Source organism: Choloepus didactylus, assembly GCF_015220235.1.
Source record: "Choloepus didactylus isolate mChoDid1 chromosome 23 unlocalized genomic scaffold, mChoDid1.pri SUPER_23_unloc6, whole genome shotgun sequence".
NCBI lineage: Eukaryota > Metazoa > Chordata > Mammalia > Pilosa > Megalonychidae > Choloepus > Choloepus didactylus.
The window spans coordinates 272,857-539,168 of NW_023637600.1; the positions used below are offsets into that span (position 1 = coordinate 272,857).

A 266,312-nucleotide genomic window follows, 5' to 3' on the forward strand; every position below is an offset into this window, starting at 1 on the left:
GCCTGCACATATCCATCCCACAAATACATTGGCTCCATTCTGTGCCCTAGCATCCACATATCTACACCACATGTATATGGGCTCCGAGACAGGCCCCAGCCTCCACCTGTCTACCACACAAGTATATTATGGCTCTGAGCTTGGCCCCAGCCTATATCTATCTACACTTCAGAGTATGGGCTCCAAGCCAGCGCCCAGCCACAACCCACCTTCCCCACAGTTATATGGGCTTCAACCTGGGCTCAGCCCATACTCGTCTAAAGTGTGGGGATACAGGCTCTGAGCTGAGCCCCAGCCTCCACCCATAAACACTGTGGGCATATGGGCTCCAAGCTGGGCCCCATGTCTCCAACAGTCTATACTACGGGGTGTGGACTCTGATCCATGCCCCAGCCTCCACCTGCTTACCCCAGAGATATATAGGCTCCAAGCTGTGCCCAGCCTCTACTTGTCTACACCACAGGTATATGGGCTAGAAGCTTGTCACCATGTCTCCACCCATCTAAACTGTGGAGATATGGACTCTGAGCCAGGCCCAAGCCTCCAGTTATCTGCCCCACACTTACACAATCTCCAAATTTGTCCCCAGGCCTCCTCCTGTCTATACAACCATTATTTTGGCTCTGAATTGAGTCCCAGACTCCACCCTTCAAGACTGCATATATATGAAGTCTGAACCAGGCCCCAGGCAGCACCTGACCACCCCACGTGTATATGGTCTCCGAGCTGGGCCTCAGACTCCACCTGTCTACACCACAGGTATATGTGCTTGAAGCTGAGTCCCAGCTGTGGGAATAGGGGATCCAAGCCAGGCCCAATTTGTACCTGTCCACACCACAGGTATATGGACTGCAAGCTGGGCCCCAGGACTACAACTTTCTACATTATGGGGACATGGGCTACAAGCTGGGCCCCACACCTCCACCTGTCTATACTGTTGGTATATGGGCTCAAAGATGGGCCCCAGACCCACCTGCAGTGAGTTGGTCACGGCTTTGGGCAGGGGCAGGACTCTGGGCTGAACCGCACCATGGTACTGGGAGTCCCCCTCCCTGCCCCATCCCAGAGCCCTCCGGGTCCCTGAGGAAACGTGGTGTTGGCAGCTCCCCAGGCTGCCCACAGTCACCTCAGGTAAGGCCCGAGTGCTGGTCACCACCCCCGACCCAGTGGCCACATCCAGGACAGACTGAGGGAGGCGGGGGCTGCACGGAGGGAGGATGGTGGTGGGGAAGGTCCCCTGGGCAGGGGATCAGCAGGGCACAAGCAGCGGGCTGGGGGATGGAGGGCGCTGACGTCAGGGGGGAGGGGAAGGTGACCTCACGGGGAGAGAAGGCGGTGATGTCACAAGAAGCAAGCTGAGTTCTGCCAGCTGATTGGTGGGTGGGTTTGGGGGCGGGGCCTGAATGTAAGGCAGTTGCCAGGGCCTGAGGCTGAGCAGAAAGGCTGAGTGAGCTGAGATGGCACCACTGCTACTGCTCCTGCTCCTTCTGGCCGAGCTGCTCAGGTCAGTGGAGGGGTCCTCCCTCACACACACACACACACACCCCATACCAGGAACCCCACCCAAACAATGGGGTCCCCCTGGGTGGCATCCCCCTTCACTCCCTGTTGTGGGCCAGGGAATCCATGGACCTGCACTTGATGCCCCATGTACCCCCTCCTGCCTGGGGAAACCCTGTTCCAACCATCCACCTTTGAGTCCCCGCTCATCCACCAACAGTTGTGGACCCACAGTCAATGTCCCTTTGTAGACCAACCAACTGCACAACTCCTGTCCCAGCTGTCCACCTTCAAGCCCACAATGATCCATCAGCAGAAAGGGACCCACACTCAGCCATCTTTGGACCATAACCCACCTGCAGAATGCCTGTCCCAACCGTCCAACTTCAAGCCCTCACTGATCAACCTGAAGCCGTGGAACAACACTCAATGCCCCTTGGGTGACTCTCACTGTGCACAAGTCCTGTCAGAACTGTCCGCCTTCAAGCCTCTGCCAATCCACCAGCAGCCACAGACCTGCACTTGGCAACCATTTTACCACCTGATGTCTGCCAAACCCCTGACCCAACAGTCCAACTTCAAGCCCCTGCTGATTCACCAGCAGTCATGGAACAACACATTTGGCCCCTTGGATGACCTCTGGTTTGCAAAACTCCTGTCAGAATTGTCTGAGTCTGGCCTTTCAATTGGATGTTCCATTCCAGCCTGAGCTAGTGGTCTGGATTTATCCTTCCTGGGTAGAATGGAGAGAAGACCCATGGGGGAGGATTAAGTTGTATTGGAGCCATCTCTGTGTTGTGACCACCATGAGAAGAAGAGTGAAGCCTGTGGACTCTGACCAAGGCAGCCAGGATCCAAATCCCAGATCTGCCCCTTCTCAACTGTGTGCCCTTGGCCAACTGACTTACTCTCTCTCTTTCTACACTTGTGCAATGGGATAATAATAATAAAACAATGAAATTTCTTCTGATGTGGTGCTGATTGAATGAATGTTTACGAAGTTTTTTGTACCTGGCTAGACACAGGGAAAGTGTGATCTAAGCGTTAAGTCTGTTTCCAGAGTCAAGTATCTCCTCCAAGAGGAAGCTTTGGCTCCTGGGTGAAGAGCCCTGTTGGAGTTTGTTGTTTTTCTAGCAAATGAATTTTTCAGGCTTCATTTGAAGGGGCAAAGGAGGAGTAAGGGGACAGGGTGGCCCACACACCCTGCATGGTGTCTCATGGCCTCCAGCTGGATGGATGTGGCCCAGGACACAGGTGTGGCAGTGAGCCAGAACCAAGGGAGCCCCTGGAGGCCTTTGAGGCAGAAATGGAAAATGCAGCTGGACTGAGCTCATGAGAGCTGCACTGAGGAGAGATCTGTCTGGACTGGCTCATGGCCCTGCCTGCCATGCTGGCTGCCTCAGCCTTGGTGGCAAGGACCTATGGTAGTCCTCCTCCTGCTGGACAGTGCTGTCTGCTGGTCCTCAGTGCCCCCTCCTTCCTTGACCCCTCCTTCACTACTCTGGTTCTTTGCTGGCTCCATGGTTTCCCCCTGCCCCCCAATGCTGCCTACCCAGGCTTCCATTTCAGCCCTCCCTCTCTGGGGTCTCCTTAGCAATTATTCAGATTTAAGGCTACATAAGGTTTACTCTGAGCATAGGGAAAATTGGAAACAAGTCACATGATCTAATTTTTACATCAAAGAGAAAATTGTGGTCCTCAAGCCACAGAACTGCAGGCTCTGGTCATGGAAAAGACCTTATGAGTCTCACCCCCCTGTCCCCGATGGTGTCTCCACCCACACAAACCCAGGCTGCTCACCACCTCCTTGCAAGATGGCATATTGGGCAACCATCTAAGAGCAGACATCTGCCTCCTACAACTTCTACCCAGTCATCTTTGTTCTGCCCACTTCATTCTGGGTCCACTCAAAATGAAGCTATATGTATACATTTTTATTAGAGAACTTAAAGGATATCAGAGAAATCATGCAGAAAATGTAGCGTTACCATACACTACTCCAGCAAGGTTTTCCCTATTATTCACACTTTGCGTTAGTGTGGTATATTTTCTACAATTGATGAAACAGTATCATTATAATTATACTGTCAACTATAGGCCATTGTTTACATTAGGGCTTACTGTTTGTTTTGTTCAGCCCTATGGCTTTTAAAACAATTTTATTCAATAACATGTCATTCCATCTTTATTTAAAGTATGCTTCATAACTTTGGTTGTTGAGTATTATGAATGAAAAATTGTGAAAGCTTGGGATAATCTTCTCCTCCTACAAAAGGAGCAACCAGGGCAAAATGGGTACCACCCACCCCAATTCCAACTTGGGAAGCTCTGACATCCTCCCCCTACTGGAGTCAAATTGTGGAGAGAGGGTGATTCCAGTGGTCATGTCACCTGGAAGCCCCAAAGGCCAGTCTCCCCTCCCCTGCATCAGCCAGGAGCAGGCCTGTGGCTCTCTCATCCTCTTGGCACTCAGGGACTGGGGCCCGAGCTGGTGCCTCCAGTAGAGCAAAGTTGTCTCATGGATTCTTCCTCCAGGCAGCAATTCCAGACCATTCCCAGGGCTGGCTCATTTCTTCCTCAGTGTTGCAAGACTCAGCAATCTTCAGATGAGATCCCCTTTGCATAGGTCAGACAAGGCCATATTTTCTGATCCACCTGAGGACCCCGAGTGAAACAGAACTCCTGAAAGGAGGACTTGCTCATGTCATTGCAGGACTATGTCCCACCATTCTCCCCCAGCATAGCTGGATCAGACATTTCAGTCTGAGTCTGTCTACACACAAGATGCTTCCCCATATGGCCTACATAACTGGTCCATGGGCAGGTGATTCCCAGCATCCCAGTCTCCCAGGACCCCTGCTTGGATGGGCCTCCCCAGCCTCTGTGAACCCCATGGCTCACCCAGCCCTCTCCATGCCAGTGAGTTTCTTTTCTCCTTCCCACACTGCTCACCCACAGTTTTCACATCCTCACTGCATGCTTCACTTTCATACCACCGACCCCCTGGGCCCAGCCTCTGCCATATCCTCTGCATCACAGGCCCTAGGATGGCCAGGCCCAGGTCAGTGCCCAAAAACATTTCCCACTCATAAATGCATCACCTTTTTTTGGGCCATATTTAAAACAACACTCAACCTTGACAGATTTCCTGTTCACTGGAGACTACAGTATTTGAATAGGGACACTTCTTCCCTGGGTTCTCCAAATATTTATTCCTAAATCTTTATCAGGTGCTGATGCATTAAGTGAGGGCTTGTTCCTGTGAATGGGGTCAGGCCTGGCACCTCTTTCCTGCACAGGCCTGCTCTGGGGGTGACAAACCACGTGTGGATTCCAAGCAGGGCAGGTCCATCTGCAGAGGCCACCCAGCTCCCAGCACAGGCTCAGAGCACAGCCTCCTCACCCCCCACTCAGCAAGTCACTGCCCAGGTGGAGGTGCACCCCCCCATACCCCAGACCACAGCTCTGCCTCCAGGCCCCACAAAGTCCTCATCCCTCATTCCCACATTCCCAGGCTGTTCTAGTTTGCTAATGCCGCCGAAATGCAAAACACCAGAAATGGATTGGCTTTTATAAAAGGGGGTTTATTTGGTTACACAGTTACAGTCTTAAGAACATAAAGTGTCCAAGGTAACACATCAGCAATCAGGTACCTTCACTGGTGGATAGCCAGTGGTGTCCGGAAAACCTCTGTTAGCTGGGAAGACACATGGCTGGCATCTGCTCCAAAGTTCTGGTTTCAAAATGGCTTTCTCCCAGGATGTCCATCTCTAGGCTGCAGTTCCTCAAAAATGTCACTCAGTTGCACTTGGGGTATTTGTCCTCTCTTAGATTCTCCTGAGCAAGAGTCTGCTTTCAATGGCTGTCTTCAAAATGTCTCTCATCTGCAGCTCCTGTGCTTTCTTCAAAGTGTCCCTCTTGGCTGTAGCTCCTCTCCGAAACATCACTCACAGCTGCACTGGGTTGCCTCTGTTCGTCAGCTCATTTATATGTCTCCACTGATCAAGGCCCACCCTAAATGGGTGGGGTCACGCCTCCCTGGAAATATCTCATCAGAGTCATCACCCACAGCTGGGTGGGGCGCATCTCCAAAGAAACACTCAAGGAAATCCAATCAAAACTGATAACATCTGCCCACACAAGACTACATCAAAGATAATGGCATTTGGGGGACACAATGCACTCAAACTGGCACACAGACCCTACTGCCCTTGCCCCCAAGCCCACTCACAGCATCTCCCACCTCACCTGGGCCACCTGTTCATGGAAATCAAAGGATCTGTGGGAACCACCCAAGGGAGCCAGTTCCCTGTTCCTGACAGAGGAAGAGAGAAACTGTAGATATGATGACCTGGACAAGGGAACCCGCCCCACAGAGCAGATGCTGTCTGGTGTGCACAGCTGCAAAGGCTGCTGGACGGGCCGCTCACACCTCACGGTGTGAATGCACAACTAGATGATGGTGCTGTGCACAGCTGACTGTACACTGTGGATGATTGTATGGTATGTGACTATGTCTCAAAAAAACTTAATTTTTTAAAAAAAAGCTGAAAAAAGATTAGACTTCATTTAGAGATATGAACAAAATGGATTTGGTTGGGACTAAGGCTAATCAGACTAAAGGGTAAAGGATGGTATTGTCTTTTAAAACTTTAACTTCTATGTGAGAACAAAGGAACAGATATATATTTGGTGCAAAATCCCTATTTTCTTTAGCACATTTTATTATTTAACTTGTATGGTCAGTTTACTCAAACACCATAAGTGTATGGAACCTTGAATAGGGGATGAGATTTGTTTGGTTTTTACATGTTTGTCTGAAGCCCTGATGCATCCCAGAGTGATTTGGGCAGAGAATAAAAAGCATTTGCAAAGCCCCCTGGAGGGTCTGGGGTAGAATGTGGTCTGCTGGGAGAATATTATGTCCCCCAGAAAAAGCCATATTATTTGATGCAATCTTGTGGGGGCAGACATATTACTGTAAGTTGGGGCTTTTGGATTAGGCTGTTTCCATGAAGATGTGACCCACCCAACTGTAGGTGATAACTCTGATTAGATAATTTCCATGCAGTCGAGGCCCTGCACATTCAGCGAGGGCCCTGATTAGTTTACTAGAGCCCCATATAAGTGCTCAGGCAGAAGGAGCTCAGAGCTTCAGCCAAGAGAGTACAAATGAGAGTGACATTTGAAAAGGAGCTGCAGCAAAGAGAGGACAAAATGCCCCAAGGGCAACATTTTGAAGAATGTACAGGAGCTGAGAGAAGAGCTGTAACACAACCCAGAATCAGCAAATGACAGCCATGTGCCTTCCCAGCTAACAGATGTTTTCTGCATACCAATGGTCTTTCTCCAGTGAAGGTATCCTATTGTTGTTGCCTTACCTTGGACACTTCATGGCCTTAAAACTATAACAGAGTAACCAAATGAACCCCCTTTGTAAAAGCCAATCCATTGTTGGTATTTTTTATAATGGCAGCATTAGCAAACTGAACACGTGGTAATATAAAACTTCCCTACTAATAATTTTTTAATAATTCATGATATTCTTGGAAGCATTGGGGGCTACCAGTTTAGTAGGCTGAGCCCTGGATTTTTGGACTTGCCCTGATGAATCTTATTACTTCAAAGAAGAGGCTAATCTGACTTACAATTATGCCTAAATGTCACCCCCAGAGGACCTCTTATTTCTCAGATCTGGGCTCTCTCTCTAAGCCAACTCTACAGGTAAACTGACAGCCCCCCCACACACACATGGGACATGAGTCCCAGGTGTCTAAATCTCCCTGGTATCATGGGACATGACTCCTGGGGATGAGCCTGGCCCTGGCATCATGGGATTCAGAAAGCCTTATGAACAAAAGGGGGAAGAGAAATGAAACAAAATAAAGTTCCAATGGCTGAAAGATTTTAAAAGGAATTGAGAGGTCATTCTGGAGGTTATTCTTATGAATTATATAGATATCCCTTCTTAGTTTTTAATGTAATAGAATAGTTAGAAGGAAATACTTAAAACTGTTGAACAGCAATCCAGTATCCTTGATTCTTGAACATGGTTGAATAACTGTGTAGCTTACATGAAGTGCCCAATGTGATCATGAAAACCTTGTGGCTCACGCTCCCTTTACTCAGTGTATGGACAGAGGAGTAGAAGAATAGGGACAAAAAGTAAATGAATAATGGGGGGAGGAAGGGTATGAAATGTTTGGGTGTTCTTTTTCACTTTTATTCTTATTTTTATTTTTGTTGTAATTAAAATGTTCAAAAACTGACTGTGGTGATGAATGCACAAGTATGTGATGACGCTGTGAACAATCGATTGTACAGTTCAGATGATTGTATGATTCATGAATATATCTCAATAAAATTGCATTTAAAAAAGAAAAACAGAAGTAGCCCAAAGTTTTCCTCATATTCCCTTCCAATCACCTTCCCCTTAAGTAACCACCTATTCTAATCTCTACTCCTGTTCTAGTTTGCTAATGCTGCTGGGATGCAAAACACCAGAAATGGATTGGCTTTTACAAAAGGGGATTTATTTGGTTATACAGTAACAGTCTTGAGGCCATACAGTGTCCAAGATAACACATCAGCAATCGGGTACCTTCACTGGAGGATGGCCAATGGTGTCCAGAAAACCTCTGTTAGCTGGGAAGGCACGTGGCTGGCATCTGCTCTAAAGTTCTGTGTTCAAAATGACTCTCTCAGAATGTTCCTCTCTAGGCTGCAGTTCCGCAAAAATGTCACTCTCAGTTGCTCTTGGGGTGTTTGTTCTCTCTTAGCTTCTCCGGAGCAAAACTCTGCTTTCAATGGCCATCTTCAAACTATCCCTCATATGCAGCTACCCTTTCAGCTTCTGTGCATTCTGCAAAGTGTCCCTCTTGGCTGTAGCAAGCTCACTCCTTCTGTCTGAGCTTATATAGTGCTCTAGTAAACTAATCAAGGCCTATGCTGAACGGGTGGGGCTACACTTCCAGGGAAACTATCCAATCAGAGTTATCACCCACAGCTGGATGGGGCACATTTCCATGGAAACAAACTAATCCAAACATTCCACCTTAATCCCCACTGATATGTGAGCCCCCACAAGTTTGCATCAAAGAACATGGTTTTTGGGGGGACATAATACATCCAAACCAGCACAATTCCCATGGGTTAGTTTTGTGTGCTTTTTAGCTTTAAATAAATGGAATCACACAGCATCTTTTTGCTTTGCCTTCTTTTAAATAATGTCTGCAGATGCATCCTGGATGTGTGTCACAGTGATGCATTCCTTTTCATGGTCTGGTGGATTTCTAGTAATTGAATATGGCAGTTTTATGTGCCCATTTTACTGTTGATGGACTTTTAGGCTGACTCTGGCTGTTTTTAATGAAGCTGCTATGAACAATCTTGTGCACCTCTCAGTCGGCTCATGGACTCACTTTTTCTTGGGTATATACAGCTATGAGAAGAAGTTCTGGAGCTGCAGATAAAGTGCAGAAGATATAAAATATTTTTTTCAAAAGTAATAGAAACAATGTATATTCCCACCAGGCATACTGAGAGTTCTACTGATACAAATCCTTTCCAAAACTTGGTACTAATATCCACTTGAGGTTGTAGTGGTATTTCATTTAGTGCCTGTTTAAATCATGATATATATATATTTTTAATTCTGTTGTCAGTTGGGAGGGGGCTGAGGGCAATGCTGGGGCACTGAAGTGTCCCGTGTCTTGATCTGGTGGTGGTTTAATGCATATGTTTATGTACGTTATGGTTGATGCTTTGTGTATCTTTTTAAGAAATTTAAGATATTCCAGCTATGTTTTCTTCTATAAGTTTTACTACCTAACTTTTTACATTTAGGTTTATGATCTATCTCAAATTGATTTTTGCTTAAGGTGTGAGAAATTAAGACATCAAGTTTAATATGTACCCATATGCACATCCAAATTCACCAGCACCATTTCCTTAGAAGGCCACTTTTCCCCCCAATGTATTGCAGAAAACCTTTGTGTGAATCAGGTACCTGACTATATATGTATTTCTGGGTTTTATTCCATTCTGTGTGTCCAATTCTCTCTCTTTTTGCTAATTGTACCTATCTTAATTATTGAAGCTTTATATAAGTCTGTGTATCTGGGAGTTTAAGTGCTGCAGCTTTGATCTTAAATTTTCTTGGCTATTGCAGATGCTTTGTTGACCTGAAGTGGTTATAGCAGACATTTGCATCATGTTCTTAAAATTATGTTTGATAGTTCACCATTAATTATGATACTAGCTGTGGAGCTTTTTGCAGCTACCCATGACAGTAGTGGAATTGAACTAGAAATCAATAATATATAATTAAAAGAAAAGCAAACAATAGTTTTGAAATATTTAGCAATACATTTTTAAACAGAGCTGGGAATGGGTGAGGCAAGCAATGGGCCTAAGGTGCAAAGTGCCATTTGTCCCTGCACTTTCACAGACCTGAGAAGGAGTGGCTCCTTCTTTTTGTGCTTGAGGCTCCTTGTTATCCCCATTCTAGCCCTGCACCTGGTGCTGAATAATCTGAAGGTACATATTTTGGAAATGAAAATATTTATGGGAATGAATGAAAGCATTTTTTGGAAATTTATATCTTTAAATGCATATATTTGAAAAGAAGAAAGTTCAAAAAATCAAATCACTGCTCTCCAGAAAAATTTTTAAGATGATGGAAATGTTCTGTATTTGCAGTATCCAATATAATAGCCACTAAACACACATGACTTGATCTCTTGTTCTGTGGCTAGTGTGATTGATGTATTGAATTTGTGATTTAACTTTGATCTTCCTTACCAAAGAACCCCAAATAACTTATGTAGATACACTTCCCCAATAAGGTGGAATTTAACTCCCTTCCTCCCCCACTTCCAACCCCCCTCCATTATCGGAGAGTAGTTTAGACTTAGTAACTTGCTTCCATGAACAATGTATGAAAAGAGGAAAATACCTTTACAGTGGAGGTAAAGTTATTGTCACATAATCCTTGGCCAGTTGTTCAAGGCTAACTCCCCAGTGAAAAGTCAGGTTGAGAGCAGGTATCCCTGCTGTGAAGTGATGAGAAGAGCTGTCACTTTTGTGGTATTCCTAAAAACCCATAACCCCTGCGTGATGGTGAGAAAAACAGCAGACAAACCCAAATTGAGGGACAGTCTACAAAACACTTGGCCATTAGTTACTCTTTAAAATTGCCAAGGTTGTGAAAAACAAGTAGAGTCTGAGAAACTGTCACACACTAGAGTAAGCTAAGGGATGTGATGACTAAATGTGCTGTGGTATCCTGGATGGAATTCCAGAACAGACAAAGGACACTAATGGAAAATCCAGTGAAATCCAAATAAAGACTAGAGTTTATTTAATGGTAAGATACAAACAGTGCAGTTATTGTTAGGCCTAAGGATGACAGTTCACATATATAAATTTTACACATTGCACATATCTTTAAATCTATGATGTCTTAATTTTAACTATGAACAGAAATCTTTAAGTGCAAATTATCAATCATATTTAGATTGTATGATCTTGATACTGTTAGAGAAGGTGAGTTTACTGAAGATGCATCAACATGCAACTGGAGGAAAAATAAATCTTTCCAAGACCGGTTCAGAGTGAGAAGAGTTGTCTGGGCTTTTATAACCCAAAACAGACAAAGAAATGGTCAGAATCCAGAAAAAAAGCAGAAGGAGCATGTCCATGTGATGGGGTTGACACCTTTATAGTTCTAGGGACCACAGAAACGGGTCTCACCAATATCTCCGATGGGGAGAGAGCATGCAGGTGCAGTACCAGGAGCCTGGTTTAAATATGCAAGCACTTCAATTAAAACAGAGGTCTAATTTATTTTTCTTTATATTTTTACTAGGGTTATATTAAATAATGGGTAGAACATAATTTATATGCTTGCCTTGCCTCTTTTTAAAAGTCTTTCTTTGTTATTGTTGAAGATGAAGCCCTGACTTGTAGCTAACTGCAAGCACTTTCAGAGAAGCATCAGAGTAAAACAATGCAACTGACAAGGGAAGTTGGCTGTTTCTGTGACATATAACATTTTAAAAAATAACTTGCTTCCATACTGTTGTGTAATATTATGCAGATCAGTAACCAAAAGAAGGTTAGAAAAATATTAATTTTTGTAATATTGTCTAAGCATTTCTTATGCTATTTAAAACATTAACCATTTTTAGCACTTCATTTTTTTTTCAAGGTGAAACAACAAATTCTTTGCAACTGTTGGGAATAAAAACATATGTTTTAGGGCTTGACCTTGAGAAAGCAAAATGTTAAAAAAGTTGTTAGGATTGAATCTGACCATAATACCACAAATTTAGAAGTTGATAAAGGAATTGCTTTTTAAAAAATCCCACATTTTTTGAAAATAATAAAATATTACCACATAACCCTTGCAATAAAAGAGAATCACTAGGCAAATTAGGGAATACATGAAATTGAATGATAATGAACATATTACAGTCAAAGGTTGTGAGACAAAACTAAATGAGTAGTTAAAGCCAAATTTGTAGCATTAAACATATGGGAGAAGGTTGTAAACAATGAGCTAGACTTGTTTCCAAAAAGTTGCGAAGAGTAGCAACAGAGCAAACCCACAGGGTGAAGAATGAAGAAATTATAAAGAATGGGAAAAATATAAATGAAATAAAGAAGAGAATAGCTTTACAGAAGATTACCAAAATAAAAAGCTGGTTCTTCAGAAGATTATTAATTTAAACAAACTTCTGGCTGAACTGGTCAATAAATTAAAGAAGAAAAAGTACAAGTAAACAAACGACCTGCAAACCTTTTCTATAAATAGCCAGGTAGTAAGTATTTTAGGCTTTGAGAGCAGTGAGCCCAGTTTCTGTTGCAATTAATCCACTCTGCTGATGCAGCAGGAAAGCAGCCAGAGACAATACAGCAGGGAACCGACAGGTCTGTGTTCCAACAAAAAAAGTTACTTATGGATACAAATGTGAATTTCACGTAAAGCTCACATCACCAAAATAACATTCTCCGTTTAACCTCCTTTCCCAACCACTTAAAATTGTAACCACCATTCTTAGCTAGCTGCAAGCTGTGCAAAACCAGGTGGCGAGCTGGATTGGATTCAGCCCCAGATGCAATCTCAGGGGAGGGGGTGTCAAGGCCCAGTTGCATTGTCAAGCTCCATAACCATGGAGCATGCACTAGTGCTTTTATGGAAAAGGTGACACACCTGAGGTTATGAGTCCTGGATTCTAGAAGGAGAAACATATTCCTGGAGGGACCGAACCTCTGCTACCCAAGCCCTTCCAGAGACCTCGGGTCTTTGCTGCTCTCTCTGCTCCCCGCAGCCAGACTGTGCAGCACCAGTTCACCGCTAGGGGAACCAGAGAGCGCACATGGGCCTGACCAGCAGCCGGCCTCAGGAAGGGAACTGGAAGCCAAGCAGAGGTCCCAGTGGGTGCGCAGAGGGGACTACAGCGGCCAAGGCCTGAGGAGGCTTCCTTGTGGTGGGCTCCGCCTGGGGCGCGCCTTGGGCCTGGTGCCTTGGCCGAAAGGAAAGGAGCACACAACCTGAGTCACTTTCCAATTGGACGTTATTTTTCACTTGCTGAAATGTCCTCCACCTTGGGAATCACTCACGCCAAGCAAGGGGAGCTGGCTCTTGGCTGTCCTGGGGGCTGCTGGTCAGCAGACAGCCCTTCCCTCTGAGAGTCTCTTCTCCCTCTCCGCCCTAAGCGAGTGCATGGACGCACAGACAGACAGTACCACCCCCAAACCTTAGGGGCACATCAGGAGCAGGACCAGCCTTGGCCTAATCCTACTTTTTATTAATTACCTCTGCCTTCGGGAGAGTGATCTGCACTTGGGCTTGAAGCTCTGAGGCAGGCCTGGGGCGGGGAATGTGGTAAGAAGACACACTTCCTAAACTAAAGAAAGGGCAGAATGGAAGTGTGGGCTCCCACCGCTGGCCAGGCCAGGAAGTCCGACTAAGCCAGCAGAGGCTCCCCATCCAACGGGGTGCTTGGGTTTGGGGACAGGGCCCTCACTTCTCTCGGGTACGCCAGTACCCCGCTTGGCCCCGGGAGGCAGAGTGTCCTAGGCATCTCTGGCCCCAGGGGGACTCGCCTCGCAGGGAGCTGATCCCGGAGGGGCGGAGAAAGGAAGGGGGCGGTGAAGGGAAGAGGGCGGTGCGGGGACCCGGGAGCTGCGCCTTTAAGGCCTGCCTCTAGAGCAGGGAACGCAGGGGCCGGGCGCGGGGCGGGGTCTCGGCGGGGCGGCCGCGGGGCTTCACCTGCCGCTGGGATCCCGCGGAACCGAGGCGCGGGCCGCTGCGAGGTTGACAGACGCACCGGCCAGAGGGTGCGCGCCGCCGTACCCACTTCGCCTGGTTCCGGGGAGCCCGGGCGGCGAGGGCGGCGGACGCAGCCAGGCTGGAGGTTCCGGGCAGGCGCGGGGGAGCGGTGGCGGCGGCGAGCGGACTCCGGACACCGGGCAGGCGTCTGGGCACGGCGCGGCGGGGAAGATGACCGCGGGCTCCTGCTCGCTCCTCCTGCTGCTCTCGCTCTCCGGCTCGCTCCAGGTAAGTTGCCGACCCCCACGCCGGCCTCTTGGGAGTCCGGGGCAACTAGGGGCCGGCCCCGGAGGTAGAGGGGCGCGCACACGCCGAGCGGGGCTCTTCTGAGCTTCCCTGGACGTGCCAGTGACCCCGCCGCGCGCTCCGTGGCACCCAGCCCGGCACCCGCGTTCCTCGAAGCCGCCTGCGGTCGGCAGGAGTGGGAAGGCGCCGGGGCGGCGTGGAGCGGCGAAGCGGGGCGAGAGTGTGGGCGGGTGGCCGGGATACCGTCACTGCCCGCAGCGGGACCCGCCGAGCATCCCTCGCCGCCTGGTGCCCGCTACCCGGAGTTTGCTTCGTCCGCGCCGGGACAGGCTGCCCGCTGGCGGAGCCGGCGCACCCTCTACTTCCCCGGAGCTGCGCGCCTCCGGAGTTAGCGCGCCAGCCGGGCTCAGGGCTCAGGGCTAGGGCATCCTGGCGGGGGCGGCCGGGGTACAGGGGCCGTCAGGTCCGGCCGCCTCTGCGCTGGGGCTGGGGATCCTCTGCCCAGAGTCGCCCCGCTCTTCCGGGTGGCGGCCAAGACCGTTTCTGCGACTGGCTGCAGCAGGAGTCCTGGCAGGCCCCGCAGGGCTGGGAGCAGGGCGGGGTGGTCGTGTTCCGGCCCCGTGCGGGAGAGAAATGCGCCCTGGGATCGCAGGGCTCCCGCTTTCTTCTTGGAGAGCCGCGCCGGCCCTCTGCCCAGCTTGTTCTCTGCATTTCGCGGGGTGCAGGGCCTGAGGGGGGGGTGGGCGTGCCGAGAAGCTGAGGGTGGGGGGTGGGGAAACTTTAAAGTGCAAAGTATCAATCATATTTAGCTTGTGTGATCTGACCATATTACCACAAAATTAGAAATTGATAAAGTAATAGTTTTAAAAAATCCCACATATTTTGGAAAATAAAATATTACCACATAACCCTTCCAATAAAAGAGAATCACTAGAGGAATTATGGAATAAATGTAATTGAATGATAATGGACATATTACACTCAAAATTGTGAGCCAAAGCTTAATCAGTACTTAAAGGGAAATCTATAGCATTAAACACATCGGGGAGGTGGCGGTTATAAACAGTGATCCAGGCTTCTTTCTTAAAAGTTGCAAAGAGTAGCAACTGAGCAAGCCCACAGGGGTCAAGAAGGAAGAAATTATAAAGAATGGGGAAAATATAAATGAAATAGAGAAGACAATAGCTTTACAGATTAACAAAATAAAAAGCAGGTTTTTTCACAAGATTATTAACATAAACTTTTGGGAGGATTGGTCAATCAATTAAAGAAGAAAAAGTTCAAGTAAACCAACGACCTGCAAACGTTCCCTATAAAGAGCCAGGTAGTAAATGTTTTAGGCTTTGAGGGCAGTAAAGGGCAGTCTCTGTTGCAATTAATCAACTCTGATGTTGTTGGAGGAAAGCAGCCAGAGACAATACCCAAGGGAATGGACTTGTTTGTGTTCCAATAAAATTGTTATCTATGGACACAAATGTGAATTTCATGTAAATTTCTCGTCAACAAAATAACGTTCTTTTAACCTCCTCCCGCAATCACTTAAAATTGTATGCATCATTATTAAATAGCTGCAAGTGCAAAACCAGGCAGGGGGCTAGATTGGATCGCCCCTAGTTGCAACTTCCAGGAAGGGGGCATCAAGGCCCAGCTGCACTTTCAAGGTCCATAACCATGGAGGACACGCTACTGCTTTTATGGAAAAGGTGACACACCTGAGGATTATGAGAGCTGGATGCTAGGAAGGGAAATGTATTCCCCGAGGGACTGAACCTTGGTAACCCAGGCCCTTGTAGGGACACCAGGTCTTTGCCGCTAACTGCACTCCCTGAAGCCAGACTGCAGCAGCACCAGGTCGCCGCTAGGGGCGCCGGAGCGCGCACATGCGCCCGACCCGCGCCTGACCTCGCGCCAGGACCTGGCAGCCAATCAGAGGTCGCAGCGGGCTCTTGTGCGGAGGCGACGTCGGTGCCTGAGGCTGAGGCGGCTTCCTTGTCGCGGGCTTCGCCTGGGGCGCGCCTTGGGCCTGGTGCGTTTCCCGCAGCTCTAGGACTGACATGGACGCCACCGGTAAGGACTCCGGCTTGGGGTGTGCGGCACCTAGAATGGGCCCAAGCGTTCCCTTCGGGGAGGCAGGAAGGATTCGGTGACTGAGGCCCCGCGGGTCTTGATGGTGTTCCTGGTCCTTTGTGGCCTGAGGGGTCTGTCCCCGCCATGGTATTCCGAAGGGACTGTCTGGTGATCCCCGGTGGGTCCCTTTCGCCTTTCCTCCTGTCCCCTCATTCCCCTCCCTCTGCCGCCCTGAGGGCCTGGCCTCCCGCCCCCTCCCCTCCCCCTCCCGCGGCTTCCCCTCCCCCCGCGGTCCCCACCTGCGCTCCTGGGGAAGGGGCCCCACCAGGCCCTCAGCGCCCTCCCTCCCGTCGGACCCCCTTGTGGTGCCTCTCTCTCCCTCCCTCTCTCTCCCTCTCCCTCTCTCTCTCTCTCTCTCTCTCTCCCCCTCTCCCCCTCCCTCCCCCGCTCTCTCCCTGTTAGAACAACTCAGCAAAATAAAATTCGGGTTTATTGTTGGACAACATTGATTCATACATCAAACAGGCCACAAATAAGTAAATAAACATCAACTTTACAAATAAAAATTTAAAAGGGAAAAAAGAAATCTTTATCTTTGGCCTTTTTAACCATCTCATGCAAACCAACTGCTTATACATACACAAAAATGTTAGTGGAATACTCGGAATAAGATTGATTTTTGTTGTTTTTGCTGGTTTTTAGAAGGTTTTTTTTTTTCCTTTTAGAGGATAGTAGACATGGTCAAACTATGAATAAGGTCAGAAGTAGAACAGAATGCTCATCAGAGATCATTAAAAATGGCTGACTCCTAACAATATGTACAAAAATATAAAACAGAAATAAAAAATACAAACACATTTTCCTTTTTAAAGTACTTTTAAGAAAAAAAGCTGGGCCTTGGAAGTTTCGGTTATTTTTCCCTCCCATGTTGCAAATCCGCGCTGTGGTCCTGGCTGGGGGGTGGAGAGCGCGTGTCTCCTGCGGGGGGCGCTGCCCGCGGTGGGTGGGGGCGGCCTCTCCCCTTGGAGGGGAGCACGTGTAGATCCCGAGACCGGAAGTGGGGGGTGAATAGGTCACGGCGGACTAATTATATTTTTTAAGTTTAATGTTAACTTGTTTGCTGTCTAGTCAACCTCATCGGTCTGTTGCTTCTCGGTGTCCACATCCTCCTCCTCCTCATCTTCAGCTGCCCACTTGCCCGTAGCAGCCTCAGCCTCCTCATCTTCATCTCCACCCTATTCCTCACCATCTCTTTCTACCTCCTCTTCCTCTTCCTCCCCACCTTCTTCCTCTTCTTCATCCACCTCATTGTCAGCCTCCTGTTCCCCATTTTCTTTGTTAGCGTTCCCATTAGCAGGTGCATCTCTTCCGTTCTCTGTCTCCTCCACAACTTCCTCCTTCTCCTTTAAGTCCTTGGTGGTGATATGGGAGCTGGTATCCACGGCTGTGTCTGACATGCTGGGGCACACTGGTGATCTGATCTAACGGATTAGAAAGAAAGCAAGTGTTCGGGGCTCTGGCGATAAAACTGCTCGGTCCGCGGTGGCGGCAGCGCACAGTGGAGGTGGTTGCGGGAGCGGGGAGCCGCCTGGGGAACAATGCAGAGATGGCTTTTCTGAGCAGCCCGTGGGCCCTTCGTTGTCTCTTGAGGGGCTTAATGCATTTAAAAATCGTAAGTCGCTTTTATAACCCCGCCCCCGTCTCCACTTCGCACAACCTTCCGGCCCAGACTGTTTAATGTTTTTTTTTGTTTGTTTTTTTTGTTTTTTACCATTTATTTTATCTTTGTTTTTATTGTGGGTAACATTGTGGTAACATATATACAATGTAGTATTTCCCATCTTAACCACTATCATGTATAAAATTCAGTGATATTAATTACATTCACAGTATTGGGCTACCAACACCACTATCCATTACCACTATGCATTACCAAACTTTTTCATTACCCCAAACAGAACCTCCATGACCATCAAGCATTAAGTCCCAATTCCCAACCCAGCCCACAGTCGCTGATAACGTATAATCCAGTCTCTGTTTCTGTGTATTTGCTTATTCTAGGTATTTCAAGTAAGTGAAATAATACAATATTGGTCCTTTTGTGTCTGGCTTATTTTACTCAACATGCTATCTTGATGGTTAATCCATGTTGTAGTAGGTCTCAATACTTCATTCCTTTTTATGGCTGAATAATATTCTATTGTATGTATATACCACATTTAGTTTACTCATCAGTTGATCAACACACAGATTGCTCCTACCTTTTCCTACCTTTTTTTTCTCTTTTAATTCAATTTTATTGAGACATAGCCACACACCATGCAATCCAAATACAACCAATGGCTCACAGTGTTATCCCATAGTTGTGCATTCATCACCACAATCAAAATTTGGAAATTTTCACTACTCCAGGAAAATAAGAAAAGAAAAGAAAAAATAGGAAATCCAGAACATCTCCTACCCCTGTCCCCCCCATTGTTGATCCCTAGCATTAAGGTGGTAGATTTGTTAGTGTTGAGGAAATTCTATTACAATATTACTGTTAACTGTAGTCCATAGTTTGCAATAGGTGCATTTTCCCCCATATACCACTCTTACTAACTCCTTGTAATAGTTCTGTACATTTTGTCTACTTCATGAAGGAAAATTTCTAATATTTGTACTATTAATTGCAGTCATTGTTCACATTGTCCAAAAACTTAAGATTTACTGAGTTATGCAGTCATGTTTTAACCTCGGAATTTCCTTCTGTTGATATAAATGACTCTAAACTTCCCGTATCAACCACATTCATACCCAATTCAGCACTGCTGATTATACTCAAAATAATGTGCTCACATCGGCTCTGTGCATTTCCAAACAATTAAATTTAACCTAGTTAAAAACTGTACATTTTAGCAACTGCTCTTCATTTTCTAGCCTTATTCTATCTCTTGCCAATGTATATTCTAGATTCTGTGTCCATGAGTTTGCATAGTATAATTAGTTCATATTAGTGAGATTGTACAATATTTGTCCTTTCGTGTCTGACTTATTTCACTTAAAATAATGCCTTCAAGCTTAATCCATGTTGTCACAGGCTTCAAGATTTCATTCCTTCTCAGTGCTGAATAATATTCCACCATATGTATATATCACATTTTGTTTATCCATCAGCTGATGGACACTTGGATTGTTTCCATCTTTGTGGATTGCAAATAGTGCTGCTATCATCATCAGTGTGCAGATGTCTGTTCACGTCCCGGCTTTCAGTTCTTCTGGGTGTATACTGAGTAGCGAGATTGCCAGATCATAGGGCAACTCTATACTTAGCTTTCTGAGGAACCACCAACCATCTTCCACAGCAGCTGTACCATTGTACGTTCCCACCAACAGTGGATTAAGTGTTCCTACTTCTCCATATCCTCTCCAACATTTGTAGTTTCCTGTTTGTTTAATTGTGGCCATTTTACTAGGTCTGAAATGATATCTCATTGTGTTTTTTTTTAATTAAATCCAGTTTTATTGAAATATATTCACATACCATATAGTCATCCATGGTGTGCAGTTAACTGTTCAGAGTACCACCCTATAGTTATGCATTCATCACCACAATCTATTTCTGAACATTTTCCTTACATCAGAAAGAATCAGAATGAGAATAAAAAATAAAAATAAAAAAGGACACCCAAATCATTCCCCTCATCCCACCCTATTTTTCATTTAGGTTTTGTCCCCATTTTTCTACTCATCCATCCAAACACTAGATAAAGGGAGTGTGATCCACAAGTTTCCACAATCGCACTGTCACTCCTTGTAATCTACATTGTTATACAGTTGTCTACAAGAGTCCAGACTATTGGGTTAGAGTTTGATAGTTTCAGGTATTTACTTCTAGCTATTCCAATACATTAAATCCTAAAAAGGGTTATCTATATAGTGTGTAATGATGTCTACCAGAGTAACAATGTCCACCAGAGCATAGTGCATAATGATGTCCACTTGGCACACTTCCGGCCCAGTTTAATGCTTTTTAAAACATTTAAAAATTCATTTCTTGATTTCTTTCTCCAATTGCCTATTTCCCTTTTTTTTCTTGTTTGTTTTCTGTGTGTGTTGGCCCCAACTCTAGTGCAGCCCCCCTTGACTCTCGTGAAACCCCTGAGACCTGGGACCAGGGTTTTGATGTGGGCAGTTCAAAGGTGGAGTGTTTTATTTACTGACTTAGAGTAGATTGGAGAAACAGGTTTTTGGGAAACTGAGATCAATTGTTTTTTCAGCTAAGTGTAAGATGCTTGCTACAACAACCAAATGGTAGTGTGTTGTAAAATATCCCTAGATAATGTTATGTATTACTATACTTTCTCTCTGATTGGCTCTAGGATGTGACCTTCTGCTTGAATTATCTCAAGAGCTTTAGAAATATGAGTGCACACCTGAGGTAAGGTGAAAGAGGTTTTTATAAAAAGGTTATATGATGTATTCTTCAGTTTTTTCCTAATACCTCTGTGCTAGAATATTACTATCTATGCAATGTTTCCTGTAGGAAACTGAATGTACATGATAAATTCAGGCCACTCATTAATCCAGATATTTCCAGAGCCCTCTAAATTGCTGCCTTAAAAAAGAGGAGGGGAGAACCTAAGATGGCGGCTAGGTGAGACAGAGCATAAAAACACCTCTGTGAAAAATGCTAAATAAAAACCAGAAACTGACCCAGAACACCACTTCCAGAGAAGCACCATCCAGACAAGGTCTGCTAAATCCACAGGGAACGTGCATTGGGTGAAACAGAAGTCTGCATTCTGAAACGAGTGAGTGAGTCAGCTGAGAGTCCCTCGGCCACGCTGCAGTGTGGGGAAATTGTGGGTTGGTGTTTGGAGATGGACTAGTACTTTAAAAGAAAAATAAGCCTGGGAGCAGCTACAGATATGACAGGAGTGGGCTGGGCTAATGCCTCGGTGTCTGCCATGGAGGATACCCCTTCCTACACCCACTGCTGATTGTCTCGGGCCCAGGGGAGCAAACGGAAGCCAAAGGAGAAAAAAAAAAAACCACGACTTGCAGACATCTCCCTGGTAGGCGGGGCACTCCTGCCTGGGACCGAACCCACAGCACAGAGGCGCGCCGAGAAACCCAGAATGACAGGGAGTCTTTCATGCAGCACCGCTCACATGCCACAATATCGGTCATGGACAGTGGCCTTTAATACAACCATGGCTGATTGTCCCATAGCTGGGAGGGGGGAGCTGTGTGGAAAGGGGGAAGTTAATGCATCCCATTCAACCATCTTTGAAGTGGGCTGGGAATGCTCCGGCACAGCCCGGCATCCCAGGGCTTCCGTGGAGGCCAGTGTGCACTTGTGATATGGCATGGCCCACCCTCCCTCAGCAGAGGTCCTGGAAGTGCACAGCAGAAAAGGGGGAACCACTCAGAAATCCCAGGGAACTTACACCAATACCAAGGACTTTTGGGTCAGCAGCAGAGGACAGCCTTAAATCTCTGGGGACACCTGGGGGTTTGATTATTAAAGCTGCCCTTCCTCCCTACCTGCTCAGACACACACCCCTCATTAAGGGCGGACAGCACCAACATCACACCCGAAGTAAGTGCACCAATTGGACACCACAAGAATCAGATCCCCACACACCACAAAGTTGAGGAGAACTGACTTGAGGGGAATAGGTGAGTCATGGATTCCGTCTGCTGGTTAGTTAGAGAAAGTGTACACCATGAAGCTGCAGTTCTGACAAATGAAAAATCAAGTAAAGCAAATGCCAAGAGGCCAAAAACAGAAAATCTTAAAGCATATGATAAAACCAGACGATATGGAGAACCCGAACCCAAACACCGAAATCAAAAGATCAGAAGGCACATAGTACTTGGCACAATTAATCAAAGAACTTCAGATAGGCAATGAGAGCATGGCATGGGATATAAAGGGCATGAAGAAGAAAATGGCACAGGATATAAAAGACATAAAGAAGACCCAAGAAGAGCATAAAGAAGATACTGCTAGAGTAAATATAAAGAAACTGTAGACCAAATTGAAAAGACTCTGGATACTCGTAATACAAGACTAGAGGAAGCTGAACAACAACTCAGCCTCCTTGAGGACCACAGAATGGAAAATGAAAGAACAAAAGAAAGAATGGGGAAAAAATCAAAAAAACAGAAATGGATCTCAGGGATATGATAGATAAAATAAAACATCTGAATTTAAGACTCTGGTATCCCAGAAGGGGAAGAGAAGGGTAAAGGTCTAGAAAGAGTATTCAAAGAAGTTGTTGGGGAAAACTTCCCAAACCTTCTACACAATATATACACACAAAGCATAAATGCCCAGTGAACTCCAAATAGAATAAATCCAAATAAACCCACTCCAAGACATATTCTGATCAGACTGCCAAGTACTGAAGAGATGGAGCAAGTTCTGAAAGCAGCAAGAGAAAAGCAATTCACATACAAAGGAAACAAGACTAAGTAGTGACTACTCAGCGGCCACCATGGAGGTGAGAAGGCAGTGGCATGACATATTTAAAATTCTGAGAGAGTAAAATTTCCAACCAAGAATACTTTATCCCGCAAAACTCTCCTTCAGATTTGACGGAGAACTTAAAATTTTTCACAAACAAATGCTGAGAGAGTTTGCTAATAAAAGTCCTGCCCTACTTCAGATACTAAAGGGAGCTCTACTGACAAAGAAACAAAGAAAGGAGAGAGAGATACAGAGAATTTTAACAGACATATATAGAATATTACATCCCAGGTCACCGGGACACACATTCTTCTCTAGTGATCATGGGTACTTTCTCCAGAATGGACTGTATACTGGTACAAAAAAACAAGCCTCAATAAAATTTAAAAAAATATGAATGAATTTGTTCAAAGCACATTCTCTGACCACAATGGAATAGAAATAGAAGTCAATAACCATCAGAGACTTGGAGAATTCACAAACATCTGGAGGATAAAAATGAGAGGGAGCGAAAACATTCCCAGAGAATCAAAGTTGAGGGACTTCATCATCAGTAATCCGGCCTATAAGAAATGCTAAAGGGAGTTGAGCAGGCTGAAAGGAAGGGACACTAAACAATTGACTGAAACTACATGAAGAAATAAGGATTTCCAGTAAAGATCACATGATAAATATAAATACCAATATTACTGTAATGTTGATTTATAACTCCACTATTTAGTTCCTACAGGATCTAAAATACATGAACTGTAATGATAAATCACTGGTTTTGGACTCAATGTAAAATATGCAATTTTTGACAAGAACTACATAAAGGTGGGGGAATGATGGAGTATAGGAACATAGTTTATGTGTCATATGAAAGTTAAGTTGGTATCAAAGAAAAACAAGATTGTTATAGACTTAAGATGTTAAATTTAAGCCCTATGGTAAACAAAAAGAAAGTATCAGAGAATATGAACATAGAGATGAAAAGTAGAGTAGGGGTTCTGAGAATGGGGGAAGGAGCAATGGGAGTTAAGAAATGAGACAGGGTTTGTGCTTGGGGTGAAGGGAAACTTCTAGAAATTGATGGTGGGAAGGTGATAGCATTGCAACATTCTAAATGTGATTAATCCCACTAATGGAATGCTAGGGAGGGGGTGGAATGGGAAGATTTAGGCTATATATATGTTTCCACAATAGAAAAAAAAAGTCTAAACAGATGACAATTAAATGCCAAGGATGATCCTGGATGGGATCTGAAGATGGAGGAGAAGAGGCTCAAAGGGATACAAATGGGACACAAGAGAATAAAAAATGAAATATAAAATGTAAGCTTTATATCAATGTTGAATTTCTTGAACTTCTTAGCTGCATTTAATGGGATTGCATAAAAGAATGTTATTGTCCACAGAAAAGGTATATGTGAATTATATTGTTTGTTCAGAGAGATATGTGCAGCTTGCTCTCATATGTTCAGAGGACAGAGCAATAGATGATTAATGATAGATAGGAAGGGAAAGAAAGAGATGGTGGTGTGACAGGATCTTAAAGGTGATGGATCGGGTTATCAGGGGAGGGGGGTCAGGGTATGATGGAGTTCTATGTATGGGGTTTGTCCTGTTTTTGCAACTATTCCTGTAAGATTGAATTTATTTCAAAATGAAATTTATTAATTTTTAAAAAAAGGAGGATGGCATTCTATCACCCAGTCTTTTGAAAGGTAAGATTGAGTAACTAAGAGTACCAGAGAGATGAAAGCGAAGTAAAGCTGTGATTTTTTTTTTTTTTTACCATGCTCTGGGGCAAAAATGGGTTGATATATAGTTTTTACCCTAAGATTTCCATTAATGAATTAAAGTAGTTCATTCAATGGAAATGTGTATTTTTTGAGGAGTTTACATGGGGTTGTGACGGAGGTGCCAAGGAGCCCCAAGGATTGCTGACCAGGCAGAACATACCAACCCTGAGAGGAAGCAAGACATCAAGCCTCTGAAACCGTGAGCCAATAAATTGCTGCTGTTAAGCCAAAAAAAAAAAAACACCACCACTTACATGGGGTTAGTTTGTTTCCTTCTCTGCCCTTTCATTTAGGGCTTTATTTTGTGAAGTAATTGCATGCAACTGGATGGGGGGTGGTATCTGAATTCATTACATGCCAGTAGGTGAGATTATAGGTGAATTTTGCCCAACACATTGAAGGATACAGCTCAGTGAGATCCCATTCTATCAGTTATCTATCACCATGTAACAAATTATCCTAAAATTGGGAAGCCTGAAATAATGTTTATTATCTCACGCAGTTTTGAAGGTCAGGAATCTGGAGTGGCTTAGCTTGGGTAGTTCTGGCTCAGGGTCTCTCTTGAGACTATGGACAAGAATTTGGCTGAGTCTGTATTCTCTGAGACTTGCCTAGGTTGGATGACTTGGCTTTTGGCCGGAGACCTCATTTCCTTACCCTTTGAATCTCTCCCTGGAGCAGTTCCTGTCATGTTCCCCCCAAGAGAATGTGTTCAAGAGAGCAATCTTGCAACCAAGATGACCAAAACCAGAGTCTTTTCATAACCTAATTTTTGAATTGACATAACATCATTTCTGCCATATGTGATTGGTCCCACAGCCCAACCCTGGTACAGTGGGGGAGAGGACTACACACGGTATGAACACCAGGAAATGGGATTCATTGGTGGTGGTGGGCATATTGGGGAATGTCTACCACAGCCATTTATTCACCATTCTAAACTTTCTCCATAAAATCTCAGGCATTGTCCCATTACTTCTGGTGAATTATTTGGTTTCCAGCTGAGGTGAAATCCTCTGCCTCCACACTAAATCCAACTACTCTTGTTCATTCAAGGATATCATTCTAGGAAGTCTCCTCTTTGTCCTGGATTATTAAGTGTTCTGTCTCTCTGGATCATCTCATGAGCAAACATATTAATTCTCATATCGTCTCTCAATAAATGTCCCTCTTTGCATGAGACATCCCTGTCCTGCATATTTCATTTTATTTTTTCTGGTTCTTACAGAAAAATTTCTCAGTTGTCTGTGTTTGTGGTCTCCAATTCTTTTCTCATTCTCCTTGAAAATCACTCTTGTCAAGGTCAACAACAAATTCCCTATTGGTTTATTTCATGGTCCATTTTTAATTTTCAGAGTATTTCATCTATTAGCAGCATTTGCCAGAGTTCAGTTCACCCTACTTCTAGATAATTTTTCATTTAGATTCCAGGATGCTTCCTGTCTCAGCAGCTCTGAGTTCCTTCTTGATACTCCTGTTTCCTTCTCATCTCCCTGACATTTAATGGCTGGCATGTCCAGGGCTCTTTTTTCTCAATCTAACTCTTTCCCTAGGTGATGTCATCCAGTTTTGTGCTCTAACTAATGCTATATTTATTTAAAGTAATGTATTTCAAATAATATAAATATATATTATTTATATAAGACTCCCAAATATATGTACCTAGCCAATACCTCTGCCTAGTCTCTGTTCTCATAGATGTACCTGCTAAGCATCATCTTTTGTGTGTCATCCTTTCTTTCACACCCAAAGTCCAATCCATCAATAAATTTTGTGGGTTATGGCTACAAGATTTTGACTCAGAATTTTACTTCTTCTTAGTACAACCATTTCTTTACACTATTTCATAGCTCCAATATCTATTTTTGTATTATTCTAGTATCTTTATTACTTGTCTTCCTGCTTTCACCATTACTCTCTACATTATGTTCTTCACACAGCAGCCAGTGTAAAGCTTTTCACATGAAAGTCAGATGATATCCTCCATCAGAATCATCCTCCCACTAGGCTCTAGAGAAGAATTTGTTCCTTACCTCTTCCAGCCTCTGGAAATCTTCCTCTCTTTTATAAGTACATTTGGGGCCCACCTGTAAAATCCAGGATAGTACCCCATCTCAAGATCCTTTACTTAATCACACTCACCAAGACCATTTTTCCAAATAGGTAAAGTTTACAGGTTTAAGGAACTTGGGGGGCCATTATTCATCCTACTGTATTCCCCATTCCTTCTTTCCCCCAGCCCATGACAACCACTAGTTCACTTTCAATCTCTGTGCTGTACATATGCCTATTCTGGACATTTCATATAAATGGAATCACATGATACATAGTGTTTTATGACTAGCTTCTTTCACTTAGCATAACATTTTTAAGGTTCATCCATGTATTAGCACACATCTCATTCGTTACTATGTCTGGATAATGTTCCATTGTATGGATAATATTTCATTTTTTTGTCCATTCATCAATCAGTGGACATTTTGGTTGTTTCTACTTTTTGGCTATTATGAAGCATACTTCTGCAAATATTTGCAGAAAGAGTGGCTGGGGGATGACTTCTGGAGTTGTGCCTTATTTAGCCAGACCACTATTTCTTGTTGTTTAATGTAGTTTTACTGAGGTATATTCACATACCATAGAATCACCCAAAGTTTACAATCAATTGTTCAAAGTATCATCACATAGTTGTGCATTCATCACAATTTTTGAACATTTCAGAACTCCAAAAATAAGAATAAAAATAAAAGTAAACAAGAATACTCAAAACATTTCATACTCCCCCCCAATTATTCATTTACTTTTTGTCCCCCTTTATTCTGCTCATTTATGCATACACTGGATAAAGGGAGTGTGAGCCACAGTTTTTCACAATCACACAGTCACTACAACTATATATACCTATATAGGTACGCGATTGTCTTCAGAAATCAAGAATACTGGAATGCAGTTCAACAGTTCCAGGTATTTCCTTCTAGCTATTCTAGTAAACTAGAAACTAAAAAAGGGATAGCTATATAATGTATAAGAATAAACTCCAGAATGGGGTGGGAGAAAAAAATAGAAAAGAAAGCCCCTTTTCAGAGCCTGTCACCAGCCCCCCACTTGCACTGGTCGACTGGTGTTGGTACCTGGTTCTCTCTGCCTCTTTTCTTGGGACGTGTCCATTTTCCAGTATTCTGAGTTCAGCCAACTCTAAAAGCCTCTGTTTTTATTTATTTTTCTGTCAGCCCCTCCGTCTTTGCTGTGAGCAACTTCAGGGTACTTTCCTGCTTGCTCAGGGTTTATGTGTGCTTGTGGCTTGTATTCAGTAGTCCAGATTTGTTAACAAAAACCATGATTGGAGCTTGGTTGAGTTCCTTTTTCTCACTCCAGGTAGCCTGCTTCTTTCTCCCACAGTGAAGTTTCCACTCAGCCTGCCATGCTGGTTGGGGACGGGTGCCAGCTCTGCAGTTTGGGGAGTTTTACTTACAGTTCTATGCTGTGATCTCAGCCGTTCCCCCTATTCCAGGCAGGTGTATGATAGTGTCCAGTCAGGGATGTCCCCACTTGTTGGAGACTATTTATTAGTTGTTCCTGGCTATTTATTAGTGGCTCTAGAGGACTAACTAAATTCCACACCTTTCTATGCCACCACCTTGCCCTCCCTTGTGATCTGTTTCTTAGTTGGTTTTTGTATATGGTGTGAGGTTAGGGTCACTTTCATACTTTTGCATTTGGGTATCTGGTTTCCCAGCACCATCTGTTGAAGACTGATCTTTCCCCATTGAGTGCACTTGGCACCATTTTGAAAAGGGGTGCCATAGAGGAGAGTGCCTGTTTCTGAAATTTCAATTTGATTCTATTGGTCTATGTATCTTTCCTTGTGCCAAGACTGCACTGTTTTAACTACTGTGGTTTTGCAGTAAGTTTTAAAATCAGGAAGTGTGGGTCTTCCTACTTTCTTTTACTTTTTCAAGACAGTTTTGGCTGTTTGGATCCTCTTTCCCTTCCATATAAATTTGACAAGTAGCTTTTTTATTTTTTGAAAGAAGACTGTTAGAAATTGGTATTATATTGAATCTGTAAATTGCTTTGGGTGGAATTGACATTGTAACAATATTTAATTTTCAAATCCTGGAACAGGGAATGTCATTCCACTTATTTTAGGTCTTCTTTGATTTCTTTCAGCAATGTTTTGTAGTTTTCCATGTACAAGTCCTTTACATCCTTGTCTAAATTTTTCCTAGATATTTAATTCTTTTCATTGCTATTAACAAATACCTTTTTATTTTTATTTTATTTTGTTTTATTTTATTTTATTTTATTTTGAAATAAATTCACAGTTATAGGAACAGTTGCAAAAACAATACTAGCCCCATACAAAGAATTCCATCATACCCTGACCCCCCTCCCCCGATAGCTCAGTCCACCAACCTTAACATGCTGTCACATCGCTGTTTCTTTCCCTCCCTCCCTATCATCCATCATCTATTGCTCTGTCTTCTGAACATATGAGAGCTAGCTGCACACATCCTTGAACATACACTGTAATTCACATGTACACTTCCCATGAACAAGAACATTCTTTTATGCAATCCCATTAAGTGCAGCTAAGAAGTACAAAAGATTCAACAATGATACAAAGCTTACATTCTATATTTCCTTTACCTATGTCTCAACTGTGTCCCTTTGTGCCACCTGTCCTCTATCCTCCATTCCATCCAAGTTCATCTTTGGCATTCAATCATCTTCTATTTAGACTGTCTTTTTTTTTTTCCAGTTGTGGAAACATATATACAGCCTAAATCTTCCCATTCCACCCCCTCCCTCCCTTCCATTAGTGGGATTAACCACCTTTAGAATGTTGTAATGCTCTTTCCCACCATCCATTACTAGAAATTTCCCTTCACCTCAAACAGCAACTCCACCCTCATTTCTTAACTCCCCATTGCCCCGTCCCCCATTTCTCTTAACCCAAACTCTACCTTTCATCTCTATGGTTATATTCTCTGATAATTTCTTTGTGTTTGCTGTGGAGGTTAAAATTAACCTCTTAAATCCATATCAATCTTGTTTTTCTTTGATACCACCTTCACTTCAATAGGACACATAAACTATGATCCTATACTCCTCCATTCCCCTACCTTTATATAGTTGTCTAAAATTACATATTTTACATTGAGTTCAAAACCATTGATTTATCATTAGAGTTTGTGTAATTTATATCATGTAGGAAGTAAATAGTGGAGTTACAGTTCAAAAATTATTGACTTCTATTTGTATTCCATTGTGGTTGGAGAATATGCTTTGAGTATGTTCAAAAATTTTTTTAATTTCTTGAGGCTTGTTTTATGTCCCAGCTTATGGTCCCTTCTGGAGAAAGATTTGTGATCACTAGAGGAAAATGAGTGTCCTGGTGCTTTGGTATGTAAGGTACTATATATTTCTGTTAAAATTCTCTTTATCTCTTTCTCCTTTCTGTTGTTTCTCTGTTGGTAGGGCTTCCTTTAGAATCTGAAGTAGGGCAGGTCTTTTATTGGCAAAGTCTCTCAGGATTTGTTTGTCTGTGAATAATTTAAGCTGTCCCTCGAATTTGAAGGAGAGTTTTGCTGGATAAAGTATTCTTGGCTGGAAATTTTTCTCTCAGAATTTTAAATATGTCATGCCACTGCCTTCTTGCCTCCATGGTGGCCGCTGAGTAGTCACAACTTAGTCTTATGTAGTTTCCTTTGTATGTGGTGAATTGCTTTTCTTTTGCTGCTTTCAGAGCTTGCTCCTTCTCTTCAGTATTTGAGAATCTGATCAGAATATGTCTCAGAGTGGGTTTATTTGGATTTATTCTATTTGGAGTTCACTGAGCATTTATGCTTTTTGTATTTATATTGTGTAGAAGGTTGGGGAAGTTTTCCCCAACAATTTCTTTGAATACTCTCTCTAGACCTTTACCCTTCTCTTCCCCTTCTGGGACACCAATGAGTCTTAGGTTTGGACGTTTTATTTTATCTATCATTTCCCTGAGATCCATTTCAATTTTTTCAATTTTTTCCCCATTCTTTGTTTTGTTCTTTCATTTTCTGTTCTGTGCTGCTTGAGGTGGCTGAGTTGTTGTTCAGCTTCCTCTAATCTTGTATTATGAGTATCCAGATTCTTTTTAATTTGGCCTACAGTTTCTTTAATTTCCATAAGATCTTCTATTTTTTTATTTACTCTTGAAATATCTTCTTTATGCTCTTCTAGGGTCTTCTTTATGTCTTTTATATTCTGTGCCATGCTCTTCTTCAAGTCTTTTACATCCCGTGCTATGTTCTCATTGCCTGTCTGTAGTTCTTTGATTAATTCTGCCAGGAACTGTGTCTTCAGATCTTTTGATTTGAGTGCTTGGGTTCAGGTTCTCCATGTCGTCTGGTTTTATCATATGTTTTAAGATTTTCGGTTGTTTTTTGGCCTCTTGGCATTTGCTTTACTTGATCTTTAATTTGTTAGAATTGCAGCTTGGTGACATACACTTTCTCTAACTAACCAGCAGATGGCGTCCGTGAGTCACTTATTCCCCTCAAGTCAGTTCTTCCCAACTTTGCGGTGTGGGGGATCTGATTCTTTTGGGGTCCGATTGGTGCACTTAATTTGGGTGTGTTGTCAGTGCTGTCTGCCCTCAATGAGGGGCGTGTGCCTGAGTGGTTAGGGAGGAAGAACAGGTTAATCAACCCCCCAGGTATTCCCAGAGATTTAAGGCTGTTCTCTGCCACTGACACAAAAGTCCTTGGTATTGGCGTAGGTTCCCTGGGATTTCTGAGCGGTTCCCCCTCCCTGCTGTGCTCTTCAGGACCTCTGCTGAGGGGGGGAGGGCTGTGCCATGTCACAAGTGAGCGCCAGCCTCCAGGGAAGCCCTGGACCGCCAGGCTGTGTAGGGGTGTTCCTAGCTGGCTTCAAAGATGGTTGAATGGAATGCATTAACTCCCCCCTTTCTGCACAGCTCCGCTCTCCCAGCTCCCAGACAATCAGCTGTGGGTGTATTCAAGGCCACTGTCCATGGCCGATACTGTGTCGTGTGAGCGGTGCTGCGGGAAAGACTCCCTGTCAGGCTGGGTTTCTTGGCTCGGCTCTGTGCTGTGTGTTCAGCCCCGGGCAGGAGTAGCCCCGCCCGCTGGGGAGAGGGCTGCAAGTTGTGCGTCTCCTGTTTGCTCCCCTGGACCCGAGACAATCAGCAGTGGGTGTGGGAGGGGTTATCCTCCACCCCAGACACCGAGGCGTTAGTCCAGACCTCCCGTCTTATCTGTAGCTGTTCCCAGGCTTCTTTTTTTTAGAAAACGCCAACCCACTGTTTCCCCTCACCACAGCGTGGCTGAGGGACTCAGCTGACACACTCACTCGTTTCAGAATGCAGACTCCTGGTTTCACCAAATGCACATTCCCTGTGGCTTTAGCAGAACCTGCCTGGCTGTTGCTACTCTGGAAGTGGTGTTTTGGGTCCTTTCTTGTTTTTTATCTAGTGTTTTCCGTGGAGGTGTTTTTTTTCTCTGTCTCACCTAGTCACCATCTTAGGTTCCTCCTCCCAGAGTCTTTTTAATTTGGCCAACAGTTTCATTTATTTCCATAAAATCTTCTGTTTTTTTAATTTACTCTTGCTATGTCTTCTTTATGCTCTTCTAGGGTCTTCTTTATGTAGCTTATATCCTGGGACATGGTCTTCTTGATGTCCTTTAGATCCTTTGCCATGTTTTTGTTCCTCAATTGCATTTCTTTGATTAATTCTGTGAGGAACTTTGTTTCTTCTGACAACTTGATTTGTGTTTTTGGAGTTGAATTCTCCATATTGTCTGTTTTTCTTATATGCATTGAGATTTTCTGTTGTATTTGGCCTCTTGGCATTTGCTTTGCTCGACAGGGTTCTTTCAATTTGTAAAAAAAAAAGAAAAACGCTATCTAAGTTTTCAGAAACACTGGTGACGTAAACTTTTGCTGACTAACCAGCAGATGGCATCTGTGAGTCACCTATACCTCTCAAGTCAGTTCTTCACCTTGTCCCTGCGGTATGTGGGAAAATGATTCTTGTGGGGTCCAGCCGGAGAACTCAGCCTAGATGTGTTGCTGGAGCCGTCTTCCCTGAATGCGGGGTGCTTGTACGGGTGGCCAGGGAGGAAGGACAGCCTCAATATTCAAATCCCCCCGGTTCCCAGAGATTCAAGGCCGCCGCAGGAGTCCAAACCTTCATTTCATTTCAACCCCAGCCCCTCTCTCTCACTGTCCCACAAACCACCGGACTTGGCGTAGTGTCCCTGGGATCTCCGAGTGGGTCGCCCTGCCCAGCCGCGATTTTCCAGGACCTCTGGAGGGAATGCCGTGCTACGTCATCAGTGCATGCTGTCCCTCAAGGGAAGCCCCGGGCCGCCGGGCCGAGCCGGCTTGTTTTCAGCCTGATGCAAAAATGGCCGAATGGTGCATCTCCACACCCCGCTCCTCACACAGTTCCTCCTTCCCAGCTCTGAGACAACTGGCAGGGCTCTGGGCTGTGGGCACAGCCCCAGGCAGGAGTTTATCCAGCCCTCCCGGGAGCAAGCTGTTAGCCGCGGGGTTTCATTCGGCTTCTGGCACTTCCCTCTGTTCCCCCAGCCCCAGGGATGTCTGCAGCGGGCTATCTTCCAGGCCAGACACCAAGAGGCCGGCCCAGCCCCCTCTTGCTGTGTTTTACTGCGTGGTTCCCACGATTGCACCTGCAGCCGCTCCTGGCTTTTTCCCTTTTATTTATTTATCTTTTTATTAAAAGAGCCCGTTGGTCTCCAGATGCCAAAGCCTGGCTTCCCCAGATCGCCACATGGCTGTGGGACTTCCAGCCAGCTTACTCACTCATTTCAGAATGCAGACTCCCAGTTTCACCAAGTATACAGCCCCTGGGAACTAGCAGATCTTATCCAGCTGGCTCATCGCTGTCACCGGTATTCTGGGTCACTCTCTGGTCCTTATCTAGTGTTTTCCATGGAGGAGTTCTTAGACTCCATCTTGGTTTCTCCATGAATACCTTTTTAATGCAAGAAGAGCCTTTTATTACAATTAGCCCAAATTCTCAAGTTGTTAAAAAATCTTTAATACAATGAGGACTATCATCTGTTTCTCTGGTCATTTAGATTAGTGTTTTGTGGCTTCTCACTATTTGATTGGAGAAAACAAATCAACATGGATCACCATGCTTTTTGCTCTGACTTTTAGGGCACAGAGTGTATTATGTATGGCCCACACTTAAATCATGAAGGGAGTGTTTTGACTTTTTAATTATGCTTATTTTTTCATGATTTCTTCACATTTCTCTTTTTAGTAAAAGGGTTTTGAAACAGTGACTTTTTCCTGCTTTATTGTCCATATTGTTTCATCTATACAGATGAATTGTTCATATTTTAAATCTTTTAATACTTTTTCCAAGTTGTTGATGACATTACCTAGAGTGTGGAAAACCTACAATAGATAAACTTGCAGAAAATAAAGAGGCTTTGTAGAAAAATGCCCCTCCTCACATAGAAAAGAAATACAAGCAAAAATGTGATGATGTCCAAAGAAAATGGAATAAACTGAAGCTTGAGGTTTTCAAAGATATGCATCTGCTTGAAGAAATTATCCCCAAGCTCAGACCTTTTCAGGGACATCCAGATGCCATTGGGGGTTCAAGTCTATTACCATATAATGTTGTAATAATGTATAAAAATCCCAGTAACAGTAGTTGAGTTTTTTGCATACTTTTTTAAATCATATTTTTTATTGTGGAATATAACATATATACTTAGATGTGATAACTTTCCAAATGCAATTTATCAAGTAGTTAGTAAATTTCAAAAGAATGTTATGGGTTATAGTTCCATTGTTTCAGATATTTCCTTATTGTGAAATATAACATATGCAAAATGTAGTAACTTTAAGAGTATGATTTAACAAGTAGATATATAGGAAATTTCCAAAAATGTTTTGAGTTACACTACCATATACATATATACATATATATATATATACACACATATATATATGTGTGTATATATATATATATATATATAGAGAGAGAGAGAGAGAGAGAAGTGATAATATACAAATTACAATTTAACAAGTAGCTATAGAGCACATTTCAAAGAATGCTGTGGGTTACATTTCTACCATTTCAGTTCTTTCCTTCTAGCTATTCTAAAACCCTAGCTACTAGGAAAAAGAAAATTATATAGAGATTCAGTATTCATAATCCTTTGTTAAATTCCATCTTCTCTGTTGCTACCTCTTCCTCTGGTACTTTCCTGATCTTCAGGGATGTCTAGGCAATGACCACGATAACATTTTCATGTTGAAAAGTGGTGTTGAGAGAGATTGCAAGAGGAGCCAAGAGGTCACTCTGGTGGGCACTCTTACGCACAATATAGACAACCCTTTTTAGGTTCTAAAGAATTGGGGTAGCTGGTGGTGGATACCTGAAACTATCGAACTGCAACCCAGAACCCATGAATCTCGAAGACAATTGTATAAAAATGTAGCTTATGAGGGGTGACAATGGGATTGGGAAAGCCATAAGGACCACACTCCACTTTGTCTAGTTTATGGATGGATGAGTAGAAAAATAGGGGAAGGAAACAAACAGACAAAGGTACCCAGTGTTCTTTTTTACTTCAATTGCTCTTTTTCACTCTAATTATTATTCTTGTTATTTTTGTGTGTGTGTGCTAATGAAGGTGTCAGGGATTGATTTAGGTGATGAATGTACAACTATGTAATGATACTGTGAACAATCGAAAGTACGATTTGTTTTGTATGACTGCGTGGTATGTGAATATATCGCAATAAAATGAAGATTAAAAAAAAAAGAAAAAAAAGAAAATCTACCATGTTGTAATCTTGGGAAACTGATTTGTACATAGCCATTTTATGAATAAAGAAATTCTGTGTTTTCTTATAAAGAAATCAAAAAAAAAAAATGAAAAGTGTTGACATTATGGGAAAAGGGGACACGTGATTGATATTCTTGAAGAGTATTGGCTCTGGGTTTTGGGACTTAGCTGGCATAGGAATTCTCTGGAGGATTTATTTCTGAAGAATAACCTTAGTGAGTGAATCTTTTATAGAGTCTCTGATAGGGATCCAGGTATTCTTTAGGGTTCTTGGAAATAATGTTGACTTGGGCTTACCTTTCTATGGCCATTTGGAATATCTGGCTGCAGCTTGCATAGGAGTAACCTCCATGACAGCCTCTTGACTCTATTTGGAATCTCTTAGCCACAGAAATCTTAGTTTTTTGCCTTTTTTTTTATGCTTTTCGTAAAAAAGGCATTCTCAACTCCCCGATGGCCAGTCAGGCTCATTCCTGGAATCCATGTCCAACATTGCTAGGAAGACTCATTCACCTGGGGGGGCCATGTTCCACATCAAGTGGAGGGTGATGAATTTATTTGCAGAGTTGGGCTTAGTGAGAGAAAGTTCACATTTGAGCAACAAAAGAGATCTCTGGAGGTGACACCTAAGCATAATTATAGGTGGTCTTATCCTCCCCTTTACCACCATAAATTTCCCAAGAACAAGCCTCAATATCAAGGGTTTGACTTATAAAGTAGGGGGTTCCTAAGTTTACATAATATGTGTATGTCTACAATAATTCATCCATAGCTCACCTTATCATCTGCGTTGTATACTTCTAATCACTCTCCATTTTAAACAATTCTCATGACCCATAACACCCAATAACTCATTTCAGCCCTTAATTTTTTGTCCCTAGTATTTGTGTGGTACTAGTAAGGTATTCCTATTAATTATAGTCCCTAGTATGTGTTAGGTAGATTTTTCCCATATACCATTCTGTTTTGAACTCTCTGTACTAGTGTCATACATTAGAAATATATCATGTGAGCTCCTATCTATATTTGTAGTGCTTATCTGTGGGATACACGCCTTTAAACAACCCGTTTCAATCCTATTCACTTTCAAGAAAGCTCTGATACTTGTAATCCCATTAGCAAACCGTCATCACCCCTCTCCATTCCCATACCTTTGAATTCACTCTGATTAACATAGCTGAACATGTTAGATTATCATTTCCCTCCACAAGCTTCTATTTCTAAGTCTCTAATGTTCTACATTATAAGACGTTGATTTTACATTGTTCAGGGAGTTCATAGTAGTGGTAACATATAATATATCTCCCTTTATATCTGATTTATTTCTCTCAGCATCATAGCTTCAGTGTTCGTCCATTTTGCCATAAGTTTCAGGACTTTGTTCATTCTTACTGCTGTATAGTGTTCCATTGCGTGTGTTGTGTTTGTGTGTGTATATATATATGTTCATGTATATATATACACACACTCTGCATTTTATTTATCTACTCATTTGTTGAAGGACACTTGGATTGTTTCCATCTTCTGGCACTTGTGAACAGTGCCATTGTTAATGTTGGTGTACAAATTTCCGTTTGTGTCACAGCTTTTATAAACTCTGGGCATATACCAAGAATTGGAATTGCTGGATTGTAGGGTAATTTAATATCCAGGTTTCTGAGAAACTGCCAAAATATGTTCCACAGAGGCTGTCCCATTATACATTCCCATCACCAATGTATAAGCATTCCAATTTCTGCACATCCTGTCCTGCATTTATTGTTTCCTGTTTGTTTAAATGGCAGCCATCCTTACTGGTGTGAGATGGTTCCTCATTGTGGTTTTGATTTGCATTTCCTAATAGCTAGAGAAGATGAACTTTTTTTCATGTAATTTTTAGCAATTTGTATTTCTTCTTTGGGAAAATGCCTTTTCCTACCTTGTGCCCATTTTATAATGGTGCTCTTTGTACTATTGTTGTTGAGTTGTAGGATTTCTTTATATATGCAGGATATCAGTGTCTTATCAGTTATATGGTTTCCAAATATTTTCTTTGATTGAATTGGCTGCTCTTTCACTTTTTTGAGGCTCAGGAGCTTTTGATTTTGAAGAGTTCCCTTCTTTTTTTTTTCTTTTCTGGCTTGTGCTTTGGGTGTAAAGTCAAAGAAGCTACCTCCTATTACTAGGTCTTTAGGATGTTTCTGTATATTCTAAGAGTTTTATTGTGCTGTCTCTTATACTGAGGTCTTTGATCCACTTTGAGTTGATTTTTGTATAGGGTGTGAGGTAGGGGTCCTCTTATTCATTTTGAAATGGGTGTCCAGTTCTCCCAGGCCCATTTGTGGAAAATAACTGTTCTTTCCAAGGTCAGTGGATTTGGGGGCCTTATCAAAAATCAGCCAACTATAGATCTCTCAGTTCGATTCTATTGTTCAATGTCTCTATCTTTGTGCCAATACCATGCTGTTTGGTCCACTATGGCTTTATAGTAGTCTTGATAGTCTGGAAGTATAAGTTCTCCCAATTTGTTTTTCTATTTTTAGGATTTTTTGGGCAATTCAAGCCCCTTTCCCTTGCAAATAAGTTTGATGACTAGCTTTTCCATGTCTGCAAAGTAGGTTGTTAGAATTTTGATTGGATTTGCATTGAATCTGTAGATTAATTTGGGTAGAATTGATGACTGAATTGACATTTAGCCTTCCTATCTATGATCATGAAATATCTTTCTACTTATTTAGGTCCTGTTTTTTGCCTTTACTGAAGTTTTCTAATTTTCTGTGTAGATGTCTTTTATATCCTTGGATAAGTTTAATCCTAGGTACTTGATTTTTTTTAGTTACTATTGTGAAAAGAATTTTTTTTTTTTACCTCTTCAGTTAGGTTATTACTAATGTATAGGAACATAGCTGATTTATGTGCATTAATCTTATATCCCACCACTCTGCTGTATTTATTAGCTCAAATAGCTTTGTCATCGATTTCTCAGGATTTTCGTAATACAGGATCCTATTATCTGCAAATAATGACAGTTTTATTTCTGTTTCCAGTTTGGATACATTTTATTTCTTTGTCTTGGTGAATTGTTCTGAATGGAACTTCTAGCACAATGTTGAGTAATAGCAGTGAGACTCAGCATGATTAGTTATTCTCACAATGTGCTACCATCATCTCTGCCCATTTCCAAATGTTTAAGTTCACCCTAGTTGAACATTCTGCTCATAATAAGCAACCACTCCTCATTCTTTGGTTTCATTCTATATCCTGTATCTCAGTTGAAGTGTAAGTTTGTTCCTTTCACTGGGCCATAACATCATTTTTCTTAGTGTAGGTTGTAGTTTTCTGTTGTCTAGGAATGTGGTTTCCTTGGTTACCCAGTCAGGTTTTCCCAGACCAGAAAAGACTCAGGTCTAGTAGGAGGCAATAGTATCACATCTCCCTGAGTGTGTCTTAGATTGATACATCCTGCAAGGCCTCAAATCACTGTGCTTTTCTTCCCAGCATGTGGTGCCTGTTAGCCTGTCACTCCTGACTGGTTTAAGGAGGTATGGTGGGTGGCTGTTTTCCCCTAGGCTCTGGGGTCTTGTTCTGAATGGAAGGTTGGTAGTAGAGCTTGACACTGCCTCTTTCCTCTTAGAGAAGATACACCCCCTAGGGAGAGGTCATTAGCATTTTTTTTTATTAAATTCAGTTTTATTGAAATACACTCACACACCACACAATCATCCATGATACACAATCCACTGTCCACAGTATGATAACATAGTTATGCGTTCATCACCACAATCCATCCCCGAACACCTTCCTTACATCAGAAAGAACCAGAACAAGAATAAAAAACAAAAGTGAAAAAAAAAAACACCCAAATCATCCCCCCATCCCACCCCACCTGTCCTTCAGTTTTTTTTTTTAATCTTCATTTTATTGAGATATATTCACATACCACGCAGTCATACAAAACAAATCGTACTTTCAATTGTTTACAGTACCATAACATAGTGGTACATTCATCACCCAAATCAATCCCTGACACCTTCATTAGCACACACACAAAAATAACAAGAATAATAATTAGAGTGAAAAAGAGCAATTGAAGTGAAAAAGAACACTGGGTACCTTTGTCTGTTTGTTTCCTTCCCCTATTTTTCTACTCATCCATCCATAAACTAGACAAAGTGGAGTGTGGTCTTTATGGCTTTCCCAATCCCTTTGTCACCCCTCATAAGCTACATTTTTATACAACTGTCTTCGAGATTCATGGGTTCTGGGTTGTAGTTTGATAGTTTCAGGTATCCACCACCAGCTACCCCAATTCTTTAGAACCTAAAAAGGGTTGTCTAAAGTGTGCATAAGAGTGCCCACCAGAGTGACCTCTCGGCTCCTTTTGGAATCTCTCTGCCACTGAAGCTTATTTCATTTCCTTTCACATCCCCCTTTTGGTCAAGAAGATGTTCTCCGTCCCACGATGCCAGGTCTACATTCCTCCCCGGAAGTCGTATTCCACGTTGCCAGGGAGATTCACTCCCCTGGGTGTCTGATCCCACGTAGGGGGGAGGGCAGTGATTTCACCTTTCAAGTTGGCTTAGCTAGAGAGACAGGGCCACATCTAAGCAACAAAGAGGCATTCGGGAGGAGGCTCTTAGGCACAACCATAGGGAGGCGTAGCCTCTCCTTTGCAGCAACCATCTTCCCAAGGGTAAAACCTGTGGTAGAGGGCTCAACCCATCAAACCACCAGTCCCCTATGTCTGTGATCATGTTAGCAACCATGGAGGTGTGGTAGGCTAATACCCCTGCATTCTCCACAGGCTCCTCAAGGGGGCGCTACATCTTTTTTTTTCCCTTGTTTTTCTTGTTTTTCTTTTTTTTTTTTTATCTTTCCCTTCTTTTTTAAATCAACTGTATAAAAAAAAAGTTAAAAAGAAAACAAACATACAATAAAAGAACATTTCAAAGACACCATAACAAAGGAGTAAGAAAAAGACAACTAACCTAAGATAACTGCATAACTTCCAACATGTTCCTACTTTACCCCAAGAAAGTTACCTAATATAGCAACATTTCTGTGAACTTCTCCTACTATATCCATCAGAAATTAACAGACCATAGTCATTCCTGGGCATCCCCAGAACGTTAAATAGCTTATCTGTTCTTCTCGGATTATTGTTCCCCCTTCCTTAATTGCTCTCTATTGCTAGTTCCCCTACATTCTACATTATAAACCATTTGGTTTACATTTTTCAAAGTTCACATTAGTGGTAGCATATAATATTTCTCTTTTTGTGCCTGGCTTATTTCGCTCAGCATTATGTCTTCAAGGTTCATCCATGTTGTCATATGTTTCACGAGATCGTTCCTTCTTAGTGCCGCGTAGTATTCCATCGTGCGTATATACCACATTTTATTTATCCACTCATCTGTTGAAGGACATTTGGGTTGTTTCCATCTCTTGGCAATTGTGAATAATGCTGCTATGAACATTGGCGTGCAGATATCTGTTCATGTCACTGCTTTCCGACCTTCCGGGTATATACCGAGAAGTGCAATCGCTGGATCGAATGGTAACTCTATATCTAGTTTTCTAAGGAACTGCCAGACTGAATTCCAGAGTGGCTGAACCATTATACAGTCCCACCAACAATGAATAAGAGTTCCAATTTCTCCACATCCCCTCCAGTATTTGTAGTTTCCTGTTTGTTTAATGGCGGCCATTCTAACCGGTGTTAGATGGTATCTCATTGTGGTCTTAATTTGCATCTCTCTAATAGCTAGTGAAGCTGAACATTTTTTCATGTGTTTCTTGGCCATTTTTATTTCCTCTTCAGAGAACTGTCTTTTCATATCTTTTGCCCATTTTATAATTGGGCCGACTGTACTATTGTCATTGAGTTGTAGGATTTCTTTATATATGCAAGATATCAGTCTTTTGTCAGATACATGGTTTCCAAAAATTTTTTCCCATTGAGTTGGCTGCCTCTTTACCTTTTTGAGAAATTCCTTTCAGGTGCAGAAACTTCTAAGCTTGAGGAGTTCCCATTTATCTATTTTTTCTTTTGTTGCTTGTGCTTTGGGTGTAAAGTCTAGGAAGTGGCCGCCTAATACAAGGTCTTGAAGATGTTTTCCTACATTATCTTCTAGGAGTTTTGTGGTACTTTCTTTTATATTGAGATGTTTGGTCCATTTTGAGTTAATTTTTGTGTAGGGGGTGAGGTAGGGGTCCTCTTTCATTCTTTCGGATACGGATATCGAACTCTCCCAGCCCCATTTCTTGAAAAGACCATTATGACTCAGTTCAGTGACTTTGGGGGCCTTATCAAAGATCAGTCGGCCATAGATCTGAGGGTCTATCTCCGAATTCTCAATTCGAATCCATTGATCTATATGTCTATCTTTGTGCCAGTACCATGCTGTTTTGGCAACTGTGGCTTTATAATAAGCTTCAAAGTCAGGGAGTGTAAGTCCTCCCACTTCGTTTTTCTTTTTTAGAGTGTCTTTAGCAATTCGAGGCATCTTCCCTTTCCAAATAAATTTGATAACTAGCTTTTCCAAGTCTGCAAAGTAGGTTGTTGGAATTTTGATTGGGATTGCATTGAATCTGTAGATGAGTTTGGGTAGAATTGACATCTTAATGACACTTAGCCTTCCTATCCATGAACATGGAATGTTTTTCCATCTTTTAAGGTCCCCTTCTATTTCTTTTAGTAGAGTTATGTAGTTTTCTTTGTATAGGTCTTTTACATCTTTGGTTAAGTTTATTCCTAGGTACTTGATTTTTTTAGTTGCTATTGAAAATGGTATCTTTTTCTTGAATGTCTCTTCAGTTCGTTCATTTCTAGCATATAGAAACATTACTGACTTATGTGCATTCATCTTGTATCCCGCTACTTTGCTAAATTTGTTCATTAGCTCTAGTAGCTGTATCGTCGATTTCTCAGGGTTTTCTAGATATAAGATCATATCTTCTGCAAACAATGACAGTTTTACTTTTTCTTTTCCAATTTGGATGCCTTTTATTTCTTTGTCTTGCCAGATTGCCCTGGCTACCACTTCCAGCACAATGTTGAATAACAGTGGTGACAGCGGGCATCCTTGTCTTGTTCCTGACTGTAGAGGGAAGGCTTTCAATCTCTCACCATTGAGTACTATGCTGGCTGTGGGTTTTTCATATATGCTCTTTGTCATGTTGAGGAAGTTTCCTTCAATTCCTACCTTTTGAAGTGTTTTTATCAAAAACGGATGTTGGATTTTGTCAAATGCTTTTTCAGCATCTATTGAGATGATCAATTGATTTTTCCCTTTTGACTTGTTAATGTGTTGTAATACATTGATTGATTTTCTTATGTTGAACAATCCTTGCATGCCTGGAATGAACCCCACTTGGTCATGGTGTATGATTTTTTTAATGTGTCTTTGGATTCGATTTGCAAGTATTTTGTTGAGGATTTTGCATCTATATTCATTAGGGAGATTGGCTGGTAGTTTTCCTTTTTTGTAGCATCTTTGCCTGGTTTTGGTATTAGATTGATGTTAGCTTCATAAAATGAGTTAGGTAGTGTTCCATTTTCTTCAATGTTTTGAAAGAGTTTGAGTAAGATTGGTGTCAGTTCTTTCTGGAAAGTTTGGTAGAATTCCCCTGTGAAGCCATCTGGCCCTGGGCATTTATTTGTGGGAAGATTTTTGATGACTGATTGGATCTCTTTGCTTGTGATGGGTTGGTTGAGGTCTTCTATTTCTTCTCTGGTCAGTGTAGGTTGTTCATATGTTTCCAGGAAATTGTCCATTTCCTCTACATTATCCAGTTTGTTGCCATACAGTTGTTCATATTATCCTCTTACAATTTTTTTAATTTCTTCAGGATCTGCAGTTACGTCACCTTTTTCATTCATTATTTTGTTTATATGGGTCTTCTCTCTTTTTGATTTTGTCAGTCTAGCTAGGGGCTTGTCAATCTTGTTGATCTTCTCAAAGAACCAACTTCTGGTGATATTTATCCTCTCTATTGTTTTTTTGTTCTCTGTCATTTATTTCTGCTTTAATCCTTGTTATTTCTTTTCTTGTACTTGGTTTACGATTGGTTTGCTGTTCATTTTCTAGCTTCTTCAGTTGATCCATTAGTTCTTTGATTTTGGCTCTTACTTCCTTTTTAATATATGTGTTTAGTGCTATAAATTTCCCCCTTAGCACTGCTTTTGATGCATCCCATAGGTTTTGGTATGTTGTGTTCTCATTTTCATTCGTCTCTATATATTTAGCAATTTCTCTTGCTATTTCTTCTTTAACCCACTGATTGTTTAGGAGTGTGTTGTTTAACCTCCAGGTATTTGTGAATTTTCTAAGTCTCTGATGGTTATTGACTTCTAATTGTATTCCATTGTGGACAGAGAATGTGCTTTGAATAATTTCAATCTTTTTAAATTTATTGAGGCTTGTTTTATGTCCCAGCATATGATCTATTCTGGAGAAAGTTCCATGAGCACTAGAAAAGTATGTGTATCCTGGTGATTTGGGATGTAATGTCCTGTATATGTCTGTTAAATCTAATTCATTTATCAGATTGTTTAGGTTTTCAATTTCCTTATTGGTCTTCTGTCTGGTTGATCTATCTATAGGAGAGAGTGATGTGTTGAAGTCTCCCACAATTATTGTGGATACATCAATTGCTTCCTTTAGTTTTGCCAGTGTTTCTCTCATGTATTTTGTGGCACCTTGATTGGGTGCATAGACATTTACGATTGTTATTTCTTCTTGCTGAATTGCCCCTTTTATTAGTATGTAGTGGCCTTCTTTGTCTCTCAAAACATCCCTGCATTTGAAGTCTATTTTATCTGAGATTAATATTGCTACACCTGCTTTCTTTTGGCTGTAGCTTGCATGAAATATTTTTTTCCATCCTTTCACTTTCAATTTCTTTGTGTCCCTGTGTCTAAGATGAGTCTCTTGTATGCAACATATTGATGGTTCATTTTTTTTGATCCATTCTGCGAATCTGTATCTTTTAATTGGGGAGTTTAATCCATTTACGTTCAACGTTATAACCGTGAAGGCATTTCTTGAATCAGCCATCTTATCCTTTAGTTTATGTTTGTCATATTTTTCCCCTCTGTCTATTAATTTCCTTTATTGTACCCATACCGAATCTCTTTAGTACTGAACCTTTCTCCAAGTCTCTCTGTCCTTTCTTTGTTTCTCTGTCTGTAGGGCTCCCTTTAGTATCTCCAGTAGGGCAGGGCTCTTGTTAGCAAATTCTGTCAGCATTTGTTTGTCTGTGAAAAATTTAAGCTCTCCCTCAAATTTGAAGGAGAGCTTTGCTGGATAAAGTATTCTTGGCTGGAAATTTTTCTCACTCAGAATTTTAAATATATCATGCCACTGCCTTCTCACCTACATGGTGGCTGCTGAGTAGTCACTACTTAGTCTTATGCTGTTTCCTTTGTATGTGGTGAATTGCTTTTCTCTTGCTGCTTTCAGAACTTGCTCCTTCTGTTCTGTGTTTGACAGTGTGATCAGTATATGTCTCGGAGTGGGTTTATTTGGATTTATTCTATTTGGGGTTCGCTGAGCATTTATGATTTGTGTATTTATGCTGTTTAGAAGATTTGGGAAGTTTTCCCCAACAATTTCTTTGAATACTCTTCCTAGACCTTTCCCCTTTTCTTCCCCTTCTGGGACACCAATGAGTCTTATATTTGGACGTTTCATATTATCTATCATATCCCTGAGGTCCATTTCGATTTTTTCAATTTTTTTCCCCATTCTTTCTTTTATGCTTTCATTTTCCATTCTGTCATCTTCGAGGTCACTGATTCGTTGTTCAACTTCCTCTAGTCTTGTCCTATGAGTGTCCAGAATCTTTTTAATTTGGTCAACAGTTTCTTTAATTTCCATAAGATCATCCATTTTTTTATTTAGTCTTGCAATGTCTTCTTTATGCTCTTCTAGGGTCTTCTTGATTTCCTTTGTCTCCTGTACTATGGTCTCATTGTTCATCTTTAGTTCTTTGAGTAGCTGCTCTAGGTGCTGTGTCTCTTCTGATCTTTTGGTTTGGGTGCTTGGGCTTGGGTTATCCATATCGTCTGGTTTTTTCATATGCTTTATAATTTTCAGGCATTTGCTGAACTTGATAGGGTTCTTTTACGATTTTTAGACCAATTGAAGTCCTTATCTCTAATTTATCAGATTTACAGCTTCGTGGAGTACACTTTCTCTAACTAACCAGCAGGTGGCGTCCACGAGCCACCTGTTCTCCACAAGCCAGTTGTCCCCTGCTTAGCCTTTTTGGTGAGTGGGGGAGTGAGTCTTGTGGGGTACAATTGGTGTACCAAGCTTGCGTGTGTAGTTGGTGTTGCCTGCCCTGTATATGGGGCGTGATTCTGGGCAGTCCGGGAGGGGGGGGTGGCTCCAACAATCAAATCTCCCTGGTGATCCTAGAGTTTTAAGGCTGCTGCAATAGTCTAATCCTTCAGTTCAGTCCTGCCACAGTTTGTCTCTGCCACTGACCCACAAGTCCTTGGTATTGGCGTATGGCTCCTGAGACTTGCAAGTGGGCCCCTCTTCCAGGCTTTGCACCCCAGGTCCTCTGTTGAGGGATGACTGTGCTATGTCACAGGTCAGTGCCATCCCCCCAGGGCAGTTCTGTGCTGCTGGTCTGTGTAGGGAGGCTCCCAGTCTGCTGAAATGATGGCTGAATGGGGCTTTGTTAATTCACACTGCTCTACCTTCCCAGCTCTGGGACAATCAGCTGAGGTTGCAGGGAAGGCTAATGTCCACGCCCAGTTTTGTGGTATGTGCCTGTTATTTGAAGCATTTCCATCACACTGGGTTGTCTGGGGCAGTTCTGGGCTATGGGGCTGGCGATGGGCAGGAGTGTTTCCTGTCCACCAGGATGATGGCTGTGAGCGGACACCCCGCTTTTCTTGGGAAGTTGTGGTGTTTAGTGAATTTTCTCAGCCACTGGATTATTGCGTTTTGTCTCAGAACTCTCCTAGTTCTGCTCTTGACTTGACCTGCCCAAATTGCAGGTCTTTGAAGCTTTCTGTATTGGGCTTCTTAGAGTAATTGTTTTAGAAAAAGAAAAAAGGATTAAAAAAAAAAAAAAAAAAAAGGGCCCTCCTCAGAGATCTAATGGGCTATTGAAATGCTAAGAGACAAAGCAACCAGGGCCATTAAGGAAAGGTCCACAGGGCAGAGAGATCAGCTTTTCTTTGGGATTTGCATATGTGCCTCAGGGCTCTTCCCCTTTCCATGTTCACCAGAACTCCAAAAATCCTCCGCTTTTATTTTGGAGTTTTTCGTGTTTTTTTTTTTCTATGCCTGTCTCCTCTCTGCTGGGCTGGCTGCTCTCAGATTCTCTGGTGTCTGGTCTCAGTCTATCTATGGTTGGAGTTTGGATCAGTAGAATGAGTTTCCGATAAGGGCTGCCACTGCAGTTCTCCCTTCTCCTTCCCGGAGCTGACAGCCCCTCCTCCCATGGGACTGAGCCTGGCAGGGAGGGGCACGGGTCCCCTGGCCGCAAAAACTTACAGATTTCGCTGATCTCAGCAGTTCCACGTTTTCATGAGTGTTGTATGAAGTATGCCCAAAGTCAGATTGCTCTGTGGTGTCCAGTCCACGCAGTTCCTGGCTTTCTACCTACTTTCCTGGAGGAGTAACTAAAACATACAGCTCACCAGTCTGCCATCTTGCCCCACCTCCCCGGTCATTAGCATTTGAATGATCTCTGACTCTGCTGTCTCCACCCTTATCTGGGCCTGAGCACTGGGAATTGAAAAATGGCTGAGACTTTCTCCACTGAGCTGAAAAAGGGGCAGAAGGCCCCCTTCAGGGTTAGTCTGTGGACCCCATCACTTTCACCCATTGGCCAGAGACAGCACCCAGTCTCCTGGGCTTCCCCTCCCTCCCAGAGAGGTCCTCCAGCTCTCCAAGGTCAGTCATCCCCAAAAGCCTCTGTCTGCTTGTTAATTAAAACCCCAGTTGGAGCTCAGCTGAGCTATATTCATTTGCTTAGTGTGATGGTTGGGTTCATGTGTCAACTTGGCTAGGTGGCCTGCAGAATTTGGACTCGTGCGCTCCCGCAGTTGCGTGAGTCACTTTTAGAATTTGATAATAAGAGACATCTCTCATTGATTCTGTTTCCAAGGAGAACCCTAACTATTACACTTAGAGAGTGCTGCTCTCTGGCACAGCAAGGCTTTGCAGTTTGCTGTCTGGGAGGGGACTTGCAGGCTTTGCAGTTAGCAGTGGAGGGAGGAGGCTCCCAGCTTGGATCCACAGTTTTTACTTGCATATATTGCAGGCATTCCTCCCAATTCCTGTTGGTGTATGGTGAGTACATTGTCACATTTGTCCCCCTGCAGTTATTCTAGATTATTTACTAGTTGTTCCTGTTTGTTTATTAGTTATTCCAGGGAGACTGAATAGCTTCCATTCTCTGTATGCTGCCATCTTCTTCTCTAGTATATTTTTAATTTGATGCACATTTTCTTTTAATTCCATAAGATGTGCTAATTTTATTTACTCTTTCGAGTTTTTTGTCATGCTCTTCTAGATTGTTTTTGGTGTCCTTTATGTCTTTAGCCATCTCATTGAAGTTGTTTGGTGATTTGTATGTATTTCTTTGATTAATTGCTTGAAATTTTGTGTCTCTTCTGGCTTTTTAATTTGTTCACTTCACTTGTCCATATGTTCTAGATTCTTCAAGTGCTTTATGATTATCTGTTGGCTTTGGGCCATTTGCTCATCTTGATAAGGTTATTTTGGGAAATGCAGTATTATTTGACCATTTATATATAATTTGGCATGGCTACAGCTTGCTGCACTGCAGTTTCCCTAGCCTACTAGAACTTTGCACTCTTGAGCTGCATTTTACTTTCAAGCCAGCCATCCTAGAACTTCTCCTTTGCACTGGGCTGGGTGGGGATCCAATCAGTGCCCCAGTTGTCTGGGTGCACTGGGAACTGCCTACCCTTGTACCATGATGTGTCCCCTGTGCAGTTTGACAGGGTGTCCACTCTTGGGCACCCTCGAGCTCAAACATGCCCTGCTCCCTTCCTGCCGTGCACCTGTGAGCCTGTGGTGTGTGTTAGGGGTTCCTGATGCTTCCATGTGGTGCCCTTACTTATCCCTGCTTCTTGGCTCTGCACACCCTGGCATTCTGTGGGGGGAGAGTAAATGCTGCCTCTCAGGATGCCTCATGGAAGCTCCCAGCCATATAGCTATTGAGAATCCCCTCCACAGCTAACTACCAAGATGGGTACAGGGGAGTGGAGAGCCGCTGCTCACTCCCTTGCCCAGTGGCTCTCTTGATGCTGCCCGCCCCAGAAGGTGGTCCGAGGCAAACAAATGCACCCTGTCCCTCAAGGTGCCATCTCTCCATGTTTTTGTTCATGTCCCCATCACGTACTGTAGGGGGTCCCTTTGTAGTCAATCACACCCTGAAACTGCAGTCCCTAGCATCCTCGGTACCCTCTGTAATTTCTTTCATGGAGGAGAAACCTACACCACCTTACCCACTCCACCATCTTCCCAGAAGTCTTTTGACATTCTTTTTAGACTCATAATTATTTTGTACTTAAGGAGGGATTTATAACTTGCCTACCAAAGATACACTTTTAATGTGCTGGGGAGCACATTTATTCCATTATGTCTTTCAGAGAAGTCTTCTTTTTAGAGGTAAACGGACTTCAAGAATACAAGAAAATTGCTTAAAGATGGTCAGAATAGTGTTTCTGGAATGGGAATCCTGTCATAACCTTGTGGCAGGAACTTCATCCACATTGACGAAGTAGCCCAAGCAGGAGCATGGAGCCAAGTCTTTGAACTAATTTCTGTTAAGGTTGTAGACATTTAGGGTTGAAAATGTGAATGAGGCCAGGGACAAATAGGGCCAGACTAGGAAAGCAAGTAGTTCAAGGGACATGGAAAGTCCGAAGGAGGATGCTTTGCTCTATCTGAAAATGTCAACAAGTGAAGAATGATAAAGTCCAACAGGAAAGGATAACTGAAGGGCTGATAAGGAGAACGTGGCAAAAGTGGATGTCAGGTCACAGGATTGTAACCATTTTCTGGGAGGAAGATGAGGAGCAGAGGTTCCCAGTCAGCCTCTGAAAGGAGAGGTCTGGATGAAGAAGCAAGCACTGCTCTCCCCACTCCTCCTGACCTGGGTGTGTCTTCTTTAGTCCATCAGTCAGGGATCCTGGACTTTTTTTTCTTTTCACTGATATGTCCCAGGATACATGTCTAGAAGAGTGCCTGGCACTGAAAAGGCATTCAATCCATATTTTTCAATATGTGAAGTGATATTTGTAATCGAGGTTTAGATTTTGAAACCAGGTTATATACATGTAAGCTTATGAATGTGTGTATGTGTATATGTATACGTATGTACGTGTGTGTGCACATGCGTGTGAATACTCGTGTATGCATGTGTGTATATGTACATGTATATGTTTATGTGTGCATATGTGCATGTGTGTAGGTGTATGTGTATTCATACGCATATGTATGTGTACACGTATTTGTATATGTTTGTAGGTGCCTGTGTATTTGTTTTGTATGTGCATATGTACATGCACATAAATGTGTGTGTGCACCTAATATTTTGTTACTGCTGACATTGTGCCATTTTCCTCATTGGCTCCATTTCCTTTGTCTACTCTGTGGGTCCTTTTGTGCAGGTAGAGATTGGGCCATGTGGTCTTACCACCATGTCAGGTGCAAATAAGATTTTATGATCTTCAATTGTTCTTTTTTGTCTATTCCATATCAAAGTAGTGACCTCAATTCCTGTACTTAAGAATTAAAATATTAATTGGTGCTTTTGGAAACTATCACACAGGAAGTTCTCCCACTCCTTCTTGCCAGCAAAACATTTTTAAAAATATATGATATAATTTTTTTCATTATTCGTTTAATATTGATTTTACTGACATTTTCTTGTGAATCATTGGGCTCAAATATTGCAAAATCCTCAGAGGCTGCCTATATATCTCTTAGTTTAATTCCTAGCAACATTGTCTTTGGATTCAGGATTGCAAGATGTTTTGTAGACTTTTCTTGGTCCTATTGAAAATCTCCTGCCATGTGGTCCATCTGGGAAACCAGGCACCTGTCCCCATGGCACACGCAAAATCCTTGAACTTCCCACTATCCTCTGGCAGCTCCGCTGTGGGAGCAGACCCTTCTCTCACCACTTGTGGGAATCCCATCACCCTCCAGTCCACCTCTCCACATCTCTTCCCTCTCTAGTTCACCCCCACTGTGAAGCCAGGTATCCTGGAAAGGACTCGGTGACCTCACCCTAGTATTTGAGAGTGCTCTTAGAGTCACCTCAGCAGCCCTTGCCCCATCCCCCAAGCTGAGTGGTGGAAGAGAGTGGGAGGGTCACAAATGATCATGGTGGACAAACTGCCATTCTCTAGAAATGATACATCCTCTTCTTGTTTGCTAATCCTTAAGAATGAGTGTCCTGGGCAGGCTGGCTTCAGTCTTGCTCACCACCATGCCCACAACTCAAATGGATTATCCCTCTGTGATACTCCCATGTTCTATTCAGGCCAGTTTTTGTGATCAGTGGATCTGGGTGTGAGCTCTTGAAGATGGGAATCTGTCTAGCAGTCACAAGGGAATGTGGATGTCATTGCATTTTGCTTGCCATCCCAGAAGCAAGGTGGCTTTAGGGGAGGTGAGATCAAAGGATTTTTTTTGAGTGTCAGAGTCTGAGAATATTTAAGAACTGATGGGAATGATCCAATTGAGACAAAAAGGTTGAGTATCCAAGAGGGAGGAGAATAAATGGTGGCCAAGTATAAGATAAAAACTTTATACTGCCCAATTCAGTATGCAGTACATCATAAAATGTAGTCATTAGACTGAGAAAGATATAAATTTTTGTAAGTTGTACTGTGAATTATCTTCTTCCTGGTGGAGCCAAATCTACCAGCATGAATCTTTATGATGATTGTGTGAGTATCTGGGCATGTCAGTCAGATCAGAATCATTTGGACACATAATATCTTTTAATGTAAGGTAATTATCTGTCACCTAAAGTCAGCATTGAGGTGTTATTAATTTAGAGTTATGAATTTTGATTGAATTCTGCAAAAAAATAATTTGTTTCAAGGACTTTAAAAACCATTCCTGAGGTATGAAATAGTAAAATTGAACCTAGAACAGAAAAAAGAATGCAATCAATATAGGGGAACAGAAAAAAGGTATGTAATTGATATCACTTATTAACAAAATTCAGTCTTTGTAACACTGTATACATCTGAGAGAATCTCATCCCGTATATGACTTATGGCTCTCACATGTAGGTAACATTGTACATGGGTGCACAGAGGAGAACTGTTTCTTCCTGTATTGTGCTGTGAGGCCCTTTAATGCATGCTCTTGGCTTCCCCTGCTGCACATGAATGTTCCCAGGTGTGAGGCACACCTGGAAATGTCTGGTGAGGCTGTGTTATACCCAGGCCATAACCATCCCAGCTTCTCTGTCCTGGTCCATAAATTAGAATGGAGAGTGAGTGTCCAGCCCAGAGGCTCCCATGGGCTTTACAGCAGAATGTGAGATTCTGTAGCACAATGTGGGAACTGCAGTAAGAGCTGAGAAAGTGTTAGTTCATTTTATTCTCTGTCAACCACAGTAAGAAACAAGTAGCAGTTAAAATTTATGTTTCCTAGTCATTTACTGTATCCTATGGTTAGTGACTAATTGTAAAGAATATCATTGTGAAAATACTGCCATTTCCACCTTGGATTGCTAGAATGAGGAGCATACGTGTGCTTTAAGCAGACTCCTTGATCAAAAGGATTCTGAGGATCTTCTACTCAAAATAATGGCAGGCCTTGTTCATGGACCCCATAGCTTTGTCCTGAGGACCAGCCAGCTGTTTGCACACACCTGCCTGGGGTTCTCATCTCATGCTCTCAACAAACTTTGAGGGTGATGCCTCTTCAGGGCTCACTTAGGGAGAAAGTGGTAGAGCCCAGACTAAAGCCCAGGGTCCCCTGACTTAACCGCTGCAGTGGGGTGACCCTGTGGTGCTGGCAGTGAAGGTCAGGTCTGTCTCGGGTTGACTAATCAGCATGGAACTTTAGTTAATATTCTCATCCATTCCCATATGTGTTCCCACTCTCGTTCTCTCTCCTTGTCTCCCTCTCTTTACATCTCCTCCTTTCTCTCTCTCCCTTTCTCCTTCACTCCCTTTCCTCTCTCTCCTTCTCTTTCTCCACCTTCCTCTATCTCAAACTCTCCCCTCCCTAACTGCCCCCACCCCCTCCCTCTCTCCTTCTCAGGTGACAGAGGGAAAGCAGGATCTGGAGAGAGCCTCACATTGGCCCAGAATGAAGAAAGAGGCCACTTCTCTCGAAGTGGCTTTCTGTTGCCAAAACTGAACTGGTACAGCATCCACTTCAGAAGGTTTGCTTTGTGACTGGGACACAGGAATTGCCTGGGCTAAAGTAAGCCGCCATTCAGATGAGCCTCTGAGCTTATGCCAGTGTGGCCTGGGGCATTCATTTGAGGAAATCTAGGGTTGACATTTCCCTCCATTTCATCTTGTGAAGCCTTTTCTTTTTCCACTATTTTCCCGCTTCTCTGTGTAGTCCTAGGAAAGAAAATATTTTAAAAGCAACTCTTTTTACAAGCTATTTTCATGTGGATCCCAGCACCTCTCCTGGGTGACCCTACATAGGTGCTGTGCCTTTGTGGGGCCTTAAGCCACTTTTCAGCTTAGTGTATTCAGCTGTAAAGAGTGTGCATATTTCACAACATTTTAAAGTATTAGCACCTAAAAGTTATATAAAATTATTTTCAATGCAAAACTTAAATAGCATTTTTATTCCTCAAGTTAAATAACACTTTTGTTCTAAAGATTAAATATAATTATTTTCAAAACAGTCATTTTCTTTACAATAAAATGTATTAGCATACATAGTGTGTGTAGTGTTTAATTACTTGTAGTTAAAAATTTCTTATTGTGGTTTAGGACTACACTTGTCAATCAATAAATAGCCACTGAGGGAAGGCAGGAAGTTCAATTGCCAAGACCTTGGTTATGGGGATTCTCTGTATTTATGTTACACTCCTCTACAGAGTAACACATGGAAGACACACCCGGGCCCCTTTCCTTTTTATAGCTGCACCACTAATAATATGGCCAAGTGAGGGTGTAAATCTTGACTTACTTGTGGATTTGCCATTTTTATGCCATCCAGTATGTGAGTTAATGTTGTGAGATTTAAATGTACACTTGAGATCTTTGGAGTTATTGATGTAAATGTTGTTTAAAAGGTTCAGCAGTAGGGTGGGTGTGCACCTGTTGCTTTGGGATTGAAAGTGCTCAGTCACTTTGGCTGTGGAGCCCACTATCCCCTCTCTGACCCTGGGGCCCTCCTCTCTGCCTGCTCAGACTTGGGAAGGTCTCAGCTGAGTGGTCCCCACACCATCCAGCCTTGTCTCTTTGCATATGATGGTGATTGTAAGACCAAAGCTTAGACTTGCTAGTTCTCCTCTGATTTACATAAGATGAAATATTTCATGAGTTTATAGAACAGATTAAAAGTTAAGTCTCCTCACAGGATGTAATCCTTGTAAATAAACATTGTGCATACCAATAGTTTCCTCTTGTCATCCAAGAGAGCAATTCATTTTGAGATTTTTAGAATCATGAGTTTCTTGATATTCTGTTTGGCCAACACATATTTACTAGAAATGAAATTGATTTTTTGTGTCCAGAGCACTGATGAAGAAAATAGGTGGGTGTTTAATAAGTGGAATTAATACTTAAAATAAATGAAAAAATTACATTTTCCACATTTGAATGTTACCCTCATTAGCATTTTCACTGAAATTTTAATGTTCTTTTGGAGCTAAGAACTCTCACCATGTTGGTAAGTTGTGGAAAACTCTCTGGGGAGTCGTGTGTGTTGCAGAATGCATTGAGTCACAGAATGCATCTAAGTCAGGCATCACACCTGCTGAGGGAGAGTTTACAAAGTTCAGGTTGCATAAACTCACAATTCTCCAAAAGATTGCCTGGGCCACTGTGTGTTTATTTTCTAGAATTCCCTGAAGGGCCTGGAGAAGAGGAGGGCAGATTTGCAGGCCATGGCGGAGAGCAGTGCTGCACCGCAGGTCCTGGTGGAGGGCAGTGCTGTGGCCCTGCGGGTGAGGCTGGGCATGCTGGGTGCCGGCTGTGGCCACGTGTGCACCTGGAACAAGGAGTGGTGTGACGCCCTCATGGTGCATGTCTGGTGCTGCCAAGGCCAGTCACTCCTCTCCTTTCCCCCATTTAAGCTAACATAGCTTTGGTCAGAATTCCAAATCCTGTTCTCTGCCTGTTGGAAGGACTTGGACTTCTTGTTCATGAATAACATCATTAGATATTTTATTCTTCTTTTAAAAAGATATTCACAGTGTCTCCAGTAAGGTATGAAATATTTCCAGTGTATGTAGAAATGTGTATTTCAGTGTTAGTAGGTACACCTTATTGTTTCATTTTCAGGATGGAACAGCACGTCTAGTGTTCTACTCCCACAAGCTGTCTGAACCTGCCATGTTTCCATTGTCTCAGTAGCAGCAGACTGGCTGAGAGTGCCAGCAGCTGATGGCCCAGAGAAAACTTTGACTCCTACTTTCTTTACCTGGGTGACATCAGTCTGGTTACTTAAACTCTCTCCAAGCCTCATTTTTTCTCATCTGTAAAAAGGGCATTGTTAGAATTTCTACCACATAGGTTTTTTGATAATTACATGACATAAAACATGGAGTGCTCTTCCATATACATTCTTGAAACCTCCAGTTTTAGAAATTACCGGTATGATTTTGATAATAGTTCCTTGTAATATGTTTGTTAGACATTTGCTTTACCACTACACTGTTAATTGTTTCTTGGTAAGGGTGGCCAGTTAATTCTTTTTTTATTTTATATCACTGTCATTTTTTCTTAAACTAGTGTATCTTCAAGGTGTAAAAAAGAAAATTACATTTCACATAATGTAGTAAGCATAAAAATAAGGTTTTAAGGAAAACAGGATTCAGTGGTGAAATGTCTTTGACAAGACTGTTTTATTTTAACAAGGAAAACACCAGAACAACAGCAGGAAAGGTTATAGGACTTACCTGTCATCAAAAAGTTTGCACGCCAACATTTATATTTGCACAGTGAGCACATTCTCTGGGATCCCTGCCTTTTTTTTTTTTTATTGAGATTGTTCACATACCATACAGTTATCCAAAGATCCGAAGTGTGCAGTCAGTTGCCCCCAGTACCATCATACACTGTGCATCCATCACCATAATTATTTTTTTTCAATTTTTAGAACATTTTCATTATTGCAGAAAAGAAATGAAGACAACAAAAGGAAACTCAGATCTCCTCATACCCCTAACCACCCCCCCATTATTGACTCCTAGTAATGGTATAGTACATTTGTTACTGTTGATCAAAGAACATTAAAATACTAACTGTAGTATGTAGTTTGCAATAGGTATATTTTTTCCCCATATGCTGCTCTATTATTAACTTCTAGTTATAGTGGCATACATTTGTTCCAATTCATGAAAGAGATTTCTAATATTTGTACAGTTAATCATGGACATTGCCCACCACAAGATTCACTGTTTTGTGAATTCCCATCATTTGACCTCCAGCTTTCCTTCTGGTGACATACATGATTCTGAGCTTCCCCTTTCCATCACATTCACGCACCATTCAGCACTATTAGTTATTCTCACAATGTGCTACCATCACCTCTGTCCATTTCCAAACATTTAAGTTCAACAGAATTGAACATTCTGTTCATAATAAGCAACCACTCCACATTCTTTAGCCTCGTTCTATATCCTGGTAACTTATATTTCACATCTATGAGTTTTCATATTATAATTAGTTCATATCAGTGAGACCCTGCAATATTGGTCCTTATGTGTCTGACTTATTTCATTCAATATAGTGCCCCCAAGTTTTCTTCATCCCATTTTTAAAGACAGTTTTGTTCACACACCATACATTCCATCCTAAGTCAACAAGCAGTGGTTCCCTTTACAGTCACGTATTTATGTATTAACCATCATCACCACTAACTATGTAAAGATATCTCCATTTCCTCCGCATTTCATTTTAATAGTGGTTTTCTGTTCGTCTGTTTCTAACAATGAATAAACAGCAACCCTGCCCTTTCTCACTGTGGAGTTTTCATTGGTAACTGTCATTTCTTTTGTCTGACATATCTAAGATGCTTTTTTACCAAATTCATAGAATTACCAGGTGATGGTTAATGACAGGGAAAGGTGAGATCTTGTTTGTTTGAGCATTTATTCCAAACAGTCAGGATGTGTAGGGCAGTGAGGATCCTGGGCTTCATTTTTGCCAGATTTACCACCAAACTCTGTGACTTACTATCAGCATAACCTGGGGAAATTACTGAATTCCCATTATACAAAAATAGGAATAAAAGTACATATCTAACAGGATTGCTGAACATTGAATATAAATATGTATGTGAGATTCTTGGCTCATAGAACATGTTCCTTATGAATTTTATATAATTTTTTGTTATTTGTAGCTTAATTCCACATTCTATATTATAGATTTGCAATTATTTTCCATTGACTAACACTTATCTTCTGTTTTTTTTCTAGTTTTCTTTAGTCTATAAATAGAATTCCTAAAAGTTGTTAATTTCTTCATCCCTCTCCCTCCTTTTTTTGTGTCAAGTTCCTACTTCTTGCCTTAGTCTCAACAACTTTGCTCAGTTTTTAACCTGCTTAACTGCTTGCTTCTGTTTTCAGACTGGTTCACATTTTATCCCTGCTTCAGGAAGTATTGCTGAGTCTTTGCTGAATGCATGGCTAAGCCCTGCCAGTGCTGAGGTAGGAAGACAAAGGCCCTGCCCCCATGCAGGTATAGGCTATGAAGCTGGCAGAGTCTCAATCCATATTTAGTCACTATTTCATATTGTGTTTGAATCTGTTATGTACCCCATAAAAAGCCTTGTTATTTAATGCAATCTTGTGGAGGCAGACCTATTGTGGGTCGGATCTTTTGATTAGGTTGTTTCCATGGCGATGTGACCTATTCAACTGTGGGTGATAACCTTTTGATTAAATTATTCCCATGGAAGTGGAATCCTGCCTATTCAAGGTGAGTCTTGATTAGTTTACTGGAGTCCTTAAGAGAGCTCAGGGGCCAACACAGACACAGACACTTGGAGATGCAGAGAGAAAGACATTTGGAAATGCTAAGCTAAAAGTTGAAGCCCAGAGTTTGCCGCAGAGAAGCTAAGAGAGGACACTTAGATAAAAATGCCTTGGAAAATGCTTAGAGAGAAATGCCTTGGGAGAACAAGCAAGGATGCACAGGATCTGAGATAGAGGAGCTAAGAGAGACTGAGGCCCAGAGACATTTTGGAGAAAGCAGTTTTAAAACCAGAACCCAGGAGTGAGTAAATGATCAGCAGATGGCAGCTCTCAGAAGTATTGCAGATGCCATCAGCCTTTCTTCAATGAAGGTATCCCCATGTTGATGCCTTAGTTTGGACAATTTTTTGGCCTTATACCTGTTAATTCATAACATGTAAATCCCCTTTATAAAAGCCAATTCATTTCTGGTATTTTGTATAACAGCAGCTTTAGCAAACCAGAACACTTCCTTAAGTGGGATTTTTAAAATATGATCAAAGTGTGGTGTGGAGAGGCAAAATGAAATCATTTGAAATATAAAACTGAGCAATAAGGGAGACAAATTTTTCTTTTATTATTCTTAAGAGTTTTATTGTATCATGCTCTAAATAGAATAAATTTGAAAAGTGTTTAACCCCAGCTGTGCATTTTTAAGAATGTGTTTCATCCACAGGGGTAGAGTTTTGCAGAGAAACCCTTCTTTAAATTCAGCATCCAGTGCTGCTATTTCTGCACATTTTGAGTCACTTAGATTATTGTCTTAAATATTTTATAGGACTGAGTCAGCATTTTACCAATTCCTTTGTGAAACCTCCGGAACCATGTGGAAACATTTGACAGAAATGTGGCTCCCATAAGCATCTGACTTCACCAAGTGGAAGATGTGTTGGACAAGATTGAAAAGAAACCAGCGAGTTAATGTGAGGGGATCATGCAGGTAGCCAGCAGGGTGGATGGTGGTGCCTCTGGGAGGGGGTGCTGGCAGGGGGTGCCCACTTATGGATGTGTCCTTGCCACACAGCAGGCACTTGGCCTTTCTGTAGGTGGGAAGGACAGAGGTGATGATGAGTCTCATACTTGGGTTGTAGGTGCTATAACCAGACATTTATTTAAACTGCCTTTAATTCTGAGTGGGTGTCAGTCCAAGTTGCGCTTTGATTTTTCCCCACATGATGGCTTTGTGTTTTCTTACATCTAGCAGTTACTGTTGGAGCTGGATGATGCTGGCCTCCAGGTGGAGAACATCCATGGCCAAGCCCTCATTTTGATGAACAGCAGAGTGGTCTCCAGCAGGGAATTGGTCAAACCCAAGCTAGCTGAACCTAACAGAAATTTTGAGACGGTGTCTCAGCATATCAGAATTGCCAACGTAAGTAATCTTTACATGTACAATTCTTTCCCTGTGTATGTGTATCTAAACGATATATGATGATAGACCATGTGCATCAAATTTTTAAAAATTAAAATGATACTCATGCTTTTCTTGAATGGTGCACCTGTCCTCATTTATTTGCGATTGTACAGATAATGGAGAGAAAAGGAATCAGTATTGAAGAAAATAACCCACATGAGAAATGGTTTCAAAGGCTCAATTGAATGTTAAAATTGATTATGAAATAATGAGAATAATTCCAGGGTAGGCTTGATTTCTTTTTGCCTTTCCAATGGGAGATTATAGTGTTTTAGCTTTCATTTTTAAATAGTTTCATTGAGATGAATTCCTATATCAGGTAATCATCCAAAGTGTACAATGATTCACAGTATCATAGTGTGTTGATATGAACAGTTGTGAAGTCATCACCACAATCAATTTTTGAACATTTTAATTACTTCCAAAAAAAGTAAGAATAAAAATAAATTTAAAAACAACACCCAAAACATCCCATACATCTTATCCTCCCCATTATTGATATATTTTGTCTTTGTTTTCTTACTCATCTTTCAATACACTGGATGAGGGGATTGTCATTCAGAAGGTTTTTTTTTTTCAATTAAAAAATTCATACCATAAGTGCTACATAGTTTTACAGTCTTCTTAAAGAATCAAAGATACTGGATTACATTCAGTTGAACAGTCTCAGGTATTTCCTATTACCATCCTAATATACTAAAAACTACCAAGGGATATCTATAAAATGCATAAGTGTAACCTCCAGAATGACCACTCAACTATATTGTAAATCTCTCAGCCACTGAAACTCTGTTTGTCTCATTTCTTTTCCCTCTTTTGGTCCAAGAATCCTTTTTCAATCCCGTGATGCCAGAAACAGGCTTATCTGAGGAGTCATGTCCCACATTTCCAGGGATGCTTACACCCCTGGGAGTCATATCCCACATAGTGGGGAGGGCAGTGAGTTTACCTGCAGAGTTGGCTTACAAAAAAAGGCAACACAAGAGCAGCAAAAAGAGGTTCTCTTTTGACTTTTATGATTCTTAGCATAATTATACATAGGTTTAGCTTCTCCTTTGCAGGAATAGATTTCATCAGGGGAAGCCCCAAGATTGAGGGTTTGGCCTGTTATGTTGGTAGTCCCCAGTGCTTGCGAGAATAACAGGAATTCCCCAGGTGGGGAAGTTTAATATTTCCACATTTTCCCCCAGTCACTCAAGAGGGCTTTACAAATACTTTTTTATTCTCTGTCTAAATTGCTCTGGAATGTTTCAGGGCATCACAGTAACCTGTACAAACTAGCAAGATCTCACAACATATTCAGGTTTCCATGTAATCATGGTGTTCAAATAAACTGACCACAGGTTACATTTGATAGTGTGCTACAGAAAATATAAATTTTGGACCAAATAAACATCTCTCCTTTTGGTCTCATACAGAAGTTGAAGTTTTAAAACACTGCCAGTATCATCATTTATACTTCATTCATATCTCTGATTGAAGTCTGATCCTGATCTCTTTTTCAGCTTTTCTGACAGTTGCTGTATGGGATAATACCGACTTCCATAGCTGCAGAACTCTAGTTCTGAGTCTCAGGTATCACACAGATACCCAAAGTTCCAGGGAACCACCAAGTTATTTAGAAGCAACCCATCATTTTAGAATGTAGAAATAACTAAAAAATCAGGAATAAATATGTCTGCTGTAAGAGCTTACAATCTAGGAACCTTTACAATTAGCCTTCCCCTGATAACCTGTAATATCAAATTCAGTTCTCAGAGTTTGCACATTATATTTAGTCCATATCAGTAAGGCATTATAATATTAGCCTTTTTGTTTCTGGCTTATTTGCTCAACATACTGTCCTCAAGTTTCACTCATCTAGTTGCATGCCTCACAACTTTCTAACCTATTGCAGCTGCTTTGTATTCCATTGTATGCATACACAACATTTCACCCTTCTGTTCATCTGTAGGTGAACCTTTAGGCCTCCAAAATCCATTGCAGATCATGAATAGTGCTGCCATAAATACCAGTATGCTTGTGTTCATTCATGTCCCTGTTTTCAGGTCTTCCCAGTATATACCTAAAATCAGGGTTACAGGATCATATGGCAACACTTACTTGGCCTTCTATGGACCCACCACACTGCCCTCCAGATGGGCTGTGATATTGTAGTTCCCTACCAACAGTGAATAGGTACATCCCTCTCTCCACATATTGTCCAGCACTTGTATGTTTCTGTTTATTTTTAAACAGTATTATTCATATACTATAGAATCCATCCTGAGTGAACAGTCACTGATTCCTGGTATAATCATATATTTATGCTTTCATCACCACAATGTATATAAGGACTTTTCCGTTTCTTCTGCAAAGAAAGAAGAGGGAAAAAGGGAAGAATAAAAAATAAGCTATAGAAGAATGAAAAGGAAAAACAACATGAAGAATCCCATACATCTGCCTTATATCCCCCTCTTATTGACAGCTTTTGTATAATGTCTTTGTTACATTTCATGGAAGCATATTGCAATGTTACTGTTAACTATATACACCACTTTGCATTGATTGTATTTTTCCATTTACCCTCCCATTTTTAACACCTTGCAATCTTGGCTATCTTTTTTTCTCCTTCGTGTAAAATCATTCTTATATTTGTACATTTGATCACCATTATGATCTACTGTAGTTTTTGTGACGTTATACAGTCCCAATCCTTACCTTCTATCTTTCCTTCTGGTGTCATACATGCCACTAGCTGCCTTCTAACCCTACTCACAGAGCTTTGTTCAGTGAACTTACAACATTGTGCTACACTCTTAACATTTTGTCTTTTGGATATTATATGTCCTATCTTTCTTATTTTTTTTCTGTCTTTTTACACTTACTAATAGCCTTCATTTCTACACTCTTCTTCAAACCTCTCTCTCTCTCTTATCTTTTCCTATCTGCTTGTAGTGCTCCCTTTAGTATTTCTTGTAGAGCAGGTCTCTTGTTCACAAACTCTCTCAGTGTCTGTCTGTCTGAAAATATTTTAAACTCTCCCTCATTTTTGAAGAACAGTTTTGCTTGATATAGAATTCTTGCTTTTCAGTTTTTCTCCATCAGTATCTTAAATATATTGCACCACTGACTTCTAACCTCCATGGTTTCTGCTGAGAAATCTGGATATAGACTTACTGAGCTTTCATTGAATGTGATGGATCAGTTCCCTTGCTGCTTTCAGAAGTCTCTCTTTGACTCTAACATTTGACAATCTGATTAGCAATTGTCTTCGAGTAGGTCTATTTGGATCTATTCTGTTTTGGGTATGCTGTGCTTCTTGAATCCGTCATGTTAAGAGTTTGGAAATTTTCGTTGATTAATTCCTCTATTATCCTTTTGGCCCCTCTTCTCTTCTCCTTCTGGGCCACCAATAACACTTACATTCATGGGCTTCATGTTGTCATTCAATTCCCTGAGACCCTGCTCATGTTTTTCCACTAATTGTCCTGTTGGTTCTTTTGTGTGTAGGATTTCGGATGCTGTGTCCCATAGTTCACTAATCCTTCTGCCCCTTCAGACCTGCTGTTGCAAATCTCCATTGTGTTTTTCATCTCTTCTATTGTGCCTTTCATTCCCGTGATTTCTTCCAATTGTTTTTACAATTTTTTTAATTGCTTCCTCACATTCTCCCAATGTCTTCTTTATATCCTTCATCCCTTTTGCCATGTCTTCCCTCAATTCACTGATTTGATATTGAATTAATGTCACATGTTTGTTTAAACATCTTTAGTTTTTTAAACTCCTCTATCTCCTTCATAGTGTAAGTTTGTTCCTTCAACTGGGTCATGTCTTTGATTATCCTAATGTGACTCATAACTTTTTTGTTAGTGTCTAGGTATCAGGTTTCCTCCATTCATTGATTCTACAGGTCATGTTCGCCCTTTGCCTAGGGTTTTCTAGTTGGTTGGCTGTGTTCTCTGTCTGTTCTTTGGCATTCAGTTCAACTTTTTCTAGACCTCTAGCATAGCTTCTGTTTAACTGATCAGAATTTTTCAGCTCTCATTTTGATTCTTGTCTTGCCTAGATGGGACCATTTTTATAGGAGTGTCTACCCTGATATAATCAACCACAAGCAGATTTTCCCAGACCAGACAGGTCCAGGTTTCAGGAGGAGAATGTAATCAGTATCAAATTTCCCTGTGGATGAGACTCAGCACCTTGTCAGACTTTCCTGTGAGGCCTCTATAATCTGTGCATTTCCTGTGCTGCCCAGCAGGTGGTGCTTGTCAGACCACAGCTCCCAACTGGCATAAAAGGTGTGGTGCCTCTAATTTTCAGCAGACCACATCCTTGCCAGAGACTGAGGGTGAGTCAGAAGGCAAGCTGAAGCTATTTTTTTTTTCCATGCCCCTGTGGTCTGAATTCTCCGAAGGACGCCACACCTCAGCTATGCCCCACTCCCCCGTTTCTTGGAAAAGATATGCCCTTCAGAGAATTCTTTCCTTCACTTGACTCCTTACTTTGTCTGATAGACCTACTTAACTCTACCCATTCTTGCATCAGTGCTGAAAATTGAAAATGCCAGAGGCTTTTTCTAATGAGCTACTTAGAATAGTTTACAAAATGAGAGAGAGAGAAAGAAAAGAAATCCCCTTTTCAGAAACAATCCATAGACCCCCAGTTTCATGAGTCAACAGCAGGACTTGGTACCCAGCTCTGTGTACCCCTTTTCTTAGAGCACAGCCCTTTTAACAGTATTGTGAACTTGGACAATTCCAAAAGCCTCTGTTTTTATTTATTTATTTTTCCATCAGCCCCACTTCCTTTTTGTTGAAAGAGACCTTAGAATTCCTCTCTTGCTTGCTCTGGGTTTATCTGTGCTTGAAGATTGTATTCAGTAGTCCAGTATGTTAATTAAAACATTATTGGCACTTGGTTGAGCTACCTTCCCTTGCTCTTAGTAGAGACTGTTTCTTTTTCCCACAGGGAAGTCTTCCAACTCAGCTTCAATGCCGGTGGGGAGGGTTGCCAGCCTCTGCCTTTTGGGGGTACTTTACTTATGATTCTGTGTTATGGTTTCACCAATTTCACCACTTCTAGACTGGTGTGTGATGTGTGTCCAGTCATGGAAGTCCCTCAAACAGTTGTTCCAGGCTATTTATTAGTTCTTCCTGGCTGTTTACTAGATGCTCTAGATGACTCAATTCCCCACCTCACTAAGCTGCCATCTTGCCCCACCCATTTCCCTCACTGTTGAGGGGAAGCTTTGCTGGATAGAGAATTGTTGGCTGGTAATTTTTCTCTCTCAGTATATTAAATGCATTATATGAATGTATTCTTGCATACATGTTGTTGGATGAGAAATCAGCACATAGACTTATTTGCCTTCCCTAGAAGATGGTGAATCACTATTTTCTTGCTGCTTTCAGAATTTTCTCTTTCTTTGGCATTTGAATCTGATTTCTATTTGTCTTGGAGAGGGTGTGTTCAGATTTATTCTGTTTCGAGTATGTTGGGCTTCTTGGATTTGCATATTTATGTTTCTTATAAGGGTTGGGAAATTTTCATCCATTATTTCTTTGACTATCCTTCCCAGTTCTTTTCCCTTCTCTTCTGCTTCTGGAACACCCATGATGTATATGTTTGTGCACCTCAAGTTGTCAGTCATTTTCCTGATACCCTGGTCAGATTTTTCCAATTTTCTCCATGTTTTCTTTTGACTGTTCAAATTTGATTACCCTGTCTTCTAGCTCACTGATCCTTTCTTCTGCCTATTCAGATATGCTGTTGTGTGTCTCTAGTATATATGTTTTTAACTTAAATTTTTTCTTGAGATTGTTCACATACCATGCAATTATCCAAAGATCCAAAGTATACAATCAGTTGCCCACGGTACCATCATACAGCTGTGCATCCATCACCACAATTTTTTATTCAATTTTTAGAACATTTTCATTACTCCAGAAAAGAAACAGATACAAAAGAACGAAACTCAAATCTTCCCATACCCCTAACCATCCCTCTCCATTTTTGATTCATAGTATGGTGTGGTATATTTGTTACTGTTGAAAGAGAGTTTAAATGCTACTAACTATAGTATATAGTTTGCAATAGGTATATTTTTTCCTATATGCCCCTCTCTCCTTAACTTCTAGTTATAGTGTCATACATTTGTTCTGGTTTATGAGAGAAATTTCTAGTATTTGTACAGTTAATCATGGACATTGACAACCACAAGATTCACTGTTTTATGCATTCCCATCTTCTAATCTTCAACTTTCTTTCTGGTTACCTACGTGACTGTGAGCTTATGCTTTCACCACATTCACACACCATTCAGCACTGTTAGTTATTCTCACAATGTGCTACCATCACCTCTGTCCATTTTCAAACATTGAAGTTCATCCTAGTTGAACATTCTGCCCATAATAAGCAACCACTCCCCATTCTTTAGTCTTGTGGTATATCCTGCTAACTTGTATTTTATGTCTATGTGTTTATATATTATAATTAGTTCATATCAGTGAGATCCTGCAGTATTTGTTCTAATGTGTCTGTCTTATTTCACTCAGTATAGTGTCCTCAAGGTTTCTTCATCAACTCATTTTTTATAGATGGTTTTTTTTCACACACCATACATTCCATCCTAAGTAAACAACCTATAGTTCCCTATATAGTCACATATTTTTGTGCTCATCACCATTGCCACTATCTATATAAGGACATATCCATTTCTTCCCCAAAGATGAGGAAGAGTCAAAAGAGGGAGAGAGAAAAGGAAAAGAAAAAGAGAAAGAAAAATATAATAGTTAGGAAGCACCAAAAGGAAATAGAGCATTAAACTAAAGTAGAATAAAGTGTCAGACAACATGCCCAATGCCAAGAGTTCCATACCCTTCCCCCTTGCCCCCATATGCATTTAGCATTGGTATATTGCCTTTGTTATATTGAAGGAAGCATAATACAGTGTTTCTGTTAGTTATAGTCTCCAGTTTGCATTGATTGTATTTTCCCCCAATCCCACCGTATTTTTAACACCTTGCATTGTTGACATTTATTTGTTCTACCTCATGTAAAAACATATTTGTACCTTTTATCACCATGGTTGAGCTCCTCAGGTTTCACTGAGTTATACAGTACCAGTCTCCATCCTTGTTCTTTCCTTCTCTTGTCCCACATGCTCCTAACCTTCCTCTTTCAACCATACTCACAGTCATCTTTGTTCAGTGTACTTACATTGCTGTGCTACAATCTCCCAAAAATGTTTTCCAAACCCATCTCTCCTGTCTTTTCCATTTGGTCTGTAGTGCTCCCTTTAGTGTTTCCTCTAGAGCAGGTATCTTGTTCACAACCTCTGTCATTGTCTTTTTCTCAGAGAGTATTTTGAGCTCTTCCTCATGTTTGAAGGACAGTGTTGCTAGATATAGGATTCTTGGTTGATGATTTTTCTCTTTCACTATTTTAAATATATCACTCCACTTCCTTCTTACTTCCATGGTTTCTACTGAGAAATCCACACATAGTCTTATCAAGCTTCCTTTGTATGTGATGGATTGCTTTTCTCTTGCTGCTTTCAGGATTCTATCTTTATCTTTGATGTTTGATAATCTCATTATTAAGTGTCTTGGTGTAGGCCTATTCAGATCTATTCTGTTTGGGGTATGCTGCACTTCTTGGATCTGTAATTTTATGTCTTTCATAAGAGATGGAAATTTTCATTGATTATTTCCTCTATTATTGCTTCTGCTGTTTTCCCTTCTTTTCTCCTTCTGGGATACCTATGACACTTACATTCTTGCATTTCATGTAGTCATTCAGTTCCTGGAGACGTTGCTCATATTTTTCCATTCTTTACTCTGTCTTTTGTTTTTTGTGTAGGCTTTCAGGTTTGTTGTTCTCCAGTTGCTGAGTGTTTTCTTCTGCCTCTTAAGATCTGCTGTTGTATGTTTCCATTGTGTCTTTTATCTGTTTTGTTGTGCCTTTCATTTCCACAGATTCTGCCGGTTGTTTTTTTGAACTTTTGATTTCTACCTTATGTTTGCCCAGTATTTTTATTATATGCTTCATCTCTTTTGCCATATCTTCCCTAAACTTTTTGAATTGATTTAATATTTGTTGTTTAAATTCCTGTATCTCAGTTGAAGTGTAAAGTCTGCTCCTTTGACTGGGCCATAACTTTGTTTCTCTTAGTGTAGTTTGTAGCTTTCTGTTGTCTAGGCATCTGGTTTCTTTGGTTACCCCAATCAGGTTCTCCCAGACCAGAACAGGCTCAGGTCTAGAAGGAGGCAATAGTGTCCTTTTCCTTGAGTGTGTCTTCGGTTGATACACCCTGTGATACCTCAAGTCACTGTGTTTTTCTGCCCAGCATGTGGCACCTGTCAGCCTGTTGCTCCAGACTGGTGTAAGGATGTGTGGCACATGGCTGTTTTCCCTCAGACTCTGGCATCTGGTTCTGAATGGAATGCAGGTAGTAGAGCTGGGCCCCACGTTTTCCTCTTAGGGAAGGTACACACCCTGGGGAGAGGTCATTTACATTCAAATAGTCTGTCTGCCTGTGCTGTCTCCTCCCTTGTCTGAGTCTGAGTGCTGTGAACTGACAGTGGCTGAGGCTTCCTCCACTGAGCCAAAAAAGGGACAGAAATCCCCCCTTCAGGGCCAAGCCCATGGTAACCCTCAGTTTCACCCATCAGCCTGAGATATCACCCAGTCCTTTGGGCTACACCTCCATCCTAGAGAGGTCCTCTGGTTCTCCAAGGTCAGACAGCACCAATAGCCTCTGTCTCCTTGTTGGGGATTCATAGCTTGAATCGAGCAGTCCATGCTTGTTAATTAAAACCCTAGTTGGAGCTCAGCTGAGCTATATTCACTTGCTGGGAGTGTGCTGCTCTCTAGCACAGTGAGGCTTTGCAATTTGCCATGGGGGATGGGGTTCTTAGGCTTTGCAGTTTGCCATGGGGGATGGGGCTCTCAGCTCAGGTCTGCCGTTTTCACTTACAGATTTTATGCTGCGATCTCAGGCATTCCTCCCAATACAGGTTGGTGTCTGATAAGTGTAGTCATATTTGTCCCCTTGCAATTATTCCAGATTATTTACTAGTTGTTCCTGGTTGTTTATTAGTTGTTCCAGGGGGACTAACTAGCTTCCACTCCTCTCTATGCTTCCATCTTAGCTCCTCCCCTTCTAGTATATTTTTAATTTCATCTACAGGGTATTTTCATTTCCATAATGTAGGTTGCCATTTAATGTATTTTTTCAAATTGTTCTTTATGCTTTCCCAGTGTCTTCCTCATATCCTGTATCTCTTTATGCATATTTTCCTTAATCTCTCAATTGATTAAATACATTTGTTTGAACATCTTTGCTTGCTTTTTCCAAATTCTGCATCTCCTCTAGTTTTTTCAGTTTTCCCTTGACTGGGTGATATCTTCCCATGTTTTAATATGCCTTATGATTTTTGTTGATATTTGTTCATGTGATTATCTTCATTTGTCTGTTCTAAAGGTTGGTTTCTCTCTCTTGTCTAGGATTTAGTTGTTCCTGTGTTTGTATGGGGCAGTCCTTTATGGGAGCCTCAGTATTTCCCAGCCAAAACAATGATGAGTATCCATGCAGGGGGAGTATACCAGCTCCAGTGTGTCTGAGAAAGGGTCTGGAGAGGATTCAAAAAGCCCTGTTTTTTCCCCTGCGTGTTCCAGCCTGCCCAGCAAATGGTGCTCTTTAGTTACTTATTCATCCTGAAAAGGTGTTTGCCTCATGTAACCCAGCAGTGTCTGACCCAGGGGGAAGGGCTGAATTGTGGGGATCCTGTACTCTCACTTCACTGGCCAATATTTGCCCCAGTATTTGGCTGTGTACCCCTCTGTATTTGGGGCAAAGGACTCCTGAAGGCTGCCCAGTCTGCAGCCATCCCCCAGGCAAGAATTGGGCATCTAGCTGCTTCCCTCATGGGTGGGGAATGGGCACCAGGATCCATGGCCAGTTACATTCTCTGCTCACATTCTCCCAGGCCCTTCCCACAATGACCTGAGCCTTGAAATGTCTTCCCCAGTCTCCAGGTCACCAAAGAGTTGATTTGGTCTGTTTCTGCCTGGCTCCTTGCTGCTTCGGGGAAAATAGTAGGTTTTGCTTTTCCCTCCGTAATCTTTAATTTTTGAAGCTCCTCCTGCTACCGCCTTTATTAAAATGCATTTTGTTGTGAGCATTAGCGTATATACTTAACCATGATAGCTTTCAAAGTGAGATTTAACATGTAGTTAGAAAGCAGATTTCAAAGAATGTTATGGGTTACATTTACACATTTTCAGTTAATTCCATTATTGTAAAATATAACAAATAAACAGAAAGGTGTTAACATTCAAAGTACACCTCAATCAGTAGTTATATAGGTAATTTCAAAAAATGTGGGTTATAGTTTCACAGTTTCAGTTCTTTCCTTACTGTGAAATACAGGTGCTAACATTGAAAGTACAATTAAATGAACTGCTATAGAGCAAATTTCAAAGAATGTTATAGGTTACAGTTCTACCATTTCAGTTATTTCCTTCTGGCTGTTCTAATACCCTAGCATCTATATGTGTGTGTGTGTGTGTGTGTGTGTGTGTGTGTGTGTGTGTGCGCGCACATGCACATTTTATTATTCACAATCCTTTGTTAAATTCTAGCTTGTCTATTGCTACCCCTTCCTCTTGTTTAAAAATTTTCTCAGTTTTCAGGGGTGTCTAGGTGGTGACTACACTAACTTTTTTATATTCAAAAAGAGTGTTGACACTGGGTAAGGGGGCTGTATCTGATTGTTGTTCTTAAAGAAGCTGTTGCCTCTGGTTTTTATGACTTTTCTGGCACAGGAACACTCTGTTGGATTTATGTTTCTGAGATAAAACTTAGTGAATGACAGACATAGGGGACTGGTGGTTTGATGGGTTGAGCCCTCTACCATAAGTTTTACCCTTGGGAAGATGGTTGCTGCAAAGGAGAGGCTAGGCCTCCCTATGGTTGTGCCTAAGAGCCTCCTCCCGAATGCCTCTTTGTTGCTCAGATGTGGCCCTCTCTCTCTGGCTAAGCCAACTTGAAAGGTGAAATCACTGCCCTCCCCCCTACGTGGGATCAGACACCCAGGGGAGTGAATCTCCCTGGCAACGTGGAATATGACTCCCGGGGAGGAATGTAGACCCGGCATCGTGGGACAGAGAACATCTTCTTGACCAAAAGGGGGATGTGAAAGGAAATGAAATAAGCTTCAGTGGCAGAGAGATTCCAAAAGGAGCCGAGAGGTCACTCTGGTGGGCACTCTTACGCACACTTTAGACAACCCTTTTTAGGTTCTAAAGAATTGGGGTAGCTGGTGGTGGATACCTGAAACTATCAAACTACAACCCAGAACCCATGAATCTCGAAGACAGTTGTATAAAAATGTAGCTTATGAGGGGTGACAATGGGATTGGGAAAGCCATAAGGACCACACTCCACTTTGTCTAGTTTATGGATGGAGGAGTAGAAAAATAGGGGAAGGAAACAAACAGACAAAGGTACCCAGTGTTCTTTTTTACTTCAATTGCTCTTTTTCACTCTAATTATTATTCTTGTTATTTTTGTGTGTGTGCTAATGAAGGTGTCAGGGATTGATTTAGGTGATGAATGTACAACTATGTAATGGTACTGTAAACAATCGAAAGTACGATTTGTTTTGTATGACTGCGTGGTATGTGAATATATCTCAATAAAATGAAGATTAAAAAATAAAAAAACTTAGTGAATGAATCTTTATAAAATCTCCAATAGGGACCTAAGAATTTTGGAACTACTGTTGGTAAGGGCATGGAATACTGTGGCCATTTGGGATATCTAGTGGAAGCTTGCCTAAGAGAAACCTCCAGGATAGCCTCATGACTCTAATTGAAATCTCTTAGCTACTGTAACCTTATTCTGTTCCCTTTATTTTCCCCCTTTAAATAAAGTAGACACCTTAAATCCTTTGCTACCAGGGCCAGATTATTCCTGGGAGTCATGTCTCAGGTTGCAAGGGAGATTCATTTCCCATTTTAGGGGAGTAAATGAATTTATTTGCTGAGTTGGGCTTAGCGAAAGGCCACATCTGAACACCAAAAGAGGTTCTCTGGAGGTGGTTCTTAGGCATAATTATATGAAGACTTAGCCTCCAGTGTACAGCCCTAAGTTTAAAAGAACTAGCCTCAAGATTGAGGGCCTGATTTATTAAGGTGTGGGTTCCTAATTCACATAACCTATATTCTGTTCCAAGATAAACAGTTTCTCACATTATCTTCACTTAGTTTTTACAATCATCATCACTCTCTATTTTAAACAATTATCATAACATAAGACAGCCCAGAGTTTTGTCAGCTGCAAATTATTTATTCCCTAGTATTAGTGTAATGCTTGTAAGCTATTCCATTTAATGCAGTCTCTGAAATGTAGTGGGTAGTTTTCCCATATACCACTGTGTTGTTAACTCTTTGTACCAGTGTCATACCTTATAAGTATGTCATGCTAACACTTATGTATATCTATAGTGCTACTCTGTGGGTTACATGCCTTTAAACAACCACTTTTGACCATGTTCACCTTCAGTGCAGCACTGATACTTACAATCCCGTTAATGAACCACAATCACCCCTGTCCATTCCCATACCATTAAGTTCAACCTCATTATGATGTCTGCACATATTAGATTATCATTCCCCCTTTACTTGCTTCTCTCTCTCTCTGGGTCCTCTTACATTCTACAGTATAAGACACTTATTTTACATTGTTCACAGAGTTCACATTGCTGGTAACATACAGTATCTCTCCTTTTGTGTCTGTGGTAGGTATGCTTTTTTGAAATGCAATTTTATTGAGATACATGCAATTTTATTGAGATATTCCTTCTGGCTATCCTAATACCTTAGCATCTATATGTGTGTGTGTATATTTCATTATTCATAATCCTTTGTTAAATCCTAGCTTGTCTAATGCTACCCCTTCCTCTTGTTTAAAAATTTTCTCAATTTCCTGGGGTATCTAGGTGGCAACTACACTAACTTTTTCATATTCAAAGAGAGTGTTGACACTATGAGTAAGGGGGCTGTATCTGATTATTGTTCTTAAAGAATTTGTTGCCTCTGGGTTTTAGGACTTTTCTGGCATAGGAATGCTCTGTTGGTTTTAAGTTTCTGAGAGATAAAACTTAGTGAAGTTTGCAGTCACTGGCTCACAATAATATCACAAAGTTAAAAATATATTCCTGTGCTGGTTTAGATGTATTATGTCCCCCAAAATGCAAACTTGTGGGGGCAGATGTATTAGTGTTGATTAGGTTGGAATCTTTGGATTAGTTTGTTTCCATGGAGATGTGACCCACATCTTTGAACCACATTTATAGTTTGTTGTGTTTTTTAACAAAGCATATGTAAGTTTTTGTGAAGCTAGGTGTCTTTGAAGTCTGTTTAGGAAAATACTGTATTACTGGTTGTCTCTCACATCCATTCACCCAAATCCCTCAGATGGGTAAATCATGTGAGAAAATTACAGCATCTGTAATAATGCACTTTTTATAGCTAGTCAATTAATCATTTGATTTATTGGTTCTAAGAATTTGAGATGAATCATCAATGATGGTCATTTTTAGAGCAGCATTTTATACCATAAAGGGTATCTACTTGGTTTTACAAATGGGAGCCCTGTCCTCTTCATTCTAAAATTTTCACTTTTTTATTTATATTTCACTTATATTTCAGGGCAGATCACATCCCTTCAAATAGCTAGTTTTCATAGACAGATATTTAAAAATTTATGTGATGGGGTGACAATATCTGTGATGCAATCACAGTCCTACATTTATGTTAATTATATAGATTCACCCAAGATGTTCATTCACAACAGGAATGCCCTGGTGAAAATGTACTGATTTTTTGTTAATTACTTGGTGAAAAGCCAGTCATTCACCTGCCCAACAGTAGACACATTGCTTAGTAAATTCACAGAGTGAGAGAAAGCCAAGTATGTAGAATTAGTTGCCAAAAGGGTAAAACTAGATAATATGCCGAGATGGTTAGAGAAGGATGTATATATAATTGGGTAATTCTTAGAGAAATGACACCTTTTCAACTGTATATTAATGCTGTTTTTATTTAATACTGAAAAAAATTTAATTGTGTTTTCTAGAAGTATTTGGTAACTGAAGAATTGTAGAAATGGGTAAAGGGTGGTATTACAAATGAAAATGAAACCTCTGCTTCTTCTGAGCATGTCAGCTTTGTTCCTTTTCACCCTGCAATCTCATGATTAACTATATATATGGGAGGGAGAGCATGTCACTTTCTCTCAAATAATTTATTTTCAAATACAAAAAATAATAATATGTGGGTACAGGATTCAGTTTTTAAAACAAAATGTTTACACCAATTGACCATCTATCCATGTAAAAGGAAGCAAACATGTCTAGATAGTAGCTGTTGGAACTTGCATTGTGGAGAACACATGCACTCTGAAAATTCTGTCATGAGCCATCGCCATGGTTATTGGACGATGCACATATGGCTCACGCTTCTAACTGTCACTCTGTGTGGAGAGAGATTGAAAGTTGGTGGCAGGTAGAGAAGCTCTCAGCTTCAGTCCAGAGATGGGAAATCTCAATTGCTGCTCAAAAGGTATGCTCATATTGACCTGCTTAATTAATTGAGTCCCCACAAATGCACAAAGATAATTTTCTAAAACTGTTTCTCATCTTTTTTTCTTTCTCCTTTCCAATTTGTAACAGTTTTAAATGTGTTTTGTAGTTTCATTTTATTCATTTATATTTTGTTTTTACTACAAAGCTGATGGCTATTAAAATTAATCTCCATTTAGAAAAATTTAGTTTTTCTTATGTTGTCCTACATCACACACTGCCTCCACCTTTGTTATTCATTTGGGAGAATATGGTGATGTCTCTTTTACTGTTCTGTACTCATTAAGGTCATAGTAAATTATTTTCAGAAATATGGAGTGAATCTGTATAGGTTGAGATGAGTAGGAAGGCATTTCACACAATGAAGTGTTCCTATCTTGGTTTTATCATGCCTTCCATCTACTTTTCAAGTTGAAATGAGTATTTAGTTCAGTACATTTGGGTGCCTGTTGCTTACATTATTATAGCTACTTTTCCAAAACATCTTAAGAATGTGTATGTGTAATTTATGAGCCAAAATACACATTTCCTTTTGTACTTGTTGGTTACCCTAAATCCCCATTTTACAGATATAGCTATATATACTACCACCCAATGATTCTTCTCCCTAAAGATAAGTGTATGAAGAAGAGAGTAACTTTTTGTCAGTTACCCAATGAGAGTCCATCTTTCAACAAATAGCTCTAGAGAGAGAAATATGTCAATGAACTTATAGGGACTGATAAATAACCAATACATTGACAGTTATTTAAACACACAGGAAAATATGTAATATACATAGAAGAGAAGGGTAATAAAATTTGTGAAGTGAATGGGCCAGGAATACCTCAATTCATGACTGTTAAACAACATTCATGAACACTAGCCTTTTATCCTAGTCATATTCCCTAGAAATTCATGAGCAGCACCAACAGTGTACTGATGGTTATTCTGTATCCTCTCAGCTCCCACAGGGGACCCATTAGAGGACATTTCTCATGCCAAGGCAGATGAAGAGGACCCATCAAACATCAAGGTAAGGTTGTCCTTTTTGTTTGACATAAATGTATCAATTTCTTTGTATCTTTCTTTTATAATCAGGTTCAGATTTGAAAACTTGATCATGTAGGTTATGGAATTTAGGGACTTTCTACTTGCCTGGGGCGGGGGGCAGAATCTCTGACCAACTGTCAACTGGTTCCAGAAGGGCCTTTGAACTTGGTAACATCAGATTTGAAACTGTATTGTCGAAGGGCTTTTCATCAGTGGGATTCTTTTATTCTTTGGATAAATAATTTTGCGATTTCCTGCCAAAGTGGACTTGAGAGAAAAATCCTCTCAGAAAGTATGTGCCTTTTTCTGCAGGTGCCTTCTCCTCTTGCTTTTGTGTTCTTTGACTCAACCATGGTTTCCCATTTGGTATTCTAGAGCAACTAAGAGAGCAAAAAACCTCTGGAACAGGTGTACAGAATGATCTGATCCTCACAGTGTTTCTTTTCCTTCATTACAGTGTTTCATTTCCTCAAGAAGAAGAGGAAAAGGTGTGTATTCTGGATTCATTCACTGGCTAAGGAAAGAAATCCAGATGAGCATGGTGACGTTTCCTTGCTAGCTTTAGTGTGGAGAGCCACAGTGATTCCCAATTCCATGTCACAGTGAGAATGTGCTGTGTAGTGAGAGAAACTGATTTCTAGATTAAGAACTCTAACCCTATTTCTACATTCCCTGGAAGGAGCTAGGTTCTTCTTGTGTGGTGTAAAGTAGCATGAATTGGATTTTGGAGTTGTCAATGGATAAGCCATTGTGGTCTCATTGTGAATGTGTGTGTGTGTGTATTTACAAGTGCTTGTGTGTATTTATCCTTGATGTAGGTCCCATTTACCACAGAACAATTGCCAGTGTCAACTATGCCAAGAAAATAATCCCATCTGAGCCCAGCACAGTTTACATATACTAGCTCATATAATCCTTAGAGCCATATGAGGTGGGACTGTTTACTATACTCATGACTCAGAATAATGGAGGAGTAGAGATATATATATCCCCAATTTCATGTGCTTCTTTGGGAAAGAGACAAAGTATGTACCCAACCATGTGAGCCTGGTGTTGATACTCTGAACACCTGACCTGCACTTAACACTGAGCCATAGGAATATTAGACATTGTACAATGGATGTGTAGCATCTGTGCATGTGCCTGAAAGCTCCCAAACCAACAGTGTTCCCAAACACTGCCCATCCTTAGAAGTTAACTCAGTAATCGTATCACCCAGGACACCTATCAGTCCATCTTAGTACCACTTTCACATACTTGTTGTGAGCCACAGACCTCAGAGTTCAAAGTCACCAATTTGTACATTGAGGTCAAAATCTGATAGAGAAACTGATAGATTACCTGGCCAAAATCTGATGAGAATTGGGGAGAAACTTTAAAGTATTTGATTCCATTGTTACCATGCACCCTAGAAATCCTCCTGTCTTACAAGCTTCACACGTTATGGAGAGTGACGAATAAGAATTCAAAATCCACCTTGGCTTTTTTCCTGCATTGCCTCTTTGGAACAGTCTTGTGCACCTGATTAGAGAGCATTTGTGGTTAACCCACTGTGGCTTTCATTAAGGAATTCTCCCAGTGTGGGCTGGTTAGTGTTAGCAAAGAGAGTCAGCTCTTTTCATGAAAACATATACATGGACTAGAAAAGGAAGACTGGAAGGAAAATATGCAAACTGTGGTTATGTTTAAACAGTAGGGTTTCAATATTTTCAAATTTTCAGTACTTGATTACATTTGTAACGTTAGTGTTTAAATTCAATGGAATATTTTGCCTAGAATTCACTCAGATCACTTGATATAGTGCAAAATCTCATAAAAGAGAAGACAAATGCAGAAGAAGTGCTTGTGGATCCATGAAGGGTGGAATGGTTTTGGAACCTGTTAAGAAACTAGAGGCACTTAGGCTGGGTTTCAAAAATGGAGAGGTGGAATGAAGACCCTCAGTCTTTGTATCATAGTTTATATTTTAGTATGCACCAATTTGTGGATGGACTATTTCAAGTCACTTTAGGTTGCCTTGGTGGGAAAACCAAGGAATCTGTTTCTCATTTCTTTCTTAATCCCCTCTTTTGCCTCTCTCTTCCTGCTTATCAGATTTGTGAATAAGGGTCCACTTTTTCTTTGTGTATTTCATTGCAAATTTGTTCAAATCTTTCTACATGTTATTCATAATAACACACAGTAGACTTCAGAGAGCATGGTGCTGCCAACACCTTGATTTTGGATTTCTCCTCTCTAGAAATGTGAGAGAATTAAGTTTCTGTTTTTTAAGGTTCCAAATTTGTGGAAATTTTTTATGTAAACTGTTGGAAACTAATACAGATTTTGGTACTGGGAGATGGGGTGCTGCTATTATAAATAAATGGAGATGTTTCATATAGGGACAGACATGGATGAAGCTAAACCAGATGTTTCCAACTCCTGCCTGTCAAGCCAACTCTGGCCAGTGAATCTTTCCATTGAGACCCCAGACATCAAAAAGTACAAATGGCCATCCCCACTTGTCCTCTTTTGATTACTAACCCTGTGAACCAAGCAGGAAGTTACAAGGTTGTTTATACAACTAATTTGGAGATTGGATTTTTTTTTGTATAATAGCGGCAAAAAGAATAACACACTTGTAGAAAATTGAAAAAGGTACACAAGAATGCACACTGAAATCTGACTGACCTTTCCCTGTTTGCAGCCTCTACTTTCTGCCTTTCGAGTAACAACTCCTAAGTTTTTGTATATCCCTAAAGATTTAGTAATTGAAATTTCACATTTGACACTGCACAATCATTTTTAATTGCTCTACCTTTATTTACTCAGGTAGTCTCCATTTATGTAACTACACAGAAAAGGCAGCTGGGAGGGTCATACTCTGCTTCATTCCAAATGTTCTCCAAAAATGTGAAGTGTGTATGGTGATCATGACACAGCCTTTTGAATGCCATTCCTCCAATTGGATGGTTATATTTTTCTTAACATGTTTCTAATCCTTTTTTAGTTCTCTTCCAAATGGCATTCAGAAGTATCAACCAATTTTGTTTTGTTGTTCTCAATCTATATTTTTCTCATTTTTCTATCAAGTTGGGAGCCATTTAGGATATTAGTGTATTACCTGTTCACTCCCAAACTTGCTCAAACATTCCCCTCACTTAGGTAATCACTGAAGATAATATGGCACCATTTATATTAATCAGTTTGTAACTCACCAACAACCTAACTGATTAGTTGAAAAAATCTTTGGTGAAAAACAGTGATGGGCATTTGTACTGCAGCATCCCATGCCATGAAGGGCACTGTGTTAGTTTTCTAGGGCTGCCATAAAAAGTGCTAATAACTTGATGGCTAAAAAAAATAAACAAAAACCTATTTATTCTGTAATCAAAAGAGAATATCTGTTCTGTATTAAAAGTCTGCAACCAGGTTGTCACAGGGCCATGCTCTCTGTGAAGACTCTAGGGGAAGGTTCTCCCCTCCCTTTCCCTGGCTTCTGGTGGAGGAGGGCAACCTTGGGAGTCCCCTGGCTTATGGCTACATGAGTTTGCCTCCACCTTCACTTGGCCTTCTCCCCTTTATGTCTGTGTCTTGGCCTGTGTCCCTTCTGTTTTTATAAGGGCAGCAGTCATATGGGGTTAGGGAATTAGGGTATGGGGATAAATACCTATCTGTCCATCAATGCCCTGTTCTAGCTAGGGAAACATTTTTTCTGGAGTCGTCTAATTTAATTTCCTCTCTCCAAAAAATTTCCTGCAAACTTTATTTTGAATTTTTCTCTTTCTTTTCTGGTTTCCTTCTTCAAGATCTAGTCAGCAGGGTTAAAACTTTAAGATAAACACTCCTTTGTTGCATTTTTTAAAAAGTCTTTTCAGTTAATTCTAGTGTCATTTGATAATTACCCATTTAATAAATATTTAAACCTCTCTTTGAACCATCTTGTAACCTAATTTACATGAGCCAACCCTGTTAAAATATTGGTTAGTTTCCTTCTTATATGTCTCCAAAACAGTCCCCTCCCAACTACCTCTCCATTTCTGCAAGTCTTGCTGTTAGGAATTTAAAGTGGAGCAGTCACTGTGGAAAACAGTTTGGCAGTCTCTCAAAAGCTAAACATATAGTTACCCTATCACCAGTAATCAAACTGGTAGGTATATGCATGAAAGAATTGAAAAGAGGGAGCTATACTGATGCTTGAAAAACAAGGGCCGCAGCAACAGCATTCAAAATAGCCAAAATGTCAAAACCACCTAAATGTCCATCAACAGATAAATGGGATAAATTTGTCTATCAAAGGAAGGCCAAGAGCACCAGCATCCATGCTTGCTAAACAACCAGCCCCATATGCTGGAGCCCCTTGTCTATGTCAAGCAAAGTCTCCTGAGTAAGGTGTGAGCTGCATCCTGAGTGCACTGATGGTTCCTCTGTGTCTCCAGTTGCTCCCCTGGAGGATCTGACAGAGGAGGCTCCTGGTGACAGGGTGGATGAGGAGTCCCTGCCTAATGCCAAGGTAAGGACATCTGTGTTTTAGATAGAAATGTTCCTTCTCATATTCATTTTTGTCAATTGAGTATTTAGATCTTAAATTGCAATGATGTACATTATACATTTTAGCTGTTTTAGGGGAAGAAAAAGTTTGATGGGGACCTCCTATAAGAGATCCCTGGTATGAGAGAGCATTACAATATGCAGCATCAGATTACAAACCATATGTGAGCAGACTTTTACCTCAGCAGACATTTTTCTTCCTGTTTAAGACTTTTGTAATTACCATCAAAATTGACTTGAGAAGACAAATCCTCCAGGAACATCTTGAGCCTTTTCTATAGGAGGCTGCTACACATATTCATGGGATCTTGACTTTACCACTGTTTCACTTCTGTTTTTATAAAATATGAAGATCTTTCGAGAATTGACACAGCATGGCCTGATCCTCACTGTGTTTTCTTCTCTGCAATTGTAGGTGACCTTGAAAGCAAGCAGAAATGGTAGGTATTCTGGGCTCATCCAACTGCTGTGGGAAGAAGTCAAGATAAAATAGGGGTCTTCATAGGAGCTTTTGTCTGGAGAGCCAGCCTCATTCCAGCTTCATAGGGTAATGGAAGATTGGGATTACAAGAAAAAATTCAGTTAGTGAACCTGTCCTTCTTTCTATGGTCCCTGGTAACACCTGTGTTCCTTTCAGGTGGTGCAGTTTTGAGTGTGTGGGGGCTTAGGGAAGTCTATGCGTGAGTCTCTGTGGTTTAATTGGAGTTTGTATGTGAGTATGGGGGAGTGACTGTGCATTTCCACAGGTGATAGGTCCCACTTACACTGGACAGTTGCCAGTAACAACTTTCTCAAATATACCCCATTACCATGACACTTTTCATATACATTAGTTTGTTCTAACTTCACCAAAGTTGCATCTGTGGTTTGCTTACTATCACTGTGACACAGGTGGAGAAATTGTGGTGCAGAGATGAATGACCCAAGCTCTTGTATTGCTAACAGGAAAGGTCCTAAATGTGAACTCAGGCTTGCAGCCCCAATGTCAGTGCCCTTATCACTCAGTCATATGATCACTAGACACCATACAAGGGATTTCCAGCATTTCTATATATGCTTGTCATTACCTGAGCCTACAGAATCCCAGACTATCCATCATCATAAGGTAACCTGAGTGGACCCATGGACAAGGGCAGCTAGCTGTTTGATTATTGCAGACTTTGGCATAGTTTTCAATGTCAAGGCATGTAGAAGGTCCATATACTTCCATCAGATCAAAATTCTGAGCTGTTGGTGTCATGTATGAGAACCTGTTCAACAGTCTGGACTGAGGGCACAGTTCAGCAGCTCACCCAAAGCAGATTGGCATCGGGAAGATAATTTGTTGCATTTGATGACATCATCACCATGAACCCTAGAGGTAGTTAAATCCTGTGAGTGACACACACTAGGGTCAATGACAAAAACTCAAATAGGACTTGGTTCTTCCCCTGGTGTGCAACACTTTTGTTGAAATCCTCCTATTCACGTGGGTTAGATGGTGTCAGCACTCAAACCATGCATTCCTCCATAATGACCATCCCACTATTGAGGGCCAGTGATGGACAATGAACAGTTCAATGAATACACAGCATAGTATAGGAAAGGAAGGCTGAAGGAAAACTATGATTAACAAGTAATGATTTTTAAATGGTAAGATTTTCCATATTTTAAAATTTTATATAACTGTCTGTAAAACAAATTGTTAGTGAATCGATACAAAAAATGTATTGCCTCAAATTGAATCCAGTCCACCAACAAAGATGCTTCTAATCAAGTGGAAATTCCTACTGAACACATTTAAATGTACTGCCAGTCTGTGCGGATCCGTGGTGGTTGAATTGGTGTAGAAATGTCAGGAAGATATTGGCAATTTAGGTGAGATACTGAACAAGCAAGAAGTATGATGAGACACTGTCAATGAGTCATAGTGTGTATTTTAGTGGCATTTGTAGACTGACTATTGCTGGTAGCTTTAGTTTGCCATTAGCTACCAAACTAAGGCTTTCATTCTTGTTTCTTTCCTACTCTGTTTGCTATTATCCTTTCACCATGGAAGATGGCCACTCAGCAGCTCACACCATGCTTGGTAAACTACCATCTCCACACCAGCATTTTGTCCCAGGCCAGAATTATCCCTGGGAAATTCATGAATAACACAACAATGTGCTGAGAGTTCCCTTGTATCCTAGCTCCCCAGAAGCAGCTGATGGTGGCAGTTACAAGTGATCAAGAGGATGAGGAGACCCCACCTAATGATGAGGTGAAGTAGCTATTCTTTGTCTAAGGTAGAGAAGTTGCTTTTTGGTTTCTTTATCAGTTGATTCCAGGTCATGATGTCTGCTCATGTACATTATATATAACATATAAAGTTTCCTTGGGTCAGAGAGTGTGGAGTTGTAACCTCTTCCAAATGATCCGTGATTCAAGCAGGAGGGCATCCACAAATGGTAGCAGCTGGTTATAAACTATGTGGCTCTCTCAGCTGCATTTTTTTACTTAGATTAGAATTTTATAATCACCAGCTGAACAGGACTTCAGAGGTGCATGTCTGGGAAAAGCCTGTGAATTCCAGATTTATGTCCATACATGCTTATGGGGTCTTTGGTTTTCCTAATGGTTCCAGGGAAGGAAAATTCCTGTGGAAATGGGATATAGCATGATCTGATCCTCATAGGGTTTTCTCTAATTGCAGGTGCCACGTGGACCAAGTGAAAATGGTACGTATCTAGAATTACTGTGAAAAATTCTTGATGAAAGTTGACCAAGGCATTGTTAGTAGGTTTGCCTCATGAGCCATTATTGTTCCAGCTCTTTGTGGGAATGAGGGTTGGGGATGTGATTAATAAAAAGTATTTTCCTTGGGAAGGACTATGGGCTTGTTCTACTGTCCTGAAAGCAGCTGCGCTGCCCTTAGATGGCATGGATTTTTGAGTATGGTGGTTATCGGACATGTATGTGTGACTCTATGTGGTGTGATTGTGAATGTGGTGAGGGAGAGGGAGTTTGTGTGTGTGTGTGTGTGTGTTTCCCCAAGAGATTTGTTCAGCTTGTATAACTGCCATTGTGAACTTTTTCACTAACAATCCCATGACCCCTGACACATTGTATATAATGTCATTCATAAAATGCTCAGAACAGTCATTCCTCTCCCTCATTATGTTTACTTTCCCCATCCTTTACATAGAGGTTCTGAGGTTTGGAGATTAGTGACCCCAGATCTCAAGTCCCTAAGTGGAAGAGCCAAAATGTAAACCCAGGCATTTGGCCCCTGTGATGATGCTCTGAACTGCTGAATTGCACTTATATCACAGCTATGGGTTATCAGACAAATGAAAGGGACTTCTACAATCTATGTGTATTCCAGGAAGTGCTCAAGTTTAAAGGGATCCTAAACAGTATTCTATATTTGCTGGACTCGAGTCATAAAATGCTTGTTAGCATTATGTGCAGTATGCCAGATACTTAGACACACGAGTCTGAAAAGCACATTGAAATCTCCATGTTTCTGGCAAATTCACAAGTTCTGAGAGTTGAGAGGCATCAGTAGGACAAGCTTGTCAGCTTCTGCCCATGCTGGGTCACTTCTCAGTACATGGCCCAAGCAGACAAGAATCAGAAAGATATTTTCATCTGTTTGAAAACTTCATAACCTCAGGCCCTACAGATGATCAAACCTGTGAGCTTCACATTCAAGGGACAATAAAAAATAAGATCTTAAATGCCCACTTAGTCATTAGCCTAATGTTCATCACCCTCATGCATCTCTCCTGTAGACCTGACTCACAGCCTCAGTGCTCAACCCATTCCTCTGCCCTAAGAAGAGTCACACTGTGGGCTGTTTATTGTGAGCAGTCACACCACTCAATGAGTACACACACATGGTAATGAAAAGGAATTAAAAGGAAAAATATTATGTTGTGGACATGGTTATTTTTAAGAAATAATGCCTCAGTAGTATAGAAACCTGTGTAATTATTATCTTTATGAAAATCTTAGTGACTCTATGGAAAAGAATTTTCCTAGAATTAAATCCAGTCCACCAAAAAAGGTTGCTTATAATAAAGGGGAACATACTACACTAGGCGTTCTTTGGATCCATGGAGATTGCAGTGATCTGAGGAATTTCATTAGGACACTGACACTTAGCCTAACTTCAAGAGAAGTGGGATGAGTGATGGGACCATGTCAGGAATCAGAGCATCTATTCAATAACCATTTGTAGATGGATTATTTCCGGTTGTATATGAATGCCTTTAGCTGCACAGCCAGAGAATCTTATTTCATGTTTATTTCCTGCCCCTCTCCTTTGCCATCCTTTTCTCCATGGAGGATGGCCCAGCAAAAGATCATTCCAGGCTTTTTATCCATTAGCCTCCCTATTCTATTGCCCCTTCCCAAGATATGTGAAGCTCCCCAAATAACCCATGAGCTACCCCTTGATGTACTGACACTTACTCTGTGTCCTAGAAACCCCTGAGTGCCTGTTAGAGGAGCCTCATGGTGACACGGCAGATGAGGACATTCCATCTAATTCCATGGTAAGGTTGCCTTTGAGATAAGATCTATTGTTTTTCTTTTTCAGATGAGTTTAGATAGAAAAATCTGGCTATGTAATTACAGAAATACATATGATTTCCAAGGTCATGAGTATGTTTACTGTGAGCTTATTACAGATTCCTGAAACAAGAGGGCAGCAGCAGGGATCAGCTGTATGATATGGGACCTTTTCCTCAGCAGCAGGTTTTCCTTGGGTTAAGAATTTTTTTATATCCTAAGCAAAATAGATACATCATTCAGGTAATCTTGTGAACTCCCATAAATGTCTACTACAATAGCTTATGTGGTGTTTGACTCAACCATGTTCCCCATCTGCTTTTCTGAAGGCACCAAGAGAGCAAAAGACTTCTGCAAACACAAGACACAATGCTCTGATCCTCAGTGTTTTCTTTTCTCTAATTGCAGGTGGACTCAGAGTTGAGTGAAAATGGTATGTATTTCGGAATCACTTGCTGTAAAAAACTTCGAGATTATTATAAAAAACATGGCTTTTGTGCTTACCTTAGGCTGGAGAGGCACCCAGATTCCATCTTCCAGGTGGGAATGAGGACAGGGAATGTGATTATGCTGTAGGTAAAGAAAAATGGTCAAGTTCCGCAGTTCTCGTAAGCAGCTCTGTTCATTTAGGTGGTGAATGTTGGCATGTACAAGAATTGGGAATGTCTTTGTGTAAGTCTATGTGGTGTCATTATGAAGGTAGTGATGACGGTGAGTGTGTGTTTCCCCAGAAACTTTTCCCACCATCATAGAACAATAGTTAAGGAGGCTGAGATGATCTTAGAACATGTCAAGGAGATAGTGGCATTTTGATAGTGCTTCATATTGGGCAGGAGGAGTGATAAGAGTCTAACATTGAAAAATAGCATGTATTTTCATACTATTTGTAGATTATTTCCCATTGCTTTGTGATATCTTTAGCTACAAAGCCAAGGACTCCCCCCATTTTCTCCTACTTCTCCTCTTTGCCAGCCTCCTTCCATCCCACAGAAGCTCATTCTATGCTTCTTCACTACCCACCTCCATATTGCTCTGACCTTGTCCATATCAAGCAAAGTGCCCTGAGTTATCCAGGAGCAATAACCCCAATGTACTGACTTAATCTGTGTCCTCCTAGCTCCCACCAAGGGCTTGCTCAAGCAACTTCTGCAGGCCACAGCAGTAGAGGAGGCCCCATATTATTCTGAGGTAAGTTTGCTTTTCTTTGTCTCAGAACTGTTGCTTTCTTGGTTTCCTTCTTTTTCAATCCAATTCAGATATGGAAATATGACCATGTACATATAATAGCTGATATCTACAATTTCCTTGGTGGGGGCAGTGTTCAATGGAAGCCTATTACTAACTGATCTATGATTCAAGAGGGAAAATTTAAATAGGAGCATCACTTATATTTTAGAGTAGGGTGTATTTTCCTTAGCAGCAATATTTTCTCCTAGATTAGAGATCTATCATCCAGGAAAAGCTTATGTCTTTTCCACAGATGTTGCTTTTCAAGTGCTTTTGGATTTCCTTGACTTGACCACTCTTTCTTAAATTATCCTCACATTGTTCTTTTCCTCACAGTGTTTTCTTTTCTGTAACTACAGGTGGCCCGGATAATAAACCCCAATGGTAGGTATTCAAGACCATAACTTCCTGAGCAAAAACCTAAATGATAAGAAAGGTGGGTCTTCCTTGCTGGCTTTAGTCTAGAGAGGCTCTTCCCCAGTTCCACCCCCAATTTCAGCTGCCCAGGGGAAATAAGAATTGGGATGTGGTGAAGGAAACCAGTATTCAGGTGAGAACTAGGGTCCTATTCCTTGAGTATTTGGGTTCTTTTTAGGCAGCTTGTGTTTGTGTGCATGTGAGAAGTGTGTATCCATATGTCATTGTATGTGATGTGATTCTCAATGTACATGTGTTTAATGCATAGAAAAATGTGATTTAAATTCTTGTTACTGAGCACCACACAGTCAGGGCATCTGCAGCACATTTTAGTTGTAGGCATTTTTCAGAAGCCCAGTAGGCTTTTCTACTAGTTAGCTGTGGTATTGACAATAGAGAGAGAATATTTCCATTTTCATAAAATGCTCTCCTGGGCAGCTGCCTAGAGTCTGGCACTGGGTGTGTTCATTGAACTCACCTAACACAGTGTGTCCACAACAGTCAGAAATTCAGAATAAAATAGGATGTGAGTGGTTATGGTCCAGCTAAATGGGGAAGTGAGAAGTTGAGAGGGGATTTCTTCAATTCCCGTCAATTCAAACTGCTTGCAGTGTCTTGTTGAAGGCCTCTGACTCCATGGAGCCCAGGGAAGGTCTGGGATCAAAGGGGAAAGGCACAGTGATATTTGCTGGCCAGTAAGGTCTCAAGTGTACAATGGAGGGATGGGTGTGCCACTCTAATAATTTTTTGTGGATCTTTGCATTCCTAAAGATTGGCTGGCTTATCGGCGATATTCCAGCAGTGACGAAGATGACACTCCAGGTAGGTAACAATACAGAAGGAAGGATCCCATGGGAAAGGGGTGCCAGGAGCACCTACTGTTGGTGTTACACCTGATACTTTGTAGACTGATGAAAGAGATGAGAAATTTGAAATATATCTGGAGGTCTGCTTTGTTATTTTCATATTTTAAGTACATAATAGAGGTACTAGGACCATGGGCTTTAAGTGTTTTGTGTCTGCTGTCATCTTTTCTTGCTTTGCTTTCCCACTAGCTCTGTTCTTTTCATACCTTGACCACTACCAAGGTCAAAGCCTTTGGTTTTCTAGGCTGACTCCCCATGTTCCCATGTCCTGAAGAGGTGTTCTGGGAAGCATATACTTGAACAAACTTGTAGTCTCCACTTATGACCCAAATATAAATCCTGGGATTAGGAATAAAATCAGAATTTTCTTTCATTTGACATAAGTATGTGTCTAGTTGGCTTCTCCATACCTTCCAAGGCCTGGCAGGGTTTCTGGAGGACTAGTGTAAAGGGGCTGCTGGCTTGTTTCACTCACTGGCTCCCACAGTCCCACAGTCCTGGCCTCCTGGAACTGACCAGGCCCAGGACAGAGCCTCTGGGTAGCTGGGCCAGGGTGACACTTCTCCTCTCAGAACCCACAGCACCAGCCAGACAGCTCTGCCCTGTCCTTACACACCAGCCATTCTCCTTCCTTTTCCTTCCTCAGTCTTCTCTAGGTTCCCTTCCCTCCCAGTCATTCCAAGGCTTGATAAAACACTGGAAGTTTCCACTGACTTAAGTGGTCATACCTCCTGTACTTTTATTGTCTGAATTGAAGTCTGTGGGAATATGGGCAGGTTACTTTATCTCTAGTTTCATGTTCATCCTCTCTAACAGGCTAGAAAACCTGTAGAGATGTTGTGAGGACAAAGTGTCTCCCATGAACCTAAGGGTATACCAGGTACAGGACAATCACTTGATTTGTGGGGTTGGTGGTCACTCTTCCACAGGACCTGATTCAACTCCAGGCCTCTGACAGTTGGTCCATGTGGAAGGGTGGATTGGATAATTGATCCCTTGATTAATTGGAGAGGTTCACAGTACACTCTTGATTTTTCCTCTAATCTCATGCTGGAGAACAATTTGATTAGTGGAAATGGGAAAAGAGAAAGGATGTGGACAGTGCTTAGGGGGGAAAGAAGCAGCAAGGGAGAGAAAGAGGAAGAGAGGATCCATCATGCACAGAAAACTATGGAGACAGTGTCTGCCAGCTTAGAGGAAAGGGAGAACATGGGCATTTCTCACTATCCACATTTATGGTACTTGAAGGCCAGAAGAGAGACCTTGGAGATCCTAGACCCACTCCCACATGGCAGAGGTGAAGTGATCAAGGCCCTGGGAGAGGAGTATAGTGGTGAGGACAAAATTGTGTCCTGGGATCAGGTCACACCCTGACACCAACAAAAGGACTCGAGTTCTCCCCTCGACTCTAACTCAACTCTTTCATTTTCCAAGGGGAACGCATCACAGTTACTGCCCTCATCCATTCAGAGGCATTCTTTACGGATTCAGAAGATTCTGATGGAGAAGACAATTTCCATGTAATTTATTTCCTTTTTTGGTCTCTTTTTAAATCACTGTTTCTTATCTCTCAGCTTCTTTGTACCTCTTCCCTATTCTGTCTTCCTATCTTTATTTGATGGTGATCTTGAAGTTCATGGTCTCACTAAGGAAATTTAGGTCCTGGAGTAGGTTTTTCTAAAAACTTTCTCCACCCTCCTCCCCTACTTTTCTGGCATTGCCCTGATTTCCAAGTCTACTTTACACCTTGAATATTCTCATGTAACTCTGAATGGATCAGGCAGGAGGCCATGCTGCAAGTCTGATAGCTTGGGCCACACCCTGAAGAGGGGACACTTGTGTAGTTCATTCTGGGCTGGGCACCCCCCACAGAAGATTGTTCCTACACATGGTGTCTCCAGACATGCAAGTTTGTTCTTTTCCCTGCAGCTCTCTACTGTCTGTCAGGAGGAGGAGAACATAAATGAGAAACAAGAGGAAAATGAAGAGGAGAAGTGAGTGTGGAGTGGGTAGGATGAAGAGAGGAAGGGACAGAAGCCCACATGCACTCCATTGCTTCCCACCTTTCTTTTTGGCATTTCAGGAACATAAGCATTACTGAGCCTACTGGGGTGGCTGCCATTGAGCAGGAACGTGGAACTGGGGACAAGCCCTGGATGGTCAAAATAAGTGCAGGCAAGTGAATGATGTTCTGAGAACCCCTCTACTGGGACTAGCAAACCATTCCATGTAAGCCCCTAAGCTTGCTCAGCCATGCCTTCCACTGCCTCCTTAATTTGGAGGAGAGGATTCTAGTGCTTGTAAGGCTTTTATTATACTTTTAGAAAGGGTGTCTTTTGTAACCTTTATAATTCAGCATTTAGTAACATAAGATTATTTTCATTTTTGTTATCAAGCTTAATGATTTTTTTAATTTAAAGGCACAGGCAAAGTTTGGTACTGGCTTTAGCAAGAAAAATGATTATTAGAGAGGAAAAGAGAAGAGCTCCAGGAATCTGTGCATTTTTAATGTGGAGATGTCATGAGTGGACTGTGTTGAAGGGAGGGGTGGAAAAGGCAGTGTCACTACTTCCACCCCTGTTCCTTCACAGCTCCTGCTCATCACACAGCCCAAGTATGTGGCATCTGACTTTCATCCCAGACTCTACAGCCCTCCCCTTTCCTCTGCATCAGTTTCACTCTTCAGGGGAAAGTTACCTTAAGGCAGCCCAGCCAAGCGACATTTATAACCAGTCTATGCAGAAAGACAACTCTCTCAGCACAGAGGAGCAAAGGGGCCTCCATGCCCTTGTGGATCTTACTGTCTGACTCCTGGGGATGTCAGCAGCCGAAGGTTGCCTTTCCAGATTCCAAGGTGCTTACTGGGTCCTGCAACCCACCCTAGTGAGCTTCCCCCTCCATCGACATCTGTGCCACCCCAGTGATCCCAGAACCTGCGTGTGTGTTGTAGATACTACCTCAGAAAATGACAACAATGGCGAGATGGAGACCTCAGTCTGAGCCTTAAAGCCTCTGGACATAATATGGTGGTTTGCAGTTGACATCAGAGAAGATCCAAAGGAAACAGCCACCTCATGCTTATCCCCTTACAATCTCTTTTGCTAGTCAAACAATTAAATAAGAGTTTAGTTTTTTAATTGTACAAATTTAGCATTAATTTTAGAAATATGTTTTCTATTTAGTGTTTGATTTTATTATAATAAATGATATTTTTGGTACTAGTAGTTGTTTTTCTTAATATCTTCCCATGATATAAACACATAAATGAAAAAGCACCATGAGCAAAGCTAGATCTTAATGAATGATTGTAAGGCTGTCCCCTTGTGGCTACAACCAAGCTCACTGCCTCTCTCATAAGAACCCTCATTTCCTCTTTGTTCAACAAATGACTGCAATTTAGTACTTAGAATCTTTCCTTAAGCCAATGTCTTTGTAGACATTTTGTTTACTGGCATCTCTTCACTCATTTGGAAGGGATATTGGTCTAACAGGATAACTTGGATGTCAATGCCTGTTCTATTTACAGTAAAAGTCAGTTTTGTTGGGTATAAAGTCATTGATCATCATTTCTTTACACAAATTTATTTACCCATTTTCTTCTGGCACAAAGTCTTCTCAAAAACATTGATGAGATTCTTGTATTATTTCCATTATACCATTTGAACTTCTCTAGATGCACAAAGGATTTTTCTCATTCTTTAAAACCCAGTAATTTTATTATAATATCTCTTGCCATTATTCATTCTTAGTCACTGCTCAATGTCTATTTCATATTTGCAGCTGAAAGCATTTTCATTTCTAGATAAAAAAACTAATTTTTAATGTTTTTCTCTTATCTCTGTTTTGGGTTTCTCTTTTAGGCACTCAGTGATTCATATATTGGATGTTTTAGTCCTATCTTCAACTGTTGCCATTTCTCCTCAATCTTTTACAATCTGTTTGATATTTTCATATTGTCCCCTGGTTCACCTTATGTTTCATAAAGGCATTATCTTGTCATTGTGTTTCTTCTTGTTTACATTTCATTTATCAAGGATTTTTCTTTTGTTTCTCTCTCATATCCTGAGATAAGACCCTCATTTTTGAAGGTTTTCCTATTGGGTTTATGAAAGACTTTCATATCTGGTTTCATTACAGTATATAAAATATAGCAAGATAAAGGCGTTTCATTTATTTATACTGGTGTTACACTGCACTTAATCCTTTTTCCTCAATATTTTGCATTGGAGTTGGCATGAATATTCTTCTTTTTGATCATTTTATATTGATTTTTCTCTCAATATCATACACATTAGTATGATTTAGGGTAGCTTTCCCAACCTCCCAAGCTGTCTGTCTCTCCTGTTATTTCTGGGCAATTCTAAACTTTTTGGCAGCTTGCTTCTTGGTATTTCTTGCTTCTGTATTTCATCCTCTCTTATATTTGGGTCTGCACTCTCACTATCTCTGCTGCACCTGTCCTCTATTTTGTTTCTCCATCTGATCACTGATTACTGTCCCTTATTTAGAATCTTATCTTGGAAGGAAACAACTAACACCATCTTGTTGAAATCTGGTCATTACCTTTAAATGTACATGTATATTCAGAATCAGTTTGCCATTAAGTATATTTTCAATTATATGTCCTAAAATGCATATGGTTTCTGAATTATGATTGTTTTATTTTTAAATTATTAAATTTTGTTCCTAATTATATTTTTGTGAAGCATTTTCATTGATTTTCATCATTTATATTTGAGGAGTTTGATTTCAGATTTATTAATTTTCTGTTTATTTAGGTTTTAGGGATTTGGTTTTAGTGATGCCAATTTATTTTTAATTGTTTTCTAAAATTTATTTCTATTGCTAATCACATAGGTTCAGAATAATTAGAACTGGACCTACAATTTTACCATCAAATGGTTTTCCTGTTATTGGGCATATACACCAGGATCCCCCAAAGTAACTTGTGTATATCACATGGTCCAAAAGATCATAATTAACTTTTGTCCATACTGCATTTCAAAAAATGATTTTAGAAATAACGTCTAGAAAGAATGAACAGATTGAATTCTGTTTACTGATTTTAAAATATTTATGTACACATAAAATCCTCCCAGCTTTATTATACCATGATTCTAGTACTAAGCATCTTGAAAACAAGTATATTAGTAAGAATTCTGTGGATTGAAACCATTAAAAAGTTGGACTCCTACATTGGGCTAAATTCTGGGATTCAGAAATGCGCTGCAGGCTTCCTCTACCCTGGGGACCTTCTGCTCACTGAGTGGATGGTCCTTTATGGAAGTCAGTGTAGCCTGTTCACAATTGCATGGATAGCAACTTCCTTTGGCATCTCTCTTTACAAAATACAAGAGTTACATCATACAAGACCCCTTCATGCCTTTGACATGCCCAGCTCCCCAGGACCTGTCCGGATGATCACAGAATGCACCCAGACCTGGTAGTGTTCACTCTGCATTTAGGCCCCTGAGATCACTGGAGGCCTCTCCTTCCTTCCTTCCCAGGTCTGCGCCTCTCCAGAGAAACCTCCATTCCCAGAGCCCAGAAAGCAGATCCATCCAGAACCCGTAGTCCTCTCCCATGAGCCCATGCAGCAAAAAATGCTATCAGGAGCTAATGTACCTCCACCGGAGACTTCCTGTTATCAGGCATATACACAGAGGGGGGGGATCCCTGCTCAGGATATAGACTAGAAAATGAAGCAGTGCTTTTGAGCATCAACAATGCACTGGGGAGTGAAGAAGATCGAGACCATCTCACTCCAGTGTCAGACAGTCTTCCACTCTTTCACCCTCCTTACATTTAGTCCTATATCTATCGATTCATTAAACACCTGACTTCATACCAATTCAAAAAAATCCAGCCCATTTCAACAGAGTTCATTGTAATTCCTGCCTGCACATACTTTTAACTTTATTTTCTGAATACACAGGAAGTGGATGGGAAAATTGCATCACAAATGCTGTGGTATTAGTGGATGGAATTAGTCTTTTTGTCACATTTCACATAGTGTCTTTTTGTGTTCCCTTCTATTTAACATTGCACTCCTTGACTATGTTGTCCCTACTGCTACCATCTCTGCTAAAAGTTAGAACACCTTGTGAAAACTCATGATAGTGAAACTTTTCACTCTTGTGATGTTGTGAATGATTAATTTATATAACAGCATTTTGGTTGAGTTCTGGCTGACCTAGTTATGTAAGAATTTGTGGGCTTATCTAAGGGATATTTTTTTTACCATAGGGATATAATTCTTAATGGAGGGCTGCAAGTCTGGTACGTCACATGGGGACTGGGAAGCAGGGCTGTGGAATATCTCTGAGAACAGGACTGGATGTCTTCCTTGGGGGATTTGGGATCACTCTGAGAGCAGGCTGGGGTTCTCATAGGATGTGGAGCTCTCTGAAAGAGAAAAATAATCTACTGTGTCCACTCTTGTGAAAGCCACACATCAGAGATCTACAGTGAGTTCAGCAGGAGCAAGGGTATGAAAATTGCTCAATGTCATCAGTAATCAGAGAAATGCATGTTTAAACTGGAAGTTCTCATTCCCATATCTAACAGAATGGACACAGTTTGGTTAAGGAAGACCTTCAGGAGGGAAGGCACACATCCAGTACTCCTTCAGCCATTTCTCTCTCTCAGTCCAGGCTGCTCAGACAGGTGTGCAGACCTTAGGGAGACAACTGGGGGCTATGGGCCTCAGTGATTAAACTAGCAAGCCCCAGCCCAGCAGGTGACTTTGCCACATAATGAGCATCAACTGCTCATCCAGGGTTTGTCAGTTGAAGGTGAAGCTAATTCTTTGTGGAGCTGTTACATGGCAGTTGGTCTGGAATGTTCTGGGTTCTGAGCCAGCATGGGAGCCAAGCAGACCCCTGGTCACTTTGTGTGTCTCCTGATCTCCCAGGAAGGCTCACATGAGGCAATTGAAAGTGTGAAGATGCTTGAGAAGGATGGCCACAAGTTTGGGATGTCCCCTCATCCTTTACAGGTGCTTTGATTGGGGGAAATTGCTTTGTATTTCAGGTCAGGGATTGAAATGTAGAGGCATGAGGTTGGGTCAGGATTGGAGTCCTTCACTTGGTTCAGGCCAGGAAAGGGATTTTGCCAGGGCTGCTTTGATAAATCCCACATACTGGCTGACTTAACCATAGTAATTTATTTTTTAATGAATTGGTAACTAGTAGTCCAAAATCAAGGTGTCAGCAGAGCCATGCTTTCTCCAAAGACTTTAGAAATCCTCCATAATGTGACAATCTCACTCGCTCTCTCTCTGTGTGTCTTTAACTTCTCTCTTCTACTTCCACATCCAACGTCCTTTGCTTATAGGGACTTCAGACATTGGATTAAGGCCCACCTCATTCAGTTGGGCCACACTTTTACTAATAATAGCATCTGCAAAGGTCCTATTTCCAAGTGGATTTACACCCAGGGAACAGGAAATTATGATATGGAAATAACTTGTGTGGGAGGATGAGATTCAATCCTCAGTAGGATTGAGGGGAGGTCTTGCTCCAGGGGTCCAGGGCCATAGTTGTTGTTTTTGAGGACCTCTGTTCCCAGGGAACCAGCCACATTTCTGCCCCAGATCCAACACATCAACATTCTGATTTTGGGAAGTCACCTAACTTCTCAAAACGTGAGTGTCCTTAACTATTTTGATAGCACTTACTCTCAATGAGCTGTAAAGCATAACTCCCATGGAAAAGCTGAAAGTCAGTTTCCATGCTCTCCTCTCCTGAAGCCACCCAAGTACCCTCTCTGCCGGCAACCATTGCCATGTTTTCTGCTTTTTCTTCCAGGCATTTAATAATTGAACTTGCAGAGCTTTATGAAGTGCCAGTTTTCTTAAAGGTTTACCTGTATTTACTCATTTTAGCCTTGACATAATACTAGTAAGTAGGCTCTGTTAACATTTCCACACCACAGAACAGGAAACTGAGGCCCAGAGGGGCTAAGCTACCTTCCCAGGTACATGTGGTTTCTAAGTGGGATGCTCTCAGTCACTGCGGTGTGCAGCCTTCCTGTATTATCTCATCTATTTCATCTGTTGCCCATGCAATTAGACTGTTCAGTATTTTAAATGTAAACTAAAGTACAAGATCCACCTTCTTAATCCAAATTTTGATTCTGGAAGTTTCTGAGTTCAAGATTTTGACATTCACATATATTATTAATATTTTCCCTATGGTCTTCTCCTAGCAAGATGTCAATAGTTCTCCATATTGTGAATGCAGTTTCCAGGACCTTGCCTCAAGGATACAAGAAAAAAAGAAACAGACATTAATGTATTCAAACATAGGACACACATAAGGATTGACTGACCATCTGGAAAATGGATGGCTCATCACCAGTGGTGGTTCAACAGCATCAAAATGGGAATCTGCCCAAATCCAAGGATAGACCATCAAATGTCACAACCTACAACCTGCCACATGCAAGGCACTGTGGAAATTTAATCATGCAGTTGATTCAAGAGTAATGATTTAGGGAATAACTATAAAAATGTTCATCTTTTATTATTGATATATAATATGCATACCATAAAACCCACCCTGTTAAAAGTAGGGTTATTATCTACCTACCTCATTACTCTCTTGTCCCTTCCTAAGGTATGTGCAGCTCCCCAAATATCCCATGCGCTACACCTTGATGTACTGAATCTTAATCTGTGTCCTTCTAGAAACCCCTGAGGGCCTGTTAGATGAGACTACTAGTGATAGGGCAGATGAGGAGGTTCCATCTAATTCCAAGGTAAGTTTGCCTTTCTATGAGATAACATCTGTTTTTATTTTTTTCCAAATGGGTTTAGATACAAAAGTCTGACTATGTAATTACAGAAATATATATGATTCCCAGGGACAGAGATATGTTTATTGGGAGCCTATTAATCACAGTTCCCTGATTCAAGAAGGCAGCAGCAGGGAGTCAACTGTATGACATGGGGCCTTTTCCTCAGCAGCAGGTTTTTCTCCTAGGGTTAAGAACTTTTTAATTACCAAATTAAACATCATTCAGGCAAAGCTTGTGCCTTTCCACATGTGTCTGCTAAAATTGCTTATGGGGTGTTTGACTCAACCTTTATTTCCCATCTGCTTTTCTAAAGGCACAAAGAGAGCAAAAGACTTGTGGAAACATGACACAGTATGATCTGATCCTCAGTGTTTTCTTTTCTCTAATTGCATATGGACTCACAGATGAGCAAAAGTGATATGTATTTTGGAATCACTTGTTGAGAAAAAAACTAGATGATCAAAGATCCAGGGCTTTTGTGCTTGTCTTCAGCTGGAGAGGCACCCAGATTCTGGCTTCCAAGTGGAAATGAGGATGGGGATGTGATTATGGTATAGATAAAGAAAAATTGTCATGTTCTACAGACCATGTTAGCAGCTGTTTTTCTTTAGGTGGTGAGTGTTGGTGTGTACAGGAGTTGGGAAGTGTCTGTATGTGAGTCTATGTTGTATGATTGTGAAGTTGGAGATGGGGGTGAGTGTGTGTGTTTCCCCAGGAGTTATTTCCCACCTTCATAACACAATAGCCAGTGTCAAATTTGCAAAATGTATTCTATCACCATTGCATACTTTACATATATTTCCTCATTCACCTCATAATACTACCATACCTACAGCTGTATTTGTGATTTCCACACCTCCAATGGACAAACTGAGGTGCAGAGATGGTTAGCCTAACATCTCAAATTACTAAGTGTAGGAGCCTATATGAGAAACCAGGCATGTGACCATGGCTGATGCCCAGAGCCACTATCTACACCCATCACTCAGCCATGGGATCATTGTACACTGTACAAGGGAGACTGACCATCCATTTGTATTCCAGTATCCAGACTACATGGACTCCAACCTCTGCTCTTCATTATAAGTGACCTCAGTGGTCTGATGATGCAAGGACATTACAGGTTTCTTTTACCACAGACAGTGGCCTTGCCATAGTATGAAATGCACAGAGAAACTCACATTCTTGTGATCAACTCACAGATTCTGAGATATGTTTGCTACCACCTAGCAGGTTAACTTATGTAAGTCCTCCACACCTGACTCCAGGTAGATAAGCATCCAGGAGTTTAGTGTATTTGATAACATCTCCATGAGCCCTAGAAGAATTCAAATTCTATTAGCACCACAGCCAGGGCACAGGGACCATAAGAACTCAAGTTACCAGATGGTTATTGGCCTGGTGCACCTCACCCCTGGTTCAAGTTTTTCTCATGCCTCCCCTCAGTAATGAGCTCCCCCTTGGTGACTGGAGAGTACAAACATGGGCAGCCAACCCAATCAATGAATGCACACACAAGGTATAGGAAAGGAAGATTGGAAGGGAAAATATTACATGATTTATAATGGTTTATATTTAAAAGCTAGAATTTCAGTAACTTCAAATATTGTGTAATTGATTAATTCATGAAAAAGCAGTAGTGAATTAATACACTAGAATGTTTGCCCTGCAATTTTATCCAGTTCCACAATAAAAGATTATACATAAAAATATCTTTTAAACAATTACTCTATTATTAAACTTTGGAAAGAAAATAAAATGCTAGGTAAAAGCAAATGCAAAATCCTAAACAACATCATAAATGCAGTGTCAGCCTATGTGGGGATGTGGAGGCTGAGGTGGGCTTAGAACATGTCAAGGAGATAATGGCATTTTAGTTGGGCTTAAAAATAGGCAGGAGGAGTGATGAGTATCCAACATTGAAAAATGGCACGTATTTTCATAGCATTTGTACATTGACTATTTCCCATTGCTTTGAAATGTCTTCAGGTACAAAGGCCAAGGAGTACCTCCATTTTCTCCTGCTCTTCCACTTTGCCATCCTCCTTCCATCTCACAGAAGATCATTCTATGCTTCTTTACTACCCACCTCCATATTGCTCTGACCTTGTCCAAATCAAGCAAATCACCCTGAGTTATCCAGGAGCAACACCCCCAAAGTACTGTGAATCTGGGTCCTCCTAGCTCCCCCCAAGGACCTGCTCAAGGACTTCTGCAGGACATGGCAGAGAAGGCTCCATATAATTCTAAGGTAATGTTGTCTTTCTTTGAGATAGACCTGTTGCTTTCTTGATTTCCTTTTTTTAATCCAGTTTATAGAAATCTGACTATGTCATTATAACTGATATATATAATTTCCTTGGAAGTTACCATGTTCAATGGGAGTGTATTACTAACTGATCTGTGATTCAAGAGGGACATTTAAAATGGCAGCATCACATATTTTATGGTAGGGGTTATTTTGCTTAGCATCAATCTTTTCTCCTTGACTTGAGAGATACATCATCCATGAAAAGCTCATGTCTTTTCCACAGATGTCGCCTCACTTACTTTTGGGTTTTCTAGACTTGACCACTCATTCTCAAATGGTTTCCAAAAATCAATGAGAGGACAAAAGCCTTTGCAAGTGCCACACATCAAGTTCTGGTCCTCAGAGTGTTTTCTGTAACTACTGGTGGCCCCAAGAATAAAGAACAATGGTAGGTATTCAAGGTCACAACTTGCTGAGAAAAAAAAATCTAAATTATAAAAAAGGTTGGTCTCCCTTGCTGGCTTTAGTCTAGAGAGGCTCTTTCCAACCCCCAACCAAAATCACCTCTCAGGTTGAGGTAAGAATTGGGATGTGGTGAAGGAAATCAATATGCCACGGAAGCACTAGGGTCTTATTTCTTGAGTATTTGTGTTCTGTTTAGGTTGCATGGGTTTGTGTACATGTGAGAGATATGTATCCATATGTGATTGTACATGATGAGAGTCTCAATGTGCATGTGTTTAAATGTTTGGAAAAATTGTGATTTACATTCTTTTTTGCTGAGCACCACACAGCAAGGGAATCTGAAGCACATTTTAACTGTAGCAACCTTTCAAAAGCACAGTAGGCTTTTCTACTGGTTAGCTGTGGTATGGACAATGTATAGAGAACATTTTCATCCTCATAAAATGCTCTCATGAGCAGTTTCCTAGAGTCTGGCTCTGGTTCTGTTCAATGACCTCACCTAACAGAAAGCATGTCTACAACAGTCAGAATTTCAAACTAAGAATTGAGGCAAGTTTTGTGATGGTCCAGTAAATGGGGAAGTGAGAAGCTGAGAGGGGATTCCTCCACCTCCTCTCATTTGCAAACTGCTTGCAATGTCTTATTGAAGGCATCTGACTCCACAGAGCCCTGGGAAGGTCTGAGATCAAAGGGGGAAAGCATGGTTGTCTTGGCTGCCCAGCAAGGCCTCAACCAGTGAAGGGAGGGATGTGTGTGCCACTCTGTCTAATAATTTTGCTGTGGATCTTTGCATTCCTATAGATTGGCTTCCAGATTGGCAACATGACTGCAGCAGTGAGGAAGACAACAATCCACATAGGTAACAATACTCAAGGAAGAATCCAATGAGAAAGGGTTGCCAGGAATGGTTGTATTGCACCTGCTACTTTGTAGACTGAGCAAAGGGGTGAGAAACTTGAAAGTAAAGGAAATGCATATGGAGGTCTGCTCTGTTCTTTTCATATTTTTAGTACATAATTGAGGTATTAGAACAATAGGCTTTAAGTGTTTTGTGTTTGCCATCATTTTTTCTTGCTTTGCTATTTAAGATACTCTTTTCCACAAGCTCTGTTCTTTTCATGCCTTGACCACCACCAAAGATCAAAGCCTTTGGTTTTCTAGGCTGACTGCATGTGTTCCATATCCTCAAGAGGTGTGCTGGGAAGCACATACTTGAACAAACTTCTATTCTCCACTTTCCACCAAAATATAAATCCTGTTATCAGGAATAAAACCAGAATTTTGGTCACACCTCCTGTACAATTCTTGTCTGACTTGCAGACAAAGGGAATCTGGGCAAGTTACTTATCTGTAATCTCTTGTTCATCCTTTCTAATGGGTAGGAAACTTACAGGAATGTTGTGAGGATGAATTGTCTCCCACAAACCTAAGGTCATACCAGGCGCAAGACTATCATTTATTTGTGGGGTTGGAGGTCACTCCCTTCCACAGGAACTGATTCAACCCCAGGCCTCTGTAAGGATGGATTTGATAATTGATCATTGATTAATTGGAGAGGGTGCCAGTACACTCTTGATTGTTCTTCTAATGATCTCATGTTGGAGAACAATGTGATAAGTGGAAGAGGAAAATGAGAAAGGAAATGGGAAGTACTTAAGAGGGAAAGAAGAAGGAAGGTGGTATTGATGGAGGGAAAGAAGGAAGAGAGGCTCTGTCATGCTCAGGAAGATATGGAGACAGTGTTTCCACCTTAGAGTAAAGGGAGGACATGGGAATTTCTCACTGGCTATAGTTATGGTACTTGAGGGCCAGAAAAGTACCTTGGAGATTATAGACCCACCCACTCCCTCATGGAACAGGTGAAGCTATTAGAAGCCCAGGGAGAGGAACATGGTGATGAAGACAGAATTGAGTCCTGAGATCAGATCACACCCTGACACCAACAAAAAGGCCCTCAAGTTCTCACCTCAATGCTAACTCAACTCTTTTCTTTTGCACATCCACCCCATCAGGGTCACTGCCCTCATCCATTCAGAGGCTGATTCAGAGGATTCTGACAGAGAGGACAACAATTTCCATGTAATTTATTTCCTTTTTCTGTCTCTTTTCTGTCTCTGTTTCTTATCTGTAAGCTTCTCTTTGTGCCTCTTCCCTACTCCATCTTTCCATCTTCATTTGATGGTCACCTTAAAGGTCATGTTCTCATCAAGGAAGTTGAGTTCATGGAAATGACAGTGTTTATAAAACTTTCTCCACCCTCCTCAGCTACTTTTCTAGAATTGCCCTGATTTCCAAATCTACTTTAAATTTAGCATTGGAACTAGAGTGGAATCCATTCATCCTGTGGGCTTGGAGAAGGGAGGGTGGATGTGATGTATCAAACTCCCCAACTGTTGTCCCAGGTCCTCACCCAGCTGGGATTTTCTGCAGCTCTGACTTTACCACATTAAAGATCTAGACTTTGCCACTGATTCTTGATGTTAGGGAAAGAGGTAGGCAAAGCTTTTCACAAGGCAGGGGTAAGGTGAGCCCATCCCAGAACTGAAAACACTTCTCTTCAACCTCCCCTCTCACAGGTGTGGAAGGCATCCTCTGCCCCAGGCTGCAGTGACTCACCTCCTGCCACACACACACACACACACACACACACACACACATGCACACACCTGCTTAATCTCCCTGAATCCCAAGAGCCCTGGGGTAGGAACCCAGCCCTGTATGTATTCCAGGAGCCATTTCTGTCATAAAACCTGGTGAGCTGGGGCAGGACTTCAGGGAAGAATCTCCAGGAGTCAAAGTGTGTGTGAGCTCCCTGCCCAGGCACCTGGCTCCTCCCTGGCCATCAAGGGATCTTTGGAGCTGGCACTGCTGAGAAGGAGTGTGAAGGATCTAGTCTGAGTTTGCAAGGAGGGGTAACCCTGGGGCTTCAGCAGTCTACACTGGCAACTGGAGGGAGCAGAGGGAAGAGAGGACATTCTGCATCACTTAACATCCAACCCTGGTTCTCTCATGCAGTTCCTGCCCAGAATATCAGGCCCATATGAGCCCCAGACAATGGAGTTAATCCCTTTATTTGCACACGGGGAAACTGAGGCTCAGAGAAGGGATGTATCAATGTTCACAAAGTGAGTCGAATTGTACATGGTTCTTTTCTCAAGCCTGTTGAGATATTAGCTCAGGCTAAAATTGAAATATGAAATCTAGTCCACCTTCTCCATCCCACAGCAGTTAGAGCTCTAATCTTTACATTATATAAGGAATATGGGTAACCAATGTATAAAGGGTAATAAAGTCTAAAAATCCTGTCTCTCTTGAGGCCCTGGCCAGGAGTAGACCACAGCAGAGCACAAATCCCTGATGTCAGATACATCCTGAGTCTGCTGGGACTTGTTATGTGACCATGGGCAAGGTTCCTCCTCTGGTCCTTAGACTCCCAATAAATCATGGTATTTATCTCCAAATGCTGTAAGAATCCTTATAAAATGTTATCTACAAATATGTTCATAGCATATTTATTCATAAGAACCCCAAACTGGAAATTCTTCCTGGTTTCCATCAATAGGAGAAAATATAAGCAATCTTTGATAATTCATACAATGGAAAATTATTAAGTATTAAATAGAACTAACTACTGATATATACAACATTCTTATACTGTGTGAAAGAAGCCTTACACAACACAGTTCAAACAGTATGTTTTCATGAATATAAACTCCTAGAGTGGGAAACTTTATCCATGGTGGAAAACAAAGCTCACAACACTGGTTTTCTTTGTAGAAATAGAGGTCAGGTTGACTAGGTGGGAATTTACATGAGGGTAATTTATGGGGTGAAAATTACTGGTCTATAAGTTGGTAGGGTTTCATTACAATGTGTATATGTAAAAGTTTGTTAAAACTCATCACTGAAGATTTTTGTATTTAATTGTAGTTAAATATTAAGTAAAAATTAATAAACTAAAAATATTGAAACTCAAAGATATTCATTCTGAATTATTTAGGGAAAAGTTTACAGATATCTCCAACTATCCTTGAAATGGGTAAAAAAATGAGTTGATTCAATCAACTAACGGGGTATGAGATAAAGCAAGTACATTCAAATGTTAATGGTAGAATCCCTGTTGTGGGCCAAAGGTGTTAACTGTAATTTTTTTTTTTCAAATTTCTTTTATTTTTTGAAGTTTTTCATGATTACACATTAGAAAACAAAACATTTGAGTCCCTTCCTACATTCATAATTTGTGGAAGTCCCTAAGCAAATAGATATACATTTTCATGGAAATGAATCTGTTGGTATCAGAAGGCAAATGGGGAGAGAATCTTGTTAAAAGCCTGACCAATATAATTTTGGAACATTCCCCATTATTCCAGGTCCCTTTAGGGACTGAAAGGAAACCCTCTGCTCGCAATGTTCACTCCCTGTCCCTTCCCCAGCTGCCAGGACAGGTGGAGCCTTCCTGACAGATCAGAGGGGGCCACAGAGCACAGGGAGCACGGGGATGACCTTGGGAAGGACACCCTCTGAGTGCACCTGGTTAGGCTAATTGTTAGCATCACAGTTACAGACTGTGAAGGAAGGAAAGAGAGGACAGGCTTTCCCATGAAGAGAAGCAGTCACTTCCCTATGAGGAAACCGTCAGTGTGGACTCACCTGTTCCTTTGACTTCTTTGGTTGAGAAGAAAATGCAATAATTAAGGCCTTTCTCCCTGTCCTCCTTTGCAGATCCAGAAACTATGATGATGGCTTTTCTTAGGACTGTGAGTTTTGTTTCAAAACAAAGCACACTTCCTCTCTGGCTCGTGCCAACCGCAGTGAACATGTTTCACATCTCAGCTTCCTCGAGTGTTCACCAGCTTCTTCCCATCTGACGCTTCCATTCTCTCTCGGGATTCAAGATGTCGGCATCATTTTTAATATCTGCACCTCTTGAGGTTTACTCTTTCTACTCTCATATTCTGCATACAGAATACTCTGCACAGTGCACTCTCTCACAACCTCAATTCTATTCTGCTCATCTTGAGGTCCTGGAACTCTCTGGCATGCCCCTACTGCTTGTTAGGGTCACTGAGCTCCTGGTGATTTTTATTCTGATGATGTTCTCACTGTTGTCACTTCTGTGAGCATGTGAATTTGGCCACTTCATTCCTGATGCCCATAGGGTTCATCTTGGCATTTCTCTATATCTTCCTCAAGAGTAGAGGAGGTGGTTGTGGATTAGAAGCAGGAGACATTGGTCTGTGCCTGAAACCCAGGAGAGGCACAGTAAGAGTGGCCTCCTCAGCATGGTCAATGTTGAAGGCTAAGGGTAGAGACCAGCAGAAAGAGCAGGAGTGGGGGAGTCTCCTCTCTGTGCCTAGACTCCTCTGTCCACATCAGGCCCTGTTCCTAGACTTTTATTTCTGCACTGCCCAGCCTGGCCAATCTCTGCCTGAGGTTCTGAGTACATCACAATAGAACATCTGTGACTTCATGTTAGTCTCCAAGCCGGACTCCCTGCCCGGGGTGGGGGGTGGGGGGTGGTTTGCTTGCCAAGAGCCCTCTGCCTCCATCTCAGTGACACTCATCCCTTCTCTAGTCAGGAGATATTCAGTCTATATGTGAGTTTATTAGGCATCAGGAAAGGTGGCATCACAGTGCTATTTGGACACAAGGCAGATCCTCAGCCTAGAGTTCCTAGCCCAGGGCACATGGATCAGGGTGGCTCACATAAGTCCATGAGGGGGGCTTCTTAAGCTGGGAGGTTATAGCCCTTTGCCTCCTCTACCACCTGCCACCCATCTAAAGCCCTGCCCCATGTATGCAGGCTGTGGTTTTCATGGTGACAGTAAAGAAACCGCCACAACACATTTTTTTCCCTATAAGCATGACAAACACTTTTTCCAGTTTGTCCTTTATTGGCTTAAATGAAGTGTTTTTCTCTGTTTTTTTTTTTTTTTTTTTTTCATTTCTCTGTTTTTTCTTTTTGACCATTATTGGCAATAGATACTTAATTATTTTTATTTAGTCCCATTAAGAGTGATGTTTATTAACAGAAACCAATCACAGAGATCTTGATTTCCCACAGAAGTTTCACCAGGATAATACATCCTTCAGTAATGCCTTGTATTACCTGTTGGCTATCATGCCCAAGATGAGTCACTTAGGCCAAAAGCTGAGAAAGAAATCTAAGAATGCAGGACCTGAGGCACTGTAACTCAAGGGTTGCCTCTAATTTCCTGAACTCTATGTGACTTTGTTGTTTCATTCTTGTAAATTACTCCCATAATCTCTCACTCTGATAAGTGAACATAGTCCCCTGGGAATGAAACCTGAACACATTTATGGGCTTTTGAAACCATATTTATTTCTCAGTGAGAATGAACCTCCTGTCTATTTACCCAAAGAGCTTTCCATCAGGAGATATGAGCATAGTAGGCAAGATGAAGGCTCTATTGAAAAGTGGTAACAGATGCCTTTATATTTTTCTTTGTGGAAGTGCCATTTCCAGTTGAAGTCACAACTTCTTCCCCCTCATGACCTAAAGTGACCAGGAATAAAATGAGCTGGGGTTCATAATGCTCACACCGTATAATGCATTATCAAATTGCTTTGGAGCAGGACTGTGTGGGTTTTGGCCCCACCTATCACTGTCCCTCATCTGTGGGTTTGGAGTGTGTCTTAAGCTCCCTCTGCCTCTGTCTTGACATCAAGATGTGAAGATAAAAGGAAAACAGAACCTGACTCAGAGGATTACTGTGAGGTTAGTGCAGGAACCAAGTAAAGATCTTAGAATAATACCTGTGCTTCATGTTAGCACTTCTATTCCAAATTTTAATACAATACTGGGGTCAGGTCTTAGAGCCACAATTTGTCACATGAGAGCCCCTCCATTTTTCCACAGTTCTTCAGAGATGCCATTTGTTGGGTTTATTCATGGTTCTCCATCTGTCCCTTTAAAATAGTGGTAAGAAAAATGAAATCAATTGGCCATTGTAGGAATGAGAAATTCCCAGTGGAAGCAGCTGGAAGAATGAGAATGAATCTTTTACCTTGAATATTAATTGCCAACCATGTATTAAGTATACACCCATAATCCAGAGCTGATGAACCGAAGACATATTCTCCTCAGGCTAGGTCCATATTTCTTCATTCTTGCTTTTTAAATTTTAACTTCAAGACAAGAGAATCTGCTTAGCATTCCTTTGGCATTGCTCCCCACAAGGAATACAAAAAATAAAGTGTGTCTCTAATTTCAGTTGTTCTCAAATGGTTTAGCAGTTTCCTGTATTAGGAAAATTTTTAAAAATTTCTGTTTTAAACTTCTAGCCCAGCGGTGTGGTGGACAATAATTTTAAAGAGCACTCAAGACAATAATTCAAATTCAATATATATTTACTAAAGGAGCACTTAAGGTAGAAGGAACAGTTTTAGAAAGCAAATATAAATTAGTACATTACTAAGCCTGGGAACTCTGTCTTTCCAGCTACAGCTGAATGTAAGAGAGTTCCTATACATTCTTAGCACAGGGTGTTTATATCGTAAATGATAAAGTTTGCATCTACAATCATGTGAAATTTTCTGGCACAGGTATAGAGAGTTCTTATATAAAACTTCAATCTTAACCATATGAGTCCCAGTTTTTTTATGTTTAGCAAGCAATAAAGTCTTAGTCCAACCTTAAAACAGCAAGTGTCCTGTGATTCATACAAAAGCTTAAATGAACTAACATGAGACATATGTTGTTCCAGTTTGCTACAGCTGCCATTATGCAAATACCACAAATGGATTGGCTTCTATAAAGGTGATTTATCAGGTTACCAATTTGCAGTTCTAAGTCCATAAAATTGTCCCAACTAAGGTATCAAAAAGAGGATACCTTCTCGGAAGAAAGGATGATGGAATCCAGAACACCTCTGTTGGCTGGGAAGGCACCTGGTGTGTGCTGGTCCCACCTATCTCTGTCCCTCATCTCTGTGTTTGGAGTGTGTCTTAAGCTCCCAGATTGCATTTCAAAATGGCTTTTTTGAAAGTGTCTCTGTATTTCTGTCTCTCTTAGCTTCTCTCAGCTTTCTGCTTGCTTCTCCTGGAGCATTTCTCTCTAAGTATCTGGGAGTCCTCTCTTAGCTTTTCCAGCACAAACTATGGGCTTCATTTGTTAGCTTTGCATCCCCAAACATTTTCTTATGGAGCAGATATTTAAGTGGTGGGGGTAGTCTGCTGGTTTGAATCTATTATGTACCCAGAACAACCTACATTCTTTTAGTTGAATCTTGTGGGGGAGACATATTGTGGGTGGGACCTCTTGATTATGTTGTTTCCATGGAGACATGACCCTGCCCATTCAAGTTGGGTCTTAACCCCCTTGCTGGAACCCTCTATGAGAGGATAAAAGGCAGACATTTTGAATATAGCTCAGAAATGCTTAAAAAGAAAACACCCAGGAGAAACAAAAGTACCCACAGGGAAGCTGAGACAGAAGTTTAGAGACATTTTGAGAAATCCACTGAAACCAGAATCTAAGCCCAGGAGAGAAGGATCAGCAGAGCCAGCCATGTGCCTTCCCATTTGACAGAGGATCCCTGGATGCCATCAGCCTTTCCTCAGAGAAGTTATCTACCTCTTGAGGCCTTAATTTGGACATTTTCATGGCCTTATAACTGTAAATTTACAACCAAATAAATTTCCATCATAAAAGCAAAACCGTTTCTGGTATATTATATTCTGGCAGCTTTAGCAAACCAAACTGGGAGGTACTGGAGAAATTGAACAGTGCACAGAGGATGTCATGCAATGGTAACATAACAGAGGAGAATGTCCAGGGAAGGGCAGGAGTGATGGGTGTGGGAAATGGGGGCTCTGAGGAGAGGTTAGGAATCCCCTCTGAAGAGAGGACATCTGAGCAGTGAAGCAACCTGGCAACAAGCACTGCAGGATGAAGGGAAACAACAGGTGAGGGTGATGCAGTGGGTGTGAGAGTGTTGTGTTTGGGGATCACCCAGAGGCCTGGGAAGCCAAAATGCGGTGAGTGAATGGTGGCCGGAAGGGTGGGGTTAAATGCCATCACCAGGGTAAAGAGTTTAATTTTAATTTAGGAAGACAGTGGCAGTGATGTGGGGAAAATGGAATAGCAGGGAGAATAAGGACCCTTTAAGATGAGGATGTTGATTGCTGCACTGAGGGGAGCAGTGCAGATATTAGGATCAGCTCCAGGTCCTGTTCTGCAGAGACCGAGAGTCTCCTGATGCTATGTGTTTCCTTTCTTCCATCTCTTTAGTGAGAATTTTGTTCACCACCTTTCTGTCCTCAAGTAACTGGGGTCCTGGCCACACTTGCACACCCCCATGCAGGGGGGAAGCAGCTGAGTGGGGCTCTGTCTGCCTGGGTGGGGCCTGTGCTTCTCAGTGCTCCTCTGGGGGTTCACTGGGTGAGGATGCACATGGATCTGAAGCCTTTGCCTCAGGTGGCTTCAGATCTCCAAGAAAGCCTCCTCCAGCCTCCTAGCTGGGTGTGGTGAGCCTGGCCACCAGCAGTCTGGGAGCTGAGGAGGGGCAGAGTGAGGGGGATCAGTCTACAGGCTTTCACTGGGGCTCCTGCTTCTTTCAGTGGGGTTCTCACCCCCACCTCACCTATTCCCACATCTACAAGTTCATAGCCTCTTTCTTTTTCTTTTTTTAATTCATTTTTATAGAGATATATTCACATACTATGCAGTCATACAAAACAAAGTGTACATTCAATTGTTTACGGTACCATTATGTAGTTGTACATTCATCACTAAAATTAATTTTTGACATTTTCATTACCACACACAAAAATAATAAGAAAAAAATTAAAGTGAAAAAGAACAATTAATTAAAGTAAAAAAGAACACTGGGTGTCTCCCCCCTCCCATTTTTCTACTCATCCATCCATAAAGTGGACAAAGGGGAGTGTGGTCCTTATGGCTTTCCCAATGCCATTGACACCCCTCATAAGCTACATTATTATACAATTGTCTTCAAGTGTCATGGGTTCTGGGTCGTAGTTTGATAGTTTCAGGTATTTACTGCTAGCTATTCCAATTCATTAGAACCTAACAAGGGTTGTCTATATTGTGCATAAACGTGCCCACCAGAGTGACCTCTCAGCTCCTTTTGGAATCTCTCTGCCACTGAAGCTTATTTAATTTCCTTTCACATTCCCCTTTTGGTCAAGAAGCTGTTCTCCATCCCATGATGCTGGGTCTACATTCCTCCCCAGGAGTCATATTCCACATTGCCAGGGAGATTTACTCCCCTAGGTGTCAGATCCCATATAGAGGGGAGGGCAGTGATTTCAACTGCCAAGTTGGCTTAGCTAGAGAGAGAGGGCCACATCTGAGCAACAAAGACATAGCCTATTTCTTGTCTTTCCTTGTCTCATGCAAAGCTGAGGTGGAGAAGGGGAAAGATACTTACCTACCTGTGCAGACCCTTATGTCTAACTCCTCCTTTGGGAAATTTTTCAGACATTCTATTTCCATCCTCACTTTTCAACTCAATCTTTGTGGGTGTCTATGAATCCAGTGCCTCCTTCTAAACACAAATCCTTTTTTTTTTTTTTTTTTTGGTGGAACTTAGGTTTAATTAGTCTCTGATGTTAAGTTTTAATTTTCTGTATGTCTGCTTCCTATTTGTAATAGCAAAATACAGGCTCTGTCAACAGTAGAATGAATAAATAATGATATATGCATGCAGAAGAATACTATCCAGAAATAGGAACAACCAACTACAATATTATCGATAAATTTCAAAATATAATGTTTAGTTAAAAAAGCCTGTTACAAAGAATGTTATATTTTACACTTCCATTTAAATAAAGCACAAGTACCAGCATAACTAATTTACAATGTGAGAAATCAGGACAGTGATTACTTTTGGGAGGAATGAAGACTGGAAGGGGGCAGGAGGTATTCTGGTAATATTTGATTTCTTTATCTGGGTGTTGGTAAAATAAGATTAAATGGGGTGGTTCAATGATTTTTAACCTTGTGAAAAATCAACTACACATAAATGTGTACATTTTGTATGTATATTTCAATGACAAGTAAAATTTAATGTTTCTGTAATATTTATATTAGAAAAACTCTGCCCGGATGGTAAATCACTTTGGATTTCTTTCATCAACTAATCTTCACATCACAGATGGCTTTTTTGACCCTTGAATTTTGTCAAAGAGTCACCAAAGAGAATGTCTTTTGTTGCTCAGATGTGCTCTCTCTCCCTAAGCCCACGCAGCCGGTAAACTCACTGCCCTCCCCCATACATGGGACATGACTACCAGGGTTGAGCCTGGACCAGCATTGTGTGATTGAGAAAGTTATCTTGACCAAAGGGAGGAAGAGAAATTGAACAAAATAAAGTTTCAGTGGCTGAGAAATTTCAAATGGATCCAAAGGTCATTTTGAATTTTATTTTTATGCATTATATAGACATCTCTTTTTAATTTTTAGTATATCGGAAGAGCTAAAAGGAAATACCTGAAACTGTTGAACTGGAATCTAGTAGCCTTGATTCCTGAAGACAATTGTATAACTGTGTAGCTTATAAGTTGTGACCGACCATGTGATTGGGAAAAAATTGTGGCACATACTCCCTTTATCCAGTGTATGGACATATGAGTAGAAAAATGGGGACAAAAAGTAAATGAATAATAGGAGGGGATGGGAGTATGGGATGTTTCTGGTGTTCTTTTATACTTTTCCTTTTATTCTTATTTTTGTATCCTTTGGCTTTTTTTGGTCATATCTTGTCTCTTTTTTACCATTTTAGTGACCCTTACTGATATTCTTCATTTCTCCACTCTTCTATGTTATGGAAAAGCAGGCATGTCCTTCCCTAACCCTTCCTGGTCTGTGTGGACAGATCTGCTTGGTGCTGTGGTTCAATGTTAGACACCTCTATTTTTCACACACCAAATTCTTGTCATTCAACAACTTTTGTCAATAAAAATCTGATATCTGAGTCTATTCACCTGTCATTTGTCTTTCATTTATGTGAATAATGTGATGAGTTAAAGAGATATTGAGTGATTCCTCTTCAGTCCCTCAGAAATAATGAGCTGTGCAGAAGTCCTGGTGCTAATGACACAAATGGACAGTTATCCAAAAAGTAGAGTTCTTGCTTTTTTTTCTTTTGTACTGGCAATACACAGACAGAAAAGCAAAGACCAACCATGGTGTAAAAGAAAATGGCTTCAATATGGAGAAAGTATTAACTACAATCAAATATATTTGCAATTAATATTACAAATCATAAGCCTATCCTCTTAGATTGCATCACATATCAAAGCCCAACCTTAGAGGGAATGTGGGAAGATGTCAAAGTAGGAATCCTCCAGAAAATTAATTTTACTCTTAAACAATGTATGAATTGAAAAAGAAATCACAAGGGAAATTATTTCTTGCCTTCAGGCAAATGAAAACGTAAGCACAACATACTAAAATTTATGTGATACATCCAAGGACATGTTATGAGGGAAATTTACAGCTGTAAAGGTTTACATTAAAAAAGAAGAAATATTTCAAATCTGTTGTTTTAGTTTGTCCTTTTCTAGTACTCAAAATTACAGTACTAGAAAAGGACAAATGAAACCCACAGTGAGCAGAAGAAAGGTAAAAACAAATATTATATCAGAATTACATGAGATAGAGAATAAAAATACAATAGAGGCATCAACAAACACAAAAATTAGTTCTTTGAAATGATTAGTAAAATAAACTTTTAGCTAGACTGAAAAAGAATAAAAGAGAGAGGATACAAATAAGAAAAATCACAAATGCAAAGGAGGGCATTACTACTGACTCCAGTCACAAAAATAAACAGGACTATAAGATAACTGTATGCCAAGAAATTGGGTAAACTAGAGGAGACTAGAGGAAATGGACACCATCCTGGAAACACAAACTGCCTGCGTTGACACTAGAAGAATAAAAGGGTCTCAACAAACCAGTGACGAGTAAAGACATTGAATCAGTCATCAAATCCTCCCAAAAAAGAAAAGCCCTGCACCAGATGGCTTCACAGAATTCTATCAAACATTCCAAGAAGAACTAACTCCAATTCTGTGCAAACTGTTCCAAAAATTGAAGAGGTGGGAACATTCCCTAACTCATTCTCTAAGGCCAAGATCACCCTGATACCAAAGCCTTTTAAAGATACCACAAGAAAAAACTTCAAAGCAATATCTCTTATGAATATAGATGCAAAAATCCTCAACAAAAATACTAGCAAACCAGATGCAATAGCATATTAAAAGAATTATTCACCATGATCAAGTAGGATTTATCCCTGGTATGCAAACTTGGTTCAACATGCAAGGTTGGTTCCATTTAGAAATGGGCAAAATATTTGAACAGACATCTCCACAAAGCAGACAGAAAGCACAGGAACAGATCCTCAACATCATTAGCCATCAGGGAAATGAAAATCAAAATCACAATGAGATACCATTTCACTCCCATTAGAATGGCTGCTATTTTTTTTAAAAGAGAAAATAGCAAGTGTTGGAGAGGATGCAGAGAAATAGGAACACCCATTCACTGCTGGCAGCAATGTGAAATGGTGTAGCCACTGTGGAAGACAGTTTGACAGTTCCTCAGAAAGCTAAGTATAGAACTGCCATTTGACCTGGCAATCCCAGTACTACATATATGCTGAAAAGAATGGAAAACAGAGACTTGAACAAATATTTTCACACCAATGTTCATAGCAGCATTATTTACAATTGCTAAAAGGTGGAAGCAACCCAGGTGTCCATCAACTGATGCATGGATAAATACAATGTGATATATACCTACAATGGAATTTTATTCTTTATGGTTGACTCTGGAAGACATCATGTTGAGTGAAGTAAGCCATAATCAAGAGGAGGAATAATGTATGAACTCACCGATTTGAAACAACATGAATAAGCAAACTCATAGAGTCAGAATTTAAAATATAGGTTACCAAGGTAGAGGGTTGTGATACAGAATGGAAGTTAAGGCTTAAAATGTACAGGGTTCCTATTTGGAATGATGGAAATTTTTTGTGAGTGGATGACATAGATGGGATAGAACATTGTGAATGCAATTAATTAATAGCACTGAAATAATCATATATCTGAATATGAGTAAAAGAGGAAGTGCTAGATCACATATATGGAAAAAGAATAAATTTTAAAAATTCATGGAACTACACTACACACACAGTGAACCCCAAGTTAATCCATGGACTTTAGTTGCTAGTATAATTACAAAAATGTGCTGTCATCAGTTGTACCAAATATTCCACAACAAAGCAAGGTGTTGGTGTTGGGGTGGTATACAGGAATTTTGTATTTCTTGGATGATTGTTTTGTAATCTCACAACTTCTCTAATAAAGAGAAAAATTTAAAAAAAAAATCTTTGTTACATCTCCTTAAGGTGACTCTGTAATTATGTTCCTTGCAATACATGTAATCTCCATTTAATAACAAAATTTCTGTGAACTCCCTTATGAAATCAGTTTTTGTTGACTTCCTGCACTTAATAATGAATGTCCTTGCCAAAGTCTATATTTAATCCTATAAATTATTTTTAGTTCATCTATGGGTAGCATTTACTAACATACAAGAATTCTCTGAATCCATCTCTGGTGATATTTGATAAAGAATTTATATGTTTATAATATTATAAGAAGTATGGTTGATTTTCCTGAAGGTTGTTTTTCCAGTTAGATTTTTATTATGAACAAAACTTGATTAAAAGTTGAACAAACTGCCTCAAAACTCACAGTGTCAGGATGGCCAACAGTTAGAAAAATGGTCATCTGTCACCCATGCCTTCACCAGAGTCCTCACGTTGCAAGGGTTGGTGGCGGAATCTGAATCGGTTTTGTGATTTTTATTAGGATACTGATGGCTACCCCCGTATAAACCCTCCAGAATTGCTGGCAGAAACAAGTCGCCACCAGAGAGGGGGCAGACGGGCCCACATCTCCACTTTACTGATTTGCTTCCACGGAGGTCTGGGAGTTGGGTTGTTTTAGTCATTTTTGTGCTACTTGTGAAAAAATGCTTGCGCAGGGAGCCCCGACACCTGAAGAGTGGAGAGAGGCCGGGGGAGGCCCCGACCAGGCCCCTGCAAACAGGCCTCTGCTGGCCGCCTGGAGACTGCAGCTGGCCGTGGGCAGCACGCCCCCTCCCCAGGAGGCTGCAGGCAAACCAAAGGAGAAGAGAGAGAAGGAGAAAAAGAAGAAAGACAAGAAGAAGAAGCACAAAGCGAAGGCCGAGGAAGAGATGAAGGCTGCGGTGGACCCGCCAGCCAAGCAGACCCAGCAGAAGTTTCCTGCCAAGAAGGCCAACTGCAGGGACCAGGGCCAGCAGGCAGCGGAGGAAGGGCGGCAAGCAGGCATCGGCCTCCTGCTGAGAGGAGGCGGGGGAGGGGAGAGGAGGAAGAGGAGGGGGAGGGAGGGGAGGGGAGGAGGAGGGGAGGGAAGGGGGGAGGACGAGAAAGGGGGGCTGCCGTGAGCTATAATGAGAAGCGCCAGCTTAGCCTGGGCATGCACTGGCTGCCGGGGAGAACTGGGCCGGGTGGTGCACATCATCCAGTCTCAGGAGCGCTCGCTCAGGTGCTCCATCCCCGAGGACATCGAGATGGACTTTGAGACGCTGAAACCCACCACGTTAGGAGAACTGGACAGAGATGTCAAGTCTTGTTTACAGAAAAAAACAAAGAAAACCATTCTCCACAAAAGGGAAAAAGCAGGCAGCCAAGTCCAAAGAGGAGCTAGCTCAGGAAAAAAGAAAGAGTTAGACAAGCGGCTGCAGGATGCCAATGGGCAGCTGACCAACGACAAACCACCAAGAAAGAGATATCCGGCTGCACGCCCTCGGGAGGGCTGTCCTGGCTCTGCAGCAGCGGCTCCTCGGAGTCTGGAAGCAGCAGTTCCAGTGGATCCAGTTTGGATAGCAGTGACTCGGATTAAACTGGGCTTGGATGGAACAGAAGAGACAGATGTTGCACACGCCCGGGCGCTGCAGTTTCCCTTCTATGGTTAATAGATGACTTTCATCCCCAAAGGTTTTGTAGTCATTCTCCTGCATCTCATCACTTGAATAAACTTGACTCCCATATCTGGCTCCTGATTCTTTTTTTGTGTGTTCTAATGTTAAATGTTTATCCCTGAATTATACACAGTGTGAGGGAAATTTGTTTATTTTTTACTGTTTCATGTTTCTCTGTCCACCCACAGAATAAGCATTCCAAAACTCTAAGATTACATTTCTTTTATTTTAAATTTTATTGAACTAAATCATAAAATTGTCATTTCATTCACTTTGTATCTTTTCTAGTAATATTAATTTTATCAGTTTGGAGTCTATCTTCCACAGCTTTCAGTTACTTTCTACACATTTTCTAAGGTTTTACTTATTTCTTTTTCCTTTTGCTCCTTTTCAATCATGTCCTGCAGGTTTATGTGTGAATTTTTAGAAATGCCTGTTTTACTTTGCTTTTATATCCAGTGTGTTCCTTATCTGAAATGGTTCTCTTTTGATTTTTTTAATTGTTTTACAGCCCTGCCAATTTTCTCTTCTCTTACCTTAAAAATTTCTAACTGTATTTTGAGGTCTGATTTGGTAACATATTTATGATTTTTCATCATCTATTCTTATTATTACATGAATGGGTACAGGGATCACTGTCAACTCATGATAATGAATAATTGGCAAGAAAACCCATTCTGTGATCTTTTTGGAAAGGAAGATCACTGAGGTCAAGGTCTCCCTTGGACAACAAGCATTTAAAGCATTTGCTGATTTCCATAGTGCATATACCTATCCCATGACCAATTTCAAGTTACTAAATGTTTAACAAGTGTTTCACAAATCTCTTAATCATTTAGTCACCAACTCTTAAAAGCCAGTACATGACAGCCCAAGCTTATCCCCAGGTGAGGAGTGGAAGGACAGTGTGGAAGGAAACAAGTGGCTCTCCTGGGATGCCCCAGGGTGGGAATGTACTGACAGACTCTGTTACCAAGCAAGGGCTCATGCCTGGTGTGCACAGAAGCCAATACTATGACATGGGGATTTTGTGGAAAGAAAAGTCTTTTATTGTGAGTTCAACAAGCAAGAAGACAGGTGCAAAGCTCAAATCTGTCTTCTTGATCTAAGAACTAAGGGAGATTTATAGGTTGGAAACAAAGAGAAATGGGTACAGTGATGGGATTTAGGTTGGCATATTCTGATTGGCTGTTGGTAGATAAATGCCAGGAGGAGTTAGGGAGTTTAAAAATGCAAGTGCCAAGCCTAAGCCTATGGGGCAGGAACAGAAGCTCTACATAGGAAATCATACATCCTATGTCCAGAAAATGTTGTCTTTAGTATGATGAGTGGGTGGAAATTTAACAGGACAGATGCTATTATGTTACTTTCAGTTACAGTTAGTAGGGAGTGTGCAAGTGTGGCCTCAGGGAATCCCCAAGAAACTACTAGAGCCAGTTGGGGCTGGGGAAGACTGACCATAAGAGGCTCAGGTTACAGGGAACCCAGAGGGTCACAGAAGTGTCCATTTACAGCAATTGGTATGAGTTTTGCTTGCAGATGAAGATATTCAATGCCCCCATGAATTGATTGAGTCATCATTATATTATTGGTCATTTGTTCTGTCAGAGTTGGGATAAGTCGTTAAAGCATAGCTTAACTAGGAGAACACCAATAATAATTACAATAAGGATGAATAGCCCTGTCTGTAATATGTTTATGAACCAAGACCCGATTCCTGAGGGGAGCCAACTAAACAAATCAAATGAGAGAAAACTTGCTTCCATGGCATTAATCTGATTTTTCATGTGAAATAATATTTTCATAACATTAGCAGATTCATCAGGCATAAAAGTGCACCACTCAGTTTTGATTATAGCACATGTGCCTCTCTGGGAGGCAGATATGAGTCTAGGGCTATTTGGTTTTGGAGGACAGCTTTACACATGAGGGTGACTTCTGTATATAGCAGGGAAACACTATAGGGACTACTGTTTAGGGCTTGTTGAGTAAATCTATGAAGGGTTTCAACATGAATGAGGACATCTTCAAAGTCTATCGATGGAACAAATATGGATGCAAGATGATCATGTGAGTGGAACACTGATGGTGCCCATCTAGCTTTTAATAAAAGTAAATTAGCAGAAGGAGGCAGAATGCTATGAATAGTCCTTTGGGTCCATGGGGGGCGTAATGTACATCATCCTAGCCAGCATGGGGCAACCAAAGCCATACACTGGTGCTCCATGTCCTTTGGGTTCTGTTTGGAGCTTTCCAATAAATGCTAGGTTGTCTTGACAAATCAGTCCCAAATCAGTCACTTTCTTGTAATATAATAGTTTGGTGACATTGTTTAGGGATCAGCCAGACCATTTTGCTGGTAATATAAAGAAACTGCTGCTTGGAATGTTTTCATTGATCCCAACAAAAGGGTTTTGACCCAGGTGGCCATACCCAGGGGTCACTCATATTATGCCATCCCAGAGTTGTATGTGTCCTTCCTTTTCCCTAATAGTTAAGTTTTTATCCCTGGGTGATTGTTTTGCCCGTTGTATGGCCATATTGACAGTTATGTTATAGGAAAAACTGACCATATACCCAGATGCATTAATATCAGTGGACCAATCATTTAGGTCAGCATTAGTTATGTCTATAGAGTTAATGGTCATTGATTGTTTTTGTTCCTCTTTAAGTATCTTAGTGCTATCCAGTCTTTTCCCTGAGAGCTGAGATGCACCAGGGTAGGCCAGAAGCACTGGAAAGTGGGAGCTGACCACATATTCAGCAATTAGATTGATTCATAAAGATGGCATAGGAGGGTGCCCACTGAAGGAAAACATCACCATCAGGGTTGCATTGATTATGGTGGGGCCAATATAATTATATATGAGGACAATGAAGAACAAATGGAGAGGGAACAAGGTGACAGTACTTTACAACTTAGCTTTTAGGCCTGTTCCTCTTAAAAAGCACTTTGAGATTGGACATGTATTTGCAGGAATACTGTAGGGTAGAAAATCATTACTTGTGGAGTTTGTCCATCCACTGTGAGGCTGTTGCTGAAGACAGGCAATCTGCTGTCTGTGAAGTCTATTACCCATTTGGGTCCCAGTGGATGGGCCTAGGGAGATCTTATTGATCCTGGGAAATTAATTTAACTCAAGAGTGAAAGCCCCATGTCTTCATTCCCTGCAAATCACCAGAAGAATTGGTGATTAGTACAACACCATAAGGCCCATTCCACTGCTGACATTGTTGGTCTTTTGGACATTTATTTTTTCAGACATTGGTTTGTTTGTTGTTGTGTTTTCTTCTTGTTTTTTTTTTTTGTTTTTTGTTTTTTGCAATTTCATTCAAGTTTTAAGACGTTCCCAGTCTTCTGGATTCGTGCAGTGAAGAAGTACATCTGTGGGAAAATTAAGGTGGCTCCAAGTATATTGATTAATAGCAGGTAAATTAGCACCTAAGGATTACATACATTTCCTAGTATCTAATTCCTTAACAACATGAGTATTTGCTAAATCACAGTAAATTTTAGTCTAAAGGTGTTCCATATAACATTTCATATGAGCTCAATTGGAGCCTGCTTCTGGGAACCACTCTTACCATAAGCAGTGCAATTGGTTAGTTTCTTGGCAAAACTAGGTTAGTTTCTTGGCAAATCTTTGCCAAGGTCCTCTCTGAGGTGTGGTTCTTCTTTTTGATGTTTCTAGTAGATTGTTGTCCCCAGGAGGCATGAAACTACCAATGTAATCCTAGGGCTCTGGTAGCTTCTTGGGTTACTTTAGCTATGAAAGCACCCACATTATCACTCTGCAGAGAATAAGGTAGTCCACACCGGGGAAAAATTTCTCTCTGGAAAGCTTTTGTTACTTTGGAGGCTTTCTTGGTCCTGCTTGGAAAGGCTTCTTCCCATCCTGAGACGGTGTCCACAAACACTAACAGGTATTTATAATTTCCCTGGACTTTGGGCAAATATCAAGCTATATTATTAGATAATCCAAATGTAAAATTAACAGTAGTCTCTTCCTTGAACTCTGCCATCCTATAACCCAATTTACAGGAGGAACCCATTCGTGACTGTATACAGATGATTGAAGAAATCTATTCCAGCCAACTGAACCTCACAGACCAAACCCTGCAGGACGCCAATCACAAATAGAGTTGAGAGGTCAATCTGGAAGTTATTCTTATGAATTTTATAAATATTATTTTTTGTTTCTAGTGTCTTAGAATAGATAGAAAGAAATGACAGAATCCCTTGAATAGTAATACAGTAGATTTGATTCTTGATGATAATCTTATAACTATATGGCTTTTATTATGTGACCATGTGATAGTGAAAACCTGGTGACTGACACTACCTTTTACCAGTTTGTGGGCAGATGAGTGACAAAATGATGACAAAAATATATAAATAAAAGTGGTATAAAAGGTATGTGTGGCTTGAGTTTTCTTTTTCTTTATTTTTTATTTTTTATATTTTTTCTTTATTTTGGAGTAATGATAATGGTCAAAAATTGATTGTGCTGGTAAAAGCACAACTATATGATGATACTGTGTGCCATTGATTGTATACTTTCAGTGGACTATATAGTGTGTGGGTATATCTCAATACAATTGCATTAAAAAAGCAGACTCTAGCTTGAACCCTGCTGCCCTATGTGTCAATACACAGGAGAACTCCATTCATAACTGTACACAGATAATTGAAGAAATTCATTCCAGCTGACCAGACTTCAAAGTCTAACCCCAGAAGGAAGTCAGTCTCAAGATGTGCACAGAGAGAAGTAGCTTCATGGACCAGGGATTCTGAAGTGCTGGGAATGCTACGGTAATCCTCCATGAAGCTCTAGAGGCAAACACACTTCCTCCAGTAATGTCCACCCAAGAGCAGAAAGTATAGCCTTTACTAGAGCCTTGTATCTACGAGCTGGAAACAGGAGTATCATCTACACTGCTTCTAAGTATGTTTTTCTCCATAATCCATGCACATTGAGTCATCTGGAAAGTTATGGGACTATAAACCTCAGTTAAACAAGAAGAAATTAAACACCCAGAAGTTATACAAACAGTGGTAGAGGCCATTATGTTTCCATTGGAAATAGCTATTGTCCATTGTCTTGGGCATCAGATATTGATACCTTAGTATCAAAAGGAGATAATTTCCCTGGACAGAATGCTAAACAGGTGGCTGAGACACAAGAGACAAAAAACATTTTAGCCGTCTTAATACCTAACATAGGTCTGGATTCATTATGTCCCAATATTCAGCAGTAGATCTAAAGAGAGCTAATGAATGGGGTTTCAATGTTGACTCCAGAGACCCAGAAGAACCCTACAAAGCTATGAAGGATGGGTGGATTTATAATGAACAAGGGATTATTTTAATACCTGAATATTTTATAGAAAAAATCATCACATACAAACACCAAGAAAGTCCGTATGGTTGAGATGCCATGTATCAATGGCTTTGAAAATTCATAGTTGGACAAATATGTAGAGAATAATTCAAAATGTGGTTAACAATTGCTTGATTTGTGCCAAAAATAATCCACAAATGGAATATCCTGCTCCCATTAAAGGAACTCAAATGAGGGGTACAGAACCAGAGGACGATTGGCAATTACAGGGAAGGCAACATCCCCCTTTTTGTTCAGGGTGGCATGTCACACAGTGGGGAATATTCACCACTGTTAGTTGTCCCAAAGTAAATGTTTCAGCTTCCTGTAGAGGTCACTGGTGGCTGCCATGACATGGAGAATACTAGCCAAACCTGGGAAACTATATCCAATCATTTGGAAAAGTAGGCAAAAGGGCTTGAAGTGCTACCCAAGTTTTGTATTAGTACCCCAAGGCCCATGCCTTCTCTGTCATGTACAAACAAATTGAAAGGTTTCCTGAGATCTTGGAGGCCAAGGACTGGGGCTGTTAAGAGAGCTTCTTTAATAGCATGGAACACCATTTGACCTTTAGCAGTCCAGTCTAGTGCCTCAATGTTCTTTATTTAATGGCACCATAAGAGATCTGGCTATAAGTCCAAAATTTGGAATCCAGATTCGACACAATCCAGCCATTCCTAGAAATTCTCAGAGTTGCCTCTTAGTGATTGGTTCTGCCACTCTGGCTATTGCTTCTCTTCTCTCTGGCAGTAAATTTCTTTGACCCTTTGAAAGTTCAAATCCTAAGTATTTCATGGTGGTCATGAAATTTGGGCCTTTTTCTTGGAAACTTTATAGCTTCAATTTGCCAGGAAGTTCAGAGTTAAGATAGCATTTTGATCTGAAACTTCCTTGGTGTTACCGGCAGTCAGGATATCATTCATCTATGTAGTAGGATTCCCTCCTGAAGGTAGAGTTCCCTCAAATCTTTAGCTAGTACTTCTACAAATATAGTGGGGGCATTTTTAAATCCTTGGGGAAGCACAGTCCAACAATACTGACACTTTTGACTCATTTTGAGGTTTTTCCATTTGAAAACAAATGGTTGTTGAGAATCTGGACTCATAGTTACAGAGTAGAAGGCATCTTTTAAATCTAGTACTGTAAACCAGCAGAAATTAGAAAATGTTAGAAAAGATGCTCTGGATAAAAGGAGACATTAAGGGGAGAATAAGGAGAAGTGAAAGCTCCATTCCAAATGGAAATTTGAAAACACTTCCAGGCATGGTGTCAGAAAAATCCACCCTAGTGGAAAATGTTCATATCCTTAAAAGTAGAACAAAAAGAAGTAGGATGAAAGCCAGAGAGAGGTTTGTCTAAAACTTTCCAGAAATTGAACCTCAGAAAATGTTCCCGGCATAAAAGGATCAACCCCAGTACAAAATTGCAACTTTTAAGTTTGATTTCTTTGGTTTTATTGCACAAGTATTTTCCTCCTATCATACTACCTTTCAAAGGAAAACTCATTGCTATTTACCATGTCAGTATCCCAAAACATGTCATAAATTTTGGTGAGTAGAGTATAAGTAATAAAGTCTGTACTGCTTCCTTCAATGGGAAATGAGAGTCAAGGTCACATCATGCTCCCCTGGGTGCTTTCACCTTTTTCCTAGTTGTCACCCTGGTAACCAAGTCAACTTTGAAGTTGATGGGTCCAGAGCAGGTATATTGGATAAAAACAAAATGGGAGTAAAACTTGCAGCAGCATTTTGAAAGCAGGTGGACATAATGGAAGAGTCCCTCAGTTGGCAATTGTTGAAGACAAATATTATCAACATTGTATTTCCAGTAAGGACTGTCCTTTCATGAGACAGGCACTGCTCCTGAATAACAGAGTGCAAAGCTGGTCGAATATTCTGGGTCCACATGTTAGCTTTGTCACCATGATGCCAAATGGGTCTCTGAATGCCAGCAGACCTCAGTTTCCTTATATGCAAAATAAGGGAACTGGATTCAATAAGTGATTCAATGCAACATTGATTGAGGGCCTTCTATGTTCTAGGATTTCCACTGGCATAAAAAAGTATAGGGTTCCTATGATTGAAAGTTTCCTCTTCTACATCTATGATTCTATGACAAGCAGATGTACTTGATTTACTGCAATTTCTTGTCCAGGGTACATTCATTAGTTTCCCTATGGATGGATAATAACTGAAGAGGAGGTGGTCTCAGATGGGAGGAAAGATATCCTGATCACTGCCAGTCATGCAAAACAACAGGATGAAACCACAGGAAACAAACATCCACCATTTATGGTGAAGGATTTGTGCCCTCCACCTAATCCCCAGTGAAGTCTGGGCAGATAGGAATTAGACAAGAAGGGTCAAAAAACACAAATTCCATAAGATTTTCCTGAACTTCCAACATGTGCACTTTCTAATGTTTCCTTAGCTTTAAATATGCTTCTATAATAGCCAAACCATTTTCTTTCACTGTGCATTATCAAAGCTTTCAAATTTCATGGTATTCTAATACACCAGTGTAACTAATTTACCTGTAGAATGCTCAGACTCTGAGAAGAAGTACATTATTCCAGATGAGGAGGCAAGTGGAGGGACCGTAAAAGATGGTGAGAGATTACAAGCAAGGATCACAAACACTGTTCTTCCAACAGATACTTATTGGTGATTATCAATTGTCCCCAGGAACCAGGAACCAGGTTTTATGCATTCCCAGAAATTTCTTTTGGTTTTTATAAGTGCACATTTAGAAGCTGCAGGACCACACAGGCCTGAATGTTGGAGTCTCATTCCTTCTCTACAAATATTTGCATGGAAACACTTAACTGATGACACTCAGGTCATCCAACATCACCAGATTTATCTAGAAATCTTGATCACTTCCCAAATAATATACAAGAACCTAATACTCTATAGGTTACCCTGGAGCCTTCCTACAGCCAGCTCCAGAACTTCAAGGTCCATGTGTGGCCAAATTTGTCTTTTCATTTCTGGCTTATTTCACTCAAAATGTTCCTCAAGTTGCATTCACATAGTTGCCTGCCTCACGACTTCACTCCTTCTTGCAGTTGCTTGATATTCTATGGTATGCATACATCATATCTCACCATTCTGTTCATCAGTCAGTGTACCCTTAGGCCACATCCATCCATTGCAAATCATGAATACTGCTGCATAAATAGCAGTATGCAAATGCCCATTCATTTCCATCCTTTTAGTTCTTACAAGTATTTACCCATTAATGAGGTTGCAGGACCTTATAGCAATCCCATACTTGGCTTCTTGTGGAACCCCTCACTGTCCTCCAGATGGGCTGTATCATACTACTACCCCACCAAAAGTGAATAGGTAGAGCCCTCTCTCCATGTTTTCTCTAGCACTTTTACCCCTCTGTTCATTTCTCCCCTGCAATTTTATAGATACATTCACATATCATACCATCATCCGTGTACAAGCAATTGTTCACAGTATCAGCATATAGTTGTGTTTTCATCACCACAGTCAGCACTTGAACACATTCATTACTCCAAAAAAGTTAAAATAAGAATAATAAAAAGGATAAAAGAAAAACTAAAAATACAATAAAATACAATTAAAAGTCAGACAACACCACCACCAAGAATCCCATACCTCTCCCTTATATCCCCCTCTGATAGACATATAGCTTTAGTATATTGCCTTTGTTACAATTAATGGCAGCATATTACAATACTACTCTTAACTGTAGACTCTACTTTTCCTTGATTGTCTTTTTTGCCAACACCATCCCATTCTCAACACCCTGCAAAGTTTACATTCATCTGTTCTCCCACATGTAAAAGCATTTTTATATTTGTACATTTAATAACTATCATTGACCACTCTATATTTCGCTCAGTTATACAGTCCCAGTCTTTATCTTCTATCTTTTCTTCTGGTGTCATCAATGCCCAAACCTTCCTCTTTCAACTCTTCTCACAGTCATCTTTGTTCAGTGTACTTACAATTGTCTGCTACCATTTCTGGATCTATACACTCAGTCCTGTTGAAGATTCTATACTCTTTCAGCATCAAATGACTGACTCTTTCCTCTTTCTATATCCTGATAACCTGTGTTCTCAGCTTTAACTCTCAATGTTTGCTCATTAATATTACTTCATATTAGTGAGACTAGACAGTATTTGTCCTTTTGTTTCTGGCTAATTTTACTTAACATAACGTTATTCTTTTAAATTGAGGTTTAATTTGCATACAAACTCACTAAAATCACCCTTTTTAGTGTATGTTCTGAGATTTGACAAATGCATACAGTCATGAAACCATCCCTACAACTGAGATATGGAAAGTTTCATCAACTCCAAAATTTCCCTTATTCCTCAATGTCCTTGCCTGGATTTGGTATTAGAGTTATGCTGCCTCATAAAATGAGATGGGAATATTCCCTCCTCCTATATTTTCTGAAAGTGTGTGTATAATAGTAGTATCATTTCTCATTTAAGTATTTTATATATTTAACCTGAGAAATCATTTTGCTCTTGAATTTACCAATGAGAAGATTATTTACTAAAAATTTCATTTCCTTTAGGGCAATTTAGATGATCTGGATCCTTTTTGTGCCTGTTTTTAAAAATTTCTGTCCTTTAGGAAATTGCTCATTTTGTCCAAGTAGTTCCATTTATTGACATACGTTTGTTCATAATATTCCTTTCATTTTCTTTTAGCACCCATAGGTCTCTAGTGATGTTCCCTTCTTTTATTCATGATAATGGTTATCGTGTTTTCTTTCTTTTTTTCTTAATCAGTTTAGTTAGTGATTTATCAATTTTACTGATTTTTCAAAAGGGCCAGATTTTTGTTTTGACAATTTCTTTGTCTCGTTTCTATTTCAATGATGTCCACTCATATTTATTATTTCCCTTCTTTTATTGGTTTGGGTTTAAATTACTCTTCTTTTTCTACTTTCTCAGGGTTGAGATTATACTCTGATATCAACTTTACTTCTTTACTATAATTAAACACTAAAAGCCATCCATTTTCTGCAAATCAAAGCTCTAAGTACATACACCCTGCAGATTTGGATATGTTGGTTTTTATTTTCAATCATTTCCCTAGTGAGGAAGTCTAGAATAGCGAACCTTGTATTGGCAGAAAAAGAGCCAGGGGACTAGCATTGTAAATCAGCCAATCCTGAACCACCCTTGATGGACCAATCAAGATAGCCCAGAATGCAAGCCCTAATTTACATAGCTGGGCACCAATCAAAATGGCCTTCATTTGAACCAATCAGAAGTCACTCTTAGCTGGTCCCCCATTGGACCAGAGCGCAGCACCTTATTTGCATGAAATTCAGCCAATCCTAAAACACCAATTGTCTAAGCCCGCCCCCCTCTAACCTATAAAAGGGCAAGCGCCAGCTCACTCTTTCTAGTTTTTTGTCCGTAGTGTTTGTGCGAACTACTCAGCGCGGCGGCCCCTGGCGGAGCGGCGGCCCCTGGCGGAGCGGCGGCCCCTGGCGGAGCGGCGGCCCCTGGCGGAGCGGCGGCCCCTGGCGGAGCGGCGCTTGTTCCAGCTTTTGAGTTCCTTCTCGTTGGGGTCCAGAAACTGGAAAATCCGTTTAAGTAGGAGCTTCGGTTTTTTTCAGTGAGTTGGTAATGCTAGTGGATAGTTTAGCTTCTAAATAAGTATTTTTCAGGTTATACAGCCATTGATTTCTAGTTTAATTGTGTCATGTTCAGAGAATGTGCTCTATGATTTCAAACTTATTATTGGGTGCATAACATGTAGAAATAATATGTATGTCAATAATACAAACTGAAAGAGGGAAACAAGTGTATTATTTCAGTTTCTTCTGAAAGTGTTTGTACAATGTTAGTATTATTTCTCATTTAAATCATTTATAGATTTAACCGGAGAAATCATTTTGCTCTTGAATTTGCCAATGAGATTTACCAGAAATAAGACTTTTAATGGCCTAGTATATAATCTACTTTAGTGAATTTCCTGTACATGCTGCTAAAGAATGTATTTAGCAGCTATTTAATGTCCTATAAATATCAACAAGAACAGTTGACAAGGTTGTTGAAATCTTCCTAATATTTCCTGATTTTATTTTTTTCAACTGTTGATAGCACAGTGTTACGTTCTCAAAGTATATACTGTGCATTTGTCTATTTTCCCTTTAGTTATGTCATTTTGTTTCTATGTTTTGAAGCTCTATATGTTCCATATTGCAGTAGCTGCCCAATGAACTGCCTTAGAGTTATGAAGTGTCCCCCGTTGTCTCTAGTCACACCCTTTGTGAAGCCGGCTTGGTCCGTTAGCATAGACGTGCCTGTTTTCATACTTCCTCTTTCTGGAGAGTATCTTGCACAGGCTTTTATTTTTTACTCTATTTGTGCCTTCATATTTAAAGTTTATCTGTTTTAATTATCATACAGTTGGGTCTTTTCTGCAAAATGCTTTTTTAATCCAATCTGGAAATTTCTGCTTTAAAGGATGGAACTTCAGTTTATTTACATTGAAAGTAATTATTCATACAACTACTAGTTAAATCTACTATGTAGCATTTTGTTTTGTTTGTCTCAACTAGTTTTTCCTGTTTTTTTAATTTTACAATAACTTAATGCTTTAGTATTCCATTTTAATTTTGCTATTGGAGGCATATTTATAATTTCTAGTACCTTTGTCTTGTATTTTGTTTTCATTGTTACTCTGAGTAGAACCTTGAAATACTTTTGTTTTAATGCAAATAAATTGGAATGATATACATTTCTCTTTTTCAGTTTATTATTGACATACGTATTGTTTCTACATTTGTTAACACCCAATGATAATATATTTGCTGTAATCAGCCAAATAGAGGAAAAGGAGTATTAGTCAAGCTTTGTGTTTCTTTGGGATAATTCATATTTCCATCTAATATTTTTCTATTTAAAGAATTTAATGTGAATTTCTTTTAGTAAACATTTGTCAGCTTGTGTATATATGAAAATCTTCATTTCACTTGCATTTGTGAAAGAGGTTTCACTTAACATACAATGTAGGTTTCATAATATTCTGTTCATTTATTTTTTGCTGCTTTATGGGTTGGTTTGAGTTGAGTTTTGTGGTGGTTTTCTCTTTGCACTTTCAAGATGCTTTTCCATTGTCAATGGCTTACGTTATTTTTGAAGAGACGCTAGTGTGATTTCTAGCGTTATTCCCCTGTAACAAATGTGTCTTTGCTTTTAAGACTTTATCATCATTTTTAAGCAGTGAGACAGTTATGTTTACGTTTCCATGTGTCAGGTTGGCTCTGGTTATAGCGTCCAGTTTGGTTAAGTAGAAACTGGCTTCATTGTTGTTGTAAGAGGGTCTCATGGATGTGGCGCCCCTGGCAGAAGGCAGTGTGGGGTTGGGGCGGCCGCGCCTCTGGGGGTCGTCGGGGGTCGGCGGGGAGTTGGAGCTCCCGAGGCCGGGTGGCAGGGGAGCCCCGCGCCGGTGAGCGCCCGCCCGCCCCGGGACCGCGGGTTCTGGGTCTCTGGCCCGCGCCGCCCGCGCCTCCCTCCCCCTGGGCCCTGCTGGGGCGGGCGGAGGCCGGGGAAGGGCGCTCGGGGCGACGGGGCGGTCCGTGGGGCTGGAGGAGCCGGGCCTGGCTACCGGGGCGACTGGCGGAGGCTGCGGGGTGTGGGGGTGCTGGGGCGACAGGCCGGGGACCAGGGGACATGGGGTAACAGGGCCCCCAGGGGCGGCCCGGGGAGCGGGCAGCCGAGGGCACCGCGGCAACAGGGGGAGGCTGGGGCTGCGGGGAGGCCGAGAGAGCTGGGGATCTGGCGTGAGCCTCCAGGGCCCCGGGGTGGGGGTCGTGTCACTAGAGGGCCTCGGGGTGGGGGTCTTGACACTGGTTAGTACTAAGCCTCTATCTGCTCCACTGGCCTCGGCCCTTCGGGGTCCTCCGGCTACAGACCCAGGCGCTGGTGGGGAAGCTGCGGAGCTGGGGTGAGGGGCGGCAGGGCCGGCTGGCGACCACCTGATCCCTTTGGGCTTCCGCTGATCATGCCCATCCCCTGAGCTTGGCCTTCCACAAGCAGCCAGTTTTGTTTCTATATTAATTATTGTCTTAAGTTTGAGTATTTTTCATTTTAATTTTCATTTTGAGTATTTTTGTTTAAATAGAACTCGAAAACTTCCTATTTAACCACCTGAAATAAAAATTCCATGGTGTTAATTACATTCACAATGTTAATATCATTACTAACCATTAGCAAAGTTATTTTATCTGAAACAGAAAATCTGTACTCATTAGCAATTAGCCCCCATTCTCCCTGAGTTCTGCCCCTTGTGATCTGTAATCTATTTTCTGCTTCTATGAATTTGAATAAGTGAAATAAAATAATCACCCTTTTGTGTGTGGTTTTTCAGTCAGTAGGATGTATTCGAGGCTCATCCATGTTTAGCATGCATTAGAACTTCATTCTTTTCCAGGTTTTATAACGTGCATGTACAAAGCTTAGTTTATCTATTCCTCTGTTGATGGATACTTGAGTTCTTACCGCTTTTGGCATTGTGAATAATGCAGCTGTGAGCATTTTACAGTTGTGTTTGAGTCTCTGACTTCAAATCCTTAGGACATATTCCTAGAAGTGGAAATTCTGGTCATATATTTATTCTATATTAACTTCCTGTGGAAACACTAAGCGTTTTTCTATAGAAATTGCAGTTTTACAGCCCCATCAACAATATACAACGATTCTTATTTCCACATCCTTGCCATTGACTTATTTTCCAACATTTAAAGTAATAGTCACTCAACTCGCTGAAGTTGTATCTGATTTGGTTTTGATTTGCATTTCCCTGGTTACTAATGATGTTGACCGTCTTTTAATATGCTTATTGGTCATCTGTGTATCCTCTCCAAAGAAATGTTGTCCTCACTGCTTTTACCATTTCTAATTGGACTGTTTTTGCTGCTTGTTTTTAAGTGTTCTTTATATAAACTGAATATTAAGCCCTCAACAGATACATGGTTTGCAAATAATTCCTTCTGTGTGTTTTTTCCACTTTCTTGAAAATGTTACTTAATGCTGGAAAGGTTTTAATTTGAAGTCCAATTTATTTTTCTTTTGTTGCTTGCCCTTTTGATGTAAAATTTAAAAATTCTAGCCTAATACAGGGTCTTAAAGATATTCCCTTAGATTTTCTTCTAGGAGTTTTATAATTTTAGCTCCTATTTTGGTCATTGACCTATTTTGACATGTTTTACATAGAGAGTTAGGGTGACTTTTTTGCGTATCAATATCCGGTTTTCCTAGCACCATTTGTTGAAGTTAATTGATTGTACTTGATACCTAATCAAAAATCTATTTGGTATAAATCTTTTTTTTAAATTGAATTTTAAAATCTATTCTCTTGGTCTACATGCCTGTCCTTATGCTAGTACCCAACTTTTAAAATTACTGTAGCTTTGTAATGAGTTTAAACTAGAGAATGTGAGTCTTCCAACTTTGTGCTTCAAGATGCTTGTGGCTCTTCAGGGTCTCTTGCCCTTTCCATTGACTGTGATGATTGGCTTATCCCATTTTGTGAAGAAGGCTGCTGGAATTTCACTGGGATTGTATTGAATGTTATCAATCACTTTGAGAAGTATTGATACCTTTACAATGTTTAGTCTTGAAATCTATGGACCTCTGTATGTCTCTCCATTTATTGAGGTGTCGTTAAGTATCTCTCAGCAATATTTTGAGGTTTACTGTGTATAAATCGAATATACTTGGTTAAGTTTATTTTTGGGTATTTTATTTTTGGAAGAATTTTAAATGGAATTGCTTTATTTCCTAGTTGGATTGTTCATTGGTCATGTACAGAAACGCAACTGAGTTTGGAGTGTTGATCTTGAATTCCTGCCAGTGTACTGAATTCATTTTTCAGCTCTAGTAGAGATTGTTGGGGATTTTCTAATTATAAGAATGTTATCTACAAATAGGGAAGGTTTTACAACTTTCCTAACTCAGATGGTTTCAATTTCTTTTTCTTGTCTGATGCCTTGATTTAACTTTCAGCGCAATGTTGAAAGGAGACATCAGCATCCTTTTTGTGTTTTTAGTTTTTAGGGGTAAAGCATTCAGTCTTTCACAATTGAGGATGGTGTTATTTGTGGGGTTTTCTTACATGCTGTTTTATCATGTTAAGGTTACTTTCTATATCCAGTTCTAAGTTTTCATCAAGAAAGGGTGCCATCTTTGTCTAATGATTGTTCCGTGTCAATTGAGATGATTTTATTAGAAACCCCATCATCCATGTGGTATATTGCATTGATTTTCCTGTGTTCTTTGGATGATAAATACCACTTGGTCATGGTATAGAATCTTTTCATACTATTGGATTCAGTTGGCTAGTGTTTTGTTGATTTTTGCATCTATTTTCATGAGGGGCATTGGTCTTGAGTATTCTTTTAATGTCATATCATTATCTTGCTTTCGTATTATTAGGGTGATGCTGGCCTCTTGGAATTGGTTGAGGAATGTTTGACCCACCTCAAATTTTTGGTACATTTGAGAAGGATTGGTCTTACTTCTAATTTAAATGTTTGGTAAAATTTCTCTGCTCTTGGGCTTTTAGTGAGGTTTTCTATTCTTGATTTACTTTAGGTATTTTGTAAGTGTAAGAATTTGTCCATTTATTTTGGTTTAATATATCACTGTGGAACTGCTCATAGTATCCTCTCATAATGCTTTTTATTACTGGAAGTAATGTCTCCCCTTCCTTTGTGACTTCACTGAAGTGCGCTTTTTTCTTTACCAGTCTTTTCAAAGAACTTACATTGGTTTCATTGATACTCGATTGTTTCATTCCCTACTTAATTTGTCTTTGCTTTAACTTTTATTTCCTTCCTCCTCCTGATTTTGTTTGGTTTATTTTCTAATTCCTGTAGGTGTGAGGTGATCATTACTAGCCTAAATGTCCTTCCCTGCAAAGCTTTTTCTGCAACCCCTAAGTTTTGGTAATTTTTCCCTCGTGATGTCTTCTTTGACCATTGATTGTAAGATTCTTGTTTCCAGGTACTTATTTCCTGGTTTTCCTGTGTAGTCATTTCTAGCTTCTGTCCATTGTGGTTAGATGATAACTTCATATGATTTCAATATTTCAAAGTTTAGACTTGTTTTATAATCTGTGGTATATTAAAATATGACCCCACAAAGAAAAATGATGTCATAACACCCTGTCCTTTAAAGGCCCTACACTTCACTTTAACCCTTATGACAGAAGTCTAGATTGAGACAAGGATGGCTGAGCAGAAGTAGAAGCCAGAAGGAAGAAGCAGCTTGCCCTGTGACAGTGCAGAGATAGAGGCCATGGAACACCAGACATCACCACCAGAGTGCTACAGACTTGGAGAACGCATAGCCTGCTCATACCTTGGTATTGGCCTTCTCTAGTCTCCAAAACTGTGAGATTCTTAATTCCTGTCTTTTAAGTTAACCAGTGTGTGGTATCTGTCATAGCTGTGGCAAACTGTTTTTTGTACTGGGAATTTGGGTGTTACATATTTTTAGGTATCTGTAATAGCTAAGTGGCTTTGGAAGTAGGGAAATATGTGGATACTGAAAGAATTTTAAGGTGTTTCTCATGAGATTTCAGAAAAATGTGAAGAGAGCTTTAGAAAGAATTTCTGTTATCTTAGAGAATATTCATATTGTCCCAGACAAAAAGTTGGTAGAAATGTGGACACCAAAGGTGCTTCCAGTGGGGCCTTAGAATAAAATGAATGGGTTATTGGAAACTAAGGAAAGGCAATTCTAGTTATAAAGTAGAGAGCTTGGTTGAATTATCTTAGTGTTGGCATGAAATTCAAACTTGTAAATTTCCAAGTAGAGTATGGGCACATCCTGCTTTCTCATTTCTGTTCGTCATAAAATCTGAGAGGAAAGATATAAATTAAGGACTGAACTGTTAATCCACAGGAATCAGCTAGTGATGATTTGGAAAATTTTTGGCCTATCCAAATGTGTTTTGAGGTCCTCTCTAAAGTTCTGAGAGCAGAGCATCCATAGAACAAGGCCCTACAGAAGGGCTTAGGTGAACATCCCTTTAATAGAGTGTGACTGAACATATGTGCGTGCTAAGGAAATAAGGCATAGTTCATGGATCCAATCAGCTATTGCAGATGAAGTGACAATTGGAGATACAAGTACCCAGAAAAGATCTGTGGAATATCCTTTTTTCTGAAGACTTGGACTCCTGTGAATTGCATGGAGAGCTGACAGGTTTTTTGAGAATATTGTATAAGCAGGAACACTGGAAGCTTCCAATGAAAAATAAAGACATGGGATGAAACAAGGGATAAAAACCTTCAAGGGAAGAATCATTGAAATGGATGTATGTGAAGTAGAGATTTCCTGATGCCTAGAGGTAGTGTTTCCTACCCCAGCCTTTGGGTAGGGTGGAGTTTCTTCCCCAGCCATTTCAAGGGGCAGGATTTCCCCCCTGGCATTTGGAGGTGTGAACCTTATGCCCAGGGTGAAGTGTGATGTATTTAGGAGTATATATCCTCCATTTTCTTATTGACCTGTTGCTGTTCTATCCATTATTAAAAGAACTGGTGAAGTCTCCTACTATTAATGTAAAACTATTTCTTACTTGTTACCTGAAAATGTTTGAGTCACATATTTAAGGGCTCTGCTGTTTGGTGCATAAATGCATTTAGTATATCTTCTTGCTGAATTGACCCTGTTAATATGTAGTGCCCATTATCCCTTGAAATGTTTCTTACTTAAAAGTCTGTTTTGTGAGACATTAGTATAGCCAGCCCAGATCCCTTTGGTTACATTTGCATGGAATTTTCCATCCTTTCATTTTCATCCTTATATCCTTTAATTTAAAGTGAGTCTCTTTAAACAGCATGTAGTTGGGTTATACTTTCTAAATCCATTCTGCCAAACTCAGCCTTTTGACTTGAGAGTTTAATTCATTTACTTTTAAAGCAATAGTGTAGGACTCCACCATTCTATTTTTCCCATCTTATGCTTGTTTTACACATTTTTATGTATCTATTTTTGTACTTCATTAATGTTTTGTACTGAATCACAAGAATTTCTCGTTTTCTTCAGTGTGTATGTATTGTGTATAATATCCTAAAGGTATGACAAACTAGTTAGGAATGATAACCATCTAAATGTCAATAACATGCCCAATCTATTCCTAAACCCTCCTTCCTCCCACCTTTATCTCATCACAAATTCCATCTTTGTACATTCTATTCCTAAAACAATAGATTTATTTGTATGTATTTGCATTTTCAATCCAGTGAGTAAAAAATGGAATTACAAACCAATCCTATAAGAAGTAGAAAATGGAGTTGTAAAGCAGAAGGAAAATAGTATGAGCATGTTTATTTTTATTCATGTACTTGTCTTTATTGGAAGTCTTTATTCCTTCATACATTGGATCTACTTTCTTGGGGGCAAGGTCTAATCTCTTCCACATTTTTGAAGGAGAATTTTGACAGATACTGATTTCTTTGTTGGCGATATTCTTTTCAGCAATATGAATTTGACTACTCTTTTTGCGTCCATGGTTTCTGATGAGAAAATAGCAGTTAATCTGCCAAGACTGCCTGGTTTGTGTGTGATGCATTGCCATTCCCTTGGTGGTCTCAGCATTCTCTTTGTCTTTAGTATTTAGTGTTTAGTTAAAAATGTATCTGTGTGGATTTCTTTCAGTTTATCTTGCTCAGAGTTTGAGCTTTTTAGATGGGTATATGCATGTCTTTCCTTAAATTTGGGATGTTTTTGTAATACTGTCTTCAAATATGCCTTCTTCCCATTTCTTGTCCTTTTGGGTCTCCCCTAATGCATATATTGATACACTTGATGGTGTCCCACAAATCTTTCAGGCTCGGTTCAGTTTTCTTAATTCTTTTTTTCTTTGTGTTCCTGAAATTTGATCAATTCAATTATCCTAACTTCTAGCAATTTCATTATTTCTTTTGCCAGTTCCAATCTTCTGCTGAATTTCTCTTTGGGATTTTTTTCATTAGTTACTGTAGTCTTGAACTACAATATTTTAATTTTTCATTTATTCAATTAATTTTTAACACAGTTTTGTTTCCTGTTTCTCTGTATGACTCCTAGTTTTTTGCTGGAAACTGGACATTTTAATACTTTATGAACTCTGGAATTTATTGTATTGTTACTTGAGTTCCAGTAGATGACAAACAAGATAGAAAAGAAAAATATGAGACCCTTTCCATTCTTTAGTGATTGGCTCTTTGCAAGTTCTGTCTTCCAGAGGTTAGCCAACCTAAGAATGAGCTTACAGAACAGCCTGAGGTAAATCAAGGTTTTCCCTGGTCTTTTGAGAACATGTGTATTCCTGGGCATATACACATGGCCTTGTGAACTTTCTTATTTACAGACAAACTTCAAATGCCCCATCTTAGTTTCCAAGTTGCTTTGACAAATGCACACTGTGAATTTGCTTAACAGAAATTTGTTGGCTCACACTTTCGAGGCCAGTAGAAGTCCTTTATTAAGGCATCAGCAAGGCAGTGCTTCCTCCCCAAAACCTGGAATTTTGGGGCTGGCTGCCAAGAATCCTTGGATTTCCTATCACATGATCAGGAACATGGCAATGTCCTCTCTTCTGGCAGTGTTCTCTCCTTTCTCTTCTGTGTACCAGTGACTTTGGCCTTCTGATACTCTGTGGATTTCTCTTATGGAACCTCTGGTAATAAGATGTATTCCAGACTCATTCAGTTGGGCCACATCTTAACTAAAAATGACATCTTCAAAGGTCCTAATGACAATGGGTTTATGCTGTCAGGAATGGATTAACACAGCCCTGTTTTCCCATAGAATTCTCACTCTTTTCTCCTTGTCCTGTGTACTCCTTTATATGTCTCGTAGCCTGTAACTTTATCCCAGCAATTGATTGTGATTATTTTCTGTGTTTTAGTTGCCCTGAATACCACTTGTACTTCTTCAAGTTCTGAGACCCGCCAGACAGACAAGCATCCTGACCTGGTCCCTTAGGTTTCCAGCAGGCCTGTTGCAGATATACCTGCACCCCAGTAACCACATAAGTTTGTCTTTTCCCTTCAGGAGTCAACAGTGGAGTCACAAGGCTTTTCTATAGTTTCAAAGGTTAATGTTTCTTGACTCAGTCCTCATCCAGTTATTGAAATCCTTTTGCCACTTTCAGAGCTCTGAAAAAGATGGTTTTGCCAGTTTGGATATATTGTGTCCCTCAAAAGCCATATTCTTTAATTCAGCTTGGTGAGGGCACACATGAATCTTTTGATGGAGTCACATCTCCATGGAAACAATCAAGTATGAGCAAGACCTTTGATTAAAAAATTTTCCATGGAGATATGGACTCGGCCCATTTAGGGTGGTTGTTAATTAAATCCATGGAGACCTATCTGAGGGAGACTTTTGGATGGATGCTTGCCAACACAGTGAGATTTGAGCCCAGAGTTTGCTCTGGAAAAGCCAAGAGAGGACAAAGCACCCGAAGAGCATGTGAGAGAGACTTTTGGAGAGATGCTTGGAGTTGTGGACAGAAGGACATTTGGAGACGGCAAGTGAAGGATGCGTGGGAACTGAGAGGAGCTGAAACACAGCCCAGGAATAGCAGACACATGCCTTCCCAGCTGACTGAGGTGTTCCAGATGCCATCAACCTTTCTTTAGTGATGGTATCCCCTTGTTGATGCATTAGTTTGGACACTTTTATGGTCATAGAAATATTAATTTGTAGCCAGATAAACCCCCTTTATAAAAGCCAATCCGTTTCTGGTATTTTTACATAATTAGCAAACAGGAACAGTGATTCTACCAGTTCTTGTTTACTGTATAAAAATTATCTGGGGAGACTGAACCCTCTATTGTCTCCAAAATCTTGGTGACTTCTCTCTGGGCTCATGGATTTGTGACAGTAAGTAGAAGATAAAAGAGATAGAAGATAATATGGAAAAGGCAAATTTGAGTTGAATGAACTCTCTGAAAAATATCTGCACTTTTTTTCTTCTGAGCTTAGAATACGTATTACATTTTGTTCAGAAATGGAATTCTATTGCCAAGTGTGGACATTCCATTTTTCTATAATTTGTTGAGAGACCTGCTCTGAAACATGGTCAAGATGAGTTTTTCTGTTAAATGAATCTAGTGGAAAAACAAGGTGTGAATATGGGTATTATTTAAACCATTTAGCTTTTTGCTCTTGCTATTGTCCTCTATGGGTATTAAGTTCTTTTATAAAACTAAACTGTGGTTTTTAAAATGTCTCCATACCTAAAAGTCCAAACAATTATCAAGCACATCACTAGAAACCTTCAGGTTGCCCCACTCTTCCCATTTTCTTCCGTGGCTCCACAAACTTCACTTCAAGCTTCAGAAAACAAAAGGAATATTAAAAAAAAAAAAAAAAAAAAACTCTGAAAAAGCTTTCAGGTCTGCCAGAAGTTTTAAGAGTATACAGATCTGGTTAGCTGGATACAGGGATCACGAACTTCACTTCCCTCAGGGTTCACTGAAGCAATTTTCCATGCAGATGCAACTATTGTTTTAGAATACTGCTTCACCAGGGCAGGTGAAGCTTGATATGGAAAGGGTGGAAGATTGTGATCCTCACTTCGTGTGTGCCCGTTGACTCATTTACCACATTCTTCAGCAGTGTACTGGACCCACGCAGTGTGCTTGAGAGTGTGCTGAGAAGATGCATCAAAGCTGGCCTGATTTCATGGAGATCCCAGTGTAATGCAGGAGCCACGTAGCAAGATCCGTCCTGAGGCCATATATATTTTTTGGAGACAAGTTGCCAGCACACTCTGCCCAAGTTAGAACCACATGGGTCGAAGGTCTTTGGTGGGAAGAGAACAGCTGAAACACAGACATGGATGGGCCTGGAGACCCCTCACACTCTACAATGAACAGTTTTTCCAATTTGGAAAACAAAAAGGATAGGCTTTCTGAGCTGCACTTAAGTCACTCGAATATCCATCAGCTCTTCTCCCAGAAATGTGGCAAACAGAACATGCAGTGCAATATAAGTCCTGGGGAGAAATGTTTTGTCAAGAAATGGTGTGAGTTGCCATAGGGAACATAGAGCTCTGCCTTGGACCTGCAGTGAGCAGAGGGCTGTGGCTGGCTCCTCTCACCAGTGGTCACACTGCCCAGCACCTCCCTGCAGGGGCCAGATCACTCGCCCTGCTTTGGGGCCTGCATCTTGTGCTACACCCTCGACCCCCAAAAAGCAGGGGATCCAGAACTGTTCAGACAACTGGAAGAGAAAAACGAGAAGGAGCAAAAAGAAAAGTTCCCAACAGCAGAGGGTTGCAACCACATGTCCTGTTTAAATCCAATCATTCTGAATGTTGCTTAAAATTGTTTTGGTTTCTAGAAAATCCCTTGGATGTGTCTTTGAAATTTCTGCTTTATTTTATTTTTTATTAAAGAAGTTGCGAGTTTACAGAACAATCATGCACAAAACACAGTATTCCCATACATCATCCCACCAACACTTTCATTGGTGTGAAACATTTGTTACAATTGATGATAGCACTTTTTGTGGTTCTACAGTTTTTTTCAAATGAAATAAAATTTTTAATAATCCTCTTTTACTCAAATCAGTTTCTTCTAGTTCACTAATGCTGCTGGAATGCAAAACACCAGAAATGGATTGGCTTATATGAAAGGGGGTTTATTTGGTTACACAGTTAGAGTCTTAAGGCCATAAAGTGTCCAGGGTAACACCTCAGCAATTGGGTACCTTCACTGGAGGATGGCCAATGGTGTCTCGAAAATCTCTGTTAGCTGGGAAGGCAGGTGGCTGGCGTCTGCTCCAAAGTTCTGGTTTCAAAATGGCTTTCTCCCAGGAGGTTCCTCTCTAAGCTGTAGTTCCCCAAAAACATCACTCTTAGTTGCACTTGGGATTTTTGTCCTCTCTCAGCTTCTCTGGAGCAAGCGTGCTTTCCATGGCCATCTTCAAACTGTCTCTCATCTGCAGCTCCTGTGCTTGTGTCCCTCTTGGATGTAGCAGCTTGCTCCTTCTGGCTGATTTTCTACAGTTCTCCAGTAATTTAATTCAGACCCACCCAATGGGTGAGCCAACACCTCCATGGAAATTATCCGGTCAGAGTCATCACCCACAGTTGGGTGGGGTGCATCTCCATGGAAACACTCAGTCTAACAGTGATAGGTCCACCCACACAAGATTACATCAAAGATAACTTTTGGGGGGACATAATACATTCAGACTGGCACGCAGTTTCTTCAGGTTTTATCAGTTTTGGTCCATATTTGTGGATACAGAGGATGACCATCTTTTAGAAGTTGAATTGAAACTGACAACTGTGGATTGTCACAGAAGGATGTTACTAAAGATTCTCAGTTATCACTCCAGCAGTGGAAATAACTGACAGCTTTTCTACTATTTAATAGTTACATTTGATACAATTGAGGAAAGATTATTACAGTGATATTAACTATGTCTAGTTAATCTAGGGCTATTTTCCCCAGATATTCTCAACCTATTGCTTTATTTTTAAACAACCTGAGATAGTTTGGCATAGAGAATGGTTTTGGCAAAGCCTGAAAGCACATCCTTTGCAGGATGCAGTGTGAGGTGGGTGAGTTGGAGACTGGGGTTGGGGAGCTGGGACAAATCTCAGTGGTCTCAGGGCTCAGGGTTGGGAAACCTTGGGGACCCTGCCCCCTTATTGGTAGGAAAGGATACACAAAGATTCCAAGGGGACCCCACCGTGAGGGAAGGGGGGTTTTACTTGACCCAGGAATGGCTGAGGATGGCCTTTATCCCAGCCTGGTCCTGAGCTGTGGAACAGCTGCTTTCTTGGGTTATTTGGGGCTGGGCCAGGCAGTCCAGGTGGGGGTGCCATGAGGTCTGGTGGAGTGTGGGCAGCAAGGTCTTACTGCTGTGGCCACCCAAAAAGCAGATGCTGGGCTGACAGGGCCAAAACTATGGCCTCAGCAGCCTGGTGATACTGTAGGGGCTTCAGAAGCCTTCCATGGGGAAGCCATAAGAGGACGTGAGAGTTCCTGCCTCCACTTTGATGACTCACTGGAGAAATACAAAGAGGGGGGCTGACTTAAACTGGTCACACTGGTGTCATCTCTGGCCCAGGAATCTCCAAAACCCCCCAGAAGTGAAAAATGGATAGTCATTTTGCTTGCTCAGTGCTGACTTACAAACGTGCATGGAGAAGACCTTGCTCCTTTGCTTGCACTGAGTCTGAGACAGCCCTCCTCCCTCAATTTGCTCCCTATCTTCCCAGACCCAGCCAGTTGGCTGCTATCTTGTGGGACCTTGGTGATTCATCAATGACTTGGAGGGCAGAGGACTGGGACAGCAGAGATTTGGGCTCCCTGGCCCTGGAACCTGTGGTGGCACATGTCCCAGAGGGTCCTGGGGTTCAGGCAGGACAAGGCACATGGGGCAGCTGAATTTCTGGTCTGGGGCACCCAGGTCAGCTGACAACCTTGGGGCTGGTGGCAAATTGGTTTCTCTGTTTGTGCTTGAACAACACACAGTTTCCTGGGTGTGTGAGCCCAGGGAAAGGAAACCCCAAGCAAACATAATAGGACATGCTACCCTTACCCACCCCACCCTCATATACGTAACAGCAACCCAGAAAGCTTGATTTAGCATCAGCCCCATCCATCTGCCTTTACATGTGTGTAGGAGTGTGTGTGAAAGTGTGTGTGTCATGTATATGTGTGAGGGTACATGAGTGTTGTGGAATGTGAATGGGGGTATAAGCATGTGGGAACATGCAATGTGTCAGCAAGTGTGATGGTGAATGTGCGTGTGTTTGAGTGTGAAAGACTAAGAATGTGAGCATGAGTAGCAGGTGTGTCTGAGTATGGGTGTGTGCATGTGTCTGTGAGAAAGTGTGAGTGGGTGAGTGGTAGACTGCATGTGAGTGTGAGTACAGGTGAGTGGTGTGACTGCATGGACATGTGTGACAGTGCCTGAGTGTGAGTGTATGAGTGCAGGTGAATGTCAGACTGGGCATCTGAGAATGTTTGTGACAGTGAGTGTGTCCACAAGTGTGTGCCTGTGAGTGTCCATGACTGTGTGGAAGCATGTCTTTGAGTGTCTGAGTGTGAACCTATGAGTGTCTGAATGTGTCCCTGAGAGCATGTCTGTATGAGTCTAGAAGTCTCTCCGTGAGCATGTCTAGAAGTGTCTGTGTATCTGATACTGTCTCATGCATCCGTGTCTAGAAGTCTGTCATGGGACTTGAGTGTGTGCATCAGTGTGTGTGTTCTCTAGTGTGCGTGAGAGCTTGTCTATAAATGCGTGTTTATGACAGCAACGTTGGTAGTGGTCCAGGCAAACCTGCTAACCCCGTGGCTCCCGCTGGCTACTGGGAGGTTCGGCCCTCACATGGCCCGCAAGGCTTCTTGACCCGGAATGTCCGGAGAGGCCGGGGCCGCGCAGTTGCTGAGACCCGGCAGACGCGGCAGCGGGCGGGGATTTCCAGTGCGCGGGACGGCGCGGGAGCGCGTTGTGGCACGGGCTCCGCGGGCACGAGCTGGGGTTGGGGCCCAGAAGGGACTTTGCAGCCGGGGGCGGTGGTCGCCGGCCCTTCCCTGGCTCCCGACGCGGGTCTGAAGCAGGAGCTGGACGCTGCGGACCGAGGAGGAGGAAGTGAGGGCTGCTGCGACCCGGGCGCTCGGCCCGCGTCTCCATCCCGCCGGCCCAGGCGTGTGCGCCCGGGGTCCTGGGAGCCGCCCAGATCCGCGTGCTCCTGGCGGCGGGTGCCCAGAGTGGCGCTGGCGTCGTCCCCGGACATCGGCCGGAGCCCTGACGCCGCCCTGGACACCAGAGCTTTGGAAAACTTCGAGGCCAAGGCCGGGCTCCGGGCCTTGAGTTCACAGGTCCTTGAACACCTCCAGTTAAAATCAGACCCTATCACAATAAGTTTTCAGGTATAAATTGTCTCCCCAACGTGCCAGCTGTTCCAGCTGTCACAATGCAGAGAGCACTGGCAGGGAGAATTCCGGCCTATGTTTTTTGAAGATGTTCATGTGAATTTTTCTGTGATAGAAAAGGACACCAGTGATTTTATTTGGGTGCTCTCCATTCTTTTTGGTGTTAGTAAGGTGTTCTCACTCACTGAAACGGCTGTGAAGACCTTCCACTGGAAACAGGCAATATTTCAACTCTCAAATTCTTGCTCTGAAGAAAAGTCCTTAAGTGAAATATCTCAGCTGCTTCCTGCTATTCTTCTCTATGTGATTTTGGATTCTGTAAACAACCGTGCTGCAATCCCTATGATTTTTCACTGTGTAGAATAAAAAGGACCTTTCTGGGATGTTTTCAGAATAGAAATGCTAAAGTGCTGAAAGAAAAGAAATGATTCAGTGCTCCCTTAAAATCCTTTTATTCCAGTGGTAAAGCTATACTTGAGGATAGATAAAACTAACACTGTAGTGGTGCAAGTCTGAGCTAGCTAAAGCAAAGGAAATTGCATTAAATTTGCCCTTTTCTTCTTTCTCATCTTTGTGTAATGAGAGTCTCCAAGCAGCAAGTGATTTAACCTATCAAATATTAAGCAATAGTTGAATTTTTTTGCAATGGTCAGTAGAACTCTTAAATCAGCAGAGGAGATATCTTGTGGGCAAGGACTTCTGTGTTGGTTCCGTGGAATCAGGTCCCCTTGTGTGCTTCTTCATAAGTCTTCTCAGAGGAAAAAAAAGTGTGTGTGTTGGAGGTGGGGGTGCAGTGTATTCACATCAGATAGAGAAACTGGGAAGGGAATGCAGAGAGAGAATCAAGATGGTGAGGCCAGAGGATTGGGGAGGCCTGGCTGTGGAGGTGATGCTGAGCCCAGCAGCGATCAGAAGTAATAGAGCCAGAGGGAGGGAGGCCCAGATGCCAGAGGGCAGAAGGGAGGGGGCTGAGGCCAGCTGACGTCAGAGATAGGACCTTCAGCAGCAAGACTGTGGGTCACAAAGGAGCTAATGGAAACAGAAGGAAATGCATTTTTTAAACAAAAAAAAAAAAATGTAGGAAAATGTGATGTGTGCTTGTGTGGTATTTGTTACTCATAATTAACCAAAAGTACAAAATGGCATTTATTGTAAAAGGCCTTTACTGACTGTCTAGAAAGAGAAAGGTAGACACAGACCTAGGAGATGGTGTGGTTTTTATCATTAAGCATAAAACCTTACTTGATGGAAACTTTCCGTGGCCCTGAACAAATGACATGGGGAGTAACTGGCAGGTGGTAGGAGGGCATAAATGCAGATAACTATTTGCGTCTGTCCACCGCAGGATCATGTTGGAGTCTCTCTGTAGTCTGTATTCCTTGAGATAAGTGGATCGATAACTGGGAGTTGGGAGTCTTTTTATTTAATGAACATCCAGTTTACATATCCTGGGTTCCCATGATGCTCACGTGAGCCTTGGTACCTGCCTTGAATGAAGGACACAGTCTGCAGAAATCTAGGGCATCTACGCCCCAGTCTACAGTGATGGGGGATGCCAGGAACCATCAGGTATTTGACCAGGATGGCACCAGGACAGAAGCTTGTGGCAGGAAGGGTGAAGAAAAATGAAAGTTCACAATCCTGCTTTCAGGGAGCTGGCTGCTTAGCTGGAGAGAGAAGAGAGACCCATCAGAAAAGAATAGAAAGTAACAAAATATGAGAACAAGTAAATTGGAGATTGTGTGGAAGAATGGACTTATCATGGAAATTCAGAAAAGGGAAAGCACGTGGCTGACTGGGATAGGCAGGGAGGCTCCCAGGAATTGGGCCTCAGCCCGGCATCAGAAAGGCTCTTGTGTGGCACGGTGGCCCAGCTCCCTGCCCAGACCTGAGGAACCACTGCCCTTTTGATTTCCTAAAGTAGGATCTGACAACTTATTGTCTGAATGCTTTTCACTTGTAGATTCCATGCTGGGAGTGCTACTGGCAGGGGGCATCCAGTGGTGAGGTTTTGTGTGATGTCCTGGCTCTTACCAAGCAGGACCCTTTGGGGCCAGGAGCTCCAGCAAGTTTAGGGCTGCTGTTCTGAAGGGCCTGGCTGTGGTGGGGGCAGGCAGTGGCCAGACCTTGGGTGCAGCACAAGTGTTCTTAGGTCATAGGGAAAGCACGGGTGGAAAGGCTTAAAGAGTGCTGAGGGGAAAAAAAAAATACTGAGGGGAGGGTGGAGATATAAAAAGCCCCTCCCCAAGGACTCCTTCATACTGAAATGATCTAAATCTCTTTAATTCTTAAGAAATAAAAACTGGGGCCCTATATTTATCATGGTTACTCATTTCTAGATATGCTGCATGTTGATTTTGTCTCATTTTTTTTGTTGTTGGTTTTTCTTTTAAAACAGAGGTGGTTTGGTAACCTTTCATTAGGTCCTGCTACCAAGAAAGATATCCAAGAAAGAGCTGCTATTCTGCTGTTCAGTTTCCTTTCCAATTTAAACACTTATTCTATGGCAAAACCCCAAAGCACATTTATTAGACACTTGATACCTTTTCTTGAGAGAGAAAAACCACGTTGATGAGCACAGTGGGTTGCTAGACTTCGGGACAGCCGTGGATCAGAGCGGTGAGGCCTGCATCTCCAGGAGTCAGAGTTCATTGTGGGGAAGGGTTTTGGAGATGAACTTTGGACTCAGGAAGGTCACCGCCCACACCTGAGGAACCTGTGAGGCCCCACCTCCCACCAGAGCACGTGTGGGCCTCAGTGTTTGTGCCCAGACTCTGCAAGACCAGGAGCAAGGAGGGACACGCAGGAGCACCCCACATGGTATCTCCAGGGACTGGGATGTGTGTCCCTGAGGGGCAGCTTTGGAGCTGCCTCCCTGACCACTTTTGTGCTCTTGGAGGTTGGGGGCTCCTGCCTTCCTGCTGTGCTGACATTTGTTGAGCTGTGGGGGTGTATGATGGGAGACTTCCTTTGCCAATGCAACTTTCTGGGTGCTTTTAATGACTTAAGGAAAGATTAGGGGAGCTTTTTGTCTTGAACTGTGCTGAAAATTTCTGTCTCCTTTTTGGATTAATATGATTGGCTGTTGGAAACATTACTATTAGGTAAATTAGGTGTCGAGGTTTCAGGCATCTCTTCTGTGTGAGAGAGGAGGTGGCATGCCTTCCCCACAGGTTAGCTTAAATTGTGCTCCTTACTGGGAGTCTGGGGGCAAGCCCAGCAAGTTTCAAATTACAATTTAATATGAATCTTACATTCTACTCAGTAATACGTCTGGTTTTCATATAAGCACACTTTGTGTTCCAGTTTGCTAATGCTGCCTTTTTGCAAAATACCAGAAATGGGTTGGCTTTCATAAAGGGGGTTTATTTGGTTACACAGTTACAATCTTAAGGCCATAAAGTGTCCAGGGTAAGGGGGCTACCTTCACTGAAGGATGGCTGATGATCTCTGGAAAACCTCTGTTAGCTATGAAGGCACTTGGCTAGCATTCGCTTCAGAGTTCTGGTTTCAAAATGGCTTTTTCCCAGGATGTTCCTCTCTAGGCTGCAGCTCCTCAAAAATGTCACTCTTAGTTGCTCTTGGGGCATTTGTCCTCTCAGCTTTTCCAGACCAAAAGTCTCCTTTCAAAGGCCCATCTTCAAAATGTCTCTAAGCTTCAGCTACTCGCTTAGCTCCTGTGTGTTCTTCAAAATGTCCCTCTTGGGTGTAGCAAACTCACTAGTTCTGCCTGAGCTTATATAGTGCTCTAGTAAACTAATCAAGGCCCACACTGAATGGGCAGGGCTGCACCTCCATGGAAATTAATCAGAGTTATCATCTACAGTTGGGTGGGTCACATCTCCAAGGAAGCACTCAAAGACTTACAATCTAACCAACATTAGTAATGTCTGCCCCCTCAAGATTACATCAAAGACCATGACATTTTGGTGGAAATAATACATCCAAACTGGCACACTTTATTTCCCCCGATTTTTGCATTAAGTTGATTCTCCAAAAGATGTGTTTATTTTGGCTCCACTAGGATACCCATGGGGTACCTGGATCCCACCATAACCCTGAGGCTCCCCATATGTCAGCTTGAGAAGTGTGGACAATGTGGAGAGCAGCAACTCTGAAGATCTGGGTTCCAGTCCTGCCTTCTGCTTCCCAGCTGAGTAGCCTTGTGCAGGCTGCTTGGCCTCTCTGAGTTTGTTTTCCCATCTTTAAAATGACACTATTGGCACCACTCACATCCCCTGCTTGGTATAAGGGAAACAGACTGTAGAGCATTCTACAGATGTCAGTTTTAATAGCAATAGAAGATTTGAGATAGAATAGAGTAAGAGTGTTAAGGTCTTAGGATGCGATTAGAATATGTTGCATCTCATTGTTATGGACCTTAGAGAACCCTGGCTGAGTTCCAGTATTTTGAGCAGGAGGCAGCTGAGGCCCAGAAGTTTTGTATAGCTCACTCTTTCAAGTCAAGTCATGGCAAAGCAAGGAATTTTTTCCAATAGTGGATTTTTTTTTCCCTACATACTTCATGTTGCTAGGATTTGCCCCAGAGAAGCTGCTTGACTTCTCATTCCAACTAGGGATAATTAAGAGTCTATTCAATCAACACTTTTTGAGAACTTACTATGTGTCAGGAGCTATGCTGGTTTCTAAAGCTATCATGTTGAACAAGACTCGATATGGTCACTGTCCCTAAGGAGTGTCTGAATGACAGGTTAACCAGGAGAATGGTTAGATTACAGCACAGTGTAGTAGGTGCCCGGATGGTAGAACACGTTGCTTAGGGAGTGTGGGGGGAGCATATAGAATCGGGAGGTTCCCTGAAGGTGACTATTTTTTAATTCAATGTTATTGAGATAGTCACATACCATACAATCATCCAAAGTGTACAATCAGTTGTTCATAGTACCATGATATATAGCTGTGCATTCATCACCCCAGTCTATTTTTTGAACATTTTCCTTGTACTGGAAAAAGTAAAAGTAAGAATAAAAAATAAAAGTGAAAAAAACACCCAGATCATTTCCCTCTCCTTCCATGCTATTTTTCCTTTAGTATTTTGTCCCCATTCTTCTCATCCATCCATACACTGGGTAAAGGGAGTGTGATCCACAAGGCTTTCACAGTCACACTGTCGCCCCTGTAGGCTACATTACTATACAATCATCTTCAAGTGTCAGGGCTACTGGATTGCAGTTTGATAGTTTCAGGTATTTAATTTTAGCTATTCCAGTGCATTAAAAACTAAAATGGGTTATCTATATAGCACACAAGAATACCCACCAGAGTGACCTCTCCATTTGGAATCTTTCAGCCAAGGGAACTTGATTTAATTTCATTTTGCATCCTCCTTTTGGTCAAGATGTTCTCAGTCCTGTGGTATCAGGTTCATATTCATCCTTGGGAGTCTCATCCTGGGGTGCCAGGGATATTTACACCCCAGGGTGTCAGATGGCATGTAGGGGGGAGGGCAGTGAGTTCACTTGCTTAGTTGGCTTAGCTAGAGGGATAGGGCCACATCTGAACAACAAAGAGGTTATCAGGGAGACACTTAGGCAAAATTATAAGCATGTTTACCCTCTCCTTTGCAGTAATGAGCTTCAGAAGGGTAAGTCCCATGATAAGAGGGCTCAGCACATCAAACCACCAGTCCTTGGTGTTTGTGAGAATGTCAGCAACAATCCAGGTGAGGAAGCCCAACACCTCTGCATTTACCCCCAGCTTCTCAGGGGGACCTTGCATGTATATGTTTATTCTGTCCAAATTACTTTGGGATTTATTGCTATTTACACTACCCTAAGCAAACCTACCAGATCTCACTTCCTATTAAAAGTTCCATGTAATTTTGGTATTTGAACAGATTGTACGAGTTAAATTGTTTATAAAACATAGAACAGAGATGTTTAGTTGGTGCAAAACCTAAGTCTCACATGGAATTTGAAGTTTTAAAACACAGTCATTATTGTCCTTTACCCTTTGGCCCAATTTGCCCTAGTCCTAATCATATCTGCTTCATTCGTAAGTCTGGACTCTTTTTTTCAGCATTTTTGTTTAACAGATGCTGTATGTGCTAAAACTTACATTCTTATCTATTGAGCTCTAGCTCTGAGTTTCAGGTGTCACAGAGCTACCCAAACTTCCAAGGATCAATCAGGTTATACACAAAGGGATCAACATCTCATAATCTGGAGATAGCCATTACAATTGAGGAATAAATATGACTGCTGTAAGAGCTTACAATCAAAGGACAATTACAATAAGCATTCCCCTAATAATCTGTGCTGTATGGTTCAATTCTAAGTTTACACATTGTACTTAGTGCATATTGGTGAGGCATTATAGCGTTTGCCTTTGTTTCTGGTGTAGTTCACTCAAAATGCTGTCAACAGGATCCATTCACCTCGTTGCGTGTCTCACAGCTTCACTCCTTGCAGTTGCTCAATATTCCATTTTATGCACACACCACAGTTCACCATTCTATTCCTCAGTCGGTGGACCCTTAGGTCAGGAGGCAACAATTACAGGATGAGCACGAGTCAGCTGCAGGTGTGGGTGGGCAGGTGCATACTTGTGTGTCTCAGTGCATAGGAGGCAAAAAGCTCCTCTGCACCCCCCCACCATGGCTGTTGTTCCGGGGCTAGGGTGCTGCCTTTGTGCCACCCTAACTGTGGAGGTGTAGGGATTTTCTCCATTTTACAGATGAGGAAAACAGAACAACAGCTGTTTCCATTACTCTGCTTTGCAGTCAGTTTAAGCTGAATTATAGTCTTAATTTCTAGATTCCAGACTTTTTATTTTTGCTTCTTCATAGTGCTTTTTAAAAAATGCACATGTTTTTGCAGCTTCTGTTTTTCATACAGTTTTTCCATGTCATCCAACGTCTGTTTTGATTTCTTTTCTTACAGCAGCAACATTGCTTTCAGTCTCCTTGAACAAATTCAGTTAAGATGTACATACTCCTCTGGTTAAGAAGTTGCTTACATCTTGCTGAGGAGCAGTCCCCGACCTGATTTACTAATGTGTTTTGTTCCCCTTTCTCTCTTAATTTACATTCAAACCAGTAATCTAATCATAATGATAGTATTTAGTCATCATATCTTTTCAGAGTGTATAAACATTACATTGTTAGTGTGAAGAAGTTCCTGAGGGTTACAGCCCTACAGGGCTGAATTCCCATTCATCTTGAATTCAATTATAATTACCGATTGCTTATGGGAATATAAGTTAAAAGAAAAAAATTGTTCTCCACCATTGTCAGGGAAGTGATGTTGACTGTTCTGTAAAATACTTTATGTGGCTCTTCTGGTAGAGCCTTTGTGAAGTTCCTGAATGTGGAACCAGGAAGGGTTGGTGATGGCTGGACTGAGGTGGGGCCTGTTTCCTGGCCATCTGTTCCTGCGTTGAGAAGGGCTGGACTCTGGGGCCCCACAGCGGGGTTCCTGGGGTCATAGGGAGTAGGTTCCTTTTTACTTAGACAAGTTGGCCCTTTTATGAAGGAGGCAGAGGCCTGAGGCAGCAAGGACCCCAGTCTCCAGAGCCTTCCCTGGCTCCTCCAGCTCGAGGGGTGCTCCAGGACATCTCACATGGAGCTCCAGTGTTGTGAGGATGAGCCCCTTGAGGGCAGGACAGTTGCTTCCTTTGTATCTCTGCTAAGATAAGTGTGCAGTAAAAATAGAACAAATTTATGTGTGGAAAGAGTATAGATCTTGAATTCAGATCTGATTTGAATCCTTGTCATTCCTTTACCTATTAGGAAGTTACTTATCTTTCTGGATCCTCAATTTTCTGAACTATGAAGAGGTAGATTTGAGGATTAAAAGTGAGAATGTGATCGGATGTGAGAACCTAAATGGTGATTCCTTCCTGCTTTCCCTTTCTGGAGTGAGTTCATAAAGGGGAGGGTGACAGCAGCATGATTAGGGTCTGGCTCTCTCAGGACTGGGTTGGCCCTGGCAGACCAGCCTTCAGCTGATGGAGCTGCAGCACATTGCTGGACCCTAACAAAACTGTTCATAACCAAGGTGAGTCTCTGCAAACTAAAATCACTGTATTTGCTCTAAAAGAAACTTCTGTATTTGGATGATGTTTTTTCAGAAAGCAATTTATGATTAACTTTGTTAAAGTTTAAATTCATATTTTAGTATATTTTCTAGTTATTTAGTAGGAATAATTTTCTACAATTCATTCAGGCCTCTCTGAAGATGACACCTCCTTGGTAAAATCTTTCCTGAGTACCCTAACTGCGACAGTGTCATGGGCTGTAATTCTCCCTGTGACTTCCTTTTTACTTCACAGCTGATGATTTTTGCCTGTCTCCTTAACCCATGGACTAGGATGGTGCCTGGCCTAGAGGAGGAACTCAAGTTTTTGTAGGAATGAATCCACATTTTGAATCCACCACATTTTGACAGTAGATCATGTTTTTTCAGAATTTTGAAACCTGTTCTCCCCTAACTCAGTAGTGTATAGACAATTCTAGGAGGGGGTCAGAGCAGTTAGGAGAAGCCACTGGTCATGCTCATGTGATGCCACGCCCATCCCACCACTGGCATACACACACACACATACCCTTGCACACACAGTACTGGATCCACGTCACAGGCCCTCACCCCCACACCCTCATCCTGTGCCAGCCAGTGGAGGTGAAGGAAGGGGACTCTATTCCTGATGTCAGGACAGGAGGGAGATGTGATTTTGTTATTTTCTGGGAAAGCCACAGTTGTACCAGATAATTGTGGAGTAACAAATCACTGTAAGAGTCAGTGACTTAAAACGGGTTTGTTGTTAGATGTCTCAGGTCTGTGTGTTGGCTACAGGTAGGCCCTGCTGGGAGATTCTGCTGCTCCCTCTGGCATTGACTGGGTGCCTCAGTCATTCATGTGGCAGCCAGAGTGTCTGAGACAGGTGTGCTCAGGTGTGTGGATGGCTGGAAGGTGGGGCTCAGTGGGGCCCTCCCTCCCCAGTGGTCTCAGGGCCCCTGCAGATGGTTTCTCCCCTGGGGTGGCTGGTGCTCCTGGAGGGAGCACTCCAAGGGAGGTCGGGGAAGCAGCCTGTGAAAGCTTGGAAACTGGCACTGTGTTACCTTATGTTCTCTTCATCAGAACAGCCAAGAAGCCCTCTGAGATTTCAGATGAAAGGACAAAGACAGCCCCTGCCCCCATGGGAGGAGAGTCAGTGAATTTGTAATTGTAACATGCTACATGTGTGGTGTTAGGTTCCATAGAGCTTTCAGCAATATATGTGAGATACATTTTTTAAAACAGGCTATTGTGAGCTAAAATGGAAACCCCAGCTCTTGTGTTTTGCCCGTTTTTCTGTGAGAAAATACATTGAGTTCTGAACCACAAATTCATGCATAATCTTTTGGAATGTATCTAATCACAAAAGGTAACCTGCCTTTATAAAATGTAGATTTTATTTCCTTCATCAGCAGGCATCCTTGATCACCTGTTTGTCAGGCATACAACTTTGAGTGCATAAAGTTTATATTTCATAAAATTTATATTTCTCTGTTATAAAAAACCAAAACCCCACTTCATTGAGAAAGTATTAGTAAGCCTACATGTCGTAAATTTCCGTTTCTTCACCCTAGATCTTTCTGGTAAATCCCCTGGAGACCATTGGAGACTTACTAGGTCAAAGTTGTGAGCATTTATGTATAAAAGTGTGGAATACTCTGACAGCATGTCCAGAGATGTGTGTGCATTAGCTGTAATGGGGACATTGCATTTTCTGTAAACCCTGCTTCTGAGCCTTTTTTGGGTGATTGTTGCAAATATGATGCAGTCATAGGAGAGTGAGGGAGTGGATTTAAACAGTGAAACAAGAAAGCTGCATCTTTGGCTCTAGTAGTGCCACAAGGTGTTGGGATTAAGCCAGTGGGGAAGGCGAGAGTGTGTGTCTGTGTATGAGCACCTGCAGGGAGGACCTGCTATGGTGCTTTGGCCCCAACCATCTCTGACTGGAAGCCAGTTGAGTTGTCCACTGCCTAAGCCTGTGGTTCCCAGGTGTCCTCTGCCTTTGGCCCAATTAGCTGTCACTCCTGGACTCAGCCTTCATCCAAACTAGGAATGCATGAGGAGAGCAAGCTACCTCAAGTGGATCATGCTCCAGATGATGACTCATGAATGGAACTTCAGGGAATCCTGGGAGCTCCTGGAGCCCCTCACACAATTTCTGAGGACAGGAGCCTCTGGTTTGGGTGCTCTGAGGTCTCGTGCAGCAGTAAATATTTTGAGTAGTGGTGCCTTTTTGAAATTCTGCTGTTCACTTTGAATTCCCAAAGTTTGCTGGTTTTTGGCATATCATAAGGGAGAAAATAATTGCTCTCAGAAGATCCATAAGCCTTTGGGAATTTTTCTTTCCATATGATTTAAACCTTTTCCATTACCCTTGGAATTCTCTATACTACAATATAGTGAAGTTGGCCTGGGGGTGACCAGCTTAGGGGGGTGAGTGAGGGTAAGGAGACCGGAAGGCTGGGGACGGAGTGGGCAGGAGACAGCAGCACTTCAGCGGTGAACTGAGGTGGCTCAGCCTTAGCCTGTGGCCTTGAGGTTGCAAGAGAGATGTTTCCTGCGTTAAGAGGAATTAAGGTAGTTGCCTTTTGCTTCCTATTTTGTTTCAGGGTTCCTGGGAACAGTTTCATGCTTAGCCACTTAGCTTGGAGTGAAATATGTAGGATACAGTTTAACCTGAAAAAAGTCTGCGAGGCATCTTCCCAAAAGCTCCAGTCATGAATGTGATAGATAATGGGTCTTAAAACTTTGATATTCTGCATTTCTAAGTGTCACACAGCAAATGTAAACATCCGTAAATTGTATGGAGTGGTAAGTCTGGGGCCGGTGGGGGAGAACCAAGAGAGGTGAGGGCCAGGGGTGAGTGGCCTCTGGCCCTCAGAAGCACTGCAGGGGGCAGCCAGCTGCCTGGTTCTGGTCTGTGTGACCTTGGGCAAGTCACTTGCTTTCTTTGAAACCCTCCTCTCTTTGCATGACAGATGAGATAATAATATCATGGTTGTTTTGAAAGTAAAGTAATATAATGAACTTTTAAAAATTAATGTACCATAAAAATGAAAAATGAAATGTAAAGCTAAAGGAACATTTAAACAAACACTGAACATTGTACAATTCCATTTATATGAAACATAAATATAAATAAAGCTCCATAGACAAAATAGATTAGTGGTTATATAGGGCTGGGGAAGGACAGAGGGATTGAGAGGTGACTTTTAAAGGGAATGGGTTTTTTCGATTTGAAGTAATAGAAGTGTTCTAAAATTGATTGTGGTGATGAATGCACAAATCTGTGTTTATACTAAAAGATGTACATTTTGGATGGATTGTATGGTATGTGAATATATCTCAATAAAACTGCTTTAAAAAATCAATGCACCGTAAAAATGAAAAATGACTTTTAAGGCTAAAGGAACAACATTTAAACAGACACTGACCAAATAGACATTCCTTCCACAAGTTTTAAGCCTGATGGATGCCCATCAGGCTGCCAGGTGCTAGGACTATAATGGTAAGAAAGACACTTTGTGGGTGCGCAAGAAACTCAGACTGCTGATTTCAATCTGGAGTAGTAATCTTTATGAAAGAGGAATAGAACACAAACAAAAGAGTGTAAGTTATAGGCTAGCTAATACTCAGGTCAGAACAGGATTCTTCAATTTATGTGAAGAATTTTATTAATGGAGTCTCCCCAGAGAACTGACATTAGGGTGGTGAGTGGGCCGGGATACACAGAGGTCAAATCAGAAAAGACCCAAGACTGAGATGTTTGCCTGGGTGTGGGAGATGATGGCTAACCCAGAATATTGGAAGCAGTATTAAGAGTTTGGGGTGGCTTTAGGGGGCAGACTAGTGAAGGAGAATTTTCCACTCATCTGGTGGTAGCAGGCCTCTTTTGACTCCTTCCAGGTGATTGAATATTTTCAGAGGAAAGCAGACAGACATATGTCAGAGCAGGTGTAGAGTTTATGCTGTGGGAGGAGCAGGAGAGAGGACCACTGATGTCCTTTCCAAATCTCAGGCATAATGCACAAGAGCTTAATGTGAAAATCTGCAATTTGAGTTGCATGTGGATTCCACTAAATTCATGAATTCATACCCATAATATACCCACAACCTAAGTTTTAGAACTATTTTCCTCATAGTCCTCTACTACTGATTTGTTTCGTTTAGCTGCTGGGATACTATAATACATCCTGGAATGTGACTATTCAATAGGACTTGGTCTTTGGTGTGGTGTGTCTAGGATTTTATTGGTTTTGAGGGAGGAATAAAGTGCTTATGATTCATAGGGCTTGGGATGGCATGGGTTGTTCCATTCCTAAGGAATTTAATGGAATGTCTTGGTCATTATGGAACCTTCCAGACTCCTTTGCTGGAATGTGGTGGCTGTAAGTGGAGCTCCTAACTGGGCATGGAGGCTGCCCCTGAGTCTTATTTTATTGGTGGTTCTCTCTCAGTGGGTAGTCACTATCAGTGATTATGAATCCTGGCTGCATCATAGACCCATCAGACCATTGCAGGCAGTTAAGACCTGAAATTCAGATTTAACAGATGTTTTTAAAAAGCTTCCAAGGTGATGCTGATGAACATCTGGTTTAGTGGAAGCAGTGCACTTCTTTTCTCCTTCCAAGTGTGGGTTCTGGACAGTCCACATGACCTGGAAAGTTCTGGAAGTGCAGGCTCACAGCCCCACCTGCTGATTTGCCCTCCCTGGGTTTCCAAGTGATTGTTGTGCCAGTGGCAGCATGAGAAATGTAGTCAGGGAGATGGGGTTGGAACCCTGCTCTCTCCTTTCCAGCTCTCATGAACTTGAGCAAGTTGCTGAACCTCCTGAAGCCTTGGGCCCCCTGCGTGTAAAGCCAGAACAGTGATGCAGGACACACGTCCTCTGCCATAATTCTGAAACCCCAGAAACTGAGTGGTTTGTCAAAGGTTTGGTGCCAAAACCTGACATGGACTTATGGGAGGCTCTTTATGTTCTCTATTCCCGTTAGTATGACTCTTCCTATATTCCATGGCAGAATGTTAATTAATGTTTGTATTAATGGTGTTGTCCCAGATTTTCTTGGGGATGTTATGTAATATTCAGTATGTATATAATTTTTTTTTTTTTTTTATAAAACCATATTCTCAAGTCTGAAACACACCTGGCCTTGGTAAGGGACTGTGGAGCTTTAGACACCCAGCTTACGGGTGATTATGAGGAGTCCATGTATGTGCATGCGGGAGGGGAGATCCATCTGTGCATATGCATACAGCCAGTCCTTGTTACCTGCGGTGATTAGGTTATGTTCTGTAAAGTCACCACAAACACTGAAGCAGTGAACCCTGAGCCAGTGCACCCAGGGGAAATGCAAGTTTATGTTCCGGTGAGCCTCGGACCCCCACATTTGCATCCACTGATGACTACCTAACCTTGTTTTCTGTGTTTGTCTGTTTAAAGATACTTGTTAAGATACCTTGTTGACTCATTAACATTGAATTCACAGCCCCGGCACTGTAACTCATGTCCAAATGAAGTTTTTCTGACACATGTTTTCTCCGTCATCACCTCCCCATTCTTAGGGACACAGCACTTCAGCGATGCACTTGGGAGCCATTAGACAGCAAAATCACAACAAAAGCACAAAAATAAATATACCACAAAAAGAGTACTTTTTCCCTGAATGAGAGCTTAAATGAGAAGGCTAAGAGTCAACCTTGTTCAATTTCAGCTGAGAACATACGTGCCGGGAGATTAACATTTTTCAACACTCTGCTCATGTCTGACAATGACTGAAAATGCAGCAAGTATTGATTTTAGGGTTACAAATAAATTTTAGTGAGTAGGCGAATTTGCACATCCAGAGTCCATGAATAATAAGGGTCAACAGTATGTAGCTCTTGAAAGTTGGCAGCTGTCCAGTGAACACAGTGCTAATGCTTTTGTAATTCCTCTATTTGTATATTTTATTTTCCCCATTTGGTTCCTTTGTTTTCCCAGCACCTAAATTTTTCATAAGCAGACTTATTTCTTCAGATTATTCAGTATTTCCTATAGGGAGGAGGCAGAATTCTCATTGGGAATTACAGAATTGAGGGAGCTCAGCACTCAACCTCTTGTCTTTTCACCCCGGTGATCTGGGGAGGAGAGTGGTGTGGTGGGAAGGTGTGGATGCTGGAATCCAGCCACATGGTCTGAGTGACCTGGGCCCAGAGCTCCCCTTGTGTCTCATCTGCTTCCCTGAAAACCAAATACCTGCCACCTGGAGGTGTAGAGATGGAATAAGTGAGCTCCTGGTGGGTGCCTGATGTAAGTTGGCAGTGTTTTGTTTTTAGGACAGTAGTGGAGGTTGAGCCTCTTACTTGGAGCAAAAAGCAACACATTCATTCTGTAGCTGGAGCTCACCTGCAGCATGCAGCTCTGGGCCTCTGACTTCCCACAGCTTCTGCCCCTTCTATTGTGGGCATCTGACTGCTGGGGGTACCACCAACACATTCACAGAGAATCCTTACCTTCGAGGGCATGACACTGTGAAGTTGGGTAAAAATAGGAAGAATTTTGAGATAGTGTTTAGTTAGGGCTTTTTAGTTTTCTTTTCCTGTTTTGCTGATTTTTCTCTGTGGACATTTAGAATCCTGGGTTTTCTGGGGTGGGTTCTTCAGGATTCCTTTGCCCCATGACTGACCTCAACCTGGAAAAGTGTTGGGCCCTTTTTGGGTCTGCAGTAGTAGATGACAGTGACCAGTATGTCCCAGCCCTCCCCTCGAGCTGCCCCTAATGATGGAAGAGAGTGGGCTTGTGGCTGATGCCCTTCTGTGGGGGCTGGGGGTGCAGCATCATGAAGTAGCCTGTTCTTAACATACGGGGTTTGTGACATCTCTTGTGTTTTATATTGCAAACCTCTAAGAATCTGTGCGTGGCTCCCTGGCATACCACTCTATCTGGAGAAGCACAAGGAAAGACAAACTTTCCTCAGGCAAAGAAAAAACTGTATTGAGATTGATCCGTCTTTAATCCCTTAATTACCTGTCCTTAGTTTCCTTTCCTTTAACTCTTAAGGAAGTATTTGCTCTACATGTGTATTCGGTGCTCTTTGGTTTAGATAATTTAGATAATCAGAGACTTTTTTTGATCTCATAGAAAATTCCATTCTGGATATGCCACCACCAGACCTGGTGGAATTTGGAAGGTAAGAGACTCACTGAAATGCTTGTTTTGTGTGTGAAGGGTTTTCTGAGATGGGGAGGTAGAAGTTAAAACCTCAGAAACCTCTGTGGTAGACTGATGTGAGAATCTGATACTACAAACATGTCAAGTGATTTAAAGTGTGTAAGAGCTAACTTTCTGTAGAGTGGTGTATGTGTAACCATGACAGGTCAGGGACACTGTCCTTCAATGGAGGCAGCCTCAGCTTCTGGCCCAGGGCTTCTGGGGACCACCAGATCCAGAGGAGCCTCCCTGGGGGCTCATTGCTGGGGCTGAATCCAGATGTGCTGGAGCAAATGTTGGTGCCACCTCCTGATGCATGTGCAGGTGAGAAGGTGAGCAGGAGCAGGACAGCCAGCAGCTCCCTGTGGTCAGCCCCTGTGGAGGCTCCACCTTGTTCTCACCTGCTTCCATGAGGGGAACCCCCCTACAGGGCCGGCTTTCCTGTGTGTCCCCAGGGCTTTCACCCCATGCATTTTACTCTGAGGAACTGCTTCCTGCAGAGTGTTCTCCTGGAGGTGCAGCTCGTGTCTCGGGAGCAGAGGCCAGGGCTGCTGTGAACACCCTGCAGGGCACAGAACTGCCCAACAATGGATGTTCCCAAACATCATGAGGGCCTTGGCTGAGAAACCTGGTCTGGAAGTTGTTCAAAGATCTGACTTCCTGATTTGTAGTGAATATATTATGGTTAAGATTTAACATTTTTATAAGGTGCATTCCACAGAAACTCAAACTTTATTCACTAAATGAGATATTAGGGTTTTTAAAAAATATTTTAATATAGTGAGGTTCTACCAGAAGTATATATTAAAGTTAGCTGAGGGAACTGGAGGTTGAAGGGCCTGGGATAAAATCACAGATGTCCATGAGTGGTGTGGATAAACCCTAAGATACGAGAATTTACACAGAAACTTTGTTAGACAGGATGGGAATTTTTGAGTAGGTGCTGTCAGAAAAATAAAATAATTTTCCAGCTGTGGTTCCCAAGTTTCCCAAGTTTATGCCTTTAACCTGTACTTCTCTTTGAGCTTCAGCTTTAGACCCATGTGTTTACTTAAACTCTTGGTGGAGCCCTTGGTCTGTGCCAGGCAGCATTCTGAGTGCCAGGGACCCAGCAGGAGCCAGTGCAGGCAGCTCTGCATCCCCAAACCTGTGTTCTAGACAGGGCTGGGGGGCAGAGTGGGAGGGCAGTGTGTGGTTCCAGGCGCTCAGAGGGGCCGGAACCCAGTGCGGTGGGCAGGGCGGGGTGGGTCAGAAGCAGAGCAAGTCTCACAGCTGCTCTGGGGGAGCTCACCCACAAGGACCTGCCCTGCGGGGAGAGAGGCACATTGGCCAAGAGCCTCGAGGGAGTGGCCAGGGCACAATGGAGGGGCAGGAAGGGGCTACCCGGTGTTTCTACCTGGATGTCACCTAACCTGTCCACACACAACACTTTCTTCCCCTGCGCTATCCATGTGCTCAAGCCCCTCACAGTCAGTCCAGGGGCTCAGCCCTGACTCCTGCCTCCCCCAGCTCCCGGGTCCCAGCCCAGGGCCCTTGCTGGGCCAGTGCCCCCTGACTGGCCTCTCTGCTCACCTGTGTCACTCCAGACCCTTCTCCACAAAACTTCCAGAGACACCTTTTGAAAACTCAGATGGCCTCCATACAGTGACTGCACCTCCCCTTCCTGGCCAAGCTCCAGACACACTGACCACCCCATGGCATCCTTCCAAAGTGAGCCTTGCCTCGCTGGGTTTGCTCCAGCCCCTGACCCTCTTGAGTGCTTGTCCACCCACACGCAGAGCCAGGAGTCACATCCTCCTGCCCCACACCACCTTCCTCTCACCATGCCCCAGCCAACATCACTGGCATCTTCAGAGAGGGGAAGGCACTCGTTTGGGCTGTGTTCTGCTGGCAGATCCTCATTCACAGGCACCACCGCCCTGCAGAGTTGGGGATTTTGTGTAGGGGGTTTTTCTGTCATTTTTTTTCCCACAACTTTTGGAATAATGAATGAACTAGGGTAGGGTGGTGAGTTCTCTGATCCCCACAGCAGGATTGATTCCACCCTGTTTCTATGAAGTACGTAAAGACTAGTGACTTTGTTAGGAAGCTTTGGGGAGTAAAGCATGGTGAGAATAAAGGTAAGTACATCATGAAATTTTTTGAACCCATGTGAACAGCAAATATAGTCAGTGGCCTGTTAACTGGCATAATCACTTGTGATAACAGGTCTCAGAAAAAAAATGGAATACTTATTTCATATTCTCAGTGTGCCAGTTTGAATGTATTGTGTCCCCCAAATGCCATTATCTTTGATGTAGTCTTGTGGGGCAGATGTTTTGGTGCTGATTAGATTTGCTTGGAATGTGCCCCACCCAGCTGTGGGTGATGACTCTGATGAGATATTCCCATGGAGGCATGGCCCCACCCATTCAAGGTGGGCTTTGATCAGTGGAGCCATATAAATGAGCTGACTCAAAGAGAAGGAACTCAGTGCAGCTGTGAGTGACTTTCTGAAGAGGAGCAAGCTTGCTAGAGAGGAACATCCTGGGAGAAAGCCATTTTGAAACCAGAACTTTGGAGCAGACACCAGCCACATGCCTTCCCAGCTAACAGAGGTTTTCCGGACGGCATTGGCCATCCTCAGTGAAGGTACCCAATTACTGATGTGTTACCTTGGACACTTTATGGCCTTAAGACTGTAACTGTGTAGCCAAATAAACCCCCTTTTATAAAAGCCAATCCATCTCTGGTGTTTTGCATTCAAGCAGAATTAGCAAACTAGAACACTCACAATTAACACTGTTCATAACATTCTCCCACTAAAAACTTGTGATGGCACTACTCACTTCTGAGCTGAGTCCGAGCTTGTTGGCATTGAAGATGGTCTGTATTCTTTGCCCAGCCCACTTTCTATGCATTTCTCACCAAATGCTTAATCTCCTCCAAGCTCCAGCCATAGCCCACTGCACCCTTTTTTGATGAAAAACATCTGTATTTTCTTTCTCTCACCCTTGGCCCTCCCACAGTACCCCCACCCTGCCACACAGCTCTCCTTAAGATCAAAATTTTGTCTTGACCAGCACTCCCACTTCTAGATATATACCCAAAGAGTGAAAACAGCATCCAAAACATATCTGTACATGAATGTTTATAGCAGCATTATTCACAAGAGCCAACAGTTAAAACAACCCAAGTGTCCATCAACAAATGAACAGATAAACAAAATGTGGTATCTTGGCACAATGGAATATTATTTGTCCACAAGAAAAAATGATGTTATGAGATATGCTGCAACATGGAATAACTTTGAAAACTTAATGCTCAGTGAAATAAGCAAGACACCTAACGACAAAAATTATATGGTAACACTTATAAACGATGACTAGGAATAGCAAATTCTCAGACAATGCAGATCAGTGGTTATTGGGGGAGAGAGAGAAGGGGTTGGGGAATAGGGGAGGGGATGTGTGTGTCTGAAGAAAGAAAGCCTTATGTTACCCCCAAAATGTTACTTATCCTATAAAAGCCTTCCCTGACCTTTCCAACCAAGAGTCAGCAACTTTCTCTGTAAAGGGCCGGGCAGTAATTGGTTGATGCTTTGCCAGCCACATATGCTGTGCCACATAGTCTCCATTGCTTATTTCTGTAGTCCTTTAAAAAAAAATGTAAAAATTCATTCTGAGACATACAGTTTAATGACCCCTTTTTTAAACTCTGCTATTCCCATAATGGACTGACACCCCATCCTTTGCCTGCTTCCACTTCTGTTACCACACCTCTGCATGCTTCTGCCCTAATGGTTCAACCCTCTGCTCTCCCAACACACAAACTGTTCTCTGAAGGCAAGAAAAATATTTTTACCCCCACATCACATAGTGTATGATACTAATACATACTAAGTTCTTTGTGAATCTTTCGTATTGATACCTTTAATGCAGAGTTTACTGAATTTTAAATTGCTTATTTAAGTATTTTCCATTGTGAGTGCCTATGAACTTGTTTTTGGTTAAACAGATTTCTAATGAGCTTCTTGACCCATAGGACCCATAGAGGTAAGTTTGGAGTTAGATGGGGTAGACTTCCTTAGTTTTCTTTCAATCAGGTGAACTCCCAAACCAAAATGAGTTTTCCTTTTAATGAATGATCAGAGGGCCCACTATTTCTGGCATACAAGTCTTAAAAATTCTCTGCTAAAAAAAGTCTCAAATCAATCCTTACTTGGTATACATTCAGTTTCCAGGAGATATGCAAGCTTAAAAAATAATACATCAACCATAATGACCAGTTTAAACAAGGACCCAAATTTTTCTAGACACAGCTAACAGTCATTAGACTCATGGGATGTATTTTTCCCTCATTAAGAAAATGCACCTTTGGTATTTCCAGATTGCATCTCTATGTAAATGGGTCTGCATCTAGGATCCACCTGCTGCTCCTATTCAGAAGTTCCTTCCTGTCATCAACCAACTACCTTAAACAACTTCTCTCACAGGCTGCCTCAGAATCCGTCTAAACTCTGGCTACCAATATCTTTTCATATTTGATTTCCATTTGGAAAATTAAGAACACTCCAGCATCAGCCTGGGGTAAATAAGGGACACAGCCACAGGGGTCCTTCATAATGTGTTCTCATAACCTGTTCATCCTAAATTCTGGGGCAAATAAATAGTCTAAATTTTGAATACTTTGGGCTATGCATTTTTCATATCTAACCAAATAAAATGGCATTTATTTTAGATGGGTCTAAAGGAATAGTAAACTATATACATCCACTGCATGCTGGAGTAATTATGCAAATACCCAGGAATAGCTTTCCATTTCCTTTTGTTTAATAGGAAAGACCAAATAACTAACCAAGAAAATTGGACTCCTAGACAGCAAAAACATGAGCCACACCAGGAAACATGAAGATATGCCCCAGTCAAAGGAACAAACTAACACCTCAACTGAGATTCAAAAGTTGAAACAACTAATTAAAGATGTTCAAAGAAATCTTCTAAATCAAATCAATGAGTTGAAAAAAATGTGACAAAAGAGATGAAGGCTATAAAGAAGACATTGGGTGACCACAAGGAAGAATTGGTAAGCTTAAAAAAACCAAATGGTAGAACTTATGGGAATGAAAGGCACAGTAGAAGAAATGAAAAACACAATGGAGACAAAGAACAGCAGAAATGGAGAGGCAGAAGGAAAGGATTAGCAAACTAGGTGACAGGACACCTGAAAATCCTACACACAAAGAGCAGATAGGGAAAAGAATAGAAAAATATGAGCAAGGCTCAGGGAACTGAAGGACAACATGAAGTGCACAAATATTACATGTTACAGGTGCCCCAGAAAGGAAAAGGGGCAGAAAGAATAACAGAGGAAGCAAGCAATGAAAATTTCCCAACTCTTGCAAAAGACATACAATTTGAGTTCCAAGAAGCACAGCATACTCAAATAAAAGAAATAGATCCAGATAGACCCACTCCAAGACACTTAGTAATCAGTGTGTCAAATGTCAAAGACAAAGAGAAAATTCTGAAAGCAGCAAGGAAAAAGCAATCCATCACATACAAGGGAAGCTCAATAAGGGTAAGTGCCAATTTCTCAGCAGAAACCATGAAGGCGAGAAGGCAGTGGTTTGATATATTCAAGATACTGAAAGAAAAAACTGCCAACCAAGAATCCTATGTTTGGAAAAACTGTCCTTCAAAAATGAGGGAGAGTTTAAAATGAGGGAGAGTTAAAAATGTTTACAGATAAGCAGACACAGAGAGCTCATGAACAGGAGATCTCCTTTACAAGAAATACTAAAGGGAGTGCAGACGGATAGGAAAAGACAGGTAATAGAGGTTTGGAGAAGAGGGTAGAAATGAAGATACCAGGAGATAGAGGTTAGGGATAAGGTCTTTGATGCTGAAGGAGTACAGAATGTTCAACAGGATTGATAGCACAGATCCAGAAATGGATAGTGAAAACCCTGGGTGATGGTAGCACAGTATTGTAAGTACACTGAACAAAGTGAGTATGCTGAAAGCAGAAGGGTAGGGACATGTAGGACACCAGAAGGAAAGTCAGAAGATAAAGACTTGGATGGTATAACCTAGTGAAACCTACACTGGTCAATGATTTTGATTAAATATACAGATGTAAGAATGTTTTTACATGAGAGAGAACAAATGAATATCAACTTTACAAAGTTGTAAATACTATGGTATTGGGGAAAATAAAATCAATGGAAACTAGAGTATATAGTTAACAGTAACATTGTAACAAAGGCAGTACACCAAAGCTAAATGTCTATAAGAGGGGGACATAAAGGAGAGGTATGGTATTCTTGGCATTGGTGTCATTGACCTTTTAATTTAGTTCTATTTTAATTTAATTTTTTTCTTTCCTTTTTTTTAGCCATCAGTTTTTTTTCTTTTCCTTTTTTCTTCTTTCTTTTTTTTTGCCTCTTCATCTTTCTTTGTCAAAGAAATGGAAATATCCCCAGATAGATAGTGGAGGTGAATGCATAACGATGTGACTATACAGGGAACCATTGATTATTTACTTAGAAGGGAATATATGGTGTGTGAACAAAGGTGTCCAAAAAAATAAGCAGAGGTACACAAGTGCTGAAGAAAATGGAGAGAGGGATGTACCTAATCACCATTGGTGGGAAAGTAGAATGGTGCAGCCCATCTGAAGGACAGTGTGTTTGTTCCATAGGAAGCTAAGCATGGGGTTGCCATATGGTCCAGCAACCCTGTTACTGGGTATATGTGCTTGGAAAAACTGATAAGAGGGACATGAAGGGACATTGCACAGTGGGGTTTATGATAGCAGTAGTCATGATCACAGTGGATGGATGTGGCCTAAGTGTACATCAACTGATTAATGGAATGATGAACTGTAGTGTATACATGCTATGGAATATTGAGCTGCTACAAGAATGGATGATGTTTTGACATATGCAACTAGGTGAATGGATTTTGAGGACAGTATGTTGAGGGAAATAAACCAGAAATGAAAAGACAAACATTATAATGCCTCACAATTGTGGAATAACTATAATATGAAAACTCTAAAAATTGAATCTGAGAGCATAGATTTTCAGTGGAAAGCTTATTGTAAAGGTTCCTAGATTGTAAGCTCTTACAGCACTTACATCTATTTCTGAGTTGTAATGGCTATTTCTAAATTCTCAGATGCTGAGCTCTTTTTGTAAAACCTGATCAGTCCCTGGAACTTTGGGTATCTGTGTGACATCTGGTGCTCAGAGCCAGAATCTGGCAGCTATGAATGTCAGCATTACCCCATACAGCAACTGTTGAAAAGTCTGAAAAAGAAATCAAACTTCAATTACAGATATGAATGAAATGGACTTGGTTAGGACTAAGGCAAATCAGACAAAAGGTTAAAGTGGTTTAAAACTTCAACTTCTGTGTAAGATCAAAGAAAAAGATGTTTATTAGGTGCAAAATCTATGTTTTTTATAGCACACTATATAATTTAACTTGCATGGTCAGTTCATTCAAACACCATGATTACATGGAACTTGGAATAGGGTGTGAAAATGGTTTGGTTTGTACAGCTTAGTGTGAAGCCCCAATAAATCCCAGAATAATTTGGGCAGAGAATAAAAACATACTTTCAAAGCCCCCGTGTGGGACTGGGGGAAATGTAGAAATACTGAACTTCCCCACATAGAGAATTACTGATATTCCCCAAGCATTGGGGACCACTAATTTAGAAGGCTGATCTTGTGACTTGCCCTTACGAAGCTTGTTACTGCAAAGGAGATGCTAAGCCTACTTATAATTGTGCCTAAGAGTTACCCCCAGAGAACCTCAAAATTTTGTTGCTTAGATGTGGCCTCCCTCTAAGACAACTCTGCAGGTAAACTCACTGCCCTCACCTCTACATGGGACATGATTCCCAGTGGTGTAAATCTTCTGGCAAGGTAGGATATGACTCCTGGGGATGTGCATGGTCCCAGCATCCTGGGATTGAGAAAGCCTTCTTGACCAAAAGTGGGAAAAGAAATGAAATGAAACAAAGTTTCATTGGCTGAGAGACTTCAAATGGTTTGAAGAGGATATTCTGGTGGTTATTCTTATGTTACATAGATATCCCTTTTAAGTTTTTAGTGTTTTGGAATAGCTAGAAGGAAATACCTGAAGTGTTGAGCCACAACCCAGTAGCCTTGTATTTTAAAGATGATTGTATAACTATGTAGCTTACACTTTTTGACCATGTGATTGTGAAAACTTTGTGGCTCACACTACCTTTTTCCAAGTCGCGCTTCCCCAGGAGCAGGGCTCAGCCGCCAGGCTCGCGCAACGTTGGTCCCCTCCCTTCTCTGGGCTGTCCAAGCTTGGGGCTCCCGGGTCCCCATGCTTGGGACTTCTGTTTCAGGCACGTAGGGTCTCCGCGAGACCCTTGCGGCCGGAGAGGGTCTTCGGTCTAGAGACCCCCGAACTGAGCTCGGGGCACAGGGCACTCTAACAAGAGGCTGCAGGGATCCTGGGCACCCAGAGCCCACTCTCGGAAACTTCCCAGTCCCGGTCCGCTCTCATCCCCAGCGCAGGGCTCCTTAACTTGAAGGGCTTATGCCTGAAGGCTTAGACAGGAGGCGCCACCGCCTGTGGTCGGCCAGTGCTCCCTGCTTGTCCCCAAATGTCGGACGGCCCGTGCCCCACGTGCCAGCCATGCCAACGCTGGCAGGTTGCAAGTGAAAGCCGAGCACAGAGAGGACTGGTGCAACAGGTGCCAGGAGCCTGATCACATTAGCTCCAGTTCCTACAAAGGGCTTTGCCAACTTCAGCTGCTTCTGTGCCTGATTGAGGAGCGCTGGCGCCTGGGGAAGCAGGTAGGGGTGGGAAGGGGGTGCCAGGCGTGTCCCATCATTGATGCAGGTGCAGCCACAGGCAGAGGCAGAGCAGGCCGGGGAGGGAGAGGCGGCCATGGAGGGTTCCTGGCCTGCCCAGCCAGGGTGGAGGAGTCCTGCCTAAAATTGCCTGCTTCCCCCAACACCCACCCACCCCCACCCCACCAGCTTACTGACCCACTTCAGCAGTGGGCCCCCCAGGGCTGGCTCTTTGGCCTTTCTGTTCCCTAGCCACTTGCCCCAGGTCCCCTGAGGGCTGTCCTTAGCTGTCCTTAGCTGGCAGCTGGTGCCCACGCCCACTGGACCGGTGCCCTGTCTAAGTTGCAGGAATATGGGCTCTGAAATGGGACACAGCTTCCACTTGTTTACCCCACAGGTATATGGGTCCGAGCCAGTCCCCAGCCTCCACCCCTGTACACTTTGTGGATATGGGCTCTGAGTTGGGCCCAAGCCTCCACCATCAACACCACAGGTATATAGGCTCCAAGCTATGCCCCAGCCCCCACCTGTATATACTGTGAGAATCTGGGCTCCAAGCCTTGCCCCAGCCTCTTCCCATCTACACTATGGGAATATGGGCTCTAGCCAGGCCCCAGCCTCCACCTCTCTACACTGTGGTGATATGGGCTCTGAGCTGGGCCCCAGCCTCCAGTCGTCTACCACACAGATATATGGGCTCTCAGCTGGGTCATACACACCCAACTGTCTACACCACAGTTATTTTAGCTCCGAGTCAGTCCCCAGCCTCCACCTGTCTACACGTTTATATGGGCTCCAAGTGAGCCCCCATGCCTTCACCTGTCTACATTGTTGGGATTTGGTCTGTGAGCTGGGCCTGAACCTCCACCTGTCTTCCCCAATGTATGTGGGATCTAAGTGGAACCCCAAGCTCCTCCTGTCTACACCACAGGTTTATGAGCTTCAAGCTGGGTTCCATGTCTCCACCTGTCTACGCTGAGAAGATATGGGCTCCAAGCCCAAATCTAGGCTCTACCCATTGAAACTGTGGTGATATGGCCTCCAAGCCAGACTTGAGCCTCAACCCGACTACACTGTAGGGATATAGGCTTTTAGCTGTGCCCCAGCCTTCACCCATCTACACTGTGGCAATATGGGCCAAAGCCATGCCCCAGCCTCCACCTGTCTACTCCACATGTGTATGGGTTCTAAGCTGGGCCCCTGCCTCAACCCATCTACACTGTGTGGATTTTGGCTTTGTTCTGCTTTGCTAATGCTGCCGTTTTGCCAAACACCAGAAATAGATTGGCTTATATAAAGAGTGTCTATTTGGTTACAAAGTTCCAGTCCGAAGGCCATGAAAATGTCCAAATTAGGGCATCAACATGAGTATACCTTCACCGAAGGCCAGTTGTGTGTGGAAAATCTGTTAGCTGGGAAGGCACATGGCTGGCATGTGGTGATCCCTGGTTGTGTTTCAGCTCCTCTCTCAGCTCCTGTGCTTTCTTCAAAATGTTGCTCTTGGGGCATTTTGTCCTCTCTTAGCTTCTCTGGAGCAAACACTGGACTAGCATCTGCAATGTGACAGCAGAAATCTGCTTTCAACAGCCTTCTCCAAAATGTCCCTCTCAGCTGCTCTGAGGTCCTTCTGTTTGTGAGCTGTTTTATAGGACTCCAGTGATTAAATCAAGACCCACACTGAATGGGTGGGCCCACACCTCCATGGGTTACATCTCCATGGAAACAACCTAATCCAAAGATTCTAACCTAACCAACACTAGTATGTAAGACTGCATTAAAGAACATGGCGTTTTGGGGGACATAATACATCCAAACTGGCAGAGGCCCCAAGCCATGCCCTAGCCTGCACCCATCTACCTGGCAGGAATGTGGGCTCCAAGCTGGACCTGCCATCTCCATCCGTCTACACTGTGGGGATATGGTCTCCGAGCTGGGCACTATCTCCACCTATCTACCCCAAAGGTATATTGGATCCAAGTTGGGCCCTAGCTTCCACCAGGATACATTGTGGGAATTTGGGCTATGAGCCGGGCCCAGTCCTCCATTTGTCTACACTGTGCAACTATGGGCCCCAAGCCAGACCCTAGCCTCCACCTGTCAACCCATGGCATATAGGCTCCAAGCTGAACTCCACGCCTCCACATGTCTACACTGTGGGGATACAGGCTCCTAGCCAGGTCCCAGCCTCCAACCATCTACCCCACAGCTCTATGGGCTGAAGCTGGGCGCCATGCATCCAGCTGTCTACAGTGTGGGGATATGGGTTCAAGCTGGGCCACAGTCTACACCTGTCTATACTGTTGGCATATGGGCTCCTTACTGGGCCCTAGCCTATACTCATCTGCACTGTGGGTATATGGACTCTGAGCTGGGCTCCAATCTCCACCTCTATACACCAAACATATGGGATCAAAGCTGGACCCCACGCCTCTCTATTTTGGGAATATATGGTCCAGCTGGGCTCTTGCCTCCACCAGTATACCCCACAGGTATACGGAATCCAAGCTGGCTCCAGCCTCCTCCTGTCTACAACACAGGTATATGGGCTCCAAGCTGGGTCCAATCTCCACCTATATATTCTGTAAGGATTTGAGCTCTGAGCCATGCCCCAGCCTCCAACTGTCTACACTACAGGTATATGGGCTGCAAGATGGGCCCCAGCCTATACTTGTCTACACTATGCCAATATGGGCTCCAAGCCATGCCCCATCCTCCACCAATTTACCCCAGTTATATAGGCTTTCGGCTGAGTCCCACACATCCACATGTTTACAGCAGAGTTATTTAGGCTCTGAATCAGGCTGAAGCCTCCACCGGTCTACACCACAGTTATATGGGCAAAAACCCGGCCCCAGGCCCCCACCTGTCTACACTGTGTGGATATGAGCCCCTAGCTGGACCCCAGCCTGCACCCATCTACACTATGGGAATATGGGCTCTAAGCTGGGCCCCACATCTCCACCTCTCTACTACACAGTTATCTGAGCTCTAAACCAGTCTTAGCCCAAAATACACCATAGGTACATGGGCTCCTAGCTGGGCCATAGACTACAACTATCTACACTGGGGGGATGTGGGCTCCATGCTGGGCCAGAGCCTCTACTTGTCTAGGTCACTGGCATATGGGCTCTGAGCTGGGCCTCAGACTTCACCCATCTATATTTTGGGAAAATGGGATCTGAGAGGACTCCAGCCTCTACCTGTCTACACCTCAGGTATATGTGCTCCAAGCTGGGCCCCAGGATCCACCCATCTAAATTACAGTATATGTGCTCTGAGCCAGGCCTCAGCCTCTCCTGGTCTGCACCACAGGAATATGGGCTCCAAACTGGGCCCCAGCCTCCACCTGTCTACCCTGTGGGATAAGGGCACTGAGCCTGTCCCTATCCTCCACCAGTGCACATTGCAGGAATATGGGTTCTGAACTGGGCCCAAGCCTCCACCTCCCTATCCCACAGGTATATGGGCTCCAATCTGGACCTTACACCTCTATCTGTCTACATTGTGTGGATATGAGCTGTGAGCTGGGCCCTTGTTTGTACCTGTCTGCCCCACAGGTATATGGGATTTGAGCTGAGACCCAGCCTTCACCTGTCTATACCACAGATAGATGAGCACCAAGCTGGTCCCAGACCTCTACCTGTCTACCCCATGGGTATATGGACCCCTCACTTTGGCCCAAGACTCCACCCATATACATGGGTACATGGGCTAAGAACTGGGCCCTAGCCTTCAGCTGTCAACTCCAGGGTTATATGGGCTTCAAGCTGGGCTCCACGCCTCCACCTGTCTGCACCATATGTATATGGGCTCCAAGTTGGCCTCTAGCATCCACCTGTCTAAATTACAGGAATATGGGCCCCAAGCCTGACCCCAGACTCCAACCATCTACATTGTGGGAATTTAGGCTCCGAGCCATGTGGCAGCCTACTCCTGTCTACCCCAAGGTTTATGGGCTCTAAGAGAAACCCCAGGCTCCTCTTGTCTACCTGACAGTTATATGGTCTCCGAGATGGGACCCAGCCTCCAGCTGTCTATACCATAGTTACATGGGCTACAAGCTGGACCCCAGCCTCCATCCGTTTACCCCACAGCTGTATGTACTGCAAGCTGTTCCCCAGCCTTATACTGTAAACAGTGTGAGGATACGGGCTCCAACCAGGCACAGCCTCCACCAATCTACTCATGATCATTGGATCTCCAAGCAGGGACCCATGCCTCCAAATGTCTACCCCACAGGCACATGGGCTCCGAGCTGGGCCCCACGGTACACCAGTCTACACTGCAGGAATATAGACTCCAGCTGGGACCAGCATCCAGTTGTCTAACTCACAGCTATGTGGGCTCCAAGGCATACCCCATGCGTCTACCCATCTACGCTGCGGGAATACAGGCTCCAAGCTGGGCCCAACCTCAGCATGTCTACACAGCTATATGGGCTCCAAGTTGGACCCCAGCCTATACCAGTCTAAACTGCAGGGTATGAGCTCTGAGCCAGGCCACAGCTCTCACCCAGCTACCACACAGGAACATGGACTCCAAGCTTGACGCCAGACCTGCACCTGTCTACAACACAGGTATAAGGACTCCTAGCCAGGCCCCAGCCTCCACCTGTCTACAGTGTGGGAATTTAGGCATGATGCAGAGTACAGACCGCCACCAGTCTAAACTGTTGGGGGTATGAACTCTGAGCTAGGCCAAAGTCTCCACATCTCTACCCCACAAGTGTATGGGTTCCAAGCTGGGCCCCAGCCACCACCCATCTACACTGTGGGGATATGGGCCCTGAGCAAGGCCCCAGGGTCCACTTGTCACCCCACAGATATATGGGCTCCAAGCTAGCTGTGGCCTTCCACCTATTTACACCACAGGTATATGTACTTGAAGCTGGGCCCCAGCCTACACCTGTCTACACTGTGGGGATACGGGATCCAAGCTAGGCCCCAGCTTCCACACGTCTATACCTGTTGGGTTATAGGCAATGAGCCTGGCCCCACATGCCCTGCTGTCTACATTGTGGGGATGTGGACTCCTATCTGGGCCCCAGTTTGACACAGGTACACTGTGGAGATATGGGCTCCATGTTGGACCTCAGCCTCCACCTGTCTACACTCTCAGGATGTGGGCTCCAGGCCTGGCCCTAGCCTCCACCTGTCTACCCCAGAGGTATATGGGCTCCAAGATGTGCTCCATCCTCCAGCTGGGTACACCACAGTTAAATGGGTTCCAAGCATGGCCCCACGCATGCACCTGTCTATAAAAAGTCATTTGGCCTCTGAGCCAGTCCCTAGCTCACACATGTCTCCAACAAAGGTATATGGGCTCTGACCCAGGTCCCACGTCTTGACCCATTTACAGTGTGGGGATATGGGCTCAGAGCTGTGTCCCAGCCTCCACCCATAAACACTGTGGGGATATAGGCACCAAGCAGCACCCTAGCTTCCACATCTCTACCCCATATAGATATGGGGCTGATGCTGGGGCCCAGCCTCCGTGCGTCTACAATGCAGAAATATGGGCTTTGAGCCAGGCCCCCGGGTCCAGATGTATAGCCTATAGTTTTGTGGGCTCCAAGCTGGGCCCCATGCCTCCACCTGTCTACACTGTGGGCATGTGGACTTGGAGCTGAGCATCAGCCTACACCCATCTACACTGTCGTCATATGAGCTCTGAGTCGAGCCTCAGCCTCCCCCTATCTATACTCTTCAGATATGGGCTCCAGGCTGGCCCCCCTTCCAACTGTGTATACTGTCAGAATATGGACACTGCCACACCCAGCCTCCACCTGTCTACCCCACAGGTATATGGGCTTCAAGCTGGTCCCACACCTCCATCTATCTATACTGTGTGGATGTGGTATCCAAACTGGACCCCAGTATCCACTTGTCTACACTCTGGGTATATGGGCTCCAATCCAGGCCACAGCCTTCACCTATCTATACTGTGGGGATATGAGCTCTGATCTGGGCCCCAGGCTCCACTTGTCTATAACACGTTTATATGGGTTCCAAGCTGTGCCCCATGCCACAACCAGGCTACAGGGTGAGGATATGGGCTCTGACCAGGGTCCCAGACTCAACCTATCTACACCAGGGCCCCAGACTCAATTTATCTGGTTCTGATGTGGTACCCAGCATGCACATGTCTACACCACAGTCATTTCGGCTTCGAGGCAGGCCCTAGCTTCCTCCGATATACACCACATGTATATGGGCTCTGAACAGGCCTCATGTCACTACCCATCCTCCTTGTGGGGAAATGGGCTGAAGCTTGGCCCCATGCACCCACCTGGTCTACACTGTGTGGATATGGGATCCAACCCAGGCCTAGCCTATACCCATCTACACTCTGGGAATATGGGCTCTGAGCTGGACCCCGGCCTCCAGCCATCTACCACACAGATATCTGGGCTCCATTCTGGGCTGCATGCATGTACCCGTCTATACCACAGTTATTTGGGCTCCAAACCAGGCACCAGGCTAAAGCTGTCCACACCAAAGTTGCATGGGCTCCAAGCAAGTCCCCAGCCTCCACTGTTCAACCCCACAGGTATATGGGTTCCAAGGTGGGCCCCAGCCCCCAATGTCTATACTGATGGGATATGGGCTCCAAGCCAGGCAAGAGCATCCACCTGTTTTGATTGCAGGGAAATGGGCCCTGAGCATGGTTCCAGCATCCATCTGTCTACACCACAGGTATGTGGGAACCAAGCTGGGCACCAACTTCTTTCTGTTTACATTGGGGAAATATGGGCTCCAAGACAGGCCACAGCATCCACCTGTCTACCCCACAGGTGTATGGGCTCCAAGCTGGGCCCCAGCCACCTCCACCCATCTAAATTGTTGGACTATGAGCTCTGAGCTGCGCCCAAGCCTCCTCGTTTCTACCCCACAGGTATATGGCATTCAAGCTGGACCCTTGCTTCCACCTGTCTATACCAAAGGTATACGGGCTCTGAGTTGGGCCACTGGCTTCACCTGTCTGCCCCAGAGGGATATGGGCTCCAAGTTGAGCCATAGGCTCCAACTGTCTATACCACAGGTATATGGGCTCAGAGCTAGGCCTAATTTCCACATGTCTAAACTGTGGGATAATGGCTCAAAGCTGGGTCCAAGTCTCCATGTATCTACACTGTGTATATGGGCTCTGAGCCAGTATGTACCCTCCACCTGTCTTCACCCCAGTTATATGAGCATCAAGTTGTGCCCCACGCCTCTACATGTCTACACTGTGGGAATATGGGCTTGAGCCTGGCCCCAGCCTCCACCTGTATATTCCACATGTATATGGTTTCCAAGCTGGGCCCCACACCTCCACCCGTCTACACTGTAGGGATTTGGGCTCTATGCTAGACCTCAACATCCAGCCATTATATGAGCTCTAAGTGCTGTCCCATGCTCCGCTTGTCTAAATTGTGTGGATTTGGACACTAAGCCAGGGCCAAGCCTTCACTTCTCTAGCCCACAGGTACATGGGTTCAAAGCTGAGCCAGTGTCCACCTGCATACACTGTAGGTATATGGGCTTCAAAATAGGCTCAAGCCTACATCCATCTACACTGTATGGATATGAGCTCCAAGTCGGACCCCAGCCTCCACCAATCTACCGCACAGGTTTATGGGATCTGGGCTGGGCCCCATGCATCCATGTGTCTACAGCAGAGTTATTTCATGTTCGAACCAGGCCTCAGCCTCCACCTATCTATACCACAGTTATATGGGCAACAAGCCAGGCCCCATGTCCTGAAATCTACATTGTGGGAATGGGGCTCCAAGCTGTGCCCCAGCTTCTACCCATGTACAGGGTGGGAATATTGGCTCTGAGCTGGGCCTTAGCTGCCAACTGTCTACCCCACAGGTATATGGGCTCCAAGCTGGATCCCAGCCTCTACCTGTGTGCTCAACAGGTATATTGGAAGCAAGCTCTGCCCAATGTCAACCTCTCTATCCCACAGGTATGTGGGCTTTGAACAGGGCCTTAGTATCCACCTGTCTACCACACAGGTATATGGGCTCCAAGCCAGGCCCCAGCCTCCACCTGTCTATACCACAGGTATATTGAATCCAAATGTGATCCCACACCTCTACCCATCTACAATTTAGGGATGTGGGCTCCAAGCCAGGCCCTGGCCTCCACCTGTCTACACTGTGGGGATATGGGCTCTACATCATGCCCTCACCTCCATCCATCTGCATTGTGAGAATTTGGGCTCGAGCTGGGACCCTGCCTCCACCCATTTACCCCACATGTATATGAGGTCCAAGCTGGGCCCAACACCTCCACCTGTCTACACTGTGTAGATATGTGCTCTGAGCCAGGCCCCATGCCTCTACCTGTCTACACTGTGTGGATATGAGCACTGAACTGAGCCCCAGCCACTTACCCCACAGTTATATGGGTTCCAATCTGGGCCCTAGACTCCAGGCGTCTACACTGTGTGGATATGGGCACTGAGCTGGGCCCCAGCCTCCAGCCGTCTACCCCACAGCTACATGGCCTCCAAGCTGGGCCCCACATCTCCACCTGTCTATACTACAGTTATTTGGGCTCCAAGCCAGGCTCTAGCTTTGACCTCTACACCCCAGTTATATGGGTTTGGAGCTGGGCCCTAACCTCCATCTGCCAATCCCACAGATATATGGTCTCCAATCTGGGCCCAGCCTCCACCCGTGTAAAATGTGTGGATATGGGCTCCTAGCCAGGCCCCAGTTTCCACTCACCTACCCCACAGTTGTATGTGCTACAAGTTGGGCCCCACACCTCCACCTGTCTTCACCACAGCTGTATGAACTCCAAAGATCCCAGGCTCCTCCCATATACCCACAGGTATATGGGCTCCAAGTGGGGCCCCATGCCTCCAAATGTCTATATTGTGTGGATATGGGCTCCAAGCCAAGCCCTAGCATCCAACTGGCTACCCGCAGACATTTGGGTTCAAAGCTGGGCTACGGCATCCACCTATCTACACCATAGTTATATGGGCAACAAGCCAGGTCTACACCCCCACCTGTTTACACTATGGGGATATGGGCTCCAAGCTAGGCCCCAGATTCCACCCATCTACATTGTGGGAATATGGGCTCCAAGACAGGCCCCAGCCTCCACCTGTCAACCTCAGATATATGGGCTCTGAGATGGGCTCCAGCCTCCACCTGTCTAACTTGTGGGAATATGGGTTCTGAGCCGTGTCCCAGCCTCCACCTGTCTGCCACAGAGGTACACAGGCTCCAATCTGGGCTTCAGCCTGCACCTGTCTACACTGTGAGGATATGAGTTTCAAGCTAGGCCCTATCCTCCACCTGTTTACTGCGAAGATATGTGGGGTCCAAGCTGGGTCTCAGCCTCCACATGTCTACTCTGTTTGGTTATGGTTTCTAAGTTGGGCCCCAGCCTGCACACATCTACACTGTAGGAATATGGGCTCTGAGGTGGGCCCTGGTCCCCAGCCATCTACCCCACAGGTGTATGGACTCCAACCTGGGCCTCACATCTCCACCTGTCTACACCACAGTTATCTGGGCTCTAAGCCAGGCTCTAGCCTCAAACTATATACACAATAGGTATGTGGGCTCTTAGCTAGACCACAGACTACAACTGTCTAAGCTGTGGTGATATGGGCTCCCAGCCAGATCCCAGCATCCACCCACCTACCACACATGTGTATGTGCTCTAAGCTGTGCCCCATGGCTCCACCAGTCCACATCACAGGAATATGGGTTCTAAGCTGGACTCCAGGCTACACCTGTCTGCCCTGTGGGGATATGGTTCACAGCTGCATCCCAGGTGTATGGGCTATGAGCAGGAATCCAGACTCCACCTGTCTTTTTCATGTGTATACTGGCTCCAAGTTTGGCCTGAGCCTTCACCTGTCTTTCCCACAGGTATATGGTTCTGAACTGGGCCCCAGCTTCCACCCATCTACCCCACGGGTATTGGGGCTCCTCACCTTGACCCACACATCCACCCATTTAAACTGTGGGAATATGGGCTCAGAGCCCCCACCTGTCTATCCCATATTAATATGGGACCCAAGCTGGGCTCCACACCTCCACCCATCTACATTGGGGAGATATGGGCTCTGAGCTGATCCCCAGCCTCTGCTCATGTACCCCACAGGTATGTGGGCTCCTAGCTTGGTCTCATTCTACACCCTCACCCACCCTGTCATCCCAAAGCCCCAGCCCTCATGTCCACTGTTGTCTGTGCAGCCTCACCTGCCTGCGAGGGCAGAGGGTACACCCTCCTCAGCCGCCCAGGTAGCCATGGTCCCCTCAGACTCACCTGCCATCCTGGTGTGCTCCACCATCATCACCTTGTGGGGAAGGCCAGGCCTGGGGCCCACATTCCCACTTGCTGTTCATGGGAGAATCGCTGAGGACTGTTGATGGGATGACAGATGTCAGGTCCTCTTCTGCATGTTTCTCATCCCCCTGCTTCCAGCCAAATCCACCTGTGTGGAGGGAAACCAAAGTCACACCTTCCCCCCCTTTCTGAATTGGTGCATTCCAACACTCAAGGTTTGGCAGGAACTGCCCTGGAAGCTGGTGCACAGGCACAGAAGAGAGGGAGGGGTGGTCCCTGATGCCATGTGCACATGTAGGGGTCCTTCTCCACACAGGCCCCTGTGCAAAGGTGCAAGGTGACCTGCTCTCTGTAGCTCTGCAATGCCAAGTCCCCACCTATTGTCAGCCTTGGGGCCTGGGCTCCCAGAAAGGCAGCTGGGAACCCTGGGCTGCCCCTGGCCTGTGTCTCCTCCCTGATTCCCACAGGCTGGGCCACTCGGAATCCCTCCTCCCACCCCTCAGGCATCTCTGTCCCCCCAGAGCTCAGCACCCTCCCCCTCATCACCCCCACACAGCAGGGTCTGCCCCCATCCAGTCCAGCCCCACAGGACCTCCAGCCTGGCTCTTCAGGTGGGGAGGGTAGGGGTGCCTCTGGGAAGCAGACAGGATGGCTGCACTGTCCCTGTGCATCTCCTGGACCCCTGCTTGGGAATGGACAGGCTGGAGGACTGACTGTCACCTCCCCCATCAGACACCTCCAAGATTGAGCAGCACAAGAAGGTCCTCAAGCTAGCAAGCACCTGGCAGAGGACTCCGCAGGGCCTAATGCATTTCCTGTGGGGCTGGGATGGGTGAGCAGGTGGCTGTGTCAGCCCTGAGTCCAGGGCCTTGCATGCACACCCCACAGCTTGTACCCACAGCATGGGCTGCTTCCCAGCATCAACACACGCACAGTTGATAGTAGAGGGCTGTGGGAGTCACCTGCCTGAGGGAGGACAGTGAGAAGATGGATGGGGAGAAACTGTTCTGGGTGGTCTGACCCCAGGCTTTATTGAGGCTGCATCTGCTGACTTGGGATGTCTTGACCACACAGGGGCAGAGTCATATAAGGTGGGGGGCAGGGACATGCTTAAGCACCTCCCTGTACTGGTGCCATGCTCAGGAGTGGGGCACAGAGGCACCAGATAAAGCCAGGGTGACCCTGTGCCCCTTCTAGGGAAGGGCAGGCAGGAATCTGATGAGCACACACAGGCATCACCCCGGGTGTGATGAGGACACAGAGGAGGAAGCCATGGGAGGTGGGGGGGTGTGTCCTAGTGCTGGGGACAGGGAGGAAATGACAGACATGAATGACAGCACGACTGGCCAGAGGGTGTGAAAAATGTCACGGTGGCTGAGGAGGAGGGACCTTGGCAGGTGTGAAGGGGTGAGGAGCCCCTTCCCAGGAGCCCAGTGGCTCATCAGGGGGCAGAGCCCAGCAGAGCTTTCCCTGGAATGACAGTGATGGGGTTGCTGCTCCCTGTCAGATCTTCTGTGGAAACCCTGCAGAGCCCTTCTGCTAAAAGTTCATCACATGATCGCCCCAGGGGGTCAGGGAGCCAGGGAGACACTGTCCCCTGATACTGGGCCTGTGGACCCCAATGAATTCCTGCTGTTAGGGGGAAGGCATTGAGGCAGGAGCTGCTTTCACACCCCCGGAGTGCTCCCAGCCCAGCCCAGGAGGCGTGAGTGTGACTGGCCCAGACATGCATTTCCTGAGCGCAAGGCCCCTCCTGGTGTGGGAGCCTCCCCAGCACCCATCTCTGCACTGGGGTCTCCCCTCCCCTGTACTGGGATCACCCCTGCTCTGAAGTTCTCAGTCCACAGACCCAGTGTCAGAGCCTGAAGCTCCACCAGCAAAGGGAGTGGGGGCAGCACTGGCAGGTGAGGGGTGTGCATATTCCCATGGAGACCCCAGACCCACCTGCAGTGATTTGGTCACGGCTTTGGGCAGGGGCAGGACTCTGGGCTAAACCGCACCATGGTACTGGGAGTCCCCCTCCCTGCCCCATCCCAGAGCCCTCCGGGTCCCTGAGGAGACGTGGTGGTGGCAGCTACCCAGGCTGCCCACAGTTACTTCAGGTAAGGCCCGAGGGCTGGTCACCACCCCCAACCCAGTGGCCACATCCGGGACAGACTGAGGGAGGCGGGGGCTGCACGGAGGGAGGATGGTGGTGGGGAAGGTCCCCTGGGCAGGGGGTCAGCAGGGCACAAGCAGGAGGCTGGGGGATGGAGGGCGCTGACATCATGGGGGAGGGGAAGGTGACCTCATGGGGAGAGAAGGTGGTGATGTCACAAGAAGCAAGCTGAGTTCTGTCAGCTGATTGGTGGGTGGGTTTGGGGGCGGGGCCTGGATACACAGCAGTTGCCAGGGCCTGAGGCTGAGCAGAAAGGCTGAGCGGGCCAAGATGGCAATGCTGCTGCTGCTCCTGCTGCTTCTGGCTGACCTGCTCAGATCAGTTGAGGGGTCCTCCCTCACACACACATCCCATACCATGAACCCCACCCAAACAGGGGGGTCCCCCTGGATGGCATCCCCCTTTGTTCCCTGTTATGGACCAGGGAATATACAGACCTACACTCAATGCCCCATGTATCCCCTCCCGCCTGGGGAAACCCTGTTCCAACCATCCACCTTTGAGTCCCCGCTCATCCACCAACAGCCATGGACCCACAGTCGATGTCCCTGGGTAGAGCAAACAACTGCACAACCCCTGTCCCAACCACCCAGCTTTGAGCCCATGATGATCCACCAGCAGCTGCAGATCTGCACTTGGCAACTCTTGTACCACCTTGTGCCTGCAGAAGGCCTGCCCCAATCGTCCAACTTCAAGCCCCTGCTGATCCACCAACAGTCGTTGAACAACCACGCTGCCCCTTGGATGACCTCTGGAGTGCACAACTCCTGTCAGTACTGTCCACTTTCTAGACACCAATACACCAGCAGCCACAGACCCACAATCAGTGACCCTTTGACCACTCACCTGTGGAACCCATGTCCCATCTGCACAACTTCAAGACCCTGTTGATCAACCAGAAGTCATGGACCCACACTCAATGCCCCTTGGATGACTTCTGGTGTGCACAAGTACTGTCAGAGCTTCACACCTTTGAGCTGACACCAAACCACTGGCACCCTCAGACCTGCACTCAGTGTCCCATGGACCACCTCATGCCTGCAGAACCTGTGTCCCAACTGCACACCTTCAAGTCCCCATCAATCAACCAGAAGTTGTAGACCCACACTCAATGCCCCTTGCAGGACTTCTGGTATGCAAGGTCCTGTCAAAACTGTATACTTTTGAGCCCCTGCTGATCCACCAGCAGCCTTGGACCCATACTCAGTGACCACTGGAACACCTCACCCCTCTAGAACCCATGTCCCAAATGCACACCTTCAAGCCCCCATTGTTCAAACAGAAGTCATGGACCTACACTCAATGTCCCTTGGATGAATTCCAGCGTGCACAAGTCCTGTCAGAACTGCCTACCTTTGAGCCACCACTGGTCAACTGGCAGCTGTGGACCCACACATGGTGATGCTTTGACCACCTCCCACCTGCAGAGCCCTTGTTCCAACCATCCACATTCAAGCCTGTGCTGATCCACCAACAGTCATGGAACAACATGTACTGCCCCTTGGATAACCTCCAGTTGGCACAACTCCTGTCAAAACTGTTCTCTTTTGAGACCCCACTGATACATGGTCAGCCATGGACCTTTGGACCACCACCTGCATGTGGAATCCTTGTCCCAACCATCCAAATTCAAGCCCATGCTGATCATCAAGAAGTCTGGACCCACACTCAGTGCTCCTTGGATGATCTCCAGTGCACACAAGTCCTGTCAGAACTGTCCACATTCAAGCCCCTGCCAATCAACTGGCAGCTGTGGACCCACACTTGGCAACTGTTGGACCAACTCACACCTGCAGAACCAGTGTCACAGCCATCCTCCTCCAAGCCCCAACTGATCCTCCAGAAGTCATGGAACAAAACACTCTGCATCTTGGATGATCTCTGGTGTGCACAACTTCAGTTAGATCTGTCCACCTTCAAAGCCCCACAGATCCATCATCAGCCATGGACACATATTCACTGACCCTTTGACAACCTCCTGCCTGCAGAACCCATTTCTCAGCCATCCACATTTAAGCCTCTGCTAATCAAGCAGAAACAATGGATCCATACTCAATGCCCCTTGGGTGACTTCCAGTGTGCACAAGTCCTGCCAGAACTATCCACCTTCAAGCATCTGCTGATCCACCTGCAGCCATGGACCCACAAACTGCAACCATTGTACCACCTCCCACCTGCCAAACCCCTGTCCCAACAGTCCTCCTTCAAGCCCATGCTGATCTACCAGCAGTCAAGGAACAACACATACTGCTCCTTGGATGACCTCCAGTTTGCAAAACTCCTGTTAAAACTGTCCAGTTTTGAGACCTCACTGATCCACTGGCAGCTGCAGAAACACACTCTGAAACCCTTGGAACACCTCCCACCTGTGGAACTCCTGTCCCAACCATCCACCTTCAAGCCCCCGCTGATCAATCATAAGTTGTGGACTCGTGTCAATGCCTCTTGAATGAGCTGTGGTGTGCACAAGTCCTGTCAGAACTGTCCACGTTCCAGCCCCTGCCAATCCAGAAGCAGCTGTGGGCCCACATTCAGAGACATTTGGACCACATACTGCCTGCAGAACCCCTATCCCAACTGTCCACATTCAAGCTCCCACTGATCCAGCAGCAGCAATGGACCTGAACTCGGCAACCCTCGGACCATCTCCTGCCTGTAGAACCCCTGTCTCGGTCATCTACTGTCAAGCCCCTGCTGATCCACCAGCAGTTGTGGACACACACTCACTGCTCCTTGGATGACCTCTGGTGTGCACAAATCAAAACTGTCCACTTTTGAGCCCACATTGATCCACCGGCAGCTGAAGACCTGCACTTGGTGACCATTTGACCACCTTCCACCTGCAGAACTGTTTTCCCAACCATCTACCTTCAATCCCTTCTGATCCATCAAGAGTCATGGGCCCACACTCACTGTGTCATTGATAACATTCAGTGTGCACAACTCCTGTCAGAACTGTCCTCCTTCAAACTCCCACTGACCCATCAGCAGCCATGGACCCACACTCAGCAAACCTTGGACCACTTCCTGCCTGTGGACCCTATGAACCAACTGTCCATTTTTGTGACCCCACTTATTCACTGGCAGCTGCACACCTTCACACAATGAAACTTGGACCAACTCCCAGCTGCAGACCTCCTGTCTCCACCATCCATCTTAGAGCTCCCACTCATCCACCAGCAGTTGTGGACCCACACTTGATGCCCCTTGGAAGACATCCCATGTGCAGAACACTTGTCCCGACTGTCCACCTTCCAGCCCCTGCTGATTAACTGGCAGTCATGGACCTACATTCAGAGACCCTTGGACCACTTCCCATCTGCAGAACCCCTGCCCCAACAGTCATTCATCCACCAGCAGCCGTGGACCCACCCTTGATGGTCTCTGGAACCTCCCCTGCCCATGGAACCCCTGTCTCAACTATCAACCTGCAAGCCCCCACTGATCCAACAGCAGTTATGGACCTACATTCCATGCCCCTTGGATGACTTCTCTCCAGCCCAATTCCTGTGACAACTGTCCACATTTGAGCCTCCCCTGATCCACTGGCAGCCACAGACTTGCACTTGGCACCCCTCAGTCCCCATCATGACTGAGGACCCCTTGTTCAAACAGTCCATCTTCAAGCCCCCACTGATCAACTTGCTGTGGCAGACCTGCATTTCAAACCCAATGGATGATCTCCTGCCTCTGGACCCCTTAATCCAGGTTTCTGTCTTCTCACCCCCGCTAATCCACTATCAGCCAAGGACCTCACTTTGATGCCCCTTGTACCCCCTCCTATGTGTGAAATTCCTGTCCCAGCCATCTATCTTTGAGCCCCAACAGATCCTCCAGCAGCCATGGATCCCCATTTGATGCCCCTTGGACCCCCTCCTGAGTGTGGAACCCCTGTCCTAAGAGTCCATCTTTGAGCCCTCAGAGATCCTCTGGCAGATGCAGCTCTGCAATTGATGCCCCATGGACCTCCACTCACCTGCAGTACCCTCATCACAATCCTCCATCTTCCTGATGCTGCTGATCCATGGGCAAATTGATACTCAGGGTGCCAGGGACACCTGCCTGCCAAGGAACACAGGACAAGGTGGACTGGGAAATATTGATGGTTTAGGGCCAGATTTTGATGCCCCAGTGGTACCCAGAACTGTCCAGGTGACAGTTCTCCTTCTGAATCACTCTACTCAGGGGATGGCATTCCCATGGCCAGAAGACCTTGTTTGGAGGGGACTCACTTCAACCTATTGTCCTTGTGTGGTATCTTCTGGGGATCCCTTTTCTTCCTTGGAGTTCTCTTGTTTAAAGAGTGTAAAGAATGGTGAGGTCATGAAAAGCAGATGGACCTGGAGTTGCAAGAATTTTACAGAACCAGCAAGTTTGTACATCAGCCCTTTTTAGACTGTGAGGAAGCACTTGAACACAAAAAGACAAATTCTAAAGCAACCATGAGTGTTACTGACAATCTGCTGAAGGAAGTCTCTGAGTTAACAGAATCACTCAGAGTGCATGAGCAGGAACACTTCAGGTTGCTGCAACTTTGACTTCTCAGCTTGGTGACCCAGGAAGGACAGGATTTAAAGGTCATGCCGGAGAGTCAGTTCTCCCTGTGTGCATTATAACAAAGGGAGTTGTGAACAAGTTCCTGAGGAAACCCAGGCCCTTGGGATGATCATGCCAGACAAGGTGAAGCTCAGCCAAGGACTCCCTTACTCAGTATCATCATCCTCAGGGCCAGGGATTCCTCAGGAACTTGTTCCCAACTCCCCTTATCATCTACTAATGTGCTCAGGGAGAGCTGGATCTCCAAGATGTTCTTTAAATCCTGTCCTTCCTGGGTCACCAAGCTGAGAAGACAAATTTGCAGCAACCATTTGTTTTCTTGCTCTTGCATGCTAAATGTTTCTTTTAGCTCAGAGACTTCCTTCAACAGATTATCTGTAACACTCATGGTTGCTATAGAATTTGTCTTTTTGTGTTTAAGTGCTTCTCACAGTCTAAAAATAACTTATTTACAAGCTTGTTGGTTTTGGAGAACTCTTGCCACCAGGTCCATCTGCTTTTCATGACCTCTCCATCCTTTACATTCTCTAAAGGAGAGAACTCCAAGGAAGAAAAGGGCTCCCCAGAGAATACAGTGCAAGGAGAGTAGGTTGAAGTCAGTTCCCAGACAAGGTCTTCTGGCCATGGGAATGCCATCCCCTGAGCAGAGTGGGTCAGAGGGTGGACTGTGCTCTGAACAGTTCTGGGTACTCCTGGGGCCTCAAAACTGAGCCATAGACCATCAATATTTCCTAGCCCACCTTGTCCAATATCAGCACCCTCAACCTTCATGGCCAAGCCCAAGTCTGGTTCTTCCATTGGAAGTTGCATTCCAGCCTGAGCTAGTGGCTTGGATTTATCCTTCCTGGGTAGAATGGAGAGAAGACCCACGGGGGAGGATTAAACTGTATTAGAACAATCTCTTTGTTGTGACCGCAGTGAGAAGTATGAAGCCTGTGGACTCTGATCAAGGCAGACAGGATCCAAATCCCAGGACCCCCCCTTCTCAACTGTGTGTCCTTGGGCAACTGACTTTCCCTATTTCTTCACTTGTGAAATGGGATAGTAATAATAAAATAATAAAATTTCTTTTGGTGTGATGGTGATTGAATGAATGACTGTAAAGCTTTTAGTACCTGGCTGGCCACAGGGAAAGTGTGATCTAAGTGTTAAGTCTGTTTCCAGAGTCAAATCTCTCCTCCAAGGGGAAGCCATAGCTCCTGGGTGAAGAGCCCTGTTGTAGCTGGTTGTTTTTGTATAAACTGAATTTTTCAGCCTGCATTTGAAGGGTAAAGGAGGAGGAAGGAGACAGGGTGGCCCACACACCCTGCATGGTGTCTCATGGCCACCAGCTGGATGGATGTGGCCCAGGACACAGGCGTGGCAGTGAGCCAGAACCAAGGGAGCCCCTGGAGGCCTTTGAGGCAGAAATGGAAAATGCAGCTGGACTGAGCTCATGAGAGCTGCACTGAGGAGAGATCAGTCTGGACTGGCTCATGGCCCTGCCTGCCGTGTTGGCTGCCTCAGCCTTGGTGGCAAGGACCTATGGTAGTCCTCCTCCTGCTGGACAGTGCTGTCTGCTGGTCCTCAGTGTCCCCTCCTTCCTTGACTCCTCCTTCACTGCTCCAGTTCTTTGCTGGCTCCATGGCTTCCCCCTGCCCCCAACACTGCCTGCCTGGGCTTCCATTTCAGCCCTCCCTCTCTGGGGTCTCCTTAGCCATTATTCAGATTTAAAGCTACATAATTTTTACTGTGAGCACAAGGAAAATTGGAAACAAGTCACATGATCTAATTTTTACATCAAAGAGAAAATCATGGTCTTCAAGCCACAGAACCACAGGCTCTGGTTGTGGAAAAGGCCTCATGAGTCTGACCCTCCTGCCCTGATGGTGTCTCAGCACACACAGCCCCAGGCTGCTCCCACCTCCTTGCACGATGGCACATTTGGCAACTATCCAAGAGCAGGCACCTGCCTCCCACAACTTCCACCCAGTCAAATTTGTTTTTCCCACTTCATTCTGGGTCCGCTCACAATGAAGCTATATGTATATATTTTTACTGGAGAACTTAAAAGATTACAGAGAAATCATGCAGGAAATACAAAGTTACCATACGCTACTCCAGCACTGTTTTCCCTATTATCCACACTTTGCATTAGTGTGGTACCTTTGCTATAACTGATGAAACAGTATCATTATAATTATGCTATCAACTAGAGGCCATTTTTTACATTAGGGTTTACTGCTTGTGTTGTACAGCCCTATGATTTTTTAAATATTTTGATTCAAATAGCATGTCATTTGGTCTTTTTTTTTTTAAAGTATGCTTCATAACCTTGGATGCTGAATATTATGGATGAAAAATTGTGAAGGCTTTGGATAATATTCTTCTCCTATAAAAGGGACAACCAGGGCAAAGGGGTCTGGCATGGCCCTACCACCCACCCCAATTCCAAATTGGGAAGCTCTGGTGTCCTCCCCCTACTGAAGTTGAACTGTGGTGGGAGGATGATTCCAGTGGTCACCTCACCTGGAAGCCCCCAAGGCCAGTCTCCCCTCCCCTGCATCAGCCAGGAGCGGGCCTGTGGTTGTCTCACCACTTGGGACTCTCAGGGACTGGAGCCCTAGCTGCCTCCTCCAAGAGAGCAGGGTCACCTCATGGATTCTCCCTCCAAGCCACAATTCCAGACAATTCCCAGGGCTGACGCAAGCCTCCCTCAGTTTTGCAAGACCCAGACAATCTTCAGATGAGGTCCCCTTTGCATAATTCAGACAAGGTCATCTTTTCTGCTCTGCCTGAGGACCCCAAGTGAAACAGAGCTGCTGAAAGAAGGTGACTTGCTCATGTCACTGCAGGACTATGTCCCACCATCCTCCCCCAGCACAGCTGGATGAGACATTTCAGTCTGAGTCTGTCTACACACAAGATGCTTCCCCATATGGCCTGCATAACTGGTCCATGGACAGGTGATTCCCAGCATCCCAGACCCCAGGACCCCTGCTTGGAAAGGCCTCTCCAGCCCCTGTGAACCCCATGGCTCACCCAGCCCTCTCCATGCCAGTGAGTTTCCTTTCTCCTTCCCACACTGCTCACCCACAGTTGTTCACATCCTCACTGCATGCTTCACTTTTATACCACCGACCCCCTGGGCCCAGCCTCTGCCATGTCCTCTGCATCACTGGCCCTAGAATGGCTGGGCCCAGATCAGTGCCCAGAAACATTTCCCACTCACAAATGCCTTACCTTTTGTTGCTGGCCATATTTAACAACACTCAACCTTGACAGATTTCCTGTTCACTAGAGATTACAGTATTTGAACAGGAACACTTCTTCCCTGGCTTCCACAAAAAGTCTGTGCATCTGCGAGCTTAAGTGCTGCAGCTTTGGTCTTAAATTTTCTCGGCTATTGCAGATGCTTTGTTGACTTGAAGTGGCTGTAGCAGGCATTTGCTTCATGTTCTTCAAATTATGTTTGATAATTCACCATTAATTATGATACTAGCTGTAGGACTTTTTGCAGGTACCCATGACAGTAGTGGAATTGAACTAGAAATCAATAAATTTAATTTTTAAAAAAGCAAACAATAGTTTTGAAATATTTAGCAATGTATTTTTAAACAGAGCTGGGCATAGGGTGAGGCAAGCAAGGGGCATAAGGTGCAAAGTGCCATTTCTCCCTGCACTTTCACAGACCTGAGAAGCAGCGGCTCCTCCATTTTGTGCTTGAGGCTCCTTGTTTTCCCCATTCTAGTCCTGCACCTGGTGCTAAATAATCCACAGGTCCAAATTACAGAAATGAAAATATTTATGGGAACGAGTGAAAGCATTGTTTTGGAAATTTATGTCTTTAAATGCGTATGTTTGAAAAAAAGAAAGACTGAAAAATCAAATCACTGCTCTCCAGAAAAATTTCTGAGATAATGGAAATGTTCTGTATTTGCACTGTCCAGTATAATAGATACTAAACACACGTGACTTGATCTCTTGCTCTGTGGCTAGTGTGATTGATGTATTGAATTTGGAATTTAACTTTGAACTTCCTTACTAAGGAATCCCAAATAACTTATGTAGATACACTCCCCCAATGAGGTGGAATTTTACTCCTTTCCTCCCCAGTTCCAACCCCCTCCATTACCTGAGTGCAGTTTGGACTTAGTAACTTGCTTCATGAACAGTGTATGAAAAGGGGAAAATAACTTTACAGTGGAGAAACTTGTCACATAATCCTCGGCCAGTTGTCAAGACTAACTCCCCAGTGATAAGTCAGGTTGAAAGAAGGTATCCCTGCTGTGAAGTGATGAGAAGGGCTCATTACTTGTGTGGTATTCCTAAAAACCCATAACCCAGGTGTGATGGTGAGAAAAACAGCAGATAAACCCAAATTGAGGGACAGTCTACAAAACACCTGACCATTAGTTACTCCTTAAAATTGCCAAGGTCCTGAAAAACAAGGAGAGTCTGAGAAACTGTCACAAACCAGAGTAAGCTAAGAGATGTGATGACTAAATGTGTTGTGGTGTCCTGAATGGAATTCCAGAATAGACAAAGGACATTAATGGAAAATCCAGTGAAATCCAAATAAAGAGTAGAGTTTATTTAATAGTAAAATAACAAATACTGCAGTTATTGTTAGGCCTAAGAATGCCATTTCACGTATATTAATTTTACACATTGCACATATCTTTAAATCTATGATGTCTTAATTTTTACTATGAACAGAAATCTTCAAGTGCAAAGTATTGATCATATTTAGATTGTGTGATCTTGATCCATTAGAAAACCTGGTTCTAAATAGTCAGGCCCACCTGATCCCACATCAAACAGAGAAAAAAGTCTCTTTGCTTTAGTGAGAAGGTACATTTATTGAAGATGCATCAACAAGGAACTGGAAGAAAATTAAATCTTTCCAAGGCCACTTCAGAGTGAGAAGAGTTGTGCGGGCTTTTGTAACCCAGAACAGACAAAGAAATGGTCAGAATCCAGAAGAAAGCAGAAGGAGCATGTCCATGTGATGTGGTTGACAACTTTCTAATTCTAGGGACCACAGAAACGGGTCTCACCTATAACTCCGATGGGGAGAGAGCATGCAGGCACAGTACTAGGAGCCTGGTTTAAATATGCAAGCACTTCAATTAAAATGGAGGTCTAATTTTTTTCTTTACATTTTTATAGGGTTATATTAGATAATGGGTAGACCATAATTTATATACTTGCCTCACCTCTTTTAAAAAGTCTTTATTGTTGAAGATGAAGCTCTGACTTGTAGCTAACAGCAAGCACTTTCAGAGAAGCATCAGAGTAAAACAATGTAACCAACAAGGGAATTTGGCTGTTTCTGTGACATATAACATTTAAAAAATAACTTGCTTCCATATTGTTGTGTAATTGTGGCAGCATGTGGCCTGAGCAAAACAGGCCTGTAGATCTTGGTGCACAGCAGTCTGCGTGACCTGGGCAGCTAATGTTCAACCTATTGTCTTTGTAAGCTAGTAAAGAAACCAAAGGGTAAACTGACCTTAAAATGTAACTTTAAAATGTGAAAGGGGAGGCAGGCAGGAGGTGAGAGTCTCCTGTTCTCACAAAAGAGCAAAATGTTCAAATGTTATTCTAGTCCTTCCTGCACCACCCCTCAGGTCACAGGAGGGAACCGTTCCCACGTTTATGCTCCCCCCACCCTTAGGAATGTCTTTGTCTTAAACCCTTAGAAAATGGCTTGCTCTTCTCTGAATTGGCAGCCCATTTCCCTGCAAAAGCAGTACCTGCCTGGTGAGAGAAAAGCCCTTTGAATTCTGCCTCCCTCTGAGTAAGCCCCAAATAAAGTTCATGTTTCAGCAAATGCTGGGTGTTTTCTTTGGTCTTTTGACTGGCAAAGCCCCCTCGGGCTGTGACAGTAATATTATGCAGATCAGTAACCAAAAGAAAAATTTTTAATTTTTATATTGTCTAAACATTTCTTATGCAATTTATAACATAATAACCATTTTTTTGCACTTCATGTTTTTTTCAAGATGAAAGAACAAATTCTTTGCAACTGTTGGGAATGAAAAGATATTTTTAGGGACTGACCTTGAGAAAGCAAAATGTTAAAAGTTGTTAGGATTGAATCTGCCCATAATACCACAAATTTAGAAATTGATAAAGGAAATGCTTTTTTACAACTCCCACATTTTTGGAAAATAATAAAATATTACCCATAACCCTTGTGATAAAAGAGAATCACTAGGCAAATTAGGGAATACATGGAATTGAATGATAATGAACATTTATAGTCAAAAGTTGTGAGACAAAGCTAAATGAGTAGTTAAAGCCAAATATGTAGCATCAAACATATGGGAGGAGGTTATAAACAATGAGCTAGACTTCTTTCTAAAAAGCTGCAGAGAGTAGCAACAGAGCAAACCCACAGGGTCAAGAATGAAGAAATGATAAATAATGGGGAAAATACAAATGAAATAAAGAAGAAAATAACTTTACAGAAGATTGCCAAAATACAAAGCTGGTTCTTCACAGGATTATTCAGACAAACAAACTGCTGGCAGAACAGGTCAATAAATTAAAGAAGAAAAAGTACAAGTAAACAAACGACCTGCAAACTTTTCCTACAAAGAGCCAGGTAGTAACTATTTTAGGCTTTGAGAGCAAGTGAGACCAGTCTCTGTTGCAATTAATCAACTCGGGTGATGTAGCAGGAAAGCAGCCAGAGACAATACCGCAGGGAGCAAGACAGGTGTGTTCCAACAAAAAAGTTACTTATGGATACAAATGTGAATTTGATGTAAATCTCACATCACCAAAATAACATTCTCCGTTTAGCCTCCTTGCAAACCACTTAAAATTGTAACCGCCATTCCTAGCTAGCTGCAAGTTGTGCAAAACCGGCTGGCGGGCTCGGTTGGAATCGCCCCCAGATGCAACCTCAGGGGAGGGGGAGTCAAGGCCCAGTTGCGCTGTCAAGCTCCATAACCATGGAGCACGCACTGCTGCTTTTATGGAAAAGGTGACACACCTGAGGTTAAGAAAGCTGAATTCTAGGAGCAGAAACATATTCCTAGAGGGACCGAACCTCTGCTACCCAAGCCCTCCCAGGGACCCCGGGTCTTTGCTGCTCTGTCCACTCCCGGCAGCCAGACTGTGCAGCACCAGGTCACCGCTAGGGGCGCCAGAGCGCGCACATGTGCCTGACCAGCAACAGGCCTCAGGAAGGGAACTGGCAGCCATTGAGAGGTCCCAGCGTGTGCGGAGGGGACTGCAGCGACCCAGGCCTGAGGAGGCTTCCTTGTGGGGCTTCCCCTGGGGCGCGCCTTGGGCTTGGTGCCTTGGCCAAAAGGAAAGGAGCACACACCCTGGGTCACTTTCCAATTGTATGTATTTTTCACTTGATGAAATGTCCTCCAGCTTGGAAATCACTCACGCCAAGCAAGGGAAGCTGCCTCTTGGCTCCTGGGGGCTGCTGGTCAGCAGACAGCCCTTCCCTCTGGAGTGTCTTCTCCTTCTCCGCCCTAAGCGAGTGCATGGACGCATAGACAGGCAGTACCACCCCTCCAAACCTTAGGGGCACATCAGGAGCAGGACCAACCTTTAGTGGGCTTGAAGCTCCGAGGCAGGCCAGGTACCAGGGATGTGGTAAGAAGACACACTTCCTAAACTAAAGAAAGGGCCTGCTCCCACCACTGGGCAACCCAGGAAGTGGGACTAAGACAGCAGGGGCTCCCCATCCAAAGGGGTGCTTGGGTTTGGGGGCAGGGCCCTCACTTCTCCCCGGTACTCCAGCTCCCCGTTTGGCCCCAGGAGGCAGAGTGTCCTCGGCCTCCTTGGCCCCAGTCGGGCTCGCCTCGCCCCGCGCTGATTCTGGCGGGACAAGGAGGCGGAGGGGGCTGCGCGGGGAGCGGGGCGCGGTTCCTTTAAGGCCCCTGTCAGGAGGAGCGATCGCAGGAGGGCGCGGGGCGGGGCCTCGGCGAGGCGGCCCCGGAGCTTCACCTGCCGCTGGGATCCCAAGGAACTGAGGCGCGGGCTGCTGCGAGGCCGGCGGACACACGGGCTGGAGGGAGCGCGCGGCCGTCCCCACTTGGCCTGGCTCCGGGAAGCCCGGGCGGCGAGCGCGGCGGACGCAGCCAGACTGTAGGCCCCGGGCAGGCGCGTTGGTGTGGGCCCCGGACCCCCGGCAGGCAGCAAGCGGGCGCCTGGGCACGGCGCGGCGGGGAAAATGACCGCGGGCTCCTGCCCGCTCCTCCTGCTGTTCTCGCTCTCCGGCTCGCTCCGGGTAAGTTGCCGCCCCCCGCGCCGACGTTTTGGGAGTCCGATGTAAGGAGGGGCCGGCTCCGGAGTCTGCGGGGCGCGCACACACTGTGCGGGGTTCTTCTGAGTTTTCTTGGCCGTGCCAGTGACTCCGCCGCGCGCGCTCCGTGGCACCCAGCCCGGCACCCGCGTTCCTCGAAGCCGTCTGCGGTCGGCAGGAGTGGGAAGGCGCCGGGGCGGCGTGGAGCGGCGAAGCGGGGCGAGAGTGTGGGCGGGTGGCCGGGATACCGTCACTGCTCGCAGCGGGACCCGCCGAGCATCCCTCGCCGCCTGGTGCCCGCGGCCGCTACCCGGAGTTCGGCTCGCCCATGCTGCCGGGACAGGCTGCTCGCTGGCGGAGCCGGCGCACCCTCTACTTCCCGGAGCTGCGCGCCTCCGGAGTTAGCGCGCCAGCCGGGCTCAGGGCTCAGGGCTAGGGCATCCTGGCGGGGGCCGACTGGGGTACAGGGGCCGTCAGGTCCGGCCGCCTCTGCGCTGGGGCTGGGGATCCGCTGCCCAGAGTCGCCCCGCTCTTCTTCCGGGTGGCGGCCAAGACCGTCTCTGCGACTGGGTGGGGGATGTGACCGCTGGACACCCCTGTCGCCAAGCGCCGCCGCGCGCCGGCTGCAGCAGGAGTCCTGGCGGGGCCCGCAGGGCTGGGAGCAGGGCGGGGTGGTCGTGTTCCGGGCCCGTGCGGGCGAGGAGTGCGCCCTGGGATCGCGGGGCTCCCGCTTTCTTTCTGGAGAGTCGCGCCGGCCCTCTGCCCAGCTTGTTCTCCGCATTTCGCGGGGTGCAGGGCCTGAGGGGGGTGGGTGTGCTGAGAAGCTGGGAGTGGGGGGAGGGGAATCTTCAGGTGTAAAGTATCAATCATATTTAGATTGTGTGATCTGACCATAATACCACAAAATTAGAAATTGATAAAGTAATAGTTTAAAAAAATCCCACGTATTTTGGAAAATAAATAAAATATTACCACATAACCCTTCCAATAAAAGAGAATCACTAGAGGAATTATGGAATAAATGTAATTGAATGATAATGGATATATTACACTCAAAATTGTGAGCCAAAGCTTAATCAGTACTTAAAGGGAAATCTATAGCATTAAACACATCGGGGAGGTGGCGGTTATAAACAGTGATCCAGGCTTCTTTCTTAAAAGTTGCAAAGAGTAGCAACTGAGCAAGCCCACGGGTCAAGAAGGAAGAAATTATAAAGAATGGGGAAAATATAAATGAAATAGAGAAGAAAATAGCTTTACATATTAAAATAAAAAGCAGGTTCTTTCACAAGTTTGTTAACGTAAACTTTTGGGAGGATTGGTCAATAAATTAAAGAGGAAAAAGTTCAAGTAAACCAACGACCTGCAAACGTTCCCTATGAAGAGCCAGGTAGTAAATATTTTAGGCTTTGAGGGCAGTAAAGAGCAGTCTCTGTTGCAATTAATCAACTCTGATGTTGTTGCAGGAAAGCAGCCAGAGACAATATCCAAGGGAATGGACTTGTCTGTGTTCCAATAAAATCGTTTTCTATGGACACAAATGTGAATTTCATGTAAATTTCACGTCAACAAAATAACATTCTTTTAACCTCCTCCCGCAATCACTTAAAATTTATGCATCATTCTTAAATAGCTGCAAGTTGTGCAAAACCAGGCAGGGGGCTAGATTGGATAGCCCCTAGCTGCAACTGCAAGGAAGAGGGCATCAAGGCCCAGTTGCACTTTCAAGGTCCATAACCATGGAGCACACGCTACTGCTTTTATGGAAAAGGTGACACACCTGAGGATTATGAGAGCTGGATGCTAGGAAGGGACATGTATTCCCCGAGGGACTGAACCTCGGCAACCCAGGCCCTTGTAGGGACACCAGGTCTTTGCCGCTAACTGTGCTCCCTGAAGCCAGACTGCAGCAGCACCAGGTCGCCGCTAGGGGCGCCGGAGCGCGCACATGCGCCGGACCCGCTCCTGACCTCGCGCCAGGACCTGGCAGCCAATCAGAGGTCGCAGCGGGCTCTCCTGCGGAGGCCACGGTGGTGCCTGAGGCTAAGGCAGCTTCCTTGTCCTGGGCTTCGCCTGGGGCGTTTCCCGCAGCTCTAGGACTGACATGGACGCTACCTGTAAGGACTCCGGCTTGGGGTGTGCGGCACCTAGAATGGGCCCAAGCGTTCCCTTCGAGGAGGCAGGAGGGATTCGGTGACTGAAGCCCCGCGGGTCTTGATGGTGTTCCCCGTCCTTTCTGGCCTGAGGGGTCTGTCCGCGCCATGGTTCTCCGAAGGGACTGTCCGGTGATGCTTGGTGGGTCCCTTTCGCCTTTCCTCCTGCCCCCTCATTCCCCTCCCTCTGCTGCCCTGAGGGCCTGGCCTCCCGCCCCCTCCCCTCCCCCTCCCGCGGCTTCCCCTCCCCCCGCGGTCCCCACCTGCGCTCCTGGGGAAGGGGCCCCACCAGGCCCTCAGCGCCCTCCTCCCCGTCGGACCCCCTTGTGGTGTCTCTCTCTCTCTCTCTCTCTCTCTCTCTCTCTCTCTCTCTCTCTCTCTCTCTCTCTCATCTCTCTTAGAACAACTCAGCAAAATAAAATTCGGGTTTATTGTTGGGCAACATTGATTCATACATCAAACAGGCTACAAATAAATAAACATCAACTTTATGGATAAAAATGTAAAAGGGAAAAAAGGAAACCTTTATCTTTGGTCTTTTTAGCCATCTCATACAAACCAACTGCTTATACATACACAAAAATGTTACTGGAATACTCAGAATAAGATTGATTTTTGTTGTTTTTGCTTGTTTTTAGAAGGTTTTTTTTTTTCCTTTTAGAGGATAATAGACATAGTCAAACTTGATTAAGGTCAGAAGTAGAACAGAACACTCATCAGAGATGATTAAAAATGGCTGACTCCTAACAATATGTACAAAAATATAGAATGGAAGTAAAAAATACAAACACATTTTCCTTTTTAAAGTACTTTTAAGAAAAAAAGCTGGGCCTTGGAAGTTTCGGTTATTTTTCCCTCCCCTGTTGCAAATCCGCGCTGTGGTCCTGGCTGGGGGGTGGAGAGCGCGTGTCACCTGCGGGGGGCGCTGCCCGCGGTGGGTGGGGGCGGCCTCTCCCCTCGGAGGGGAGCACGTGTAGATCCCGAGACCGGAAGTGGGGGGTGAATAGGTCACGGCGGCCTATTTTTATTTTTTAAGTTTAATGTTTCCTTGTTTGCTGTCTAGTCAACTTCATGGGTCTATTGCTTCTCAGTGTCCACATCCTCCTCATCTTCAGCTGCCCGCTTGCCCGTAGCGGCCTCGGCCTCCTCATCTTCATCTCCACCCTCTTCCTCCCCACCTTCTTCCTCTTCTTCATCTACCTCATTGTCAGCCTCCTGTTCCCCATTTTCTTTGTTAGCGTTTCCATTAGCAGGTGCATCTCTTCCGTTCTCTGCCTCCTCCACAACTTCCTTCTTCTCTTTAAGTCCTTGGTGGTGGTGATATGGGAGCTGGTATCCACGGCTGCGCCTGACATGCTGGGGCACCCTGGTGATCTGATCTAACGGATTAGAAAGAAAGCGAGTGTTCGGGTCTCTGGCGATAAAACTGCTGGGTCCGCGGTGGCGGCAGCGCACAGTGGAGGTGGCTGCGGGAGCGGGGAGCCACCCGGGGAACAATGCAGAGATGGCTTTTCTGAGCAGCCCGTGGGCCCTTCGTTGTCTCTTGAGGGGCTTAATGCATTTAGAAAGCCTAAGTCGTTTTTATAACCCCACCCGCCTCTCCACTCCGCACAACCTTCTGCCCCAGACCGTGTAATGTTTTTTTGTTTGTTTTGTTTCTTCGTTTTTTTTACCATTTATTTTATCTTTGTTTTTATTGTGGTAACATTGTGGTAACATATACAATGTAAGATTTCCCATTTTAACCACTATAATGTGTAAAATTCGGTGATATTAATTACATTCACAGTATTGGGCTAACAACACCACTATCCGTTACCACTATGCATTACCAAAACTTTTTCATCACCCCCAACAGAACCTCCATGCCCATCAAGCATTAAGTCCCAATTCCCAACCCGAGCCCACAGTCGCTGATAACCTGTAATCCAGTCTCTGTTTCTGTGTATTTGCTTATTCTAGGTATTTCAAGTAAGTGAAATCATACAATATTTGTCCTTTTGTGTCTGGCTTGTTTCACTCAACATGATATCTTGAAGGTTAACCCATGTTGTAGTATGTATCAATACTTCATTCCTTTTTATGGCTGAATAATATTCTATTGTATGTATGTACTACATTTAGTTTACTCATCAGTTGATCAACACATGGATTGCTCCTACCTTGTCCTACCTTTTTTTTCTTTTTTTATTCAATTTTATTGAGATATCCACACACCATACAATCCAAAGTATACAGTCAATGGCTCACAGTGTTATCACATAGTTGTGCATTCATCACCACAATCAAAATTTGGAAATTTTCACTACTCTAGGAAAAAAAAAAAAAGAAAAGAAAAAATAGAAAATCCAGAACATCCCATACCCATTTTCCCCCATCATTGATCCCTAGCATTAAGGTGGTAGATATGTTAGTGTTGAGGAAAGACTATTATGATATTACTGTTAACTGTAGTCCATAGTTTGCAATAGGTGCATTTTCCACCATATGCCACTGTTATTAACTCCTTGTAATAGTTCCGTACATTTTGTCTACTTCATGGGGGAAAATTTTTAATATTTGTACTGTTAATTGCAGTCATTGTTCACATTGTCCAAAAACTTAAGATTTACTGAGTTATGCAGTCATGTTTTAACCTCTGAATTTCCTTCTGGTGATATAAATGACTCTAAACTTCTCCTACCAACCACATTCATACCCAATTCAGCCTGCTAATTATGCTCACAATAATGTGCTCACATCGCCTCTATGCATTTCCAAACAATTAAATTTAACCTTGTTAAAAACTGTGCATTTTAGCAACTGCTCTTCATTTTCTAGCCTTATTCTATCTCCTGTCAATGTATATTCTAGATTCTGTGTCCATGAGTTTACCTAGTATAATTAGTTCATATTAGTGAGATCATACAATATTTGTCCTTTTGTGTCTGACTTATTTCACTTCAAATAATGCCATCAAGCTTAATCCATGTTGTCACATGCTTCAGGATTTCATTCCTTCTTAGTGCTGAATAATATTCCACCATATGTATATATCACATTTTGTTTATCCATCAGCTGGTGGACACTTGGATTGTTTCCATTTTTGGGAATTGCAAATAGTGCTGCTATCATCATCAGTGTGCAGATGTCTGTTCATGTCCTGGCTTTCAGTTCTTTTGGGTGTATACTGAGTAGCGAGATTGCCAGATCATAGGGCAACTCTATACTTAGCTTTCTGAGGACCCACCAACCATCTTCCACAGCAGCTGTACCATTGTACATTCCCACCAACAGTGGATTAAGTGTTCCTACTTCTCCATATCCTCTCCAACATTTGTAGTTTCCTGTTTGTTTAATTGTGGCCATTTCACTAGGTCTGAAATGATACCTCATTGTGTGTTTTTTTTTTAATTAAATTCAGTTTTATTGAAATATATTCACATACCATATAGTCATCCATGGTGTACAGTCAGCTGTTAACAGTACCACCCTATAGTTATGCATTCATCACCACAATCTATTTCTGAATGTTTTCCTTGTATCAGAAAGAATCAGAATCAGAATAAAAATTAAAAATAAAAAAGAACACACAAATACTCCTCCTCATCCCACCCTATTTTTCATTTAGGTTTTGTCCCCATTTTTCTGCTCATCCATCCAAACACTAGATAAAGGGAGTGTGATCCACAAGTTTACACAATCACACTGTCACCCCTTGTAATCTACATTGTTATACAGTTGTCTACAGGAGTCCAGACTATTGGGTTAGAGTTTGATAGTTTCATGTATTTACTTCTAGCTATTCCAATACATTAAATCCTAAAAAGGGTTATCTATATAGTGTGTAATGATGTCTACCAGTGTAACAATATCCACCAGAGTATAGGGCATAACGATGTCCACTCTGCACACTTCCGGCCCAGTTTAATACATTTTAAAGCATTTAAAAATTCATTTCTTGATTTCTTTCACCAACTGCATACTTCCCTTTTTTTTCTTGTTTGTTTCCTATGTGTATTGGTCCCAACTCTAGCGCAACACCCCTTGACTCTAGTGAAGCCCTTGAGACCCGGGACCAGGGTTTTGATGTGGGCAGTTCAAAGGTGGAGTGTTTTATTTACTGACTTAGAGTAGATTGGAGAAACAGGTTTTTGGGAAACTGAGATCAATTCTTTTTTCAGCTAAGTGTGAGATGCTTGCTACAACAATCAAATGGCAGTGCCACCTAGGTAGCGTGCTATAAAATATCCCTAGATAATGTTATGTATTACTGTACCTTCTCTCTGATTGGCTCTAGGATGTGACCTTCTGCTTGAAATATCTCAAGAGCTTTAGAAATATGAGTGCACACCTGAGGTAAGGTGAAAGTGGTTTTTATAATAAGGTTATACCTTGCATTCTTCAGTTTTTTCCTCTCTAATACCTCTGTGCTAGAATATTATTATCTATGTAGTGTTTCCTGTAGGAAACTGAATGTACATGATAAATTCAGGCCACTCATTAATCCGTATATTTCCAGAGCTCTCTAAATTGTTGCCTTAAAAAAGAGGAGAGGAGAACCTAAGATGGTGGCTAGGTATGACAGGGCAAAAAAACACCTCCATGAAAAATACTAGATAAAAACCAGATAGTGACCCAGAACACCACTTCCAGAGTAGCACCAGCCAGACAAGGTCTGCTGAATCCTCAGGGAACATGCTTTTGGTGAAACCAGGGGTCTGCATTCTGAAACAAGTGAGTGAGTCAGCTGAGAGTCCCTCGGCCACGCTGCAGTGTGGGGAAATGCTGGGTTGGTGTTTGGAGATGGACTAGTACTTTAAAAAAAAAAAGAAGCCTGGGAGCAGCTGCAGATACGAGAGCGGGCTGGGCTAATGCCTCGGTGTCTGGCGTGGAGGATACCGCTTCCTATACCCACTGCTGATTGTCTTGGGCCCAGGGGAGCAAAGGGGAGCCAAAAGGAGAAAAAAAAAACACATGACTTGCAGCCATCTCCCTGGTGAGTGGGGGCACTCCTGCCTGGGGCCAAACCCATAGCACAGAGCCGAGCCAAGAAACCCAGAATGAGAGGGAGTCTTTCCTGCAGCACCGCTCTCATGCCACAATATTGGTCGTAGACAGAGGCCTGTAATACACTCACAGCTGATTGTCCCAGAGCTGGGAGGGGGGAGCTGTGTGGAAAGGGGGAAGTTAATGCATCCCATTCAACTATCTTTGAAGTGGTCTGGGAATGCCCCGGCACAGCCCGGCATCCCAGGGCTTCCCTGGAGGCTGGCGTGCACTTGTGATGTGGTATGACCCTCCCTCCCTCAGCAGAGGTCCTGGAAGTGCACAGCAGAGAAGGGGGAACGACTCAGAAATCCCAGGGAACTTACGCCAATACCAAGGACTTTTGGGTCAGTGGCAGAGGACAGCCTTTAATCTACGGGAACACCTGGGAGGTTTGATTATTAAAGCTGCCCTTCCTCCCTAACTGCTCAGATACACGCTCCTCATTCAGGTCGGACAGCACCAACATCACACTCAAAGTAAGTGCACCAGTTGGACACCACAAGAATCAGATCCCCACACACCACAACGTTGAGGAGAACTGACTTGAGGGGAATAGGTGAGTCATGGATGCCATCTGCTGGTTAGTTAGAGAAAGTGTACGCCACCAAGCTGCAATTCTGACAAATTAAAGATCAAGTAAAGCAAATGCCAAGAGGCCAAAAACAACAGAAAATCTTAAAGCATATGATAAAACCAGACGATCTGGAGAACCCGAACCCAAACACCCAATCAAAAGATCAGAAGACACACAGTACTTGGCACAATTAATCAAAGAACTTCAGACAGGCAATGAGAGCATGGCACGGGATATAAAGGACATGAAGAAGAGCATGCTACAGGATCTGAAAGACATAAAGAAGACCCTAGAAGAGCATAAAGAAGATATTGCAAGAGTAAATAAAAGAAAGATCTTATGGAAATTAAAGAAACTGTAGGCCAAATTAAAAAGACTCTGGATACTCGTAATACAAGATAAGAGGAAGTTGAACAACAACTCGGCCTCCTTGAGGACCACAGAATGGAAAATGAAAGAACAAAATAAAGAATGGGGAAAAAATCAAAAAATTTGAAAAGGATCTCAGGGATATGATAGATAAAATAAAACATCCAAATTTAAGCCTCATTGGTGTCCCAGAAGGGGAAGAGAAGGGTAAAGGTCTAGAAAGAGTATTCAAAGAAATTGTTGGGGAAAACTTCCCAAACCTTCTACACAATATACATACACAAAGCATAAATGCCCAGTGAACTACAAATAGAATAAATACAAATTAACCCACTCCAAGACATATTCTGATCAGACTGTCAAATACTGAAGAGAAGGAGCAAGTTCTGAAAGCAGCAAGAGAAAAGCAATTCACCACATACAAAGGAAACAACATAAGACTAAGTAGTGACTACTCCGCAGCCACCATGGAGGCGAGAAGGTAGTGGAATGACATATTTAAAATTCTGAGGGTGAAAAATTTCCAACCAAGAATACTTTATCCAGCAAAGCTCTCTTTCAGATTTGAGGGAGAGCTTAAATTTTTCACAAATGCTGAGAGATTTTGCTAATAAAAGACCTGGCCCACTTCAGATACTAAAGGGAGCCCTACCGACAGAGAAACAAAGAAAGGAGTGAGAGAGATATAGAGAATTTTAACAGACATATATAGAATATTACATCCCAGATCACCGGGACACACATTCTTCTCTAGTGATCATGGATCTTTCTTCACCATGGACCGTATGCTGTGACATAAAAACAAGCCTCAATAAAATTTTTAAAAAAATGAATGAATTTGTTCAAAGCACATTCTCTGACCACAGTGGAATACAAATAGAAGTCAATAACCATCAGAGACTTGGAGAATTCCCAAACACCTGGAGGATATAAATAAGGGGGAGATGAAAACATTCCTGGATAATCAAAGTTGAGGGACTTCATCACCAGTAATCAGTCCTATAAGAAATGCTAAAGGGAATTGAACAGGCTGAAAGGAAGGGACACTAAACAATTGACTGAAACTACATGAGGAAATAAAGATTTCCAGTAAAGATCACATGGTATATATAAATACCAGTACTACTGTATTGTTGATTTATAACTCCACTATTTAGTTCCTACAGGATCTAAAATACATGAACTTTAATGATAAATCAGTGGTTTTGGACTCAATGTAAAATATGTAATTTTTGACAAGAACAACATAAAGGTGGAATGATGGAGTATAGGAACATAGTTTGTGTGTCATATGGAAGTTAAGTTGGTATCAAAGAAAAAAGATTGTTATAGATTTAAGATGTTAAATTTAAGCCCCATGGTAAACACAAAGAAACTATCAGAGAATATGACCATAGAGATGAAAAGTAGAGTAGGGGTTCTGAGAATGGGGGGGAGGGGCAATGGGGAGTTTGAGAGTAGGGTTTCTGCTTGGGGTGAAGGAAAACTTCTGAAAAGGGATGGTGGGAAGGAGATAGCATTGCAACATTCTAAATGTGATTAATCCCAGTAATGGAATGCTAGGGAGGGGGTGGAATGGGAAGATTTAGACTATATATATGTTTCCACAATAGACAAAAAGACAGTCTAAATGGATGACAATTAAATGCCAAGGATGATCCTGGATGGGATCTGAGGATGGAGGAGAGGAGGCTCAAAGGGATACATATGGGACACAAGAGAATGAAAAATGAAATATAAAATGTAAGCTTTATATCAGTGTTGAATTTCTTGAACTTCTTAGCTGCGCTTAATGAGATTGCATATAAGAATGTTCTTGTCCATGGGAAAGGTATATGTGAATTATATTGTTTGTTCAAAGATACGTGCAGCTTGCTCTCATATGTTCAGAGGACAGAGCAATAGATGATGGATAATAGGGAGGGAGGGAGGGAGAGAGGGAGGGAAAGAGAGAGACTGTGGTGTGACAGGATCTTAAAGGTGATGGATCGGGGTATCGGGAGGGGGCTCGGGGTATGATGGAGTTCTACGTATGGGGTTTGTCCTGTTTTTGCAACTGTTCCTGTAAGATTGAATTTATTTCAAAATAAAATTTCTTAATTAGAAAAAAAAAATGGAGGATGGCATTCTATCACCCAGTCTTTTGAAAGGTAAAATTGAGTAACTAAGAGTACCAGACAGATGAAACCTAAGTAAAGCTCTAATTTTTTTTTTTTTTTTTACCATGCTCTGGGGCTAAAATGGGCTGATATATAGTTTTTACCCTAAGATTTCCATTAATGAATTAAAGTAGTTCATTCAACAGAAATGTGTACTTTTTTTAAGGGTTTACATGTGGTTGTGATGGAAGTGCCAAGGAACTCCAAGGATTGCTGACCAGGCAGAACATACCAACCCTGAGAGGTAGCAAGACATCAAGCCTCTGAAACTGTGAGCCAATAAATTCCTATTGTTAAGCCAAAAAAAAAAAAAAAAAAAAAAGTTACATGGAGTTAGTTTGTTTCCTTCTCTGCCCTTTCCTTTAGGGCTTTATTTTGTGAGATAATTGCATGCAACTGGATAGGGGGGTGGTATCTGAATTCATTACTTGCCAGTAGGTGAGATTATAGGTGAATTTTGCCCAACAACTTTAACTATACAGCTCAGTGAGATCCCATTCTATCAGTTATCTATCGCCATGTAAGAAATTATCCTAAAATTGGAAAGCCTGAAATAATATTTATTATCTCACGCAGTTTTGAAGGTGAGGAATCTGGAGTGGCTTAGCTTGGGCAGTTCTGGCTCAGGGTCTCTTGAGACTATGGACAAGAATTTGTCTGGGTCTGTGCTCTCTGAGACTTGCCTAGTTGGATGATCTGCTTTGAGCTCACTCACTTGGCTTCTGGCCAGAGGCCTCATTTCCTTACCCTTTGAAACTCTCCCTGCAGCTGTTCCTGTCATGTTCCCCCCAAGAGAAAGTGTTCCAAGAAAGCAATCTTGCAACCAAGATGACCAAAACCAGAGAGTCTTTTCATAACCTAATTTTTGAATTGACATAACATCATTTCTGCCATATGTGATTGGTCCCACAGCCCAACCCTGGTACAGTGGGGGAGAGGACTACACACCGTATGAACACCAGGAAATGGGATTCATTGTTGGTGGGGGGCATATTGGGGACTGGCTACCACAGCCATTTATTCACCATTCTAAACTTTCTCCATAAAATCTCAGGCATTGTCCCATTGCTATGGTGAATTATTTGGTTTCCAGCTGAGGTGAAACCCTCTGCCTCCACACCAAATCCAAGTACTCTTGTTCGTTCAAGGATATCATTCTAGGAAGTCTCCTCTTTGTTCTGGATTATTAAGTGTTCTGTCTCTCTGGATCATCTCACGAGCAAACATATTGATTCTCATATCACCTCTCAATAAATGTCCCTTTTTGCATGAGACATCCCTATCCTGCTTTTTGTTTTATTTTTTCTGGTTCTTACAGAAAAATTTCTCAGTTGTCTGTGTTTGTGGTCTCCAATTCCTTTCTCATTCTCCTTGAAAATCACACTTGTCAAGGTCAACAACAAATTCCCTATTGGTTTATTCCATGGTCCATTTTTAATTTTCAGAGTATTTCATCTATTAGCAGCATTTGCCAGAGTTCAGTTCCCCCTACTTCAAGATAATTTTTCATTTGGATTCCAGGATGCCTCCTATCTCAGCAGCTCTGAGTTCCTTCTTGATCTCCTCTTCTGTTTCCTTCTCATCTCCCTGACATTTAATGGCTGGCATGTTCCGGAGCTCTTTTTTTCTCAATCTAACTCTTTCCCTAGGTGATGTCATCCAGTCTTGTGTTCTAAATAATGCTACATTTATTTAAAATAATGTATTTCAAATAATATAAATATGTATTATTTATATAAGACTCCCGAATATATGTACCTAGCCAAGACCTCTGCCTAATCTCTGGTCTCATAGATGTACTTGCTAAGCATCATCTTTTTTGTGTCATCCTCCTTTCACATCTGAAATCCAATCAATCAATAAATTTTGTGGGTTATAGCTACAAGATTTTGACTCAGAATCTTACTTCTTAGTACAACCATTTCTTTACACTGTTTCATAACTCCAATATCTATTTTTGTGTTATTCTAGTATCTTTATTACTTGTCTTCCTGCTTTCACCATTACTCTCTACATTATGTTCTTCACACAGCAGCCAGTGTAAAGCTTTTCACGTGAAAGTCAGATCATATTCATCAGAGTCATCCTCCCACTAGACTCGAGAGAAGAATTTGTTCCTTACCTCTTCAAGCCTCTGGAAATCTTCCTCTCTTTTATAAGTACATTTGCGGACCACCTGTAAAATCCAGGATAGTACCCCATCTCAAGATCCTTTACTTAATCACACTCACCAAGACCATTTTTCCAAATAGGTAAAGTTTACAGGTTTAAGGAACTTGGGGGGCCATTATTCATCCTGTTATATCCTTCTTTCCCCCAGCCCATGACAACCACTACTTCACTTTCAATCTCTGTGCTGTACATATGCCTATTCCGGACATTTCATATAAATGGAATCACATGATATGTAGTGTTTTATGACTAGCTTCTTTCACTTAGCATAACATTTTCAAGTTTCATCCATTTACTAGCACACATCTCATTCCTTACTGTGGCTGGATAATATTCCATTCTATGGATAATATTTCATTTTTTTCTCCATTCACCAATCAGTGGACATTTTGGTTGTTTCTACTTTTTGGCTATTATGAAGCATACTTCTGCAAATATTTGCAGAAAGAGTGGCTGGGGGATGACTTCTGGAGTTGTGACTTACCTAGCCAGACCACTGTTCCTTGTTGTTGTTTAATGTAGTTTTATTGAGGTATATTCACATGCCTTAGAATCACCCAAAGTTTATAATCAATTATTTACAGTATCGTCACATAGTTGTGCATTATCACAGTTTTTGAACATTTCAGAACTCCAAAAATTAAGAATAAGAATAAAAATAAAAGTAAAAAAGAATACCCAAAACATTTCATACTCGCCCCCAATTATTCATTTACTTTTTGTCCCCCTTTATTCTGCTCAGTTATGCATACACTGGATAAAGGGAGTGTGAGCCAGTTTTTCACAATCACACAGTCACTATAACTATATATACCTATATAGTTATGCGATTGTCTTCAGAAATCAAGGATATTGGAATGCAATTCAACAGTTTCAGGTATTTCCTTCTAGCTATTCTAGTAGACTAGAAACTAAAAAAGGGATATCTATATAATGTATAAGAATAACGTCCAGAATGGGGTGGGAGAAAAAAAATGGAAAAGAAAGCCCCCTTTCAGAGCCTGTCACCAGACCCCCACTTGCACTGGTTGACTGGAGTTGGTACCTGGTTGTCTGTGCCTCTTTTCTTGGGACATGTGCATTTTCCAGTATTCTGAGTTCAGCCATCTCTGAAAACCTCTGCTTTTATTTATTTTTCTGTCAGCCCCAGAAAAAGTTGCTGTGAGCAACTTCAGGGTAGTTTCCTGCTTGCTCAGTGTGTATCTGTGCTTGTGGCTTGTATTCAGTGATCCAGATTTGTTAACAAAAACCATGATTGGAGCTTGGTTGAGTTACTTTTTCTCACTCCAGGTAGCCTGCTTCTTTTTCCCACAGTGAAGTTTCCACTCAGCCTGCCATACTGGTTGGGGAGGGGTGCCAGCTCTGCAGTTTGGGGAGTTTTACTTAGAGTTCTATGCTGTGATCTCAGCCGTTCCCCCCATTCCAGGCAGGTGTATGATAGTGTCCAGTCAGGGATGTCCCCACTTGTTCCAGACTATTTACTAGTTGTTCCTGGCTATTTATTAGTGGCTCTAGAGGACTAACTAAATTCCACACCTTTCTATGCCACCACCTTGCCCTCCCTTGTGATCTGTTTCTTAGTTGGTTTTTGTATATGGTGTGAGGTTAGGGTCACCTTCATACTTTTGCATTTGGATATCTAGTTTCCCAGCACCACCTGTTGAAGACTGATCTTTGCCTGTCGAGTGGACTTGGCACCATTTTGAAAAGGGGTGCCATAGATGAGAGTGTCTGTTTCTGAAATTTCAATTTGATTCTATTGGTCTATATGTCTTTCCTTGTGCCAAGACTACACTGTTTTAACTACTGTGGTTTTGCAGTAAGTTTTAAAATCAGGAAGTTTCGGTCTTGCTACTCTTTTACTTTTTCAAGACAATTTTGGCTGTTTGGAGCCTCTTTCCCTTCCATATAAATTTGACGAGTAGCTTTTTTATTTCTTAAAAGAAAGCTGTTAGAAATTGGTATTATATTGAATCTGTAAACTCCTTTGGGTGGAATTGACATTGTAAGAATATTTAGTTTTCAAATCCTGGAATGTGGAATGTCATTCCACTTATTTAGTTCTTCTTTGATTCCTTTTAGCAATGTTTTATAGTTTTCCATGTACAAGTCCTTTACATCCTTGGCTAAATTTATTCCTAGATATTTCACTCTTTTCATTGCTATTAATGAATATCTATTTAATGCAAGAAGACCTTCTATTATAATTAGCCCAGTTTCTCAAGTTGTTAAAAAATCTTTAATACAGTGAGGAATATCATCTATTTTTTCTGGTCATTTCGATTAGTAGTTTTGTGGCTTTGCACTATTTCTTTGAAGAAAACAAATCAACATGGATCACCATGCTTTTTGCTCAGACATTTGGGGCACAGAGTGTGTTATGTATGGCCCACACATAAATCATGAAGGGGGAGCTTTGACTTTTTAATTATGCTTATTTTTTCATGATTTCTTCACATTTCTTTTTTTGGTAAAAGGGTTTTGAAAAACTGACTTTTTCCTGCTTTATTGTCCGTATTGTTTCATCTGTACAGATGAATTGTTCATATTTTAAGTCTTTTAATACTTTTTCCAGGTTGTTGATGACATTACCTACAGTGTCAAAAACCTACAATAGGTAAACTTGCGGAAAATAAAAAAGCTTTGTAGAAAAATGCCCCTCCTCACAGAGAAAAGAAATACAAGCAAAAATGTTATGATGTCCAAGGAAAATGGAATAAACTGAAGCTAGAGGTTTTCAACGATACGCATCTGCTTGAAGAAATTATCCCCAAGCTCAGAACTTTTCAGGGACATCCAGATGCCATTGGGGGTTCAAGTGTATTACTGTATAAAGTTGTAATAATGTATAAAACTCCCAGTTACAATAGTTACTTGAGTTTTTTGCATACTTTTTTAAATCATATTTTTTATTGTGGAATATAACTTATATACATAGAAGTGATAACTTTCCAAATGCAATTTATCAAGTAGTAAATTTCAAAAGAATGTTATGGGTTATAGTTCCATTGTTTTAGGTATTTCCTTATTGTGAAATATAACATATGCAAAATGTAGTAACTTTAAAAGTATGATTTAACAAGTAGATATATAGGAAATTTCAAGAAATATTTTGAGTTTCACTACCATATATATATATATATATATAGAGAGAGAGACTGGATAACATACAAATTACAATTTAACAAGTAGCTATAGAGCACATTTCAAAGAATGCTATGGGTTACATTCCTACCATTTCACTTCTTTCCTTCTAGCAATTCTAAAACCCTAGCTACTAGTAAAAAGAAAATTATATAGAGATTCAGTATTCATAATCCTTTGTTAAATTTCATCTTGTGTATTGCTACCCCTTCCTCTGGTACTTTCCTGATCTTCAGGGATGTCTAGGCAATGACCACCATAACTTTTTCATGTTGAAAAGTTGTGTTGACATTATGTGAAAAGGGGACACATGTGATTGATGTTCTTGAAGAGAGTATTGGCTCTGGGTTTTGGAACTTAGCTAGCATAGGAATTCTCTGGAGGATTTTTTTTTTGAAGAATAACCTTAGTGAGTGAATCTTTTATAGAGTCTCAGATAGGGATCCAGGTATTCTTTAGGGTTCTTGGAAATACTGTTGACATGGGCTTACCATTCTATGGCCATTTGGAATATCCAGCTGAAGCTTGCATAGGAATAACCTCCATGACAGCCTCTTGACTCTATTTGGGATCTCTTAGCCACAGAAATCTTATTGTTTTGCCTTTCTTTTACGCTTTTGGTGAAAAAGGCATTCTCAACTCCCCGATGCCAGTGTCAGGCTCATTCCTGGAATCCATCTCCCACATTGCTAGGGAGACTCATTCACCTGGAGGGTGGGGCATGTCCCACATCGAGTGGAGGGTGATGAATTTATTTTCAGAGTTGGACTTAGTGAGAGAAAGTTCACATTTGAGCAACAGAAGAGGTTCTCTGGAGGTGACACGTGGGCATAATTATAGGTGGTCTTATCCTCCCCTTAACCACCATAAGTTTCCCAAGAGCAAGCCTCATGATCAAGGGTTTGACTTATAAAGTAGGGGGTTCCTAAGTTTACATAGTATATGTATGTCTACAATAATCCATCCATAGCTCACATTATCATCTGAGTTGTACAATCCTAATCACTCTCCATTTTAAACAATTCTCATGACCCATAACACCCCGTAACTCATTTCAGCCCTTAATTTTTTGTCCCTAGTATTTGTGTGGTACTAGTAAGGTATTCCTATTAATTATAGTCCCTAGTATGTGATAGGTAGATTTTTCCCATATACCATCCTGTTTTGAACTCTCTGTACCAGTGTCATACATTAGAAATATATCATGTGAGCCTCTATCTATATTTATAGTGCTTATCTGTGGGATATATGCCTTTAAACAGCCCATTTCAATCCTATTCATTTTCAAGAAAGCTCTGATACTTGTAATCCCATTAGCAAACAGTCATCACCCCTCTCCATTCCCATACCTTTGAATTCACCCTGATTAACATATCTGAACATGTTAGATTATCATTCCCCCTCCATAAGCTTCTATTTCTAGGTCCCCGATATTCTACATTGTAAGACATTGATTTTACATTGTTCAGGGAGTTCATAGTAGTGGTAACATATAATATATCTCCCTTGATGTCTGATTTATTTCTCTCAGCATGATATCTTCAAGGTTCATCCATTTTTCCATAAGTTTCAGGACTTTGTTCATTCTTATTACTGTATAGTGTTCCATCTGTGTGTGTGTGTGTGTGTGTGTGTGTATGTGTACACAAACACTGCATTTTGTTTACTCATTTGTTGAAGGATATTTAGATTGTTTCCATCTCCTGGCATTTGTGAACAGTGCCACTGTTAATGTTGGTGTACAAATTTCTGTTTGTGTCACAGCTTTTATAAACTCTGGGCATATACCAAGAATTGGAATTGCCAGATTGTAGGGTAATTCGATATCCAGGTTTCTGAGAAGCTGCCAAAATGTCTTCCACAGAGGCTGTCCCATTATACATTCCCATCACCAATGTATAAGCATTCCAATTTCTCCACATCCCCTCCAGCATTTATTGTTTCCTGTTTGTTTAATGGCAGCCATCCTTACTGGTGTGAGATGGGACCTCTTTGTGGTTTTGGTTTACATTTCCTAATAGCTAGAGAAGATGAACATTTTTCATGTAATTTTTAGCAATTTGTATTTCTTCTTTGGGAAAATGCCTTTTCCTACCTTGTACCCATTTTATAATGGTGCTATTTGTACTATTGTTGTTGAGTTGTAGGATTTCTTTATGTATGCAGGATATCAGTGTCTTATCAGTTACATGGTTTCCAAATATTTTCTTTGATTGAATTGGCTGCTCTTTCACTTTTTTGAGGCTCAGATGCTTTTGATTTTGAAGAGTTCCCATTTGTTTTTTTCTTTTCTGGCTTGTGCTTTGGGTGTAAAGTCAAAGAAGCTACCTCCTATTACTAGGTCTTTAGGATGTTTCTGTATATTCTAAGAGTTCTATTGTGCCATTTCTTTTTTTTTTTTTAATTAAATTCAGTTTTATTGAAATACATTCACACACCATACAATCATCCATGATATACAATCCACTGTCCACAGTATGATAACATAGTTATGCATTCATCACCACAATCTATCTCTGAACATTTTCCTTACATCAGAAAGAACCAGAACAAGAATAAGAAATAAAAGTGAAAAAAGAACACCCAAATCATCCCCCCATCCCACCCCATTTGTCCTTTAGTTTTTATCCCCATTCCTCCACTCATCCATACACTAGATAAAGGGGGTGTGATCCACAAGGTCTTCACAATCACACTGTCACCCCTTGTAATCTACATTCTTATATAATTGTCTTCAGGAGTCCAGACTGCTGGGTTGGAGTTTGGTAGTTTCAGATATTTACTTCTAGCTATTCCAATACATTAAAGCCTAAGAGGTGTTATCTATATAGTGCATAAGAATGTCCACCAGAGTGACCTCTCGACTCCATTTGGAATCTCTCAGCCACTGAAACTATTTCGTCTCATTTTGCATCCCCCTTTTTGTCAAGAAGATACTATCAGTCCCACGATGCTGGGTCCACATTCATCCCCGGGAGTCATACTCTGCGTTGCCAGGGAGATTTACACCCCTGGGAGTCGGGTCCCACATAGGGGGGAGGGCAGCGAGTTCACCTGTCGAGATGGCTCAGTTAGAGAGAGAGAGGGCAACATCTGAGCAACAAGGAGGTACTCAGGGGGAGACTCTTAGGCACCATTACATACAAGTTTAGGCTCTCCTTTGTGGTAATGAGCTTCATAAGGGCAAGTCCCATGCTTGAGGGCTCAGCACATCAAACCACCAGTCCCAATGTTTGTGACAACATCAACACCAGTCCAGGTGAGGATGTCCAACACATCCGCACCTTCCCCCATATCCTCGGGGCTGGGGAGGGGGAGGCTGTAAATATATTTTTTATTATCTGCCCAAATTAGTCTAGGATATGTCACTATTTCACTCCAGCCTATACTAACCTGCCATATCTCACTTCCTATTCAAAGTTTCATGCAGTTGTGGTGTCTACAGTCTACAGTCGACTGTAGAGTTGTACCATTTAGAAAATTTAGATCCTGTACCAAATAGATATCTATTCCCTTGGTCTCATATGAAAGTTGAAGTTTTAAAACACAATCAGTTTCAACCTTTACCCTTTGGCCTGGCTTGCCCTGGTCTTAACCAGACCTGCTTCATTCATATCACTAATTGAAGTCTGGGCTCTTTTTCAGCTTTTTTTTTTTTTTTTTTGACAGTGGCTGTATGCACTAATACTGACATTCATATCTGCCGAGCTTGTTCCAGAGACCAATCAGGTTATACACTAGGGGATCAACATCTCAAAGTTTAGAGATAGGCCTTACAATTCAGGGATAGAGTTAACTGCTGTAAGAGCTTACAATCTAGGGACTATTACAATTATTGTGTCCACGTTAGGCTATGTTCTAAGATTCAATTCTGAGTTTACACATTGTAGTTAGTACATACTGGTGAGGCATCATCCCTCTCACAATGTTTTCTCCAACACTTTTACTCCTATATATATATTTTCCTACAATTTTATAGAGTTATGTTCACATACCATACATTTATCCACAGTGTACAATCAGTTGTTCATGGTATCATCATAAAGTTGTACATTTATCACCGCAATCAGCACTTGAACATACTGATTACTACAAGAAAAATTGTTTGTTTGTTTTTTAGCAATAAGAAAAAATGATAAAAAGAAAAATAACATGTCATACAATACAATATACTACTATTGTGCTGTTTCTTATATTGAGGTCTTTGATCCACTTTGAGTTGATTTTTGTATAGCGTGTGAGCTAGGGGTCCTTTTATTCATTTTGAAATGGGCGTCCAGTTCTCCCAGGCCCATTTGTGGAAAATAACTGTTCTTTCCAAGTTCCGTGAATTTGGGGACCTTATCAAAAATCAGCCAACCAAACATTCGATTCCATTGGTCAATATCTCTTTGTGCCAATACCATGCTGTTTTGACCACTGTGCCTTTGCAGTAGTCTTGATAGTCTGGAAGTGTAAGTTCTCCCAATTTGTTCTTCTATTTTTAGGAATTTTTGGCAATTCAAGCCCCTTTCCCTTGCAAATAAGTTTGAGGACTAGCTTTTCCATGTCTGCAAAGTAGGTTGTTAGAATTTTGATTGGAATTGCATTGAATTTGTAGATTAATTTGGGTAGAATTGATGACTTAATTGACATTTAGCCTTCCTACCTATGATCATGGAATGTCTTTCTACTTATTTAGGTCCTGTTTTTTTCTTTTACTGAAGTTTTCTAATTTTCTGTGTAGACGTCTTTTACATCCTTGGATAAGTTTATTCCTAGGTACTTGATGTTTTTTAGTTGCTATTGTGAACAGAATTTTTTTTATTTTACCTCTTCAGTTAGGTTATTACTAATGTATAGGAACATAACTGATTTATGTGCATTAATCTTATATCCCACCACTCTGCTGTGTTTGTTTATTAGCTCAGATAGCTTTGTCATCAGTTTCTCAGGATTTTCCTAATATAAGATCCTATTATCTGCAAATAATGACAGTTTTATTTCTTAGTTTCCAATTTGGATACATTTTATTTCTTTGTCTTGGTGAATTGTTCTGAATGGAACTTCTAGCACAATGTTGAGTAATAGCAGTGAGACTCAACATGATTAGTTATTCTCACAATGTGCTACCATCATATCTGTCCATTTCCAAATGTTTAAGTTCACCCTAGTTGAACATTCTGCTCATAATAAGCAACCACTCCTCATTCTTTGGTTTCATTCTATATCCTGTATCTCAGTTGAAGTGTAAGTTTGTTCCTTTCACTGGGTCATAAGATCATTTTTCTTAGTGTAGGTTGTAGTTTTCTGTTGTCTAGGAATCTGGTTTCCTTGGTTACCCCACGCAGGTTTTCCCAGACCAGAATAGACTCAGGTCTAGTAGGAGGCAATAATATTACATCTCCCTGAGTGTGTCTTAGATTGATACAACCTGCGAGGCCTCAAATCACTGTGCTTTTCTTCCCAGCATGTGGTGCCTGTCAGCCTGTCACTCCTGACTGGTTTAAGGAGGTATGGTGGGTGGCTGTTTTCCCCCAGGCTCTGGGGTCTTGTTCTGAATGGAAGGTGGGTAGTAGAGCTTGGCACCACCTCTTTTCTCTTAGAGAAGATACACCCCCTAGGGAGAGGTCATTAGTATTTGAATGATGTCTGACTCTGCTGTCTCATCCCTTACCTGGGTCTGAGCCCTGGGAATTGAAAAATGGCTGAGACTTTCTCCACTGGGCTGAAAAAGGGACAGAAGGCCCCCTTCAGGGTTAGTCTGTGGGCCCCACCACTTTCAACCATTGACCAGAAACAGCACCCAGTCCTCTGGGCTTCCCCTCCCTCTCAGAGAGGTCCTCCAGCTCTCCAAGGTCAGTCATCACCAAAAGCCTCTGTCTCCTTGTTAATTAAAACCCCAGTTGGAGCTCAGCTGAACTATATTCATTTGCCCAGCGAGTGCTGCTCTCTAGCATAGCAAGGCTTTGCAGTTTGCTGTCTGGGAGGGGTCTTGCAGGCTTTGCAGTCAGCAGTGGAGGGAGGGGGCTCCCAGCTTGGATCCACAGTTTTTACTTGCAGATATTGTGCTGTGATTTGGGGCATTCCTCCCAATTCCTGTTGGTGTATGGTGAGTACATGGTCACATTTGTCCCCCTATAGTTATTCTAGATTATTTAGTAGTTGTTCCTGATTGTTTATTAGTTATTCCAGGGAGACTGAATTGCTTCTATGCTGCCATCTACTTCTCTAGTATATTTTTAATTTGATGCACATTATCTTTTAATTCCATAAGATGTGCTAATTTTATTTACTCTTTCAGGTTTTTTTCATGCTCTTCTAGATTGTTTTTGGTGTCCTTTATGTCTTTAGCCATCTCATTGAAGTTGTTTGGAGATTTGTATGTATTTCTTTGATTAGTTGCTCCAAATTTTGTGTCTCTTTCGGCTTTTTAATTTGTTTACTTCACTTGTCCATATGTTCTAGATTCTTCAAGTGCTTTATGATTTTCTGTTGGCTTTGGGCCATTTGCTCATCTTGATAAGGTTATTTTGGGAAATGCAGGATTATTTGACCACTTACATATGATTTGGCATGGCTACAGCTTGCTGCACTACAGTTTCCCTAGCCTACCAGAACTTTGCACTCTTGAGCTGCCTTTTATTTTCAAGGCAGCTATCCCAGAACTTCTTCTTTGCACAGGGCTGGGTGGGCATCCAATCAGTGCCCCAGTTCTCTGGGTGCACTGGGAACTGCCTACCCTTGTGCCGTGATGTGTCCCCTGTGCAGTTTGACAGGGAGTCCACTCATGGGCACCCTCCAGCTCAAACATGTCCTGCTCCTTTCCTGCCATGTGCCTGTGAGCCTGTGGTATGTGTTAGGGGTTTCTGATGCTTCCATATGGTGCCCTTACTTATCCCTGCTTCTTGGCTGTGCACACCCTGGAATTCTGTGGGGGGAGAGTAAATGCTGCCTCTCAGGATGCCTCATGGAAGCTCCAAGCCATATGGCTATGGAGGAACCCCTCCCCAGCTAACTACCAAGGTGGGTGCAGGGAGTGGAGAGCCACTGCTCACTCCCTTGCCCAGTGGCTGTTTTGATACTGCCAGCTCCAGAAGGTGGTCCTAGGCAAACAAATGCACCCTGTCCCTCAAGGTGCTGTGTCTCCATGTTTTTGTTCATGTCCCCATCACGTACTGTAGGGGTCCCTTTGTAGTCAGTCACACCCTGAAACTGCAGTCCCTAGCATCCTCCGGACCCTCTATAATTTCTTTCATGGAGGAGAAACCTACACCACCTTACCCACTCCACCATCTTCCCAGAAGTCTTTTGACATTCTTTTTAGACTCATATTTATTTTGTGCTTAAGGAGGGATTTATAATTTGCCTACCAAAGATACACTTTTAATGTGCTGGGGAGCACATTTATTTCATTATGTCTTTCAGAAAAGTCTTCTTTTTAGAGGTAAACTGACTTTGAGAATACAAGAAAATTGCTTAAAGATGGTCAGAATAGTGTTTCTGGGATGGGAATCCTGTCATAACCTTGTGGCAGGAACTTCATCCACATTGTCAAAGTAGCCAAGGCAGGAGCATGGAGCCAAGTGTTTGAACTTGTTTCTGTTAAGGTTGTAGACATTTAGGGTTGAAAATGTGAATGAGGCCAGGGACAAATAGGGCCAGATTGGGAAAGCAAGTAGTTCAAGGGACATGGAAATTCAGAAGCAGGATGCTTTGCTGTATCTGAAAATGTCAACAAGTGAAGAATGATAAAGTCCAACAGGAAAGGATAACTGGAGGGCTGATAAGGAGAACGTGGCAAAAGTGGATGTCAGGTCACAGGATTGTAACCATTTTCTGGGAGGAAGATGAGGAGCAGAGGTTCCCAGTCAGCCTCTGAAAGGAGAGGTCTGGATGAAGAAGCAAGCACTGCTCTCCCCACTCCTCCTGACCTGGGTCTGTCTTCTTTAGTCCATCAGTCAGGGATCCTGGACTTTTTTTCTCTTTTCACTGATGTATCCCAGGATACATGTCTAGAAGAGTGCCTGGGACTGAAAAGGCATTCAATCCATATTTTTCAGTATGTGAAGTGAGATTGGTAATTGAGGTTTAGATTTTGAAACCAGTCCTAGGAAAGAAAATATTTTAAAAGCAACTCTTTTTACCAGCTATTTTCCTGTGGATCCCAGCACGTCACCTGGGTGACCCTACATAGGTGCTGTGCCTTTGTGGGGCCTTAAGCCACTTTTCAGCTTAGTGTATTCAGCTGTAAAGAATGTGCATATTTCACAACATTTTAAAGTGTTAGCACCTAAAAGTTATATAAAATTATTTTCAATGCAAAACTTAAATAGCATTTTTATTCCTCAACTTAAATAACACTTTTGTTCTAAATATTAAATATGATTATTTTCAAAACAGTCATTTTCTTTACAATAAAATGTATTAGCATACATAGTGTCTGTAGTGTTTAATTACTTGTAGTTAAAAATTTCTTACTGTAGTTTAGGACTATACTTGTCAATCAATAAATAGCCACTGAGGGAAGGCAGGAAGTTCAATTGCCAAGACCTTGGTTATGGGTATTCTCTGTATTTATGTTACACTCCTCTACAGAGTAACACATGGAAGATATACCTGGGCCCCTTTCCTTTTTATAGCTGCACCACTAATAATATGGCAAGTGAGTGTGTAAATCTTGACTTACTTGTGGATTTGCCATTTTTATGCCATCCAATATGTGAGTTAATGTTGTGAGATTTAAATGTACACTTGAGATCTTTGGAGTTATTGGTGTATATGTTGTTTAATAGGTTCAGCAGTAGGGTGGGTGTGCACCTGTTACTTTGGGATTGAAAGTCCTCAGTCACTTTAGCTGTGGAGCCCACTATCCCCTCTCTGACCCTGGGACCCTCCTCTCTGCCTGGTCAGACTTGGGAAGGTCTCAGCTGAGTGGTCCCCACACCATACAGCCTTGTCTCTTTGCATATGATGGTGATTTTAAGACCAAAGCTTAGACTTGCTAGTTCTCCTCTGATTTACATAAGATGAAATATTTCATGAGTTTATATAACAGATTAAAAGTGAAGTCTCCTCACAGGATGTAATCCTTGTAAATAAACACTGTGCACACCAATAGTTTCCTCTTGTCGTCCAAGAGAGCAATTCATTTTGAGTTTTTTAGAATCATGAGTTTCTTGATATTCTGTTTGGCCAACACATATTTACTAGAAATGAAATTGATTTTTTGTGTCCAGAGCACTGATGAAGAAAATAGGTGGGTGTGTAATAAGTGGAATTTATACTTAAAATAAATGAAAAAATTACATTTTCCACATTTGAATGTTACCCTCATTAGCATTTTCACTGAAATTTTAATGTTCTTTTGGAGCTAAGAACTCTCACCATGTTAGTAAGTTGTGGAAAACTCTCTGGGGAGTCGTGTGTGTCACAGAATGCATCAAGTCAAAGAATGCATCTAAGTAGGGCATCACACCTGCTGAGGGAGAGTTTACAAAGTTTAGGTTGCATAAACTTTCACAATTCTCCAAAAGATTGACTGGGCCACTGTGTGTTTATTTTCTAGAATTCCCTGAAGGACCTGGAGAAGAGGAGGGCAGATTTGCAGGCCATGGCGGAGAGCAGTGCTGCACCACAGGTCCTGGTGGAGGGCAGTGCTGTGGCCCTGCGGGTGAGGCTGGGCATGCTGGGTGCCGGCTGTGGCCACGTGTGCACCTGGAACAAGGAGTGGTGTGATGCCCTTATGGTACATGTTTGGTGCTGCCAAGGCCAGTCACTCCTCTCCTTTCCCCTGTTTAAGGTAACATAGCTTTGGTCAGAATTCCAAATCCTGTTCTCTGCCTGTTGGGAGGACTTGGACTTCTTGTTCATGAATAACATCATTAGATGATATTTTATTCTTCTTTTAAAAAGATATTATAAAGACTGTTTTCTCTAGTTTAGCATATTTATGTCCTTTCATGATAGTTTTTAAAATCAGTCTTATAGAACTCAAATTTGCATACAATAAAACGTACCTATATTATTGTACAGTTTTGCTAAATATATACATCTGTATAACCATCTCCACAGTCAACAAATAGAACCTTTCTATCACCTCAAAAAGTTCTTTTCAACCTTTTGTAATACCATCCTCCCCACATCTGGCCGCAGGCAATCATTGGTCTGCTTTCTGTTATTACAGATTAGTCTTTTTAGGAACATAAAGTGTGTATTCTTTTGTGTCCTTTTTTTCCTCAGGATAATGTTTTTGAGATTTATCCATGATGCTGAGCATATTGTTGTTCACTCTTTTTAAATGCCAATTTTAATTCCTTTGTATGGCTATATCACTGTTTATTCATTCACCTTTTGAAGGACACTTTCGGTTGTTTCTGAGTTTGGAGTATTAAGAATAAAGCTGCTGAAATGAAACAAAATAAAGTTTCAGTGGCTGAGAGATCTCAAGTGGAGTCGAGAGGTCACTCTGGTGGACATTCTTATGCACTATCTAGATAACACTTTTTAGGTTTTAATGTATTGGAATAGCTAGAAGTAAATACCTGAAACTATCAAACTCCAACCCAGTAGCCTTGACTCCTGAAGATGATTATATAACAATGTAGCTTACAAGGGATGACAGTGTGATTGTGAAAGCCTTATATCCAGTGGACGAATGGAGGTGCAGAAAAATGGGGACAAAAGCTAAATGAAAAAAGGGTGGGGAGGGATGATTTGGGTGTTCTTCTTTACTTGTATTTTTTATTCTTGTTTTTATTCTTTCTGGTGTAATGAAAATGCTCAAAAATAGATTGGGGTGATAAATGCACAACTATATGATGGTACTGTGAACAGTTGATTGTACACCATGGATGATTGTATGGTATGTGAATATATCTCAATAAAACTGAATTTAAAAAAGAGAGGAAAAAAAAAGATATTCACAGTGTCTCCACTAAGGTATGAAATATTTCCAGTGTATGTAGAAATGTGTGTTTCAGTGTTAGTAGGTACACCTTATTGTTTCATTTTCAGGATGGAACAGCACGTCTAGTGTTCTACTCCCACAAGCTGTCTGAACCTGCCATGTTTCCATTGTCTCAGTAGCAGCAGACTGGCTGAGAGTGCCAGCAGCTGATGGCCCAAATGAAACTTTGACTCCTACTTTTTCTACCTGGATGACATCAGTCTGGTTGCTTAAACTCTCTCCAAGCCTCCTTTTTTCTCATCTGTAAAAAGGACATTGTTAGAATTTCTACCACATAGGTTTTTTGATAATTACATGACGTAAAACATGGAGTGCTCTTCCATATACATTCTTGAAACCTCCAGTTTTAGAAATCACCGGTATGATTTTGATAACAGTTCCTTGTAATATGTTTGTTAGACTTTTGTTTTACCACTACACTGTTAATTATTTCTTGGAAAGGGTGGCCAGTTAATTTTTTTTTATTTTATATTAATGTCATTTTTTCTTAAACTATTGTAACTTCAAGGTGTAAAAAATAAAATTACATTTCACATAATGTAGTAAGCATAAAAATAAGGTTTTAAGGAAAACTGGATTCAGTGGTGAAATGTCATTGACAAGACTGTTTTGTTTTAACAAGGAAAACACCAAACCAACAGCAGGAAAGTGATAGGACTTACCTGTCATCAAAAAGTTTGCACGCAACATTTATATTCACACAGTGACCACATTCTCTGGGATCCCTGCCTTTTTTTTTTTTATTGAGATTGTTCACATACCATACAGTTATCCAGAGATCCAAAGTGTGCAATCAGTTGCCCCCAGTACCATCATACACTGTGCATCCATCACCATAATTAATTTTTTTTCAATTTTTAGAACATTTTCATTATTGCAGAAAAGAAATGAAGACAACAGAAGGAAACTCAAATCCTCCCATACCCCTAACCACCCCCCCATTATTGACTCCTAGTAATGGTATAGTACATTTGTTACTGTTGATGAAAGAACATTAAAATACTACTAACTGTAGTATATAGTTTGCAATAGGTGTATTTTTCCCTATATGCCCCTCTATTATTAACTTCTAGTTATAGTGGCATACATTTGTTCTAATTCGTGAAAGAGATTTCTAATATTTGTACAGTTAATCATGGACATTGCCCACCACAAGATTCACTGTTTTGTGAATTCCCATCATTTGACCTCCAGCTTTCCTTCTGGTGACATACGTGACTCTGAGCTTCCCCTTTCCATCACATTCACGCACCATTCAGCACTATTAGTTATTATCACAATCTGCTACCATCACCTCTGTCCATTTCCAAATATTTAAGTTCAACAGAATTGAGCATTCTGTTCATAATAAGCAACCACTCCACATTCTTTAGCCTCGTTCTATATCCTGGTAACTTATACTTCATGTCTTTGAGTTTACATATTGTAATTAGTTCATATCAGTGAGACCCTGCAATATTGGTCTTTATGTGTCTGACTTATTTCATTCAATATAGTGCCCCAAAGGTTTCTTCATCCCATATTTAAAGACAGTTTTATTCACACACCATACTTTCCGTCCTAAGTCAACAAGCAGTGGTTCCATTTATAGTCATGTATTTAGTATTAATCATCATCACCACTAACTATGTAAAGATATCTCCATTTCCTCCCCATTTCATTTTTTTTTTTTGGAATTTTTTTTTACCAAATTCATAGAATTACCAGGTGATGGTTAATGACAGGGAAAGATGAGTTCTTGTTTGTTTGAGCATTTATTCCAAACAGTCAGGATGTGTAGGGCAGTGAGGATCCTGGACTTCAGTTTTGCTAGATTCACCACCAAACTCTGTGACTTACTATCAGCATAACCTGGGGAAATTACTGAATTCCCATTATACAAAAATAGGAATAAAAGTACATATCTAACAGGATTGCTAAACATTGAATATAAATATGTATGTGAGATTCTTGGCTCATAGAACATGTTCCCTAGTATTTTATATAATCATTTTTTGTTATTTGTAACTTAATTCCACATTCTATATTATAGATTTGCAATTATTTTCCCTTGTCTAACACTTTATCTTGTTTTTTTTTTCTAGTTTTCTTAGTCTATAAATAGAATTCCTAAAAGTTGTTAATTTCTTCATCCCTCTCCCTTCTTTTTTGTGTCAACTTCCTACTTCTTGCCTTAGTGCCAACAACTTTGCTCAGTTTTTAACCTGCTTAACTGCTTGCTTCTGTTTTCAGAGCAGTTCACATTTTATCCCTGCTTGAAGAAATATTGCTGAGTCTTTGCTGAATGCATGGCTAAGCCCTGCCAGTGCTGAGGTGGGAAGACAAAGGCCCTGCCCCCCATGCAGGTATAGGCTATGAAGCTGGCAGAGTTGCAATCCATATTTAGTCACTATTTCATATTGTGTTTGAATCTGTTATGTACCCCATAAAAAGCCTTGTTATTTAATGCAGTCTTGTGGGGGCAGACCTATTGTGGGTAGGATCTTTTGATTAGGTTGTTTCCATGGCGATGTGACCTATTCAGCTGTGGGTGATAACCTTTTGATTAGATTATTCCCATGGAAGTGGAATCCTGCCTATTCAAGGTGGGTCTTGGTTAGTTTACTGGAGTCCTTAAAAGAGCTCAGGGGCCAACACAGACACAGACACTTGGAGATGCGGAGAGAAAGACATTTGGAAATGCTAAGCTAAAAGTTGAAGCCCAGAGTTTGTCCCAGAGAAGCTAAGAGAGGGCATTTAGATAAAAATGCCTTGGAAATTGCTTAGAGAGAAGTTCCTTGGGAGAACAAGCAAGGATGCACAGGATCTGAGATAGAGGAGCTAAGAGAGACTGAGGCCCAGAGACATTTTGGCGAAAGCAGTTTTAAAACCAGAACCCAGGAGTAAAAGATCAGCAGATGGCAGCTCTCAGAAGTGTTGCAGATGCCATCAGCCTTTCTTCAATGAAGGTATCCCCATGTTGATGCCTTAGTTTGGACAATTTTTTGGCCTTATACCTGTTAATTCGTAACTTGTAAATCCCCTTTATAAAAGCCAATCCATTTCTGGTATTTTGTATAACAGCAGCTTTAGCAAACCAGAATACTTCCTTAAATGGGATTTTTAAAATATGATCAAAGTGTGGTGTGGGGGGCCAAAATGAAATCATTTCAAATACAAAACTGAGCAATAAGGGAGACAAATTTTTATTTTATTATTCTTACGAGTTTTATTGTATCATGCTGTAAATAGAATAAATTTGAAAAGTGTGTAACCCCAGCTGTGCATTTTTAAGAATGTGCTTCATCCACAGGGGTAGAGTTTTGCAAAGAAACCCTTCTTTAAATTCAGCATCCAGTGCTGCTATTTCTGGGCATTTTGACTCACTCGAATTATTGTCTTAAATATTTTATAGGATTGAGTCAGCATTTTATCAATTCCTTTGTAAAACCTCCAGAATCAGGTGGGACCGTTTGATGGAAACATGGCTCCCATAAGCATCTGACGTCACCAAGTGGAAGATGTGTTGGACAAGATTGAAAAACCAGCGAGTTAATGTGAAGGGCTCACACAGGTAGCCAGCAGGGTGGATGGTGGTGCCTCTGGGAGTGGGTGCTGGCAGGGGTATCCCACTTGTGGATGTGTCCTTGCCACAAAGCAGACACTTGGCCTTTCTGTAGGTGGGAAGGACAGAGGTGATGATGAGTCTCATACTTGGGTTGAAGGTGCTATAACCAGACATTTATTTAAACTGCCTTTAATTCTGAGTGGGTGTCAGTCCAAGTTGGGCTTTGATTTTTCCCCAGATGATGGCTTTGTGTTTTCTTACATCTAGCAGTTACTGTTGGAGCTGGATGATGCTGGCCTCCAGGTGGAGAAGGTCCACGGCCAAGCCCTCATTTTGATGAACAGCAGAGTGGTCTCCAGCAGGGAATTAGTCAAACCCAAGCTAGCTGAACCTAACAGAAATTTTGAGACGGTGTCTCAGCATATCAGAATTGCCAATGTAAGTCATCTTTACATGTACAATTCTTTCCCTGTGTATGTGTATCTAAACGATATATGATGATAGACCATGTGCATCAAATTTTTAAAAATTAAAATGATACTCATGTTTTTCTTGAATGGTGTACCTGTCCTCATTTATTTGCAATTGTGCAGATAATGGAGAGAAAAGGTATCAGTATTGAAGAAAATAACCCACATGAGAAACGGTTTCAAAGGCTCAATTGAATGTTAAAATTGATTATGAAATAATGAGAATAATTCCCAAGGTAGGGTTGATTTCTTTTTGCCTTTCCAATAGGAGATTATAGTGTTTTAGCTTTCATTTTTAAATAGCTTCATTGAGATGTATTCCTATACCAGATAATCATCTGAAGTGTACAGTGATTCACAGTATGATACTGTGTTGATATGAACAGTTGTGAAGTCATCACCACAATCAATTTTTGAACATTTTAATTACTTCCAAAAATGTAAGAATAAAAATAAATTTAAAAACAACACCCAAAACATCTCATACACCTTATCGTCCCCATTGTTGATGTATTTTGTCTTTGTTTTCTTACTCATCTTTTAATACACTGGATGAGGGGATTGTAAATCACAAGGTTTTTTTTCAATTAAAAAAGTCACACCATAAGTGCTACATAGTTTTACAATCTTCTTAAAGATCAAAGATACTGGATTACATACAGTTGAACAGTTTCAGGTATTTCCTACTACCTGTCCCAATATACTAAAAACTACAAAGGGATATCTATATAATGCATAAGAGTAACCTCCAGAATGACCACTCAACTCTATTGTAAATCTCTCAGCCACTGAAACTCTATTTGTCTCATTTCTTTTCTCTCTTTTGGTCCAAGAATCCTTTTTTAATCCCACGATGCCAGGACTTCTCTGAGGAGTCATGTCCCACATTTCCAGGGATGCTTACACCCCTGGGAGTCATATCCCAGATAGTCGGGAGGGTAGCGAGTTTACCCTCAGAGTTGGCTTACAAAGAAGGGCAATACCAGAGCAGCAAAAAGAGGTTTTCTTTTGACTTTTATGACTCTTAGCATAATTACATACAGGTTTAGCTTCTCCTTTGCAGGAATACATTTCACAAGGGCAAGCCCCAAGTTTGAGGGTTTGGCCTATTATGTTGGTAGTCCCCAGTGCTTGCGATAATAACAGGAATTCCCCAGGTGGGGATGTTTAATATTGCCACATATTCCCCCAATCACTCAAGAGGGCTTTACAAATACTTTTTTATTCTCTGCCTAAATTGCTCTGGAATGTCTCAGGGCATCACACTAACCTGTACAAACTAACAAGATCTCACACCACATTCAAGTTTCCATGTAATCATAGTGTTCAAATAAACTGACCACACAAGTTATATTTGATAGTGTGCTACAGAAAATATAAATTTTGGACCAAATAAACATCTCTCCTTTTGGTCTCATACAGAAGTTGAAGTTTTAAAACACTGCCAGTATCATCATTTATACTTCATTCATATCTCTGATTGAAGTCTGATCTCTTTTTCAGCTTTTCTAACAGTTGCTGTATGCAGTAATACTCCATAGCTGCAGAACTCTAGTTCTGAATCTCGAGTGTCACACAGATACCCAAGTTCCAGGGAACCACCAAGTTATTTAGAAGCAACCCATCATTTTAGAATGTAGAAATAACTAAAAAGTCAGGAATAAATATGTCTGCTGTAAGAGGTTACAATCTAGGAACCTTTACAATTAGACTTCCCCTGATAACCTGTAATTTCAAATTCAATTCTCAGAGGTTGCACATTATATTTAGTCCATATTAGTGAGGCATTATAATATTAGCCTTTTTGTTTCTGGCTTCTTTTGCTCAACATACTGTCCTCAAGTTTCACTCATCTAGTTGCATGCCTCACAACTTTCTAACCTATTGCAGCTGCTTTGTATTCCATTGTATGCATACACAACATTTCACCCTTCTGTTCATCTGTCAGTGGACCTTTAGGCCACCAAAATCCATTTGCAGATCATGAATAGTGCTGCCATAAATACCAGTATGCTTGTGTTCATTCATGTCCCTGTTTTCAATTCTTCCCAGTATATACCTAAAATCAGAGTTACAGGATCATATGGCAACACTTACTTGGCCTTCTATGGACTCACCACACTGCCCTCCAGATGGGCTGTGATATTGTAGTTCCCTACCAACAGCGAATAGGTACATCCCTCACTCCACATATTGTCCAGCATTTGTATGTTTCTGTTTATTTTTAAACAGTGTTATTCATATACCATACAATCCATCCTGAGTGAACAGTCAGTGATTCCTGGTATAATCATATATTTATGCATTCATCACCACAATGTATATAAGGACTTTTCCATTTCTTTTGCAAAGAAAGAGGAAGGAAAAAGGGAAGAATAAAAAATAAACTATAGAATAAAATGAAAAGGAAAAACAACATGAAGAATCCCATACATCTGCCTTATATCCCCCTCTTATTGACAGCTTTTGTATAATGTCTTTGTTACATTTCATGGAAGCATATTGCTATGTTACTGTTAACTATATACACCACTGCATTGATTGTATTTTCCATTTATCTTCCCATTTTTAACACCTTGCAATCTTGGCAATCTTTTTTTCTCCTTCGTGTAAAAACATTCTTATATTTGTACATTTGATCACCATTATGATCCACTGTAGTTTTTGTGAAGTTATACAGTCCCAATCCTTACCTTCTATCTTTCCTTCTGGTGTCGTACATGCCACTAGCTGCCTTCTAACCCTACTCACACTAAGCTTTGTTTAGGGAACTTACAACATTGTGCTACTCTCTTAACATTTTATCTTTTGGATATTATATGTCCTATCTTACTTATTTTTCCTTTTTTCTGTCTTTTTGCACTTACTAATAGCCTTCATTTCTACACTCTTCTCCAAACCTCTCTCTCTTATCTTTTCCTAGCTACCTGTAGTGCTCCCTTTAGTATTTCTTGTAGAGCAGGTCTCTTGTTCACAAACTCTCTCAGTGTCTGTCTGTCTAAAAGTATTTTAAACTCTCCCTCATTTTTGAAGAACAGTTTTGCTTGATATAGAATTCTTGCTTTTCAGTTTTTCTCCATCAGTATCTTAAATATATCATACCACTGACTTCTAACCTCCATGGTTTCTGCTGAGAAATCTGGATATAGACTTACTGAGCTTTCATTGAATGTGATGGATCACTTCCCTTGCTGCTTTCAGAAGTCTCTCTTTGACTTTGACATTTGACAATCTGATTAGCAAGTGTCTTCGAGTAGGTATGTTTGCATCTATTCTGTTTTGGGTATGCTGTGCTTCTTGAATCTGTCATGTTATGTCTTTCCTAAGAGTTTGGAAGTTTTCATTGATTAATTCCTTTATTATCCTTTTTGCCCCTCTTTTCGTCTCCTTCTGGGACACCAATAACCCATTCATGGACTTCATGTTGTCATTCAATTCCCTGAGACCCTGCTCATGTTTTTCCACTAATTGTCCTGTTGGCTCTTTTGTGTGTAGGATTTCGGATGTTCTGTCCCATAGTTCACTAATCCTTCTGCCCCTTCAGAGCTGCTGTTGCAAATCTCCATTGTGTTTCTCATCTCTTCTATTGTGCCTTTCATTCCTGTGATTTTTTCCAATTGTTTTTATAATTTTTTTAATTGCTTCCTCACATTCTCCCAATGTCTTCTATATATCCTTCATCCCTTTTGCCATGTCTTCCCTCAATTCATTGATTTGATTTTGAATTGATATAACATGTTTGTTTGAACATCTTTAGTTTTTTAAACTCCGTTAATCTCCTTCATAGTGTAAGTTTGTTCCTTTGACTGGGTCATGTCTTTGTTTATCCTAATGTGACTCATAATTTTTTGTTGGTGTCTAGGCATCAGGTTTCCTCCATTCATTTATTCTACAGGTCGTGTTCACTCTTTTCCCTAGGGTTTTCTAGTTGGTTGGCTTTGCTCTCTATCTGGTTTTTGGCATTCAGTTAAACTTTTTCTAGACCTCTAGCTAGCTTCTGTTTAACTGATGACAATTTTTCAGCTCTCATTTTGGTTCTTGTCTTCCCTAGATGGGACCATTTTTATAGGAATGCCTACCCTGATATAATCAACCACAAGCAGATTTTCCCAGACCAGACAGGTCCAGGTTTCAGGAGGAGAATGTAATCAGTATCAAATTTCCCTGAGGATGAGACTCAGCACCTTGTCAGACTTCCCTGTGAGGCCTCTACAATCTCTGCATTTCCTGTGCTGCCCAGCAGGTGGTGCTTGTTAGACCACAGCTCCCAACTGGCATAAAGGGTGTGGTGCCTCTAATTTTCAGCAGACCGTGTCCTTGCCAGAGACTGAGGGTGAGTCAAGCCAAGCTGAAGCGGTTGTTTTTTTTTTTTCCATGCCCCTGTGGTCTGAATTCTCCGAAGGAGGACACCACCTCAGCTGTGCCCCACTGCCCCTTTTCTTGGGAAAGATATGCCCTTCAGAGAATTATTTCCTTCACTTGACTCCTTACTTTGTCTGATAGACCTACTTCACTCTACCCATGCTTGTGTCAGCACTGATAATTGAAAATGCTGGAGGCTTTTTCTAATGAGCCACTTAGAATAGTTTACAAAATGAGAGAGAGAGAAAGAAAAGAAATCCCCTTTTCAGAAACAGTCCACAGACCCCCAGTTTCATGAGTCAACAGCAGGAGTTGGTTCCCAGCTCTGTGTACCCCTTTTCTTAGAGCACAGCCCTTTAACAGTATTGTGAACTTGGACAACTCCGAAAGCCTCTGTTTTTATTTATTGATTTTTCCATCAGCCCCACTTCTTTTTTGTTGAAAGAGACCTTAGAATTCCTCTCTTGCTTGCTCTGGGTTTATATGTACTTGAAGATTGTATTCAGTAGTCCAATGTGTTAATTAAAACATGATTGGCACATGGTTGAGCTACCTTCCCTTGCTCCTAGTAGAGACTGTTTCTTTTACCCACAGGGAAGTCTTCCAACTCAGCTTCCATGCCAGTGGGGAGGGTTGCCAGCCTCCGCCTTTTGGGGGTACTTTACTTATGAGTCTATGTTATGGTTTCAAGAATTTCACCACTTCTAGACTGGTGTGTGTTGTGTGTTCCATCATGGAAGTCCCTCAAACAGTTGTTCCAGGCTATTTACTAGTTTTTCCTGGCTGTTTACTAGATGCTCTAGATGACTCAATTCCACACCTCACTGAGCTGCCATCTTGCCCCACCCATTTCCCTCACTGTTGATGGGAAGCTTTGCTGGATAGAGAATTGTTGGCTGCTAATTTTTCTCTCTCAGTATATTAAATGTATTATATGAATGTATTCTTGTGTTCGTGTTGTTGGATGAGAAAGCAGGAGATAGACTTATTTGCCTTCCCTAGAAGATGGTGAATCACTATTTTCTTTCAGAATTTTCTCTTTCTTTGGCATTTGAATCTGATTCCTATTTGTCTTGGAGAGGGTGTGTTCAGATTTATTCTGTTTCGAGTATGTTGGGCTTCTTGGATTTGCATGTTTATGTTTCTTATAAGGGTTGGGAAATTTTCATCCATTATTCCTTTGACTGTCCTTCCCAGTTCTTTTCCCTTCTCTTCTGCTTCTGGGACACCCATGATGTATATGTTTGTGCACCTCAAGTTGTCAGTCATTTTCCTGAGACCCTGGTCAGATTTTTCCAATTTTCTCCATGTTTTCTTTTGACTGTTCAAATTTGATTACCCTGTCTTCTAGCTCACTGATCCTTTCTTCTGCCTATTCAGATATGCTGTTGTGTGTCTCTACTATATATATTTTTAACTTAAATTTTTTCTTGAGATTGTTCACATACCATGCAATTATCCAAAGATTCAAAGTATACAATCAGTTGCCCATGGTACCATCATACAGCTGTGCATCCACCACAATTTTTTATTCAATTTTTAGAACATTTTCATTACTCCAGAAAAGAAACAGATACAAAAGAACGAAACTCAAATCTTCCCATACCCCTAACCGTCCCTCTCCGTTTTTGATTCATAGTATGGTGTAGTACATTTGTTACTGTTGAAAGAGAGTTTAAATACTACTAACTATAGTATATAGTTTGCAATGAGTATATTTTTTCCTATATACCCCTCTCTCCTTAACTTCTAGTTATAGTGTCATACATTTGTTCTGGTTTATGAGAGAAATTTCTAGTATTTGTACAGTTAATCATGGACATTGCCAACCACAAGATTCACTGTTTTATGCATTCCCATCTTTTAATCTTCAACTTTCTTTCTGGTGGCCTGCGTGACTCGGAGCTTATGCTTTCACCACATTCACACACCATTCAGCACTGTTAGTTATTCTCACAATGTGCTACCATCACCGCTGTCTGTTTTCAAACATTGAAGTTCATCCTAGTTGAACATTCTGCCCATAATAAGCAACCGCTCCCCATTCTTTAGTCTTGTGGTATATCCTGGTAACTTGTATTTTATGTCTATGAGTTTACATATTATAATTAGTTCATATCAGTGAGATCCTGCAGTATTTGTTCTAATGTGTCTGTTTTATTTCACTCAGTATAGTGTCCTCAAGGTTTCTTCAACTCATTTTTGTATAGATGGTTTTTTTTCACACACCATACATTCCATCCTAAGTAAACAATCTATAGTTCCCTATATAGTCACATATTTTTGTACTCATCACTATTGCCACTATCTATATAAGGACATATCCATTTCTTCCCCAAAGATGAGGAAGAGTCAAAAGAGGGAGAGAGAAATAAAAAGAAAAAGAGAAAGAAAAATATAATAGTTAGGAAGCACCAAAAGGAAATAGAGCATTAAACTAAAGTAGAATAAAGTGTCAGACAACATGCCCAATGCCAAGAGTTTCATACCCTTCCCCCTTGCCCCCATATGCATTTAGCATTGGTATATTGCCTTTGTTATATTGAAGGAAGCATAATACAATGTTTCTGTTATAGTCTCCAGTTTGCATTGATTGTATTTCCCCCCAATCCCACCCAATTTTTAACACCTTGCATTGTTGACATTCATTTGTTCTACCTCATGTAAAAACATATTTGTACCTTTTATCACCATGGTTGAGCACCCTAGTTTTCACTGAGTTACACAGTACCAGTCTCCATCCTTGTTCTTTCCTTCTGGTGTCCCACATGCTCCTAACCTTCCTCTTTCAACCATTCTCACAGTCTTCTTTGTTCAGTGTACTTACATTGCTGTGCTACAATCTCCCCAAAATGTTTTCCAAACCCATCTCTCCTATGTTTTCCATTTGGTCTGTAGTGCTCCCTTTAGTGTTTCCTCTAGAGCAGGTATCTTGTTCACAACCTCTGTCATTGTCTTTTTGTCAGAGAATATTTTGAGCTCTCCCTCATATTTGAAGGACAATGTTGCTAGATATAGGATTCTTGGTTGGTGGTTTTTCTCTTTCACTATTTTAAATATATCACTCCACTTCCTTCTTACTTCCATGGTTTCTACTGAGAAATCTGCACATGGCCTTATCAAGCTTCCTTTGCATGTGATGGATTGCTTTTCTCTTGCTGCTTTCAGGAGTCTCTCTTTATCTTTGATGTTTTGATATAGGTTACAGTTCTACCATTTCAGTTATTTCCTTCTGGCTGTTCCAGTACCCTAGCATCTATATATGCATGTGTGTGTGTGTGCGCATGCACATTTTATTATTCGCAATCCTTTGTTAAATCCTAGCTTGTCTATGGCTACCCCTTCCTCTTGTTTAAAAATTTTCTCTGTTTTCAGGGGTGTCTAAGTGGTGACTACAGTAACTTTTTTATATTCAAAGAGATTGTTGACACTATGGGTAAGGGGGCTGTATCTGATTGTTGTTCTTAAAGAAGCTCTTGCCTCTGGTTTTTATGACTTTTCTGGCACAAGAACACTCTGTTGGATTTACGTTTCTGAGAGATAAAACTTAGTGAATCTTTATAAAATCTCCAATAGGGACCTAAGAATTTTGGAACTACTGTTGGTAAGGGCATGGAATACTGTGGCCATTTGGGATATCTGGTGGAAGCTTGCCTAAGAGAAACCTCCAGGATAGCCTCATGACTCTAATTGAGATCTCTTAGCCACTGTAACCTTATTCTGTTCCCTTTATTTTCCCCGTTTAAATAAAGTAGACACCTTAAATCCCTTGCTACCAGGGCCAGATTATTCCTGGGAGTCATGTCTCAGGTTGCAAGGGAGATTCATTTCCCATTTTAGGGGAGTAAATGAATTTATTTGCTGAGTTGGGCTTAGAGAGAGAAAGGCCACATCTGAACACCAATAGAGGTTCTCTGGAGGTGGTTCTTAGGCATAATTATATGAAGACTTAGCCTCCAGTGTACAGCCCTAAGTTTAAAAGAACTAGCCTCAAGACTGAGGGCCTGATTTATTAAGGTGTGGGTTCCTAATTCACATAACCTATGTTCTGTTCCAAGATAAACAGTTTCTCACATTATCTTCACTTAGTTTTTACAATCATCATCACTCTCTATTTTAAACAATTATCATAACATAAGACAGCCCAGAGTTTTGTCAGCTGCAAATTATTTATCCCCTAGTATTAGTGTAATGCTGGTAAGCTATTCCATTTAATGCAGTTTCTGAAATGTAATGGGTAGTTTTCCCATATACCACTGTGTTGTTAACTCTTTGTACCAGTGTCATACCTTATAAGTATGTCATGCTAACACTTATGTATATCTATAGTGCTACTCTGTGGGTTACATGCCTTTAAACAACCACTTTTGACCATGTTCACCTTCAGTGCAGCGCTGATACTTATAATCCCATTAATGAACCACAATCACCCGTGTCCATTTCCATACCATTAAGTTCAACCTCATTATGATGTCTGCACATATTAGATTATCATTCCACCTTTACTTGCTTTTATCTCTCTCTAGGTCCTCTTACATTCTACAGTATAAGACACTTATTTTACATTGTTCACAGAGTTCACATTGCTGGTAACATACAGTATCTCTCCTTTTGTGTCTGTGGTAGGTATGCTTTTTTGAAATGCAATTTTATTGAGATACATGCAATTTTATTGAGATATTCCTTCTGGCTATCCTAATACCCTAGCATCTATATGTGTGTGTGTATATTTCATTATTCATAATCCTTTGTTAAATCCTAGCTTGTCTAATGCTACCCCTTCCTCTTGTTTAAAAATTTTCTCAATTTTCAGGGGTGTCTAGGTGGTGAGTACACTAACTTTTTCATATTCAAAGAGAGTGTTGACACTATGAGTAAGGGGGCTGTATCTGATTGTTGTTCTTAAAGAATTTGTTGCTTCTGGGTTTTAGGACTTGTCTGGCATAGGAATGCTCTGTTGGTTTTAAGTTTCTGAGAGATAAAACTTAGTGAGTGAAGTTTACAGTCACTGGCTCACAATAATATCACAAAGTTAAAAATATATTCCTGTGCTGGTTTAGATGTATTATGTCCCTCAAAATGCAAACTTGTGGGGGCAGATGTATTAGTGTTGATTAGGTTGGAATCTTTGGATTCGTTTGTTTCCATGGAGATGTGACCCACATGTTTGAAACACATTTATAGTTTGTTGTGTTTTTTAACAAAGCATATGTAAGTTTTTGTCAAGCTAGGTGTCTTTGAAGTCTGTTTAGGAAAATACTGTATTACTGGTTGCCTCTCACATCCATTCACCCAAATCCCTCAGATGGGTAAATCATGTGAGAAAATTACAGCATCTGTAATAATGCAGTTTTTATAGCTAGTCAATGAATCACTTGATTTATTGGTTCTAACAATTTGAAATTAATCATCAATGATGGTCATTTTTAGAGCAGCATTTTATACCATAAAGGGTATCTACTTGGCTTTACAAATGGGAGCCCTCTCCTCTTCATTCTAAAATTTTCACTTTTTCATTTATATTTCACTTATATTTCAGGGCAGATCACATCCCTTCAAATAGCTAGTTTTCGTAGACAGATATTTAAAAATTTGTGTGATTGGGTGACAATATCTGTGATGCAGTCACAGTCCTACATTTATGTTAATTATATAATTTCACCCAAGATGTTCATCCACAGCAGGAATGCCCTGGTGAAAATGTACTGATTTTTTGTTAATTACTTGGTGAAAAGCCTGTCATTCACCTGCCCAACAATAGACACATTGCTTAGTAAATTCACAAAGTGAGAGAAAGCCAAGTATGTAGAATTAGTTGCCAAAAGGGTAAAACTAGGTAATAAGCAGAGATGGTTAGAGAAGGATGTATATATAATTTGGTAATTCTTAGAGAAATGACACCTTTGAACTGTATATTAATGCTGTTTTTATTTAATAGTGAAAAAAATTTAATTGTGTTTTCTAGAAGTATTTGGTAACTGAAGAAATGTAGAAATGGGTAAAGGGTGGTATTACAAATAAAAATGAAACCTCTGCTTCTTCTGAGCATGTCAGCTTTGTTCCTCTTCACCCTGCAATCTCATGGTTGACTATATATGGGAGGGAGAGCATGTCACTTTCTGTCAAATAACTTATTTTCAAATACAAAAAATAATATGTGGGTACAGGATTCAGTTTTTAAAACAAAATGTTTACACTCAATTGACCATCTATCCATGTAAAAAGAAACAAACATGTCTAGATAGTAGCTGTTGGACCTTGCATTGTGGAGAACACATGCACTCTGAAAATTCTGTCATGAGCCATCACCATGGTTATTGGACGATGCACATATGGCTCATGGTTCTAACTGTCACTCTGTGTGGAGAGAGATTCAAAGTTGGTGGCAGGTAGAGAAGCTCTCAGCTTCAGTCCAGAGATGGGAAATCTCAATTGCTGCTCAAAAGGTATGCTCATATTGACCTGCTTAATTAATTGAGTCCCCACAAATGCACAAAGATAATTTTCTAAAACTGTTTCTCATCTTTTTTCCTATTTCTCCTCTCCAATTTGTAACAGTTTTAAATGTGTTTTATAGTTTCATTTTATTCATTTATATTTTGTTTTTACTACAAAGCTGATGGCTATTAAAATTAATCTCCATTTAGAAAAATTTCGTTTTTATTATGTTGTCCTACATCCCACACTGCCTCCACCTTTGTTATTCATTTGGGAGAATATGGTGACATCTCTTTTACTGTTCTGTACTCATTAAGGTCTTAGTAAATTATTTTCAGAAATATGGAGTGAATCTGTATAGGTTGAGATGAGTAGGAAGGCATTTCACACAGTGAAGTGTTCCTATCTTGGTTTTATCATGCCTTCCAGGTACTTTTCAAGTTGAAATGAGTATTTAGTTCAGTACATTTGGGTGCCTGTTGCTTACATTATTATAACTAGTTTTCCAAAACATCTTAAGAATGTGTATGTGTAATTTATGAACCAAAATACACATTTCCTTTTATACGTGTTGGTTACCCTAAATCCCCATTTTACAGATATAGCTATATATACTTCCACCCAATGATTCATCTCCCTAAAGATAAATATATGAAGAGAGTAACTTTTTGTCAGTTACCCAATGAGAGTCCATCTTTCAACAAATAGCTCTAGAGAGAGAAAAATGTCAATGAACTTACAGGGACTGATAAATAACCAATATATTGACAGTTATTTACACACACAGGAAAATATGTAATATACATGGAAGAGAAGGGTAATAAAATTTGTGAAGTGAATGGGCCAGGAATACCTCAATTCATGACTGTTAAAAAACATTCATGAACACTAGCCTTTTATCCTAGTCATGTTCCCTAGAAATTCCTGAGCAGCACCAACAGTGTACTGACGGTTATTATGTATCCTCTCAGCTCCCACGGGGGACCCAATAGAGGACATTTCTCATGCCAAGGCAGACGTAGAGGATGCATCAAACATCAAGGTAAGGTTGTCCTTTTTGTTTGACATAAATTTATCAATTTCTTTGTATCTTTCTTTATAATCAGGTTCAGATTTGAAAACTTGATCATGTAGGTTATGGAATTTAGGGACTTTCTACTTGGCTGGGGGCGGGGGGGGGCGCAGAATCTCTGACCAACTGTCAACTGGTTCCAGAAGGGCCTTTGAACTTGGTAACATCAGATTTGAAACTGTATTGTAGAAGGGCTTTTCCTCAGTGGGATTCTTTTATTCTTTGGATAAATAAGTTTGCGATTTCCTGCCAAAGTGGACTTGACAGAAAAATCCTCTCAGAAAGTATGTGCCTTTTTCTGCAGGTGCCTTCTCCTCTTGCTTTTGTGTTCTTTGACTCAACCATGGTTTCCCATTTGGTATTCTAGAGCAACTAAGAGAGCAAAAAACCTCTGGAACAGGTGTACAGAATGATCTGATCCTCACAGTGTTTCTCTTCCTTCATTACAGTGTTTCATTTCCTCAAGAAGAAGAGGAAAAGGTGTGTATTCTGGATTCATTCACTGGCTAAGGAAAGAAATCCAGATGAGTATGGTGAGGTTTCCTTGCTAACTTTAGTGTGGAGAGCCACAGTGATTCCCAATTCCATGTCACAGTGAGAATGCGCTGTGTGGTGAGAGAAACTGATTTCTAGGTTAAGAACTCTAACCCTATTTCTGCATTCCCTGGAAGGAGCTAGGTTCTTCTTGTGTGGTGTAAAGTAGCATGAATTGGATTTTGGAGGTGTCAATGGATAAGTCATTGTGGTCTCATTGTGAATGTGTGTGTGTGTGTATTCACAAGTGCTTGTGTGTATTTATCCTTGATGTAGGTCCCATTTACCACAGAACAATTGCCAGTGTCAACTATGCCAAGTAAATAATCCCGTCTGAGCCCAGCACAGTTTACATATACTAGCTCATATAATCCTTAGAGCCATATGAGGTGGGACTGTTTACTATACTCATGACTCAGAATATTGGAGGAGTAGAGATATATATATCCCCAATCTCATGTGCTTCTTTGGGAAAGAGACAAAGTATGTACCCAACAATGTGAGCCTGGTGTTGATACTCTGAACACCTGACCTGCACTTAAAACTGAGCCATAGGAATATTAGACATTGTACAATGGATGTGTAGCATCTGTGCATGTGCCTGAAAGCTCCCAAACCAACAGTGTTCCCAAACACTGCCCATTCTTAGACGTTAACCTCAGTAATCATATCACCCAGGACACTATCAGTCCATCTTAGTACCACTTTCACATACTTCTTGTGAGCCACAGACCTCAGAGTTCAAAGTCACCAATTTGTACATTGAGGTCGAAATCTGATAGAGAAACTCTGATAGATTACCTGGCCAAAATCTGATGAGAGTTGGGGAGAAACTTTAAAGTATTTGATTCCATTGTTACCATGGACCCTAGAAATCCTCCTGTCTTACAAGCTGCACACGTTATGGAGAGTGACGAATAAGAATTCAAAATCCACCTTGGCTTTTTTCCTGCATGGCCTCTTTGGAACAGTCTTGTGCACCTGATTAGAGAGCATTTGTGGTTAACGCACTGTGGCTTTCATTAAGGAATTCTCCCACTGTGGGCTGGTTAGTGTTAGCAAAGAGAGTCAGCTCTTTTCATGAAAACATATACATGGACTAGAAAAGGAAGACTGGAAGGAAAATATGCAATCAAACTGTGGTTATGTTTAAACAGTAGGGTTTCAATATTTTCAAATTTTCAGTACCTGATTACATTTGTAACAAGTTAGTGTTTATATTCAATGGAATATTTTGCCTAGAATTCACTCAGATCGCTTGATATAGTGCAAAATCTCACAAAAGAGAAGACAAATGCAGAAGAAGTGCTTGTGGATCCATGAAGGGTGGAATGGTTTTGGAACCTGTTAATAAACTAGAGGCACTTAGGCTGGGTTTCAAAAATGGAGAGGTGGAATGAAGACCCTCAGTCTTTGTATCATAGTTTATATTTTAGTATGCACCAATTTGTGGATGGACTATTTCAAGTCACTTTAGGTTGCCTTGGTGGGAAAACCAAGGAATCTGTTTCTCGTTTCTTTCTTAATCCCCTCTTTTGCCTCTCTCTTCCTGCTTATCAGATTTGTGAATAATGGTCCAGTTTTTCTTTGTGTATTTCATTGCAAATTGGTTCAAATCTTTCTACATGTTATTCATAATAACACACAGTAGACTGCAGAGAGCATGGTGCTGCCAACACCTTGATTTTGGATTTCTCCTCTCTAGAAATGTGAGAGAATTAAGTTTCTGTTTTTTTAAGGTTTCAAATTTGTGGAAATTTGTGCATTTCCACAGGTGATAGGTCCCACTTACACTGGACAGTTGCCAGTAACAACTTTCTCAAATATACCCCATTACCACGACACTTTTCATATACATTAGTTTGTTCTAACTTCACCAAAGTTGTATCTGTGGTTTGCTTACTATCCCTGTGACACAGATGGAGAAATTGTGGTGCAGAGATGAATGGCCCAAGCTCTTGTATTGCTATCAGGAAAGGGCCTAAATGTGAACTCAGGCTTGCAGCCCCAATGTCAGTGCCCTTATCACTCAGTCATATGATCACTAGACACCATACAAGGGATTTCCAGCATTTCTGTATATGCTTGTCATTACCTGAGCCTACAGAATCCAAGACTATCCATCATCATAAGGTAACCTCAGTGGACCCATGGACGAGGGCAGCTAGCTGTTTGATTATTGCAGACTTTGGCATAGTTTTCAATGTCAAGGCATGTAGAAGGTCCATATACTTCCATCAGATCAAAATTCTGAGCTGTTGGTGTCATGTATTAGAACCTATTCAACAACCTGGACTGAGGGCACAGTTCAGCAGCTCACCCAAAGCAGATTGTCATTGGGAAGATAATTTGTTGCATTTGATGACATCATCACCATGAACCCTAGAGATGGTTAAATCCTGTGAGTGACACAAACTAGGGTCAATGACAAAAACTCAAATAGGACTTGATTCTTCCCCTGGTGTGCAATACTTTTGTTGAAATCCTCCTATTCACCTGGGTTAGATGGTGTCAGCACTCAAACCATGCATTCCTCCATAATGACCATCCCACTATTGAGGGCCAGTGATGGACAATGAACAGTGTTCAATGAATACACAACAACATAGTATAGGAAAGAAAGGCTGAAGAAAAACTATGATTAACAAGTAATGATTTTTAAATGGTAAGATTTTCCATATTTTAAAATTTTATATAACTGTCTTTAAAACAAATTGTTAGTGAATCGATACAAAAAATGTATTGCCTCAAATTGAATCCAGTCCACCAACAAAGATGCTTCTAATCAAGTGGAAATTCCTACCGAACACATTTAAATGTACTGCCAGTCTGTGCGGATCCGTGGTCTTTGAATTGGTGTAGAAATGTCAGGAAGATACTGGCAATTTAGGTGAGATACTGAACAAGCAAGAAGTATGATGAGACACTGTCAATGAGTCATAGTGTGTATTTTAGTTGCATTTGTAGACTGACTATTGCTGGTAGCTTTAGTTTGCCATTAGCTACCAAACTAAGGCTTTCATTCTTGTTCCTTTGCTACTCTGTTTGCTATTGCCCTTTCACCATGGAAGATGGCCACTCAGCAGCTCACACCATGCTTGGTAAACTACCAATTCCACACTAGCATGTTGTCCCAAGCCAGAATTATCCCTGGGAAATTCATGAATAACACAATGTGCTGAGATTTCCCTTGTATCCTAGCTCCCCAGAAGCAGCTGATGGTGGCAGTTACAAGTGACCAAGAGGATGAGGAGACCCCACCTAATGATGAGGTGAAGTAGCTATTCTTTGTCTAAGGTAGAGAGGTTGCTTTTTGGTTTCTTTTTCAATTGATTCCAGGTCATGATGTCTGCTCATGTACATTATGTATAACATATGAAGTTTCCTTGGGTCAGAGAGTGTGGAGTTGTAACCTCTTCCAAATGATCCATGATTCAAGCAGGAGGGCATCCACAATGGTAGCAGCTGGTTATAAACTACATGGCTCTCTCAGCTGCATTTTTTTACTTAGATTAAGAATTTTATAATCACCAACTGAACAGGACTAAAGAGGTACATGTCTGGGAAAAGCCTGTGAATTCCAGATTCATGTCCATACATGCTTATGGGGTCTTTGGTTTTCCTAATGGTTCCAGGGAAGGAAAATTCCTGTTGAAATGGGATATAGCATGATCTGATCCTCATAGGGTTTTCTCTAATTGCAGGTGCCACGTGGACCAAGTGAAAATGGTACGTATCTAGAATTACTGTGAAAAATTCTTGATGAAAGTTGACCAAGGCATTGTTAGTAGGTTTGCCTCATGAGCTATTATTGTACCAGCTCTTTGTGGGAATGAGGGTTGGGGATGTGATTAATATATTTTCCTTGGGAAGGAATATGGGCTTGTTCTACAGTCCTGAAAGCAGCTGTGCTGCCCTTAGATGGCATGGATTTTTGAGTATGGTGGTTATCGGACATGTATGTGTGACTCTATGTGGTGTGATTGTGAATGTGGTGAGGGAGAGGGAGTTTGTGTGTGTGTGTGTGTGTGTATGTGTGTGTGTGTGTGTGTGTGTGTGTCCCCAAGAGATTTGTTCAGCTTGTATAACTGCCATTGTGAACTTTCTCACTAACAATCCCATGACCCCTGACACATTGTATATAATGTCATTCATAAAATGCTCAGAACAGTCATTCCTCTCCCTCGTTATGTTTACTTTCCCCATCCTTTACATAGAGGTTCTGAGGTTTGGAGATTAGTGACCCCAGATCTCAAGTCCCTAAGTGGAAGAGCCAAAATGTAAACCCAGGCATTTGGCCCCTGTGCCAATGCTCTGAACTGCTGAATTGCACTTATATCACAGCTATGGGTTATCAGACAAATGAAAGGGACTTCTACAATCTATGTGTATTCCAGGAAGTGCTCAAGTTTACAGGGATCCTAAACAGTATTCTATATTTGCTGGACTCAGGGGTCATAAAATGCTTGTTAGCATTATGTGCAGTATGCCAGATACTTAGACACATGAGTCTGAAAAGCACATTGAAATCTCCATGTTTCTGGCAAATTCACAAGTTCTGAGAGTTGAGAGGCATCAGTAGGACAAGCTAGTCAACTTCTGCCCATGCTGGGTCACTTCTCCGTACATGGCCCAAGCAGACAAGAATCAGAAAGATATTTTCATCTGTTTGAAAACTTCATAACCTCAGGCCCTACAGATGTTCAAACCTGTGAGCTTCACATTCAAGGGACAGTAAACAGTAAGATCTTAAATGTCCTCTTAGTCATTAGCCTAATGTTCATCACCCTCATGCATCTCTCCTGTAGACCTGGCTCACAGCCTCAGTGCTCAACCCATTCCTCTGTCCTAAGAAGAGTCACACTGTGGGCTGTTTACTGTGAGCACAGTCACACCACTCAATGAGTACACACACATGGTAATGAAAAGGAATTAAAAGGAAAAATATTATGTTGTGGACATGGTTATTTTTAAGAAATAATGCCTCAGTAGTATAGAAACCTGTGTAATTATTATCTTTATGAAAATCTTAGTGACTCTATAGAAAAGAATTTTCCTAGAATTAAATCAGTCCACCAAAAAAGGTTGCTTATAATAAAGGGGAACATACTACACAGGAGCTCTTTGGATCCATGGAGATTGCAGTGATCTGAGGAATTTCATTAGGACACTGACACTTAGCCTAACTTCAAGAGAAGTGGGATGAGTGATGGGACCATGTCAGGAATCACAGCATCTATTCAATAACCATTTGTAGATGGATTATTTCTGGTTGTATATGAATGCTTTTAGCTGTACAGCCAGAGAATCTTATTTCATGTTTATTTCCTGCCCCTCTCCTTTGGCATCCTTTTCTCCATGGAGGATGGCCCAGCAAAAGATCATTCCAGGCTTTTTATCCATTAGCCTCCTTATTCTATTGCCCCTTCCCAAGATATGTGGAGCTTGCCAAATAACCCATGAGCTACCCCTTGATGTACTGACACTTACCCTGTGTCCTAGAAAGCCCTGAGTGCCTGTTAGAGGAGCCTCATGGTGACACGGCAGATGAGGACATTCCATCTAATTCCATGGTAAGGTTGCCTTTGAGATAAGATCGATTGTTTTTCTTTTTCAGATGAGTTTAGATAGAAAAATCTGGCTATGTAATTACAGAAATACATATGATTTCCAAGGTCATGAGTATGTTTACTGTGAGCTTATTACAGATCCCTGAAACAAGAGGGCAGCAGCAGGGATCAGCTGTATGATATGGGACCTTTTCCTCAGCAGCAGGTTTTCCTTGGGTTAAGAATTTCTTTAATTCCTAAGCAAAATAGATACATCATTCAGGAAATCTTGTGAACTCCCATAAATGTCTGCTACAATAGCTTATGTGGTGTTTGACTCAGCCATGTTCCCCATCTGCTTTTCTGAAGGCACCAAGAGAGCAAAAGACTTCTGCAAACACGAGACACAATGCTCTGATCCTCATAGTGTTTTCTTTTCTCTAATTGCAGGTGGACTCAGAGTTGAGTGAAAATGGTATGTATTTCGGAATCACTTGCTGTAAAAAACCTCGAGATTATTAAAAAAAAACATGGCTTTTGTGCTTGCCTTAGGCTGGAGAGGCACCCAGATTCCAGCTTCCAGGTGGGAATGAGGACAGGGGATGTGATTATGCTGTAGGTAAAGAAAAATGGTCAAGTTCTTCAGTTCTCGTAAGCAGCTCTGTTCATTTAGGTGGTGAATGTTGGCATGTACAAGAATTGGGAATGTCTGTGTAAGTCTATGTGGTGTCATTATGAAGGTAGTGATGAGGGTGAGTGTGTGTGTTTCCCCAGAAACTTTTCCCACCATCATAGAACAATAGTTAAGGAGGCTGAGATGATCTTAGAACATGTCAAGGAGATAGTGGCATTTTGATAGTGCTTCATATTGGGCAGGAGGAGTGATAAGAGTCTAACATTGAAAACTAGCATGTATTTTCATACTATTTGTAGATTATTTCCCATTGCTTTGTGATATCTTTAGCTACAAAGCCAAGGACTCCCCCCATTTTCTCCTACTTCTCCTCTTTGCCAGCCTCCTTCCATCCCACAGAAGCTCATTCTATGCTTCTTCACTACCCACCTCCATATTGCTCTGACCTTGTCCATATCAAGCAAAGTGCCCTGAGTTATCCAGGAGCAATAACCCCAATGTACTGACTTAGTCTGTGTCCTCCTAGCTCCCCCCAAGGGCCTGCTCAAGCAACTTCTGCAGGCCACAGCAGTAGAGGAGTCCCCATATTATTCTGAGGTAAGTTTGCTTTTTTTGTCTCAGAACTGTTGCTTTCTTGGTTTCCTTCTTTTTCAATCCAGTTCAGATATGGAAATATGACCATATACATATAATAGTTGATATATACAATTTCCTTGGTGGGGGCAGTGTTCAATGGAAGCCTATTACTAACTGATCTATGATTCAAGAGGGAAAATTTAAATAGGAGCATCACTTATATTTTAGAGTAGGGTGTATTTTCCTTAGCAGCAATATTTTCTCCTAGATTAGAGATCTATCATCCAGGAAAAGCTTATGTCTTTTCCACAGATGTTGCTTCAAGTGCTTTTGGATTTCCTTGACTTGACCACTCTTTCTTAAATTATCCTCACATTGTTCTTTTCCTCACAGTGTTTTCTTTAACTACAGGTGGCCCGGATAATAAACCCCAATGGTAGGTATTCAAGACCATAACTTCCTGAGCAAAAACCTAAATGATAAGAAAGGTGGGTCTTCCTTGCTGGCTTTAGTCTAGAGAGGCTCTTCCCCAGTTCCACCCCCAATTTCAGCTGCCCAGGGGAAATAAGAATTGGGATGTGGTGAAGGAAACCAGTATTCCAGGTGAGAACTAGGGTCCTATTCCTTGAATATTTGGGTTCTTTTTAGGCAGCATGTGTTTGTGTGCATGTGAGAAGTGTGTATCCATATGTCATTGTATGTGATGTGATTCTCAATGTACATGTGTTTAATGCATAGAAAAATGTGATTTAAATTCTTGTTACTGAGCACCACACAGTCAGGGCATCTGCAGCACATTTTAGTTGTAGGCATTTTTCAGAAGCCCAGTAGGCTTTTCTGCTAGTTAGCTGTGGTATTGACAATATAGAGAGAATATTTCCATTTTCATAAAATGCTCTCCTGGGCAGCTGCCTAGAGTCTGGCACTGGGTGTGTTCATTGAACTCACCTAACACAGTGTGTCCACAACAGTCAGAAATTCAGAATAAAATAGGATGTGAGTGGTTATGGTCCAGCTAAATGGGGAAATGAGAAGTTGAGAGGGGATTTCTTCAATTCCCTTCAATTCAAACTGCTTGCAGTGTCTTGTTGAAGGCCTCTGACTCCATGAAGCCCAGGGAAGGTCTGGGATCAAAGGGGAAAAGCACAGTGATATTTGCTGGCCAGTAAGGCCTCAAGTGTACAATGGAGGGATGGGTGTGGCACTCTAATAATTTTTTGTGGATGTTTTCATTCCTAAAGATTGGCTGGCATATCGGCGATATTCCAGCAGTGACGAAGATGACACTCCAGGTAAGTAACAATACAGAAGGGAGGATCCCATGGGAAAGGGGTGCCAGGAGCACCTGCTGCTGTTGTTTCACCTTGTACTTTGTAGACTAAGGAAAGGGATGAGAATTTGAAAGTAGAGGAAATATATATGGAGGTCTGCTTTGTTCTTTTCATATTTTAAGTACATAATAGAGGTATTAGGACCATGGGCTTTAAGTGTTTTGTGTCTGCTGTCATCTTTTCTTGCTTTGCTTTCCCACTAGCTCTGTTCTTTTCATACCTTGACCATCACCAAGGTCAAAGCCTTTGGTTTTCTAGGCTGACTCCCCATGTTCCCATGTCCTGAAGAGGTGTTCTGGGAAGCATACACTTGAACAAACTTGTAGTCTCCACTTATGACCCAAATATAAATCCTGGGATTAGGAATAAAATCAGAATTTTCATTCATTTGACATAAGTATGTGTCTAGTTGGCTTCTCCATACCTTCCAAGCCCTGGCAGGGTTTCTGGAGGACTAGTGTAAAGGGGCTGCTGGCTTGTTTCACTCACTGGCTCCCACAGTCCCACAGTCCTGGCCTCCTGGAACTGACCAGGCCCAGGACAGAGCCTCTGGGTAGCTTGGCCAGGGTGACACTTCTCCTCTCAGAACCCACAGCACCAGGCAGACAGCTCTGCCCTGTCCTTACACACCAGCCATTCTCCTTCCTTTTCCTTCCTCAGTCTTCTCTAGGTTCCCTTCCCTCCCAGTCATTCCAAGGCTTGATAAAACACTGGAAGTTTCCACTGACTTAAGTGGTCATACCTCCTGTACTTTTATTGTCTGAATTGAAGTCTGTGGGAATATGGGCAGGTTACTTTATCTCTAGTTTCATGTTCATCCTCTCTAACAGGCTAGAAAACCTGTAGAGATGTTGTGAGGACAAAGTGTCTCCCATGAACCTAAGGGTATACCAGGTACAGGACAATCACTTGATTTGTGGGGTTGGTGGTCACTCTTCCACAGGACCTGATTCAACTCCAGGCCTCTGACAGTTGGTCCATGTGGAAGGGTGGATTGGATAATTGATCCCTTGATTAATTGGAGAGGTTCACAGTACACTCTTGATTTTTCCTCTAATCTCATGCTGGAGAACAATTTGATTAGTGGAAATGGGAAAAGAGAAAGGATGTGGACAGTGCTTAGGGGGGAAAGAAGCAGCAAGGGAGAGAAAGAGGAAGAGAGGATCCATCATGCACAGAAAACTATGGAGACAGTGTCTGCCAGCTTAGAGGAAAGGGAGAACATGGGCATTTCTCACTATCCACATTTATGGTACTTGAAGGCCAGAAGAGAGACCTTGGAGATCCTAGACCCACTCCCACATGGCAGAGGTGAAGTGATCAAGGCCCTGGGAGAGGAGTATAGTGGTGAGGACAAAATTGTGTCCTGGGATCAGGTCACACCCTGACACCAACAAAAGGACTCGAGTTCTCCCCTCGACTCTAACTGAACTCTTTCCTTTTCCAAGGCGAACGCATCACAGTTACTGCCCTCGTCCATTCAGAGGCATTCTTTACAGATTCAGAGGATTCTGATGGAGAAGACAATTTCCATGTAATTTATTTCCTTTTTTGGTCTCTTTTTAAATCACTGTTTCTTATCTCTCTGCTTCTTTGTACCTCTTCCCTACTCTGTCTTCCTATCTTTATTTGATGGTGATCTTGAAGTTCATGGTCTCACTAAGGAAATTTAGGTCCTGGAGTAGGTTTTTCTAAAAACTTTCTCCACCCTCCTCCCCTACTTTTCTGGCATTGCCCTGATTTCCAAGTCTACTTTACACCTTGAATATTCTCATGTAACTCTGAATGGATCAGGCAGGAGGCCATGCTGCAAGTCTGATAGCTTGGGCCACACCCTGAAGAGGGGACACTTGTGTAGTTCATTCTGGACTGGGCACCCCCCACAGAAGATTGTTCCTACACATGGTGTCTCCAGACATGCAAGTTTGTTCTCTTCCCTGCAGCTCTCTACTGTCTGTCAGGAGGAGGAGAACATAAACGAGAAACAAGAGGAAAATGAAGAGGAGAAGTGAGTGTGGAGTGGGTAGGATGAAGAGAGGAAGGGACAGAAGCCCACATGCACTCCATTGCTTCCCACCTTTCTTTTTGGCATTTCAGGAACATAAGCATTACTGAGCCTACTGGGGTGGCTGCCATTGAGCAGGAACGTGGAACTGGGGACAAGACCTGGATGGTCAGAATAAGTGTAGGCAAGTGAATGATGTTCTGAGAACCCCTCTACTGGGACTAGCAAACCATTCCATGTAAGCCCCTGAGCTTGCTCAGCCATGCCTTCCACTGCCTCCTTAATTTGGAGGAGAGGATTCTAGTGCTTGTAAGTCTTAGTATACTTTTAGAAAGGGTGTCTTTTGTAACCTTTATAATTCAGCATTTAGTAACATGATTATTTTCATTTTTGTTATCAAGCTTAATGATTTTTTAATTTAAAGGCACAGGCAAAGTTTAGTACTTGCTTCAGCAAGAAAAATGATTATTAGAGAGGAAAAGGGAAGATCTCCAGGGAACTGTGCATGTTTAATGTGGAGATGTCGAGTGGACTATGTTGAAGGGAGGGGTGGAAAAGGCAGTGTCACTACTTCCACCCCTGTCCCTTCACAGCTCCTGCTCATCACGCAGACCAAGTATGGGGCATCTGCCTTTCATCCCAGACTTCTAGAGCCTCCTCTTTCCTCTGCATCAGTTTCACTGTTCAGGGGAAATTTACCTGAAGGCAGCCCAGCCAAGCAGCTTTTATAGCCCGTCTATGCCGAAAGACAATTCCCTCAACACAGAGCAGCGAAGGGGCCTTGATGCCCTGTGGATCTGACTCCTGGGGATATCAGAGGCCCAAGGTCATCTCTCCAGAGTCCAATGTGCCTACTGGGTCCTGCAACCCACCCCAGGGAGTTTCCCCCTCCATCCACATCTGTGCCACCCCAGTGATCCCAGAACCTGTGTGTGTGTTGTAGATACTACCTCAGAAAATGACAACAATGGCGAGATGGAGACCTCAGTCTGAGCCTTAAAGCCTCTGGACATAATATGGTGGTTTGCAGTTGACATCAGAGAAGATCCAAAGGAAACAGCCACCTCATGCTTATCCCCTTACAATCTCTTTTGCTAGTCAAACAATTAAATAAGAGTTTAGTTTTTTAATTGTACAAATTTAGCATTAATTTTAGAAATATGTTTTCTATTTAATGTTTGATTTTATTATAATAAATGATATTTTGGTACTAGTAGTTGTTTTTCTTAATATCTTCCCATGATATAAACACATAAATGAAAAAGCACCATGAGCAAAGCTAGATCTTAATGAATGATTGTAAGGCTGTCCCCTTGTGGCTACAACCAAGGTCACTGCCTCTCTCATAAGAACCCTCATTTCCTCTTTGTTCAACAAATGACTGCAATTTAGTACTTAGAATCTTTCCTTAAGCCAATGTGTTTGTAGACATTTTGTTTACTGGCATCTCTTCACTCATCTGGAAGGGATATTGGTCTAACAGGATAACTTGGATGTCAATGCCTGTTCTATTTACAGTAAAAGTCAGTTTTGTTGGGTATAAAGTCATTGATCATCATTTCTTTACACAAATTTATTTACCCATTTTCTTCTGGCACAAAGTCTTCTCAAAAACATTGATGAGATTCTTATATTATTTCCATTATACCATTTGCACTTCTCTAGATGCACAAAGGATTTTTCTCATTCTTTAAAACCCAGTAATTTTATTATAATATCTCTTGCCATTATTCATTCTTAGTCACTGGTCAATGTCTATTTCATATTTGCAGCTGAAAGCATTTTCATTTCTAGATAAAAAAACTAATTTTTAATGTTTTTCTCTTATCTCTGTTTTGGGTTTCTCTTTTAGGCACTCAGTGATTCATATATTGGATGTTTTAGTCCTATCTTCAACTGTTGCCATTTCTCCTCAATCTTTTACAATCTGTTTGATATTTTCATATTGTCCCCTGGTTCACCTTATGTTTCATAAAGGCATTATCTTGTCATTGTGTTTCTTCTTGTTTACATTTCATTTATCAAGGAGTTTTCTTTTGTTTCTCTCTCATATCCTGTGATAAGACCCTCATTTTTGAAGGTTTTCCTATTGGGTTTATGAAAGACTTTCATATCTGGTTTCATTACAGTATATAAAATATAGCAAGATAAAGGCGTTTCATTTATTTATACTGGTGTTACACTGCACTTAATCCTTTTTCCTCAATATTTTGCATTGGAGTTGGCATGAATATTCTTCTTTTTGATCATTTTATATTGATTTTTTTCTCAATATCATACACATTAGTATGATTTAGGGTAGCTTTTCCAACCTCCCAAGCTGTCTGTCTCTCCTGTTATTTCTGGGCAATTCTAAACTTTTTGGCAGCTTGCTTCTTGGTATTTCTTGCTTCTGTATTTCATCCTCTCTTATATTTGGGTCTGCACTCTCACTATCTCTGCTGCACCTGTCCTCTATTTTGTTTCTCCATCTGATCACTGATTACTGCCCCTTATTTAGAATCTTATCTTGGAAGGAAACAACTAACACCATCTTGTTGAAATCTGGTCATTACCTTTAAATGTACATGTATATTCAGAATCAGTTTGCCATTAAGTATATTTTCAATTATATGTCCTAAAATGCATATGGTTTCTGAATTATGATTGTTTTATTTTTAAATTATTAAATTTTGTTCCTAATTATATTTTTGTGAAGCATTTTCATTGATTTTCATCATTCATATTTGAGGAGTTTGATTTCAGATTTATTAATTTTCTGTTTATTTAGGTTTTAGGGATTTGGTTTTAGTGATGCCAATTTATTTTTAATTGTTTTCTAAAATTTATTTCTATTGCTAATCACATAGGTTCAGAATAATTAGAACTGGACCTACAATTTTACCATCAAATGGTTTTCCTGTTATTGGGCATATACACCAGGATCCCCCAAAGTAACTTGTGTATATCACATGGTCCAAAAGATCATAATTAACTTTTGTCCATACTGCATTTCAAAAAATGATTTTAGAAATAACGTCTAGAAAGAATGAACAGATTGAATTCTCTTTACTGATTTTAAAATATTTATGTACACATAAAATCCTCCCAGCTTTATTATACCATGATTCTAGTACTAAGCATCTTGAAAACAAGTATATTAGTAAGAATTCTGTGGATTGAAACCATTAAAAAGTTGGACTCCTACATTGGGCTAAATTCTGGGATTCAGAAATGCACTGCAGGCTTCCTCTACCCTGGGGACCTTCTGCTCACTGAGTGGATGGTCCTTTATGGAAGTCAGTGTAGCCTGTTCACAATTGCATGGATAGCAACTTCCTTTGGCATCTCTCTTTACAAAATACAAGAGTTACATCATACAAGACCCCTTCATGCCTTTGACATGCCCAGCTCCCTAGGACCTGTCCGAATGATCACAGAATGCACCCAGACCTGGTAGTGTTCACTCTGCATTTAGGCCCCTGAGATCACTGGAGGCCTCTCCTCCTTCCTTCCCAGGTCTGAGCCTCTCCAGAGAAACCTCCATTCCCAGAGCCCAGAAAGCACATCCATCCAGAACCCGTAGTCCTCTCCCATGAGCCCATGCAGCAAAAAATGCTATCAGGAGCTAATGTACCTCCACTGGAGACTTCCTGTTATCAGGCATATACACAGAGGCGGGGGGGGGGGGGATCCCTGCTCAGGATATAGACTAGAAAATGAAGCAGTGCTTTTGAGCATCAACAATGCACTGGGGAGTGAAGAAGATCGAGACCATCTCACTCCAGTGTCAGACAGTCTTCCACTCTTTCACCCTCCTTACATTTAGTCCTATATCTATCGATTCATTAAACACCTGACTTCATACCAATTCAAAAAAATCCAGCCCATTTCAACAGAGTTCATTGTAATTCCTGCCTGCACATACTTTTAACTTTATTTTCTGAATACACAGGAAGTGGATGGGAAAATTGCATCACAATTTTATATTGATTTTCTGTTTTATATTGATTTTTGTCTTTTTGTCACATTTCACATAGTGTGTCTTTTTGTGTTCCCTTCTATTTAACATTGCACTCCTTGCAATTGCACTCCTTGACTATGTTGTCCCTACTGCTGCCATCTCTGCTAAAAGTTAGAACACCTTGTGAAAACTCATGATAGTGAAACTTTTCACTCTTGTGATGTTGTGAATGATTAATTTCTATAACAGCATTTTGGTTGAGTTCTGGCTGACCTAGTTATGTAAGAATTTGTGGGCTTATCTAAGGGATATTTTTTTTACCATAGGGATATAATTCTTAATGGAGGGCTGCAAGTCTGGTACGTCACATGGGGACTGGGAAGCAGGGCTGTGGAATATCTCTGAGAACAGGATTGGATGTCTTCCTTGGGGGATTTGGGATCACTCTGAGAGCAGGCTGGGGTTCTCATAGGATGTGGAGCTCTCTGAAAGAGAAAAATAATCTACTGTGTCCACTCTTGTGAAAGCCACACATCAGAGATCTACAGTGAGTTCAGCAGGAGCAAGGGTATGAAAATTGCTCAATGTCATCAGTAATCAGAGAAATGCATGTTTAAACTGGAAGTTCTCATTCCCATATCTAACAGAATGGACACAGTTTGGTTAAGGAAGACCTTCAGGAGGGAAGGCACACATCCAGTACTCCTTCAGCCATTGCTCTCTCTCAGTCCAGGCTGCTCAGACAGGTGTGCAGACCTTAGGGAGACAACTGGGGGCTATGGGCCTTAGTGATTAAACTAGCAAGCCCCAGCCCAGCAGGTGACTTTGCCACATAATGAGCATCAACTGCTCATCCAGGGTTGGTCAGTTGAAGGTGAAGCTAATTCTTTGTGGAGCTGTTACATGGCAGTTGGTCTGGAATGTTCTGGGTTCTGAGCCAGCATGGGAGCCAAGCAGACCCCTGGTCACTTTGTGTGTCTCCTGATCTCCCAGGAAGGCTCACATGAGGCAATTGAAAGTGTGAAGATGCTTGAGAAGGATGGCCACAAGTTTGGGATGTCCCCTCATCCTTTACAGGTGCTTTCATTGGGGGAAATTGCTTTGTATTTCAGGTCAGGGATTGAAATGTAGAGGCATGAGGTTGGGTCAGGATTGGGGTCCTTCACTTGGTTCAGGCCAGGAAAGGGATTTTGCCAGGTCTGCTTTGATAAATCCCACATACTGGCTGACTTAACCATAGTAATTTATTTTTTAATGAATTGGTAACTAGTAGTCCAAAATCAAGGTGTCAGCAGAGCCATGCTTTCTCCAAAGACTTTAGAAATCCTCCATAATGTGACAATCTCACTCGCTCTCTCTCTGTGTGTCTTTAACTTCTCTCTTCTACTTCCACATCCAACGTCCTTTGCTTATAGGGACTTCAGATATTGGATTAAGGCCCACCTCATTCAGTTGGGCCACACTTTTACTAATAATAGCATCTGCAAAGGTCCTATTTCCAAGTGGATTTACACCCAGGGAACAGGAAATTATGATATGGAAATAACTTGTGTGGGAGGATGAGATTCAATCCTCAGTAGGATTGAGGGGAGGTCTTGCTCCAGGGGTCCAGGGCCATAGTTGTTGTTTTTGAGGACCTCTGTTCCCAGGGAACCAGCCACATTTCTGCCCCAGATCCAACACATCAACATTCTGATTTTGGGAAGTCACCTAACTTCTCAAAACGTGAGTGTCCTTAACTATTTTGATAGCACTTATTCTCAATGAGCTGTAAAGCATAACTCCCATGGAAAAGCTGAAAGTCAGTTTCCATGCTCTCCTCTCCTGAAGCCACCCAAGTACCCTCTCTGCCGGCAACCATTGCCATGTTTTCTGCTTTTTCTTCCAGGCATTTAATAATTGAACTTGCAGAGCTTTATGAAGTGCCAGTTTTCTTAAAGGTTTACCTGTATTTACTCATTTTAGCCTCGACATAATACTAGTAAGTAGGCTCTGTTAACATTTCCACACCACAGAACAGGAAACTGAGGCCCAGAGGGGCTAAGCTACCTTCCCAGGTACATGTGGTTTCTAAGTGGGATGCTCTCAGTCACTGCGGTGTGCAGCCTTCCTGTATTATCTCATCTATTTCATCTATTGCCCATGCAATTAGACTGTTCAGTATTTTAAATGTAAACTGAAGTACAAGATCCACCTTCTTAATCCAAATTTTGATTCTGGAAGTTTCTGAGTTCAAGATTTTGACATTCACATATATTATTAATATTTTCCCTATGGTCTTCTCCTAGCAAGATGTCAATAGTTCTCCATATTGTGAATGCAGTTTCCAGGACCTTGCCTCAAGGATACAAGAAAAAAAGAAACAGACATTAATGTATTCAAACATAGGACACACATAAGGATTGATTGACCATCTGGAAAATGGATGGCTCATCACCAGTGGTGGTTCAACAGCATCAAAATGGGCATCTGCCCAAATCCAAGGATAGACCATCAAATGTCACAACCTGCAACCTGCCACATGCAGGGCACTGTGGAAATTTAATCATGCAGTTGATTCAAGAGTAATGATTTAGGGAATAACTATAAAAATGTTAATCTTTTATTATTCATATATAATATGCATACCATAAAACCCACCCTGTTAAAAGTAGGGTTATTATCTACTTACTTCATTACTCTCTTGTCCCTTCCTAAGATATGTGCAGCTCCCCAAATATCCCATGCGCTACACCTTGATGTACTGAATCTTAATCTGTGTCCTTCTAGAAACCCCTGAGGGCCTGTTAGATGAGACTACTAGTGATAGGGCAGATGAGGAGGTTCCATCTAATTCCAAGGTAAGTTTGCCTTTCTATGAGATAACATCTGTTTTTATCTTTTTCCAAATGGGTTTAGATACAAAAGTCTGACTATGTAATTACAGAAATATATATGATTCCCAAGGACAGAGATATGTTTATTGGGAGCCTATTAATCACAGTTCCCTGATTCAAGAAGGCAGCAGCAGGGAGTCAACTGTATGACATGGGGCCTTTTTCTCAGCAGCAGGTTTTTCTCCTAGGGTTAAGAACTTTTTAATTACCAAATTAAACATTATTCAGGCAAAGCTTGTGCCTTTCCACATGTGTCTGCTAAAATTGCTTATGGGGTGTTTGACTCAACCTTTATTTCCCATCTGCTTTTCTAAAGGCACAGAGAGAGCAAAAGACTTGTGGAAACATGACACAGTATGATCTGATCCTCAGAGTGTTTTCTTTTCTCTAATTGCATATGGACTCACAGATGAGCAAAAGTGACATGTATTTTGGAATCAATTGTTGAGAAAAAAACTACATGATCAAAGATCCAGGGCTTTTGTGCTTGTCTTCAGCTGGAGAGGCACCCAGATTCCAGCTTCCAAGTGGAAATGAGGATGGGGATGTGATTATGGTATAGATAAAGAAAAATTGTCATGTTCTACAGACCATGTTAGCAGCTGTTTTTCTTTAGGTGGTGAGTGTTGGTGTGTACAGGAGTTGGGAAGTATCTGTATGTGAGTCTATGTTGTATGATTGTGAAGTTGGAGATGGGGGTGAGTGTGTGTGTTTCCCCAGAAGTTACTTCCCACCTTCATAACACAATAGCCAGTGTCAAATTTGCAAATGTATTCTATCACCATTGCATACTTTACATATATTTCCTCATTCACCTCATAATACTACCATACCTACAGCTGTATTTACGATTTCCACACCTCTAATGAACAAACTGAGGTGCAGAGATGGTTAGCCTAACATCTCAAATTACTAAGTGTAGGAGCCTATATGGGAAACCAGGCATGTGACCATGGCTGATGCCCAGAGCCACTATCTACACCCATCACTCAGCCATGGGATCATTGTACACTGTACAAGGGAGACTGACCATTCATTTGTATTCCAGTATCCAGACTACATGGACTCCAACCTCTGCTCTTCATTATAAGTGACCTCAGTGGTCTGATGATGCAAGGACATTACAGGTTTCTTTTACCACAGACAGTGGCCTTGCCATAGTATGAAATGCACAGAGAAACTCACATTCTTGTGATCAACTCACAGATTCTGAGATATGTTTGCTACCACCTAGCACAACGAGGTTAACTTATGTAAGTCCTCCACACCTGACCCCAGGTAGATAAGCATCCAGGAGTTATTCTAGTGTATTTGATAACATCTCCATGAGCCCTAGAAGAATTCAAATTCTATTAGCACCACAGCCAGGGCACAGGGACCATAAGAACTCAAGTTACCAGATGGTTATTGGCCTGGTGCACCTCACCCCTGGTTCAAGTTTTTCTCATGCCTCCCCTCAGTAATGAGCTCCCCCTTGGTGACTGGAGAGTACAAACATGGGCAGCCAACCCAATCAATGAATGCACACACAAGGTATAGGAAAGGAAGATTGGAAGGTAAAATATTACATGATTTATAATGGTTTACATTTAAATGCTAGAATTTCAGTAACTTCAAATATTGTGTAATTGATTAATTCATGAAAAAGCAGTAATGAATTAATACACTAGAATGTTTGCCCTGCAATTTTATCCAGTCCCACAATAAAAGATTATACATAAAAATATCTTTTAAACAATTACTCTATTATTAAACTTTGGAAAGAAAATAAAATGCTAGGTACAAGCAAATGCAAAATCCTAAACAACATCATTAATGCAGTGTCAGCATATGTGGGGATATGGAGGCTGAGGTGGGCTTAGAACATGTCAAGGAGGTAATGGCATTTTAGTTGGGCTTAAAAATAGGCAGGAGGAGTGATGAGTATCCAACACTGAAAAAATGGCATGTATTTTCATAGCATTTGTACATTGACTATTTCCCATTGCTTTGGAATGTCTTCAGGTACAAAGGCCAAGGAGTACCTCCATTTTCTCCTGCTCTTCCACTTTGCCACCCTCCTTCCATCTCACAGAAGATCATTCTATGCTTCTTTACTACCCACCTCCATATTGCTCTGACCTTGTCCAAATCAAGCAAATCACCCTGAGTTATCCAGGAGCAACACCCCCAAAGTACTGTGAATCTGGGTCCTCCTAGCTCCCCCCAAGGACCTGCTCAAGGACTTCTGCAGGCCACGGCAGAGAAGGCTCCATATAATTCTAAGGTAATGTTGTCTTTCTTTGAGATAGACCTGTTGCTTTCTTGATTTCCTTTTTTTAATCCAATTTATAGAAATCTGACTACGTACATTATAACATATATATAATTTCCTTGGCAGTTACCATGTTCAATGGGAGTGTATTACTAACTGATCTTTGATTCAAGAGTGACATTTAAAATGGCAGCATCACATATTTTATGGTAGGGGGTATTTTGCTTAGCATCAATCTTTTCTCCTTGACTTGAGAGATACATCATCCATGAAAAGCTCACGTCTTTTCCACAGATGTCACCTCACTTACTTTTGGGTTTCCTAGACTTGACCACTCATTCTCAAATGGTTTCCAAAAATCAATGAGAGGACAAAAGCCTTTGCAAGTGCCACACATCAAGTTCTGGTCCTCAGAGTGTTTTCTGTAACTACTGGTGGCCCCAAGAATAAAGAACAATGGTAGGTATTCAAGGTCACAACTTGCTGAGAAAAGAAAATCTAAATTATAAAAAAGGTTGGTCTCCCTTGCTGGCTTTAGTCTAGAGAGGCTCTTTCCAACCCCCAACCAAAATTACACCTGTCAGGTTGAGGTAAGAATTGGGATGTGGTGAAGGAAATCAATATGCCACGGAAGCACTAGGGTCTTATTTCTTGAGTATTTGTGTTCTGTTTAGGTTGCATGGGTTTGTGTACATGTGAGAGATATGTATCCATATGTGATTGTACATGATGAGAGTCTCAATGTGCATGTGTTTAAATGTTTGGAAAAATTGTGATTTACATTCTTTTTTGCTGAGTACCACACAGCAAGGGAATCTGAAGCACATTTTAACTGTAGCAACCTTTCAAAAGCACAGTAGGCTTTTCTACTGGTTAGCTGTGGTATGGACAATGTATAGAGAACATTTTCATCCTCATAAAATGCTCTCATGAGCAGTCTCCTAGAGTCTGGCACTGGTTCTGTTCGATGACCTCACCTAACAGAAAGCATGTCTACAACAGTCAGAATTTCAGACTAAGAATTGAGGCAAGTTTTGTGATGGTCCAGTAAATGGGGAAGTGAGAAGTTGAGAGGGGATTCCTCCACCTCCTCTCATTTGCAAACTGCTTGCAATGTCTTATTGAAGGCATCTGACTCCACAGTGCCCTGGGAAGGTCTGAGATAAAGGGGGAAAGCGTGGTTGTCTTGGCTGCCCAGCAAGGCCTCAACCAGTGAAGGGAGGGATGTGTGTGCCACTCTGTCTAATAATTTTGCTGTGGATCTTTGCATTCCTGTAGATTGGCTTCCAGATTGGCAACATGACTGCAGCAGTGAGGAAGACAACAATCCACATAGATAACAATACTCAAGGAAGAATCCAATGGGAAAGAGTTTCCAGGAACAGTTATATTGCACCTGCTACTTTGTAGACTGAGCAAAGGGGTGAGAAACTTGAAAGTAAAGGAAATGCATATGGAGGTCTGCTTTGTTCTTTTCATATTTTTAGTACATAATTGAGGTATTAGAACAATAGACTTTAAGTGTTTAGTGTTCACCATCATTTTTTCTTGCTTTGTTATTTAAGATACTCTTTTCCACAAGCTCTGTTCTTTTCATGCCTTGACCACCACCAAAGATCAAAGCCTTTGGTTTTCTAGGCTGACTGCATGTGTTCCATATCCTCAAGAGGTGTGCTGGGAAGCACATACTTGAACAAACATCTATTCTCCACTTTCCACCAAAATATAAATCCTGTTATCAGGAATAAAACCAGAATTTTGGTCACACCTCCTGTACAATTCTTGTCTGACTTGCAGACAAAGGGAATCTGGGCAAGTTACTTATCTGTAATCTCTTGTTCATCCTTTCTAATGGGTAGGAAACTTACAGGAATGTTGTGAGGATGAATTGTCTCCCACAAACCTAAGGTCATACCAGGCGCAAGACTATCATTTATTTGTGGGGTTGGAGGTCACTCCCTTCCACAGGAACTGATTCAACCCCAGGCCTCTGTAAGGATGGATTTGATAATTGATCATTGATTAATTGGAGAGGGTGCCAGTACACTCTTGATTGTTCTTCTAATGATCTCATGTTGGAGAACAATGTGATAAGTGGAAGAGGAAAATGAGAAAGGAAATGGGAAGTACTTAAGAGGGAAAGAAGAAGGAAGGTGGTATTGATGGAGGGAAAGAAGGAAGAGAGGCTGTGTCATGCACAGGAAGATATGGAGACAGTGTTTCCACCTTAGAGTAAAGGGAGGACATGGGAATTTCTCACTGGCTATAGTTATGGTACTTGAGGGCCAGAAAAGTACCTTGGAGATTATAGACCCACCCACTCCCTCATGGAACAGGTGAAGCTATTCGAAGCCCAGGGAGAGGAACATGGTGATGAAGACAGAATTGAGTCCTGAGATCAGATCACACCCTGACACCAACAAAAAGGCCCTCAAGTTCTCACCTCAATGCTAACTCAGCTCTTTTCTTTTGCACATGCACCCCATCAGGGTCACTGCCCTCATCCATTCAGAGGCTGATTCAGAGGATTCTGACAGAGAGGACAACAATTTCCATGTAATTTATTTCCTTGTTCTGTCTCTTTTCTGTCTGTTTCTTATCTGTAAGCTTCTCTTTGTGCCTCTTCCCCCCTCCATCTTTCCATCTTTATTTGATGGTCACCTTAAAGGTCATGTTCTCATCAAGGAAGTTGAGTTCATGGGAATGACAGTGTTTATAAAACTTTGTCCACCCTCCTCAGCTACTTTTCTAGAATTGCCCTGATTTCCAAATCTACTTTAAATTTAGCATTGGAACTAGAGTGGAATCCATTCATCCTGTGGGCTTGGAGAAGGGAGGGTGGATGTGATGTATCAAACTCCCCAACTGTTGTCCCAGGTCCTCACCCAGCTGGGATTTTCTGCAGCTCTGACTTTACCACATTAAAGATCTAGACTTTGCCACTGATTCTTGATGTTAGGGAAAGAGGTAGGCAAAGCTTTTCACAAGGCAGGGGTAAGGTGAGCCCATCCCAGAACTGAAAACACTTCTCTTCAACCTCCCCTCTCACAGGTGTGGAAGGCATCCTCTGCCCCAGGCTGCAGTGACTCACCTCCTGCCACACACACACACACACACACACACACACACACACACACACACACACACACACACCTCTGCCCCAGGCTGCAGTGACTCACCTCCTGCCACACACACACACACACACACACACACACACACACACACACACCTGCTTAATCTCCCTGAATCCCTGGGGTAGGAACCCAGCCCTGTATGTATTCCAGGAGCCATTTCTGTCATAAAACCTGGTGAGCTGGGGCAGGACTTCAGGGAAGAATCTCCAGGAGTCAAAGTGTGTGTGAGCTCCCTGCCCAGGCACCTGGCTCCTCCCTGGCCATCATGGGATCTTTGGAGCTGGCACTGCTGAGAAGGAGTGTGAAGGATCTTGTCTGAGTTTGCAAGGAGGGGTAACCCTGGGGCTTCAGCAGTCTACACTGGCAACTGGAGGGAGCAGAGGGGAGAGAGGACATTCTGCATCACTTAACATCACAACCCTGGTTCTCTCATGCAGTTCCTGCCCAGAATATCAGGCCCATATGAGCCCCAGACAATGGAGTTAATCCCTTTATTTGCACACGGGGAAAGTGAGGCTCAGAGAAGGGATGTATCAATGTTTAGAAAGTGAGTCGAATTTTACATGGTTCTTTTCTCAAGCCTGTTGAAATATTAGCTCAGGCTAAAATTGAAATATGAAATCTAGTCCACCTTCTCCATCCCACAGCAGTTAGAGCTCTAATCTCTACATTATATAAGGAATATGGGTAACCAATGTATAAAGGGTAATAAAGTCTAAAAATCCTGTCTCTCTTGAGGCCCTGGCCAGGAGTAGACCACAGCAGAGCACAAATCCCTGATGTCAGATACATCCTGAGTCTGCTGGGACTTGTTATGTGACCATGGGCAAGGTTCCTCCTCTGGTCCTTAGACTCCCAATAAATCATGGTATTTATCTCCAAATGCTGTAAGAATCCTTATAAAATGTTATCTACAAATATGTTCATAGCATATTTATTCATAAGAGCCCCAAACTGGAAATTCTCCCTGGTTTCCATCAATAGGAGAAAATATAAGCAATCATTGGTAATTCATACAATGGAAAATTATTAAGTATTAAATAGAACTAACTACTGATATATACAACATTCTTATACCGTGTGAAAGAAGCCTTACACAGCACAGTTCAAACAGTATGTTTTCATGAATATAAGCTCCTAGAGTGGGAAACTTTATCCATGGTGGAAAACAAAGCTCACAACACTGGTTTTCTTTGTAGAAATAGAGGTCAGGTTGACTAGGTGGGGATTTACATGAGGGTAATTTATGGGGTGAGAATTACTGCTCTATAAGTTGGTAGGGTTTCATTACAATGTGTATATGTAAAAGTTTGTTAAAACTCATCACTGAAGATTTGTGTATTTAATTGTAGTTAAATATTAAGTAAAAATTAATAAACTAAAAATATTGAAACTCGAAGATATTCATTCTGAATTATTTAGGGAAAAGTTTACAGATATCTCCAACTATCCTTGAAATGGGTAAAAAAATGAGTTGATTCAATCAACTAACGGGGTATGAGATAAAGCAAGTACATTCAAATGTTAATGGTACAATCCCTGTTGTGGGCCAAAGGTGTTAACTGTAAATTTTTTTTTCAAATTTCTATTATTTTTTGAAGTTTTTCATGATTACACATTAGAAAACAAAACATTTGAGTCCCTTCCTACATTCATAATTTGTGGAAGTCCCTAAGCAAATAAATATAAATTTTTGTGGAAATGAATCTGTTGGTATCACAAGGCAAATGGGGAGAGAATCTTGTTAAAAGCCTGACCAATATAATTTTGGAACATTCCCCATTATTCCAGGTCCCTTTAGGGACTGAAAGGAAACCCTCTGCTCGCAATGTTCACTCCCTGTCCCTTCTCCAGCTGCCAGGACAGGTGGAGGCCTTCCTGACAGATCAGAGGGGGCCACAGAGCACAGGGAGCACGGGGATGACCTTGGGAAGGACACCCTCTGAGTGCACCTGGTTAGGCTAATTGTTAGCATCACAGTTACAGACTGTGAAGGAAGGAAAGAGAGGACAGGCTTTCCCATGAAGAGAAGCAGTCACTTCCCTATGAGGAAACCGTCAGTGTGGACTCACCTGTTCCTTCTTTGGTTGAGAAGAAAATGCAGTAATTAAGACCTTTCTCCCTGTCCTCCTTTGCAGATCCAGAAACTATGATGATGGCTTTTCTTAGGACTGTGAGTTTTATTTCAAAACAAAGCACACTTCCTCTCTGGCTTGTGCCAACTGCAGTGAACATGTTTCACATTTCAGCTTCCTCGAGTGTTCACCAGCTTCTTCCCTTCTGATGTTTCCATTCTCTCTTGGGATTCAAGATGTCAGCATCATTTTTAATATCTGTACCTCTTGAGGTTTACTCTTTCTACTCTCATATTCTGCATACAGAATACTCTGCACAGTGCACTCTCTCACAACCTCAATTCTATTCTGCTCATCTTGAGGTCCTGGAACTTTCTGGCATGCCCTTACTGCTTGTTAGGGTCACTGAGCTCCTGGTGATTTTATTCTGATGATGTTCTCACTGTTGTCACTTTTGTGAGCATGTGAATTTGGCCACTTCATTCCTGATGCCCATAGGGTTCATCTTGGCATTTCTCTATATCTTCCTCAAGAGTAGAGGAGGTGGTTGTGGATTAGAAGCAGGAGACATTGGTCTGTGCCTGAAACCCAGGAGAGGCACAGTAAGAGTGGCCTCCTCAGCATGGTCAATGCTGAAGGCTAAAGGTAGAGACCAGCAGAAAGAGCAGGAGTGGGGGAGTCTCCTCTCTGTGCCTAGACTCCTCTGTCCACATCAGGCCCTGTTCCTAGACTTTTATTTCTGCACTGCCCAGCCTGGCCAATCTCTGCCTGAGGTTCTGAGTACATCACAATAGAACATCTGTGACTTTATGTTAGTCTCCAAGCCATGTGACTCCCCTGCCGGACTCCCTGCCCGGGGTGGGGGGTGGGGGGGTGGTTTGCTTGCCAAGAGCACTCTGCCTCCATCTCAGTGACACTCATCCCTTCTCTAGTCAGGAGATATTCAGTCTATATGTGAGTTTATTAGGCATCAGGAAAGGTGGCCCATGTGGCATCACAGTGCTATTTGGACACAAGGCAGATCCTCAGACTAGAGTTCCTAGCCCAGGGCACATGGATCAGGGTGGCTCACATAAGTCCATGAGGGGGGCTTCTTAAGCTAGGTGGTTATAGCCCTTTGCCTCCTCTACCACCTGGCACCCATCTAAAGCCCTGCCCCATGTATGCAGGCTGTGGTTTTCATGGTGACAGTAAAGAAACCGCCACAACACATTTTTTTCCCTATAAGCATGACAAACACTTTTTCCAGTGTGTCCTTTATTGGCTTAAATGCAGTGTTTTTCTTTTTTTTTTTTTTTTTTTTTTTTTTTTTTCATTTCTCTGTTTTTTCTTTTTGACCATTATTGGCAATAGATACTTAATTATTTTTATTTAGTCCCATTAAGAGTGATGTTTATTAACAGAAACCAATCACAGAGATCTTGATTTCCCACAGAAGTTTCACCAGGATAATACATCCTTCAGTAATGCCTTGTATTACCTGTTGGCTATCATGCCCAAGATGAGTCACTTAGGCCAAAAGCTGAGAAAGAAATCTAAGAATGCAGGACCTGAGGCACTGTAACTCAAGGGTTGCCTCTAATTTCCTGAACTCTATGTGACTTTGTTGTTTCATTCTTGTAAATTACTCCCATAATCTCTCACTCTGATAAGTGAACATAGTCCCCTGGGAATGAAACCTGAACACATTTATGGGCTTTTGAAACCATATTTATTTCTCAGAGAGAATGAACCTCCTGTCTATTTACCCAAAGAGCTTTCCATCAGGAGATATGAGCATAGTAGGCAAGATGAAGGCTCTATTGAAAAGTGGTAACAGATGCCTTTATATTTTTCTTTGTGGAAGTGCCATTTCCAGTTGAAGTCACAACTTCTTCCCCCTCATGACCTAAAGTGACCAGGAATAAAATGAGCTGGGGTTCATAATGCTCACACCATTTTAATGTGTAATCAAATTGCTTTGGAGCAGGACTGTGTGGGTTTTGGCCCCACCTATCACTGTCCCTCATCTGTGGGTTTGGAGTGGGTGTTAAGCTCCCTCTGCCTCTGTCTTGACATCAAGATATGAAGATAAAAGGAAAACAGAATCTGACTCAGAGGATTACTGTGAGGTTAGTACAGGAACCAAGTAAAGATCTCAGAATAACAATGTGCTTCATGTTAGCACTTCTATTCCAAATTTTAATACAATCCTGGGGTCAGGTCTTAGAGCCACAATTTGTCACATGAGGACAAGCCCCTCCATTTTTCCACAGTTCTTCAGAGATCCCATTTGTTGGGTTTATTCATGGTTCTCCATCTGTCCCTTTAAAATAGTGATAAGAAAAATGAAATCAATTGGCTATCATAGGAATGTGAAATTCCCAGTGGAAGCAGCTGGAAGAATGAGAATGAATCTTTTACCTTGAATATTAATTGCCAACCATGTATTAAGTATACACCCATAATCCAGAGCTGATGAACCGAAGACATATTCTCCTCAGGCTAGGTCCATATTTCTTCATTCTTGCTTTTTAAATTTTAACTTCAAGACAAGAGAATCTGCTTAGCATTCCTTTGACATTGCTCCCCACAAGGAATACAAAAAATAAAGTGTGTCTCTAATGTCAGCTGTTCTCAAATGGTTTAGCAGTTTCCTGTATTAGGAAAATTTTTAAAAATTTCTGTTTTAAACTTCTAGCCCAGCGGTGTGGTGGACAATAATTTTAAAGAGCACTCAAGACAATAATTCAAATTCAATATATATTTACTAAAGGAGCACTTAAGGTAGAAGGAACAGTTTTAGAAAGCAAATATAAATTAGTACATTACTAAGCCTGGGAACTCTGTCTTTCCAGCTACAGCTGAATGTAAGAGAGTTCCTATACATTCTTAGCACAGGGTGTTTATATTGTAAATGATAAAGTTTGCATCTACAATCATGTGAAATTTTCTGGCACAGGTATAGAGAGTTCTTATATAAAACTTCAATCTTAACCATATGAGTCACAGTTTTTTTATGTTTAGCAAGCAGTAAAGTCTTAGTCCAACCTTAAAACAGCAAGTGTCCTGTGATTCATACAAAAGCTTAAATGAACTAACATGAGACATATGTTGTTCCAGTTTGCTACAGCTGCCATTATGCAAATACCAGAAATGGATTGGCTTCTATAAAGGTGATTTATTAGGTTACCAATTTGCAGTTCTAAGTCCATAAAATTGTCCCAACTAAGGTATCAAAAAGAGGATACCTTCTCGGAAGAAAGGATGATGGCATCCAGAACACCTCTGTTGGCTGGGAAGGCACCTGGTGTGTGCTGGTCCCACCTATCTCTGTCCCTCATCTCTGTGTTTGGAGTGTGTCTTAAGCTCCCAGATTGCATTTCAAAATGGCTTTTTTGAAAGTGTCTCTGTATTTCTGTCTCTCTTAGCTTCTCTCAGCTCTCTGCTTGCTTCTCCTGGAGCATTTCTCTCTAAGTATCTGGGAGTCCTCTCTTAGCTTTTCCAGCACAAACTATGGGCTTCATCTGTTAGCTTTGCATCCCCAAACATTTTCTTATGGAGCAGATATTTAAGTGGTGGGGGTAGTCTGCTGGTTTGAATCTATTATGTACCCAGAAAAACCTACATTCTTTTAGTTGAATCTTGTGGGGGAGACATATTGTGGGTGGGACCTCTTGATTCTGTTGTTTCCATGGAGACATGACCCTGCCCATTCAAGTTGGGTCTTAACCCCCTTGCTGGAACCCTCTATGAGGGGATAAAAAGCAGACATTTTGAATATAGCTCAGAAATGCTTAAAAAGAAAACACCCAGGAGAAACAAAAGTACCCACAGGGAAGCTGAGACAGAAGTTTAGAGACATTTTGAGAAATCCACTGAAACCAGAATCTAAGCCCAGGAGAGAAGGATCAGCAGAGCCAGCCATGTGCCTTCCCATTTGACAGAGGATCCCTGGATGCCATCAGCCTTTCCTCAGAGAAGTTATCTACCTCTTGAGGCCTTAATTTGGACATTTTCATGGCCTTATAACTGTAAATTTACAACCAAATAAATTTCCATCATAAAAGCAAAACCGTTTCTGGTATATTATATTCTGGCAGCTTTAGCAAACCAAACAGGGAGGTACTGGAGAAATTGAACAGTGCACAGAGGATGTCATGCAATGGTAACATAACAGAGGAGAATGTCCAGGGAAGGGCAGGAGTGATGGGTGTGGGAAATGGGGGCTCTGAGGAGAGGTTAGGAATCCCCTCTGAAGAGAGGACATCTGAGCAGTGAAGCAACCTGGCAACAAGCACTGCAGGATGAAGGCAAACAACAGGTGATGGTGATGCAGTGGGTGTGAGAGTGTTGTGTTTGGGGATCACCCAGAGGCCAGGGAAGCCAAAATGCGGTGAGTGAATGGTGGCCGGAAGGGTGGGGTTAAATGCCATCACCAGGGTAAAGAGTTTAATTTTAATTTAGGAAGACAGTGGCAGTGATGTGGGGAAAATGGAATAGCAGGGAGAATAAGGACTCTTTAAGATGAGGATGTTGATTGTTGCACTGAGGGGAGCAGTGCAGATATTAGGATCAGCTCCAGGTCCTGTTCTGCAGAGACCGAGAGTCTCCTGATGCTATGTGTTTCCTTCCTTCCGTCTCTTTAGTTAGAGTTTTGTTCACCACCTTTCTGTCCTCAAGTAACTGGGGTCCTGGCCACACTTGCACACCCCCATGCAGGGGGGAAGCAGCTGAGTGGGGCTCTGTCTGCCTGGGTGGGGCCTGTGCTTCTCAGTGCTCCTCTGGGGGTTCACTGGGTGAGGATGCACATGGATCTGAAGCCTTTGCCTCAGGTGGCTTCAGATCTCCAAGAAAGCCTCCTCCAGCCTCCTAGCTGGGTGTGGTGAGCCTGGCCACCAGCATTCTGGGAGCTGAGGAGGGGCAGAGTGAGGGGGATCAGTCTACAGGCTTTCACTGGGGCTCCTGCTTCTTTCAGTGGGGTTCTCACCCCCACCTCACCTATTCCCGCATCTACAAGTTCATAGCCTCTTTATTTTTCTTTTTTTAATTCATTTTTATAGAGATATATTCACATACCATGCAGTCATACAAAACAAAGTGTACATTCAATTGTTTACGGTACCATTATGTAGTTGTACATTCATCACTAAAATTAATTTTTGACATTTTCATTACCACACACAAAAATAATAAGAAAAAAAATTAAAGTGAAAAAGAACAATTAATTAAAGTAAAAAAGAACACTGGGTGTCTACCCCCTCCCATTTTTCTACTCATCCATCCATAAAGTGGACAAAGGGGAGTGTGGTCCTTATGGCTTTCCCAATGCCATTGGCACCCCTCATAAGCTACATTATTATACAATTGTCTTCAAGTGTCATGGGTTCTGGGTCATAGTTTGATAGTTTCAGGTATTTACTGCTAGCTATTCCAATTCATTAGAACCTAACAAGGGTTGTCTATATTGTGCATAAACGTGCCCACTAGAGTGACCTCTCAGCTCCTTTTGGAATCTCTCTGCCACTGAAGCTTATTTAATTTCCTTTCACATTCCCCTTTTGGTCAAGAAGCTGTTCTCCATCCCATGATGCTGGGTCTACATTCCTCCCCAGGAGTCATATTCCACATTGCCAGGGAGATTTACTCCCCTAGGTGTCAGATCCCATATAGAGGGGAGGGCAGTGATTTCAACTGCCAAGTTGGCTTAGCTAGAGAGAGAGGGCCACATCTGAGCAACAAAGACATAGCCTATTTCTTGTCTTTCCTTGTCTCATGCAAAGCTGAGGTGGAGAAGGGGAAAGATATTTACCTACCTGTGCAGACCCTTATGTCTAACTCCTCCTTTGGGAAATTTTTCAGATATTCTATTTCCATCCTCACTTTTCAACTCAATCTTTGTGGGTGTCTATGAATCCAATGCCTCCTTCTAAACACAAATCCTTTTTTTTTTTTTTTTTTTTTTGGTGGAACTTAGGTTTAATTAGTCTCTGATGTTAAGTTTTAATTTTCTGTATGTCTGCTTCCTATTTGTAATAGCAAAATACAGGCTCTGTCAACAGTAGAATGAATAAATAATGATATATGCATGCAGAAGAATACTATCCAGAAATAGTAACAACCAACTACAATATTATCGATAAATTTCAAAATATAATGTTTAGTTAAAAAAGCCTGTTACAAAGAATGTTATATTTTACACTTCCATTTAAATAAAGCACAAGTACCAGCATAACTAATTTACAATGTGAGAAATCAGGACAGTGATTACTTTTGGGAGGAATGAAGACTGGAAGGGGGCAGGAGGTATTCTGGTAATATTTGATTTCTTTATCTGGGTGTTGGTAAAATAAGATTAAATGGGGTGGTTCAATGATTTTTAACCTTGTGAAAAATCAACTACACATAAATGTGTACATTTTGTATGTATATTTCAATGACAAGTAAAATTTAGTGTGTCTGTAATATTTATATTAGAAAAACTCTGCCTGGATGGTAAATCACTTTGGATTTCTGTCATCAACTAATCTTCACATCACAGATGGCTTTTTTGACCCTTGAATTTTGCCAAAGAGTCACCAAAGAGAATGTCTTTTGTTGCTCAGATGTGACCTCTCTCCCTAAGCCCACGCAGCAGGTAAACTCACTGCCCTCCCCCATACATGGGACATGACTACCAGGGTTGAGCCTGGACCAGCATTGTGTGATTGAGAAAGTTTTCTTGACCAAAGGGAGGAAGAGAAATTGAACAAAATAAAGTTTCAGTGGCTGAGAAATTTCAAATGGATCCAAAGGTCATTTTGAATTTTATTTTTATGCATTATATAGACATCTCTTTTTAATTTTTAGTATATCGGAAGAGCTAGAAGGAAATACCTGAAACTGTTGAACTGGAATCTAGTAGCCTTGATTCCTGAAGACAATTGTATAACTGTGTAGCTTATAAGTTGTGACCGACCATGTGATTGGGAAAAAATTGTGGCACATACTCCCTTTATCCACTGTATGGACATATGAGTAGAAAAATGGGGACAAAAAGTAAATGAATAATAGGAGGGGATGGGAGTATGGAATGTTTCTGGTGTTCTTTTATACTTTTCCTTTTATTCTTATTTTTGTATCATTTGGCTTTTTTTGGTCATATCTTGTCTCTTTTTTACCATTTTAGTGACCCTTACTGATATTCTTCATTTCTCCACTCTTCTATGTTATGGAAAAGCAGGCATGTCCTTCCCTAACCCTCCCTGGTCTGTGTGGACAGATCTGCTTAGTGCTGTGGTTCAATGTTAGACACCTCTATTTTTAACACACCAAATTCTTGTCATTCAACAACTTTTGTCAATAAAAATCTGATATCTGAGTCTATTCACCTGTCATTTGTCTTTCATTTATGTGAATAATGTGATGAGTTAAAGAGATATTGAGTGATTCCTCTTCAGTCCCTCAGAAATAATGAGCTGTGCAGAAGTCCTGGTGCTAATGACACAAATGGACAGTTATCCAAAAAGTAGAGTTCTTGCTTTTTTTTCTTTTGTACTGGCAATACACAGACAGAAAAGCAAAGACCAACCATGGTGTAAAAGAAAATGGCTTCAATATGGAGAAAGTATTAACTACAATCAAATATATTTGCAATTAATATTACAAATCATAAGCCTATCCTCTTAGATTGCATCACATATCAAAGCCCAACCTTAGAGGGAATGTGGGAAGATGTCAAAGTAGGAATCCTCCAGAAAATTAATTTTACTCTTAAACAATGTATGAATTGAAAAAGAAATCACAAGGGAAATTATTTCTTGCCTTCAGGCAAATGAAAACGTAAGCACAACATACTAAAATTTATGTGATACATCCAAGGACAAGTTATGAGGGAAATTTACAGCTGTAAAGGTTTACATTAAAAAAAGAAGAAATATTTAAAATCTGTTGTTTTAGTTTGTCCTTTTCTAGTACTCAAAATTACAGTACTAGAAAAGGACAAATGAAACCCACAGTGAGCAGAAGAAAGGTAAAAACAAATATTATATCAGAATTACATGAGATAGAGAATAAAAATACAATAGAGGCAATCAACAAAAACAAAAATTAGTTCTTTGAAATGATTAGTAAAATAAACTTTTAGCTAGACTGAAAAAGAATAAAAGAGAGAGGATACAAATAAGAAAAATCACAAATGCAAAGGAGGGCATTACTACTGACTCCAGTCACAAAAATAAACAGGACTATAAGATAACTGTATGGCAAGAAATTGGGTAAACTAGAGGAGACTAGAGAAAATGGACAACTTCCTAGAAACACAAACTGCCTGCGTTGACACTAGAAGAATAAAAGGGTCTCAACAAACCAGTGACTAGTAAAGACATTGAATCAGTCATCAGATCCTCCCAAAAAAGAAAAGCCCTGCACCAGATGGCTTCACAGAATTCTATCAAACATTCCAAGAAGAACTAACTCCAATTCTGTGCAAACTGTTCCAAAAATTGAAGAGGAGGGAACACTCCCTAACTCATTCTCTAAGGCCAAGATCACCCTGATACCAAAGCCTTTTAGAGATACCACAAGAAAAAACTTCAAAGCAATATCTCTTATGAATATAGATGCAAAAATCCTCAACAAAAATACTAGCAAACCAGATACAATAGCATATTAAAAGAATTATTCACCATGATCAAGTAGGATTTATCCCTGGTATGCAAGGTTGGTTCAACATGCAAGGTTGGTTCCATTTAGAAATGGGCAAAATATTTGAACAGACATCTCCACAAAGCAGACAGAAAGCACAGGAACAGATCCTCAACATCATTAGCCATCAGGGAAATGAAAATCAAAATCACAATGAGATACCGTTTCACTCCCATTAGAATGGCTGCTATTTTTTTAAAAAGAGAAAATAGAAAGTGTTGGAGAGGATGCAGAGAAATAGGAACACCCATTCACTGCTGGCAGCAACGTGAAATGGTGTAGCCACTGTGGAAGACAGTTTAACAGTTCCTCAGAAAGCTAAGCATAGAACTGCCATTTGACCTGGCAATCCCAGTACTACATATATGCTGAAAAGAATGGAAAACAGAGACTTGAACACATATTTTCACACCAATGTTCATAGCAGCATTATTTACAATTGCTAAAAGGTGGAAGCAACCCAGGTGTCCATCAACTGATGCATGGATAAATACAATGTGATATATACCTACAATGGAATTTTATTCTTTATGGTTGACTCTGGAAGACATCATGTTGAGTGAAGTAAGCCATAATCAAGAGGAGGAATAATGTATGAACTCACCGATTTGAAACAACGTGAATAAGCAAACTCATAGAGTCAGAATTTAAAATATAGGTTACCAAGGTAGAGGGTTGTGATACAGAATGGAAGTTAAGGCTTAAAATATACAGGGTTCCTATTTGGAATGATGGAAATTTTTTGTGAGTGGATGACATAGATGGGATAGAACATTGTGAATGCAATTAATTAATAGCACTGAAATAATCATATATCCGAATATGAGTAAAAGAGGAAGTGCTAGATCACATATATAGAAAAAGAATAAATTTTAAAAATTCATGGAACTACACTACACACACAGTGAACCCCAAGTTAATCCATGGACTTTAGTTGCTAGTATAATTACAAAAATGTGCTGTCATCAGTTGTACCAAATATTCCACAACAAAGCAAGGTGTTGGTGTTGGGGTGGCATACAGGAATTTTGTATTTCTTGGATGATTGTTTTGTAATCTCACAACTTCTCTAATAAAGAGAAAAATTAAAAAAAAAAAAATCTTTGTTACATCTCCTTAAGGTGACTCTGTAATTATGTTCCTTGCA

The 266,312-nt window shown here is 42.1% G+C and overlaps 1 protein-coding gene, 3 long non-coding RNA genes and 2 pseudogenes across 4 annotated transcripts; 4 read left to right on the forward strand and 2 right to left on the reverse strand.

Annotated features, from left to right (window-relative positions):
- The first annotated feature begins 13,776 nt into the window (after positions 1 to 13,776).
- LOC119525092 lies at positions 13,777 to 53,034 on the forward strand. Its single transcript, XR_005214916.1, has 3 exons — positions 13,777 to 14,065; positions 24,484 to 24,589; positions 52,490 to 53,034. It is a non-coding gene; the product is annotated as an uncharacterized LOC119525092 (long non-coding RNA).
- On the reverse strand, positions 17,275 to 17,607 carry LOC119525088 (annotated as a pseudogene).
- A 5,697-nt stretch (positions 53,035 to 58,731) lies between the features above and the next one.
- Positions 58,732 to 243,409, forward strand: LOC119525087. The gene is made up of 17 exons (XM_037823728.1): positions 58,732 to 58,746; positions 74,363 to 74,433; positions 74,908 to 74,938; positions 78,872 to 78,942; positions 79,396 to 79,420; positions 81,019 to 81,048; positions 81,152 to 81,222; positions 81,655 to 81,679; positions 83,430 to 83,500; positions 83,925 to 83,949; positions 84,634 to 84,704; positions 85,103 to 85,127; positions 240,125 to 240,175; positions 241,663 to 241,748; positions 242,158 to 242,222; positions 242,312 to 242,403; positions 242,813 to 243,409. The coding sequence occupies exons 6-17, from the start codon at positions 81,042 to 81,044 to the stop codon at positions 242,920 to 242,922; spliced, it is 699 nt and encodes a 232-aa protein (XP_037679656.1). The 5' UTR covers positions 58,732 to 58,746; positions 74,363 to 74,433; positions 74,908 to 74,938; positions 78,872 to 78,942; positions 79,396 to 79,420; positions 81,019 to 81,041; the 3' UTR covers positions 242,923 to 243,409.
- Positions 97,041 to 98,480, forward strand: LOC119525095. The gene is made up of 3 exons (XR_005214919.1): positions 97,041 to 97,076; positions 97,391 to 97,524; positions 98,343 to 98,480. It is a non-coding gene; the product is annotated as an uncharacterized LOC119525095 (long non-coding RNA).
- LOC119525090 lies at positions 188,866 to 239,318 on the forward strand. Its single transcript, XR_005214914.1, has 13 exons — positions 188,866 to 189,136; positions 199,604 to 199,708; positions 214,301 to 214,534; positions 217,934 to 218,046; positions 219,096 to 219,254; positions 219,516 to 219,686; positions 231,490 to 231,560; positions 232,040 to 232,070; positions 235,326 to 235,396; positions 235,829 to 235,853; positions 237,631 to 237,697; positions 238,124 to 238,904; positions 239,277 to 239,318. It is a non-coding gene; the product is annotated as an uncharacterized LOC119525090 (long non-coding RNA).
- Positions 192,382 to 192,659, reverse strand: LOC119525089 (annotated as a pseudogene).
- Positions 243,410 to 266,312: the final 22,903 nt, after the last annotated feature.

What these genes read in the sequence shown, in the direction of transcription:
- LOC119525087 (XM_037823728.1), top strand. An exon ending in CCGGATAATAAACCCCAATG is followed by an intron (nt 85,128 to 240,124) that starts GTAGGTATTCAA and finishes TCATTCCTAAAG; the next exon opens with ATTGGCTGGCATATCGGCGA. An exon ending in GAGGAAAATGAAGAGGAGAA is followed by an intron (nt 242,223 to 242,311) that starts GTGAGTGTGGAG and finishes TTGGCATTTCAG; the next exon opens with GAACATAAGCATTACTGAGC.